The sequence below is a fragment of the Lepus europaeus genome, chromosome 9 (genome assembly GCF_033115175.1).
Source record: "Lepus europaeus isolate LE1 chromosome 9, mLepTim1.pri, whole genome shotgun sequence".
NCBI lineage: Eukaryota > Metazoa > Chordata > Mammalia > Lagomorpha > Leporidae > Lepus > Lepus europaeus.
The window spans coordinates 55969586-56210460 of NC_084835.1; the positions used below are offsets into that span (position 1 = coordinate 55969586).

General features: G+C 44.0%; 3 protein-coding genes and 1 pseudogene across 7 annotated transcripts; 3 read left to right on the plus strand and 1 right to left on the minus strand.

Moving 5' to 3' along the window:
- The first annotated feature begins 6645 nt into the window (after window positions 1-6645).
- PTPN2 (protein tyrosine phosphatase non-receptor type 2) lies at window positions 6646-120902 on the plus strand. Of its 4 annotated transcripts, XM_062201325.1 has the most exons (10): window positions 6649-6815; window positions 47674-47764; window positions 69224-69324; window positions 75591-75689; window positions 89206-89340; window positions 97126-97335; window positions 99754-99906; window positions 105821-106002; window positions 112347-112448; window positions 120530-120902. In XM_062201325.1, the coding sequence occupies exons 1-10, from the start codon at window positions 6747-6749 to the stop codon at window positions 120549-120551; spliced, it is 1164 nt and encodes a 387-aa protein (XP_062057309.1). In that variant the 5' UTR covers window positions 6649-6746; the 3' UTR covers window positions 120552-120902. The 4 variants fall into 4 exon arrangements, with proteins under 4 accessions (XP_062057311.1, XP_062057308.1, XP_062057310.1 ...); XM_062201324.1 differs by lacking the exon at window positions 120530-120902 and having other exon boundaries at window positions 6648-6815; window positions 112347-120523; XM_062201327.1 differs by lacking the exons at window positions 99754-99906; window positions 120530-120902 and having other exon boundaries at window positions 6646-6815; window positions 112347-120523.
- A 10347-nt stretch (window positions 120903-131249) lies between these two features.
- Window positions 131250-132433, plus strand: LOC133766544 (poly(rC)-binding protein 2-like; annotated as a pseudogene).
- A 47665-nt stretch (window positions 132434-180098) lies between these two features.
- Window positions 180099-199382, minus strand: PSMG2 (proteasome assembly chaperone 2). 2 transcript variants are annotated; one of them, XM_062200220.1, is made up of 7 exons: window positions 199223-199381; window positions 195019-195190; window positions 189784-189842; window positions 184603-184721; window positions 183211-183384; window positions 181187-181307; window positions 180099-180475 (listed from the first exon to the last, which is right to left on the minus strand). In XM_062200220.1, exons 1-7 carry the CDS (start codon window positions 199277-199279, stop codon window positions 180377-180379), a joined length of 801 nt encoding a protein of 266 aa, XP_062056204.1. In that variant the 5' UTR covers window positions 199280-199381; the 3' UTR covers window positions 180099-180376. The 2 variants fall into 2 exon arrangements, with proteins under 2 accessions (XP_062056204.1, XP_062056205.1); XM_062200221.1 differs by lacking the exon at window positions 180099-180475 and adding an exon at window positions 180503-180588 and having other exon boundaries at window positions 199223-199382.
- Window positions 199383-199742: 360 nt separating this feature from the next.
- On the plus strand, window positions 199743-227997 carry CEP76 (centrosomal protein 76). Its single transcript, XM_062201328.1, has 12 exons — window positions 199743-199909; window positions 200711-200866; window positions 201896-201971; window positions 202569-202793; window positions 204739-204924; window positions 207177-207274; window positions 209529-209657; window positions 216645-216833; window positions 219405-219571; window positions 221308-221641; window positions 224646-224863; window positions 226238-227997. The coding sequence occupies exons 1-12, from the start codon at window positions 199847-199849 to the stop codon at window positions 226374-226376; spliced, it is 1980 nt and encodes a 659-aa protein (XP_062057312.1). The 5' UTR covers window positions 199743-199846; the 3' UTR covers window positions 226377-227997.
- The last annotated feature ends 12878 nt before the right edge of the window (window positions 227998-240875 follow it).

The following is a 240875-nucleotide window of genomic DNA, read 5'->3' on the forward strand; positions in this document are numbered from 1 at the left end:
AAAAAGACTACAAGTGGGGCCTGTGCTGTAGCATAGAAGCTTAAGTCTCCACTGGCAGAGCCGTTATCCCATATAGGCACTGGTTCAAGTCCCAGCTGCTCCACTTCCGACCCAACTCCCTGCTAATGTGCCTGGGAAAGTAGCAGGGAGACCCAGAAGAGGCTCCTGGCTCTTGGCCCAGCTCTGGCCATTGTGGCCATTTGGGGAGTGAACCAGCGGATGAAAGATCTCTCTCATTCCTTTTCTCTCTGTATGTCTGTCTTTCAAATAAAATAAATAAATCTTAAAAAAAAAATAAAAAAGACTATTATTTCACTTAGTGCTTTTAACAACTATGTGAAGCAGACAGACTGGAGGACGTTAGCTCTATTTTGTAGGTAAGCAAGGAAACACTGTTTTCACATTCAGTATAAGACAGATCTGGCATACAAAACCCAGTCTTCCATCTGCACAATTGTTTTTTTCCATGACTTTGTGATGCATCATTTTAGAGTAATCTGGTTTCACAATGCTTTATAGTAGAAGAGTAATATCTATAACATCTATCCCTGGCAGGTAATCTCTGAAATCAACCAACCTAATTAATTACCTCATATCCTGGCATAATTTTAAGGCATCCAACTCAATTTCACAGCTATGTTCCAGGGCCCCAACAGCCAAAACATGCAGCCACGCTGATCTTAAAGAACCAGGGAACACAATGGTCAAGCATAATTTCAAGTTTAACCTGGGCCCAGCACATCCTTGCCTCCTACTTAAAAGTCCAGCTAAGAGGGAATGGAGCAAAAGGAGGGCCCATTTAGGGGTAGACACTGTTGAAAAAAACACAAGCAGTATCAGACCTACTGCTATCAGAATCAGTATTTCTAGAAACCCTGTGGCTGGTATACTACATCCTAACCAGCAGGACAAAGAGTCCAGAATATGCAAGGAAAAGGCCCAATTTAGCTACCAACCTGGGGCTTAAGCCAAATAGTGCAAATCTCATTCATGCCAAAACAAGAAAGTGGCTCACTCCTTCCTGGTCTGGCTTTTAAGGAAAGGGCTGATCATCAGGGAAACCAGGACGTTCCACACCAAAGCTCAGTGGGAAAATGGTGGGCCTTTTCCTAGTTATGCATGGTTAAGGAAGCAACATAATTGGGCACTCTGTCCTTAACAGGAAGCCCCCAGTTGGCTTGAAGGGAAAAGCTGTGGTCTTCCCCAGGACACAGACCGGAAGGAGACGAGTGAGACCAGGGCCTGGTGACAACAGCAGGGCTTCCTCACGTAGGGAATGTAGGTCCCTGTGGAGAAGAATCTAGGAGCACCCTAAAATTCCAAGCAAAATTTTGAGTGTGTGCATATTTTCTTGGCAGATGGGTCTTTCTGAAGTCCTGAGCTGAAGAAAAGGACTAAGCCAGGGGCTGGCACTGTGGCATAGCAGGTAGAGCCTCTACCTGCTGTGCCGGAATCCCATATGGGCTCCGGTTCGAGACCCAGCTGCTCCACTTCCGATCCAGCTCTCTGCTATGGCCTGGGAAAGCAGTGGAAGATGGCCCAAGTCCTTGGGCCCCTGTACCCATGTGGGAGATCTGGAACAAGCTCCTGGCTTCTGGCTTCGGATTGGCACAGCTCCGGCCATAGCGGCCATCTAGGGAGTGAACCAGCAGATGGAAGACCTCTCTCTCTCTCTTTCTCTCTCTCTCTCTACCTCTCTCTGTGTAACTCTGACTTTCAAGTAAAATAAATATATCTTAAAAAAAAAAAAAAAAAAGACTAAGCCAGTTGCAGGCCAGCATCCCCAAATCACCAGATCCACTTGGAGCCAGGTGAGTCTGAGCTTGCAAAGCTGTCACGGGAAAACTGGGGCATGGGACGCACAGCACAGGCACCTGGACACTTGTTTTGTGCTCTTCGTCCTGTGTTTCAAGTTTTTTCACACCAAGGCCCTAAGACTTCTCAGGGTTCACTGTTGCAGGAGTTCTTAGGGAGCCTTGCACACATACTTGAGTTAGTCATTTACCAACACCAAACCCTAGGACAGATGTGACAAAGCAGGACTCCGTCCTCCAAGGCATATTGAGGCCAGCATGGAAAACAATGGAACCTTTCCTCGAACCCGGGCAGTGATGGGAGATGATCATGACCTCCTGTCTTTCCTGACCCTTCTCTTCCGGTCACCGCAGAGAAGCCAGGAAAATCTTCTCTGAAGACACTCGACAACAGTTTCCAAAAGCAAAAACACACACTTCCAGTGTGCTGTGCTCTCAGAAACTCTGGTTCTAGCTCAGCTGGACTGATGCGTTCACCCCTGCCAGCCAGCTGAGGCCGTCTCCCTTAAGCAAGCCCACTTTACTCGCAGTGCCACGGCAGGCCACAGAGAGGTGGAGAGCGTGCAAGGACGGTGAGACCACCGGCAGTACTTCCCCAGGTAGGTGACTTCATCAGTGAAGGCTGTCCCCAGGTGCTCCTCAGCACTGTCTTCTGTCCGAGGGTCTTGTCCTTGGCCTCTGCCAGAGCCTGGATGGACTTCAGAGTTGGAAATCCCCAGGTCACATAGGCTCTCCTAGAGGCAGCATTTTTAGGCTGTGGGGGGAGGAGGTAACTGACAAAGACACCCCTGGAGACTTTCTCCAGCGAGGTCTTGCAAGGGTCCACTGCACCAGAAAATGCACTCAGTAACCTTCTGGATGCCCACAACAAAGGCCCAGCTTCTTTATTTTTCCTCATTATGTGGCACTTGCAAGGCATGAGGTTTCACTTCTGGTCATCCAAGTTGCGTCCTGCGTGCTGCTGCTGAGGGGACCCATGTGCAAAGATGGCAGTTACTTAACCCTGAGCCCTCTTCCTTTCCTGCGCTCCTTCTTTACCAAAGCCAGCTTTGCCTGGCTGGCTTTGAGCGCTGGATAAGATTTTCTGGAACCAAAAGGCTCTTTCTTTGCTCATGCTCTGCTGTCTTTCTAGTGCTGCTGCCATTTTTCTTTCTTTTAAAAAAAAATTATTCATTTGGGAGACAGAAGAGAGAGAGAGAAAGGGTTTCCATCTGCTAGTTCACACTCCAAATGCAAACAAGTGCCTGGGGCCAGGCTGGGCCAATGCCAGGAACCTGGAACTCCATTCCAGCCTCCCACCTAGGTGACAGGGGCTCCACTATGAGTCCTCACTGCTGCCTCCAAGCAAGGAACCGTTATTCCCTGGGATAAGGAATGGAGCCTGGATTCAAATCCAGACACTCTCATGTAGGATGGAAGCGGTGTAGGTGGTGGCTTCCCCACTGCACCACCTGCCCCAATATAAAGAATTAGAAGTGGGGCCGGCGCCGCGGCTCAATAGGCTAATCCTCCGCCTAGCGGCGCCGGCACACCAGGTTCTAGTCCCGGTCGGGGCGCCGGATTCTGTCCCGGTTGCCCCTCTTCCAGGCCAGCTCTCTGCTGTGGCCCGGGAGTGCAGTGGAGGATGCCCCAGTCCTTGGGCCCTGCACCACATGGGAGACCAGGAGAAGCACCTGGCTCCTGCCATCGGATCAGCGCGGTGCGCCGGCCGCAGCGCGCCAACCGCGGCGGCCATTGGAGGGTGAACCAACAGCAAAAAGGAAGACCTTTCTCTCTGTCTCTCTCTCTCTCTCACTGTCCACTCTGCCTGTCAAAAAAAAAAAAAAAAAAAAAAGAATCAGAAGTGGGAGCAGGTTGGAGTAGGCAGTGATTTACTAGTAAAAAGTACAGAGGACGCTGGGTGTTAGCAAAATGGCACAGTCCCGACGCCATCCTAGGCTCTAGCCCCCGCCACCATTGCTGGAAGCCAGGTGGCCACGTGGCCCAACCACCGGTGTCAGCCCCACCCCCATCCTAATGGGATTCGCTGCTCCTACTTCCCTGCCCACCCCCTGCAAAGTTTTATAAGGACCTGTTCCTGAACATTGTGGCTCTCTCCTCCTCTCCATCTCCTGATCTCTGTCTCTCTTACGCTCTCCTTCTCCCTCTTTGTCTTCTTCGCCCCTTCCCTCCAGTCTGTCGGGCTTCCCCCAATAAACCCTTTCCCTTACTCCGGTGTCTGGTGTGTTTTGTGGCGGCCTGGAGGCTACAGGAATAGGGGTGTCTGGCAGGCACCGCCCATCTGGCAGAGACCGAGCGTGGGGGAAGGTACCCCTCCCTCCTCACAGTCCCACCACCACCGCTGGGCTGAGATTCAGACCTCCCTGGAGAAGGCCTGTCCTTGCGGTGCTAACGATGATAGAACTTGCCGGAAATCTTGGTACAGCTGGCGACCTTAACAATTCACAACACATTTGGTGGCTTAGGACAACAGCAGTTGCTTCTCTCCTGGTTCTAGAGGCAGAACGCCAAAATCAAGATGTCTATCCAGCTGTGTTCCCTCCGAAGGGGTGCAGGTTTTCTTGCCTCGTGCAGCTGCTGCTGACTCCAGGGTTTCCTTGAGGCCGCACCGCCTCATCTTTGCCTCCTCTTCACGTGGCCTTTTCCTCGCCCTTCTCTTGGGTGTTTGTCACTGAATTTCGGGCCCACCCTAATAATCCAGGAAAATCTCATTTCAAGATCCTTACCTTAACTGCATCTTCCAACATTTTCTATAAGCCACATTCACAGATTACAGACACACATATTCTTGGGAGGCTACCATTCCATCTACTACGTTGCCTTCTAGAGCTTGCTGGAAATAGCTCTCTAGGGTGCGTGGGAGGGCAGTTCACGCGAAGCCACTAGGAAAAGCATCCAGGAGCAGAGCGCTGGTGAGCGACGGCTGCTGGCTTTGCAGGACCCTGAATACACTGTGACAGAGACGTCAGCCCCGTCCCTGCAATGCCTCTTCTTCAACTCTGTACCCACAAAATGTGATGCCTGCCAGCAGGCGAAGGGAAACATATCAAAGGCCCAGATCCATTCTCATGTTGCAGCCATTTGGGGAGAGAACTAGCAAACACAAGATCTCTTCCTCTTTCTCGCTCTGCCAGCTGGAGCTGGGCCAGGCCACAGCGGAAGGAGCCAGGAACTCCATCTGGCTCTCGCGTGCAGAACCATTAGGGACTCAAGTGTTTGTGTCATCACCTGCTGCCTCCCAGGCACAGTAGCAGGAAGCTGGATTGGAAGCATGGAGTAGCCAGGACTCAAGCCAGCAACTCTAATACAGGTGTCCTAAGCTGCAGCTTAACAACACTTGTTCAATAAACAAAATTTTTTTTTTTTTTGACAGCCAGAGTTAGACAGTGAGAGAGAGAGAGAGAGAGAGAGAGAGAGAGAAAAGTCTTCCTTCCCTTGGTTCATCCCCCAAATGGCTGCCATGGCTGGCGCTGTGCCGATCTGAAGCCAGGAGCCAGGTGCTTCTTCCTGGTCTCCCATGTGGGTGCAGGGCTCAAGGACTTGGGCCATCCTCCACTGCACTCCTGGACCACAGCAGAGAGCTGGACTGGAAGAGGAGCAACCGGGACAGAATCTGGCACCCCAAGCGGGACTAGAACCCGGTGTGCCGGCGCCGCAGGTGGAGGATTAGCCAAGTGAACCGCAGCACTGGCCCCAATAAACAAATCTTGAAGGAAAAAATATTAGAGAAGCAAGGAGCAGGTTCAGCTCCTGCCAGTAGGGAGGTTGACAAGCGAGTTCCAAAGGTTGGAGAATACCTGGTGACCAAAACTTGCTTTCAGCGCAAGACTGCCCGCCCTTCAGCCAAACACTGCCCCCACTGCCTCCCTTGACTTTAAGTGGGCAAAAGGACTTTCCTTGGTAGGACAGAACGTCTCCCGGAGTAGCCACAGGGTATTGTGGGAGACATGCCTTTAATCTGGGCAGTTTCGATGACAGAAGCCAGACTATTTGATTATGGGCTTCTTTTGGAGGAAGCTTCCACGTATGCTAAAATTACATTATCAATAGAAAAGTGGTGATTTTTAATTTTTACTAAGATATTTTTCTAGCTCCTGCAGCCTTCTGTTTCTTTCTGACCAGCTTTCATTATTTTACGTGACTCTACCTCAAGTATTTTTATCCTCTCGGGCAGCTCTGTCCAAAATAACTTTGATGATAGAAGTGAGCTCTGCGGGGGTGCAGCCACTAGCCACAGGTGGTGCTGAGCCTTTGAAATGTGGCCCCCGGCTGGCTGAAGAACTGAGTTAATTTCATTCGTTTGGTTAAGATTTAAATTTCAATATTGGGTGGCACAGCTAAAATTTTCCTAACTCCTCGTGACGATGACATTGAGATTTTTGCAGAAAACCCACAGGCCTACGGGAGGCTGACATCAGCGCTGAAACATTCGTTCCGAAGTTGGACACACGCCGATAAACTGACCTAGATGTAAAGCGAAGATCCCATTAAAAAAAAAACGAAAACTAAAACGAGAAATGGGACATCAAGGTGGAGCATGTCTCCGACCTCTCTGGGGAACTTCGGGCGAGTCTCACTCCCAGCGCCCTCGCGCTATTCCCTCCGGCCCCCAGGCCACTTCCCGCTAGCGCCGCGGGACCGCAGCTTCTGGGTGGTCCTCCCGGCCCCGCCCCTCCCACCTGGGTGCCCCTGGCCACGCCCCCCACAGCGTCCCGCCCCGCCCCGCCGCCGTCCGACCCCGCGCGCACAGAGTCGGCGCGCTGACGTCCGACGCTCCAGGTACTTTCCCCACAGCCGGTCGGGCTCAACGTGGGGGCGGGGCGGGGAGCGGAGCGCGCATGCGCTGCACCACCAGCGCTCTGCCCGGATCGTGCGGGGCCTGAGCCTCTCCGCCAGCGGAGGCTCCGCTCGCGCCAACTCGCTCCCTCCGCCATGGCTGCTACGATCGAGCGGGAGTTCGAGGAGTTGGATGCTCAGTGTCGCTGGCAGCCGCTGTACTTGGTGAGTTGCGGGACCACGCGACAGCCGCCGTCCTCCGAGGACCCGGGCTCGCGCCCGCCGGCTCACTCTCGCCTCCCCCGCCTCCCGCTCAGGGCGGAAGTGGCGGCGCGCGGCCCGCGTCAGGGGCGCGCCTGCGCCGACCGCTTTCTTGCCCCTTTTGAAAAAAAGATTTCGAAGAGCGTCCTCCTAGTGAGCGCAAGCGCGGAGTTGGTTCTGGAAGGCGGCGCCACAGCGGCGCCTTGTGGCGGGTGCGGGTGCCCCCCACAGCGTGACGCGGTCGGGAGTGGGGAGGCCGGCGGGGAGCCCGGAGGAACCGTTGTGGGGTTGGCAGCGGGAGGAGGTGTGGGTGCAGGTTCCCGGCAGAGCCGCGTGTGGCTGTGAGGGGGACCGGCGTGAGTGGGGCGCTGGGGAGCAGCGGGCGTGGGCGTGGGATATTCCGGGGCAGAACTGAGGTGGGCGTGGGGGTTGTCGCGGGGCCGGGCTGCAGCATCACGGTCGCTCCCATGGCCCCCGTGCGTGGCTCTGGCTGGCGGACACCGTTTTCGGCGTCTCGTGGTCTAGCGAGCGGCAGCTGGTGTCCGCGGAACTAGTGGGCGCTCCCGGGGCGGGGGTCGGCGTCGGTCGGAGCCGATCGCCCGCCGTGGGTGCGGAACTTGCCGGAGCCGGCCCTTCCCAGACGCCGACCCGGGCTGCTGCGACCCCCGCTCCGAAGGCGGCCGTCGCTGGTTGGGGGCCCACGAGCGTTCGTGTTCTTGGAGGCTGGTGCGGACTCAACGTGTGCGTGTGGGTCGCCTTCCCGCAACGGAGGGAGACTTTGACTGTTAGTTCAGTGACGAGAGTATTGTTTTTCTTTTTAGTATAAATCTATGTATATTTTTACTGAGGCATATTTTACGTGCAGTAAGCCACACAGATTTTACCTGTGCATTGAAACGAGTTGCACAGAGGTGTCCATCCGTGCAAGCACCACTCAAAACAGGCAACCAGTCACCCCGGAAGGTACCATCTTATCCCGTCCCATTCCTCACCTGTAGGCCACCGCCGTCTCAGGCCAGTCAGTACGGCATGATCCAGTTGATGGATTCTGTAGTATGAACGCTCTGACTAGCTTTTTTATATTGATAACTCTTTAATTCAAAGCTTTATTAATTTATTTTAAAATGATACAATTGCTTATTCCCTTCTGTTGAATCATTAGCATATTAGTCCCAAGATTGAATTTAGTGATTGGTTAGTTAAATGCTGCTTTGATGTTTGGTTCACTGTATACAGTGAAAGGAAGGAAAAAGCTTTCCTGTAAATCTGGGTAATCCTGGGTTTTTCCCCATTTCATTTAATTAGATGACAGTAGAAATATTTCCTGTGTCATGTTCAAATGTAATGTTTTCTTAAACACTGGCTGATAGTATAATAAACCTTGACTCAGTTGGATGCAGAGTAGGTAAGAATTGCTCACTAACTTTTAAAGAACATTAGTGGGTATTTTTTTTTAAAGATTTATTTATTTACTTAAAAGGCAGAGTTACAGAGAGGTAGAGGCAGAGAGAGAGAGGTCTTCCATCTGATGGTTCACTCCCCAATGGCCAGAGCTTCACTAGTCAGGAGCCAGGAGCTCCCACGTGGGTGCAGGGGCCCAAGGACTTGGGCCATCTTCTACTGCTTTCCCAGGCCACAGCAGAGAGCTGGATCAGAAGTGAAACAGCCAAGTCTTGAACTGGCACCCATGTTGGATGCTGGCACTGCAAGTGACTGCTTCACATGCTATGCCACAGCACTGGTCCCTACAATACTATCTTCTTTTTTTTAAAAAAAGATTTATTTATTTGAAAGGCATAGTTATAGAGAGGCAGAGAGAGAGAAGTCTTCCATCCACTGATTCACTCCCAAGATGGCCATAAAGGCTGGAGCTGCGCCGATCTGAAGGCAGGAGCCAGGAGCTTCTTCCGGGTCTCCCACTCGGGTGTAGGGGTCCAAGGACTTGGGCCGTCCTCTATTGCTTCCTAGGCCATACCAGAGAGCTGGATCGGAAGTGGAGCAGCCAGGACTCGAACTGGTGCCCATATGGGATGCCAGCACTGCAGGCGGCAGTTTAACCCACTATACCACAGTGCTGGCCCTGAGTACTGTTCCAAGTATAGAAAACATTAATGCATGTTCTAGTAGGAATCTCTGGGAGAGTGTGCCATTTGTATACTTTTTTTTTTTTTTTGACAGCCAGAGTTAGACAGTGAGAGAGAGACAGAGAGAAAGGTCTTCCTTCTGTTGGTTCACCCCCAAATGGCTGCCACGGCTGGTGCACTGTGCTGATCTGAAACCAGGAGCCAGGTGCTTCCTCCTTGTCTCCCATGCGGGTGCAGGGCCCAAGGACTTGGGCCATCCTCCACTGCCTTCCCGGGCCACAGCAGAGAGCTGGACTGGAAGAGGAGCAACTGGGACAGAACCAGCACCCCAACTGGGATTAGAACCCGGTATGCCGGCGCCGCAGGCGGAGGATTAGCCAAGTGAGCCGCAGCACCGGCCAGTTGTATACATTTGTTTCAGCAGTTGCTACTGCTGCTCAACTTACCAGTGATATATCAAAATACAGATCTGAGAAGAGAAAGGTGAATGCAGCTTAATTCAGGCTAACATTTTTGTTAAGTAGGGTTTTGTTCTTTTTTTTTTTTTTAATATATTCTAGAATTCAAGGAAAATTGTGATCCTTCTTGCTAGAAAAATGCACATACTTGGACTGGTTGAAAATTTGACGTGCAGTTTCAAGGAGCTGAGAAGACCCTCCTGTGGACTTCTAACCAGGAATCCTGTAGTTTATTTTGTTGCTGTATGCTTGTGTTATATTTTACTAGTGAAAGCACAGGGTACTAGTTTTTGGTCAGTAGAAACCATGTCATCCACCCTGATAATTACAGTAAAAGTAGGTCACAAACCGGGAAAGTTAGTCATGGAAAGCAAGTCAGGAAGAATTTGTACTTAGTATTTTCCTGTGACTCTAGAACATCTGTTCCTCCGTTCTACAAGTATATACTGATCTCCAGTGGCATGCCAGCTTTCGCTCTGGACTCTGGGGATTCTGCAGAATGCCACTGACAGGACTCCTGCTCCTGAGTCTGTCACATCGTAGGAGTTGTTCTCTTGAGGACTTCATTGCAATTCTGTATTTTCATTTGTTCACTCATAAACAGGTCTGATGTATGCCAGTATTAGGCCTTGAGGATTCCTGACTAAAGATAGAGTTCTGGGACCGGCACTGTGTGGCTCAATTGGTTAATCCTCTGCCTGCGGCGCTGGCATCCCATATGGGCACCGGGTTCTAGTCCCAGTTGCTCTTCTTCCAGTCCAGCTCTCTGCTGTGGCCCGGGAGGGCAGTGGAGGATGGCCCAAGTGCTTGGGCTCCTGCACCCGCATGGGAGACCAGGAGGAAGCACCTGGCTCCTGATTTCGGGTTGGCGTAGCTCTGGCCATGGCCATTTGGGGAGTGAACCAACAGGAGGAAGACCTTTCTCTGTCTCTCTCACTGTCTAACTTTATCTGTCAAAAAAAAAAAAAAAAAAAAAAAAGAGTTCTTCCCTCAGAGATCCAGCCTAGTGGAGAGTAGTACATAGGTAAGCAAATTAAAAGGTTTTGATAAATGAAAGCTGTTTTAAGCATAGGGTGCCATGGAAGTAGGTACCTAGGAATCACGTATTTCCCAGAAGGGTACACCTGGGCATTCTGGTGAAATTTCCTGGAGGAAGGAGGGCTTTACCTAAGTCTTCAAGGAGCGGTTGGTCTGGTGAAGAGGCAAGGCTGGGGTGTGGGATGGGAGAGTTAGTTTTCCAGGGAAGGAAGTGCACACAAGGCACAATGTAGAATACTGAGAGCTACCAACAGAATAGTCTTGTGCCCTGTTTGCTGTGAAGTTGAGGGGCTGGAAGATAAGCAGGACCTAGAATCCAGGCCCTTGTGGCTCAGACAGAGGAATCTGAGGTAGTTAATAGGGACTCACTGAGGAATTTCAAGACTAGAGGTAATGTGATTATATTGGCTTTTTAGTAGGATTGTTCTAGAGCGTTGGATAGGGCTGTGTGTAGGCAGGGAGGTAATCTGCTGGAATGAACCTAGAGAGATGATAAGCTCCTGAATTTAGGCAGTGGCAGGGAGAATGGAGGGGAAGTACAGATTTAAAATGTTACAGAAATAGATTTTTTTAAAAGATTTATTTATTTACTTGAGAGGCAGAGTTACAGAGAGGGAGTGACAGAGAGAGAGGTCTTCCATCCGCTGGTTCACTCCCCAGATGGCTGCAACGGCTGGAACTGAGTTGATTCAAAGCCAGGAGCTTCTTCCAGGTCTCCCACATGGGTGTGGGGGCCCAAGCAGTCTTCTACTGCTTTCCCAGGCCATCAGTGGGGAGCTGGATTGGAAGTGGAGCAACTGGGACTCAAACTGGCGCCCATATGGGATGCTGGCGCTGCAGGCAGATGCTTAACCTGCTGTGCTACAGTGCTGGCCCTGATGTGTTTGGTTTTGAAACTGCAATTCAGTTTGAGATACTTGTGAGACATTGAAATTGAAATAGTTGAATATACATTTGGAGTTTAAGAGAGAGGTCTGAGCTGTTAAATATAATTGTGGAAATCATAAGCATGCTGTTGACATTTGAAGTCTTAGATAGCAGTAAGGTGTCTGCTTCCGGGAAGATACTAGAGGGTTTGGAAATGCTAGAGGTAACAGCACTTAGGAGGACAGGTAGGGAAAGAGGAGCTTATAAAACAGAACAGAGAGGAATAGCCATGGGTGGGGGTGGGGGTGGGGTCGTCAGCAGAGCCTGGAACTTCACCAGGGATAAATAATATCAAGACTGAAAGGATCCATTGAATCGAAGTCAGAAAACCAGCCTTCAAGAGAGCAGTTATAGTGGATTACAGAAGAGAGATGCTCAGAGTTGAGAAGACAGGTGGGGTGGAGTGTGAACAAGCAAGTGTGAACCACTCTTGTGAGGAGCCCAACATAAAAGGAAGGAGTGGGAAAGAAGTAGCTGAAATGAAGCCTGACACAAAGACCACATGTGCTGCCTATCGCTTTCCAACCCTTTCCCGTATGTTCGATTCATGAAATTGTGCCTTGCCTGTTCTCTCCCCTTAGGGCCTTTATAAGTGTTGTTCCTTTTGCCTTGGCACTTACCCCATTTTTCTTTCTCCTCTTGCTTTACGACCTCTTACTCATCTCTGAAGTCTCACTTCCTTGGGGTTGGGAGGTCCTTCCCAAACTGCCCCTGCTGGCTCTGAGCCCCTGTTACATCTATAGCATTCCACGACTTCCCCTTTCATTGGATGAATTGGATATAATTCAGCAGCAGATTATTTCAGGAACACAAATTGCATTAAGAAAACTGCTATTGAAAGCTTCACTGCTTGAGTATGGAAAAAATGTTCCGCTTTGTTTATCAACAATGGGTGATATTTGTGATGATGTTTGTGAAGAGTTGTGCTTTTTTTGGTAGTACTAATGGGACTAGGCAAAGAAAAGCTTCTCTCTTGAGCAAAAACTAGACACAACTAAGAGCTCAGTGATATGAGAACTTTTGCATTATATCTTACTGAAATTTTTGGAGGAAAAATACATTGAATATTTTGAGTCTAAAACTGGCCTCTTAGTCCTTTTATCCCCTTCGCACAGTTGTTTTATAGCCTGATTTCAGGTAACAGGAGGTTTCTCAGCAACAAGTTCTTGGGTTGGAGCAGAGCAGACTCTGTTAGTCCCAGTGGATCTTCTCTGCCTTGTCAGAACTTTAGGAAGATAGTGCCAGTAAGCACTTGGTAAGTATTTGTTGAATGAATGACTTCTTAGGAGAAAAGTGCAACGTGATAGGTTTATGTGATTGTGGAGATAAGCCACGAGAGAGAAGGTAGATGTTGAATAAATGTGTAGAAAGGGTGATTTTTGGAGCCAGAAACCTCAAAAATCAGTAGCTGATAGAATCAAGAACCCATTGTGGAAGACTTGGCCTTGAAAGGGTATACTTGGCAGAAGTGAGATTTCTCGAAAATTTGTTCTGTTTGACAAAGTGATAACATTATATAGTCTGAAGTTAATTCTGTCTTTTTGAGCAGTATTCATGATTGCTTTCCTGCCTGTCCTTTAGTCACTGGTGATTGCTGACTGAATCAGGCTGGGGCATGAGATGGGCAGAGGAAAGGGATAGAGTTTAGTAAGCTTTTCAGGGAAAGGAGTGAAACTAGGGAAATAGCAAAAGCTGAATCAGAATGTTTCTAGTAAGTGATGGTTCAGAAAGAATGTGGCTGATTTATTAGGGTTTATGAACCATGGAACTCTTAACTGACTAATTATTTTTCTTTTTTTAAAATTTTCATTTATTTATTTATTTATTTATTTTTTGACAGGCAGAGTGGACAGTGAGAGAGAGAGAGAGAGAGAGAGAGAGGTCTTCCTTTTCCGTTGGTTCACCTCCCCCCCCCCCCCCCCCAATGGCCACTGCGGCCGGCACGCTATGGCTGGCGCACCGCGCTGATCCGAAGGCAGGAGCCAGGTGCTTCTCCTGGTCTCCCATGCGGGTGCAGGGCCCAAGGACCTGGGCCATCCTCCACTGCACTCCTGGGCCATAGCAAAGAGCTGGCCTGGAAGAGGGGCAACCAGGACAGAATCCAGTGCCCCGACTGGGGCTAGAACCCAGGGTGCTGGCACCACAGGCAGAGGATTAGCCTATTGAGCTACGGCGGCACCGGCTAATTATTTTTCCTAATTAGACATTTGTAGTTCAATTATTATCAGCAGATTTTACAATTTGTAAGTTAATTTTTAGAATTCAGATATAGTGAACTCAGTTCTTTTATTACAGGTTGAACATTACTAATCTGAAAATGCAAAATCTGAAACTTTTTGAGCACTGACATGATACCATATGATGCCACAGTAGAAAATTCTTTTTTTTTTTTTTAAATTTTTTTTTTTTTTTAATTTTTGACAGGCAGAGTGGACAGTGAGAGAGAGACAGAGAGAAAGGTCTTCCTTTGCCGTTGGTTCACCCTCCAATGGCTGCCGTGGCCGGCGCACTGTAGCCGGTGCAACACGCTGTAGCCGGTGCAACATGCTGATCCAAAGGCAGGAGCCAGGTACTTACCCTGGTCTCCCATGGGGCGCAGGGCCCAAGGACTTGGGCCATCCTCCACTGCACTCCCTGGCCACAGCAGAGAGCTGGCCTGGAAGAGGGGCAACCGGGACAGAATCCTGTGCCCCGACCGGGACTAGAACCTGGTGTGCCGGTGCCGCTAGGCAAAGGATTAGCCTGTTTAGCCACGACGCCGGCTCAAAGTAGAAAATTCTTGACCTCTGATGAGTGGCATTCAAAATCCAGGCACCCTAAAAAGTATTGTTTAAAATTACCTCTGGCTTTATCCATGTTTTATGAAATGTAAATGAATTTTATGTTTAGATTTGGGTTCTACATGCAAAAATGCAAAAAATTCAAAATCTGAAACAATTCTGGTCCCTGCAATTTTGGATAAGGGATGCTCAACTGTACTTGCAGGGGCCGGCGCTGTGGTGTAGCAGGTAAAGCCGCTGCCTGCAGTGTTGGCATTCCATGTGGGTGCTGGTTTGAGTTCTGGCTGCTCTACTTCCAATCCAGCTCTCTTCTTTGGCCTGGGAAGGCATTAGTAGATGGCCCAGGTCCTTGGGCCCCTGCACCCGCTTGGGAGACCTGGAAGAAGCTCCTAGCTCCTGGCTTCAGATTGGCCTAGCTCCAGCCGTTGCAGCCATCTGGGGAGTGAACCAGCGAATGGAAGACCTCTCTCTGTCTCTGCCTCTGCCTCTCTGTAACTCTGCTTTTTAAATGAATAAATAAATCTGGAAAAAAAGAAAAAACTGTACTTGCAGGATGCTCCAGTGTGACAGGTAAATCAAAACTATTTTACTTGGCACCAGCATTGTGGCATAGTGGGGGTTAAGCTGCCACTTGTGATGCCAGCATCCTATGTGGGTTCCTGTTTGAGTCCCATCTGCTCCACTCTGATCCAGCTCCCTGCTAGTGCGCCTGGAAAAGCAGCAGATAGGCCATGTACTCAGACCCCTGCCACCCATGTGGGAGACTTGGATGAAGCTTCTGGCTTTGTTCTGGCCCAGCCCTGTCCATTGCAGCCATCTGGGGAGTGAACCAACAGATGGAAGATCTCTCTCTCCCTCCCTCTCAATGTAACTCTGCCTTTCAAATAAAATAAATTTTTTTTTTAAAGTGTACAAAACACTTTCCCTACCTTCTAGTTAAACATTCTTCTACCTGTTGTCTAACCTTAGTGCTTGCTGCCTTTATGTGGTTACATAGGAGTCTTCACATGTATAGGATATAGTCTGTGTATACCTTATCTGCCTGGGAAACATCTTTAAGACCAGACTCTAGGCTCTTTAGATAAAGCTATGTGCTCTTTCTGTTTTTAAAGATTAATTTATTTGAAAGGCAGAAATACACAGAGAAGTAGAGAGAGAGAGAGAGAGAGAGGTATCTTTCATCCTCTGGTTCACTCCCTATATGACCCTAATGGGAAGCCAGGAGCTGGGAGCCTCTTCCAGGTCTCCCATGTGGGTGGCAGGTGCCCAAAGACCTGGCCTATCTTCTGCTGCCTTCCCAAGCACATCAGCAGGGGACTGGATCAGAAGTAGAGCAACTGGGACTTCAACTGGCATGCGTTTGGAATACTGGGACTTCAGGCAGTGGCTTAACCTTCTGTGCCATGGCCCTTAGATTGTTTTATAGTTCTTTGTCCAGCTCCTTGAGGGTGGCCTTGTTTTCCTTTGTTCCCCCATCTACCTATTTGGGCCTGAAACATGTTGTGTGCTTGTTAAGTAAGCACTAAACATTTCTTCTGTTTTCAAATGTCAGCACCTTGGTTTACTCCAAACCTTTCATTTACAGCTGACACTTGTCTAATATATGGCTGTGACATACAGTGTTTCAATATCCAGTAGTGACCCAAATGCAGTTCTCTGATTCTTGTTTCAGCACTGCCCTAATTTACTACTATGTCTGTCTATGTTTCTTTACTTTTATGATCTATTAGAGATAATTCTCAGTGAGGGAACAAGTTTTAATTTTAATTGTTAGGAGGGAGTAGAATATGTTATAGGTAGGATCATTTGGGGACTTGAGGCTATTAAAACAGTATCTGAGATCATGGATAAGACTTCAGGAGAGGTTTGCAAACTTCTTGAAACTGCATGTGTGGATTCAGGTATTAGTTTTTTTTTTTTTTTTTTTTTTTTGACAGGTAAAGTTATAGACAGTGAGAGAGAGACAGAGAGAAAGGTCTTCCTCCCGTTGGTTCACTCCCCTAATGGCTGCTACGGCCAGCACTGCACCGATCCGAAGCCAGGAGCCGGGTGCTTCCTCCCAGTCTCCCATGCAGGTGCAGGGACCTAAGCACTTGGCCATCCTCCATTGCCTTCCCGGGCCACAGCAGAGAGCTGGACTGGAAGAGGAGCAACTGGGACTAGCACCTGGCGCCCCAAAAGGGACTAGAACCCGGGTGCCGGCGCTGCAGGTGGAGGATTAGCCAAGTGAGCCACAGCACTGGCAGTTTTTCGTTTTTTAAAAAAAATATATTTATTTTTTTATTTGAAATAGTTAGAGAGTGAGTGAGATCTTCATCCTCTGGTTCACTTCCCATACGGCTGCAATGGGAAGCCAGGAGCCAGGAGCTTTTTCTGGGTCTCCCACAGGGGTACGGGGGCCCAAGCACTTGGGCCATCTTCTGCTTTCCTAGCATTTTAGCAGGGAGCTGGATTGCAAGTGGAGTAGCCAGAACTTGGAAAAAGTGCCCATATCAGATGCTGGCGCTGTGGGCGGTGGCTTTATAAGCTATACCACAGCACTGGCCTTCAAGTATTTAGTTTATAGGTGATTCCATGGCTTTGTCAGTTTTCGTCATTAATCTGCAACTTCCTAAAAGATAAGAATCACTACTTCAAAAGTAAGCAGCCTCTGGAAGTGTGTGCCAATAAAGAGTATATACCTAGAGATTTTGTTGTTTTGCTTCTATAATCTATGTCTTGTAGATTACTGATACCTATAATTAGGGAAATCCAGGTAGTTGGGTTTGTCCCCAACCTTTTCTGGGTTTCTTGATTTTAATGAGAATCTTAAAAAACTTTTGGTTTTGTCTTGTCTCAGATCATTACTCTCCAGAGAATTCCTGATTCCTGGTTGTACAGTTCTGTTACTGTGCTCAATTCCTTCTCCTTATTTTCTTCTTTTTTGGTCCTCAGAGTAGTCTGGGTAAGCCCTAGATATGGCAGGTTAAGTTTAGGTACACAAAATTAAAATTCACATAACTGTGCTTTTCATTTTCTCAAATAAGTGTGTGTGTGTGTGTGTATATACACATGATTTGTTTCCCTGGGGAGTTCTTAATAATAAATTGATAGAGAGAGAGACAGAGAGGAAGGTCTTCCTTTCTGCCGTTGGTTCACCCTCCAATGGCCGCTACGGCCGGCGCATCTCACTGATCCGAAGCCAGGAGCCAGGTGCTTCTCCTGGTCTCCCATGCGGGTGCAGGGCCCAAGGACTTGGGCCATCCTCCACTGCACTCCTGGGCCATAACAGAGAGCTGGGCTAGAAGAGGGGCCACCAGGATAGAATCCGACGCCCCAACCAGGCCTAGAACCCAGTGTGCTGGCGCTGCAAGACGGAGGATTAGCCTGTGAAGCCATGGCGCCGGCCCCCTGGGGAGTTCTTAATCTAGGTTTTGTATGCCCTTCCCTTCCTTTTAGTTCCACCTCATATTCCATTAAAGTTGATATTTTTGGAAAGCTGTTGGAGTCAGAATATTTAAACAAACTAATAAATTATAACTTGATAATATGCACCCTTACCTTGGATAATAATGATTAGTATATAAAATTATAGTCAAATTTGAAGACATAGCAACTGATGACTGAGGAAGAGATACAGTTCAACAGCCTAATTTTTTTTAAAAGATTTATTTATTTATTTTAAAGTTGAAAGTCAGAGTTACACAGAGAGAGAAGAGGCAGAGAGAGAGAGAGAGAGGTCTTCCATCCAATGGTTCACTCCCCAGTTGGCTGCAACGGCCGGAGCTGTGCCGATCTGAAGCCAGGAGTTAGGAGCTTCTGAGACTCCCATGAGAGTGCAGTGGCCCAAGGACTTGGGCCATCTTCTACTGCTTTCCCAGGCCATAGCAAAGAGCTGGATTGGAAGTGGAACAGCCAGATCTCGAACTGGCACCCATATGGGAGGCCAGGGTGTTAACCCGTTGTGCCACAGCGCCGGCCCCTCAACAACCTAATTTTTAAGAATATAAATTCTACTCTCCTGAGTAGAATACTAAATTTTTCTTTTTTTTTTTTTAAGATTTATTTGTTTTATTTGAAAGACAGAGTTACAGAAAGGGAGAGTTACAGAAATGGAAAGACAGAGATCTTCTGTTCAGTTATTCACTGGTTCACTCCCAAGTGGCTGTAACAGCCAGACTGAAGCTAGGAGCCTGAAACACCATCCAGGTCTCCAAAATTGGTGTCGGGAGTCCAAGCTCTTGGGCCGTTTTGCTGCTTTCCCAGGCACATTAACAGTGAGTTGGATGGGAAGTGGAGCAGCCAGGACTTGAACAGCCACTCATGGGATCCTGGTATTCTAGGTGGCAGCTTAACCTGTGACACCACAAATGGCAGCCCTTTCTGTTATATTCTTTTTTTTTTTTTTTCTTTTTTCAATTTGAAAGGTACAGTTACAGATAGGGAGAGAGATCTTTCATCCACTGGTTCACTCTCCAAATGGCCACAATGTTCTGGAGGTTCTTCCAGTCTCCCATCTGGATGCAGGGGCCCAAGTACTTTCAAGCACATTAGCATGGAGCAGGATTTTAAATGGAACAGCTGGTTTTTGAACTGGTGCTCATGGGGTACCAGTGTCATAGGTGGCAGATTTACCTGCGTCACCACAATGCCAGTCCTGTTTCTGTTATATTCTTAACTTAATGATAGCTGTAGTTGAAATAAGTGTTAAGATTGAGTATAATATTTTTAAAAGCTATATGCTAATTTAACATTTATTTAGGCCTGTATCTTACTCAGGTGTGCATGGGTTTGTGTCTAGGCTCCTCTTTTGGTTCCGTTTCCCTGCTAAATCACACCCTGAGAGGCAGCAAGTGATGGCTCACACATTTGGGTTCCTGCCTCCCTAGTGGGAGACCTGGATTGAGTTTTGGGTCATGGCTCAGATCTGGGCTACGCCACTCTGGCAGCCATTTGGGGACTAAACTGACAGATACAGGAGAACTTGCTCTCTGCTTCTCAAAGAAATAATTAAAAATATTTTTAAGGGGGAGGCAGGCATTTGGGTACAAGATTAAGACATAGCTTGAGGACCAGCACTATGGTGTAATAGGCTAGACTTCTGCCTGCAGCGCTAATATCCCATATGAGCTCCAGTTCTAGTCCTGGCTGCTCTTCTGATATAGCTCTTTGCTGTGGCCTAGAAAAGCAGTAGAAGATGGCCCCAGTGCTTTGATCCCTGTTCCTGTATAGGAGACCTGGAGGAAGCTCCTGGCTCCTGGCTTTGGATCAGCCCAGCTCTAGCCATAGTGGCCATCTGGGGAATGAAGCAGCAGATGGAGGAACTTTCTCTCTGTGGCTCTACCTGTCAAATAAATGAAATCTTTTAAAAATTTATATATTTCAATGATTTTATTTGTTTTGAAAGAGTTACAGAGAAAGGTGGAGAAACAGAGAGAAAGAAAGATCTTTCATATGCAGGTTCACTACCCAGATGGTTGCAACAGCTAGGAGACCGGAGTTGGTTTTTTTTTTTTTTTTTTTAAAGATTTATTTATTTATTTGAAAGTCAGAGTTACAGAGAGAGAGGAGAAGCAGAGAGAAGTCTTCCATACGCTGGTTCACTCCCCAATTGACCGCAGCAGCTGGAGCTGTGCCAGTCCGAAGCCAGGAGCCATGAACTTCTTCTGGGTCTCCCACACGGGTGCAGGGGCCCAAGGACTTGGGCCTCCTACTGCTTTCTCAGGCCATAGCAAGAGCTGGATAGGAAGTGGAGCAGCCGGGTCTCAAACTGGCGCCCATATGGGATGTCAGTGCTTCAGGCTAGGGCGTTAACCTGCTGCACCTCAGCGCTGCTGGCCCTGAGACAGGAGTTTCATCTGGGTCTCCCACATGGGTGGCAGGGGCCTAAGCACTTAAGTCATCTTCCACTGCTTTTCCCAGGCTATTAGTAGGGAGCTGGATTGGAAATGGACCAGCTGGGACAGGAACTGGTGCCCATATGGGATGCTGGGGTTATAGGTGGCAGCTTAACCCATCCCTAACTTTTATTTAATGTATGATACAGGAGTACTAATGGGTCAAGAAATTGTTTTTCAACAGTGAAATACTTGCTTTTAAAAATCGTAGATAACTTTAGACACCTTTAAAATAAAACCTGTGTATGAAATGCCCACATACATAAAATTTTGCTAAATTTAGCATGAGATTTCCAAGGGTTTACAAGCTACCCCCCAAAAAGGACTGCTGGGCTTAATGATCCTCAAGATAAGGAGTGCTGATCAAGAAACCTACTTAAAATTAAATGCTTTTATCTGGATTTCTGGCATCTTTTTCCAATGTAATAATGTGATAGATTCCTGTGTGGTTTTTTAAAATATAGTCTTCTGATTCCTTTCAAATTCCAGTATGTTCGATTTAATATGCCTTTGTTCTATAAGTTTTATTTGGTATATGACACTGATCATTTATAATCTTATTTAAAACTACTTTCATTTCTCTGAGAAAATCTCATACTGCATCCTTTTTTTTTTTTTTTTTTTTTTTTGACAGGCAGAGTGGATAGTGAGAGAGAGAGAGACAGAGAGAAAGGTCTTCCTTTTTGCCGTTGGTTCACCCTCCAATGGCCGCTGCGGCCGACTCATCGCGCTGATCCGAAGCCAGGAGCCAGGTGCTTCTCCTGGTCTCCCATGCGGGTGCAGGGCCCAAGCACTTGGGCCATCCTCCACTGCACTCCTGGGCCATAGCAGAGAGCTGGCCTGGAAGAGGGGCAACCGGGACAGAATCCGGCGCCCTGACCGGGACTAGAACCCGGAGTGCCGGCGCCAGAGGCGGAGGAATAGCCTAGTGAGCCGCAGCACCGGCTCATACTGCATCCTTTTGTGTCTTCTTTATTTGAATAGTTTTATACTCTGAAGGTTTTCAGTTCCGCTTTTCAGTTTACTTTGTAGTGCTTCCAGGAATTCTTTTGGTGGATTGAGGTAAGGGTGTATGGCTTCCAGAGTGTGTGGCACTCTGTTCCTAGTAAAGGAGCAGTTATGTGGGGGTAATGGTGGAAAATTGCAGTTGCTCCTTGATGGTGAGAACTGCTTGTGCTCTAGTTGTATTTTAGCAAGTGAAGCTACAAAACATAGACTCACATTTTGAATCAAAGCAATTTTTAAAAAAAGTCTGTCACTGTAGCTTAATTATCATTGTCAAGGTGAGATAGGTATCATATCAAATAATATTTTAGTGTTCAATATCTAGCTTTGTTCTATATGTAGTGTACGGAAAACTTTTATATCCTTGCAATGTTGAGTATTTTCCCTAAGTGATATGATGGAGCAACAAATAAGAACTTAGGAAATCAGAAAAGAGTAATCTTCTGTTAATTATGTGAGAAAAAGGACTTTAAGATAATCCCAAATTGGTAGTGAGCTTCCACTTACAAAATAGTGTACCTGAACTTATTTGTTTATACTTTGGGCCCCTAAGTGAATCTTAAATTATGTGGTAGAAATATGAATTTTCTTTCCTGAATCAAGTGTTTGTCCATATTCTTTATATAAAGATACTGCTGAAAAATACAGTGAAATAGGAAGTATGTTGTGTACTTTGAAAACTCATGATTTTTGTTCAGTCTTATCTGTGGCCCTTAACATGCCTGTCACTCTGTCATACTTTGAGGTGCTCTCTTTTTGGAAGAGATTTAAAGAATAAAATAGCTCGGGGCCGGTGCTGTCTTGCAGCAAGTTAACGCCCTGGACTGAAATGCTGACATCCCATATGGGCATTGGTTCGAGACCTGGCTGTTCAACTTCTGATACAGCTCTCTACTATGGCCTGGGAAAGCAGTAGAAGATGGTTCAAGTCCTTGGGCCCCTGCACCCACGTGGGAAACCCAGAAGAAGCTCCTGGCTCCTGGCTTCGGATCGGCACAGCTCCATCCGTTGCGGCCTCCTGGGGAGTGAACCATCGGATGGAAGACCTCTCTCTCTCTGCCTGTTCTCTCTCTCTGTAACTCTGACTTTCAAATAAATAAATAAACTTTTTTTTTTTTTAAAATAAAGAATAAAATAGCTCATTTTGACTGAGCTACTCCTGTGTGTTAGGCATGTCCTCCATGGATTATCTGACAGGTAGTTAAAACCTGAGAAAACTTGAGGCTGAGCTTTTTCCAGTTTAGACTGTAGTTGAGTAGTAGATCCAGGTAGGAGCCTGGGACTTAACTTTAGAAGCTGTATTTTTTTTTTTTTTAAGATTTATTTATTTATTTGAAAGAGTTACAGAGAGACAGAGACAGAGAGAGAGGTCTTCCATCCACTGGTTCACTCCCCAGATGGCTACATCAGCTGGAGCTGCGCCAATCTGAAGCCAGGAGCCAAGAGCTTCTTCTGGGTCTCCCATGCAGGTGCAGGGGCCCAAGGACTTGGGCCATCTTCAGCTTCTTTCCCAGACTATAGCAGAGAGCTGAATTGGAAGTGGAGCAGCCAGGTCTTGGACCTGTGCCCATATGGGATGCCAGCACTGTAGTTAGCAGCGTTACTAGCTATGCTACAATGCCAACCCCAAGGAGCTGTATTTTAATAAATAAATCAGCCGGCGCCGTGGCTCAACAGGCTAATCCTCCGCCTTGCGGCGCCGGCACACCGGGTTCTAGTCCCGGTCGGGGCACCGATCCTGTCCCGGTTGCCCCTCTTCCAGGCCAGCTCTCTGCTGTGGCCAGGGAGTGCAGTGGAGGATGGCCCAAGTGCTTGGGCCCTGCACCCCATGGGAGACCAGGAGAAGCACCTGGCTCCTGCCATCGGAACAGCGCGGTGCGCCGGCCGCAGCGCGCTACCGCGGCGGCCATTGGAGGGTGAACCAACGGCAAAAAGGAAGACCTTCCTCTCTGTCTCTCTCTCACTGTCCATTCTGCCTGTCAAAAAAAAAAAATAAAATAAATAAATAAATAAATCAGTTACTTAGGATTATATGAAATGGCAAAACTTAAACAGTACAGAAGGGTGAATAGGGAAAAAGTCACTTTCTCCTTTCACACAGATGTTCTCTGTAGCCTATGTAAGCCAGCCAGTGTGCCTGCCTGCCTTCTTCACTCTCTCCATGTCTATCCTGCCCTCATGAAACAGATACTAGTGTGCTGATTTGCACTTTGATTTTGTCCAATCAATATTATGGATGTGTGTGTGTGTGTGTGTGTATATATATATATATATTTTTTTTTTTTGAGAGGCTCACGCAAATGCTTCCATCCACTGATTCACTCCCCAGATGCCTGTGACAGCTGGATTGGGGCAGGTCAAAGCTAGGAGCCAGAAATTGGGTGCAGGTCTCCCATGTAGGTGACAGGGACATTGCTTCCCAGTGTGCACATTATCAGAAAGCTGGAGTCAGGAGCTGGATTTGACACTGAGCCCAAGCACTCCAATGTGCAATACAGGCATTATTATTTTTTTTTTTAAAAAGATTTATTTATTTATTTGAAAGGCAGAGAGTTACAGAGAGGCAGAGAGAGAGGTTTCCATCCACTGGTTTGCTCTCCAAGAGGCCATGATGGCTGGAGCTGGGCCCATCCAAAACCAGGAGCCAGGAGCTTCCTCTGGTTCTCCCACATGGGTGTAGGGGCCCGAAGACTTGGGCCATCGTCTGCTGCTTTCCCAGGCCATAGCACAGAGTGGGATTGGAAGTGGAGCAGCTGGGACTTGAACTAGCACTCATATGGGATGTGCAGCCAGGACTTGAACTGGCACCCATATGGGATGCTGGCACTGCAGTCAGCGGCTTTACTCTGCACTGGTCCCTGTGATAAAGGGATATATATATATAACAACTTGCCATTTTAGCAATTTTCAAGTATCTGTACTTTTAAATGTCGTTGATTCCATTTACAATCTTGTGCAACTACCACCACTATTTATTTCCATACCCTTTCATCACCCCAAACAGAAACTCTGTACCCATGAAGCAATAACTTCCTATTTTCTCCTCCATCTAGCCCTGGTAATCTCTACTTTTTTGTAGCTGTGAATTTGCTTATCCTGGGAACCTCATATAAATAGAATTATGTAAAATTGGTCCTTTCTGTGTCTGACTGACTTCGTTTCACATAATATTTTCAAGGTTCATCCATGTTGTAGCATGTACCAGAACCACATTCCCTTTTATTGCAGCATAATATTACACAGTCTAGAGGTAGACATTTTGTTTATCCATTTGTTTATTGATGGACTTTTGGTTGTTTTGCTTTTTGGCTGTCTGAAAAAATGCTGCAGTGAGCATTGATGTACAAGAATCTGTTTGAGTACTTGTTTTTTTTTTCCTTTAAACACATGTACTATCTTCTAATGCTATAGTCTTTTTTTTTTTTTTTAAGATTCATCCATTTATTTGAAAGTCAGAGTTACACAGAGAGAGAATGAGAGGCAGAGAGAGAGAGAGATAGAGAGAGGCCCTCCATCTGCTGGTTCACTCCCCAGTTGGCCGTACCAGTTCGAGCTGCGCCGATCTGAAGCCAGGAGCCAGGAGTCTCTTCCAGGTCTCCCATGTGGGTACAGGGGCCCAAGCACTTGGGCCATCCTCCACTGCTCTCCCAGGCCACAGTAGAGAGCTGGATCAGAAGTGGAGCAGCCAGGACCTGAACCGATGCCCACACAGGATGCCGCTACAACGCCAGCCCCTTGAGTACTTGTTTTCAAATCTGTTAAGTATAAACCTAGATGTGGAATTGCTAGATAATATACCTTTTTTTAAATTTATTTTTTATTTTACTTGAAAGGCAGAGTTATAGAGAAGGGAGGAGAGACACACACACACACACACACAGAGAGAGAGAGGACGACGAGAGGCAGACATCTCTTCCATCTGCTGGTTCATTCCTCAAAGGTCACTATGGCCAGGGCTGGGCCAGGCCGAAGCCAGATCCTGGAGCTTCTTCTGGGTCTCCCACATAGGTTCAGGGACCTAAGCACTTGGGCCATCTTCTGCTGTTTTCCCAGGCGCATCAGCAGGGAGCTGGATTGGAAGTAGAACAGTCGGATCTCGAACTGGAGCCCATATGGGATGCCTGTGTTGTAGGTGGAAGCTTAACTGTTATGCCTCAGCACAAATTTCCATTTTACATTCTTTTTTTTTTTTTGACAGGCAGAGTGGACAGTGAGAGAGAGAGACAGAGAGAAAGGTCTTCCTTTGGTGTTGGTTCACCCTCCAGTGGCCGCCGTGGCCGGCGCGCTGCAGCCGGCACACTGCGCTGATCCAAAGGCAGGAGCCAGGTGCTTCTCCTGGTCTCCCAAGGGGTGCAGGGCCCAAGCACTTGGGCCATCCTCCACTGCACTCCCGGGCCACAGCAGAGAGCTGGCTTGGAAGAGGGGCAACTGGGACAGAATCCAGCGCCCCGACCGGGATTAGAACCCAGTGTGCTGGTGCCGCTAGGCGGAGGATTAGCCTATTGAGCTGCGGTGCCGGCCCCATTTTACATTCTTACCATCAGTTTATGTTTCTGATTTCTCTGCATTCTCACAGGTTTTTTTTTTTATATTATTACAGTCATACTAGTAAGTGTGAAATGGTATCTTTGGCTTACATTTGCATTTTGCTTATGGCTATGGATGTTGAACTATGCAACTTTACACAAGCTGTTTTGTGTGCCTGACCCCTTCTTTCTCTACTTGCTCATGTGGCATACTGCTGCTCATTCTTTAAGTCTATTCATGTACTGTGTTCTTCATGTCCTTAGGCAAAATCCTCCTCCTGTGTTGCCTTTATGTGTGAACATGTTTTTCTTTCTCTTTCTTTTTTTAAGATTTATTTATTTATTTGAAATGCTGAGTTACGGAAAGGGAGAGGCAGAGGCGCGTGCGCGTGGACACACACACACACACACATCTTCCATCTGATGTTTCAGTCTCCAGATGGCTGCAGTGGTCAGGGCTGGACCAGGCTGAAGCTAGGAGCCGGGAGCATCCTGCTGGTCTCCCTCGTGGGTACAGGGGCCCAAGTACTTGGGCCGTCTCCTGCTGCTTTCCCAGGCACATTAGCCTGGAACTGGGTTGGAAGTGGAGCAGCTGGGACACACACTGGCACCCATATGGGATGCCAGTGCTGCAAGCTGTGGCTTTACCTGCTATGCCAAAGAGCCAGCCTCTATGCTTTTCTTATGATGTTTTTTAGACTGGCTCCATGGTAGCCTCAAGAAGGTTTTGAGATCCCGCGTTTTAAATAAGAAAAGCCAAGTTGTTAGGCACAATTGTACAGTTAGCAGTAAAAATGGACAGCAAGAAAGGTGGCAGGAAACTATGACAAACTCTATAATGCCAGTATTTAGGTCCTATAATCCTATTCACTAGAAGGTTTGTGGTTATTCTGTTAGTGTCTTCATTCATTACTGAAATAAACTATCAATCTTAGGAGATTATTTGATGCTTTGGGAGGATCCACTCACATATCTAAGGCTTGGGGGGTTTTGATTGTAAGCTGTGTAAGCATCCATACAGGCTTGGTTAAAGGCCTGATGTATGTTTTTTTCTATGAAGATTAAACAAATGTTGTTAGGTGTATGAAAAATTAACTACCAGAAAGTGAAACTGGATAATTTGTAGCATGTGAAATAATGTGATAAATAGAAGAATCTGGGATGAATATCTTAACAGTTAAGATGCTGGCGTTAACTGGCAGTTGCTGTGGCGTAGCGAGTAAAGCCGCCTCCTGCAGTACTGGCATCCCATATGGGCGCTGGTTTGAGTCCTCGCTGCTCCACTTCTGATACAGCTTTCTGCTATGGCCTGGGAAAGCAGTAGAAGCACCTGCATGGGAAACCTGGAAGAAGCTCCTGGTTCCTGGCTTCGAATTGTCCCAGCTCCGGCTGTTCAAATCTGGGGAGTGAACCAGCAGATGGAAGACACCTCTTCCCTTACTTCCTCTCTCTTTCTCTGCCTTTTTGTAACTCTACTTTTCAGATAAATAAATAAAACTTAAAAAAAAAATATGGTGGTGTTTGGCACACTGGTTAAGATGCTGCTTGGCACCTGGCTCTTGCCATCAGATCAGCACGGTGCGCCGGCTGCAGTGCGGCGGCCATTGGAGGGTGAACCAACGGCAAAGGAAGACCTTTCTCTCTGTCTCTCTCTCACTGTCCACTCTGCCTGTCAAAAAAAAAAAAAAAAAAAAAAAAAAAAAAAGCTGCTTGGGATGCCTGCATCTCATATCAGAGTACCTCTGTTTGAGTGCTGACTCCAGATCCTGATTCCAGCTTCCTGCTAATGTGTGCTCTGGGTCTCGGCCACACACATGGGATACTTGGATTGAGTTCCCAGCTCTGGGTTTCAGCATGGCTCATCCCCAGCCATTATGGGCATTTGGCAAATGATCAGGCAGGTGTGAGCACATTCGTATCCATTCTCATATCCACCCCCCCCCATATTAAAAAAACAGAGAAAATGGTAATTTACTTTCCCAACATGAGAAAAGCAGATTGTTTAAAAAACTTAATGCCAACTAGTAGAGTAGATACTGCATAATACCAGGTTGGCTTGGGAAAAACCTCTCAAAACTCCAGAGAAAAATGTAAAAAATTAGGTATTAGGAGATATTACTTAGAACCCATGTAGATGGCAAATCCATGTGATGGGAGTTCCTGCAAGAAAACAAAACAGTGAAGTGAGGCAGTAGCCAGTGAAATAGGAGAGGATATCTCTGAGCTATAAAGACCTTGGATCTCAAGAGCAAAGGAAACCACAAAATCTTAAACAAAAATATATTTTTTAAAAAAGCATAAAAAACCTACGTGCATCCCCATAAATTTTCTGGGTATTTTGGTTAAAGAAAAAAACCCTGCATGGCCGGCGCCGTGGCTCAACAGGCTAATCCTCCGCCTTGCGGCGCCGGCACACCGGGTTCTAGTCCCGGTCGGGGCACCGATCCTGTCCCAGTTGCCCCTCTTCCAGGCCAGCTCTCTGCTGTGGCCAGGGAGTGCAGTGGAGGATGGCCCAAGTCCTTGGGCCCTGCACCCCATGGGAGACCAGGAGAAGCACCTGGCTCCTGCAATCGGAACAGCGCGGTGCGCTGGCCGCAGCGCGCCTACCGCGGCGGCCATTGGAGGGTGAACCAACGGCAAAAGGAAGACCTTTCTCTCTGTCTCTCTCTCACTGTCCACTCTGCCTGTCAAAAAAAAAAAAAAAAAAAAAAACCTGCAAAGTAGAAAAGTAAGTTCCTTTAGAGAGGAACAAAGCAGATTAGCAGCAGACATTGAAAACAGAAAAAGGCCAATCAAGTGCGGAGGGAAGAACAACAGGTATAGAAACTAAGTTTGGGCAGTAATGCCAAGTAAAATGTAGAGTTAACTCTAGGTAATTGATTATAGTTGTAAGCCTTACTGAAAATATTAAGAAAAAATTTTTAAAGACTTGTTTTATTTATTTGCAGGGCATAGTTAGAGGTCTTCCATCCACTGGTTCACTCTCTAAATGGCCACAACGTTTGGGGCTGGGGCATGCCAAAGCCTGAAGCCAGGAGCTTCTTCTGTGTCTCCCATATAGGTGCAGGGGCCCAATGACTTGGGCCATCCTCCACTGCCTTCCCAGGCATATTAGCAGGGAGCTGGATTAGAACTGGAGCAGCTGGAACTTGAACTGGAACCCATATGGGATGCCGGTGCCGCAGGTGGTTAATTGGCTAAGTCACGATGCCAACCCCAAGGAAAACTTTTTAATTAGTTGAGAAATTTGGAAAGAAAAATTAATCCAAAGTTCTTGATTTTTTTAAAAAAAGATATATTTATTTGAAAGGCAGATTTATGGAGAAGCAGAGAGAGAGAGAGAGACTCTTCCATCTGCTGGTTCACTCCCCAGATGGCTGCAGCAGCTGGAGCTGCACCAGTCCAAAGCCAGGAGCCAGGAGCTTCTCCTGGGTCTCCCATGTGGGTGCAGGGGCCCAAGGACATGAGCCATCTTCTGCTGCTTTCCCAGACCATAGCAGAGAGCTGGACCAGAAGTGGAGCAGCCAGGACTCGAACTGGTGCCCATATGGGAAGCTGGCTTTACCCACTATGCCATAGCACTGGCCCCAGTTCTTGATTATTTGAAGATAAAACAGGGCATTGGACTGCAAGAAGCAGTACAGGTTTTACTAATAGGACTGTTTTTAAATTAGTAGGAAAATATGTCAAGCATGTTTTTAATAATTTAATACTAGTACTCAGGAGAATAAACTGGTAATTTCTAAGTTAATGGAGAAAGAGGAACAAAGAAAATTTGATTAATACAGCAGAAAGCAGAGGAAAAAGAAAATAAGGAAGCATGAGATAGAAAAAGTTTAACCACTTTTGAGTGAAAGAAGTAATACTGCTATTAGAGACTGTAGAAAACAAAGGAATGATAGTATATCTAAACATACAGGATTTGGCTAAAATCTTTAAAAACGAGGGGGAAAGTGTAAAAACCCAAGATTTTATTCAGGCTAGGAAAGTAACAATAAAATGAGCCTGAGCTTTGGAAGGAAGGGGTGAAGAAAAACCAAAGGCATAAATAAATGTGTTAGTGTCTCCTCTTTACCCTCTCCAGTTAGGTTAATTTGACCTCAGTTATATATCTAAATTCTAATGTGTTATAAATATATGTAATCTAGAAATAGAGTATAAAACATCATTTCAAAGTTAATTCTAATTATATAAAGATGGCCAGTGTAAGGGAATATAACAATGTAATTCATTATAATTGATTAAAGGAGAAAAACATGTTCACATTGACACCAATTAAAATAGTGATATAAATTTTTAATTACTTACTAGTCAGCTTAACAAGAAGTATGTAGAATTTATTACAACTCCACTGAGTGACAAGGAAGATTTAAAATAAATGGAGAGACAAACCTGGCTCCTGATGAAAGCGTCGGTATTGTGAAGATAACAGTTGTCTCTAGATTGACACATATGTATAATGAACTTATAAAAATGTCAGTCTAAAGAAAGTTTAAATTTAGGCTTATTTTAAAAGAGTAAACAGTTCTTGGGGCCTGTGCTGTGGCATAGTAGGCTAAGCCTCCACCTGCAGCACTGGCATCCCATACGGGTGCTGGTTTGTGTCTTGGTGCTCCTCTTCTGATCCAGCTCTCTGCTTATGGCCTGGGAAAGCAGTGGAAGACGGCCCAAGTGCTTGGGCACCCCTGCAGCAGTGTGGGAGACCTGGAAGAAGCCACTGGCTGCTGGCTTTGGATTGACCCAGCTGCAGCCATTGCAGCCATTTGGAGAGTGAACCAGTGAATGGCAGACCTTTCTCTGTCTTCTCTTCTCTCTGTAATTCTGCCTCTCAAATAAATAAATAGAATCTTAAAAAAAAAAAAAAGTAAGCAGTTCAGAAAAATAAAGACAACATTTGAGGACAATAAGATATGACTTCATCCAAAGGGACAAATACGATATGTTCTCCCTGATCTGTGAGAACTAACAGAGCATCTAAAACAAAATCTGTAGAAGTGAAATTGACACTTTGAGAAGGGATGACTTGAGCTGCCCTTATCTTGATTGTTGAGGAACAGTTTTGGTATTTTTTTTTTCTTCTTCTTACTATTTGTTGAACTCTTTACTTAACATAGAGTTAATCATGTGTGTGTAAAGTCAATTGAGGATGATCTCAGTAAAAAATAAGAGTGGGAATAAGAGAGGGAGGAGGAAGTTTGTAACTGTAAAGCTGTATAGTTCTGCATAGTTCCTACAGACTTACTTCTAAGGGTGCAGTTTAAAAACTTGTCATGAGACTCCAAATCCAATAACTATATTCCTAAAGTTGTACTTATGAGAGAGAGAGAGAGAGAGAGATCTTCTGTCTGATGGTTCACTCCCCAATTGGCCACAATGGCCAGATCTGTGCTGATTCGAAGCCAGGAGCCAGGAGCTTCCTCTAGGTGTTCCCATGTTGGTGCAGGGGCCCAAGGACTTGGGTCATCTTCTGCTTTCCCAGGCCACAGCAGAGAGCTGAATCGGAAATGGAGCAGCTCATATTGGATGCCGGCGCTTCAGGCCAGGGTGTTAACCTGCTGCCCCACAGCGGCGGCTCCATAAATAAATTTTTAAAAAAGATATGACTTTCAAAAAAAAATTGAGAGGCAGAGACAGACTGAATGAGCACTCTTATCTGCGGCTTCACTCCCCAAATGCCTGCAACATTCTTTTTTGTTTGTTTGTTTGTTTGCTTTTTAAGATTTATTTATTTATTTGAAAGTCAGAGTTACACAGAGAGAGAAGGAAAGGCATAGAGAGAGAGAGAAAGAGGTCTTCCATCCGCTGGTTCACTCCCCAATTGGCCGCAACGGCTGGAGCTGTGCTGATCCAGAGCTGGGAGGCAGGAGCTCCTTCCAGGTCTCCCATGCAGGTGCAGGGGCCCAAGAACTTGGACCAAATTCTGCTGTCTTCCCAGGCCATAGTAGAGAGCTGGATCAGAAGTGGAGCAGCCGGGACTTGAACTGGCATCCACATGGGATTCTGGCACTGCAGGCAGAGGCTTTACCCGCTAAGCCACAGCACCAGCCCTGCAACATTCTTTTTTTAAAGATTTATTTATTTAGGGCCTGGCACTGTGGTATAGTGGATAAAGCTGCTGCCTATGGTGCCGGCATCCCATGTGGGCATTGGTTCGAGTCCCAGATACTCCACTTCTGATCCAGCTCCCTTCTAATGCACCTGGGGAAACAGTGGAAGATGGCCCAAGTCAGTGGGCCCCTGCACCCATGTGGGAGACCCGGAAGAAGCTCTTTCTTTGGGTTGGCACAGCCCTGACCTGGCCGTTTGGGAAGTGAACCAGAGGATGGAAGATCAATCTCTCTCTCTCTCTCTCTCTCTCTCTCTCAAGTAAATAAATAAACCTCTCAAGCAAATAAATAAAGACTTACTTATTTGAAAGAATTGCAGAGAAAAATCTTCCATCCTTTTGTTTACTCTCCAAATGTCTGTGACGGCTGGAGCTGAGGCAGTCTGAAGCCTTCAGCTTCTTCTGGGTCTCCCACATGAGTGCAGAGGCCCAAGTATTTGGGCCATTTTCCATTGCTCTCCCAGGTGCATTAGCAGGGAGCTGGATCACAAGTGGAGCATCCTGGACTCGAACAGTTGCCCATTTGGGATGCTGGCATCGCAGGTGGCAGCTTTACCCGCTATACCATAACACTGGCCCCCACCTGCAACGTTCTGAATTAGGCTGGGCTGAAGCTGGGAACTGGGATCTCAATCCTGGTCTCATGTGGGTGACAGGAATTCAATTACTGGAGCATTACTGCTGTCTTCCCTGATCTGTGTTGGCAGGAAGCTGGAGTTGAGCCTTAGCCGTCTGTTGAACCCAAGTACTCGAGTGTGGTACTTGGATATTTCAACAGGCATCTTAACTGCTAGACTTACTGCCTACTTCAAGAATCAGTATTTGATAGTTGCTGTGGCCTGAATGTGTATGATCACTGCAAATTCATAGTTAAAACCCAGATCTCCAATGAAATTCTATTAAGAGATAGGGCTTTGAGGAGATGATTGTGTCATGAGTGCTCTGGCCTTATGGGTGGGTTTGGAAGCCAGTTCTTCCCCATCATTTGCTATGTGAGGATGCATCAGGAAGGTATAGTCTTTTAGATAGAGAGTAAACTCAGACACTGAATCTGCTGGTGCCTTAATTTTGGATTTCCCAGTTTCCAGAACTGAACAATAAATTTATGTTATTTATAAATTACCCAGTCTAAGGTATTTTGTTATAGCAGCCTGGATGGATTAATGACAGTGGTCATTACACATGATGATGGAGGGGATGGTGTTGTGGTACAGCAGGTTAAGCTGCCACTTGTGACACTGGCATCACGTATCAGCGTGTCTGTTTAAGGCTCTGCTGCTTGGCTTCTGACACACCTCCCTGCTAATATGTCTGGAAAGGCAGTGGAAGATGGCCCAAGTACCTGAGCCCTTACCACCCATGTGGGAGATGAGGATGGAGTTCCTGACTCCTGGCTCAAACTGGCCCAGACCTGGATGTTGTTGTGGCCATTTGAGGAGTGAACCAGCAGATGGAAGATCTCTGTTTCTTCTTTCTCTCTGTTGCTCTTTCAAATATATAAGAAAGTCTTTTTTAAAAAAAGAAGGGAGCAGGCAGATGTTAGGCCGAGTGATTAAGATGTTGTTAAGACACCTGCATTTTTGATTCTAGCTTCCTGTTGATGCACACTCTGCATTGAAGCAGTGGTGGCTCCCTGCTACCCACATGAGAAACTTGGATTAATTTCCTGGCTCCTCGCTTTGTCCTTGGCTCAGTCTTGGCCATCACAGTCATTTAGAGAGGAAGCCAACTCTCCTTCTGTTTGTCTCTGCCTCTTAAAAAAAAAAGATATATTGACAGGAAAAAAGAAAGATATGCATGATATTTTAAGAGATTGAATTGGGTATATAAACAGTATGCTAATGTAGGCCTATGTTTATAAAACTAATTAAAATACAGCAGTCCCCCTTATTTGTGGTTTTGCTTTCTTTGATTTCAGTTATGGGTAACTGCAGCCCAAATACATTAAATAGAAAGTTCTAGTAGTAATTCATAAATTTAAAGTTATACACGGATCTAATTATTGTGATGAAATCTTGTTTTGTTCACTCCACTACATCTGCCCAGGATATAATTGATCTATTTGTCTAACACATCCATACTGTATACTCTACCTGCCCACTAGAAAGTGCATATTTGGTTATAAGATGTACTCTCTGGATATTATAATGATTGTGTTCATATAAACCTTATTTAGCTTAATTATGGTCCCAAAGCAAAAGAATTGTGATGCTAGCAATTTGCATATGCCAAAGAACAGTTGTAAAGTGCTTCCCTGAAGTGTAAAGGTGAAAGTTGTTGCATTTCATAAGGAAAGAAAAAAAATTGAATTCTGCAGTTGCTAAGATCTGTGGTAAGCTTTCTATCTGTGAAATTGTGCTGGTTTTGTTGTCACACCTCAAAGTGCAAAAGGAACAACCACAATGTGTGAGAAGTGCTTAGGATGGAAAAGACTTTATATACTTTGGTATTATTTGCAGTTTTATTAATCCACCAGGGGACTTGGAACATGTCCTCCCATGGATAAGGGGGGATTACTGTATATATTTATATCAACTCATCCACAAAATGAAAAGTCCAGAAAATTTAATTATCTCTGAATTGTGTGGTAGTAGACTCTTTGATGATCTACATGGTACTGACATTGAATATAAATTTATTAAAAGGCAAATTATATAAATCTATTTTTCTCTCCAGACGAATCACAGATAAAAACTCAAAGCATTTTGTGGTCACTTAGTACAGCAATAAAGAGCTGTATTTACTTGGTTAATTGTGAGATTTTAATTGTTAAAGCACAATAAATTGGGGCCAGTGCTGTGGCATAGTAGGTTAAACCTCTGCCTGTGGCACCAGCATCTCATATGGGAGTCAGTTTGAGTCCTGGCTGCTCTACTTTCAATCCAGCTCCCAGCTCATGGCCTGGGAAAGCAGTGGAAGATGGCCCAAGTGCTTGGGCCCCTGCACCCATGTGGGCAACCCGGAAGAAGCTCCTGGCTCCTGGCTTTGGATCAGCCCAGCTCTGGCTGTTGGAGCCATTTGGGGAATGAACCAGAGGATAGAAGATATCTCTCTCCATCTCTCTCTCTCTGTAACTCTGCCTCTCAAATAAATACATCTTTTAAAAAAGCCACAATAAATTAATATGTGTGATTACTCATGAAAGGGTTAATTGATGTTCAGTATATTGTTTTAGAAGACAAATATATAATGTATTTTAGAAATATTTCTATTAAAATTTAAATATTCTGTATGTTAAGAAGTACAAAGTTATCTGAGAAATTTTTTTTTTTTTTGGACAGGCAGAGTGATAGTGAGAGAGAGAGAGAGAGAGAGAGAGAGAAAGGTCTTCCTTTTTGCCGTTGGTTCACACTCCAATGACCGCTGTGGCTGGCGCATCACGCTGATCCGAAGCCAGGAGCCAGGTGCTTCTCCTGGTCTCCCATGCGGGTGCAGGGCCCAAGCACTTGGGCCATCCTCCACTGCCTTCCCGGGCCATAGCAGAGAGCTGGCCTGGAAGAGGGGCAACCGGGATAGAATCCAGCGCCCCAACCGGGATTAGAAGCCGGTGTGTGCCGGCGCCGCAAGGTGGAGAGGATTAGCCTATTGAGCCATGGCGCCGGCCAATCTGCGAATTTTATTTTTCAGAAAGTACCTGATAAGGCTAGATTAGTGAAATCTTAGCCCACTAGAATTAACAGGATTTTAGAGGGAATGTTCAGTTGCTTAGGAGACTTAAGATTTTCTTTTCTTTCTTTCTTTTTTTTTTTTTTTTTTTGACAGGCAGAGTGGACAGTGAGAGAGAGAGACAGAGAGAAAGGTCTTTCTTTACCGTTGGTTCACCCTCCAATGGCCGCTGCGGCCAGCGCACTGTGTTGATCTGAAGCCAGGAGCCAGGTGCTTCTCCTGGTCTCCCATGTGGGTGCAGGGCCCAAGCACTTGGGCCATCCTCCACTGCACTCCTGGGCCACAGCAGAGAGCTGGACAGGAAGAGGAGCAACCAGGACAAAATCTGGCGCCTCAACCGGGACTAGAACCCGGAGTGCCAGCACCGCAGGCGAAGGATTAACCTATTAAACTGTGGCGCCGGCCGAGACTTAAGATTTTCATAGACACATCCATTTAAGACCATGTCTACTGTAATGACAATTTTTTTTTCCTTGAAGAGTTTGTAATTCAGCTAGATTTCCTTTAGTTCAAATCAATGGAGTTAATTTATTTTTTTTTAATTTTTTTTTATTTTAAGAGTTACAGAGAGAGAGATAGAGATCTTTCATCTGCTGATTCATTCCCCAAATGGCCGCAACAGCCGGAGCTGAGCTGAGCTGAAGCCAGGAGCTACTTCTGGGTTTCCCACATGAGTGCAGGGTCCCAAGCACTTGGGCCATCTGCTGCTTTCCCAGGTGCATCAGCAGGGAGCTGGATCAGAAGTGGAGCAGCCAGGACTCCAACCAGAGCCTATACAGGATGCTGGCGCCACAGGCCGTGGCTTTAACCCCCCACCACGCCACAGCGTCAGCCCCACAGAGTTAATTTTAAGAGCTGTCACCAGAAGAAGGAAATACATGTACATACAAATATGTGTTTGTGTGTATTCTGTTTGGCTTTACATTGAAGAATTTCTTATTGTCTTATTTTTAAATTTTATTTTCACTTTGTTATTTGAAAGGTAGAGAGAGTGTGTGAGTGAGCTTCCCTCCTCACTGGGCCAGGACAAAGCCAGGAGCCTGGAACTCAACCCAGGTCTCCTATGTGGGTGGCAGAGACCCAAGTATTTGAACCATTACCTGCCTCCCTGGGTAGATATTAGCAGGAAGCTGGATTGGAAGAGGAGGAGCTGGGATTTAAACCAGACCTTCGAATATGAAATGAGAGCATCCCAAGTGATGTCTTAGGTACTGTGTGAAATGTCTATCCCTGTCTTAATCTTAAGAAACGCATAGCTTAGGGGCTGGCGCTGTGGTGTAGGGGATAAAGCCACTGCCTGCAGTGCTGGTATCCCATATGGGCACCAGTTCGATTTGGGTGCTCTACTCCCGATCCAGTTCTCTACTGTGGCCTGGGAAAACAGTGAAAGATGGCCCAAGTCCCTGGGCCCCTGCACCCCCATGTAGGAGACCTGGAAGAAGACCTGGAAGAAGCTCCTGGCTCCTGGCTTTGAATCAGCACAGCCCTGGCCCTTGCAGCCACCTGGGGAGTGAACCAGCAGATGGAAGACCTCTCTCTTTCTCACTTTGCCTCTGCCTCTCTGTAACTCTGCCTTTCAAGTAAGTAAATAAATCTTTTTTTAAAAATGCATAGCTTAACATTTTTTTTTTAATTTGAGAGACACAACACATACACTCACTGTCATTCACACTCAACTCAGACAACCCTCATCTTGCTTATTCACTCCCCAAATGCCTGCAGTGCCTGGGTCAAACCAGAGCCAGGAGCCTGGAACACAGTCCAGGTCTCCCACATGAGACGGGAACCCAGTCACTTGAACCATCACTGCTGCCTCCCTAGAGTCAAGAGCTAGTGCCAGTGGTTGAACTCAGGCACTTTGATATGGGACACTGGCATCCTAACCACTAGGCTAAGCTAAATGCCTGCTTCCTAGGTTTTGTTTTAATTTGAGAGGCAGAGTGCAAATGAGTGAGCAAGCGAGCTGCCCTCCCTTGGTTCACTCACCAGTGCCTGCAAGATACTGAAGCTGGGATCCAGGAACTCAATCTATGTCTTCCATATGGATGGCAGGGACCCAACCATTTGAACCATTGTCTGCTGCCTTTAAGGTCTGTATTGGCAGAAAGCTGGAACTGGCCCCTGGAGCCAGAAATAAAACCTGAACTGTCTGATATAAGATGCAAATCTCTTTACCATCAGGCCAAACACTTGTCACAGTATGTTCTCTTCTGTGTCTGCCTTCTTATCGTTGACAGCGTGTCTGTGAAATTCATTCCTATTGCTCTGTGAAGCAAAATTTTTTTCAAGTTGCATAGTATTCCCTTAAATGACTATTATATAATTTATTCATGTTTGTGCACAATTGAAATTTTTTTCCTTCAGGTTTTGGTGTTATGAATAAAAATCTATAGATATGTGTCTTGTGTGGGTAGACTTAAGCACTCTTTTTTTCTTTTGGAAATAAATACCCACGAGTATAATTGCTGGCTCATAGAGTAAACATGTTTAGTTTTAATACTGAGCATTTTTGTTTTTGTTTTGTTTTATTTTTTAAATACTTGAGGCTTCTAATAAGAAAAAAAATAACACTCATGAGACAGATCTTCCTGGATCAGTTTCTTTAAAGGTCATTCATAGCCACAAGTTTTTTTTTTTTTTTTTTTTTTTCAATGTGTGCTTAAACAGGACCTTCTGAATTCTGTGACCCTCATGAAAGAATTCTGTTACCATCTGAATTGTTGCTCATGAAAGAATTATTTTGCCATCTGGTTTGTTGGAATGAAAAATTGAAATTATGGTGATGGCTTTATATGAAGTACACTTAAGTACACTTTTGGAATTTCTTAAACATAAGTCCTGAGATTATTGAGAATTCTTACATTCTTAAATAGTATAAATTAGGCACAGTCATTACTTACAAAATGAAGAATGAGTTTATAAAAAGTAAATCTCTTATTCCTGCATTTCAGCCCACCATTATTTGAGCATAGCAAAACTATTTCTATAATAAAATCAGTTTGGCTAGTTATTTGAAGTATATGAAAATAAATTTCAAGGGTGTTTGAATATATTTAAAATTTTTTTATTTGAGAGACAGCAGGTTCCCATCTGCTTGTTCATTCCCTGGATCCCTGCGATAGCCAGGACTGGGCTGGGACTGGTGCCAGGAACTGGGAACATAATTTAAGTATCCTGCGTGGGTGACAGGAATCCAGTTTCTTAAACCTTCACTGTTGGCTCCCGGGGTCCACATTGGCAGAAAGATGGGGTCAGGAGCTAGAGCTGGGAATTGAACACAGGTGCTCCATTGTAGGACAAAGCTGTCTTAATTGATGGGCTTAAACACCTGCTCCCACAGGAGGAATTAAATATTACATATATTAAAAAATTAAGCGAAATAATTGGAGAAAGTATTTATGTTGAAAGTAAATATTTCAGAATTTAAAATTAGAATCTTTTGCCTGGAGATAAGCTATAAGGACATTGGTTGGAGTTTAATGTTCTGAAAATTAGATTTTTTGGGAAAATGAGGAGGTGGACAATTAATATAGGCAATCTATGTGTATATAAACTTTTTTAAAAAAGATTTATTTATTTATTTGAAAGAGTTACACAGAGAAGGAGAGGCAGAGAGAGAGAGGTCTTCCATCTGCTGGTTTACTCCCCAATTGGCCACATTGGCCAGAGTTGCACTGATCCAAAGCCAAGAGCCAGGAGCTTCCTCCTGGGCTTCCCATGTGCATGCAGGGGCCCAAAGACCTGGGCCATCTTCTGCCGCTTCCCCAGGCCATACCAGAGAACTGGATCAGAAGTGGAGCTGAGCCGGCACCACGGCTCAATAGGCTAATCCTCCGCCTTGCGGCGCCAGCACACCGGGTTCTAGTCCCGGTCAGGGCGCTGGATTCTGTCCTGGTTGTCCCTCTTCCAGGCCAGCTCTCTGCTGTGGCCTGGGAGTGCAGTGGAGGATGGCCCAAGTGCTTGGGCCCTGCACCCGCATGGGAGACCAGGAGAAGCACCTGGCTCCTGCCTTCGGATCAGCGCGATGCGCCGTCCGCAGCGGCCATTGGAGGGTGAACCAACGGCAAAAAGGAAGACCTTTCTCTCTGTCTCTCTCTCTCACTGTCCACTCTGCTTGTCAAAAAAAAAAAAAAAAAAAAAAGTGGAGCAGCCAGGACTCGAACCGGTGACCATATGGGATGCCAGCACTGCAGACTGAGGCTTTACCCACTATGCCACAGCGCCAGCCCTGTAAACTTTAAATATAGTTGTGAAGCTACATGGTGTTTTTTTTTTTTTTTTTTTTTTTTTTTTTACCAAATAGCACAGAATGGCTCAATTTTATTTACCAATTTATTATTTCTCTATTTATATTTCCTTCCAAAAGACTGAGTTTATGCTGCTGTTGACGTGAGAGCCTATTTTTTTTTTTTAATGGTGGCATGAAACTCAGTTGGAATTATTTAACCAGTCCTCTCTGTGATTACACATTTGGGTTATTTTTAGCCTCCCAACATTGTAAGCAACTCTGAAAGATACATTTGTGTTTTCATCGCTTACACTTTGTTAAATTTATTTTTAAAATTTTATTATTTGAAAGGCAGACAGAGAGCTCCCATTTGCTTGTATACTCCCCAGATGCCGGCTATAGCTGAGGCTGGGGCTGGGCCAGGAGGAAGCCAGAAGCTGAGAACTCAGTCAGGGTGACCCAGCTACGTGTTAGAGACCCAGCTACGTGAGCCATCATTTATTGTCTCCCAAGGTGCACATTAGCAGGAAGCTGGAATCAGGAACAGAGCCAGAACTCGAACCAAGGCACACTGAGACTGAAAACTGATATCACAAGTGACATCTTAATCACTGTGTGGAATGTTCACCCCAGAATTGCTTTTACTTTGGATCATTGACACTTAAAAAGAATCAACTAGTGACTCAATTTTTTCTTGCTATTTTTGAGTAAAAAATCATATTAAAAGAAATTTGACTTCCAATTTTTACTTAAATTTTACTTTAAAACAAAGATCCTTGCCATTTAAATTTAGTTGTAATTAAAGGTATGGTTTGGCATTAGAATATAGAGTGGTGGTTCTTGCCTGGGTGTTGGTGGAGGTATGTTTATAGATTTTGCTGTCTAGGGACATTTGACAATGTCTGGGGGAGATTTTTGTTACCACAGTGTGGGAGGGAGGAGGTGGTAGAGGCAAGGGCTGATGTTGCTAAACACCCTGCAGTTAGTTCATAGCCCTCCCCCGTAGCAAGGGATTGTCCAACCCCAATTGTGAGAACCCTGGATTAGTGGGTTTTACTGCTGACCAGAAACATTCTTGAGGTTGTATTTAGGGCTACTGTTCATGGGTTCCTTCTGCTACAAAAGGAGATAGTTTCAGCACCAGAACATCAGTAGAACTGGTTTTGCCATATATGATAGCCCTGGGGAATAACTCAGCTGTCTGCCATCTCAGCCCCATTTTGAGAAACACTGTATTTTAATGCGTATACAAAATGCTTATGAAATTATTTGTCTTTTAAGTACTCCTGAAAATGTCTCATCAGTGTCAGATGTAGTTATGGTTGAGATTTGATTATGCCTTGTGTTTTAGTTAGAGACGTGATATAGCTACATGGGAAAGAAAATCAAACTAGCCCACTTAACAAATAGGATTTATGTTTCTTGTATGACGAGAATTCTGGAAATAGGAGTTCTGGGCTGTTACGAGGGCTCTATGATTTCACCCATGACCTAGGCCCTCTATTTCTGTTTAAGCTTCCTTGGAATGTGCTTTTTATCATGTCACAGAATGGCTCCTGCCTATTCCCATACCCCCCGCCCCCCAGTGAGGACAAGATTCCTACAACCAACCCATGACTGCTTATTACCATTTTCCAGACTGTGTCCTTTAGGACTGTTCTTAGCCCTAAGGGATATTGGGAAATAGAGATTTTTAGTTGAGTTCATTGTAAATTAGAAAATAAAATCAGAAACCCTCAGGAAGAAAGAAGGGTCATTAGAATAGGCAGCTTGTGTGCATCTCTGGGAGTTGCTTTTTAAAGCATTGAGGATTCTTATCTTCCTAAATTCACTGAAATAAAGGTATGGAGAACAATGGTAACGTTGGAAGTTTGAGAGAATTGGACTCACTACAAGAGTTCCTTTAATTGACCAAAAAGAAATGTATTTGTATTAGGAATGTATTTCTTCTTCTTTTTTTAAAGATTTATTTATTTGAAAGAGTTACAGAGAGATGGAGAGACAGAGAGAGACATCTTCTGTTCACTGCTTCACTCCCCAGATGCCTGCAATGGCTGGGGCTGGAGCCAAGAGCTTTTTGGGGCCTCCCATGTGATTACAGGGGCCCAAGGACTTGGGCCATCTTCCACTGCTTTCCCAGGCCATTATCAGGGAGCTGGATCAGAAGAGGAACGGCGGCCGGCGCCGTGGCTCAACAGGCTAATCCTCCGCCTTGCGGCGCCGGCACACCGGGTTCTAGTCCCGGTCGGGGCACCGATCCTGTCCCGGTTGCCCCTCTTCCAGGCCAGCTCTCTGCTGTGGCCAGGGAGTGCAGTGGAGGATGGCCCAAGTGCTTGGGCCCTGCATCCCATGGGAGACCAGGAGAAGCACCTGGCTCCTGCCATCGGAACAGCGCGGTGCGCTGGCCGCAGCGCGCCTACCGCGGCGGCCATTGGAGGGTGAACCAACGGCAAAAGGAAGACCTTTCTCTCTGTCTCTCTCTCTCACTGTCCACTCTGCCTGTCAAAAAAAAAAAAAAAAAAAAAAAGAAGAGGAACGGCTAGGACTTGAACTGGCACCCATATGGAATGGGAGCACTGCAAACAGTGGTTTAACCCACTAAGCCACAGTGCTGGCCCCAGGAATGTATTTCTTAACCCCAAGACTTGGCTGTTGCATTGTGTTTTGTTTTGTTTTTTTTCTTAAAGATTTTACTTGGGGGCCAGCGCCATAGCGCAGTAGGTTAATCCTCTGCCTGCAGCACCGGCATCCCATATGGGTGCCGGTTTGTGTCCTGGCTGCTCCTCTTTCAATCCAGTTCTCTGCTATGGCCTGGGAAAGCAGTAGAAGATGGCTCAAGTCCTTGGACCCCTGCACCCACATGGGAGACCTGGAAGAAGCTCCTGGCTCCTGGCTTCGGATTGGAGCAGCTCTGGCCATTGCAGCCATTTGGGGAGTGAACCAACGGAAGGAAGACCTTTCTCTTTGTCTCTCCCTCTCACTGTCTATAACTCTGCCTCTCAAATAAATAAATAAAGTCTTAAAGATGGTCGAAATGGCTGGAACTGTGTCAATCCAAAGCCAGGAGCCAGGAGCTTTTTCTGTGTCTCCCATGCGGGTGCAGAGGCCCAAGGACTTAGGCTATCTTCCACTGCTTTCCCAGGCCACAGCAGAGAGCTGGATCGGAAGCAGAGCAGCTGGGACTAGAACTAGTGCCCATATGGGATGCCTGCGCCTCAGGAGAAGGATTAACCTACTGTGCCACAGTGCCAGCCCCCTATTGTGTTTCATAACTTTTAAATCTCTTCTCTAAGCTGTACTTGGGACTTATGTAGTGTACCCAAATAAGTGTGTTTCTGTAGGCTTAAAGATAGGAATTAGCAATTTACTGGTGGACCTAGCTGTAGGAAGGGGTGTGTGTGTGTGTGTAACAGAATTAATGAAGATAGGCTAGTCAGTGGAAAGAGGCTTGCCTTTGTCTGTGATTTTAAGCATTCTCACACCTCCTTCTCCAAGCCAGTGCATTTGTAATATACTAATAATAACAAATAGGTTTTTAAAAAATTCATTTACACAGCAACAAAAACTATACAATTTCTGAGAGTAAACCTCTATGTTAACCTAACATACTTTTATGGAGAAAATTGCAAAATGAATTAAAATTTCATTGAACTACAACACAAACTAAAATTTCATGAACTACAACACAAATGGGGAAAATAGCTAGGGAACAACTTGCTTTTGCAGATACACTATTATAAAGCTATAGTAGGCCTGGCGCTGTGGTGTAGCACGTAAAGCTGCTGCCTGCAGTGCCAGCATCCCATATGGACACTGGTTCAAGTCCCAGCTGCTCCACTTCCAGTTCATCCTCTGCTGAAGCAAGTCCTTGGGCCCTTGCACCCTGGAAACCTGGGAAAAGTACCTGGCTCCTGGTTTGCATCAGTCCAGCTCTAGCTGTTGCAGTCATTTGGGTAGTGAGCCAGTGGATGGAAGACCTCTCTTCTCTGCTTCTGGCCTCTTTGTAGCTCTGCTTTTCAAATAAATAAAATAAATCTTAAAAAAAAAAAAATAAAGCTGTGCTAACAAATTTGATACTGTCAGACAGTAAATAAATCATTCTGTGAACTATAAGGAGGACCTAGAGGGGTTCCACATTGTGGTATAGCAGATTAAACCTCCACTTGCAATGCTCGCATCCTGTATCAGTGCCGTTTTGTGACCTGGCTGCTCCACTGCCAATCCAGATCCCTGCTAATGTACCTGGGAAAGCGGCAGAAGATGGCCAAGTGCTTGGACCCAGCCCATATGGGAAAGCCAGAGGAAGCTCTGGGCTCTTGGCTTTGGCCTGGCCCAGCAGCGGCCATTGCAGCCATTTGGGACTGACCAAGCAGATGGAACATATTCTCTGTCTCTCTCTTCTCCTCATTCTGTACCTCTGCCTTTCAAATTAAGAAAGGAGGGTGGGGCGGGACCTAAAAACAGACCCATGTGTGTATGAAAACCTGGTTTATGATAGAGCAAGTGTTACTGATACATGTGAAAATCCACAAATGGTATTAAGTCAACTGTTGATTTGGAAAAAGTAAAATTGATAAATTGATGTTGCATACTGCAAGCTAATAAGTGTCTTATATCTTCCAAAAAAATTTTTTAAAGATAATTTTATTTGAAAGGCAGAGAGAGAGATCTTCCATCCACTGATTTACTCCCCAAATGGCTGCAATGGCCAGAATTGGTCCCTACCCAAGCTAGGAACCAGGAGCCAGGAGCTTCTTCAGGGTCTCCAACGTAATTGTAGGGGCCCAGGTACTTGGGCCATTTTCTGTTGCTGTTCCAGGTGCATTGACAGGGAACCGGATTGGAAATGGAGCAGCCGAAACTTGAACTGGTGCCCTTATGGAATGCTGGCATCACAGGCAGCTGCTTCACCGACTATGCCACAGCGCTGGCCTCACAGAAAATTTTTTTTTTTTTTTTTTTTACAGGCAGAGTGGATAGTGAGAGAGAGAGAGAGAGAGAAAGGTCTTCCTTTTTTGCCGTTGGTTCACCCTCCAATGGCCGCTGCGGCCAGTACATCTCACTGATCCGAAGCCAGGAGCAAGGTGCTTCTCCTGGTCTCCCATGCGGGTGCAGGGCCCATGCACTTGGGCCATCCTCCACTGCCTTCCCAGGCCATAGCAGAGAGCTGGCCTGGAAGAGGGGCAACCGGGATAGAATCCGGTGCCCCGACCGGGACTAGAACCCGGTGTGTCGGCACCACAAGGTGGAGAATTAGCCTGTTAAGCCATGGCGCTGGCCCTCACAGAAATATTTTTAGTGTTCCACTCAGAAAAATTGAGTTCAGGTTAGAAGCTTGTGCATCATGTTATATCAATAAAGAACATTGGGGGAATAAAAAATTGTAAAATATGGGAGTCTTCAGGAAGTGTATATTATGAGAAAAAGTATGGCTTTCAAAATATTTTGTACCAAAGTAAAATTACCTTTTAATACAGTTTTCTATGAGCTTTTAAAAGAATACTCGTAACTATCAGATCAACCCAAAGAGAGCGGGAGAAAACAAAAACAAGGACAAAAATAATGATAAAAGATTACCAATGAAATGAACAACTTTTTCTTGAAAAGACTAATGAAATAAAGATTTAAAATAATAAAACTATTCAATTGTGTTTTGATTTGTGGTGTAATTGTAGCTTTAGGGCATCCTATTTATACTCCACAAAGTTTTTATTTATTTATTTTACTTAAAAGGCAGAGTTAGAGGTAGGGAGAGAGAGAGAGATCTTCTATCTGCTTGTTCACTCGCCAGATGGCTGCAATAGCCAGGGCTGAGCCAGGCTGAATGAAGACAGGAGCCAGGAGCTTCATTGGGTCTCCCATGTGGATGCAGGGGCCTAAGCTCTTGGGTCATCCTGCACTGCTTTCCCTGGCACATTTTCAGTGAGCTTTATTGCAAATGGAATAGTTGCTAGGGGATGCCAGCACTGCAAGTGATGGCCCAACCAGTGCACAACGCCAGCACCTAAAATCTTTATTTTTTTTTCTCTCTTAAAATTTTATCTACTCTTCACTGTGCCTCAGGAAAAAAACTCATTAGGAACTAATTGAGTTAAAGGATTGAAAGTAGGTGGAAATTCAGCAAATATATACAGAGAATATTTTTACTGTTTACTGCAGAGTGTGTATGGTATATCCAAAGGAAGATACGAACTAGAAAAATAAGCCCTGATTTAGGGCTTGTTGAGTACTGGCAGACACAGGGGTAAGGAACCCCAAGGACATTCATTAAGAAATGCATTGAATTATTTATGCTTAATTTATAAAACTATCTGGTGCCTTTCATAAATTTTTTAAAAGATTTATTTATTTATTTGAAAGGAAGAGAGAGAGAATCTTCATTTGCTGGTTTACTCCCCAGATGGCCACAGTGGCCTGGGCTGGTCCATGCCAAAGCCAGGAGCCAGGAGCTTCTTCCCATTCTCCCACAAACACGTGGGCCATCCTCTGCTGCTTTCCTAGGCCATTAGCAGGGAGCTGGGTCAGTAGCGGAGTATCCAGGATACAAACTAGTGTCCATATGGGATGCCAGCATCTCAGGCTGTGGCTTTACCTACTATGCCACTATAAATTTTTTAAATTTCTTCTTTTTTTTAAGATTTTATTTATTCATTTGAGAGGTTGAGTTACAGGGGGGTGGGGGGGAGGGAGACATAGAGAAAGGTCTTCATCTGCTGGTTCCCTCCCCAAATGGCTGCAAGGGCTGGAGCTGAGTCAATCTGAAGCCAGAAGCCAGGAGCCAGGAGCTTCTTCTGGGTCTCCCACTCAGGTACAGGGGCCCAAGGACTTGGGCCATCTTCTGCTGCTTTCCCAGGCCATAGCAGAGAGCTGGGTTGGAAGAAGAGCAGCTGGCACTAGAACTGGTGCCCATATGGGAGGCCTGTGCTGCAGGTAGAGGCTTAGCCCACTATGTCCCAGCGCCAATCCCTAAAATTTCTTTTCTCTCTCTCTCTCCCTCCCTCTCTTCCTCCCGCTCCCTCCCTTCCGCTCCCCCTCCCTCCTCTTCCGCTCCCTCATACACACACACACACACACACAGAGTGAGAGCTCTTATTTGCCAATTCACTCCTCAAATGTCCCTAGTATTTGAGATTGGGCCAGGCTGAAGCCAGAAGCTAGGAACTCAGTGCAGGTCTCTCATATGTGTAGTAGAGACTCAACCACTTGAACCATTACCTGCTGCTTCCCAGGTCTGCATTAGCAGGAAGCTGGAATCAAGAGTAGAGATGGGACTTGACCCTAGGCACTCTGATTGGGGATATGGCTGTCCCAACCAGCTTCTTAATTGCTGAGCCAACTACCTGCCTCTGGTGCCTAACCTTTAGAATGCTTCTTATGTGGTACCATGGGCAATTTAATTTTTGATGCTAAAGCATAGTTTTTTAAAATATGGCATTTCTCCTTTTTACCTAAATTCTTGGAATCTGTTCCTTTTGGATGAGAAGACATGATCGTACCGGGCACCCATGTAAGCTGCAGAGTCGTACACTGGCAGGATATCTCCCATAATGGAATACAGAAGCCCTAAAATGAGCCTTAAGCTTACCAGTTTTTGCTAATTATTTATGGCTTTAGAAACAAATTTTGCGCTCAAAGTAACAATTATGTGACATGAAGATAAGGAAATAGATTTTTAAGGTAGAAACTCCAGAATTTAAGTAAATATTATATAAAAGAGTTGTAGGTAGCATTTGAGTGTGATGTGACTAATCTTGAGTATCTCCATTGCAATAATTCTACTACATAAAGTATTTCATGTTTAGAGATATTGGGTAGAGCCTAATAATCAGTTACTAAATAGATCTTGAGCACAGACTTTGGTATCCGAAGGACTTTGGTTCAGTCCTGGGGGCTGCCATCTATGAGCAGATTAAGTTCTCAAAGATTCTCATCCTGCCATACAAAATATGGCAGAGAATTGTTTCCATTAGTGGTGTGAGGATTCATTGAAGTGATGTATACAGTTTGTTTTGTTTTGCAAAGTACAAATTATATATGAAGTGCCTGATAAATATTTTATATTTTGGAAATATGTTTTGCTGTATAAATTTAAGTGAGGGATATTAAAATTTATTTTTGTTATTTTAAGGAAATTCGAAATGAGTCCCATGACTATCCTCACAGAGTGGCCAAGTTTCCAGAAAACAGAAATCGAAACAGATACAGAGATGTAAGCCCATGTAAGTACTTGTGAGTTTGTGTTTGTGTGTTTTGGTTTGTTTAAGGGTGTAGGATACAGTGAGAAGGAGGGTTTGGAGTCAGAGTTGTTAGTGCAATAAGTTTTTTCTTATTTATTCTTAAAATTTCAAGGCACAGTGGAGGGAAACATTTTCAAGGAATATAAATTTTTAAAAAAAACTTTCAAGGAATATTAGAGGGAAAAATTATTACCCATAATTATTTCATCCTTCAAATACAGCCACCATTATTTTGATATATTTCCTACCAACCTATTTTGTTATGTGTAATTTTTCTTTCTTTAAAATAACTATTATCAAATATATATGTTTATGTTACATACATTTCTCTTTTTTTTAGATTTATTTATTTATTTGAAAGATTTACACAGAGAGAGAGGAGTCTTCCATCCGATGGTTCACTCTCCAATTGGCCGCAACAGCCAGAGCTGCACCAATCCAAAGCTAGAAGCCAGGAGCTTCTTCTGGTCTCCCACGCGGGTGCCATCTTCTGCTGCTTTCCCAGGCCGTAGCAGAGAGCTGGATCGGAAGTGGAGCAGCTAGAACTCAAACCAGCACCCATATGGGATGCCAGCACTGAAGGCAGCGGCTTAACCTGTTATGCCACAGTGCTGCCCGCCCTCCCCACCCCCGTATTCCATTTTGTGACCTAACAGTTCCTCTGCGGCTTGACATTTAGATTGTGCTGTACACACATGAACACAATTTTGTAAATAATTATAATACTAGGGTTTTTAAATGTGTTTGTCATGATGTGATTCCGTTTTTTTTGGTTCTGTTTGATACAAGTCATTTAAATCTTAGCTGGGCTGCAGTTCCAGTCTAGTATGTTTCCCCATGTTTGATTTCAGTGGCTAAATAGTTTTTCTCTAAAGTTGCTTATTGCTAAGCAATTTAAAATACATATGAATCAAATTGATGAGGTTCAGCTTTCTGCTCATTCCTAGTCTTTCTCCTAGTTGACTAGGACATGGTGCTGGTGTGCCAAGGTCTCCTGGATAGGCTACGTAAGCTGTCCTCTATTCAAGGCCACAGACTGTACACCTTTTTATGATTGTATTCCTAGATTATGGTTGTTTAAAGTCTGATTAAACCACTGAAAATCCATTTTTTTTTTTTTTTTTTTGACAGGCAGAGTGGACAGTGAGAGAGACAGAGAGAAAGGTCTTCCTTTGCCGTTGGTTCACCCTCCAATGGCCGCCGCGGTAGCGCGCTGCGGCCGGCGCACCGCGCTGTTCCGATGGCAGGAGCCAGGTGCTTCTCCTGGTCTCCCATGGGGTGCAGAGCCCAAACACTTGGGCCATCCTCCACTGCACTCCCTGGCCACAGCAGAGAGCTGGCCTGGAAGAGGGGCAACCGGGACAGGATCGGTGCCCCGACCGGGACTAGAACCCGGTGTGCCGGCGCTGCAAGGCGGAGGATTAGCCTGTTGAGCCACGGCGCCGGCCTGAAAATCCATATTTTTTATCTGATACGAATAGAATATTTTTCTTTATGTTGACCAAGTACATTCCCATGAGAAATGTATTGACTAAAATATTTCATGTTGGGGCTGGCATTATGGTACAGTGGTTTAAGCCACCGTCTACAACAACAGCATCCCATATGGGTGCCAGTTCATGTCCCAGCTGCCCCACTTGCAATCCAGCTCCCTGTCAATATTTCTAGGAAAGCAGCAAAAGGTGACCCAAATGCTTGGGCCCCAGCCATCCGCAGGGGGAACCCAAATGAAGTTTTTGGCTCTTGGCTTCGGCCTGATCCAACCCTTCCCTGTTGGCGGCCGTTTTGGGAAGTGAAGCAGTGAATGAAGAGCTTTCTTTCTCTTTGTCTCTCCCTCCCTCTCTATAACTCTGCTCTTCAAATAAATAAGTAAATAAATATTTTTAAAAATTTAATATTTATTGTAAATTATTATTATACTTGAATTTTGGATGCCTCAAACATAAAAGGGTTCACAGTGCTTATAAGCACCATCATTATTTTCTTCCTTTAAGTAGTACAAATCTTTATTTTGTTTCCACTTTTATCCAGAAGCAAAAACCTGATTCATTACATAATGTTTTGTTTTTTGTTTTTTTTTTGACAGGTAGAGTTAGACAGTGAGAGAGAGACCGAGAGAAAGGTCTTCCTTCCATTGGTTCACTCCCCAAATGGCTGCTACAGCCGGCGCTGTGCCAAACCAAAGCCAGGAGCCAGGTGCTCCTGGTCTCCCATTAGGGTGCAGGACCCAAGCACTTGGGCCATCCTCCACTGCCCGCCCTGGGGCCACAGCAAAGAACTGGACTGGAAGAGGAGCAACTGGGACTAGAACCCGGCACCCATATGGGATGCCAGCGCCACAGGTGGAGGATTAGCCAAATGAGCCACGGCGCTGGCCCCTACATAATGTATTTTATCAATTTCAGTTTTCAATTATTCAAGTAATGCAAACCCAATTATTTTCTTTTGTGGCAACAGCACACTTACAGACTGAGCTTCAAAGACAGTGAAAAATTCATTTAAAATAACTGATACACTCTTAAGCCCAAAGACATAAGAACTAAGACTTAACACACAAATGGTACGTAATAAGAGAAGGGCAAAAAAGATGATCAAGTATAACCAATGTCTTTTTAAAAAAGATTCAGAGATTACCTTAATATGTGGCTAGATTCCCAGTAACAGGGTATTTTGAAATCTAAGGAACTACAGAAGAAAAACCAGTGTAAGTGTTCCCTGCCGGTTTTCCGTAAGTGTTCCTATTGTTTACTTTGGATTTCCTTTGTACTTTTACTGGGAGATTTTCTGCCTTTGCTTTCTTTCGTAGTGAAGATCATGTTTCTATGTGTAGCACATGCTTAACAATCTTTTGTAAGGCTGGACAAGTGGTGACAGATTCCTTCAATTTCTGTTTGTTATGGAATGTCTTTATTTCACCTTCATTCCTAAATAAGAGCTTTGCAGGGTACAGTATTCTGGGTTGATAGTCTTTTTCTCCTAAGACTTAGAATATATCTTGCAATTCTTCCCTAGCCCTTAGGGTTTCTGATGAGAAGTCAGCTGTGAGTCTAATTGGAAATCTTCTGAAAGTAATCTGTTTTTTCTCTCATGCACATTTTAGAATCTTTTCTTTATGTTTTCTTGTGGAAGGTTTGACTACACTGTGTCATGATGAGGATCTTTTCTGGTCACATCTATTAGTTCTATGTCATTCCTGTACCTGGACATACCTTTCTTACTCCAAATTAGGAAAGTTTTTCTGTAATTATTTAACTAAAAAGGCCTTCTAATCCATTTTATTCTTTCCATGCCTTCAGGAACTCCTAAGACCCATATGTTGGGTCGTTTGATAGTATCCCATAAATCTCCAACACTGTATTTCCATTTTCTAATTTCTTCCTGTTTTGGTCTGATTAAAATTTCCAGATACTTGTCTTCTAACTTGGATATTCTTTCTTCTGCTAGACCAAGTCTGTTGTTAAAGCTTTCACCACATTTTTTATTTGATCTATTGAATTCTTCATTTCCAATATTTCATTTTGATTTTTCTTTAAAATCTCAATTCCATGGGAAAAGTGTTCATTCATGTCATGTATGGATTTCTTTAATTCACAAATTTGCTTCTGAGTTCTTCTAAGTAATCCTACATTAGTTTCCAGCATTTCTTCAGTCTCTTCATTTTCACATTCTAGTACTGAAGTGTTGTGTTCTTTGGGGGCATCATGTTTTCCTTACTCTTGTTTCTCGAGTTGCTGCGTGTATTTTTGGCATTTGTGGAGATACATGTTTGTTTGTTTGTTTGTTTGTTTTTCTCTCTGATGGCTTTTATCTTTGGACTGTGCCTCTGTGGATCAGTGGTGTCTGCTCTTTCAGTGAATATCCTGAGGCATGTTCTGGATGTGGCAAGAGAACTCTGTTCAGGGCTTCAGGGTTAGGGGAGTGTCCAGGGTGACACCCAAATTGGGTGTAGTAAATCTCTTCTCATTTTTTTTTAATCAGAGAGGAAGATTTATCTGCGCAGTAGGCATAGTCTCTCGCTCATCTCCTCTCCTCCAAGGAGACCAGTGCCTGGTCACTACCCTCCAGTGGGTATAATATTCATTCGCAGTATCATAAGAACCACACAAAGGATCTGTGCAGTCCTTGGTGTGAGCACAGATCACACAGCAATGACCCTCACCAGGGAATCAGGGAGCCTGTAGTGATTGCCCAAAGTCCCAGCCACACCCTGCACGCTCAGACACAGCCAGTGTTTTCACAGTCCCAGCACACAAGGTTCCCATAGTCATGAGCACCCAGCCCGCTGTGAATTCTCCCAGCCAGACTCAGGTATCCCTGCTCTGCTGGTTGCACAGACATGAGCTGGCTCAGCTGTTATGTATGTCCAAAATGGTACCCGCCCTCTCTCGGCTAGTTACAGGATGTTGGTGCCAGGTGGTCGAGGAGAGAAAAACATGCCTCCCTCCCCCTGTTTTTCCTCTATGTTGGAAGGTACACTGTCCCCTTCAGGGCTCCAAGCTGTACTCATGCCAGGCTCTTTCTGCAGCTTTGTCACCATTGGCTTGGGCTGCTGCCATATGGTCTCACCCCATTCTCCAAAGCTGGTGCTGAGGCTCTTGGCTGCTGGGGTCCTGAGTTGTGCATGTCTACACCCTCCACAGTAGGTCCACAGTGTCCCTCTAATTTGCATGGAGTTTCCTCACCGTTTTCTACCTAACTTCCCTGAGATTGGACTCTATCCACTTTTTTTTTTTTTTTTTTTAACTATCTTCTCCTAGATTAGAGCAGTAAGCTCCCTCCCTATTCCACGATCTTGGTTGTCTCTAGATTTATTTTATTTATTTGAAAGATGGAGTTACAGAAAAAGAGAGACAGAGAGGTCTTCCATTCACTGGTTCACTCCCCAAATGGCCTCAACACCCAGGGCTGGACCAGACCGGAGTCAGGCGCCTCTTCCAGGTCTATTACATGGGAGAAGGGGCCTAAGCACTTGAGCCGTCTTCCACTGCTTTCCCAGGCACAGTAGTAGGGAGCTGGATGGGAAGTGGGGCAGCTGGGACTCAAACTGGTGCGCATACAGGATGCTGGTGCTACAACCTTGGGCTTAACCTGCCGCATCACAACTCCGATCCCTGCACGACATCTTTTATGAAGAATTTAAAGTTCTTCAGCATTATCATAGTGGGAGAAGGGGATGCTGACCTTCACACACTTTCTTTTTTTGTTGTTTTTAAAGATTTATTTATTTTATTGAAAGTCAGATTTACACAGAGAGAGAGGAGAGAGAGAGAGAGAGAGAGAGAGAGAGGTCTTCCATCCGCCAGTTCACTCCCCAATGGCTGGAGATGTGCCAATCTGGAGCCAGGAGCCTTTTCTGGGTTTCTCACATGGGTGCAGGGGCCCAAGGACGTGGGCCATCTCCCACTGCTTTCCCAGGCCGCAGCAGAGCGCTGGATTGGAAGAGGAGCAGCTGGGACTAGAACCAGCACCCATATGAGATGCTGTCGCTTCAGGCCAGGGCTTTAACCCACTGCGCCACAGCGCCAGCCCCACTGTATTCATTTTAGTAAAAGGGAAATCACTGGACATTTTCCCACTGTGACTGGTTTTCAATATCTCAGAGTCTTTGGATATATCATTCCCTTTTTGAGATATCCTTCCTCCTTTTTCTAACCCAATTCAACACAAATCCTTTTCCTGCAAGTATGAATTCAACAACTGCTTTCCTACTGGTTGTGTTCCCATCCAGTACAGCAGGCCATGGAGGTGGTAGTTCTCTTCCCCTAAGTTCTCATGGGCCCTGTGATGTGCAGTTTTTCTTTTTTATTTATTTGAGGGGTATACAATGGACTTCTACTCACTGATTCACACCCCAAATGCCTACAGCAGCTGGGGCCAGAGCCAGGAGCTGGGAACTCACTCCAGGTCTCCCACATGGGTGACAGGAACCCAACTTCTTGAGTTGTAACCCTGCTTTCCAGGATCTGCATTATCAGGAAGCTGGAATCAAGAACTGGAGCTAGGAATCATGCCCAGGTACTCCAACAGTGACTGTGGGCATCTAAACCCAGCATTTTAACAACTAGGCCAGACACTTACCCAGGAATGTGTATTTTTTTGTTGTTAAGATATGTTTATTTTATTTGAAAGGCAGAGTGACAGAATGAGAGAGAGAAAGATTGAAATCTTCAGTCTGCTGGTTCATGTTCCAAATGGCCACAACCACCAGGGCTGGGCCAGACTGAAGCCAGGAATTCCATCCAGGTCTCCCTTATGGATGACAGGGGTCCAAGTACTTAGCCATCTGTCCCTGCTTTCCCAGGTGTATTAGAAGCAAAGCAGCTGGGGCTCCAAATACTCTTATATGAGATGCCAGCATTGCAAGCAGTGGTTTAACCTTGCTCCAAACATGTGTATTTTTTTAAAGTTTCTAGGATGATGCTGATACCCTTTCCCTATAGTCATTATATCCTTGTCTTTTTTTAAAAGATTTATTTATTTCCTTAAAAGGAAGAACAACAGAGAGGAAGAACGACAGAGAAGGAGAGTTAGAGAGAGGGAGAAATATCTTCATCTGGTGATTCACTCCCCAAATGACAGCAACCACTAGGTTTGGGACAGGCCAAAACCAGGATCTAGGAGCTCCATCCTGGTCCCTGCACGTACAACAGGGGTCCAGATACTTGGGCAATCATCCACTGTCTTCCTACATGCATTAGCAGGGAGCTGATTTGGAAGTGGAGCAGCCAGAACTTGAACTGGCACCCCATGTGAGTAGCCAGCACTGGAAGCAGCAGTTTACCTGCTCTGATACCATGCTGGTCCCCATGCTATCATTTTAAACATTTCCATATATAGCAAATACTTTACAGTTATTATATGGTTCAGAAGACATTCCTTGAAAAATAGCTATGTGCTGATACTGTACTATACACTATATATTTAAAAAATTTTTTATTTAAAAGGCAGAGTTTCAGAGATGTGGGGAAGGAGAGATCAATATTCCATCTGCTGGCTCACCTTATAAATGTCTGCAATGGCAGCACTGGGCCAGACTGGAAGCCAGGAGTCAGTAGCCAGGAGCCAGGTGCTTCCTCCTGGTCTCCGATGCGGGTGCAGGGCCCAGGTACTTGGGCCATCCTCCACTGCCTTCCCGGGCCACAGCAGAGAGCTGGACTGGAAGAAGAGCAACCAGGACTAGAACCTGGCGCCCCAACCGGGACTAGAACCCATGGTGCCGGCGCCGCAGGCGGAGGATTAGCCAAGTGAGCTGCGGCGCTGGCCAGGATCTATCATTTGTAGAAAATACAAATAAATGCTTGAGTAATTGGATAACATATTTTCAACTGTTATAATAAAGAAAAAAAAATTTATCCTTTTGGAAATTTTCTTAAATTTTGCAACTATTTCAGCATGAGTTTTTAAAATATATTAACTTTATATATATACTGAATATTCTGAATCTTAGCCAACACATGAAGGAAATAAAAGGTGCGTAGAGGGGCCAGTGCTGTAGCATAGCGGGTAAAGCTGCTGCCTGCAGTGCCGGGATCCCATATGGGTGGTGATTTGAGACCTGGTTTACTCCACTTCGATCTAGCTCTCTGCTATGGCCTGGGAAAGCAGTAGAAGATGACCCAAGTCATTGGGCCTGTGCACCCATGTGGGAGACCTGGAAGAAGCTCCTGGCTCCTGGCTTTGGATCGGTGCAGCTCCAGCCGTTGCGGCCATCTGGAGAGTGAACCAGCGGTTGTAAGACCTACTTCTCTCTTTTTCTCTTTCTCTTTCTCTTTCTCTTTCTCTTTCTCTTTCTCTTCTCTTTCTCTCCCTCTCCCTCTCCCTCTCCCTCTCCCTCTCCCTCTCCCTCTCCCTCTCCCTCTCCCTCTCTGCCTTTCAAATAAAATAAATACATCATTAAAAAAAAAAGGAATATAGGTTGAAATGAGAAAGCAAAACATACACAGGTTGTGTGTTGAAAACACTGATAAAAGAGATGAAAAGGTGATTTAGTAAATGGAGAGACTTACCCGGTTGAGAGATTGGAGTTCTCCCCAAATTGCTGTGTATGTTAACACAATTTTTATCAAGTCTCAGGAAGATTTTTCTGTAGATTAAAAACAAGCTTACTCTAAAATTTATATGGAAAAGCAAAGGAACTAAAATAGAATGGCTGCAGCAGTTTTGAAAAAGAAAAGGTCGAAGAAGCATTCTGCTTGATTTGAAGACTTACTGTGTAATACATACTCCAGATAGAGGCACTCTGGCAGAGGGTTAGACATATAAGTCAGTGGAGCAGAATACAGGGTTCAAGGGCTGGTGCTGTGGCATACACGTAAAGCTGCCGCCTGCAGTGCCGGCATCCCATATGGGCACTGGTTCGAGTCCCGGCTAGAAGATGGTCCAAGCCCTTGGGCCTCTGCACCCACATGGAGACCCGGAAGAAGCTCCTGGCTCCTGGCTTTGGATTGGCGCAGCTCTGGCCGTTGTGGCCAACTGGGGAATGAACCAGCAGATGGACGATCTCTCTCTCTCTCTCTCTCTCTCTCTCTCTCTCTCTGCCTCTCCTTTTCTCTGTGTAACTCTGACTTTCAAGTAAAATAAATAAATCTTTTTAAAAAAAGATTACAGGGCTCAGAAGTTGATTTATTCAAGTGTGGTGAACTGATTTTCCACAAAGGTGTAAAGCAATTTAATGAAGAATGATGTTTTGTTTTGTTTTTTTATTTATTTATTTACTTAAAACAGTTTTAGAGAGGCAGAGAGAAAGAGAAAGAGGGGGAAGTAGGTCTTCCATCCGCTGGTTCACTCCCCAGAAGGCCGAAGCGTCTGGAGCTGCACCGATCCAAAGCCAGGAGCCAGGAGCTTCTTCCGGGTCTCCCACGCGGGTGCAGGAGCCCAAGGACTTGGGCCATTTTCTGCTGCTTTCCCAGGCCATAGCAGAGAGCTGCATTGGAAGTGGAGCAGCCAGTACTCAAACTGGTGCCTATATGGGATGCTGGCAGTGCAGGCAATGGCTTTACCTGCCATGCCACAGTGCTGGCCCCGCAAATAATGTTTTTAACAGTCAATATTAGAGCAATTGGACATTCACAGGTAGAAAACCAGGAATCTTGGCATAAACTTCACATTCTGTACAAATTTACCTAAAATGGATAATAGACTTAATTGTAAAGTACAAAGGTTTCAGGAAAAAAATAGAAGAAAATCCAGGATCCAAGATTTGCTGAAGTTTTTTTGGACACCAAAAATATAATTTGCAGTGAAAAAAAAATCAGTAAATAAGACTAAATCAAAATTAAAAACTTGGCTCTGTAAACAACTGTATTGAAAAGAATAAGGACTAGGAGAAAGTACTTATAAAAGCCCATGTTCACAACTCATTTCTGGAATATACATGAAACTCTGAACATTCAGTAGTAAAAAGAAACTAATGCATGAAAATGAACATGTACAAAAGATCACAGGGGGCTGGCACTCTGGTGCAGCAGGTTAACGCCCTGGCCTGAAGCGCTGGCATCCCATATGGACGCTGGTTCGAGACCCGGCTGCTCCACTTTTGATCCAGCTCTCCGCTATAGCCTGGCAAAGCAGCAGAAGATGGCCCAAGTCCTTGGGCCCCTGCACCCGTGTGGGAGACCCGGAAGAAGCTCCTGACTCCTGGCTTTGGATCAGCATAGCTCCTGCCATTGCTGCCATTTGGGGAGTGAACCGTCGGATGGAAGACCTCTCTCTCTGCCTGTCCTCTCTCTCCTCTCTCTCTGTATTTCTTTCAAAGAAATCAATAAATTTTTTTTTTTTTTTGGACAGGCAGAGTGGATAGTGAGAAAGACAGAGAGAAAGGTCTTCCTTTTTGCCGTTGGTTCACCCTCCAGTGGCCGCTGCGGCCGGCTCATCGCACTGATCCGAAGCCAGGAGCCAGGTGCTTCTCCTGGTCTCCCATGCAGGTGCAGGGCCCAAGCACTTGGGCCATCCTCCACTGCACTCCCGGGCCACAGCAGAGAGCTGGCCTGGAAGAGGGGCAACCAGGACGGAATCCGGCGCCCCGACCGGGACTAGAACCCGGTGTGCCGGCGCCGTAGGTGGAGGATTAGCCTATTGAGCCGCGGCACCAGCCAGTTCTATTTATATAATCTTGAGATGACAAAATTATAAAGATGAAGAACAGATTTATGGATGGGAAGCAGTGTGACTGTAAAGGGATGGCATAGAGGACCTTCTTGGTGATGCTCTAGTGCTGTGTCTTGATTGTGGTGGTGACCACACATATCTACACATGATAAATTGCATGAAACCATACAGAATTACACAAAAGAGTACCTGTACAACCAAAGAAATTGAAATAAGATCTTTGGATTGTATGAGTGCCTTCCATCTTTCTGAATTTGATGACCTTTGAACTGCGTGCTAGGCAGCACACTGCTAGGACTAGGACTCTGATAAACGTTAAGGTCCCGGGCTGTCAAGACCTTTACATCTAATAAGCCCACAAGGGCTGAGCAGATCAGAATCTTGTCCTAATAGGAGTAGCCTTTTAATAGAGACTCCTAGTAGAAACCACAGCTCATGGTATAGGGAGCCCTGCTCTAGGTCATGTGTGCTGGGATGGGAGGGAGGAGCAGAAGTGTTCAGGGAGAGTGCTCTGAGTCATGGGGAAAACATGACCTGTCTTACAGAATCATGTGTTGTACTCAGACTTGGGGGGAGGGTGTGGTTATTTATATTTTAAAATACAAATACATGATGAAACAGAACTTTGAATTTCCTGTCCATTTTTTAAATAAAATCGGAATTATCAGGGAATTTTGTATTTAGGTATTAATGAGGGTCTGTCCAACCATCCCATCTCATAAGAAAACAGACCCTGGAGTCTGGAGCTACTGACTTGGCTATCATTACAGGGTTCTGGTGTGTGAATAGCATGGATACCAGAAGTGTTCCTCAAGTAGTACAGTGCAAATCTCAACATGTAAATCACAGCTGTATCTGAACAGTGTGTAGGTTTGTAGAGCTGGAGTAGGTATTAGAACTCACATGTTAAGACCCCTCCAACTTCCCCTCACATTTTTCTTGTATCTGCACCATGAAGTTTCAGATAACTGAACTGTCCTGAAAGTTTCTGAACCTTTCTTTTTCACTCAATCAGTTAAGTTTAAGAAAAGTTAATTACTTTTATTCATTTATAAGGCAGAATGACAGAGAGAAAGATCCTCCATTCACTATGTCATTCTCAGTACTCACAACAACTGAGCTGGGCTGGGCTGAAGCCAAGGTAAGGAACTCTATCCAGGTCTCCCACATGGATGCCAGGGACTCAGTACTTGAGCCATCACCTCCTGCCTCTCAGGTTCATGAGTAGGAAGGTGGATTGGAAGCAGAGTCAAAGGTGGTGATCCCAGGCACTCCCATATGGGATTCAGGCATCCCAAGTGATGGATTAATTCACTATGGCCCAGTGTTGTCTCCCCACCCCAGTTCAGTCTTAATTCAGTTAAATTGTTTTCCTGTTTAATTTCAGAATGGGTTAATAGTAGGGACCAGCATTGTGGCCAAGTGGGTTAAGCCAATGACTGTGATGCTGACATCCCCATATGAGCGCCTGTGAGTTCCTGCTGCTCCACTCCCAATCCAGCTCCCTGTTAGTGTGTCTGGGAAAGCAGCAGAAAATGACCCAAGTGCTTGGGCTTCTGCACCCACAGGAAGAAGCTCCTGGCTCCACGCTTGGGCCCAGCCCAGCCCGGCTGTTGCAGCTATTTTGAGAGAGAACCAGTGGATGGAAGACCTCTCTGTTTCTTCCCTACCCTACCTCCCACCCCGTCCATAACTCTGCCTTCTGAATAAATAAAATAAATCTTTATTTTTTTAATATATGTATATTTTTGACAGGCAGAGTTAGTGAGAGAGAGAGAGACAGAAAGGTCTTCCTTTTTCCGTTGGTTCACCTTCCAAGTGGCCACTATGGCTGCAGAGCCGGCCGGCGCGCTGCGCCGGTCTGAAACCAGGAGCCAGGTGCTTCCTCCTGGTCTCCCATGTGGATACAGGGCCCAAGCACCTGGGCCATCCTCCACTGCACTCCCGGGCCACAGCAGAGAGCTGGACTGGAAGAGGAGCACCTGGGACAGAATCTGGCGCCCCGACCTGGACTAGAACCCGGTGTGCCGGCGCCGCAGGCGGAGGATTAGCCTAGTGAGCCGTGGTGCCGGTCAAAATAAATCTTTAAAAGAAAAAAAAAAAAACAGTGAATTATAGTTATTTATCATTCTAACAAAATTCTTCCATGGCTGAACAATCTGAGTATATGAAAACTTTGTGGAGTTCATTACATAATTTGAACACTTACGTAGTTAAAATATTATGTCATACCTGGTAGACACTATGGGAAAACCAATCTGTACAGGATTTCTCAACTCTCAACCTAAACTACAGACTGCTCCTCTTCCCTTTGTCCACGTAGCTCAAGCCATATTTGTTGTATCCTTCAAGCACGATAGTCATGTGTCCTAAGGCATTCACTGTTTTCTATGCTTGGAACACTGTTTTTACATTTGCGTTCTATTTGAGAAGCTGTGAGACAGAGATACAGACAGAGAGATCTTCCATCTCCAAATGCCTGCAGTAGCCAGGCTGCAGCCAGTAGCCCAGAAACTCCACCTGGATCTTCCATGGGGGTGGCCGGGACCCAAGTACTTGAGGCATCATCTGCTGCTTCCCAGAGTGCTCATTAGCAGGGAACTAGGCAGGAAGCAGGAGTAGGCAGTCCAGTGTGGGATGTAGGTGTCTCAAGTGGCAACTTATGTCTGTGCCAAATGCCTATCCCCTGGAATAATTTTAATCAAAATATCTGTCTGATCGGCCTACTGCTTGTCATTGTGAGGACCCTGCCCCATAGCACTGCTAGTCTCCTTTTACTCCGCTATTCTTATTATTCTTTAGCTCTGTTACTGTATCACAGGTATTTTGCTTAGTTGTTAGGCTTACTGCTATTGCCTTTTCTGAGGTCAGCCGCCAAGGATATGCTTGGGTCCCAAGTGGCTAGAACAGCATGTTGAATAAATACTTCATGTGCATTGTTTGCTTTTTGTCTCAAGGAAAATAACATCTTTTCTCCAACTCCCATGTCCTCTCAATATTTTAGGCTCTCACTCTCCTCAAAGCAGAAATTTTGTTTCAACAGAAATGGAGAGATAATTATTTTAAAGTGAGAAAAGGCTGGCGCCGTGGCTCGCTTGGTTAATCATCCGCCTGCAGTGCCGGCATCCCATATGGGCAATGGTTCTAGTCCTGGTTGCTCCTCTTCCAGTCCAGCTCTGTGCTGTGGCCCGGGAGTGCAGTGGAGGATGGCCCAAGTGCTTGGGCCCTGCACCCGCATGGGAGACCAGGAGAAGCAACTGGCTCCTGGCTTCCGATCAGCGCAGTGCCAACTGTAGCGGCCATTTAGGGGGTGAACCAACAGAAGGAAGACCTTTCTCTCTGTCTCTTTCTCTCTCATTGTCTATAACTCTACCTGTCAAGTAAAAAAATAAAAATAAATAAAGTGAGAAAAGATCCTTTTTTACAAACACTCATGAATACACCCATTTTGTAAAGACACTTCTTGAGTATTATTTTCATTGTCTACAACAGACTCTTGACTAGTAAGGGCAGATTAAAAAGAACTTTTTTTCCAATGGGAGGCATGTAGAATCAGTTTTATCAACGACATTGTCCTGTCAAGTTTAGGAACGTGAAATCATGATGGATTGAAAGATTCTTGGGTTAACTTCTAGAACAGGTAACCTATTCTTTGAAAAAGGTTGAAACTACTGCATGTTTCCAAAATAGTCTGTTCTTTGTTAGCAAAGCCATGTTGGCGCACACCAGGGAAATACTCAACTAGCAACTTTTTTTTTAAAGATTTATTTATTGTATTTGAAAGCCAGAGTTACAGAGAGGGAGGGAGAGAGAGAGATCTTCCATCCATTGGTTCACTCCCCAGATGGCTGCAATCGTAGGGGTTGGTACAAGCCAAAGCCAGGATCCTGGAACTCCATCCAGATTTCCCACATGAGTGGTAGGGTCTTGGGCACTTGGACCATCTTCTGCTGCTTTCCCAGGTGCATTAGCAGGGAACTGGGTCAGAAGCAGAGCAGCTGGGACTCGAACTTAAACTGGTGATTGTGGGTTACTGGCACTGCAGGTGTTGGCTTAACCTGCTGTACCTCAGTGCTGTCCCCTTAGCTAGCAACTCTTTTCCTTTCCTCTGCCATTACTTGGTTGATTAAACTTTCAATATATTAGCAGATAAAATTGTATTCTTTCTTGTTCCAAGCTGCCCTCTGTGCTGCTGGAAGTTATTTTCTTATATCATATTTGCTCATCCTAGGCCTTTTTTTTTCTAAGATGTATTTATTTGAAAGGCAGAGAGAGATCTTTGTCCATTCAAACCAGCACTCACATGGGATACTGGTATTACTGGTGGTGGCCTAATCCACTGTGCCACAGCACCAGCCCCCATTGTAGGCCTTTAAAGAACTGCAGTAGAATCCCGTTTGCAGCATGTGCCAGTAGCACAGCTCGTGAAGCCTTCTAGAGTCTTTTCACATATTTTGGGATCTTCCTTGTATGCTTACATCTTTAGCCTTTGCAAATTTGCCATTCCTTCCAGATAGGGCATCCCCTACCCTCCTCCCTTTTTTTTAAAGATTTATTTTTATTTATTTGAAAGAGTTACAGAGAGAGGTAGAGCCAGAGAGAGAGAGAGAGTGAGAGAGAGATCTTCCATCCACTGGTTCACTCATCAAATGACAACAATAGCCAGGGCTGATTGATCCGAAGTCAAGAGCTTCTTCTGGGCTTCCCACTCTGGGTGCAGGGTCCCAAAGACTTGGAACATCTTCTACTGCTTTCCAAGGCCATAGCAGAGAGCTGGTTCAGAAGTGGAGCTGCTGGGACTTTAACTGGCGCCTATATGGGATGCTGGCACTGCAGGCCGGGGCTTTAACCCACTACCGTTCCTTTTTATTCCTTTCAAAATATGTTGTTTTTGCTAGAATTTCCTGTTTACTTCCTCAGTTACCTATCAAAGCCTGTTCATCTCACTAGGCCTACCAAGAATCAACTTGTCAAGCTTCTTCCTTCCGTACTTAATGCTGTACAGTCTTCAGAGTTACTACTTAATAGAGTTTTTTTCCTTTTAAAAAGTCTTTGGGCTGGCACTGTGGCATAGTGGGTAAAGCGCTGCTCCACTTCCGATCCAGCTCTTTGCTATGGCCTGGGAAAGCGGTAGAGGACAGCCCAAGTCCTTGGGCCTCCGCACCCACATGGGAGACCCAGAAGAAGCTTCTGGCTCCTTCAGATCAGTGCAGCTCTGGCCATTGCGGCCATTTGAGGAATGAACAAACAAATGGAAGACCTCTCTCTCTCTTTCCTTCTCTCTCTGTCTCTCTCTCTCTCGCTCTCTGCCTCTCCTTCTCTCTGTGTAATTCTGACTTTCAAATAAATAAATAAATCTTTTAAAAAGCAAAAAATCTAAACAAATAATATGTTATCTTTGTGTCCCTGTTGCCTGGCTCTGAAAATGTTGCCTAAAATTCACATATGGGGGCTGGCGCTGTGGCGCAGCAGGTTAAAACTCTGGCCTGAAGCGCCGGCATCCCATATGGGCGCTGGTTCTAGTCCCAGCTGCTCCTCTTCTGATCCAGCTCTCCGCTATGGCCTGGGAAAGCAGTGGAAGATGACCTAAATCCTCAGGCCTCTGCACCCGCATGGGAGACCCAGAAGAAGCTCCTGGCTCCTGGCTTCGGATTGGCACAGCTCCAGCCGTTGCGGCTATCTGGGGAGTAAATCTGTGGATGGAAGACTCTCTCTCTCTCTCTCTCTCTGTTTCTACCTCTCTGTAACTCTGTCTTTCAAATAAATAAAATAAATCTTTTAAAAAAATTCATATATGAGCTCTGAGATACTGTTGTGAAGAATGAGAGAGACCATTACAATGGCAGATCCCTCAGAGAAGCTCTTTAAAAGAGATAAGTCAAGGCTTGATCATTTAGAAAATGGTGTTTGTGTGAGAGATGAGATGAAAATAACACTGGAAGTGAAAAACTGTCTGAAGGATGATATCAGGAGAGTAGGTAGAAAAGCTGGTAAAGGCATCAGTGTGGATGTAGGAAGGAGAGCCAAGGTACTGTGGGAAATGTGTGTATAGCTGTAGTATACACAACCAGAGCTTTGAATCCCTTTTGTGTTTCTCTACTGTATTATCTTACACTAATGACTTTATTTCACTGTCAGTAAATTGAACATAATATTCCCTTCATAGGTTTGTGAGGTATGAGAGAAGCAACAAGTAAGATGTGTCATACTGCACCTGACATGTCATAGATAGTCGGTTAGAAACCACTCATTAAATGGGATTTTCTTTGCAAACAATTGAAATGTTAATACTCTGTACTCAAGTTGGCAATCCTTCTCCATTAATATGGTAGTGTTTATGGTGATCTGAGTTTTAGTTTGAGCTTTCCTTTTGGCTCTTTGTCCAATTTATAAAAGGAAATTCATAGTATTTGTTTCTCAGCTTTTTACTTGTAGGACTGAAGAGGGTTGACATACTTAGAAAATGCTTTGAACTTTGTCAGGAAAGTACCATTTAAGGGTAGACTTCACAATTTGGGAACTTATTGTTCAATTATTGGTTGAGAATAGGAAAGTCTAGGGGAAAAACTGGATTGTTAGTGCTCTACTGATAGAATTAGTTTTCTCCTAGTCCATTTGATGAGTTAGTTATTCCCAATCTGTGCCTTGGTGTAGCCTGCTGAGATGAATGTAGATCTTCTAGTTTGACCTGGAAAACTTTCCAAAAGGAATACTCTAATGATAAATTAGATGAAACCTGTGGGCTTTTTAAAACAAACAAACAAAAGCCTTGTTATGACAGAATTGAAAGAGGAAGCGGATCTGTATTGTCAGCTCAGGCCACAGCTACAGCTAGTCATTTCACGAGAGATGAGATGAAACCATTTCTCAGAAAACATACTCTTTGAGGATGGGAGGTAAAGGGACTCTTCATCAGAAGTTGGCTTAATTTTTATCCAGCTTAGAAACCACAGTTCTGTTTGGGCATTGCATTTCTTCATTCTCTGAGTGACAGGAATTAAGAACAGATGATGCCCTGTAGAAAAAAGTCTGCGTTTGTGTAGTTCCTCTCATGGTGTTCATAGCTGTTGAGAAATCAGGTTTCCTGTGGAAGTTTGGTTTGTTGCTTTTGTGGCATCTCATGTAATATAGTTTGAACTATTTTCATTCCTCTCTCTCTCTCTTTGCTGGATCCTTTGCAACATAGGGAAGAGAGAGATAACCGTAGACTTAAAATGATGACGAAGTCAGCTTTGGACTGACTTACATGGTCGAGATTATGGAACTCTGTTATTTTAATAATTTCATTTCAGAGGTTCCTGGGCAAGGAGAAAACCTGTAACTTTTTTTTTTTTAATTCAAAAATTAATGATTTGTTTTAGAGTGAAAAGCCACAGATGTGTAGCTGACTGAAAGTAACAGGGTGGCCAGTGCCGTGGCTCAATAGGCTAATCCTCCGCCTTGCGGCGCCGGCACACCGGGTTCTAATCCCGGTCAGGGCACCGGATTCTGTCCCAGTTGCCCCTCTTCCAGGCCAGCTCTCTGCTGTGGCCAGGGAGTGCAGTGGAGGATGGCCCAAGTCCTTGGGCCCTGCACCCGCATGGGAGACCAGGAGAAGCACCTGGCTCCTGCCTTCGGATCAGCGCGGTGCGCCGGCCACAGCGCACCAGCCGCGGCGGCCATTGGAGGGTGAACCAATGGCAAAAAGGAAGACCTTTCTCTCTGTCTTTCTCTCTCTCTCTCACTGTCCACTCTGCCTGTCAAAAAAAAAAAAAAAAAAAAAGAATGTACATTATTAAGTTGATAGCTTTGATTCCTGGAATGCATATACTTATGATCTTTTTTAATAGTTATTTTAGTCCTCCGCCTTGCGGTGCCGGCACACCGGGTTCTAGTCCCGGTTGGGGCACCGATCCTGTCCCGGTTGCCCCTCTTCCAGGCCAGCTCTCTGCTGTGGCCAGGGAGTGCAGTGGAGGATGGCCCAAGTGCTTGGGCTCTGCACCCCATGGGAGACCAGGAGAAGCACCTGGCTCCTGGCTTCGGATCAGCGCGGTGCGCCGGCCGCAGCGCGCTACCGCGGTGGCCATTGGAGGGTGAACCAACGGCAAAGGAAGACCTTTCTCTCTATCTCTCTCTCACTGTCCACTCTGCCTGTCAAAAAAAAAATTAAAAAAAAATAGTTATTTTAGGGGCCAGCGCTGTGGCACAGTGGGTTAAAACTCTGGCCTGAGGTGCTGGTGTCCCATATGGGTGCCAGTTCTAGTCCTGGCTGCTCTTCTTCTGATCCAGCTCTCTGCTGTGCCCTGGGAAAGCAGTAGAAGATGGCCCAAGTCCTTGGGCTCCCTCACCCATGTGGGAGACCTGGAAGAGGTTCCTGGCTCCTGGCTTCGGATTGGCACAGCTCCGGCCATTGCTGCCATCTGGGGAGTGAACCAGCAGATGGAAGACCTCTCTCTCTGTCTATACCTCTCTCTGTAGCTCTCTTTCAAATAAATCTTTTAAAAAAAAAGTTATTTTAAGGTGATATGTTTTAGTTACAAACAGAAACTCCAGGTTTTTTCTTCAACAGATTCTTTTCTGAATCAAAAAGTTAATAAAAGTCAATATATTTTTATTGTTTTTTTTTTTTTTTAAGGTTTATTTATTTCTTTGGAAGGCGTAGAGAGAGAGAGAGAGAGAGAGAGAAAGAGAGAACTCTTCCATGCGCTGGTTCATTCTCCAGATAACCACAATGGCCAGAGCAGCCAGGACATGAACTAGTGCCCATATGGAATGCTGGCACTACAGACAGCGCTGGCCCCTAATCTTCTTAATAAACAGAATTATGTGATGTAGATACGTTTTTGAGAATTTTGTTTTAATCCTGAGAAGGAAATACAAGTTCTCTCAACATTTATAGCCAGTTCTAAATAGCCCTAGAGTTTTCTCAAGGATACCCTGTCTTTGTTAGTGTTGTCTGCTGGCAAAATTTAAAAAAAAAAAAAAAGTTGAGAAAATTCACAGTATTCCTTTGCTTTTGTTGACTCTGTATAAATTAGGGTTGTAGGCCGGAAGCAAGGCCATTACTTGGGGCTTAGACCTGTAGGCATCCAGGTACCTTTCAGATGGCACCTGCACCCCAGTGACTCCAAAAAATAGATTTGTGCTTGTAAGCTGATTTTGTGATTATTGCATATATAATGTATAATGTATGGATTTTAAATATTGATGGAAAATAAGAATGAATTCTTGTTTAAAGTCTTAGGCAAGTATCAAATACTTTTAAAACCAACTGCTGGAGTTCTTTTCTTGGGCTTATCTCCTCCCTGGCTGTGCAGAGGCTGGGACGGTGCCATGCAGGATAATTGGATTCCCATTGCCCTGTGAGCTGAACCTTCTCTGTTTTTGTGGCTTCTTCCCGCATGTTGGTCAAATGGCTGTTTTCAGTTGTGCAATAGATATGAGTAACAGTCTTGGGGTTTGTGTTCTTTCTGTGATTACAACAGGAGGTAATACATTCCTTTGCTGTGATACTTTAGTGAAATTTGAATTTTAGGGATTGTATGGCAATCTAAAAGCATAAATTATTCTATTGGTATGTTCAGAGATATATTGTCTTTACTTTGTTAATTAGGTAGTTGACCTTTTTACCATCTCATATGCTGTAGTGGTTAAAGGGTGATTAAACTGTTAAAAAAAAAACGTGATTTAAAAAAAAAAGTTCTTGCTGACATCATGTTTCCGAGAACACTAGTATATGTGATTTACTATAACAAGATCTTAGTTTTTTCCTGTTGCCAAATGACATGTAATATTTACAGAGGTCTTGGATTTAGTCCAACAGAAACATCTCAGATAAATTGATGTGTGAAATGAAACCCATCTAACATTGCCTTTCTTTTTTTTTTTTTTTTGGACAGGCAGAGTTAGAGAGAGAGAGAAAGACAGAGAGAAAGGTCTTCCTTTCCATCAGTTCACCCCCAAATGGCCGCTACAGTCCGCACTGTGCTGATCCGAAGCCAGGAGCCAGGTGCTTCCTCCTGGTCTCCCATGCGGGTGCAGGGCCCAGGCACTTAGGCCATCCTCCACTGCCTTCCCAGGCCACAGCAGAGAGCTGGACTGGAAGAGGAGCACCTGGGACAGAATCTGGCGCCCCAACCGGGACTAGAACCCGGAGTGCTGGTGCCGCAGGCAGAGGATTAGCCTAGTAAGCTGCGGCACTGGCCTAACATTGCCTTTCATATGTAGATAATATAAACAATTTTTTTAGTTTAGAGAGAGAATGGATCTTATTTCCTTGAGGGGAACAGTTTATAATAAAGCATATTTTCCAGACTTATTGTCAGGCATCATGTTTTCAGTTTATAGTTCAGTGTTATGCCTCTTACAAATATATATTTAGGATTCTAAGTTAATGTTAATTCTGTTGTTGTACATTTGCTTTTTTTCTCCTTGTGTCATGCTTGTCTTCCTATCAAAATGATAATAATATCAAATTTTATATTTCACATATTTAAGATAGCATAGGTTCTAAATATGAGCTTTTTGTTTGTAAAAGCTAGAAATATGTCTAAAATATTAACAGTCTTAAGAAATGTAGCATGTTCACTGTTCTTTTAAAGAATACAGTATTTCAGCTGTGTTTAAATATTTTTCAGCACTTAACCTAAACACAGTGTTGTGGGTTTTTTTTGTTTTGTTTTGTTTTGTTTTGGTGTTTTTTTTTTTTTTTTTTTTTTTTGGTTTTTTTTTGACAGGCAGAGTGGACAGAGAGAGAGACAGAGAGAAAAGCCTTCCTTTTCCGTTGGTTCACTCCCCCAATGGCCACTTTGGCTGGCGCACTGCACTGATCCGAAGCCAGGAGGCAGGTGCTTCTCCTGGTCTCCCATGGGGGTGCAGGGCCCAAGCACTTGGGCCATCCTCCACTACACTCCCTGGCCACAGCAGAGAGCTGGACTGGAAGAGGAGCAACCAGGACTAGAACCTGGTGTGCCAGCACCGCAGGCAAAGGGTTAGCCTATTGAGCTATCGCGGCGCCAGCCCTAAACATACTTTTAAGTGCTGAAAATTATTGAAATATTGTTGATTGTTTATCAATTGAGAAGTGAAGAAAATGATATACAGTTTCCCTGGAGAAACTGGAAATGCAGTTTCATATGTTTGAGGCCAGTTATTCTTTGGTGTAGATAGAATCAGTTTTTAGGCACAAGAATCTAAATGATCCTTTTACTCTAGGAAGATAAGTACTTTATTCATCTTTAGTCAATTTTTTCAAATTTCTTTTCCCCTTTTATTAATACATAAGCCATTAATGTTAAGATTTAAAAAAATGACAAATTTGCAATGACAGTTATGGTTTTTGTTCTCCGTTTTCAGATGATCACAGTCGTGTTAAACTGCAAAATACTGAAAATGATTATATTAATGCCAGTTTAGTTGACATAGAAGAGGCACAAAGGAGTTATGTTTTAACACAGGTAAGTAGTATGATACCGAACAGATGCCTGAAAATGGAATCGTGTGGATCTGCTTTAAAACAGTGCTAAAAGTATATCTTGCCTGATTTTGGAAATAAAATGCTGTTTTAGATTTTGGATTTTTTGTTTGTTTATGCAGTGAATTACAAACAACCTTTGAAACATAAAACATAAAAACACAATATGTAAAGTTTTGAAACTTTGAATATTTCACTTCAAAGACATTTTAAGAGTCATATGTTTTGTGAAGGAAAGCTCTTCTGAAATGGCTTAGGCAGTTCTCTTTGGGTAGACTCTCTTCCTTGCCTTTGACTTCCCACAGAACTTTAGTAATGCTTTGCCAGCTCTTCCTGTTCTCATGTAACCCATGCATATAGCCAGTAGGCCCTGGAAAGAAGCTCTTCTCTTCCCCTCTGGTGGCGTGCGTTTCCTGAATGCAGCCACGCCTTTGGAAGGGTCTGGCCATCTGCAGGCCAGGGGAGTACAGATGCCAGTGCCCCTGAGGATACACTAGAACAGAGCCCTGGCTCCTTCGGCTCAGAGTGTTGATAGCTGTGCCAGATGCTTGCCTCTCCATGAGCTTTTTTTTTTTTTTTTTTTTTTTTTGACAGGCAGAGTGGATAGTGAGAGAGAGAGAGACAGAGAAAAAGGTCTTCCTTTTGCCGTTGGTTCACCCTCCAATGGCTGCCGTGGTCGGCGCGCTGCGGCCGGCGCACCGCGCTGATCCGATGGCAGGAGCCAGGTGCTTCTCCTGGTCTCCCATGGGGTGCAGGACCCAAGCACTTGGGCCATCCTCCACTGCACTCCCGGGCCACAGCAGAGAGCTGGCCTGGAAGAGGGGCAACCGGGACAGGACCGGTGCCCCGACCGGGACTAGAACCTGGTGTGCCGGCGCCGCAAGGCGGAGGATTAGCCTAGTGAGCCGCGGCGCCGGCCTGTGCATTTATTTCAAAATATTTGTACCAAAACATCTTTTATTTCAATAGTCCATAATAATCCATGAACTTTTTAAAGTGCCCTCATACATATGGGAAGATACTCCAAACATCGACTAGGGAAAGGCAATTCTACAGCAGGGATGGAAAAAACAAAAACAAAAGAGCAAGGATGAGGGGCCAGCACTGTGGCTCAGTGGGTTAATACCCTGGTCTGAAGCACCGGCATCCCGTTTGGGTGCCAGTTCAAGTCCCGGTTGCTCCACTTCCGATCCAGCTCTCTACTATGGCCTGGGAAAGCAGTAGAAGATGGCCCAAATCCTTGGGCCCCTGCACCTGCCTGGGAGACCCGGAAGAAGCTCCTGGCTTGGGAATGGCGCAGCTCCAGCTATTGCGGCCAATTGGGGAGTGAACCGTCAGATGGAAGACTCTCTCTGTCTCTCTCTCTGCCTCTCCTTTCTCTGTGTAACTCTGACTTTCAGGAGAAAAAGCCATTGTAATCCATAAACTGTACTTTGGAAATTTATATTTACTAAATAAAAGTTTAAAAAAAATATTAAACAGAGTTATATTAAAAAAAAAACTTGCAAAAATTGGGAATAGATGAAAATTTTTTTTAAAAAAAAAAGAGCAAGGATGGGGAATGTTCAGCCCAGGGGTTGTTTAAGCCTGGCAGAATCATTTGGTCTGGGCCTGCAAGGCAACCGCAGGCAGGACTTGAAATTCAACAAATCTATACAGGCTTACTTTTTTTTTTTTTTTTTTTTTTTTTGACAGGCAGAGTGGATAGTGAGAGAGAGACAGAGAGAAAGGTCTTCCTTTTTGCCGTTGGTTCACCCTCCAATGGCCGCTGCGGCCGGCTCATCGCGCTGATCCGAAGGCAGGAGCCAGGTGCTTCTCCTGGTCTCCCATGTGGGTGCAGGGCCCAAGCACTTGGGCCATCCTCCACTGCCTTCCCGGGCCATAGCAGAGAGCTGGCCTGGAAGAGGGGCAACCGGGATAGAATCCGGCGCCCCAACCGGGACTAGAACCCGGTGTGCCGGCGCCACAAGGTGGAGGATTAGCTACAGGCTTACTTTAAAAAAAAAAAAAAAAATTTGAGCCCAACATGTTTTTCATTTTACTTTCTATTTTTGTTTTTTTAAGATTTATTTATTTATTTGAAAGTTGGAGTTACAGAGAGAGAAGAGGCAAAGAGAGAGAGAGTGAGGTCTTCCATCTGCTGATTCACTCTCCAATTGGCCGCAACAGCCAGAGCTGTGCTGATCCGGAGCCAGGAGCCAGGAGCTTTTTCTGGGTCTCCCACGTGGGTGCAGGGACCCAAGGGCTTAGGCCATCTTCCACTGCTTTCCCAGGCCACAGCAGAGAGCTGGATTGGAAGTGGAGCAGCCAGGACTTGAACCGGCGCCCATATGGGATGCAGGCACCACAGGCGGCTTTACCTGCTACCTCACAGCACCAGCCACCAGGCTTACTTTTTTTTTTTTTTTTTTTTTGACAGGCAGAGTGGACAGTGAGAGACAGAGAGAAAGGTCTCCTTTGCCGTTGGTTCACCCTCCAGTGGCCACTGCGGCTGGTGCACCACGCTGATCCGAAGCCAGGAGCCAGGCGCTTCTCCTGGTCTCCCACGCGGGTGCAGGGCCCAAGCACCTGGGCCATCCTCCACTGCACTCCTGGGCCACAGCAGAGAGCTGGCCTGGAAGAGGGGCAACTGGGACAGAATCCAGCGCCCCGATGGGGACTGGAACCCGGTGTACTGGCGCCGCCGGCCCAGGCTTACTTTTAAGTTGATAATTTTGTATGGCCCATGAATGATGGCAGAAATGCAGTCTGTGCCACCCCCTACCCCCAAGCAACAATCATCCACCACTTTTTATCTGTATAGTAGAGATTTTTTTAAAAATACTTGTTTTTTATTTGAAAGTCAAAGTTAAACAGAGAGAGAAGGAGAGGCAGAAAGAGAAAGAGGTCTTCTATCCGCTGGTTCCCTCCCCAGCTGGCTGCAACGGCTGGAGCTGTGCCCACATGGGTGCAGGGGCCTAAGGACTTGGGCTATCTTCTACTGCTTTCTCAGGCCATAGCAGAGAGCTGGATCAAAGTGGAGCAAGACAGGACTCGAACCAGTGCCTGTATGGGATGCTGGCACTGCAGGCGGCAGCTTTACCCACTGTGCCACAGCACCGACTCCCATAGTAGAGATTTCAAAGTGTGTTCTACTGCGTGGTCAGATACGTTGAAGGAGAGTCAACATAATACAACAAACATGACGATAGATGTGAGCATGCAACCTTATTTTAATGACATTGACTGAAATGTCTGTGACGAACTGGTTAAAGTTAGATAGATTATATCATTGGCAATGGCTACTCTCAAGAATTGCCATTTTCTGCCTTTCTGGAATGTTTGAAGTTTTTCTTACTCATATTTGTAACTTTTTTGTTAAAGATATATTTATTTGAGAAGGACACAGAGAGTGATATCTTCTGTCTGCTGACTCATTCTCCAGATGTCCACAGTGGTTGGAGTTGAGCAGATCTGAAGCCAGAAGCCAGGAGCTTCTTCAGGGTCTCCTACATGGGTGCAGGGGCCCAAGCACTTGGGCCATCTTCCACTGCTATCCCAGGCCATTAGCGGGGAGTTGGATCAGAAGTGGAGCAGCCGTGACTGAAACCACCACAGGCAGAGGCTTAACCTAGTATGCCACAGCCCTGACCTCCACAACATTTTTTAAAGACTAGTACTTACAGTTCAAAATTTTACTTTAATTTTCAGACAACTGTAAAGTTAAGTGGAAAAGAAGGACTGCCCTAGATCCCTGTCACAGCCCTTTATTTTTCTGTTATTGCAATATTATTTATTGAATCTTCTTTCTTTTTATTTAACAGAGTAAGACAGTGAGAGAGAGAGACACAGAGAGAAAGATCTTCCTTTTCAGTTGGTTCACCCCCCACATGGCCGCTATGGCCGGAGCTATGCCGATCAGGAGCCAGGTGCTTCCTCCTGGTCTCCCACACGGGTGCAGGGCCCAAGCACTTGGGCCATCCTCCACTGCCTTCCCGAGCCACAACAGAGAGCTGGACTGGAAGAGGAGCAACTGGGACTAGAACCCGGAGCCCATATGGGATGCCGGCGCCGCAGGCGGAGGATTAACCAAGTGAGCCACGGCACCAGCCCCATGAATCTTCTTTCTTTTGTTAGTCCTTGAAAGCATGGGTCTTTCTCAAGATTTTAATTTAGCTTTTCCTCCACCTACCCATCCAGTCTACACCTGAGCTCTCAGAGACCATGATTGTAACCTTAGAGAGGGCAGGTCTGGAGCCACATATCCCTGCTCAAATTCTGTTGCCAATACTTCACCTGCTTCTCGTTCAAAGGTTTACTGGGACCTACTTTGTGGCTGCCATGGTTCAAATAAAGCAGACTTTGATAACAGTCCCTGCCATTATGAACTTTACTACTTTCAGGTGGGAAGTGAACAGTTAATTTGTAACATTGTTCTTAATTTCACAAGTGCAAGCTTCCTTTTTTCCCATGGAACTTCCATGATCCTTGGGAAGCAGGACCTCTCTTTCTGCTATAGAAGATGAAGGAGACAAAATTTCCTTTGCCTGCCTCCTTTACAGCTAGAACATGACCCAGCAGATAGTCCCACTCATGATTTTGTATCTGGTGTCCCAGCTGTTGCTACAAAAGCAAGATGTGACTAGGGACAGTATCAGGTGCAAAATCCCAAGTTAGCTCTCTTTAGGGCAGAGGCTTGTCTGTGCTGTAACTTGGTTTTCACTCAAGCCTGGGCCTCCAGCCTTCAACTCTGAAAGCTACCTAATATCCTAAACAGTTTCTTTTGTGCCAAAGTAAATACAAGGGTGCCTTAAAAAGTTCACAGAGAGGGTGCCAGCATCATGGGTAGCAGCTTAAGCTGCTGCATATGACGGATGATAGCATCCCATATTGGTGCCGGTTTATGTCCTGGCTGCTCTACTTTTTTTTTTTTTTTTTAAGATTTATTTATTTTATTTGAAAGAGTTACACAGAATCTTCTGTCCGATGGTTCAATCCCCAGATGGACACAATTGCTGGAGCTGGACCAATCAGAAGCCAGGAGCCAGGAGCTTCTTCCAGGTCTTCCACGTGGGTGCAGGGGCCCAAGCACTTGGGCCATCTTCTACTGCTTTCCCAAGCCATAGCAGAGAGCTGGATTGGAAGAGGAGCAGCTGAGACTAGAACCAGTGCCCATATGGGATGCCGGTGCTTCAGGCCAGGGCGTTAACCTGCTGCGCCACAGTGCTGGCCTCACGTTTTTTTGTTTGTTTGTTTGTTTGTTTTTGACAGAGTTGCAGAGTTAGAGAGAGAGAGAGAGAGAAAGGTCTTCCTTCCGTTGGTTTACCCCTCAAATGGCTGCTACGGCCGGCACTGCGCCAATCTGAAGCCAGGAGCCAGGTGCTTCCTCCTGGTCTCCCATGCAAGTACAGGGCCCAAGCACTTGGGCCATCCTCCACTGCCTTCCTGGGCCACAGCAGAGCTGGACTGGAAGAGGAGCAACTGGGACAGAATCTGGCGCCGCAACCGGGACTAGAACCCGGGGTGCAGGCACCCCAGGCGGAGGATTTGCCTAGTGAGCCACAGTGCTGGCTGCTCTACTTCTGATCCAGCTCCTTCCTAATGTGCCCAGGAAAGTTATGGAAGATGACTCAAGTGCTTGGGTCTCTGCCACTCATGTGAGAGACTTGGAAGAAGCTCCTGTCTTCAGTCTGGCCCTGTCCTGGCTGTTGCAGCCTTTTGGAGGAGTGAACCAGAAGAAGAAAGAAAGATTCTCTCTCTCTCTCTGCCATTCAATAAATAAATCAATCATTTAAAAAAAGTTCGTGGAGGGGCAGATGTTTTTCAGAACTTGAGACACCTGCATTCCATATTAAAGTGGCTTGAGTCCACCTGATCCAACTTCCTGCTCTTGTACTCCTTGGGAGGCAGCAGTGATGACTCAACTACTTGGTTTCTTGCCACCTACATTGGAGAACCAGGCTGAGCTCCTGGCTCCAGCATTGGCCTGGCCCAGCCCCAGCTGTTGTGAGCATTTGAAGAGTAAACCGGTGGATGGAAGATCTCTCTTTACTTTTCAAGTAAAATGAATGAAAATTTTTTTTTACAAAAAATTACTGGGAAACTTAAAAGTTGTTTATTTTTGGTGCACAGAAATTTTGAAATCCATGTATAGTTTTGTCAAAATATATATATTTTCATAAATTTTTTAAAGACCACTTGTAAAAGTCAGTATCGACCATTTATAACCAAAAATCAAAATCATCTACTGCATCTTCTCTGTTCTTCCAGGGTCCACTTCCTAATACATGTTGCCACTTCTGGCTCATGGTTTGGCAGCAAAAGACCAAAGCAGTTGTCATGCTAAACCGAACTGTAGAGAAAGAATCGGTGAGTAATATTGACTAGTTACAATTTAGTGTACTTCATAGAATCATTTGTTTAAAAAGATGTCATTGTTGTGGGATGTTCATTCATTAGTTTTGACGTTTGCTTGCTGAAGCTGGTCATCAGAAGAACTAATACATCCTTTTCCTTTCTTACCTTAATCTCCAGCATATAAATATAATAGAATAAATACTGACTAGTAGTGGTTCATAAGTCTGTGGAGTCCTTAGACTTTATTAGAATCTCTGTCACTTATTACCAAAATCTTGGAAAATTCTAAAAATGTTTAAATGATTGTTTTATGAGGGGCCAGCAATGTGGCATAATGGATAAAACTGCACCCCAAATGGGTGCCAGTTTGTATCCCAGCTGTACCACTTTCAGTATATTCCCTGCTAATGGCCTGGGAAAAGCAGAAGATGGTCTGAGTGTTTGGGCACCTGCCACCTACTTGGGAGACCCAGGTGAAGCTGCTGGTTTCTGGCTTCGGCCTGGCGCAGCCCTGGCCATTGCAGCTTTCTGGGGAGTGTACCAATGGATGGAAGTTCTCTGTCTCCCTGTAACTCTTTCAAATAAATGAGTGAATCTTTTTTTTTTTTTTTTTTTTAATGATAGCTTTAGGATCTTATACTGATTTTCAGATTCCTAATTCTTACTTTTTTCTAAACTTAGAGTTGCTGGTTTTCAGTGATGGTACAGATTTTTTAATGTGAAGTGGTACTGACATGCTAGAATTTCCAGCAGTGTCAGTATTGTTATTTACACTGGTTCTTCATGGTTTCCATTAAAGAGATGCTGACATTGTCAGTTTGAGCAGCATTGCAAACTAGATGATTTGTAAGTTTTATTCCTTTAATTTTGGAATACAGCTAGCATATTAATAAGGTAAGACTGCCACCAGAATTTACCAATTTTTTTGATGGCTGGATCTAAATACTTAGTAAGATTCAGGTTTAATTCTTTTCGGGGATTATTGCTTCATAAGTGTTATGTTTATCAAGAGTCTCATAATGTCTGATTATTTTTGTTTTATTGACTTTAGCAGCTACTGTTTGTCAGCATTTAGCTCCTCAATTCATTAGTTACAAATGGTGATATCCTAATTCAATCCTTCAATTTTGTTGAAATAATTCTATAGAGATACTTCCTAGTTTGATAAGTTGACCGGTTACTTATAGTATAGGAAAACTGGTTTTCACAGTAAAGTTGATTCCTTAGTATCCTTAACAGATCATCCATTAGTAACCTGAAAAAGCTTTTTGAATGGGGAGAAGCAGGAAGGTGTAAATTATTACAGATTTAAACATATTTGATAAATTTCACTCCTTTGCAGTTATTATCCTTATTAGTAGTCAAATCATCCCTTCATTGGCTACCAGAAATCTCTTTAGATTGGGCTCTGCATCCATTTAATACAAATCTAAGAGTGTTTATTAGCTTTCTTGCTATCTAGAATGGTGATATTACTTTAAGCTCATCTGAACTCTTTTTGCCCCAAATATGGAACCAGCCATTTCTCTAAAGGGCTTTGGCTTGCTTGCTTGCTCTCTATCTCTATTTTTTAAAAAGATTTTATTTATTTGAAAGGCTAAATGATGGAGAGGGAGAGAGGAAAGTAAGGAAGGAGAGGGAGATTTTTGTTCTGCTGGTTCATATCCCAAATGCCCACAATTGCTGGGGCTGGGCCAGGCTTAAGCCAGGAGCCAGAAACTCCTTCCAGATTTCCCACATGGGTGGCAGAGACCGACCTCAGTGCTTTAGACATCATCTACTGCCTTCCAGGTACATTAGCAGGAAGCTGGATTGGAAATAAGGAACAGCTGGGACTCAAACTAGCACTGAATGGGATGCAGGAATCCAAAGCAGCAATTTAAACCCACTGCACTATAATACCTACTGCTATTTCTCATTAAAAAAACCCTTATATATATATTTATATTTACATATATTTATTTCTTTAGGGCTGGTGTTGCAGTGTAGCAGATGAAGTTGCCGGCTATAACTGGCTACCCATATGGGTGCTGGTTTGTGTCCCAGCTGCTTCCACTTCCTATCCAGCTCTGTGCTGTTGACCTGGGAGAAAGCAGCAGATTATGGCCCAAGTGTTTGGCCCCTGCCATCCATGTGGGACATCCAGAGAAGCACTGGCCCTTGCAGCCCATCTGGGGAATGAATGAGCAGATGGAAGATATCTCTCTCTCTCTCTCTCTGTAGCTCTTTCAAGTAAATGAACAGAAAAATTTTTAAAATTTATTTGAAAGGCAGAATGACAGAGTAAGTGGGACAGACACACAGATACAGAGATCTTCTATGTGCTAGTTCACTCCCACAGATGCCTACAACAGCCAAGGCTACACTGGGCTGAAACCATGAGCCAAGAGCTCCATCCAGATCTCCCACAAGGGTGGCAGGATCCCACAAACTTGGACTGTCACTATTTTCCCCCAGATGCGTTAACATGAAGCTGGATTGGAAGCATGGAGTAGTCAGGACTTGAACCAGGCACTCCAATATGGGATGCATGAATCTCATGCTGCAGCTTAACCTTTTGTAACATGTCCAACTTTATTTAAAAAAAAACATTAACTGACATGTAAAAATTGTGCATATTTAAGGGATACTAGGTGATGTTTCATTACATGTATACATTCTCTAATATCCAATCAAGATAAATATACTTAGCATTTCAAGAGTTTAACATTTCTTTATAGTGAAAGCATCCAAAATTGTATCTTCAAGGTTTTTCTTTTAATGGAGAAGTGTACATTATATTAATATCATTGTCTATAGTCATCTATTCAATTCCATTGGTATATATTTTTTTAAGATTTATTTATGTATTTATTTGAAAGGCAGAGTTACAGAGAAAGAGAGAGATCTTCCATCTACTGATTTACTCCCCAGATGGCCACAACAGCTGAAGCTGGGTCCATCTGAAGCCAGGGTTAGGAGCTTCATCTGGGTCTCGCATGTGGATGGCAGAGTTCCAAGTACTTGGACCATCTTTTGCTGCGCTCCCAGGCCACTAGCAGGGAGCCGGATTGGAGTGGAGCAGTTGGTCTTCAACCAGTGCCCATATGGGATGCCAGTGTTGCAGGTGGAAGCTTAGCCTGCTATGCCACAAGGCAGGCCCCTATTTCTCTGTTTTTAATGCCACTACCATACTGTTTTAATTAATGTAGCTTTGTAATATAGTTTTAAAACCAGATAGTATAATGTGTCCTGCTTTTTCTTTTTTGCTGAAAATCTGTTTAGTTGTTTGGAGTCTTTCACAATTCCATCCAAATTTTAGTAGTGTTTTTTATTGTTCTCTGAACAGTGTCACTGGGATTTTGATAAGGATTGTATTGAATCTGTAAATCGCTTTGGGTAGTGTATACAATTTAATGATGTTGATTCTCCCAATCTGTGAGTAGGGGATATCTTTCCATTTCCTTGCATTAGTGATTATTATACTTTTCAATATCAAAATCTTCCACCTCTGACTAAATTTATTCCCAAGTATTTTATTGTATAGCTGTTGGAGGTGGGATTGCTTTCCTGATTTCTTTTTTAGATGATTCACTATTGGTGTATAACAATATGCTTTTTTAAAGATGTATTTATTTATTTGAAAGGCAAAGTTAACAGAGAGAGAGGGAGAGACACAGAAAGAAAGAGACCTTCCATCCATTGCTTCACTCCCCAGATGGTTGCAATGGCCAGAGCTGGGCCAGGCCAAAGCCAAGAGCTTCTTCAGGGTCTCCCACATGGATGGCAGGGTCCCAAGTACTTGGGCCATCTTTCATTGTCTTTCTCAGGCCATTAGCAGGGAGCTGGATCAAAAGTGGAACAGCTAGGCTACAATATAGCATCCATGTGGGATGCCAGTGTTGCAGGCAATGGCTTTACTTGCTGTGCCACAGTGCTGGCCCCAGTAATACTCATTTTAAAAAGTATGAGAGAGAGAGAAAGAGAGAGAGAGAGAGAGAGTGTGTGTGTGTGTGTATGTGTGTATTTATTTATTTGAAAGGCGTGGGGACAATCAGAGGAGGGATGTGGGGGATGGAAGATCTTTGATCTGCTCGTTCACTCCCCAGGTGTCCACAACCAGGGCTGGGCCAAGCTGAACCAGGAACAAGGAATTCCATTTAGGTCACCCAACCAAATAGTTGGGTCATCATTCACTGCCACCTAGGCACATTAGCAGGAAGCTGGATTGAAAGCATAGTGTAGGGGCCAGCGCTGTGGCGTAGCAGGTAAAGCCGCTGCCTGCAGTGCTGGCATCCCATATGGGTACCAGTTAGAGTCCCGGTTGCTCCTCTTCCGATCCAGCTCCCTGCTATGGCCTGGGAAAGCAGTAGACGATGGCCCAAGTCCTTGTGCCCATGCACCCACATGGGACGACACCTGGTAAGATGCTCCTGGCTCCTGGCTTTGAATCAGCACAGCTCCGGCCATTGTGGCCAATTGGAGTGAACCAGCGGTTGGAAGACTCTCTGTCTCTCTCCAACTCTGCCTTTCAAATAAATATAAAAATCTTTTTTCTTTTTTTTTGACAGGCAGAGTTAGACAGAGAGAGACAGAGAGAAAGGTCTTCCTTTTTCCCATTGGTTCACCCCCCAGATGGCTGCTACGGCTGGTGCGCTGCGCTGATCTGAAGCCAGGAGCCAAGTGCTTCCTCCTTGTCTCCCATGCGGGCTGGGCCCAAGCACCTGGGCCATCCTCTACTGCCCTCCTGGGCCACAGCAGAGCTGGACTGGAAGAGGAGCAACCGGGACAGAATCCGGCGCCCCAACCGGGATTAGAACCCTGGGGTGCCAGCGCTGCAGGCAGAGGATTAGCCAAGTGAGCCGCAGCGCCAGCCAACCTTTTAATTTTTTTCTCTTGCCTTGTTGCTCTAGCTAGGACTTTCAATTCTATGTTGAATACAGGTGGCGAAAGTGAATATCCTTGTCTTGTTCCACATGTTAGTGAGAGGGCTTCAGCTATTCCCATTCAGTATGATGTTAGTTGTTGGCTTGTTAAATGTAGGCCTTTTATATGTAGAGGTACATTCCATATATATTCATATAAAATATAGGAGTATGTTCCTTCTGTACCTAATTTGGTAAGTTTTTTTTATCATGAAGGATTGTTGAATTTTATCAAATGTTCTGCATCTGTTGAGATGATCATAGGATTCTGTTGTCCGTTCTGTTGTGGTGGTGTATCATATTTACTAATTTGTGTTTATTGAACAATACTTGCATCCCTGGGATGAATCCCACTAATCATGGTGAATGGTCTTTTTATTGCAGTGTTGGAATCAGTTTGCTAGTATTTTGCTGAGGATTTTGGTATCTTATATTCATCAAGGATATTGGTCTGCAACCTTATGTTTTTATTGTGTCCTTATCTGGTTTCGGTATCAAGGTGGTGCTGGGCTCATTGAATAAATTTGGAAGAATTGTTTCCTCTTCTCATTTTTTAAATAATTTAAGAAGGATTGGTGTTAATTCTACTTTAAAAAAAAAAATTGTTGAATTTAGCTAATGAAGCCATCTCGTCCTGGGCTAAGTGATTGTTATTGATTCAGTCACTAGTCATTACTGGTCTGTTTTCCATATTTTTTTTTTTCTTATGATTTAATCTTGGTAAGGTTTGTTTGTCCATGAATTTTCAAAGAGCTGGCTCTTCATATCTATTTTGTTTTTAGTCTCTACATAATTTTTATACTCCGAGCCTTATTATTTCAGTCTACCAATTTTGTTTTGTTGTTTTGATTTGTTTTTGACAGGCAGAGTTAGAGAGAGAGACAGAGAGAAAGGTCTTCCTTTTTCCATTGGTTCACCCCCCAAGTGGCTGCTACGGCTGGCACATTGCAGCCGGTACACTGGGCCGATCCGAAGCCAGGAGCCAGGTGCTTCCTCCTGGTCTCCCGTGCGGGTGCAGGACCCAAGCACCTGGGCCATCCTCCACTGCACTCCCGGGCCACAGCAGAGCTGGACTGGAAGAGGAGCAACCAGGACAGAATCCAGCACCCCAACCGGGATTAGAACCCTGGGGTGCCGGCACTGCAGGTGGAGGATTAGCCTAGTGAGCCACGGAGCCGGCCTCAGTCTACCAATTTAGAATTTGATTTGTTCTTGTTTTTCTTTTTTCTTGAGGTGCAATGATATGTTTTTGAGATCTGTTTTTTTTCCCCCTGATTCAGGGATTGATCCCTATAAATTTCTCTTTGTACTTTAGCTCTATCCCATAGATTTTACTGTGTTGTGTTTCTTTTTTTTTTTTTTTTTTTTTTTTTTTTTTGACAGGCAGAGTGGACAGTGAGAGAGAGACAGAGAGAAAGGTCTTCCTTTTGCCATTGGTTCACCCTCCAATGGCTGCCGCGGTAGCGCACTGCGGCCGGCGCACCACGCTGATCCGAAGGCAGGAGCCAGGTGCTTCTCCTGGTCTCCCATGGGGTGCAGGGCCCAAGTGCTTGGGCCATCCTCCACTGCACTCCCTGGCCACAGCAGAGAGCTGGCCTGGAAGAGGGGCAACCGGGACAGGGTCGGTGCCCCGACCGGGACTAGAACCCGGTGTGCCGGCACCGCAAGGTGGATGATTAGCCTAGTGAGCCACGGCGCCGGCCACTGTGTTGTGTTTCTGATTTCAGTTGTTTCAAGAAATTTTATAGTTTCCTCCTTAATCTTTTTATTTCTTGAGAGTAAGTTGTTTAATTTCCATAGTATCTAAAGTTTTTCTTGTTACTGATTTCTAGCTTTATTGAATTGTAATCAGAAAACATACTCAATATAATTTCTTTTTTTTTTTTTTTTTTTGTAAATTTGTTGAGATTTGTTTTGTAACTTACCATATGAGCTATCCTGGAAAATGTTCCATGTGCCTTTGAGAGGAATGTTTTCTGTAGCTATTGGATGGAAAGTTCTATAGATGTGTTAGGTCCAGCTGATCTAGGATACATTTTAACTCTGCTGTTTCTTTGTTGATTTTCTGTCTGTATGATCTGTCTGTTTCTGAAAGTGGGGTGTTAAAAGTCCCCCCCATACTATTAGGCCGGCGCCACGGCTCACTAGGCTAATCCTCCGCCTTGAGGTGCCGGCACACCAGGTTCTAGTCCCGGTCGGGGCGCTGGTTCTGTCCCGGATGCCCCTCTTCCAGGCCAGCTCTCTGCTGTGGCCAGGGAGTGCAGTGGAGGATGGCTCAAGTGCTTGGGCCCTGCACCCCATGGGAGACCAGGATAGGCACCTGGCTCCTGCCATCGGATCAGCGCGGTGCACCGGCAGCAGTGCGCCAGCTGCGGCGGCCATTGGAGGGTGAACCAACGGCAAAGGAAGACCTTTCTCTCTGTCTCTACCTCTCTCACTGTCCACTCTGCCTGTCAAAAAAAAAAAAAAAAAAAAAGTCCCATACTATTGGAGTCTGTCTCTCCCTTTAGATGTATTAATATTTACTTCTATTTGGGTGCTTCAGTATTGGATATATATGTACTTGTGTGTTATTTCTACTTGCTGGATTAAACTTTTTATCATTATAATAACCTTCCCGGTCTCTCTTTACTGCTTTTGATTTAAAATGTTTTATCTGGTAAAAGTATGGCTATTCCTTTCTTTTGGGTTCCATTCATGTGTAATTTTTCTTGCTATATCCTTTCACATTTAGTCTGTATGTGTCCTTAGAGGTAAAGTGAGTTTCTTGTAAGCAGTGTATAGTTGGGTCCTATTTTTAATTCATTTGGTCATTCTGTATCTTTTAATTGGAAAATTTAGGCCTTTGACATTTAAGGTAATTATTGACATCTGAGGCTTACTACTGTCAATTTAATACATGTTTTGTATTTTTATTGTAATTTCTTTCTTTCTTCCTCTCTTACAATCTTCATTTGTGGTTAAGTGATTTTTCTTTACTGGTGTACTTTGATTTCTTGCTTTATTTTGGTAATCTGTTAAAGGTTCTTTCTTTGTGGTTACCATGAAACTTGGCTATAAGAAGCTATATTGAAATAAGGAAAGACAAAAATACATAATATATATCCTGTTAAAACACTTTATAGCTGTGCTCCATTTCTCCCTACATTTTGAATTTTTTTAAAAAAAATTTATATATTTTAAAGGCAGAGAGGGAGAGACAGAAAGAGTTCTTTCATCTGCTGGTTCACTCCCTAAATACCTGCAACAGTAGGGCTCTCATCATCTGCTGCCTTCCCAGGTGTGTTAACAGGGAGTTAGAGCCGGCGCCGCGGCTCAATAGGCTAATCCTCCTTGTGGCGCCGGCACACCGGGTTCTAGTCCCGGTCGGGGCACCGGATTCTGTCCTGGTTGCCCCTCTTCCAGGCCAGCTCTCTGCTGTGGCCAGGGAGTGCAGTGGAGGATGGCCCAAGTGCTTGGGCCCTGCACCCGCATGGGAGACCAGGAGAAGCACCTGGCTCCTGGCTTCAGATCAGTGCAATGCGCCGGCCGCAGTGCGCTGGCTGCAGTGGCCATTGGAGGGTGAACCAACGGCAAAAAGGAAGACCTTTCTCTCTGTCTCTACCTCTCTCACTGTCCACTCTGCCTGTCAAAAAAAAAAATGGAGTTAGCAATAGAGTACCTGAGGACTCAATCAGACTCTCCAGTATGGAATGCGAGCGTCTCTAGCAGCAGTTTAATCTGTGCCACAATACTTGCACCACATTTTGAACTTTTGAGGTTACATTTGACGTCTTTCAGTATTGCCTGGCTGTTTTTTTCTTTTAATTTTGTTTATTTATTTGAGAGGCAAAGTTACAGAGAGAGGGAGAGATACAGAAAGGTCTTCCATCTGCTGCATGATTTCCCCTGATGGCTGCAACGGTTGGATCTGGGCCGATCTGAAGCTAGCAGCCAGGAGCTTCTTAGCTTCTTCTTGGTCTCCCACGTGGGTGCAGGGGCCCAAACACTTGGACCATTCTCCACTGCTTTCCCAGGCCATAAGCAGAGACATAGACCAGAAGAGGAGCAGCAGTACATAAACTGGTGCCCATATCAGATGCCATTGCCACACTGCTGCCTTCCCACCCCCATTCAGTCTTTAGAACGCTCCCCAAACTCAGACTTGTTTCAAATCTGCCAGTGGTGAGTTCAGTTCAGTATGACTTTTTAGGCAAAAAATAGGATCATCTAAAAAGGGTAGTCTGTCCCTGCAAGCCTATTTCTAGCCTGTGGTAGGCTCAGGTTATGTCCTATGTCCATAAATGCCATCTGGAGTCTACTACCCACCAAGACCAGAAAAGCCTAGCATAGGACCTGTCTGCCAATGAGATGGGCTCATAGCCTGATGCTGTACCTTTTAGCCACTGATGATAATGCCTGGTGTATGACCACGGAACTCTGCTGGGCACTAAAACCAGTCCAGAGGCTCTGTTCCAAAATATTCCTGTGATTCTTTGCTGTCTGACTACAGTTATGGTTGTAGGAGGGGAGATAGAGGCAGCCTCTCAGCTACTTAGGTAGACCTTGGGTGGCTTAAAACTTGATCTCATAGTCACCAGGCCTTGTGCAGCCTTCATACCAGGCTTACTGGAGGCTGGTGGCAATATGTACCAAAACAAATCTGTTTTATGAGGGTGCAGGTGTCTGACTGATTCCAGAGACTGTCAGTGGACACTAGCCTCAGAACAGAAGCGATTAGGATTTGCCCATTGTTGGGCTTTGGAAGTCCAGCAATGAGTTCTAAGACGAAGTCCTGTGGCCCCTTGCTGTCCTATCCAAGTGGAGGAGATTGATAAAGGTAGCCCTTCTGCCACCCTGACTGGCCCCAGGCTGGTAATACATACATTGTCTAGATTATTTATAATACCTAATACAGTTCTGTATAAATAGTCATTATACTGTATTGCTCAGTGGCAATATTATAAATTCAGAAAAGGCTATACATGTACAGATGTAGTATTTTCCCCCAAATACTTTTAGTCCTTGGTAGAAACCAAGATACGGAACTCAGGGATAGTGAGAGCCATCTGTATTTAATATTCATTACTAAGCTTTGTTGCTGTCTCTGCATTTGTTCCAACTAAAACTCATTCTCTAGTGGGTTTTAAGTCTCTTGTTCTTTTTGCCTACACTACCCAATGGATTTTTTCCACCTTTTTCTCCACATACTGTATCTCCAAATTTATTTTTCAAGATTTATTTATTTATTTGAAAGTCAGATTACAGATAGAGGGAAAGACAGAGAGGTCGATCTTCCATATGCTGGTTCACTCCCTAAATGGCCGCAACTGCCAAGGCTGGATCAGGCCAAAGCCAGGAGCCAGGAGCTTCATCTCAGGCTTCCATGAAAATGCAGGGGCCCAGTGATTTGGGCCATCTTCCACTGCTTTTCCAGGAGCATTATCAGGGAGCTGGATTGGAAGTGGAACAGCCAGATCTCGAACCGATGCCCATATGAGATTCCGGCATTGCAGACAGCAGCTTTATTTGCTATGCCACAACGCCAGCCCCTCACATACCATTAATTTTACCAAAATGTGTCTCGCTGTTGGTCATCCTGATTTTTTCCAAGTGTGTGGTGTGGTCTTTCAATAAGTGTTTTCACATTTCTTCTCTTCCCTCCCTCCCTCTACTCTCCCTTCCTTCACTCCTTTTTTTTTTTTTTTTTTTTTTTTTTTAACAGAAAAAAACTGAACTTTTCTGTTCCCTTACTTGTTTTGGCGCTCTTCTTTGTTTCCTCTTATTACACAAGAGGATTTTTCCGGCCTGTCTTTTTTGTCACATTTTCTCTAATCCTGTTCATCTCTGTCTCTTATTTGTCTTTTACTTTAAAAATTCCCTCCTTTTTCTCTTGAAGCATGTCTGTTACATTTATTCATTCTTGTCCTTATAGTTAATCTTCATTTCTGAACCAGTGTGTCCTGTTTGTCGTTCTGTTCTGTCTTCTATCACCTTGTTTCTGAGATGTTATAATTCTTATTTATTTATTTTTACTTCTTGCATCTTTTTTTTTTTTTTTAAAGTCAGAGAGATATCTCCCATCCACTGGTTCATTCTCCAGATGTACACAGTGGCCAGCAGCCTCTTCTAGGCCTCCCACTTGAGTGCCAGGGTCCAAGCTCTTGGGCCATTTCCCACTGCTTTTTAGGCCATTAGCAGTTAGCTGGATCGGAAGTAGAGCAGCTGGGACATGAATTGGCTCCTATGTGGTGGGCCAGCATCACAGGCGATGGTTTAACCAACTATACCACAACTCTGGCCCCTTTTTGTATCAGTTAAAAAAAAATTTCAAGGGGGTGGACATTTGGCACAGCAGTTAAGACAACTGCTAGGATGCCCATATTCCGTATTGGAGTGCCTGGTTTAAATTCTGGCTCCATTTCAGATCCACTTTCCTGCCTATGTGTACCTTGGGAGGCAGCCAGTGATAGCTCACTCACTTGTCACATATGTTGGAGACCCAGAGTAAGTTCCAGGCTCTTGGTTTTGGCCTTGCTCAGCCCCAGCTGTTATAGACATTTGGAGGACTGAATCAGCAGATAGAAAAAATTCTCTCTCTCCCTCTCCCTCCCCTCCCCTGTCTCTGCTTTTCAAATAAAAATCAAAATAATTTTTTTAAATTTTAAATAATTTTAAATGGTTTTTACCAGCTTTTGAAGTATTACTCCATAGTATTATTTGTTTTGGAGGCATTTTCATTTCTTATAGGAGTCAGAGGAAGATGAGAAATGGCTGTTTTTTAAAAGGATGTTTTCCTGGTATTGTTTCCTCATGAAATGACTATTTCACCTTGTCTCTGTCTGGTGGCTTCATAGTTTGACTTTTGGGAAGCTGATTTTTTTTGTCCAAAAATTGAATTCCATATTAGTATTTGTGGCAAATACAGGTTGAACATCTCTAATCCAAAAAATAAAAAATCTGAAATACTCCAAAATCTGATTTTTTTTCTTCAAAAGGCAGAGAGACACAGACAGAGAGCCTCCATTTCCCAAATACCTTCAATAGTCTGGGCTACACCAGGCCAAAGCCAGGAACCAAGAGCTCAGTGCCGGTCTCCCATGTGGGTGGCAGAGACCCAAATGCTTGAGCCATCACCTGCTATCTCCCAGGGAGTACATTAGCAGGAAGTTGGTATCAAGAGTGGAACTGGGACTCAAACCCAGACACTGATATGGGATGTGGGTGTCCCAAGCACCATTTAAACCACTATGTGAAATACCCACCCAAATGCAAATATTTTTGAGTGCTAGCATGATTCCACAAGTGGAAAATTAATATTCCTGATATAATATGACAGGTTACAGTCAAAATGCAGGCACACAAGACTGGTGTTGTGGCTCAGCAGATTAAGCTACCACTTGCAACACTGGCATCTCCTATCAGTGTTATTTTGAGCCCCAGCCATTCCACTTTTTATCCAGCTTCCTGCTAATATCCCTGGGAAGGCAGCAGATGATGGCCCAGATACTCAGGTCTCTACCACCCACAGGCATCCTACCACTCGCATTCTCCATCTCTTTGTCTCCCTGTCTCTCTCTCCAGCTCTCATACTCTGCCTAATAAATACATACATACATACATACATACATACATATGTACATACATACTTTTTAAAAAACACTAAAAATAATGTATTAAAATTGCCTTCAGATTGTGTGTATAAGGTATATATGAAACATAAATGAATTTTGTATTTAGACTTGAATCCCACTTGTTCCCAAATTATCTCACTATGTATAAGCAAATATTCCAAAATAAAAAAAAAAAAAATCAGACATCCAGGACATTTCTGGTTTCAAGCATTTTGGGAAAGGGATATTCACCTGTACAACAGCTGAAGGTAAAGGGGCCTTTTCTGTTGCTCTCCCCTAATTCAATTTTAGTAAAAAGGCAATATCATTTCTCGACATTTAGTAGCAGATTCATAGGTATTTGTGGAAAATGCTTGTAAAATAAAGCATTTTCAGTATTGTTTGAAGGTAAGATTGTGGCAAGAGTTTGATTCTTTTAGACACAGAAAATGAATGTTATATGATGTTAAAATATAGGTTATTATACTTTGAAAATGATAAATTCAGGGCCAGCACTGTGGTATAAGCAGGTTAAGCTGCTGAGCACTGGCATCCCATATAGTGCGGGTTCAAGTCTCGGCTGCTCCACTTCAGATGCAGCTCCATTAATGCTCCTGGGAAAGCAGCAGAATCCACATGGGAGATCTGGATGAAGCTCCTGGCTCCTGGTTCCTGGCTTTGAAACAGCCCTGGCTATTTCAGCCATTTGGGGAGTGAACCAGCGGATGGAAGACTCCTCTCTGCCTCTGCCTCTCAAATAAATAAATAGATAGATAGATAAATATTTTTTAAAAAAGAAAATGACAAATTCGTCTTTATGAACTTAATATCTAACTTCTCAGTTTATAAGTATATTAGAAAGCTTCATAAAGTGTTAATCTTATTAAAATACTCTTTAGTATTGAATATTGTAATTATTCTTAGGTTTGAGTACTTAAAAAACATAGCATGTATGTGTGAGGTGTTCTTGTAAATTTTTTATGGTTTCACAGTATCTATAAACTAAAAGAAAATACATATTTTTAAATTTAGGTTAAATGTGCACAGTACTGGCCAACAGATGACCGAGAGATGCTGTTTAAAGAAACAGGATTCAGTGTGAAGCTCTTGTCAGAAGATGTGAAGTCATATTATACAGTACATCTACTACAATTAGAAAATATCAATGTAAGACTTTTCTTGCCCAAAAGTTTGGACTTCTTATGATGGTTTACAGAATTACTCTTTATTTGGTTTGATACTTGGTACAGCATGTACATTGGGGTAGTGTATCTAATAGTGTCTGTTCATAACCATTTCTTTTTAGACTGTGTTCCTGTATGTAATAGGTCTCTAGGACTCTAAAGACACCCCAGAAACCACGAAGTTCCGGTTGATATTTGAGGATTGAAAGTTAATTATTAAAAACACTTAAGGATTAGGACAAGGGCTTTAGAATCAGGCAAACTTGGATTCAGATCTCAGCTCTGTTACTTAGGAGAGGTGAGCTTTGGTCTTGTTCCTCACCCTTCCTGAGCCTTTTCTTTCACTGGTAAAGTGTAGGTGATCACACCATCCTTTCTGGGCCTGTGGTAGAGAGCAGATGAAAATGTATACGCAGAGTGCCTCGTTTAGAACAGACTCCCTGTAGAAAATAGCTCTGGAACTTACTACTGTTGAGAGTAGCAAAATAGTCAAGAAAACAATTTACTAAATATTGCTAACTTGTATGATTCACCAAACAGAAATTTGTCCTTACTGATTTGAGAAAAAATGCTGAAATATATGGTCTCGAATGTTTATTTGGATTTCCCTCCCAGAAATAGATTAGCTGGGTTTTGGTACATGGTTCAGACTCATACACATGACAGATTGTGAACCTGCTGGAGATCAAGACACTTTCCATCCCTGACCTTTCACATTTGCCTTTTTTGTTCTATAATTAAGTTAGAAAATGTGAAGTAAGGGTATGATACTAATAAAAACTTGGATAACTAGAAAATATTGAAAATATTTGGCCAAAAATAATTTCAAGTGTGTTTCTAGTCTCTAAAGTGAAATACTATTTTAGTTAAGCATTAAGTGATCACCATTAAGTGAACTAACGTGATCACTAACAAAAACAACACAGAAAAGGAGAGGACTTGTATTTTTACTCACATTTACTTTTTAGAGGTATGGAAGTACCTTTAACTTTGGTCTCTGGAAACATTTGTTTAGCACTGCACAGGGTATGCCCAAATACATGCCATGTGCTGAAGACCCAGGGTATGGTGGTTTATGTTGTCCAGCTTCCATGACACCCATAAATAAGCTTATGTGATCTCTTGGATCACCTAAAATGGCTTAAGGTTAAAAATTAAAAGGCTTGGCCAGCGCTGTGGCTCAACAGGCTAATCCTCCGCCTTGCAGCGCTGGCACACTGGGTTCTAGTCCCGGTCGGGGCACCAGATTCTGTCCCAGTTGCCCCTCTTCCAGGCCAGCTCTCTGCCGTGGCCTGGGAGTGCAGTGGAGGATGGCCCAAGTCCTTGGGCCCTGCACCCCATGGGAGACCAGGATAGGTACCTGGCTCCTGCCATTGGATCGGCGCAGCGCGCAAGCCGCAACAGACATTGGAGGGTGAACCAACGGCAAAGGAAGACCTTTCTCTCTGTCTCTCTCTTTCACTGTCTACTCTTCCTGTGAAAAATTTAAAAAAAATAAATAAATAAATAAATAAATAAAATTAAAAGGCTTGTGTTTATTTATAAAATCCTGTCACTTTTTGTTTTGTATCAGCTATTCCATTTACATATGTTGTATACTGCATTGGGAAGCATCAGTAAGGATTTGTTTTCTGGGTTGTATCAGTGCTCATTCCCAGAAACAAAACTGTGTTTCCACAAGCTTCTCACAGTTCTCTGAGTCATTTTCTCTTGGTATTTATCCCAGGTATCTCATCTAATCTAAATTGATTTACGTGAAGGCTGTAGATGGTTTCTTGTTTCTGAAACATTCCTAATTAAGAATTGATTATACCTCAAATAAAAAGTAGAATGACTTGCATATTTTATTAGATTGCAAAACATTTTATCATATATATCATTTTACCCAGAGTCTTCTGTAATGTAAGTAAATAACTCTTTATTATCTCTGTGTTTCCTTTTTGGAAAACACAACAAAAAAAACCCTTTAGTATCCATTAGATTAAGTGGACTTTTTTTCCGTAGATAATTTGGCTAATCAAGTGACAGACTGAAGTCAAAAGCAGATATCCTAACTTCTGACCTAGGGATAAATCTTTTTGTAAAGATATCAGTTCTTTTCAGGGATATTCCTGATTCTAAAACATCTTTCTAAGGTTGAGGTCATAAGTGTATTGGCCAACCATTGTGTTTTAGTTGCTAGCAACCATTTGGTATAATGAAATGATTGCAGGATTTCTTGCTGGCCTAGGTTTAGAATTTACCATAATAAAATAGCAGCGATTTATTTTATGTTCTACTTTAACAATATTTAGTAAGAATTAGGAATGTTCTAAAGCTAGAACAAAGAGTCTTCTAAAGAAAAGAGTGAAATTTCAGTTTGAGAGGCAGAACTGCACCTGGTAAAGCACATAGACCCTCGAACCAGGTTGCCTGGGTTTAAATCCTGACTCTGCCACACCTGGCTAAGTGACTTGGGTCTCCTTACTTGGCTTCTGTGTCAGTTTCATCATCTTATAAAATGAAGATAGTTGCATACCTGTCTCATTGGGTTAATCTAAGGATCCAAGCCAGTTAATACTGTGGCATTACCTAAGACATAATACAGGAACCACAATTACTAGCGTATGTCATTTTATCTCTTTCCTTTCTTAATAGTGATGAATTGGGAAGGACCACATGAGGCAGGGACAGTTGGAGGAAAGAACAGGGAATGAGAGAAAATGATGATGAAGTAGGGGAATAATAGCCAACCTCTGCTTGCAGATTTTTGGTGAGGTATCTAGAACCAGTTTCCTTCCAGTAGAGCTTGACTTGTATCTGTTAACAAGTGTGGGGCCAAAGCTGTCGTGTAAGCAGGCCCTGCTTTGAACTTTTGCCCTGAATGAAGAGATTCCACCTCTGCTTTCAAAGTGGCTCCTGGCTTGAGCTACGGAGAGTGTGTGGGCTTTTTAAATGTGAGGTCATCTAGAGTACTTATTTGTCATTCAGATTTTTCTTTTTAGTTGCCCTTCACTGTTTTCCGTAATGTTGTTGGCCAGCTTTATGTTTATCAAGTTCCAGGAATACTATTATAATGCTGACTGTCTTCTATTTCCCTGTCCCTGTAGATTTACCCAAAACAGGATGAGTGTCTAATTATTATGATACTCAGCTGGGACTTGATTCAAAATGATTTAAACATTTATGCCACCTAACATGGCCTCCTCTTTTCTCTGCCTATTTATATCCTAAACCCTCTTGTGGCCCATTTCTTTTCTTTTTTAAGATTAATTTTATTTATTTGAAAGGCAGAGTTACAGGAGTTGGGTGGGGTGGGGGTGGGGAAACAAAGAGAAAGAGAGCTCTTCCATCCACTGGTTCACTTCCTATGGCAATGGTTAGGGCTGGGCTGGGCAGAGCCAGAAGCCTGAACTCCATCCTGGTCTCCCATGTGGGTGGCAGGGGCCCAAGCACTTGGGCTGTCTTCTGATGTTTTCCCAGGCACATTAGCAAGGAGCCGACGCAGAAGTGGAGCATCCAGGACTTGAGCTGCTGCTCATATGGGATGCCAGTGTCTCAGGAGGTGGCTTAACCCTCTGCGCTGCAATGCCGGCCCTGACCCATTTGTTATTTAAGTCTTTCCTAACATAGCTATGACATACTCATTCCTAACACCATGAGTCTCCTTTCACTTCTTTCCATAATTTATATTTTACTATAGTTTTGTTGACTTGTTCATTTCCTGTGTGTATATACATATTTTGACTCTGTAATAAGGTGTTTAACTCCCTTTAGATAGGATCCTTATCTACTTTCTTCAAACTTCCCTCTGCCATCACACCAAGTACATTGTTAAACATACTACACCTCAGCAGTTGTTTTGAAATATAGGTGTGGCCTAAAAACCTGTCTGTGGCTCCCATTATTTAGAGAAAAAAGTCCATGTCCTGTGAAGAAGTCAGGAAGACTGAACCCAGCTCAGTCCTTGTGCTCTTGGGTATCTTCATCTCCTGCAGGCACTAGGATTTGTTTCTGCCAAAAGACTTAGACTTTGCTACTTACACTTTATTTCCCAGAGGACCCTACATCTCAGCATATTTCTTTTCTCTCTGCTTAGAATGCAAGCCTATCCCTAGTTATTCCTGTCACTCCACTGGTGAGTTCTGTCTGTCCATCTTCCAAAATGAGTTGCAGTGAACAAATATTATCATGGATGACATTGATTCTGGCAAAAATTGACAAGGGACACAATGAATTAAGGCTGTGACAGTGAGGGTACAGATTTGACATCTTGTGGAAACAGCGTTGGCAAAGGTAGCCATTCTTGAGATGTGGAGGAACAGATTGAAAATAGGAGCATTTGTACAGTCAAATTTTTTTTTAGGAGCTGCACCAAAAGCAAATGTGAGTTCAGTTGTTTTACAAGTAGCCAGTATCTTTTAAATATTTACCACATGCTGGCATGTAGCAGGCACTTTACTTTCATTATTTCACTTATTCCTTACAACTGCCTTTATAAGGTGAGAACTGTTATTTAATCCCATTTACAGATGATCAAACTAGGGCATGATGAAAGAAATAGAATCCTGATACTTTCAGTGTATCCATCTGAAGTGTGAAAATAATTGGGCCTAGAGCCTTAGAGCTGTAGATTTTTTTATGTACATTGTACTCATTATTCCTACGTCTTATGTAGATTAGATTTTTTTATAATAGGTAGAAAATTTATAATCTTCATATGTATTTATAATAATGATTAACCTGAATTTGAATGGCTTTAGACAGGATATATGCTTACATTGCCATAGACCTAACAGTTCCCCATTGTCTTGTAACTCCCCAACTCATAGATTATCCTCTGTGCATATATATAACAAATTTTGCATCCTTATTCAAAGAGTTTAAATTTAGAATTCTCCTTCAAAAAGTGTAAGTTGGATTTTTCCTTAAAAAGAACAGTAAGCCACTGACATTTCTGTCCAGAATATGGTATATATAATGCAAAGTTTTACCAAGAAAACTTGGAAGGCATGCATGGAATGGCCACAGCCATGTCATTGAGGATGCCACAGAGTATGTGTGGGTAGTAAGGCGAACAGCCTGAAAGGGATGAGTGCATTAGAACATTCACTGGACTCTTAGACCACATTTAAAGGAAAACATGGCTTTGAGTTAACTGTATTCCTGGGCTAACCAAGGACCAACTTCTTCAGCCAATTCCTATGTGGGCATTGACTTGTTAACCATCCACTTACAGTTTGTCAAAGGAAACCACAGTTTAGATTTAATTTGGGATATTTTGAATATATGTTTTAGTTCACTTTGTTACTTACACTAACATTGACTTTCTGCATTGCAGTTGTATGATAGCACATTCATTTATGTAACCCCACCCACAATAAGGATACAGAATGATTCCATAATGCCCCCAGATTTTCTTGTGCTGCCTGTCTACAGGCAGCCCTGTTCCCCACCCTAGCCCCTGGCATCCACTGATCTGGTTTCTGTTCCCATAATTTGCCCTTTACAGAATGTCATATATATGGAATCATACAGCATGTAGCCTTCAAAATCTGACTTCTTTCATTAAGCATACCTAATTTAGAATTTAAAAGGAAGTGTTTCAAAACCCAAAAATCATGATCATTGTTTTAACTACTGCTAGAGAAATTTTTGTTGTAGCTTTGCTATGTCAAGAACTTGGATCACAATGTGTTTAGAATTATTAAAGCTAAATGTTAAGAAGAATTGGGTCACTAAAAGTATGGAGTTAATCTTTTGTTAATTTATGCACTGTATTTTATCAGTATTTAATATTAAATCTAAGATCTAGTCTTAATGACTAATGAAAAATGGAAAAAACTTTTTTTCTTTTTTTTTTTATAATTTATTTTTATTTTTTTGACAAGCAGAGTGGACAGTGAGAGAGAGAGACAGAGAGTAAGGTCTTCCTTTGCCGTTGGTTCACCCTCCAATGGCCACCGTGGCTGGCGCGTTGCGGCCAGTGCACCGCGCTGATCCGATGGCAGGAGCCAGGTGCTTCTCCTGGTCTCCCATGGGATGCAGGGCCCAAGCACTTGGGCCATCCTCCACTGCCTTCCTGGGCCACAGCAGAGAGCTGGCCTGGAAGAGGGGCAACCGGGACAGAATCCGGCGCCCTGACCGGGACTAGAACCCGGTGTGCCGGCACCTCAAGGCGGAGGATTAGCCTGTTGAGCCATGGCACCGGCGGAAAAAACTTTTTAAAAATGAAAACTAGGGGCTGTCATTGTGGTGTAGTAGGCTAAACCTCTGCCTGTGGTGCCGGCATCCCATATGGGTGCCAGTTCTAGCCCTAGTTGCTCCTCTTCCAATCCAGCTCTCTGCTAACGGCCTGGGAAAGCAGTAGAAGATGGCCCAAGTGCGTGGGACCCTACACCCATGTGTGGGAGACCTGGAGGAAACTCCAGCTCCAGCTATTGCAGCCATTTAAAGAATGAACCAATAGATGGAAGACATTTCTCTCTGTCTCTTCCTCTCTCTATCTCTACCCTATTTCTCAAATAAATAAATAAAAAATCTTTAAAGAAAATGAAAACTAACTTTTAATCTCAATTTTTAAGTGGAGAACTAACTTTTTATTTTTGACAGGCAGAGTGGACAGTGAGAGAGAGACAGAGAGAAAGGTCTTCCTTTTGCCGTTGGTTCACCCTCCAATGGCCGCCGCGGCTGGCGCACTGCTGCCGGCGCACCGCGCTGTTCCGATGGCAGGAGCCAGGTGCTTATCCTGGTCTCCCATGGGGCTAACTTTTAATCTTAAATTTTTATGGGTTATACAATAGTAACCTTCAGCTTTTAATCATAAAGCATACCAAGATTTTTTAATGCCTCCTACCTCCAAAAAATTCCTATAATAAAACTGAAAAATTGTGCAGACACATTAGAAGATCACTGTTTTGTTTACAGAAAAAAAAAAGATTATAAAACAAAGAAGTACTCCTGGGGCAAAAGGTAATTTGGTGAAAAGGAACATTTTCATAATAAATTAGAAATAAAGATCATCAGAAATATCCAGGAAGTGATAGTGGTGCCAGGCAAGCCTGAGAGGAAGCAGTTAGTGTGTTGGTAAACAACTTTAAGATTGGAAATTACTACCATGGGAAAAGGCAGCAATTAGGGAAGCAATTTTAAATAAAAATATAAAGATGCTTCTTTAATTCTTGAGTTTCTCCTCTGCCTGTGTAGCAAACCATATAAAAGGAAAAGTATATTTAAAAAAAAAAAAGTTTGGAATTCTTAAAATGGAAACCAGAAAAGATTGTAAAATTATGCTGAGAGACATTTTTAAAAAGAAGAAGAAAGCACTCATTGTGACGCATTAATTTTTAAAAAATGCTGGTAGCATATATGGTACAGCTTAGTAGTTAAGAACTCAAGTGCTGTGCAAGATTGCTGTTTCAAATCCTGATGCTGACATTTTCTAGTGTGTGACCTTGAACAAATTACTAACTTTTTGCCTCAGTTTTCTCATTTGGAAAATGAGTTACTAACAAGACTCTTGTGTGAGTTGAGCTAAGAGCACTTAGGACAGGCCTAAAAACACTGTGTTATATGTGTTAGCTATTAATATGTTCCAAATTTCCCTAAAGAAAATCTTCCCTAATATGTATAAGCAGTTAGCAAAAACCAAGTGGAAGAATGGTACAAACAGTTCATAAGTATTCATTTTAAAAAACACATGATCTTTCTGAAGTACTTTTTTGTTTTGTTTTGTTTTTAAAGAAGATGATTAGAACTAACTTCTCCTCCCTTGATTTTCACTTTTTAGAGCGGTGAAACCAGAACAATATCCCACTTTCATTATACCACCTGGCCAGATTTTGGAGTTCCTGAATCACCAGCTTCATTTCTCAATTTCTTGTTTAAAGTGAGAGAATCTGGCTCCTTGAACCCTGACCATGGGCCTGCGGTGATCCACTGTAGTGCAGGCATTGGGCGTTCTGGCACCTTCTCTCTGGTAGACACCTGTCTTGTTCTGGTAAGTGCTCCTTAGGATCTCATGCTAGTCTTGGTGGGTTTTTTGTTTGGTTGTTTGTTTTGTTTTGTTTTGTTCTGTTTTGTTTTGTTCTCTTCCAGCAAGAGTAAGTTCTGATGTCATTTCCTAGAACTCTGTTTTTTGAACTTAAACTTGTGCCTTCTTTTGGAAAAACCTACAAATCTCGTATCCAAGATTATTCTAGAGATCACCCAGGAAGACCTTTCCTCCTAGTCGCTTTGTATTACAGAGATAATAGATTCCGCCTCTTTGTTCACATGTAAGAATATATAATTCCTTCTTTCTCAGATAAGCACTTCATTTCTTGTTCTGTATTTAAAAAGGGGTAATGACAGGACTTACCTGAAAGGATTGCTGTGATAATTCAATATATTAAAACATTTAGGGAACCAGCATGGTGGCTTAGTAAGTTAAGCATATTATTCTCCTGAGATTCCTATATATGCCCCTAAGGGTTATGTTTATTGCCCCACCAGTCATCCCCAGTTCCAACGTGTGAAACACTTTCTTCTCCTTTTAGGACATTTATTTTTCCTTACTTTGGATAGAGGTGGCTTCTGTTTACCCTGAGGCCCCTGCCAACGACTGTCTTTTCTCTCCCTTCTTTCGTTATAGAATCACACCCATCAATGATATTGTCTGCCTTGACTTCCATCCCATCTGCCCCTTCAGTTTTCTGTTTAATTTCTATTTCGTGAGCTTGTTTTAAGATTTGTCAATAACCTGGGCAATTTAGGAAACTAAAGTTCTTAACCTTAATTATAAGGCCCTATGTTGTGTCTGCTTTCCTCTGTTAGTCTCTTATCTGTCCCCTTAAAAGTTAGCTATGCATCCTTGCATTTATTTCAGCATTCTTATGCTTTCTATTTTGTTTTGTTTTGTTTCTTATGCTTTCTAATATGACTGCTAGCACAAAGTAGATTCTCAGATGAATTAATAAAGCACACATTCTTTAACGAAAGACCTTAGCAGGATACTCTTAGTAGAACATTTCAGATGTGACAGCTGTAATGAAATCTGGGAATTAAGAATGGTTGAGTCATGGGCCGGCGCTGTGGCTCACTTGGTTAATCCTCCGCCTGCGGCACCCAATATGGGTACTGGGTTCTAGTCCCAGTTGGGGCGCCAGATTCTGTCCCAGTTGCTCCTCTTCCAGTCCAGCTCTCTGCTGTGGCCCGGAAGTGTAGTGGAGGATGGCCCAAGCGCTTGGGCCCCTGCACCCACATGGGAGACCAGGAAGAAGCACCTGGCTCCTAGCTTTGGATGGGAGAAACGCAGGTCGTGGCGGCCATTTGGGGGGTGAACCAACGGAAGGAAGACCTTTCTCTCTGTCTTCTCTCTCTCACTGTCTGTAACTCTACCTGTCAACGACAAAAAAGGAATGGTTAAGTCTTACCATATACACTATATTACTTTACCACTCTGTCCACATGCTGTACTTAAAACACATTTGGGCTGCAGTTGAGACCACTTCAGATGCCTGCATCCCATATTGGAGTACCTTGACTTGGTTCTTGTCTCTGGTTCCGATTTCAGCTTCTTGCTGATGTTCATCCTGGGAGCAGTGATGGCTCAAGTATTTGAGTCCTTGCCACCCTTGTGGGAGACCTGGATTGAGTTCCTTGCTCCCATCCTTGGCCTGGCTCAGCCTCAGCTGTTGTAGGCATTTGGGGAGTGAACCAGCAGATGAACTTTTTGCCTTTCAAATGAATAAAGCAGAAATTGGATCGTTTCATTAAAGTAGACTTTGTCCTATTTAAAAACTCTGGTGTCTGTGTGGTTAATGAATGTTAAAACTAGATTGTGTGTTTATTCCTGTTCCTGCCAACCATTATTTACACAGTTTTCTCCTTTTTCTGTTGTGGTGTGGTTTCTAAAATCCAATCCATAGTCCAGAGTTGATGTAGTAGTTCAGCAGTGTGATAGAGAATATAGACTTTCTCTAACTTTCTTGTCCACTTCTGTAGATAACTGCTGTGCCTTCAGACATTGTATTTGTAGTCCATACATGAAGAAGGCAGAAGGGCTATGGGCAAAAGATTTACTACCATCAGACCTTAAAAACAATCATACAAATAAATAAAAAGAACTAATCACAGGAACTTTACCCCTATCCTAGCCAAAACTAGTCATAAATCCTTCCTTTGGTTACTGGCCAAAGTGAACGAGATTACTATGATTTGGAATCAGTTGTGAATCAGCTAAAGAATCAGAATTCCTCCATCTACTACTTGAACAATTGAGGTGTGGAAAGGATGAGTGGATTGGGACGATGCATTAAATGATCCTTTCTCATGAAGAGTGAATGCACAGCAAAATTCTTAGTAATAGTCCTGTGTTGCTTTTCTTTCCTGGACTCTAACACTTAAAGGCTGGACTTAATGTTTCCCTTTCCTGCAGATGGAAAAAGGAGATGAAATTAATGTTAAACAAGTGTTACTGAATATGAGGAAATACCGAATGGGACTTATTCAGACTCCAGATCAACTCAGATTCTCATATATGGCTATAATAGAAGGAGCAAAGTGTATAAAGGGAGATTCCAATATACAGGTAATCTTTTCTTGGGGAAGTATAATACCTGTTTCGTTAGATACAGTTTACATTAAGCAACTCACTTTCCAAAAAATATGCTTGAGTTAATTTTTGGGAATAAGATTTCACTAGAGAAACTTCAATTTTCATGTAAGAGAGATTTAAGTGTTTAGTCATTAAACCAGGAAATTTAGGTACTTTTGCCCCATTAAAAACAGAATATTTAGTTTATATTTTAGATATTTCACTGTATAATAATGAGCAACTAGAGCATGTATGAGCAATCTTCAAAAGTTTATGGAGGGGCCTGCACTGTGGTGCAGCAACTAAACTACAGCCTGCAGTGCTGACATGGTTATGGGCGCTGGTTCGAGTCCCAGCTGCTCCTCTTCTGATCCAACTCTCTGTTATGGCCTGAGAAAGTAGTAGAAGATGGCTCAAGTCCTTGGGCCCCTGTACCCACGTGGGAGACCTTGTAGAAGCTCCTGGCTCCTGGCTCCTGGCTTCGGATCAGCGCAGCTCCGGCTGTTGCGACCATCTGGAGAGTGAACCAGCAGATGGAGGACCTTTCTCTCTCTCTGCCTCTCCTTCTCTCTGTCTGCAGCTCTGCCTTTCAAATAAATAAATAAATCTTTAAAAATAAAAAAGAGAGGGTGAGAGAGAATCTTCGATAGTTGATTTACTTCCCCAGATGGCTTACAGGGTTGGTGCTGGGCCAGGCCAAAGCTAGGAACTAGGAGCTTCATCTGAGTCTCCCACGTGTGTGGCAGGGGCCCAAATGCTTCTGTTGCTTTTCCCAGTCCACTAGCAGGGAGCTGGATCAAAAGTGGAGTAGCCGGGACACAAATCAGCACCCATGTGGAATGCCAGTGTGGCAGGCAGCAATTTTACCCACTATGCCACAAAACTGGCCCCTGAATAAGCCTTCTTTTATAACTTAGGTCAGACCATCAGTATCCTGCTGCTGGCCTGGCTCTGTGTTGTAGTAGGTTAAGGCTCTGCCTGCAGCCCTGCAGCTGCATGGGATGCCAATTCAGGTCTTAGCCAGCTACCCCACTACGTCACCACGCCAGCCCCCCACCACAACGCCAGCCCTCAAGTCAAACTTTATATGATATTTATCAATAATATTTTAAAGGTTTTGTGTAAAAGATCTTTTTCAGGTTTTAGAAAGCATTAAATAAAAATTTTAATGGCAAAACATGAGGTTACTCTGTGCCAGAATAACTAAGTGGAAAACTAACCCACAAAACCCTAGACCCTATTTCAGAACCTATTTCAGTACTTGAAATGTGGCTAGACGGAAATTTAAACTATACACCAGATTTTGAAGACTTAATATAGAAAAAATGTAAAATATTTAAATAATTTTAGAAATAGTGATTTTTTTTTCTGTTTTTAGTATTCTGAATTAAATAAGACATTAATATTTTTTAACGTGGCTACGGGAAAATATTGAATGATATATGTGACTCACATTGTATTTCATTGGACAGTCCTGTTGTAGAACCTTAATTTAGAACAGAAATATGAGAGAAATAAAGTCCCTTGAAATTTCAAGTCATAAAATGTCAGTACCTATTGCAAAGATGTAAAGTCACTTTGTTAATGTGGAAATCCAAAACAATAAATAACTGAAGCCCATACAAGTATCATTTTACATATAAGGATGTGATAGCCAGTTTATGAAAAGACTCTTCTTTCTCTCCTCCTTTGATCTCTAATTTTTTGGGGAAAACTAATATTTATAAGAAGAAGGAAGCTTCTTTTCACTGTGGGCATGATATGGTGTGGGGGTTACTTCCTGAACCCATGTGTCCCCAGGGAACCCATCTTTCTAGTAATGTCTTTGATCTTAGTATTAGGGTGGTGCTGGTCTCATAGAATGAGTTAGGAAGTAATCTGTTTCTGTTCTCTGAAAGAGATTGTAGAGGATTGGTATGTTGTCTTTAGTTTGGTAGATTTCCCAGTCTGGGCCTAGTGCTTTCTATTTTGGAAGCTTATTAATTATTATTTTGATTTTTCTCTGATTTGTAAACTATTGTTTGCTTTTTATTAAGATGTAATGCTTGTACATTTTAATGGAGTGCAGTGCAGTATTTCAACACATGACCACTGTAAACCAAGTCTTTGCATCTTCTCTTTTCTTTGTGTTGGTTGATTTTTTTTTTTAGTAGGTATATGCCTTTTCACGTTTTCTGTTTCTTTCGTGGGTTTTAGCAATTTGTGAAGCAATGGGTCCATTCCATTTAGGTTACTTTGTGAGCATAGAGTTGTTGATAATAATCATTTTTATCATTTAAAAATGTTTATTTGTTTATTTGAAAAAATAGCAGAGCCCGAAATCTCCCTTCCTCTGGGTCACTCCCCAAGGGCCTGCAGCAACCAAAGCTGGACGAGGCCATAGTCAGGAGCCCAGGACTCCATCCAGGTCTTCTATGTAGGTAGCACGTACGCTACCTGCTGCCTTTCAGGGTACTCATTTGCAGGAAGCTGGATTGGAAGCAGAGTACATGGGACTCAGACGAGGCATTCCAGTATGGGATACACGTGTCCCAAAAGGTAGCTTAACTGCTGCGCCAAACAGCAGCCCCTGAATGCAGTTTTATGTTAATTTTTCTAATATGATTTCTTGCATACATGTATTTAAAGTGATTTAGGACCTGTAGTGACATAGAGGAGTTGTTAATGTCACAGGTCTGAAGTGATTCTACTTTTTTTAAAGATTTATTTATATATTTGATAGGCAGAGTGACAGAGAGGGAGAGACTTAGAGGAGTTGGGGAGATAGCTTCCATTTGCTGGTTGACTCCTCAAATGCCTGCAACAGCCTGGTATGAGCCAGGTCAAAGCCAGGAGCCTGGAACTCCATTCAGTTCTTGTACGTGGGTGGCAGGGACCCAGGGATTTGGACCATCATCCCACTGTCTCCTGGGTGCATTAGCAGGAAGTTGGATCTGAAACAAAGTAGCCAAGTCTCTAACCAGGCACTCTGACAAGAGATGTTGGTGTCCAGAGCAGCAGCTTACCCCACTACACCCACAAACACCCATGCATAGAGTGATTGTATTTTAAGTCAGTTAGATATAAATATAGATATAGATATAGCATATATTCATTAACAGAACATCTGTAACGACCTTGACCTACCTAGGTAAATATGGATAATTACTAGTTGCCCCTTGGCACATGTTTTGGCATAAATACATAAAATAGTTACTGGTATGGCCACATGTTTATTGGCAAACTCCCAGTGTCATTGATGAACCTCCCAGATTAAATAATGTAGTTCAGCAATTCAGAACTTGTGTTGCAAGATCTCTCGCTGATAATTTGATCCTGCTAATAAAGTGTTAAATGTTAAATGATAAACTTTTAACAAATTGCAGTGTTTTTTCAAGTTTAACTGTATCCCTTTACAGCTCTTTGGAGATACTTTCTTCAGTGAGAGAAGTGGATGGGGTGGGGGTTCCAGACAAGTGAATGAGGCGTTGCTGCCAGCAGCAGCGTGTGATGCGTGAAAGTGTGGTTCATACCATGAGCACAGAATTAGAAAGAAAGGTGAAACCGCGCCAGACTTCAACATGGAGCTCATGAGAAATTCTTATTTAGTGAAAGCAAATACCTTGGCTTAACCCATCTGTAGTGACAAGCTGAGACAGGTGACTCAGGAGTGCCTGCTCACTTTGTATCACTGAAGGGCAAATATAAGTTAAGTTTGCTGCACTGAGACATAGCAGAATGAATTTTTCAAAAATTCACTGACATTAACTATCTCACCCTCCTCCACCCCTACTTTGCTGAGTGCCTTTCTTGTTGACAGATTCTGAATTTGTTGTATATTCTGGGAAGTGGTCCAGTGAGGCTTGATTGTTGGCTTCAATTCATTCATTGACATTGTTGAGTGTTGTCCAAATACATGGCCAAGTTGCTGTAACTGGGTCTTAGTGAAAAATGGAAACTTCAAAAATTGACCAACATAAATTGTGGAGACCGCTGAACATTTTTTATTGGGTGTTTTCTTCATCCAGTTTCTGAAATTGTTGAGCTTTTCAGAGACATACAGCAATATAGCATTATGAGGGACTGCAGGATAGTCAGCCCAACTATCTGAGTTAAAATTCTGCCCTGCTGTTTATTAGCTGCATAACCTTAGGCCAGTTGCCCAAAATCTCTGGACTTACCTGTACAAGGGTGGTAGTGTCAGTTACCTAAGGAAATTGTGAGGTTTGAAACAAAGGGAAAGAGGAAAATTTACATAGTCATCTAAAGTGAAGACATCCCACTCTTCGGTGCATTGTACAGTGTTTTGTAACTGTTGGCAGGGTCTTCTTCCGGGACACAGTCTGTTCAGCCACCCCGACCCTTCCCATTGACCCCCAGGACTCCTCTCCTAGAAGCCTGCTTCCCGTCCAGCCTCGTCACTTCTTCCAAGTGTCCATGTTCTCTGTCCTCCAGCTACATTGCACAAATTGTGCTACTCCCTGCCTGCTGTTTTCCAGGCACAGCAGACATATCACATTCTCTGAGTCTTTTGTAAATCAGCTGTTCTAAAACAAAGATGCATTCATTATGCAATTGAATACAACAGCTGTTTCTGGGAAAGGTGGGGCTGGTGAAACGCCTTTTTCATTCTTGTGTTGTATGACGATAATGGGACAGATTAGAAACAGTCCATCCAGTGTATGAATGAGTTTTCCAGGTATTTTAAAAATCTAGATATATAAACATTGTCTTTAATAGTATGATTTTGTTTAAAAGTAACTCCAGGCTATGAATGTTTTGTAAGTTCTGAGAATGTAAGTTGCTGTGTTACACCTCTGTTCAAAATCATTGTTCTCTTCAGGTAGTTAGTAGAGTGTTCTTTATTAATTTGATCTAAGACCCTTGTTTCCATGGTAGTGTCCTCAAAGGGGATCACACCTGTCCATACTAAGTAATTTGGCTCATTGTCAAAGTCACAGATAATCAAAACCATTGACTTCCCCTCTGCCACTGTTAACTGGCAGGGAGATCAATGACTTTTGTGTTCCCTGCCCTTAAAAGACGTGAGAAACCATCGTCCCAGTGATTTTTGCCTTTTTTTGTTCAGCCTGGCCACTGACAACTGCCATCTCCAGGGACACATTTCGTACCTCTTCTTCCCCTGCCTTTGTTACTAGGAATGGTGACGGTAAAACAGAGAAAGCTTAGTGTTTGTCAAACATGATACTAATCCTGGGCTTTATTATTAATCACTGTAGCAGTTGCCCGAGGAGGGTGATGATATCCTCTTTCATAGAGAGAGAAACTGGAATTTCTCTTTATCTTCATCGAAATCCTGCTGTTTGTTGTCATCCGCTCTAAAGTCCAGGCATGCTAAAGGATGTTTGCCCAGCCTGGTGGTGAGCTGACCACCTGGAGCTCCCAGTGTACTTGGTAGGGACAACCAAATTGAATACCTTTGACAACATTAGGACCTGTTTAGATATTTTAACTGTTTGGTCTCCCTGCACTGGACAGGAGCAAGGAATAGGAAGATACCAGATCACATTCAATGGCTACATTGATCCCTACTCCAAATTGCATACTTTGGATTAGAATGTATGAAGAGTTAAGCAAAATTTAACATTAGCTGAAATTTTCGTACCATGACTAATATTTTAGTGAGGTCCTAGTTTGTCTCAAATAGATAAAAATCATTAAACTTTTAATAAAGTATTCAAATACAAGGTGATGTATATAAGTAATTAAATGCTTTATAATTTTAAACTTAAGCATAGTAGTCAAAAGTACTGTGGTATGATAAATCCTTGGTCATTTTCATTCATCTTTTAGCGTTGCAGGGATTTTTTTCAACTTGAATATAGAATTTAAAATCAAACGTTTTTTATTTAAGGGAAGCCAAATTTTCGGTGTCTGCATTGCTTTTTCTTTTTTCTTCCCTACCTAGAAACGGTGGAAAGAACTTTCTAAGGAAGATTTATCTCCTGCTTTTGATCATTCACCAAACAAAATAATGACTGAAAAATACAATGGGAACCGAATAGGTCTAGAAGAAGAAAAACCAACAGGTGACCGATGTACAGGACTTTCTTCTAAAATGCAAGATGCTCTGGAGGAGAACAGTGAGAGGTAAGATTCCTAGAGTTACATGCACAAAAAGATGAGGCTTTTTATTTCAGTTGATGGGAAGTAATATAGACCCTCTGTCGAATTAATATTTAAGTAGCATATGATTACATGATTGTTCTCAAAAAGCTTTCAGTTCTAGAAAAAGACAGTATTTATAAACAGAAACCAGGTGAAAAAAAAACAGTATTAATTGAATACAAAAGTTAATATGATTAGGTACTAAAATATACAAGTACAGTATAGTAAATAAATGATATGAATACTTGCCACTTGTAGAGTTAAAAATAAAGTTATAAAATATTTAAACTTCATTCCATTGTTAGAGGCAAAAAAGTAGTTTTCTTAAAAAATAGGTAAAATGCCATTTTATACTTTTTCGTTTTAATCCATATAAATGTATAAGTTATTGAAGATTTATTTATTTAAAAGGCAGAGTTAGAAAGCGAGATCTTCCATCTGCTGGTTCACTTCCAAAATGGCCACAATAGCCAGGCTGGGCCAGGCTGAAGCCAGGAGCCTGAAACTGTCCTGTCTCCCATGTGGATGCAGGGGCCCAAGGACTTGAGCCATCTTCCACTGCCTTCTGAGGTGCATTAGCAGGGAACTGGATCAGAAGTGGAGCAGCTAGGACTCGAACCAGCATCCACATAGATGCTAACACTGCCAATGGAGGCTTTAACTTGCTATGCCACAATGCTGGCCCCCCAGTTTTTTAAAATTAAAAAAAACTACATTTCAAGGGCTCTAATTATTTCATGCACACATTAGGAAGCTGGTGTTCTGAGGTCTAAGTCACTTAGCAAAGTGAGCTCTTTTTCTTCTCTTTTGAATGTCTGAATAACTTTCTTTTTTTGAGGGGAGGAGTTAAATATACTTTTTATTGTGGGAAGTTTTATGTTGTCATACTTGTCAAGATTGGGATTTGGGATGTACCATGAAAATAGTATGAAGGTTCCTGTACATTATAGCTGCACACTGTATTTTTGTAATATCAAAATTATGTACCTGAAATTTTATAAAACCTAATATATTGCCATATATAGTAAATGTGTTGTATTTCCAGACAGCACTGCTACTCATTTATGGCTTTTTAAGGATTTATTTTATTGATTTGAAAGAGTTATAGAGAAAGGTAGAGAGAGATTTTGCATCTGCTGGTTCACTCCCCAGATGGCTACAACAGGCCAAAGCTGAGCCAATCTGAATCCAGGAGCCAGGAGCAGCTTCTGGGTCTCCTACCTGGGTCCCAGGGCCCAAGGACTTGGGCCATCCTCCACTGCTTTTCTAGGTGCATTACCAGGGAGCTGGATTGGAAGTAGAGCAGCTGAGACTCAAACTAGCACCCATATGGGATGCTGGCGCTGCAAGCCAGGGCTTTAACCTGCCATGCCACAGCACCAGCCCCACATTTATGACTTTTAGACTAAGTGAAAGCATTAAGTTGTTCCTTTTTTAGCCTTAAATTACTACTATTTTTAAAGATATATTTATTTATTTGAAAGGCAGAGTTATAGGCAGAGAGAGAGAGAGAGAGAAAGAAACACCTTCCATCTACTAGTTCACTCTCCAGATGGCCAGAACAGCCAGGGTAGGCCAGACCAAAGCCAAGAGCGTCTTCCAGGTCTCCCACATGGGTGTCTGTGACCCAAGTAAATGGGCCATCTTCTGCAGCTTTTTCCAGGCCATTAGCAGGGAGCTGGATAGGAAATAGAGCACCTAGGACTTGAGCTGGCATCCATATTGGGATGCCAGCACTGGAAGTGGCAGCTTAACCTGCTGTGCCACAGCTCCAGCCCCTTAAATTAATACTTTTAAATCAGAAAATAATATTGTTTTAAATTACGTTGACTTGTTTGGTAGTAAGATTTTCAGATTCCTAGTATTAGTATCCCCTTCTCCCCCACTTTTGATTAGTACTATGTGTAAAATTAAGTGAAAAACAAGCTTAATGACTAAATTGGTTTCCATAGTATTTCAGAATTATTTTAATTTTAAAAGACACACACAACCCATCTTAACAATCACAGTGGATTAAACCATCATTGTCCAAATTTGGAGATCCAGAAATTAATTAAAATAATTTGGGAGCTACAGAGTGATTGCAGAAAGTGTTCTTACAGAGTGTGTGGATGTGTGCATACATATGTTCACATGGATTGTTTTCTTCCTCTTTTTTCTTCCCTGGGAGGTAAATGAGATCTGGTGTATGTTTGAAAGCAGAGGGAGGGTCCCAAGAGAGAAGTAAGGTTTTTCAGATGTATTTGAAAGGCAGAGAGAGAAACAGAGATTTAGAATAGAGGTCTCTTATCCATTATTTCACTCTCCAAATGCCTGCAACAGTATGGCATCTGGGCCAGACCAAAACAAGGAGCTTAGAACTTCTTGACTAATCCAGATCTCGAGCCACTTTAACCGTCACCTCCTACTGCCTCCCAGGGTATGCATTAGCAGGAGGTTGGAATTGGGACCTGACCCAAGCCAAGACTTAAACCCAAGGACTTCCATATGGGATGCAGGCATCCTAGGTAGTGTCTTAACCACTATACTAAATGCCTGCCTTCTCTAGTGCATTTTAATACTGATAGATAGCTTTGCATAAGAGGTACTAATAGAATAAGATAAAAATTTTGTTAAAGATTTCAGCCATCAAAGGAATAGAGGGTAATATTTCTTCTCTTCATTGTCATTGAGTATCCTCCAAGACAGTGTTTGCCAAATTGAAGGTCCAATCCCATAGTCATGAGATCAGTTATTGGCTAGAGTTATTGGTTAGAGTTTCTAAAGAAGAAAATAGAATAGAGTAAAATAGAAATTATTAGACGATCATAAATAGTTAACTATGAATAGTCTAACCTAGTTTCATCTGTGTCCGTGTTGTATATAAATTCTCCATACTCAAATGCATACTGTGTATATAGGTAAATGTATGTGTATGTGTGCTCCATTGGGATATAAGATATTTCTTGTAGATTGGAATCTTAGTTTGACAACCAGTGTTCTCAATCATCACATGACCCATAAAGCTGTGAGAGGGGAAGGTAGTGGGGCTATATGAAAAGTCTTACTGTACAGTATGTTTACGTAAAGTGCGCCTACCAGGGCGAGTGTTGGCAGAAGCCTGCTGAGTCTGCTGCCATAAGAAATTACATGTGATTTTCCACGGACAAGGGTCCACAGGAAACTCTCTTTAGGTTTTGTAGCCTAAGTTGTATGAATATACGCAAAAACCCGGCTAGGTCCCCCTCGGAAGGTTATTACATAGACATAATATCCTGAGTCGCAACTGGATAACAGAAGATTTTGTTGTATCACAAAGTGGGAATAGTCCGTCCTCTCGAATAGTGCTCTTGAACTAAATTACAGGGGAGTGTTTGGCGCAGCAGTTAGGATGCCACTTGGGACACCTGCAGTGCATGTCAGAGTGCCTGCATTTGATTCCCAGCTCTGCTTCCAATCCCACACATCCTGGGAGGAGTAGGTTGGTGCCTGCCATCCACATAGGAGACCCAGCTTGTATCCTTGCCTTTTGGCTTAGGCCCAGCCCACTGCTGACTGTTGCAGGGAATTTGAGGAGTAAACCAGTGGTTCAAAGATCTCTGTCTCTAGATAGATAGACAGACAGACAGACATATGTGCATACTTACATACATATATAGGGGAGGATAATGGTGGCATGCCTTTGTATTTGTTTCTAGCTCAGTCCTGAATTATATTGCAGTTTTAGAAAGCACTGACTTTTATTCTATTATTTTAAATGATAAAAAGTATGTGTTCCCAGTCCCATCAAAAACTATAACCAATTTTCTCCATCATAATTTAAAAAAACCTTTAAAACTCCTATACAGCATTTAAAGTGCTAATTATCTAATTATATAATCGAATTATCTAACCATATTGGATATGTATGGCAAATGATGGTAATGTAAAATATGATACAAACTCTAATCGCCTCTACATTGCAATGGAAATTTAAAATAGTATATTAAAGATTTCATATACATTAGAACATGGTTGATGGTGATGGTGGTCCCAGACACCTAGCAAAATCAAGTTAGAGACCCATGGAGGGCTAACACTGCCTGTCCACTTCTGTGTTACATATTATATATATGTGACCTGCATTTGTACCCATATATTTTCACTGGAAGGAATGTGCATATTTGTCACAGTGAATTTTCAGATCAGAGAGTAAATTCTGGGTAGTAACTTTTGCAAGTCATTATAACAGATATTCAGATAACGTTCAGGCAGCCAGGAATACCTATATACTGTTCTTTGATATCCATGGGGGATTTGTTCCAGGACCCCCACAAATAACAAAATTCATGAATATTCAAGTCCCTTATATGTTGTAGTATTTGCATATAGCCCATGCACACCCTCCTGTAGACGTTAAATCATCTCTAGCTTACATGTAACACCTAGTATAATGTAAATGCTATATAGTTTATAGTACATATTCCCTATTGTTTAGAGAATAACGGCAAGAACAAAAGTCTGCACATGTCCAGTACAGATGCAGTTTCTTTCTTTTTTTTTTTTTTTTTTTTTTTTAATTTGACAGGTAGAGTTACAGACAGTGAGAGAGAGGCAGAGAGAAAGGTCTTCCTTCTGTTGGTTCACTCCCCCAATGGCTGCCACGGCCAGCGCTGTGCCGATCCGAAGCCAGGAGCCAGTACTTCTTCCTGGTCTCCCATGCGGGTACAGGGGCCCAAGCACTTGGGCCATCCTCTTTGCCCTCCCAGGCCATAGCAGAGAGCTGGACTGGAAGAGGACCAACCGGGACTAGAACTGGCGCCCATATGGGATGCTGACGCCTCAGGCGGAGGATTAACCAAGTGAGCCACGGCTCCGGCCCCACAGATGCAGTTTCATTCATGGTTGGATGAATCTCTGGGTGTGGAACCCATGGGCCCGGAAGGCCAATTGTAGTAAGTAAAAGTGCACCCACAGGACATGCAAAGACCAGCAATGAGAGGAGAGAGAATTAAATAGAATAGGAATGAAGGGACCAGATGGAAAGAAAGGTTTTCTGTTTTTATGGAAAACAAATTTAGAGAAGAGCAAAACCCTTCTGGGCAAGAAAAAGCTCATGTGGAGCAGGAGACTGTCAGGCTGTTTTTGCCGGCACCTCTGCTTTCTGTTACTTGGGTGTATTCCTGGAAGTGGAATTGCTGGTTCCTGTGACAGTCCTGTGCTTACCATTTTGAGGAACTGTCAAACTGTTTTCTACAGCAGCTACATTCCCACCAACAGTAGCTAAAGAAATGAACAGAGGTGCCAGCATTATGGCACAGCGGGTTAAACTGCTGTTTACAAGGCTGGTATCCCATATTGCTGGTTCGAGTCCCAGCTGCTCCACTTCCAATCCTGCTCCCTGTTACTCACCTGGGAAACAGCAAAAGATGACCCAAGTGCTTGGGCCCCTGCCACAGCCACATGGAAGACTCGGATAGGGTTCCAGCCATTGTGGCCATTTCAAGAATTAACCAGCAAATGGAAGATCTCTTTCTCCCCCTGACTGTAGCTCTGCCTTTCAAATAAATAAATCTTATAAAAGAAAAGAAACTCACTAAATTTTTAAGAAATGGTATTAAAAGATAAATTTATTTTGGTACAAAAATTTCTTGAAACCCATGCATAGACTTTTCATAATTTTCCTTGAATATTTTGAAGACCCTCTTCTTTTAGATTTCACATTGAAATTTTCCTGGTTATTTAAAAGTACACTTTGCTTATTACACTTATTTAAAATGTATAGTTTCAGTGTATTTTCATGTTTAGACAGGTCATGTAGCCATCACCATAGTCTAATGGTTGAACATTTTCAGGATCTATGGCTATCCATAATAAAATAATTTATGATCTAATCAAGGATTGGCCACTGTATTTGGTTGATATGATTCTTTGGTTTTCTTTTATCTGGAACTGTTCTGCACTATCCATACCCCTTCCTCTGCTTGACATTAGCATTTTTTAAATCCTATACATTTGGATTAGAGGGACCCCCAGTGTCTTTTCCCTTCTTCTGCTTGCTAGTTAGCAAAGAAAACCAACAGTCACCAATTCACTTTCCAAGAAAGTATGTACCTTGCTGATTTTCAGGTCCTACTAATAGCAGTACTTAGTATGTATAAAAGTGTGCCAGAAGATGTTGCTGAATCATCAGAGTACATCCGTGAACCAGTTTAGAATAGGAGACCGTTTCTCTTCTTAATTCCAGGGTTTGAATAAGATGAAAAATACATTGGAGGAATGGTTTTGGATTTACACTCAGACCTTCTGTATTAGAGCAAGTCCTGCCACGCACATACTTCATTTCATTTGTTTCTATTTGTTCACAGTGTTCTACGGAAACGTATCCGAGAGGACAGAAAAGCCACCACGGCTCAGAAGGTGCAGCAGATGAAACAGAGGCTAAATGAGACTGAACGAAAAAGAAAAAGGTGGTTATATTGGCAACCTATTATCACTAAGATGGGGTTTGTGTCAGTCATTTTGGTTGGCGCTTTGGTTGGCTGGACACTGTTTTTTCAGCAAAATGTCCTATAAATAAACAGTTAATTTTGCCCAGCAAGCTTCTGCACTAGTAGCTGACAGTGCTGCATTAATCACAGGGAGTTTGTCTGTTAGCAGTGAACTCCTCATACCCCACACGGTGCAGTAGGATAGGCCTCAACCATAAGAGATACTTAGAGTCAGAAGGCCAACATCTCAGGACTCTTCACTGCAGGTTCCTCTGAAACCCACACTGTAAACGGCTATCCAAAATAAAGACATTCATGTTTGTTCAAAACTGGTCCATTTTGCAGCTGTATTCCTACATGTCAGACTTAATATTTCACCTGACCAACATTGAGAGATCCTTTATCACAAGAATTTGTTTTTGGAGGCTATTTGGATTTCAACCTGCACTTGATACAAGCAATAAATATTGTGGTTTTATCTACGTTACTAATGGAAAGAAAATGACCTTTAATTCATGTGTGTAATGTATAATGTACGATTGACATGGGCATCAACACTTTATATTCTTAACCATTTCAGGGTAAATATATTTTATAAGTACCTATTTAATCTTAATTTTGTAGTTAAATGTACTTTTTAAAACCTCAACTTGAAACCTGTTACCATAATAAAATAAATTGTATGTTGATTCAATTGTACTGGACACATTTTCCTAAAGAGAAGTTTTATATAAGCCGTTAGAGCTCTAAATAAGCCATTTCTACTACATATTTGCATTTCCTTTATGTTTTTCTAATTTTCCCTATGTTAATCAGAAAAACGAACTTTTCTTAAAAGTATCTTAGAAGGAAAATTATCCTTCTGGGTTAGTCAGGTAACAGTTGGTCAAAACTTTGTAAAGAAATTGGTTCTGTAAAGCCCCTTACTAATAAGACTGTTCATTTTCCGTGAAGATTTCAATGTAACTACCCTAACTTATAATTGGGGTAAATTGGGATTTAGGAAGTAAGTAAGGTAGCAACATTTTATGATAAATGATTTCCATTTACTAGACTGAAGTGTTGAGGTAAAGTTTTTTCAAGTTATTTCTACTTCAGTGCATAGCCTCTGATGTGCAAACCCTCCATTGTCCCTTTCACTTCTGAATTGAATGTTTTTAAAGCATATTGTTTAATGAATCTAACTGCTCGTTTGAGTGCTAGTTTTCCTCGCATCCCAACATTCCATTCAATGTTTGACTTAAACTTTAAGCAGTTGTTATGAATTTAATTGCTAAGAGGCATAGACAGTATCCGTCATTTCAGTGGTTTTCAAACTCTGCTCACTGGGTTTCTGCGAGGGGCACCAGGCGATGGCAGAAGGACTCCGACCTTCTCTTCAACCACAGCATCTCTGCAGTGCTTCTCACACCACATGGGATTTCTGCGTAGTGCTCAGGTGTTCTCTACAGAGCAGTTGTCGTTTGAAAGCAGTTTGAAAACCATTGGTATATATATTTCGAATTGATTTCAATGTGTTAACTTATACTGCAAGTATGAAAGCAGGATGTAGGTGGTACTACACATTAAATAAGATTGATATAACAAGTGCCTGTGTCCTGATTCAGTGTTACTGTGTCCTGTAACCTTGAAATGGAGAGGAGGTAAGAGGGCCATTTTCTTACATCTGTCTGCATTAAACCTGTGTTCAGGCATCAAGGCCCTTTGGCTTTAGGGGTGTTACTGGTCTAAAATCTTTCATTCCACTTTGCATCGGTTTATCTTGCTAAAATACTGTGTGTTAACTCTGCAAGTCAAACATGGGTAGGCCTTAAACTCCCAGTGAAAAAGGCTGTGCTGGAAACAAAAAGGTAAAGCGTTCTTACAGGAAACACACTGATAAGGTTGTCCCTGACCCCTTTGCTGGGTGAATGTGCTTTGTGGGATTCACCATTTCAGCTTTGCTTGTTGTCTGCTTCTGTCCTTCCTGGTGCTGTTTGTTGTGATATATTTTAAAAGCCACGTTCAGTGTAGTAAACACTTGTTGGTGAGCTGCCGCAGAGGTCAGTCATCTTCCCATTTCCGGCAGATCCTTGAGGATGGTGTGGACTGTGGAAGCTTTAAAGAATATTCAGTTTTTACCAGTGGTAATATTTGGGTAGGTACCATCTACTAATTATTGAAGATATGTGACAGTAGGTTGTGGTGCGCACAGCTGTCATCCTGACCCTTGTTAAATGAGGTATTCCAGTCAGGGAGATGGACACGGTCGTGGCCTCTGCTCCTGCCCTCTCTGGGAACTGCTGGAGGAAGACAATTAGATAAAGAACCTTGATAGTTTTGTGTCTTTAAAAGAAACTGTATGTCCTTTAGGTCTCCATAATACTTTGTAATTTTAAAAAGCTTTTATAGACAGTTGTATTTTGACTTATCAGATGGTATTGCTTCTTCAATAGGTTAAGGAGGAAAAAAAGATTCTCTAACAAGTTTTTTGTTTTTTTGTTGTTGTTTGTTTTTTTTTTAAACTACTAAAGATTGAGCAAGGGGAAAGGAAGTGGAAAAAGAAAACCCTTGTTAGTCATTTTCTTTCAAAGAAGCTCTGCTAAACAAGCATGTTGGCGGAAGGGTTCTGGTTCCTAAGTGACTTAACCCCTGTGTCAGAATTGATGATATAGGACAACCAACATGGAGTTCAAAAACAGGTTAGGACAAAGAACAGTCCTCAGGTTTTTTCTCAGTTCCCTCTGCTTTCAGCATTAATTCACAGTGCTGGTGGCTCTCACGTATTGGTCGTTTACTAGGTGCCAAGCACCGAGCTAAGCACGTTTCCTATACTATCCTATCTAATTCTCACCACCAACTTAGGAGGTAGGTGTTATTACTAAGCCATAATCATCCTGAGACTTGACGCTTTTACTTTTGTGGTGCTGTCATTGAAACATCTCATGTGATATATTTTAGAATTAGGTAATTTCTCTCTTAGGGAAATATCCTGTACTTAATGAGTATCTACGTTTCCAAATTGCCTGCCTGATTTTTGTACATGTTGGAAAATCTAGTCCATTTTGATTTTTACTTTCAGATACAATCTTAGTGTTTTTATGCAGTCTATTAGAAAACTGAATACTGTTTTATGTGTGTGTGTGTGTGTGTATTTATGTAGAGAGAGAGAGGAGAGGAGAGACCATTTCTTTCTGTGTTCAGGCCTTTCTGTAAATACTGATGTATTTTTTTCTTCTACCCATGGGTTCTCAGTGAGTAAAGAATGTTCTGCAAGGGTGTTGCCTTTCAGTCCGTTGCACACCCTCCAGGGATGGAGTCTGGCTGTCCTACATCCCACTGTACCTGACACCTCTCTTCACAGCTTGGAACCGAGTGCATAGCAAAAATGGTTGTTGTGCATTCTCAGTTATATATCAACAGTTAATAAAGTCTCCTTTACTCTTTTTATTTAGTTAGTTTTTTTGATTTAAAAAGGTTTATTATTAGAGTCAAAGACCTCCAGCTAGAGCAGCATGGAGGGGGTCCTTTACTGTTAAGAAGCCCTTATTTGACTTTGATATCTTGTTGTTTTATTTTATTTTATTTTTAAGATTTAGTTTTTCACTTATTTGACAGAGTTTATTTATTTGATAGAGAGAGGAGAGACAGCTAGAGAGAGATCTTCCATCTGCTGGTTCACTCCCCAGATGGCTGCAGTGGCCAAGGTTGGGCCAGGCCTAAGCAAGGATTGCAGAGTTCCGGGTGCAGGGGCCTAAGGACTTCTGCTTCTTTCTCAAGCACATTTCACAGTGGAGCAGCTGGGCCTCAAACTGGAGCCCATACTGGGAGGTGGAGGCTTAATCTGCTAAAACAATGCCAGCCCCTATTTTTTTGTGATTTTTTTTTTTTTAAGACTTAAAATTTGATTTGTTTGAAAGGGAAAGACAAAGATCAATTTTCCATCTGTTCTGGTTCACTCCCCAAATGGCCAGAACCATGGGGCTGGGTTAGGCCAAGATCAGGAACAAGGAGCTTTATCCAGGCCTCCAACCTGTGTGGCAGAGCCCCCAAACACTTGGGCCATCTTCCGCTACTTTTCCCAAGCCATTAGCAGAGATTAGAATCGGAAATGGAGCAGCTGGACATGCACCGGTGCCCATATGGGATGCCAGCACTGCAGACAGTGGCTTGAAAAAGGCATTGAATCTTATAAATAAAGTAGAAATATAATCTTTTGCTGCATAATAGAAGTATATCTTCATGACTTAAAATATAGGTCTTGGTTATAGCCTCAACGATTTCCTATGGAGTTGACATGTATTGTTCACCTTTCCCTCAGTTGGGTTTGCTTGGTTTGTTCTAATGCCCGTCTTCTAAGCAGTGTTTCTGGGATGACAGCGCCAAGAGACGCACACAGTGGGTTTACCAGACACTGCAGCTTCCCTTGCTCTGCTGAGTCTATGTACGAGGTTGCGTGCCTTGGTGGAAAGGAGTTCAGATTGTGTCAGCTCTGCAGTTCCCATTTCAGACATTGCACACTTAATGCCGTGCCCCATGTGCCTAGCCTGACAGAGCCATTTCGTGTTCATCCTGCTTTGGGAATTGAAGCTTTTTCACTCTTTCTTGGGTGATGCACTGAAGGAAAAAAAAATCTAGGGAAATAGTGTGTTTTGGGTTATCTCATTTTTGCTTTAGCAGCAGGGATTTTTCTGAATATTGCGCACACTCAGATTGCTCCAAGAATAACCATGAGCAGTCTGCTCTCTCGATTCTTCAGGGGAGCAGTTACCTCCTTTGATTCCCGCGTTCAGAAAGACTCACTGTCTTTAGGAAGCATTTGTTCTTCACTGTCACTGCTGATCCTTTCCCGTGTCTGCTCATCTCGGACAAGAGCCATGGCATTAAGTGGTATGAGAAACTTTCACTGGGCTTGAATGAATGTGTCTTTCTTGATTTTATTTTATTTTAAAGTTTATTTGAAAGAGTTAGAGAGAGGTCCTCCATTCACTGGTTCACTCCATATATGGCCACAAAGGCCAAGGCTGGACCAGACAGAAGCCAGGAGCTTCTTCTGGGTCTCCCACATGGGTGGCAGGGACCCAGGCATTTGAGCCACCTTCCTTTGCTTTTCCTAGCCCATTAGGGAGCTAGCTCGGAAGCGGACCAAGCAGGACCCACTAAACTACAGCGCTGGCCCCAGATGGCTTTGTCTTTAGCAGTAGAAACCTAACACAAGAACATGTTAGAGCCCTGAGCATGAGAGAATGAGAAGTTCAGTCTTTTGAACTCTTTATGTTTTCAGGTTTTTAATTTAGAGTATGGAATTATTGGATTCAGGTAGGATACTACTTAGAGTCTGCCCAGTGTTATCTGGTCTTACACAGCAGATTTGGGGGAGCTGCAAGGACAATTGCACTGGATTTTTTTCCCCTTTATAGAGAACAGGCATCGGGTTGTCTTCGTTGTTGCCCTCATCAGGCATAGACTGTTGAGACACGTGATGCTCTTGCTCTTGGTTACACATCACTGTAAGAACCTTTCAGCATTTTGAGTTTGGTGTCTTGAGGAAGTTATCTTTTCAACAGTGCTTCTCTAACATGGGCTAAAGAAGTCTGTGGATAGCCTTGATTCATTTCCATAGAATATTGATGTGCATGTCTGTGGGTCAGAGTGACTGTAGGTGCAGGGTGACGTCCCACCTGCCAGGTGGGGCTGGCATTTGAGGGGGAAGGTTCTATGTATCTGGCCTTGCTCTGGTGCAGTGAGAGAACAGTTTGGCAGTGTGCAGGGTCACCTTCTCCAAAGATGGCATGGCTAATTTCCTTTGAACTCATTTTACTTTTATCTTATTCTGTAAGACAGCAAAAAGTGATTCAAGTAAACATATTAGCATTTTCTAAGATGAAGCTCATTTGTCTTTCAGTCTGGCAAATAGTCTTAAAGCAGTTAACCCTCCAATGATTTCATCTTCTGTTTACATAGAAATAATCAGAGTTTTAAAACTCACTTTTCATTGTTATGATAAAAGATGGTTCATTCTTGGTAAGTGTATCTTTAACAAACTAATTGGGAAGGACAACCGTGTGTGTTGAACATATACAACTCTGCCAACCAGTTAAAATGTGGAAGCGAAACCTAATCCACAAAACACCTCTTCCAGGTAGATATCACTATCCCTAATTTCAGATAAGAAAACAGAGTCAAAGAAAAGTGACTTGCCCGCGGCTGCCCTGTGAATACAGGGCAGAGCTGTGAATCAGCCCCCGTCTGTGGAGGTCCAGTGACTCCACACCACCCACCTTCCCTTCATGTCACACTGACTATGTTTTCATGGAATAGTGAAGCCAGATATTTAACAAGACAATGCAGACAACCACTCTTACCTGTTAAAATCCAAACTAACCCTCTTTTTTGTCTTTTAATTTTTATTTATTTACTAGAGAGACAGAAAGAGCTCCCATTTACTGCTTCGCTCCCTAAATGCCTGCAACAGATTGGGGAACTGAAGCCACGAGCCGGGAACTCATCCAGGTCTCCCACATAGGTGGCAGGGATGCAGCTGCTTGAGCCATCATTACCAGGGCGTGCCTTAGTAGGAAGCTGGACTCAGGGGCAGAGCCAGGTATTGAATCTAGGCGCGCTGATACAGAATGCAGGCTTCCGAACCAGAGTCTTTACCGCTAGGCCAGATATTCACCCCCTCACTAATTTTTTAATGTGAAACAAAAAGCAGTTGAATAAGAAAACTTTTGTGAAACAGTTGGCACTGCCTCTGAAGCAGAAGAATTCTAGAACATCAGAATAGACTGTAAACCAAACCGTTAATATGATTCACTCTCGCTGGTCAGATTTCGTTCCTTTGTTTTAAAGAGCAGGCCTCTGCGTACATGGGAAATAAGTGTGTATTTTGTAGCAGTCAGAATCTCCAAGTGCCTGTGCTTGCATCGGCCACTTTGGTTCAGGTCTGGAGATCTCTGTAATCGTGTCCGTGGTGGGGTTTGTGGCTCAGGCTTCTCGTGAGAGTGCTTTCCTGATGACCTGGCATTTCTCCCTCTGTTTTGGAAAATCAGGGGGAAAAAATGGACTGTTCCCAACATCCCAGAAGAGCTTGGTACAATTATGCTTTCCTAGAGGAAGGAGCCAATGGGCAGAAAGAAACCCAGTCCTCAGCAGGAGAGGGTTTTCCAGTAAATGCTGTGGCTAAATCTGTGATGTGGTCTGCATTTCCTGTTATGTATGTGGAGCTACAGTAGTGAAAAGTATTTAGACTTGGATTTCTTGGTGGTAGCAAGGGGCATTGGTGGATGAATGGAAATACCATTGACCTCCCAGAAAATGCAGTTATTTGCAAATATTGTGAAATGGCATTAAAAACTGTGCTTGCAACAGTCCTTCCTTCTGTCTATTGCTTGTTTTAACACTCACTTATTTTTACCTTTTGGCATTAAAATGCAATAAATCTGTCAATTATTGTATGTCTGTGTTTTCTTTTATATCAATAGTAACTTAAGTATCGTGTCTCTGCAGTTCTGTAGCTGTAATCATTAGTATTATCCTTCAGGACAAAAAACATCTGCTAACAATCTGTGATTTAAAGCTAAGCCAACTTTATGTTCAGACATTACGCTGATAATATTTTTAGCAGTGTTATACAGTGGAGGTCCAAATTGGATTAGACTTTTGCATTGAATTCCAAAGTGTTGGTAAGTCTAGCACATACCATACAGTCTTGCTAAATTCTTGTGGATATCTTTTTTTTTTAACCTGTCTGTCTGTCAGTATCTCACATAGAGGTCATTTCTTGAATAAAACAGGATGGCCTGAAAATTCATAGTTAGCAATTCCTGAAGAAGAATATGAGTTACACTGGCTTTAGCATGAGTCTACTTCATATCACCAGTTCTACTGGAAAAATCAAGGACTTGAGCATATTTATATCAAGTGAAGCCCTTATGTGTGGTTGAATGTGATATGTTGGAATGATTTTTGGTTGCCTTTTTAGTTCATTGTCAGTCCTTTCATGTTTGTGGTGTGTCTATGTACGTCTGTGTGTTTGGTAAATATGAATTGAATAGATGACTTCTTATTTTATGTTTTAGGCCAAGATTGACAGACACCTAAATATTCATGACTTGAGAATATTCTGCAGCTATAAATTTTGAACCATTGATGTGCAAAGCAAGACCTGAAGCCCACTCCGGAAACTGAAGTGAGGCTTGCTAAAACCTGTAGATGGCCTCACAGTTGTCTGTTTACAAAGTAAACTTTACATCCAGGGAATGAAGAGCACCCACCAGCAGAAGACTTTGCAGAACCCTTGAATTTCATGTACTGTTAAGTGTTTTTTAATGCGTGTATGAAATGTAGAAAGTTGTAAAAGAAATAAATTAGGAGAGATTACTTTGTATTGTACTGCCATTCCTACTGTATTTTTATACCTTTTGGCAGCATTAAATATTTTTATTAAATAGACTATGTTGGTTTGTGTGCATTATCTTAGGAGAGCTCTGCTTCACATAATGGGTCTTTCCCTGTGGGTTGATTTTCAGATTTTCATAACTAGCAATTAACACAAATTGAGATGGTTCATGTTGGTTACTTGCTTTATACTGCCCAGTAGTCTTTCTATCCTAATATGTTGTCCGTGTGAAAGCTACAGAGGAGAAGTTAATAACATTCCTATACTTACCTGGAAAAATATTCAAATATGGATGGTAGTGTTGCCTTAAGGTCAGAATTAATTTCAAATAAGTGCCGCCATTCAATACAGTTTAGCAAATTGGTGTTACCCTGTATCTGATGTTTTGCTTTTCCCAAACATTTCCTATTTCAAGGAAGCCAAAGATTCATTCTTTCCTGAGGCCTGTGCCCTTCCTGTTTCCTAACCAAGTGATGGGTTTGGGCTGTGTATCCCATCACTTGTTAGATTTTTTTTTTTTTGTCCAAAGACACTTAAGACATCATATTAATAGCACCTTAATTAAAAGTACTAGCACCATTCGTAAATATGAGAGTGCTTCAAGAAAATTCTTGGGAAGTCTGTGGTTTTAATTTCATTTTCCTTGCACTTTTTGATGGACCCTCATCTTTTTTGTTTTTAAAAAGTTGGAACGAGGCCAGCGCCGCGGCTCAATAGGCTAATCCTCCGCCTTGCGGCGCCAGCACACCGGGTTCTAGTACTGGTCGGGGCGCCGGATTCTGTCCCGGTTGCCCCTCTTCCAGGCCAGCTCTCTGCTGTGGCCAGGGAGTGCAGTGGAGGATAGCCCAAGCGCTTGGGCCCTGCACCCCATGGGAGACCAGGAGAAGCACCTGGCTCCCGCCTTCGGATAGGTGCAGTGCACCGGTCACAGCGCGCCGGCCGCTGCGGCCATTGGAGGGTGAACCAACGGCAAAAAGGAAGACCTTTCTCTCTGTCGCTCTCTCACTGTCCACTCTGCCTGTCAAAAAAAAAAAAAAAAAAGTTGGAATGATTTACATTATGTTTCTTTTGGCCTTATGTGCCAGACTTCCTGGGTCTTCTTTCGGGGTCATTAAATGTTGTCCCTGGCCAGATCTTTCCTAAAGGACGCATGGGGAGTCGGCTGCTTCTGTCTCACTCCCCCATGCCCCTCCCCCTCCCGGGAAGGCCGCTGGAGCTGGGGCTGAGCCGGGAGCTGGGGCTCTTCCCCCGCCAGGACTTCTGGCAGCAGCTTTCAGGCCTCTTGGGAAGCTTTCTCCTTAGACTTCATGAGGCTTTATTTGGATTTCCTTCGTCTCCATCCTGCCTGGATCTTGCACATTTGTGTTTCCAAGGACTCCACCTCTGGGCTTTGCTCTGAGTCTGTAGACGCGACCTTAGATGACGGCTTCTTGGCACAAGTCTGTAATTCTCGTACCTGTAAGCTGCCTCCGTGCAACTTCAGCTCCAGGCCAGACCTCACTGCAGGTGTAACCCCAATACCTGACACTTCCCTACGTGGTCTTGGCATAAGGTTTTCCACCTCCAAAGTTGAGTATCACCTCCCTCTCCCATCTTATCTTCCTCCTCTATTCCAGTGTGTTTGGTGCCCCCCCCCCCAAAAAAAGCCCTGAAATTAATATTCATTTACTTATTTTAAAAGCAGGATTAGAGGAAGAGACAGATACAGAGATAGATGCTGATCACTCCCTAAGTGGCCGCAATGGTCCAGGCTAGGCCAGGCCAAAGCCAAAGAGTTCCTGTCTTTGTGTAGATGTCAGGGCCCAAGCATTCTGGCCATCTGCTTTCCCAGGTGCATTAGCAGGGAGCTGATTGAAAGTGGAGCATCTGAGACTTGAACTAGTGCTCATGTGGGATGCCGGCATTGCGGGCATTGGCTTAACCCACTCTGCCACAATGCTGGCCCCGAGCAGCTTTTTTTAAAAAAAAGCACTTGAGGGGGCCAGCGCCTGCAGTGCCAGCATCCATACAGGCCTGCTTCAAGTCCCAGTTGCTCCATTTACCCTCCAGCTCTCTGCTACGGCCTGGGAAAGCAGTAGAAGATGGTCCAAGTCCTTGGGCCCCTGCCCACGTGGGAGACCTGGAAGAAGCTCTTGGCTCCTGGCTTCGGATCAGTGCAGCTCTGACCATTGCAGCCAATTGGAGAGTGAATCAGTGGATGGAAGACCTTTCTCTCTGCCTCTCCTCTCTGTAACTCTGATTTTTCAAATAAACAAATCTTAAAAAAAAAAAACTTGAAAAGCAAAGAGAGAAATACAGGCAAATCAACCCGCCTGGTTCACTACTCAGAAGCCTGCAACAACCAGGGCTGGGCCACACCAAAGGCAAGAGCTGGCAACAGTTGAGGATTCCCGTATGAGTGCAGGAACCCAAGTACTTGAGCCATCTCTTGCTGCCTCCATGTACACACTAGCGGGAAGCTAGGTTGGAGTAGAGCAGGACTTGAAACCAGGCATTCAGATAAGGGACACAAGTCTCCAAAGTGGTAGCTTGACTGCCACACCATATACCCACCCTTCAAGTAACTTAAAATAGATGGGTGGTGAGGGCCCGCACTGTGGCATAATGTTTGTTAAAGCCACTGCCTGCAGAACCAGCATCTCATATGGGTGCTGGTTTGAGACCTGGCTGCTCCACTTGCGATCCAGCTCTCTGCTATGGCCCGGGAAAGCAGTGGACTCTCCACCGCATGGGAGACCTGTAAGAAGCTCCTGGCTCCTGGCTTCAGATTGGTCCAGCTCCAGCCGTTGCGGCCATTTGGGGAGTGAACCAGCAGATGGAAAAATCTCTCTGCCTTTGCCTCTCTGTGACTCTGCCTTTCAAATAAATAAATAAATCTTTAAAAAAGTGGGATGGAGTTGTGGGGTAGCAGGTAAAGCTTCCACCTGCCACACCAGCATCCCATGAACACTGGTTTGAGTCCTGGCTGCTCCATGTCCAATCCAGATTCCTAATAATGGCCCAAGTGTTTGGGCCCCTGCCACCCATGTGGGAGACCCAGATGAAGCTCCTGACTCCTGGCTTCGGCCTGGCCCAACCCCACCCTGACCATTGCAGCCACCTGAGGAGTGAACCTGCAGATGGAAGCTTCAAGTAAATAACAACCTTTTTTTTTTTTTTTTTTTTTTGACAGGCAGAGTGGATAGTGAGAGAGACAGACAGAGAAAGGTCTTACTTTTTGCCATTGGTTTGTTGGACCTCTCAGTTGCAGAGATGCCCACTTGCTCGGGAGGACGCCCAAAGATCCAGACCAGTTGATGCAAAAAGCACGAGGTTTTTATTGAACGTTTGCGCAAACGGGCCCCCACCTCAGGCAGTGAGGAGCCCTGAGCGGCAGTTTCACACAGGTTATATAGGCAACGAATTAGCATATGGAATGCAGAGGTGGCACGGGATTGGCTGGTTCGGAGGGACAATTAGCATACCGGAGAATGCTGAGGAGAGTGCTGAGGGAACCAGCTGAGGAGAGTGCTGAGGAGAGTGCTGAGGGAACCAGCTGAGGAGAGTGCTGAGGAGAGTGCTGAGGGAACCAGCTGAGGAGAGTGCTGAGGGAACCAGCTGAGGAGAGTGCTAAGGAGAGTGCTGAGGGAACCAGCTGAGGAGAGTGCTGAGGAGAGTGCTGAGGGAACCAGCTGAGGAGAGTACTGAGGAGAGTGCTGAGATTCTCTGAAGGGGAGTGGCAGCTCTGCTCTGGGCATGCCTAGAGGTTATCTGAAGGGGATTGACTTTTCCTTCCCAGAGAACGTCCTGCCCGCTGGACTCTGGGGAACATCTAACCTCTTAAGAAGCCCCTGATATCTGCCCAGGCCTAGTTTCTTGTCCCTCTCCCCCATAAGGGTCCTTCAGGTTTACCCTCCAATGGCCGCTGCAGCCAGTGCATCGTGCTGATCCGAAGCCAGGAGCCAGGTGCTTCTCCTGGTCTCCCATGGGGTGCAGGGCCCAAGGACCTGGGCCATCCTCCACTGCCCTCCCTGGCCACAGCAGAGAGCTGGCCTGGAAGAGGGGCAACCGGGATAGAATCCAGCACCCCAACCGGGATAGAACCCGGTGTGCCGGCGCCGCAAGGCGGAGGATTAGCCTGTTGAGCCACGGCGCCGGCCAATAACAACCTTTTAAAATAATAAAAAATAGAGATTTGGGGACGGGTCTTTGGCCTAGCAGTCAAGGCACTTGTATCCCGTGTTAGTGTCTGCATGTGGTACCTGGCTCTGCTCCTGCTTCCAGTTTCCTGGTAATGCAGACCTTGGGGAACAGCAGGTGGCTCAAATGCCACTCACCTCGAAGACCTGGGTGGTTGAGTTCCTAGCTCGTGGCTTCAGCCTGGCCCAACCCTGGCTGTTGCAAGCATTTGAGGAATGAAGCAGTGGATGGAAGTGCACTCTCTCACACCTCTGCCTCTTAAATAAATAAATAAAATTTAAAATAAATATTTGATCGTTATTCTCAAAGTTTTCTTGTGGCCCTTTGATGATGTTGCCTCCATATTCAATCTCAAAGGCTTGCATGCTATGTGCACCATTTCTTCTGGTGGTTACCTTCCCGTCCCTAACGGGCACCCTGAATTACAGCTGTGCCAGGCCATTTAGAATCAGTGGAATATTCGATGAATACTGCACACGTGCTGTATGCCAGGTGCTATTACAAGGCACTGGGTGTCCTGTGATTGTGGGGGAAACCTGACTGTGGTCTCCAGCAGTCTTCGGGGGGAATTAATTACCCTGAGCATAAGTAAGTAGTTAATATGCTGTGATGGAAATGGAACAGGTTCCTCGATGGCTGCGGAGTCATGAGCTTTCCAGAACTTGGGAACTGAGACAGACACAGGAGTCCTTGAGCCCTGGATGTTCTTGGGAATTTTGGAATGGCAACAAGGTTGGAAAGGACAGTGGGAAAGATGAATCAAGCATTCCCTGGCCGCCACCAAGACACTGGCAAGCGCTCCCCTGGTGGCCCTGGAGGGCAGAGGAAGCGCCTCCAAATCAGCTGTACGCGCCCTTGCTCAGCGCGATCACCCTACTGCACTAAAATGTTACCAGAACTAATAGAAGCAGAAACTTCTTGGGACCTTGTGGGTGTCTCCATGGATCTCTTCCTATCCACTCCTAGCCCACCTGGAATGCTGCAGCTGTGGTCAAAATGGAGTTGGTCAGGGCTGGCGCTGTGGCGTAGCGGGTAAAGCCACCCCCTGCAGTGCCAGCATCCCATATGGGCACCGGTTCTAATCCTGGCTGCTCCACCTCCGATCTCACTCTGCTATGGCCTGGAAAAGCAGTAGCAGATGGCCAAGTCCTTGGGCCCCTGCACCCGCGTGGGAGACCTTGAAGAAGCTCCTGGCTCCTGGCTTCGGATTGGTGCAGCTCCAGCCGTTGCAGCCATCTCGGGAGTGAACCAGCGGGTAGAAGACCTCGCTCGCTCTCTCCTCCCTCTCTCTGCCTCTCCTTTTCTTTCTTTGTAACTCTTTCAAGTAAAATAAATCTTTAAAAAAAAAAAAAAGAGTTGGTGTGAGACTCCTGCTGTAGGGAGTTAGCACTATTAAAAGGTACCCTAAGTGTGGAGCTAGACAGTAGATTGTTAGAGACAGCAGAAGCTGTTAGTGGACCGTGCTGAGCAAAGGGAAAATGATGTTGCAGAAGGAAAAGCCATCCGTGTTCATTAGAATACGTGAAGTTAGTGAAATCGGGAACATGAGTGTCTTGAAAATGGAGGCAGAGCACACCAGAGCCTGGGAAGTGAGGAGGGGGTGAGGAGAGGCCCTGTGACAGGGAGACTCCTGGGCCCCCACGCAACTATCATCCCTCAACTGGCCAAGCCACACCACTATCTGTACCCATAGAGCAGCCTCCAGGACCCACCTAGGCCACACCCGCTGTCCCGAAGGAGACCATCAGAGACCGAATGGCAGGAGGTCGGACGAGACTACAAGGAGGGGGGCGACCCTGCCCTCCCTGGCTCACAAAGGAAGAGGGACAGAAGCATGTGTAGATGTGCTGCTGCTCCGAAACTGCGTTCCCGGATGGAGCCGTCAGCTGATCTCACTGCAGGGAGTCTAAGGTCTCAGAGCCTCTCGTCCCAGCAACCTAGTGGCCATTGGTGACCACAGAATGGGTAGAGGAACACCCCTATGAGGTTGGTTCATCTGAAACATGAATCACCTAGTGTGGCAGTGAGGGAATGTTCTGGCTCTAACAGGTTGAAATAAAGAATGAACTACACAAGACATAAATTCAGATGAACGAGGGGCCGGTGCTGTGGTATAGCCAGTAAAGCCACACCTACAGTGCCTCTTCCAGGCCTTCCACGTGGGTGCAGGGACCCAAGGACTTGGGCCATTCTTCTACTGCTTTCCCAGGCTATAGCAGAGAGCTGGATAGGAAATGGAGCAGCCGAAACTCGAACCAGCGCCCATATGGGATGCCGGCACTGCAGGCGGTGGTCTTACCTGCTATGCCACAGCTTCAGCCCTTGGATAATTCTTTATATTAATTTTCTAGTGTTCCTGAAACTCTTAATTGGCTTTGAGGAAATTTGAATGATAAAAACACAAAAGTAGTGAATGAATACCTGTATCTATCCAAAACTGTTAAAGTGGAGTTCAATATTAACTTTTTAAAAAAGGTTTATTTTTAATTTAGTTGAAAGGCACTGTGATGGAGAGAGGGAGGAGAGAGAGAGAGATCTTCCATCTACTGGTTCACTTGCCAAATAGTCACAACAGCCAGGGCTGGCCCAGTGGAAGCCAGGAGCCAGGAGCTCCATCTGGGCCTCCATGTGAATGTCAAGAGCCCAAGCACTTCTACTGTTTCCCAAGCGCATTAGCAGGGAGTTGGATTGGAAACGGAGCAGCTGGGACTGGAACCTACGCTCCAGTGTGGGATGCTGGCATCGCAGGTGGCAGCTTAACCTTGACATTGATAACTTTAAACCACAGCAGGAAGAGTGACAGACACGTGCCCAACCTCCAACACTTAGACCTCTCCCTCCTTGCTGTCTCTGTGGAGGTCTGCAAAGCCACAGTCTCTGCCTTTGTCATGCTCACCCTCTGCACCTTTGAAGTCCTAAATGATGCCCTTGGACAGAGGTGGGGGGGATTTCAGGTGAGGCTGCAGGTGCTGCTGAGCAATTTCATGAGTGCTCCCCAGGGAGGAGCCTGGCCTGCAGCCCCTGGGCAGATGACATCTCACAAGCGTGCCTGGTTGCTGTACGGTCACGGGTCTCCGAGCAGCTGCCGTGTCCCGTGGGCCCTGCAGGGCGGGCACTCACAGCTGGCTGCTTGGCTGCTCAGGCTGTCTTCTGTACCCACTCATCAGACCCCAGCGACTCTGGTGACTGAAGCCCACCGCTCCCCCCCCCCCCCAACACACATAGAGCTTGCTCAGCGCTTCCATCCTTGGCAAACTTTAAAGCGGAATTTTCCGTGCAGAGAAGAAAATCCTAGGAAATGTTCTGATGTCAGCAGGAGTGGTGGCAACGGCAAGCTGAGCGCAGACCGCCCCGTACAGGATGGGTGGTGCAGATGTCAACTCTCGTGCCCCAGACAACATCAGAGTGCAAAGTGGGCTCTCGAAGCTAAGTGAAGATGAAGGTAAATTGGAAGCAGCATCCAGAATTATTCCCCTCCCAAAGGAAGAAGCTCATTACGTTTTGTCTGCAGGAATGTTCCAGATGGGCCTGAGAAACTGGAGACATTTGCATCTCTGAAAGACCACAAGACTCAAAAAAGGACCAAAAAAAAGTTGGAAAAACACAGAAGTTCTGGGGGTGGATGGTGGAGATGGTTGCATAGCAGTGTGGATACGCTGGTGCCACAAAGCTGTGGTCCAGAGCGGTCAGGCTTATGTTACGTAATTGAGGAGCCTTGGAGAACGTTATGGAAAATGTGTACTATGGAAAAACTGAGCATGGATTTCAAAATTGTTGCACCAGCATCCATTTAGTTCCATTTTCCAAGAAGTTTTTGAAAGAATGTTTTCACAATGAAGTGTATACATGGGGGTGGGTGTTGTGGTGCACTGGGTTTAGTGAGTTAAGCTGCTCGGGATGCCCGCATCCCATATCAGAGTACTGGTTCAAGTCCTGGCTGCTCCGCTTCCAATTCCGTTTCCTGCCAATGTGCCCAGGAAGCAGCAGGTGATGGCTTAAGCATGCATTCCTGCCAATCACATGGAACAGCTGGATGAAGCTCCTGGCTCCTGGCTTCAGCCTGGCACAGCCCTGGCTGTTATGGCCAACTGGGGAGTGAAACAGCGGGTAGAAGATTCTCTCTACCTCTCTCTGTCACCCTGCATTTCACATAAGTACATAAATGAATCATTTTTAAAATAAATAAGCATGTGTAAAAGTTCTGCCTTCCTATTTCTTTGAATAATAGCAGTATCTACTTAGGGTGGTTGAGCAGAATGAAGAGGTTGAACCTGAAGTTTGTATCACAGCACTTCAATATTCACTAACACCAGTGTCACTGTTACCTAAAGCAGGTATTGTCAGCATTCCAGTAGGAGGTCCGGCGGGCCCTCAGCCAGATGTCCTCAGCGAGGTGCACAGCTGCTGTGGCAAGCCTGTTGATGGTATGCACTCGGGCACGCTGTGATGAAAATCACACCTCTATGATCTTCCTCCACGTGAAGCTCAGTCTAATCATGAGAGAAGCATCGGAAACATCCCACATTGGAGGGGGCCAGACCAGGACTCCTCAAAACCGTCAAGGTCACCAAAAACAAGGAAAGCATCCCATATGGACGCCGGTTCTAGTCCCGGCTGCTCCACTTCCAATCTAGGTCTCTGCTAATGGCCTGGGAAAACAGTAGAAATGGTCCAAGTCCTTGGGCCCCTGCACCTATGTGGGAGACTCAGAAGAAGCTCCTGGCTCCTGGCTTCGGATCGGTGCAGCTTTGGCTATTGCGGCCATCTGGGGAGTGAATCAATGGATGGAAGACCTCTCTCTCTGTCTCTCCCTTTCTCTATAACTCTGCCTCTCAAATAAAAAAATAAATTAAAAAAAAATTGCTGCTTGAGACACCTGCATCTGATATAGAAGTTCCTGGATCTGAGTCCCAGATGCACTCCTATGTCCAGCTTCTTGCTTACACAGACCCTGGACGGCAGTGGTAATGGCTCAAGTATTTAGGTCCCTGCCACCCACGAGGGGATGTGGATTGCATTCCTGGCTCCTGGTTTCTGCTTGGCCCAGCCCTGGAGTATTTGGAGAGTGAACTGATAGATGGGAGCTCTCTGTCACTGTCTCTCAAAAAGTAATAAAAGAACAATTTCGGGGCCAGCACTGTGACCCCGTAGATTAATCTTCCACCTGAGGCGCCAGCATCCTATATGGGTGCCAGTTCTAGTCCTGGCTGCTCCTCTTCCAATCCAGCTCTCTGCTGTGGCCTGGAAAAGCAGTAGAAAATGACCCAAGCACTTGGGCCCCTGCACCTGCTTGGGAGACCCGGAAGAAGCTCCTGGCTCCTGGCTTCGGATTGGAGCAGCTCTGGCCATTGCAGCCATTTGGGGAGTGAACAAGTGGGTGGAAGGCCTTTCTCTCTGACTTTCCCTCTCACTGTCTGTAATTCCACCTCTCAAAAATAAATAAATAATGGGAATTGGGGTCCCATGGCAAGTTTTTAAACTGTACTCTTAGAAGTATGTCCGTAGGAATGGATGCAGAATTATACAGCTTTATGGTTACTAACTTCCTCCTCCCTCTCTATTCTCACTCTTATTTTTTTACTAAGATCTATTTTAAATTGACTTTATACACATATGATTAACTCTATGTTAAGTAAAGAGTTCAACAAATAGTATGAACAAGACAAAAAAAAAAAAAAAAAAAACTGTTCCTTGACAGTCAAGACAAGGGTTGTTCAAGTCATTGCTTTTCAAAGTGTCAATTTCACTTCTACAGATTTCATTTTAAGTGCTCTATTAGTTCTCACAGATCAGGGAGAACATAAAGTATTTGTCCCTTTGGGGCTGGCTTATTTCACTAAGTATGAAGTTTTCCAGATTCATCCATTTTGTTGCAAATGACCAGATTTCATTTTTCTTTAACTACTGTGTAATATTCCATAAAATAGCCCAGACCAGCAGAGGCAGCAGCCTGCGCCCTCTCCCGCCCGCCCACCCGCCAGCCCTCTGCCGCTCTCCACCCGCCCTGGGGTCTCTTTCCCCCTTCCTCCTCCTCCTCCTCCACCCCCTCCTTCCTCCTCCACCCGCCCAACCACCACCCCTCCCCCCCCCCCCCCCCCCCCCGCCTTCCCGCCCGCCCCTATTGTTCCGCCCCCGGCCTCCCACCCTTCCCCTTCCGGCCCGCTCCCCTTTCCCCCTCAGTCGCCTTGCGCCTGCAGTTTTGGCTTCACCCCCCCCCCCCCCCAGTGACCAAAGACTTGACCAGTCAGAGTCCAGCTCCCAAGAACACCGCTCGAAATGGACACCGGTGTGATCGAAGGTGGATTAAATGTCACTCTCACCATCCGGCTACTTATGCGTGGCAAGGAAGTTGGCAGTATCATCGGAAAGAAAGGAGAACCTGTTAAGAAGATGCGCACAGCAACATCTCAGAAGGGAATTGTCCTGAGAGAATTATCACGTTGGCTGGACCCACTAATGCCATTTTCAAAGCATTTGCTATGATCATTGACAAACTGGAAGAGGACATCAGCAGCTCTATGACCAATAGCACAGCTGCCAGTAGACCTCCGGTTACCTTGAGGCTGGTGGTTCCTGCTAGTCAGTGTGGCTTTCATTGGAAAAGGTGGTTGCAAGATCAAGGAAATAAGAGAGAGTACAGGGGCTCAGGTGCAGGTGGCAGGGGATATGCTCCCCAACTCAATGAGCGGGCCATCACTATTGCTGGCATCCCGCAATCCATCATTGAGTGTGTCAAACAGATCTGCGTGGTCATGTTGGAGTCCCCCCCGAAGGGCGTGACCATCCCGTACCGGCCCAAGCCGTCCAGTTCTCCGGTCATCTTTGCAGGTGGTCGGGCCTATACCATTCAAGGATAGTATGCCATTCTACAGCCAGATTTGACCAAGCTGCACCAGTTGGCAATGCAACAGTCTCATTTTCCCATGACCCATGGCAACACTGGATTCAGTGGCATTGAATCCAGCTCTCCAGAGTGAAAGGCTACTGGGCAGGTCTGGATGCATCTGCTCAGACTACTTCTCATGAACTCACCATTCCAAATCGTTTGATTGGCTGCATAATTGGGCGTCAAGGCGCCAAAATCAATGAGATCCATCAGATGTCTGGGGCGCAGATCAAAATTGCGAACCCAGTAGAAGGATCTACTGATAGGCAGGTTACCATCACTGGATCTGCTGCCAGTATCAACCTGGCTCAATATCTAATCAATGTCAGGCTTTCCTCGGAGACGGGTGGCATGGGGAGCAACTAGAACAATGCAGATTCACCCATAATCCCTTTCTGCTGTTCACCACCACCCATGATCCATCTGTGTAGTTTCTGAACAGTCAGCGATTCCAGGTTTTAAATAGTTCGTAAATTTTCAGTTTCTACACACTTTATCATCCACTCGTGATTTTTTAATTAAAAGCATTTTAATTCCCTTCTCTGTTCAGCTATTAATGCTGAGATCCATATTTAGTTTTATAAGCTTCTCCCCGTGGTTTTTTTTTTTCTTTTTGGTTTTTTTTGGCTCATGAATTTTTCTGTTTGTCATGGAAATGTAAGAGTGGAATATTAATACATTTCAGTTTAGTTCTGTAATGTCAGGAATTTTTCAAAAAAATTAAAAGATGGAAAAAAATTCCATAGAATACATATCTCATAATTTCTTTATCCAGACTTCAGTTGATAGGCATTTAAGTTGATTCCATGTCTTATGTATTGTGAATTGAGCTGCAATAAATATGAGAGTGCAGATAACTCTTTTATTTGCTGATTTCATTTCCTTTGGGTGAATTCCCAGGAGTGGGATGGCTGGGTTGTATGGTAGGTCTATATTCAGATTTCTGAGGTATCTCCAAACTATTCCGTAGTGGTTTTGTCAGTTTGCATTCCCTCCAACAGTGGATTAGGGTACCTTTTTTCCCACATCCTCCCCAGAATTTGTTGTTTATTGATTTCTGTATGTGAGCCATTCTAACCAGGGTGAGGTGAAACCTCATTGTGGTTTTGATTAGCATTTCCCTGATGGCTAGTGATCCTGAACATTTTTTCATGTGTCTGTTGGCCATTTGGATTTCCTCTTTTGAAAAATGTCTATTGAGGTCCTTTGCCCATTTCTTAACTGGGCTGCTTTGTTGCTGTGGAATTTCTTGATCTCTTCGTAGATTCTGGTTATTAATCCTTTATCAGCTGCATAGATTGCAAATAATTTCTCCCATTCTGTCAGTTGCCTCTTCTATTTCTTGAATGTTTCCTTTTTGTAGTACAGAAGCGTCTCAATTTGATGTAATCCCATTTGTTAATTTTGGCTTTGATTGCCTATACCTCTGGGATCTTTTCCAAGAACTCATTGTCTGTGCCAATATCTTGCAGGGTTCCCCTAATGTGCTCTAATAATTTGATGGTATCAGGTCATAGATTTAGGTCTTTAATACATTTTGAATGGATTTTTGTGTAGGGTTCCTGCTACATATTCCTGCATGTGGAGATACAGTTTTCCCAGCACCATTTGTTGAAGAGACTGTCCTTGCTCCAGGGATTGGTTTTAGCTCCTTGATCAAGTATAAGTTGGTTGTAGATGCTTGGATTGATTTCTTTTTTAAAATTTTTTTTTTATTTGACAGGTAGAGTTATAGACAGTGAGAGAGAGAGACAGAGAGAAAGGTCTTCCTTCCGTTGGTTCAACCTCTAAATGGCCACCACGGCCGGAGCTGCGCTGATCCGAAGCCAGGAGCCAGGTTCTTCTTCCTGGTCTCCCATGCAGGTGCAGGGGCCACAGCATTTGGGCCATCCTCCACTGCCCTCCCGGGCCACAGCAAAAAGCTGGACTGGAAAAGGAGCAGCCAGGACTAGAACCCAGTGCCCATATGGGATGCCAGCGCCACAAGTGGAGGATTAGCCAAGTGAGCCACAGCGTGGGCCCCGATTTCTGGCATTTCTATTCTGTTCCATTGGTCTTTGCATCTGTTTTTGTACCAGTACCAGGCTGTTTTGATTATAACTGCCTTGTAGTATGTCTTGAAATCTGGTATTGTGATTCCTCTGGCTTTGTTTTCGTTATATAAGATAGCTTTAACTATTCGAAGTTAAGCTGGGTGGTAAAAATGCCATCCTAAGTGTCAAAGTGATCATATAGATAGGATTAAGTGTTAAAGGGATCACATAAATAAGATTACATGTCTGGTAATAATAGAATTAAAAAGGAGAGAATGATCCAACATGGGAAGCAGGCCACACAGTAGATTCATAGAATGACAACCGCTTTAAATAGCACACTGACCGCAGCCCTGCAGGCATTCTGGTCTGGCTGAAAGGCCCACGAGAGCATTTCAGGAAGGGAAAGCCAAGACACTGTGGCAAAAAAAAAAATCCTACATGAAGGATCTTTGTGAGAGAGACCCCAGTGGAAAGAAGTGGCCATCAAAGAAGGATGTACTTTTCTCTGAAGGGAGAAGAGAACTTCCACTTTGCTTATGGCCCTGTCTAAATAATGACAGATATTGTGGCTTCAAAAGGCTTCCATAGACTTGACAGCTCATGTCAAGAGCCTCGGGTGATCACTGACATCATAAATAAGAGTGTTAATTGTTAAATCAACAACAGGAGTCACTGTGCACTTACTTCCCATGCAAGACCTCTGTCCTTAATGAGTTGTATTATGAGAATTAACTGTAAAACTTGCTCTCAACAGGTTTTTTTAGGTGCATGTGTGTGCAAGTTGTTGAAATCTTTCCTTAGTATAGAGTTGGTCTTCTGTGTATAAAGTTAATTGAAAATGAATCTTAAAGGAAAATGGGACTGGGAATGGGAGAGGGAGGAGGAGGTGGGATGGGAGGGAAAGTATGGTGGGAAGAATCACTATATTCCTAAAGTTGTACTTATGAAATTTGTACTTATTAAATAAAATGTTTCTTTGGGGAAAAAAGATTTATATATTTACTTGAGAGGCAGAGTTATAGACAGAGGGAAAGACAGAGAGAGAGGTCTTCCATCAGCTTGTTCACTCCCCAAATGGCTGCAACGGCCAGAGCTGCGCTGATCTGAAGCCAGAAGCCAGGAATTTCCGAGCCTCCCAGGTGGGTGCAGGGGCCCAAGGACTTGGGCCATCCTCCACTGCTTTCCCAGGCCATAGCAGAGAGCTGGATCGGAAATGGAGCAGCCGAGACTCCAACCAGCAACCGTATGGGATGCTGGTGCCACAGATGGATGCTTAACCTACTACGCCACAGCTCCAGGGCCAGTCATGATTTGTTTTAAACATGAATTTATTTGAGGGAGAGTATGCTCCCATGTGCTGATCGACTTCCTAAGTCCTTGTAATTGCTGGGGCAGTGCCCGGCCAAAGTCAGGAGCTGGGAACACCATCTAAACCTCCCACATGAGTGGCAGCAACCTAATTATTTGAGCCAGTATCGCTGGTTCTCAGGGTCTGAACTGGCAGGAAGCTGGACTCAGGAGCTGAAGGCAGGAGTGAAACCCAGGCCATCCAGTGTGGGACAAGGGCATCTTAACCTCTAGACTAAATGGCCGCCCCCTTCATTTTTTAATTTGTAATTTAATGTGCTACACTGACAAGGAACATTACCATATGCAGCACAGTATCAAGAACTGTGTCACAGGCCTGCACCGGTCCCCTCGGCCGGGCTGCAGCAAGGCTCAATGTTCTGCTCTGCGTGGCTCGGCCTCCCTCCCACAGGGAGCACGAGCTTCACCGGAAGTAGGACTCGGGCGTCACTCAGAGGAGAGCGTTTCAAGAATCCCTTCTAGCAGATGAGCGCACACTGCACTGCTCCACAGGTGAATATTCACGCCGTCTTCTCACGCCTGGCCTGCCTGCGCTTTCCCACTTACCTCCGGAGAGTCTCCTTGCTTTGATTTGTTTGAATCTGCATCCAACCAAAGTACACACAGCAGCCCTTGCGTCTCTGTTCATCCGTAGCAGCTCCCTTGCCTCCCCCCTCCACCGCCCCGTGCCACTTATGTGTTGGAAAAAACTGAATCCTACAGAATCTCCCATGGTTTTGTTTCCCTGATCATATCCTTGGGTGACATCTGTGGTCCCCCCCGTCCCCTGTGTCCTATGAGCAGAAGGGGCGATCTAGGCGCTGAGCAGGCTTCGCTGTCATATTCTGGCTGTGAATCCCCCACGGGCGGGGCTGTGCACTGTGCATCACACTCAGTGTGGAGGCACTGAGTACCCAACTGTCTCACTTGTAATACAATCAGATTGACTGGTAGATGTCTACAGAGTCAGCCTGGGTCATCCTCATAAAGCACCCTTCAACTTTTCACCTACAGATTTCGGTAGCTATTGGTGGTCATGGCCTAAATCTACCATTTCTTCCTGCATTTATTAGCTGGGATCCTTCTACCAAGAAGAACTTGCTGGGGCCAGCATTGTGGTGCAACCTGCTACCCCAGCATCCCATATCAGAGCGCTGGTTCTAGACCTGGCTCCCCCACCAGCTCTCTGCTAATGTGTCTCGGAAGGCAGCGGATGATGACCCAAGTACTTTAGTTCCTGTCACCCACGTGGGAGACCAGGATGGAGTTCCTGGCTGTTGGCTTTGGCCTGGCCCAGACCTGGCTGTTGCAGCCTTTGGGGGACTGAACCAACGAATGAAAGATCTCTCTCTCTCTCTCTCTCTCTCTCTCTCTCTCTCTCTCTCTCTCCTGCTCTGCTTTTCAAATAAATAAATCTCTAAAGAGAGAAGAGCTTGCCTTGATTAACTGATCAATTGTTCTGACCCTGTTCGTACAGACAAGGCAGGAGAGAGGACACACGCTTATTTCCTTTTCATTTATTTTTGAATGAGTTAACCCACTTAGTACAGGCTGGTGACCTCTCTGAGGAGGACGCCTCTACAGGACCTTCCATTCCTCCAGCCTCTGACTGCAGAGCGGACAGTGATGGCGGAGGCGGTGAGCGTCCAGGCACCGCCACCTTCTCTTTCCAAGCACGAGCCACAGTGCCGATCGTCCAGCTCATCTCCTCCCTTGGTTCTGCGCAGAAGGAGCCAGTGCCCTTGACATGCCAGCTGATTGCAATTTTCTTCGCCATTACCTGGGGGGAGGCCCCATAGCAGGTCCCATTTTGTTTTTAAAGATTCATTTTATTTATTTGAAAGACAGAGAGAGAGAGAGGTCTTCCATCTGCTGGTTCACTCCCCAGATGGCTGCAACGGCCGGAGTGCACCAATCCAAAGCCAGGAGCCAGGAGCTTCTTCCGGGTCTCCCACGTGGGTGCAGGAGCACAAGGACTTGGGCATCCTCCACTGCTTTCCCAGGCCATAGCAGAGAGCTGGATGGGAAGAGGAGCAGCTGGGACTAGAACCAGTGCCCATACGGGATGCCAGCACTGCAGGCCAGGGCTTTAACCCACTGCACCACAGCACTGGCCCCAGCAGGTCCCATTTTGACCAATGGGACCAACCTTCTTGGGGCGTTTAGTCATATTGTGCCACCTAGGCCTGAGCCTAGAGAGCTGCCGTTTGCTTTTATTTATCGGTTTCCAGAATATGGAGTTAGTGCCCTGGGAAGCCCAGTAGTCACCAATGAAGCTTTAAGTTTTGTAAATACTATTTGTTAAGGGTCCAGCAAGATTTGTCCCCCGCAAACTCAGGTGGCTGTACCAACTCTGTAGCCTGTGGCTGGTGTTGTGGCGCAGAGGTTTGGGTCGCTCCCGGTGTCGCCAGAATCCCATGTGAGTGCTGGTTTGAGTCCCAGCTGCTCCACTGATCTGGCTGCCTGTTGACGTGGCTGGGAAAGCAACAGATGATGACCCAAGTGCTTGGGCCCCTGCTACCCACATGGAAAACCCAGATGAAGTTCCAGGCTCCTGGCTTCCTGTCCTGGCCCAGCAGATCTCTCTGGGTGAACCAGCAGATCTGGAAGAGGAGGATCTCTCTCTCTCCTTCTCTTCCCTCTCTTTCTCTCTGTAAGTCTGCCTTTCACATATAAATCTTTAAAAAAGATTAAACTCTGATGTCTTAGGTTAATGGCTGATTGAGGAAGGGAGAAATCTTGGTCTAATGATGGAGTCTGGGCCTTGGGACCAACGGGAGATCTTTGGGTCACGGGGGCGTGGCCTCGGAGGGCAGTTCTCATGAGAGGTCACTGGGGGCGTGGCCCCGGAGGGCAGTTCTCATGAGAGGTTTGTGCATGTTGTCGGTTCATGATCAGCCTAGATGCTCGCTTGCTCTCTGCTTCCTGCCTCACAGTGTGATCCTGCTTCCAGGTCTGCCAATAACCAGTCTCCACCAAACACCAAACTATGAGACCACTTGATCCTGGAATCTCCAACTGTAAGATGAAATAAACCTTGTCTTTCCCAAAGAAGCTCCTGTCCAGCAATTTAATTAAAGAAATGAAAAGTAGACATATAATACAGAGTTCATATATTTTTGCATTTTTAAGTGCATGTAGTCGTTATTTTCTTTGATGCTTTCAAATTGTGCTATTTTACTGAGAGAGAGAGAGAGAGAGAGAGAGAGAGAGAGAGAGAGAGAGAGATAGCACTCCCATCCACTGGTTCACTCTCCAGTGTCCACCAACATCTCGGGCTGGGCCAGGCCAAACCCATGACCCAGGAACTCCATCCACGTCTCCCACATGGGTGGTAGGAACCCACTTGAGCTATCCCCACTGTTCCCCAGGGTCTGCATTGTCAGGAAGCTGGAGTCAGGAGCCAGCAACTGGTATCAAACCCAGGGATTCCAATATGGGATTTGGGCCTCATAACCACTAGGCTAAAGGCCCACCCTGTAAGTAAGCACTTGATGAAATAACCAACAAATATGTTCTGATTCCGTGTTCATCAACAAACAGATAAACGTTCTTCTGGAGTGAGCCAGTGAATGGCAGATATTCTCTCTCTCTCTCTGTCTCTCTCTCTCTCTTCCCTCCCTCCCTCTCTCTCTGGCTCCTTGTGTCTGTAACTCTTTCAAATAAAATAAACACTAGGCTAATTTGTTTAGTGAAAAAAACCATTATGTGTTCTTCTTAACCCGGCCTGTGAATTTTTTGCTGGGAAGAAGAAAGCTAGTTGACTGCGCAGCTCAGTGTTGTGAGTTTGGCTATCATGGGTTGTGGTGTCGTTTCTGGAATGGTAAATCAGGGATGGATTGGAGCCAAGTCGTTCCATTCAGTAGGATTCTGTGATGCTGCTTGGCAGCTGTCATCTGGTTTTGCCCTGAAAAACCCTGGCCTCAATTTGCCTTCATTTATTTATTTATTTACTTGACAGGCAGAGTTATAGACAGTGAGAGAGAGAGACAGAGAGAAAGGCCTTCCTTCTGTTGGTTCACCCCTCAAGTGGCCGCTATGGCCGGCGCTGCACTGATCCGAAGCCAGGAGCCAGGTGCTTCCTCCTGGTCTCCCATGCAGGTGCAGGGCCCAAGGACCTGGGCCATCTTCTACTGCACTCCCGGGCCACAGCAGAGAGCTGGCCTGGAAGAGGGGCAACCGGGACAGAATCCGGCGCCCCAATTGGGACTAGAACCCGGGGTGCCAGCACCACAGGCGGAGGATTAGCCTAGTGAGCCATGGCGCCGGCCCATCTTTTTTTTTTTTTTTTTTTTAGATTATTTATTTTACTTGAAAGTAAGAGTTACACAGAGAGGAGAGGCAGAGAGAAAGAGAGAGAGAGAGAGAGAGAGAGAGAGGTCTTCCAGCCACTGGTTCACTTCTCAATTGGCTACAACAGCCAGAACTGTGCCAATCTGAAGCCAGGAGATTCTCCCATGTGGGTGCAGAGGCCCAAGGACTTGGGCCATCTTCTACCGCTTTCCCAGGCCATAGCAGAGAGCTGGATGGGAAGTGGAGCAGCCGGGATATGAACTGGAGCCCATATGGGATGCTGGCACTGCAGGCAGCGGCTTTACCCACTACATCAGAGCCCCGGCCCCTCATTGTGCTTAAGATCTTAAAAACTTCTGTTAAAGCTTTAGTGAAATTAAATCTAGCACCCAAGTTTCTGATGTTACTTACAGTCAGAGCCTGCTTAACTAATGTCTTTAATATTTTAATGATACACTTTTTTTATTCAAGAGGCAGAAAGAGATATGATGAGAGAGAGAGAAAGAGAGAAAGAGAGAATCTCCTATTTCTTGGTTTACTCCCCAGTGGCCAGGGCTGGACTGGGCTGAACCCAGGAGCCAGGAATTCAATCTAGGTCTTCCGTGTGAGTAGCAAGAACTCAACTACTTGGCCATCAACTACCTGAGCTGCCACTCAAATTACACATTAGCAGGATGGCAGAATTGGGAGCCAACACCAGAACTCAAGCCCAGGTACTCCAATATGGGACATGGGCATTGTAGCCACCAGGCCAAGCACCCACCTCCTGACAATTTTTTAATGATTTGGGGGAAAAAAAGAGACTAACCTTTAATCTATGTAATTTCCCATCATAGTTCTCAGCATGAGGGTGGCTTGAGGCCAGTGTCCCGAGTCCCCTGTAGAACCCATGTGTGCAGAGTGGGGACCACAGCTCAGTCAGGGCCCGCTCCATCCATGTCTAAGACCAGGCCATCCTAGCTCATGGTAGGAGCTGGTGCTGGAGACAAATCAGCTTGGGATTGGAAGCACAGTCACCTCAGAGTGCTCCTCCAGTGAGGGGCCTCGCAGATACTGGGGGGTACATTCATAGAAGGGCCAGGTTCAAAGGACTCTACTTTCCAAAAACTAGACTGAAATGACACTTACATTGGGTGAGCTTAAATATTTGTGAAGTTCAAGGCACTCAAGGCTCGGTCCTCAACCGGACATGGGGAACCACCATGAGGCCATCGGTGTGGGGTGACAGAGAGTTGGCCATGTAGCAGGAAAGACATGGACAGCTGGCCCACTGCCTTGCGTAATGCCCTTGTTCCTTCTCCACCTGCTCAAGCCTGAACTCGAATATTCCACTAATAACAGGCAGCTGCTGTGCACGCAACTCCTAGCTGAGTGGCCAAGAGCTAACGCGCTGGGAAGAAAGTAGATGATGACTCAAGTCCTTGGGTCCCTGCCACCCATGTGGGAGTGTCCCTGGCTGCTGGCTTGGGCCTGGCCAAGCTCAACTGATGCAGATATTTGGGGGAGTGAACAAGCAAATGGAAGGGCTCTGGCTCTGGCTCTCCCTCCCTCTCTCTGTCACTCTGCTTTTCAAATAAATAAATAAATAAATAAATCTTTAAAAAAAAACAAAATAAACCCACAGAAACCCTAAAAGCCCTGGTACCTGTCTCAGAGCCCAGGCCAGGCATTCTGCTTGTTGCAGAATAAGTCTGTCCCAGATATGGTATCCACAACGGTGGGCACAGCCAGCCGCGGGGCAGGTCTGGAGACCCGGTGACCCCACTGTGAGAAGGACCAGAGCCAAATCCAAGTCTCCATAAGCTCCCAGTCTGACTGGCAGCCACAGTGGGGGTGCCGGCGTCTAGCCCTGGCGTCTGATTCTTTCCCCTCGCCAATGCAAAGGGGCCTGGCAGCCTGGGGACCCCTCCTGTGGGGACTTTAACAAGTGTGTGGGACAATGGCAGTGGACGCGAAGCCCAGTGGCAGGTGCTGGGCCTTGTGGTTGAGGCCCCGCTGGGATGCCGGAGTTTCAGCCCTGCCTCAGCTCCTGATTCCAGCTTCCTGCTAATGTGCTCCTAGGAGGCAGCAGGTGACTCTCATGCACTTGGGTCCCTGTCACGCACGTGGGGGACCTGGAGTGAGTTTTCCTGCTTCCAGCTCCAGTTCAATGCAGCCCTGGCACCTGCAGTATTTTGGGAGTGAAGCAGCAGACAGAAGATCTCTCTCTCTCTCTCTCTCTGTTGTTCTCCCCCTCCCCCCCAAAAATAATAAGTTTATTTGGGCACAAAAAAAGTTTGAAATCCATACCCAGATGTTCGAGAATAAAGCAAGCTCTCAGAAAGCCTTGACCTTGGCATGCTGCTGCTTCAAGTTCTCGAGCATGCTCAGGAGTGAGCAGACAGCCCCCTTCGGCTCTGTTTCCACGAGAGTGTTCCGTGGTTCTCCGCCATCCAGACTTGCCTTCCCCCAGCCCCTGACTACAGGCGTCCCCAGAGGAAGCTGGAGAAGCCGTCTCCTGCCGTAGACTGGCTACCAGCATCCCTGTGGCCGCGGGAAGTTGAGTTACACCCAGCAGCCTGGACATCCGGAACCCCAGCGCTGATCCAGAGACTTCGTCCGTAGGATTCTGTTTCCGCTGAAGTTGGCCTCGTGGATGTACAGGGTAGAACAGGGGCCGTCTGAGGCTGGGAGGGGTGAGGAGGAAGCGCAGAGGCAGGGCGTGGTGAGACAGGGAGGTTGGTGACTGGGCACAAAGTTACAGTTACATGGAGGAATGGGCCAGTGTTGTACAGCACAGTAGGGTGATGAGAACCCATGGTTATGGTGTGTTTCAAAAGATATTCCCATCACAGGGAAATGGTACGTGTTTAGGGAGAGGGAAACGCTAACCAGGCTAACCTGTTCATTACCCGGTATATACATGTTTCAACTTAGTTCACTCACCCCACAAAGAAGTACAATCAATTATCTGTCAAATGAAAGCTTTTAAAACATGTTTTGTTCTTTCTCTGGAGTAGGGCACGGCTGGTACCAAATTCTCTTACCCGACAGGGAGGCACAGGACTGTGTCAGCACAGGGGACTCGTCACAGGGATGTGGCTCCTACCACCTCTCCACAGACAGGTGGCAGGGATGGCACAGAAGTAAAGGCTAAGAGTGAGCAAGCCCACAAGCCCGAGTGGGCCCCCTGAGGATGCACTGTGTGGTGGCTTTTTTTTTTGTTTGTTTGCTTTTAAGACGTATTTATTTATTTGAAAGACAGTTACAGAGAGAGAGACAGACAGAGAGAGGGGGAGAGAGAGAGAGAAAGATCTTGATCTTTCATTAACTGGTTCACTCCCCAAATGGCCACAGTGTGCAGGGCTGGGCCAGGCCAAAGTGCTGAAGCCAGGAGCCAGGAACTCCATCTGGGTCTACCACGTGGGTGCAGGGGCCCAAGCACTTGGGCCATCTTCTGTTGCTTTCCCAGGCACATTAGCAGGGAGCTGGATGGGAAGTGGAGCTGCCAGACTCAAACCCATGCCCATTGGGATGTTGGCGTCGCAGATGGAGGCTTAACCCGCTGCACCACAATGCCAGCCCATGTGGTGCTTTAACAGCCTGTCAAGCCACCTGTGTCCTGCAGGGCGCTGACGTCCATACTCAACATGTAGCTTGGCTCAGGGAAGGTGGAGCAACGTGACCCAGTGCTTTCCACACCCACAAAGTCAACCCACGGGAAGGTGGCAATGTGTGCGAGCCACCTGATGCCCCCTGCTGCACTGCCACCTTCCAAATCTCCCTCAAGGTTGTTCTTATGGATGCCCTAACAGGAAATGTGCACAGAAGGAACCTGGGAAGTGGAGTTCAGTCCAGCCACGCACACACTCCAATGCCACCACACTGCTTTCACTTCTATACCAGGATTAGATGGCACCGAGGATTTTTGGGAGCAAGAGTAGCAAAACTCTCTAAGAGTTCCCCATTGTGGAATGGGACTGTGCCCCAGGCGGCCTTCTGTGCCTTGATGCCTCTCCCACAGGAGCCGTGGTCCTTCTTGGCATACAATTTGTGCCGCCTGGGTTATGGATTGGATCCCCTGCCCCAACCTTAGTCCCTGCAGCCCCCTCCTGCCTGTAAGGAGCCCAAGAAATGGCAGTGCGTGGGCTAGGAGGTTCCATGGGCTGCCTTGCACCTTTGGTCCTTACATCTGTCCTTCTGCCACCTTCTACAGGCTCTAGAGAGGTCACTGTGGTCTCCCAGCCCATGCCTGGAAAAAAGGCTCAGGTCTCTCCTGCTCACAGGCTTGGCCTGTTCAGGCTGCTGTGACAACAAACCGTAGAGCAGGTGGGCGATGCACAACAGACGGTCACTGGTCACAGTTCTGGAGGTCAAGGCTCCAGCAGGTGCAATGTCTGGTGAGGATCCGGGTCCTGGTTCATAGAAGGGGCTTTCGCTGTGTCTCATGTGGTAGGGAGAGTAGCTCTTTGGGGTCTCTTTCATAGGGATCCTTATCCCAATCACGTCTTTATCCCTAAAGACGTAAGCACTTCCCAAGGCAGCACCCTGTTGGGGGCTGGGACTTCAGCACATGGATTTTGGGGGGTCCTCAGCATGTTGTCCATTCTCCCGCAGGAGTCAGTTTGAAGTTTCTTTCGCCCCTTCCCTGTTGTAACAGTCCGCTGGGGATTGGCCAGGACTTGAACCGGCGCCCTTATGGGACGCCGGCACTGTAGACAGCAGCTTCCCTCGCTACACCACAGCACCGGCCCTGATAATAAAAATGAGTCTTTTTTTCAAAAAAGACCATGATTAAAGTCTCTAGAGTCATCTAAAACTATGTAGAAAACCAGTATACCAAGAAGAAAGGACTATTATTAACTACCATTCAGCATAGAGGAAGTTGGGAATGTTTCCCACAGCCTCTGTGTGTCATTCTAGGGTCCCTTACCCCCAAGACCCTGCCTCAACACAGCCTTGGAAAAAGTAACGTAACCTTAACTAAACCCGTGCTGAGAATAGCCAGGTCGGAGCCAGCGTTGTGACATAGCAGCTTTGCACGTGTGTCCCTTATGAGAACCAATTCAAATTTGTGTCCTGGCTGCTCCACTTCCAATCCAGCTCTCTGCTAATGCGCCTGGGAAAGCAGCAGAAGATGGCCCAAGTACTTGAAGATGGCCCCTGCACCCATGTGCAGGCTCCTAGCTTCTTCTTCTTCTTCTTCTTCTTCTTCTTTTTTTTTTTTTTTTTTTTTTTTTTTGACAGGCAGAGTGGATAGTGAGAGAGAGACAGAGAGAAAGGTCTTCCTTTGCCGTTGGTTCACCCTCCAATGGCCGCTGCGGCCGGCGCATCACGCTGATCCGAAGCCAGGAGCCAGGTGCTTCTCCTGGTCTCCCATGCGGGTGCAGGGCCCAAGCACTTGGGCCATCCTCCACTGCCTTCCCGGGCCACAGCAGAGAGCTGGCCTGGAAGAGGAGCAACCGGGACAGAATCCGGCGCCCCGACTAGGACTAGAACCTGGTGTGCCGGCGCCTCAAGGCGGAAGATTCAGGCTCCTAGCTTCTGCCTGGCCCAGCCCTGGTCATTGCAGCCATTTGGCAAGTGAACCAGTGGATGGAAAATTTCTTTCTCTCTCTCTCTCTCTCCCTCTCCATCTCCCTCTCTCTCTCACTTTGCCTTCCAAATAAATAAAATAAATCCTTAAAATGTTGCCATCTGGGTAGTCAACCAGCAGGTGGAAGATATTTCTTGCTCTCTGTGGCTTTGCTTTTTAAATAAATAAATAAAGAGGAAGAGAGAATGGCCAGGTGTTCTTGCAGGAGATACAAGCAGCTGATTGGATGAAGCCGCAGCTCAGCCACCAACATCTCTCACATCAAGAGACTACGAGTGGCAACCCAGCTGTGGCCGGTTTGAGAAGCCTGTGCTTAAGCGGCGATCCCAAGGTCACCTTTGCCTTTCTGAGGCAGGAAGTCAAAACCTCCTCAATATCATTCAGTCTCCACCCCAAGTGAATACGGAATGCATGCAACATACATGATCACTGGTGGTCATGCCCGTCCCCTTTTAAATATGCATGACCCTTCCTGGAACTCACGCCCACTCGGTGAATACATTAACTTCTCTAGATGACAAGCTCTGTGAAACCTGACTCCTGACTGTGGGGGACCTGGACTTTGGCCACAAGACAACTTTGCCCCTGGCTTGGCCAGCTCAAGTAAATTCCTGTCTGCTTACTGCTGAAATCGTCGTCTGCATGTTTGCAGTTTTTTAAGTGTATAATTTTGGTGTTAGGTTTCTTCATGTTATTGGGCAACTCACCAGCACTACCCATCTACAGAATTACTGAAACTTTATACCCAATAAATGTTACTTCCCTGTCCCCCAGCCCCACTCTGTGGCAACACCCATTCTTTGCCTGTGCAATTGTCACTACTCTAAGTAGCTCACATAAGTGTATTCTTACAGTACTTGTCACTTTGTCAGGCTTATTTCACTCCGCATAAATGTCTTCAAGTTTTATTGATGTTAGAGTGTATGTCAGAATTTCCTCCCTTTCAAGCCTGAAACAGTTGTAGGCGGGTGGACGTTTGCCCTAGCAGTTTCTTGACTTCGGATCGGCTCAGCTCCAGCCTGAATAATGTTCTGTTATGTGTATGTACCACATTGTGCTTATCCACTGTCTGTTGATGGGCACTTGGGTTGCACTCACATTTTAGTCATTGTGAATAATGCTGTGTACAAATACCTCTTCAAGATCTTGCTTTCAATTCTTTTGTATATATTCTTTTGTATATATGCCCACACTGGGTCGTGTGGTAATTCTGGGTTTTTTTTTTTTTTTTTTAAGATTTATGTATTTATTTGAAAGGTAGAGTTACAGAGAGGCAGAGGCAGAGAGAAAGAGAGAGGTCTTCCATCCACTGGTTCACTCCCCAGATGGATGCAATGACTAGAGCTGAGCCGATCCAAGCCAGGAGCCAGGAGCTTCTTCCAGGTCTCCCACATGGGTGCAGGGGCCCAAGGACTTGGGCCATCTTTTGCTTTCCCAGGCCACAGCAGGGAGCTGGATCAGAAGTAGAGCAGTCGGCATTCAAACCAGTGCCCATATGGGATGCTGGCACTGCGGGCGGCGGCTTTACCCGCTAAGCCACAGTGCCGGCCCCTGGTAATTCTATTTTTAATGTGCTAGGAATTGTCATGCCGTTTTCCACCAGTGACTATACATTTTACATACCCACCAACAAAACATAAGGGTTCCAGATTTTCCACATCCTCATCAACGCTTGTTGTTTTCTGGTTTTGGGGGGAACGGGATTATTTTTATAACAGCCATCTTCACAGGCATAAGGTGATATCTCACTGCAGTTTGAATTTATGTCTAACTTTTAGTGGTAATGAGCATATTTAATGTGTCATTTGTCTATGACTTCTTTGGGAAAATGTTCAAGTCCTTTGCCCATTTTTAAATTGGATTGTTTGGATTTTTGCTGTTGAGTTTTGTGAATTCTCTATGTTGTTTGGATTTTAATCCCTTATTGACTATAAGGCTTGCAAATATTTTCTGCCATTTTGCACACTGATTTTTCATTCTGTTGAGAATGTTTTCTCATGCACAATTTAAGAAATTTTTCATGAAATCCAATTTGTCTATTTTTCTTTCTTTTTTTAAAGATTTATTTATTTGAAAGGCAGAAAATGAGAGAGGGGGAGAGAGATCTTCCATCTGCTGGTTCACTCTCCAGTGGCCACAATGGCCAGGGCTGGGCCAGGTCAAAGCCAGGAGCCAGGAACTCTGTGAGTCTCCCACAAGGGTGGCCAGGGCTCAAGTACTTGGGGCATCGTCCATTGCCTTCCAGGTGCATTGGTAGGAAGCAGGAGAAGCAGAGCAGCTGGAACTGGAGCCCACACTCTGATCTGGTGGCTTAGCCCACGGAACCACAATGCCAGACCTAATTTTTCCTTATTGTTCCCTGATTTTGGTGTCATTTCTAAGAAATGCCAAGAAATCACCAAATGTAGCCTCATGAGATTTTGCTCTATTTTATCTTCTAGGAGTTGTATAATGTCAGGTCTTGGATTTGGGTCTTTGATTCATCTTGGGTTAATATTCACATAGGGTGAATTCACTCTTTAGGCTCTGGGTAACCCCTTTTCCCAGCATAATTTTTTGAAAAGACTTTGTGTGTGTACGTATGTGGTTTTTCTTCCTTTGAATTGTGGCCCATCCTGTGATTCCTGGGCTTTAAATTCTGTTTCATTTGTCTATGTGTCTGTCTTTATACCAGTCCTGTTTTGATTACTGCAGTTTTATAGTACATTTTTGAAATCAGAGTGTGTGTCGTCCATCTTTTTTTTTTTTCCAAAATTCTTTCAGTTATTGGGGGTCCACAGGCAACCCATATAAATTTTAGGATGGGTTCTTTTCCCCTAAACAATGTCATTGACATTTTGATAAGGATTGATTTGACTCTGAGGATTGATTTGAGGGTATGGACATCTTAACAATTTTAAGTCTTCCAATCCATGAATATAGAGAGCCTTTCAATTTATTTTTGTCTTCTTTAATTTCCTTCAGAAATATTTATTCAGTTAATTATCTATTTATTTAGGTTATTTGAGAAGCAGAGAGACACACACAGAGATAGACAGATGAATAGAGAGCTGTTCTATTCACCGGTTAACTCCCCAGATACCTACAACAACCATGGCTGTGCCACACCAAAGCCACGAGCTAGAAACTCAATCCAGGCCTCCCAACGAGGTGACAGGGATTCAACTACTTGAGCTCACCTGCTACCTCCCAGGTGAGCATCACCAAGAAGCTGGAACCAGGAATGGAGCCAAGACTCAAACCCAGGCACTTGGAAATAGTGCCTGGTCATCCCAAGAAGCATCTTGACTGCTAGGCCAAACACTGGCCCATGTAGCGGTTACTGTGCACGTCTTTCACTTCTATATGAGTTCTCTTGATATCTGAAACTGGGTAAATAACTCATAAACAAAAGAAAGTTGAGGCAGGGATTTGGTGTAGCAGGTAAGCCACCACTTGGGACACCAGCACCTCTTACCAGAGTCCCTGGGTTTGAGTCCCAGCTCCACTTCCTAAGCAGTTTTCTGCTAACATGTTACCTGGAAAGCAGCAAGTGTTGGTGCAAGTAGTTGAATCTCTGCTACCCACTTGGGAGTCCTGGATTTGGCTTGGCCCACCTTGGCCATTGCAGGCCCTCAGGGAGTGAGCCAGCTGATGGAAGATCTCCTGTCTGTCTCTCTTTCAAATACATAAAAAGGAATTCATTTCCTTCCATTCAAGAGGCTACATCTGTTGAGGACCTTCCCGCTGCTGGGACTCTGAAGCGTCCTGAGGCAGTGCAGGGGCTCAAGCAAGAGAGAGAGCCATGCTGGCTTTTATAACAGACTCCTCTTGAGATAACCTATTAATCAAAACATCCATAATCTATAAATTAATCCATTCATGAGACCAGAGACCTCATGACCCAGTCACCTCTTATTGGTCTTCTGATCCCACTTCTTCAGGCCCCAGAATGGAGATCAAAGTTCAACGTGAATTCTGGTGGGAACATGAGGTCAGCTGCTCCGCAGGCACTTCCTTGGTTAACTCCCAAGGAGGTTTTAAAATTTTACTATAAATGGGATTGTTTCCTTAATTTCTGTCTCCTCACTTTCAAGGGTACATTAGCATTTGCTCTGTGTCCTCACTTATTTCCGAAACTAAAGAGAATTGTTGGTTTTTCAGTTTGCTCAGCTTTTTACTTGTAGTTGGGATGGATGGATGACTTCCAACCTCCTTACCTGCTGGGCAAGAAGCCAGAGTCCCTTCTAATCTGCTTTTTAATATTTTGTTAATTTTAGCGTTGGTGATAAAACTGAAGGAGAGGACCGCCTGCAGTGCCAGCATCCCATCTGGGCCCCTGTTCGAGTCCTGCTTGCTCCTCTTCTGATCCAGCTCTCTGCTATGGCCTGGGAAAGCAGTGGAGGATGACCCAAGTGCTTGCGCCCCTGCTACCCATGTGGGAGACCAAGACAGAGTTCCTGACTTCAGCCGGGCCAGCCCTGGTCATTGTAACCATTTGGCAAGTGAACCAGTGAATGGAAGGTATCTTTCTGTGTCTCTTCCTATCTCCTTCTCACTTTGCCTTTCAAATAAATAAAATAAATTCTTAAAAAAAAGAAAAAAATTATGCATAAATTTCAATTGGTTTGCACCAAAATAAACTTACCTTTAAAATTTTTCATGTTTATAGGGGAACTTCAAATATTCATGGAAAAAATGAAATTAAAAGATAAAAATGTGTTATTAAAAAGATTTTTTTTTTTGACAGGCAGAGTGGACAGTGAGAGAGAGAGACAGAGAGAAAGGTCTTCCTTTGCCGTTGGTTCACCCTCCAATGGCCGCCGCGGTTGGCGTACTGCGGCCGGCGCACTGCGCTGATCCGATGGCAGGAGTCAGGTTCTTATCCTGGTCTCCCATGGGGTGCAGGGCCCAAGCACTTGGGCCATCCTCCACTGCACTCCCTGGCCACAGCAGAGAGCTGGCCTGGAAGAGGGGCAACCAGGACAGAATCTGGCGCCCCGACCGGGACTAGAACCCGTTGTGCCAGCGCCGCAAGGCGGAGGATTAGCCTGTTAAGCCACGGCGCCGACCCTTTCAATACTTTTTAAGGTCAAAAAGAGCTAGATTATGACTGTAGGATGGATGCCTATGATTTTCCACTAAAACTCACAAAATTGTCCTGTTTGATGAGAGGAACATGTTGTGGCAGAGGACTCTCTGGTAAAATTTCCTGGCTTTTTTTTTTCTTTGCAAAAGCTCTGGCTAACCTTCTCAAAACACTCACCTAAGGAGCAGATATTATCACTCAGGTGCTCCAGAAAGTCAGCAAGCAAAATGCCTTGAGCATCTCCAAAAACTGTTTCCATGATCTTGGCTCTTATCAGTCTGCTTTTGCTTTGCCTGAACCACTTCCACTTCTTGGTAGCCATTGCTTTGATTGTGTTTTGTCTTCAGGATTGTACGGATACAGCCATGTTTCATCTCCTGCTATTGGAAGAAACACGTCAAGATCTGCATCTCATTTGTTTAAAATTTCTATTGAAAGTTCTGCTGTTACCTGCAGCTGATCTGAACACCACTGAGCAAAAAAACTAGTTCCATTTTAATTTTTTCAATCAGAATTATTTAGCAAAACCAATGGAGATATCTATGGTGTTGGTGGCTGTTTCTATTGTTAACTATTGGTCAATTTCAGTTAGGACACGGAAAAGAGACAGAGAGATCTTCCATCTGCTGGTTCACTCCCTAAATTCCTGCAACAGCCATGACTGGGATAGGCCAAAGCCAAGAATCAGGAACTCCATCTGGGTCTCCTATTTGGGTGGCAGGGACCCAAGTACTTGGGCCATCACCTGTTACCTCCAAAGATGTACATCATCAGGAGACTAGGCTGGATGTAGACTCAATCCCAGGCACTCTGATATGGGCTTGGGTGTCCCAAGCAGTGGCTTAATCCACTGCACCACAATGCCCATCCCTCTTCATAGCATCAACAGCTGTATCTCTATGGCATCTCCACTGCTTCTTCCTGCTCTACCTCTTACCCACAGCCTTCTTTTTTTTTATTATTTTTTATTTTTTATTTTTTATTTTTTGACAGGCAGAGTGGACAGTGAGAGAGAGAGACAGAGAGAAAGGTCTTCCTTTTGCCGTTGGTTCACCCTCCAATGGCCGCCGCGGTAGGCGCGCTGTGGCCGGCGCACCGCGCTGATCCGATGGCAGGAGCCAGGTGCTTCTCCTGGTCTCCCATGGGGTGCAGGGCCCAAGGACTTTGGGCCATCCTCCACTGCACTCCCTGGCCACAGCAGAGAGCTGGCCTGGAAGAGGGGCAACCGGGACAGGATCGGTGCCCCGACCGGGACTAGAACCCGGTGTGCCGGCGCCGCAAGGCGGAGGATTAGCCTAGTGAGCCGCGGCGCCGGCCCCCACAGCCTTCTGATACTATTCTGAAACCTTTGGCAGCAAAAGCTCCCTCCACATTCCCTTGCTTAACAGCAAATTGCCTTAGCTGCATAGCATACCACAACCCATCAAAGTCTGCTGACCTGCCTTTTTAGGGTCCTTGATAAAATCAAATAGAACTGGCTGCAGCCTGCCTTATTTATTTATTTATTTATTTGAGAGTTAGAGTTACAGACAGTGGGAGGGATAGGTCTTCCTTCCATTGATTCAATCCCAAAATGGACACAATGGCCAGAGCTGCGCCCATCCAAAGCCAGCATCAGGTGCTTCTTCCCAGTCTCCCATGCGGGTGCAGGGGCCTAAAGACTTGGGCCATCTTCTACTGCTTTCCCAGGCCATAGCAGAGAGCTGGACCAGAAGAGGAGCAGCCGGAACTAGAACCGGCGCCCATATGGGATGCCAATGCTACAGGCGGAGGATTAACCTACTGTGCCATGGCGCCGGCCCCCTGCAGCCTGCCTTGTAACTGGAGCCAGCTCAGATCAGCTCAGAGGGACCTGAGAGCTACCCTATAGTTCATAATAATGTTAAAGACACACACAACTCCCATGGTGGGTCCACAGCCATCTCTGAGTGTGTGATGTGCAGGAAGGTATTTGTCAAGGCACGTGCTCAAAGAATGCTCCCCCCACCCGTCATCTTCTGTCTCTTACTTCTACTAGCTATGCCCACCAACCCTAACTCCCTACATTCCCAGAGCCCTTCTTGAACAGGGAGGTGGATTTGGGGTGTGGTGTGATTTGCCCTTGCAGGCCTGCCATCGTAATTCTCGGAAGATGACTTCAGTGTCTTCGTGGTAATAATGCGTATGCGAGTATTGACAACAGTTCAAGTCCTCCCATATGTCCTCCGGCTCCCACCTCTCAGATGCATCACCTGAGCAATCACAGACACAGTCACTGGTTTGAGGATACCTCCTGAAGTCCCGGGGCTTTGTGAGGCTTCCTGGAGAAGGGTTGGAATTTCACTGCCCATGAGATGGGCTGTGTAGGGCTGGAGCTGCTATGGCTCCTGCTAGAGAAGCCCAAGCATGTGTCCAGCCCAGAGGAAAGCAGGGTGAGGCAATGACCTCACCAGGACCCCAGGGCCCACTGTGTCTAAAGCTCAGTGAATTCCTTTTAGCGTGATTGAGTTGAAAAGTTTCCCTTATTGTCCCATTAACCATTTTGAGATCTTCTGTCACTTTCAACCAAGCAGTCACACTATACTCTCCCTCTCTCTCTCTCTCTCTGTCTCACACACACACACACACACACGCACACAAAGTTTGAATGCAATCCATTCCATGGAGTGCCAGCCTCAATTTTGGAGCCAATTGTTCTTAACTCCCTCCTTGTATTTGTTCAGTCCCAAGTTAAAGCCCCTCTGTGTGCGTATCTGGTGCTCATCTCTATTTGCTGGTGACCCTGGAGCGCAGAGTGAGTGGGCAGACCTGGCTCGGCTGTTGCTCTGACAGGGCCTCCTCTGGGCTGGCGTGGGGCTGCGAGGGGACCAGTGCAGCCCGGCAGTCATCAACAGTGCAAAGCAAAGGCAGAGAAGTGGCCTCTACCCCCCCACCCACCCACACACCAAAAATGACAGAGCTGGTATTCTGGCAGAAGTCCAGTGCACAATCTCTCTCTTGAAAAAAAAAAATTATCCACTTGAGTGATAGGGAGAGAGAGAGAGAGAGGTCCCTCCCATCCACCAGTTCAGTCCCCAAATACCCAGAGCCAGGAACCCAGTCCAGGCCTCCCACATCTCTGACAAGAGATCCAGCTACTTACCCCACCACTGCCTGCTAGGGGGTGCATTAGCAGGAAGCTAGAGTCAGGAGCAGGTACCGGAGCAGGGATGTGAACTTGTGAACTCACACATTAGGAAGTGGGATACACATGCCTTGACTGACAGGCTGCACACGTTGGCCAGAGCTGCGCCAAACCCAAGCCAGGAGCCAGGAGCTTTCCCGGGTTTCCCATGTGGATGCAGGGGCCCAAAGACTTGGGCCATCTTCTACTGCTTTCTCAGGCCATAGCAGAGAGCTGGATTGGAAGTGGAGCAGCCGGGCTAGAACCAGCGCCCATATGGGATGCCAGTGCTTCAGGCCAGGGCGTTAACCTGTTGTGCCACAGTGCCAGCCCCTCTAATTACTTCTTAACAACCAACCAGACCATCACATACAGTTTTAGAAGCCATCAGCCCAAATATCTTCCCAGAAGGCTCCCGGAGCGCCATGACAGACAATACAAAAGGGTGAACATGTGATGCCACGTTGAATCAGCTTTAAAAACAATTGCTCAAAGACTGAAAACTGCTGTCAACCAGATAGAATGACAAAGGAGCACTCACCTCCTAAGAGCAGGGCAGGAGTCTGGTCTCTCCCTGTGTTATAGGCCTGGGTACCTTGATCTTGAATCCATGTTCTTGCCGCCACAGAGACAAGAATACAAAGTGGAGGCGTGTGCAACTTGCACAAGGGAGGATTTATTTCATTTCAAAGTGAAAGCGTGAACATGTTTGCACACGTGAGTGTGGGCCACCCCCTGCCCCCGAGAGATGCCCATCATGAGTGGACCAGAGTGTTGCCTAGGAGGAGAGGGAGAAAGAGACAAAGCCCAAGTGGTATCCCCAAGCATGGTCCAGGGGCAGATAAAGACCCCTCCTCCGCTCTCAGCCTCTTTTATGAGGCAAGGGGTGGTGCCTAAGTGGAATAAACAGGTGGGGGTGGGTCTTAGCATGCATGAAGATTTCTGGGATTTTTGCAGCACCTCCATGCGGCATATAAGTTCCTTGTGATCATGATGATGTCCCCTCCTTCCTGGTCCTGGATGAGACACAGGTGCATCCTGGGAAGATAGGCATTTCAAGCTGACAGGTGAAGGAATGACGTCACATTGCAGGGCTGGCAGGGATTCTAGCTCACCTGGATCTAACTTACCCCCTGCCTGGCTGCCCCACACAGAACGCAGAAGCAGAATGCGAATGTGTCTGCTTAGCGGTTTATCCTTCACCGCGTGAACAGGAGTGCTTTCCTGAGGGCCTGCCTTGTCCACCGGAAGCAGCTGGGTTAAATACTGTGTTGTTAACATGGATGGGGCCGGGGTTCACACACACACTCAGCAGTCCGTGCGCAGCCACCTCAGGAGGCGGACGGCGACAGCAAGGAAGCGCAGAGCTGAGCACGTGCAGCCAAGAAGGGAGAGCAATGCCAGTTGGTGAAGAGACTGCCGGGCGCTGGCAACAGGGAGGGCCCAGGCCCAAGGGAAGTGTATGCCAACGGCTCAATGATAGAGGGGCTTGGCTGGGAACAGATATGCTGGAGGGACACACCTGGATATTGTTGAGCAAGACAGTGACGAAAGGTCAGACAATGGTAAGTGTATCCCAGAGGAATTTACTTTTTGCTTCCAACATATTATGCAAAGTACTTGTTTTTTTGTTTTAAAAAAGATTTATTTATTTATTTATTTGAAAGAGTTACACAGAGAGAGGAGAGGCAGAGATCTTCCATCCGCTGGTTCACTTCCCAATTGGCCGCAATGGCCAGAGCTGCGCCGATACGAAGCCAGGAGCCAGGAGCCAGGAGCTTCTCCCGAGTCTCCCACATGGGTACAGGGGCCCAAGCACTTGGGCCATCTTCTACTGCTTTCCCAGGCCATAGTAGAGAGCTGGATTAGAAGAGGTGCAGCCGGGACTAGAACCGGCATCCATATGGGATGCTGGCGCTTCAGGCCACTGTGCCACAGCGCCGGCCCCAATGCAAAGTACTTTTAAAAATCTTTTATTTATTTTTGTTTATTGGAAGGCAGAGAGGGGCGGGGGGAGGGGGAGAATCTTCCCTCCACTGGTTCACTCTCCAGATGGCTGTAATGGTCAGGGCAGAGCCAGGCTGAAACCAGGAGCCTGGAGCTTCATCCGGGTCTTCCATGTGGGTAGCAGGGGCCCAAACACTTGGCCCATCCTCTGCTGCTTCCCCCAAGCCATTAGCAGGAAGCTGGATTGGAAGTGGAGCAGTCAGGACGGGAACCAGAGCCCATATGGGATGCCGGCATCGAAGGCAGTGGTCTTACCTCTTAGGCTACTACACCTGTCTGTGATCTCTTTGAAGTTCCCATATTTCTGTACCAGCTTATTTCATTTAGTATAGTATTCTCTAATCCCATTAACAGTGCTTCAAATGACAACATTTCTTGCTTTTAAAGACTAAACAGTATTCCACTAGATAGATAAGCCACATTTTCTTTATTTGGTCGTCTGATGAGGGACACTGGCTTTGATTCCATATCTTGTCTATTTTGAATAAACAGAAATGTTCATCTGCATTCCACATACTTGATTCAGATCCTTTGAAGTGAGATTACTGGATCTGAAATTGTTCATCTGTTAAGTAGAAACACACAAAGCATATTCAGATGACTGTACTTGCAGCATTGGGCTGTCTTCTTTGAATCACTTTGTGGAAAATGGTGAGTCAACGTAGAGTTACATGACAGCTCGATTGTGGAGCAACCTCACGGTGTCAAGAATTTTCTCCTTGGTTGTTACTACTTTTCATTGAAATTGGCCTGCCTTGTTTCCTTGAAATGTCAGTTCCTGTCAGCTAAATTTGGGAAGCTTTCCTTCTCCTGACTGTGATTGGAATAACATAGCTTGACCCAAGGAGTTCCCAAAGCAACTCCTGCCTACAGACGACACAGTGAGGGCCTCAGGATGGATGCCTTGGAGAGGCCGGCTCCTGGCTGAGTCTGGCGTGACTTGTGCACCTGCTGCCAGGGTTAAGAGAGTCCCGTGACTCAGGCACTGTTTTCAGTCATTCATCTGCTGAAGCAAAACACCACCAACTGGATGGCTCACAAACAGGAATTTGTTTCTCACATTCTGGAGGCCTGGAAGTCCAGGACCAAAATGCTGGCAGATCCTGTGTGTGATGAGGTCTCGCTTCCTGGGTCGTAGACGGCTGCCCTCGCACTGTAACCTCACTTGGCGGAAAGGGTCAAGGGAGCTCTCTGGAGTCTCTCTGATAAGGGTGCTAATCCCACCCGAGAGAGCCCTGCTCCCAGGAACAAACCTCCTCCCGAAGGCTCCACCTCTTCACACCAACACCTTGGCGGCTGAGGTTCCAGAGTGAGGATGTGCTTGGGGGGACACAAGCATTCCGTACATAGCCCACACGAAACCGCTCTGAAGCCACGTATTTGGAGCTAGAACATCGCCCACAACATATTCCAGAACAACATGCTAACTGTGGAAAAATCGGAACTGGCAGGCTAACAAACAACACTGAACATGTCCCATCAGTGACCACTGCTAGCATTTTGACAAGCTACTTCATCTTTTTATTATGCAAATACACAGTTTCCCTCCCCTAAGTTCTCACGCTATGGTAAACACTATTTTGTAAGTCACTTTTTTGCACTTAAAAATTATGGAAAGAATTATGTAATCATAAAATACATTTGCTTCATAGCAACCTAGTTCCCAGCAGATTCCCCGTGTTTTTCCAGGCATATCTTGTTAGCTTTTTTAAGAGGTACGTGATCTTTATGTTACAATTGTCCCTAGATTTCTCAACTCATCCCCAGTTGTGATCGTTTTCAACTTCCCACTTTTAAAAATAAAGCCATGGGTGTAGTGGATAAAACCACTGCTTATTGTGCCGGCATCCCATTTGGGCGCTGATTCAAGTCCTGGCTGCTCCGCTTCTGATCCAGCTCTCTGCTATGGCCTGGGAAAGCAGTAGAAGATGGCCCGAGTCCTTGGGCCCCTGCACATACGTGGGAGACCTGGAAGAAGCTCCTGGCTCCTGGCTTCGGATCGGTGCAGCTCCGGCCATTGCAGCCATCTGGGGAGTGAACCAGAAGATGGAAGACTCTCTAAAAAAAAAAAAAAAAAAAAAGACTCTCTCTCTCTCTCTCTCTCTCTCTCTCTCTGTAACTCTGCCTCTCAAATAAATAAATCAATCTTTAAAAAAAAAAAGAAATAAGAAATAAAGCTTTGTCTATAATCTGTGGGTGAGTTACACATACATTCAGAAAACAACATCTGGGGGCCAGTGCCGTGGCTCAACAGGCTAATCCTCCGCCTAGCGGCGCCGGCACACCAGGTTCTAGTCCCGGTTGGGGTGCCGGATTCTGTCCCGGTTGCCCCTCTTCCAGGCCAGCTCTCTGCTGTGGCCCGGGAGTGCAATGGAGGATGGCCCAAGTGCTTGGGCCCTGCACCCCATGGGAGACCAGGAGAAGCACCTGGCTCCTGCCTTGGGGTCAGCGCGGTGCGCCTGCCACAGCGGCCATTGGAGGGTGAACCAACGGCAAAGGAAGACCTTTCTCTCTGTCTCTCTCTCTCACTGTCCACTCTGCCTGTCAAAAAAAAAAAAAAAAAAAAAAAAAAAAAAATCCGGGTCTCTGCTGATAGAAAGCCCCCAAGGTCAAGTTTGTTAGGCCCTCATTTTGAACTCTACTGTTAACAAACACAATTTATTTGAAAAGCAGAGCATCAGAGAGAGGGGGAGAGACAGAGAGGGAGGTTCATTCCTCAAATGACTGCAACAGTTGGGGCTTAGGCAGAAGCCAGGAGCCTGGAACCCCATCTGAGTCTCCCACACGTGTGGTAGTGGACCCCAGTACCTGGGCCATCCTCCGCTGCTTTCCCAGGGACATTAGCAGAGAACTGGGTGGAAGCTGGAGCAGCTGGAAGTCTAACTGGTGCTCTGATTTGGGATGCTGGCATCACAAGCAGCAGCTCAACCTGCTGCACCACTAGGCCAGCCCCTAATTGATAGAATTTTAATAGATAGACCTGGCTATTTTGTATTTGTGTACGATAGACTAGATGGGAGTGGAGGACTGTGGAGGACCATGGAGGGGGAGGAGACGGGAAGACAGGGGGCACAGATGGTCACTGTGAGCTACCTCACAACTGGCAGTTGGAGAACCACAATCTCGCCATCCATTTTCTATCAGATATTTATTAAACATATAATGTGTACCTGGGCACTGTGAAAACGTTTACCTATCAGTAGCTGAGGGGAGCAAAACCAATTGCAGAGGGGCTGGAGTCATAGCACAGCTCATTAAGCTACCTGCATCCTATGTCAATGCTGGTTCAAGTTCCGTGTACTCTGCTTCCGAGCCAGCTTCCTGACAAGGCACCTTGGAGGCGGCAGGTGATGGCTCCAGTGTTTGGGTTCCTGCCACCCACATGGGAGATCCAGATGGAGTTCCTGGCTCTTGATTTCTGCCTGGCCCAGTTCCAGCTGTTGTAGGCACTTGGAAACGAACCAGTAGATGGAAGATCTCTCTCACTCTCGCTCTCGTTCTTGTTCACTCTGTCTCCCTCTCTGTTACTCTACCTTTCCAATATATAAATGAACTTTAAAAAACTATTAAAGAGTACACAGACAATTCTACAGGGATTACAATACAATATGGGGGCTGGAAATCCAGCTGGTGGTTAAGATATTATTGTCCTATAGCAGAGTGCCTGGGTTCGAATCTTACTTCTGGTTTCTGATTTCAGCTTCTTGATAACACAGGCCCTGGGAGGCAGCAGGTGATAGCCCTAATAGCTGGGTTCCTGCCACCCATGTGGGAGAACTTGGTATAGTTCCTGGCTCCTGGCTTTGGCCCTGGCTCAGCTCCAGCCACTATGGACATCTGGTACATGAACCAGCAGATGGAAGCGCTCTTTCTTTCTGTGTCTCAAATTAGAGGAAAAAAAAAAAAATACATGGTTAACAATTAAAAAAAAAAAAAAAAACTTGGGATTCAATATCCTATATTTTAGAAACTGAATCTAGTTGGAGAGATTTTCTTCCAAGGGTTAAAAATGAAAAGTGTCAGCATTTGAATGAGAGTCAGCTATCTGGAAAGTTGTCCTAACTAGGATACTTAATTGCCTAACCATATCATTTCAGGATGCTTTAGTTAGGAGGCAAATGAGCAACAGCTGTGAGAATAAAACCTGCACACCATTATGACAATGGATCGAACATGCTGGCAACTCTTTGTGGGTGATTTTTTTAAAATTTTATTTATTTATTTGAAAGACAGAGTTACAGAGAGGGAGAGTGAGAGGGGGAGAGAGAGAGAGAAAGAGAGAGAGAGAGAGAATCTTCTAACCACTGTTTTCACTCCCCAAATGGCTGCAATGATCTGACTGAGCCAGGCCAAAGCAGGAGCCAGAGGCTTCTTCCAGGTCTCCTATTTGGGGTGCAGGGGCCCTAAGACTTGGCCCCTCCTCCTCTGCTTTTCCAAGTGCATTAGCAGGGAGCTGGATTGAAAGTGGAGCAGCTGGGACCTGAACTGGTGCTTGTATGGGATGCCAACTTTGTACGCAGCGGCTTTACCTGCTATGCCACAACACCAGCCCCTTGTTAAACAATCTTGAGAACTGAGTAGAATTAAAAATATATCTGGCCAGCGCCGTGGCTCAACAGGCTAATCCTCCGCCTAGCAGTGCCAGCACACCAGGTTCTAGTCCCGGTCGGGACACCGGATTCTGTCCCGGTTGCCCCTTTTCCAGGCCAGCTCTCTGCTGTGGCCCGGGAGTGCAATGGAGGATGGCCCAAGTGCTTGGGCCCTGCACCCCATGGGAGACCAGGAGAAGCACCTGGCTCCTGCCTTCGGATCAGCGCGGTGCGCCGGCCGTGGCGGCCATTGGAGGGTGAACCAACGGCAAAGGAAGACCTTTCTCTCTGTCTCTCTCTCTCACTGTCCACTCTGCCTGTCAAAAAAAATATATATATATATGTGTGTGTGTGTGTGTGTGTAAATGGGTACTTCAGAAAGTTTGCGGAAAGTTTAATTAAAGATAATGTGGGGAGCCAGCATTTGGCCTAAGGTTTAAGACACCTACATCCCATACCAGAGTGCCTGGGCTCCTGCCAATGCAGACCCTGTGGAGCAGCAGGTGATGGCTCAAGTATTTGGGTCCCTGACACCTCATGGGAGACCTGGATTGAGTTCCCAACTCCTGGCTTCAACCTAATCAAGTCCTGACCATTGTGGGAACTTAGACGTGAACCAGGGGGTGAGAACCTCCCTTCTTGAATTAAAAAAAAAAAGTTTAAAAAATGGGGCTGGCACTGTGTTGTAGCAGCTAAAGCTGCTGCCTGCAGTGCCAGCACCCCATATGGGTGCCAGTTTGAAATCCGGCTGCTCCACTTCCAATCCAGCCTCCTGCTAATGTGCTTGGGAAAGCAGCAGCAGATGCCCCAAGTGTTTGGGTCCCTGAACCCACATGGAAGACTTGGAAGACACTCCTGGCTCCTGGCGTCAGCCTGGCCTAACCCTTGGTATTGGTGCCATCTGGGAAGTGAACCAGTGGATGGAGGATCTCTCTCTCTCTCTCTCACTCACTGTAACTCTGCCTTTCAAATAAATACATAAATCTTTTTTTAAAAAGATGTGCATTTCTCATGAACTTTTTGAAGACCCTACATATATGAAATTTACATAAAATATTGTTGAAAATACTCAGAATTTATTATCTTGGAAAAACCAAATATTTTCAAAGCATCTATATGTAAATAGTCTCTGTTCAAAGAAACTTTAAAAGTTGTCATTTTGTCTACTTCAGTATAGTTTCAATCTGTCTAGAATTTTAAATCACCTTATTGCCAGATGAAATAAAAATATTTAGTTTTTCCTCTTGTTGCATTTATCTGATTTATCTTCTTCCCAGGGGAAAAATACAATTATATTTCTACCAATAGCAGGGAATTCCTCCCGCCCCCACCATAAATAGCAATATCTTTTAAAAACCAGGTAATCTTCATGTAGGCATTTGGCCTACTAGTTAAGCTGCTGGTTGGTGGCGTGTGCTCCAGTTCGGAGTGCCTGGGTCCAAGTACTGGCTCTGCTCCTAATTCCAGCCTCTGGGTAGCAGGCACCATGGGAGGCAGTAGGAGATGGCCTAAGAAGTTGGGTCCCCGACACCCACGTGGGAGACCTGGATTGAGTTCCTGGCTCCCAGCTTCAGACTGGCTCAGCCCTGGCTGTTTAAGGCATTTGGGAAATGAACCAGTAAATGAGAACTCTCTCTGTCTTTATCTGCCCATCTCTGTCTCGGTCTCTCTCTGCTTCTCAAATATGGTAAAATAAATAAATAAAAATTTAAAAATAATAATTACAAATTAAAGCCAGATAATCTAAAGGTCAAAGAAACAAAAATAACCCAAAAAGTTGAAGGAAGAAAATAAGATTTAAAATTTTAATTTAAGCTAGAAACAACTCAGTAGCGCTAACTGTATTTATAAATTGTGGTATTCTGCCTTGTGTGAATGACAGAGTTCTGGAAAGAAAACCGAAATATAACGTCTACACCAAAAGCTAAAACAGTCCAACAGCTCCCTCTACTGGAGGTTTTCATAGAAGCCCAGACATACACTCAATGCAGAGACCTCTGAGAACCCACAGCAAAGGGAACAGTACTCACTGAGGTGGAGGGGCATAGGCAGCCGGGGTAAGCTCCAGGAGTAGATGACACTTGCATTATTGGAATTTTTTAAAAAGATGTATTTTTTGGAGTCGGCCCTGTGGCGTAGTAGGCTATGCTTCCACCTGTGGCATAGGATCCCATATGAGCACTGGTTCTTCCAATCCAGCTCTCTGCTTATGGCCTCGGAAAGCAGTGGAAGATGGCTCACATGCCTGGGCCCCTGTACCCACATGGGAGACCTGGAAGAAGCTCCCCGGTTCCTGGCTTTGTATCAACCCAGCTATAGACGTTGTAGCCTCCTGAACTAGGATGTCTCTGTCCTTCTCCAAACCTGGGAATTTTCTGCTAGTATCTCACTAAAAAGGCCTTTTAATCCTTTCTCCCTCTCCATGCCTTCAGGAATTCCTAGAACCCGAATGTTGGGTTTTTTAATAGTATCCTGTAGATTCCTGACAATATTTTTTAGATTTCTAATTTCCTCTTCTTTTCTTTGGTTTGCCTGTTTCCTTTCCTGTTCTCTGTCTTCTAAGTCTGATATTCTCTCTTCTGCTTCACCCATTCTGTTTTTAAGGCTCTCTAATGTGTTTGTCATTTGATCTATTGAATTCTTCATTTCATTATGATTTCTCGTCACTATCCCAGTTTCTTGTTCCACTAGTTGTTTCATTTCATTTTGATTCCTCCTTAATAATTCATTTTCATGAGAGAGGTTTTCTATCTTGTCCATTAAGGATTTCTGTAGTTCAAGAATTTGTTTTTGAGAACTTCTTAATGTTCTATCAATTTTTTGAGATCTGCTTCTTGCATTTCTTCTATCTCATCATCTTCATAATCTTGTGGTGTCTTTTTCATTTGGGGGCGTCATAGTGTCTTCCTTGTTCTTGTTAGCTTGGTTTTTGCGTTTGTTGTTTGGCATGTTGGAGATATTTGGTTTCTTCACTGTGGTGTTTTTTCTTGTTACACTATGGCTCTATATTAAGTGGACTGTCTGCTTTTGATGGAGCCTTAGAGGCTTGAGATGGGTGTGGCCTGAGAGCTGTGTTTGGTTCCTCAGGGTTGAGGGTGTGCCAAAGGTGACACTCCCAGGTTAGGCGTGGTAAATCTCTCTTTCTTTCATTTTTTTTTTTTATTCAAAAGGGACGTAATTCCACACAGCTGGATGGAATTGGAGGTAGTTAGTAGGCAAATGATATACCCACAGGAGCCAGAGATCGGAAGCTCTTTCCCAAGGACCACACAGGGAATCTCTGCTGCCCTCAATGTGGGCTCCAATTCTCCTGCAGTCTCCCACTGGGTTGCCAAGTTAGATGCTAATCTCCTGTTATTTCACACACACACCCCCCCCAGAGTCAGGTTTTTCTGCTAGGCTCAGGGCTGGTGCAGACCTGAGGTTGCCCTGCTTATGACGTATGTCCAAAATGGCACCTGCTCTTTGTCTCGCTCGCCTTTGAGGGGTGAACGGAGAGAGAGAAACTCGTGTCCGTATCGGTCACTTTTTTTTCTCTCTCTCTCTTCTAGTTAGCCTGGTGAACTTTAAAACTCCTATATAGCATTTAAATCACTAATTATCTACTCATATAATCTAATTATCAGATCAGATTAAGTGTATACGACAAATGGTAAAACTGTCAAATAAATACTAGATACAAATTCCTTTTTTAAAGATCTATTTTATTCACTTTGAAAAAAGGTTTATTTTTTGAAAGGCAGAGTTAGAGAGAAAGAGAGAGAGAAGAAAGAGACCTTCCATCCACTAATTCACTTCTCAAATAGCCATAATGGCTGGGGCTGAGCAAGGCCAAAGCCAGGAGCCAGGAGTTTCTTCCACGTCTTCCACGTAGGTGCAGGGGCCCAAGCACTTGGGTAATCTCTGCCACATTCCCAGGAGCATTAGCGGGGAGCTGGATCAGTAATGGAGCAGCTCATACACGAACTGGTGTGCATAGAGGATCTCAATCTCACAGGCAGAGGCTTAACCACTCTACCACAATGCCAGCCCCTTGATACAAATTCTGATTGGCTCTATACTGCAGTGAAAATTAAAAATAATAGATTAAAGGTTTCACATACATTAGGACACGGTTGATGGTGATGGTGGTCCCAGACACCTAGCAAAATCAAGTTAGAAACCCATGGAGGGCTAACTCTGCCTGTCCACTCCTGTGTTACATATTATATATATGTGACCTGCATTTGTACCCATATATTTTCACTGGAAGGAATGTGCATATTTGTCACAGTGAATTTTCAGATCAGAGAGTAAATTCTGGGTAGTAACTTTTGCAAGTCATTATAACAGATATTCAGATAACGTTCAGGCAGCCAGGAATACCTATATACTGTTCTTCCTTGATATCCACTGGGGATTTGTTCCAGGACCCCCACAGATAACAAAATTCATGAATATTCAAGTCCCTTACATGTTGTATTTGCATGTAGCCCATGCACACCCTCCTGTAGACGTTGAATCATCTCTAGCTTACATGTAACACCTAGTATAATGTAAATACTATATAGTTTATAGTACATATTCCCTATTGTTTAGAGAATAACGGCAAGAACAAAAGTCTGCACATGTCCAGTACAGATGCAGTTTCATTCATGGTTGGATGAATCTCTGGGTGTGGAACCCATGGGCCCGGAAGGCCAATTGTAGTAAGTAAAAGTGCACCCACAGGACATGCAAAGACCAGCAATGAGAGGAGAGAGAATTAAATAGAATAGGAATGAAGGGACCAGATGGAAGGGAAGGTTTTCTGTTTTTGTGAGGAACAAATTTAAAGAGCAAAAACCCTTCTGGGCAAGAAAAAAGTCATGTGGAGCAGGAGATTGTCAGGATGTTTTGTAGCTATTGTGAATGGGATTGATCTAAGAAGTTCTTTCTTATTGTCTGTGTATACAAAGGCTATTGATTTTTGTGCATTAATTAATTTTTTTTTTTACTTTTTGACAGGCAGAGTGGACAGTGAGAGAGAGAGACAGAGAGAAAGGTCTTCCTTTTGCCATTGGTTCACCCTCCAGTGGCCACCGCGGCTGGCGCGCTGAGGCCGGCGCACCACACTGTTCTGAAGGCAGGAGCCAGGTGCTTCTGGTCTCCCATGCGGGTGCAGGGCCCAAGCACTTGGGCCATTGTCCACTGCACTCCCGGGCCATGGCAGAGAGCTGGCCTGGCAGAGTGGCAACCGGTACAGAATCCGGTACCCCGACCGAGAGTAGAACCTGTTGTGCCGGCGCCGCAAAGCGGAAGATTAGCCTGTTGAGCCACGGCGCCGGCCAGTGCATTAATTTTATATCCTGTCATTTTACCAAACTTTTTTATGAGTTCCAAAAGTCTCTTTGTGGAGTCTTTGGTCCCCCTAAATATAGAATCATATCATCTGCAAATAAGGCTAATTTGACTTCCTCCTGTCCAACTTGTATTCCTTTGATTTTTTTCCTTGCTTAATGGCTCTGGCTAAAATTTCCAGGACAATACTGAATAGCAGTGGTGGAAGTTGGCATCCTTTTCAGGTTCTGGATCTTAGTGGGAATGCTTCCAACTTTTCCCCCACTCAATATGATGCTCACTGTGAGTTTATCATAAATTTCCATAATTGTGTTGAGGAATGTTCTTCTATACCCAATTTGTCAAGGTTTTCATCATTAAAGGATGTTGTATTTTATCAAATGCTTGCTCTGCATCTATTGAGATAATCATATGGTTTGCATTCTTTAATTCATTAATGTGATGTATCACATTTATTGATTAGCAAATGTTGAGCCATCCCTGCATACTAGGGATAAATCCCGCTTGGTCCAGGTGAATGAGCATCCTGATGTATTGTTGAATTCAGTTAGCTGGTATTTTGTTGAAGGTTATAAAATCAACATACAAAAAACAGTAGCTTTTTCATATGCCAATAACAAACTCGATGAAAGAGAAATCAAGAAAGAAACTCCATATGTAATAGCCACAAAAATGAAATATTTAGGAATAATTTAGCCAAAGAAGTGAAAGAGCTCTACAATGAAAATGATAAAACATTTATGAAATAAATCATCAAGGACACACAAAAAAAATGGAAAGATACTCCTTGATCATGGATTGGAAGAATTAATATCATTAAAATGTCTGTACTAGCTAAAGCAATCTATAGATTCAACGTATTCACTACCAAAATACCAATGAGATTCTTCACAGAATTTGAAAAAAATCCTAAAAATTCACATGGAACCACAAAAGATCCAGAATAGCCAAAGTAATCCTGAGCAAAAGAACACAAAAATAGTAATAATAATAAAGCTGGAGGCCGGCGCCGTGGCTCAACAGGCTAATCCTCTGCCTTGCGGCGCCGGCACACCAGGTTCTAGTCCCGGTTGGGGCGCCGGATTCTATCCCGGTTGCCCCTCTTCCAGGCCAGCTCTCTGCTATAGCCTGGGAAGGCAGTGGAGGATGGCCCAAGTGCTTGGGCCCTGCACCTGCATGGGAGACCAGGAGAAGCTCCTGGCTCCTGGCTTCGGATCAGCTCAATGTGCCAGCCGCAGCGGCCATTGGAGGGTGAACCAACGGCAATAAGGAAGACCTTTCTCTCTGTCTCTCTCTCTATCCACTCTGCCTGTTAATAATAATAATAATAAAGCTGGAGGCATCACGATTCCTTATCTCAAAGCATATTACAAAGCTATAGTAATTAAAACAGCAAGGTACTGGCATAAAAACTGACACAGATTAATGAAATAGAATGGAGAGGCCAGAAATGAATCCGTGTACACATAGCCAACTGATTTTTGACAGAAGTGTCAGGAACATACATTGGAGAATGGATAGTCTCTTCAATAAATGGTGCAGGCAAAACCAGATATATATATTTAGAAAATGAAATTACATCCTTATCTGTTACCATATACAAAAATTAACTCAAGATGGATCAAAGACCTAAATTTAAGATCTGACTGAATGGAATTGCTAGCAGAAAATGCTGGGGAAAATTCTTGAAGACTTGGGTGTGGGTGATGACTCCTTATATAAGACCCCAAAAGCACAGGCAACAAAACCAAAACTAGACAAAGGGGCTTATAGCAAACTCAGAAGCTTTGGCATAGCAAAGGAATCAATCAATAGAGTGAAGAGACATCTGAAAGAATGGGAGAAAATATCTGCAAGCTATTAATCCAACAAGGATTAATATCCAGAATATACCAGCCACTCAGAAAGCCAAGAACTAGAACAAATCCAGGTAAGAATTGGACAAAGGACCTGGATAGACAGTTCTGAAAAGAAGAAATACAAATGGCCAACAAATCTATGAAAAAATACTCAATGTCATTAGTTGTCAGAGAAATGCAAATCAAAACCACACTGAGATATCATTTCCCCTTGTCACAACTGCTGTTATCCAAAAGTTGGAGAGCAACAAGCGCTGGAGAAAACGTGGCGAGAGGGGCAGTCCTGGCACTGCTGGAGGGAGTGTCAACTGGTGCAGCTGCCGTGGAAAACAGTGGGGAGAGTTTTGGCTAAAATATGTTATTTTTTTTTATTTTTTTTAATTTATTTTTTGACAGGCAGAATTATTGAGAGAGAGAGAGACAGAGAGAAGGGTCTTCCTTCCGTTGGTTCACCCACCAAATGGCTGCTATGACCAGCGTGCTGCACCAATCCAAAGCCAGGAGCCAGGTGCTTCCTTCTGGTCTCCCATGCAGGTGCAGGGCCCAAGGACCTGGGCCATCCTCCACTGCCTTCCCGGGCTACAGCAGAGAGCTGGCCTGGAAGAGGAGCAACCGGGACAGAATCCGGCGCCCCAACCGGGACTAGAACCCGGTGTGCCGGCGCTGCAGGCGGAGGATTAGCCTAGTGAGCCGAGGCGCCGGCCTAAAATATGTTATTTTATTTACTTGAAAGAGTTACACAGAGACAGAAAGAGAGGCAGAGAGAGAGAGAGAGAGAGAGAGGTCTTCCATCCGATGGTTCACTTCCCAGTTGGCTCCAACAGCTGGAGATGGGCCGATCCAAAGCCAGGAGCAAGGACCTTCTTCCAGGTCTCCCACGTGGGTGCTGGGGTCCAAGGACTTGGGCCATCTTCCACTGCTTTCCCAGGCCATAGCAGAGAGCTGGATCAGAAGTGGGGCAACCAGGATTCAAACCAGCATCCATATGGGATGCCGGCACTGCAGGCGGCGGCCTTACCAGCTATGCCACAGCGCCAGACTCAAGATTTCTTTAAAAACTAGAAATACGGAGGAGCGGCAATATGGCGGAATAGGAAGGGAGCACATTGATAGTTCAGCAAGACACACAGGTTAATAAAAGTGGAGATACTGCAGGGTCAAGGAAGAGTAGGGGAAGAAACAGCAGCGGAAACTCTTCCGGAACTAGTGATTCACAGTGGACCTGCGTGGAGAGCGTGGAAGCCCAAGTTTGGGAAACCAGCAGCAGACTCAACGCACCAGCGCTGGAACGCGAGGTGAGCCGAACCTCAATAGCCTGAGACACCAGTGGGCAAGCAGAAAGAGGCGGCTAGAGGGAAAAGGTCACCAGGCTAACTAGAAGAGAGAGAGGGAAAAAAAAAAAAAAGTGACCGAAACGGACACGAGTTTCGCTCTCTCTGCTCACCCCTCAAAGGCGAGCAAGACAAAGAGCAGCCGCCATTTTGACATACGTCATAAGCAGGGCGACCTCAGGTCTGCACCGGCCCAGAGCCTAGCAGAAAAACCTGACTCTGGGGGGAGGGGTGAAATAACAGGAGATTAGGATCTAACTTGGCAACCCAATGGGAGACTGCAGGAGAATTGGAGCCCACACCGAGGGCAGCAGAGATTCCCTGTGTGGTCCTTGGGAAAGAGCTTCCGATCTCTGGCTCCTGTGGGTATATCATTTGCCTGCTAACTACCTCCAATTACGTTCAGCTGTGCGGAATTACTTCCCTTTTGAATCAAAAAAAAAAAAGAAAGAAAAGAAAGAGAGATTTACCACGCCTAACCTGGGAGTGTCATCTTTGACACACCCTCAACCCTGAGGAACCAAAACAGAGCTCTCAGGCCACACCCATCTCAAGCCTCTAAGGCTCCACCGAAAGCAGACAGTCCACTTAATATAGAGCCATAGTGTAACAAGAAAAAAACACCACAGTGAAGAAACAAAATATCTCCAACAAGCCATACAACAAACGCAAAAACCGAAGTAACAAGAACAAGGAAGACACTATGACGTCCCCAAATGAAAAAGACACCCCAATTCAAGATTATGAAGATGATGAGATAGAAGAAATGCAAGAAGCGGATCTCAAAAAATTGATAAGAACATTAAGAAGTTCTCAAAAACAAATTCTTGAACTACAGAAATCCTTAATGGACAAGATAGAAAATCTCTCTCGTGAAAATGAAATATTAAGGAGGAATCAACATGAAATGAGAGAACTAGTAGAACAAGAAACTGTGATAGTGACAAAAAACCACAATGAAATGAAGAACTCAATAGATCAAATGACAAACACATTAGAGAGCCTTAAAAACAGAATGGGTAAAGCAGAAGAGAGAATATCAGCCTTAGAAGACAGAGAACAGGAAAGGAAACAGTCAAACCAAAGAAAAGAAGAGGAAATTAGAAATCTAAAAAATATTGTCGGGAATCTACAGGATACTATTAAAAAACCTAATATTCGGATTCTAGGAGTTCCTGAAGGCATGGAGAGGAAGAAAGGATTAGAAGGCATTTTCAGTGAGATACTAGCAGAAAATTTCCCAGGTTTGGAGGACAGAGGCATCTTAGTACAGGAAGCTTATAGAACCCCTAATAATCATGACCAAAAGAGATCCTCACCACGACATGTTGTAATCAAACTCACCACAGTGAAACATAAAGAAAAGATTCTAAAATGTGCAAGAGAGAAACGTCAGATTACTCTCAGAGGATCTCCAATTAGACTCACAGCAGACTTCTCATCAGAAACCCTACAAGCTAGAAGGGAATGGCGAGACATAGCCCAGGTACTAAGAGAGAAAAACTGCCAGCCCAGAATATTATATCCTGCAAAGCTCTCATTTGTGAATGAAGGTGAAATTAAGACTTTTCATAGCAAACAGAAACTGAAAGAATTTGTTGCCACTCATCCTGCCCTGCAAAAGATGCTTAAAGGTGTGTTACACACAGAAACACAGAAACATGGTCACCAATATGAAAGAAGGTAAAGGAAGGAAACCTCACAGCAAAAGATCACAGGAAGCTCAATTTCTCTTTGACATAGAATTAAACTCTGATGCTCTGTTAAAGCAATGTGTTAAAGTAATCTAAAAACAAAAAGCAATGCAAATCAATTGGCAATCTACAAAAGAGTTAAAGATTTTAAAAGCTATTATTAAAATTGCTATATTGGTCTATTATGCTATGTTATATGTGTGTACATATTGTATGTCCACATAGGAAATTTTATTAAGAGTTTTATTTTAAATGGCTTATAGATAAGATTGTCCATAAATTTAAGCTGCTAAAATCAATCAAAGATACATTTTAATTTGTGTGACCTGAATCAGTGTATCATATGTTTTAAACTTGTTGGTAGAAAGAAACTAAAAACATTTTAGATGGTTGTGCTTAAGTTTACTGGTTAAACAAACTACACCATGTTAGATATTTAAGAGGTGTTTTCAAATACATGATTCTTAAAATTTATAGAAGGCATTGGACCTTCTGGTAAATGTTTTCTTAAGTTGTTATCTAATGGTTGAAACGGTTTGCTAAGTATTCATGTGATATTGCTATTGTCAGCAAGCGATCTAGGACTTGCTCCCTCATTTCTCTATTCTAAGCCCAACTTGTTCTTTCATTTCTCTATTCTCCTCAAGGTAGGAAACTAATTCTATTATGAAGGAATCTGTAGGACGCACAATTTAATCTTTAGACCTTATAAAAGAGATGGCCAACATTTTTCTGTAATAGCATAGCCAAAATAAGAGCTTAAATAATAATCTCATAGCTAGATTCACTTCGCCATCAGCCAAGTATACAGTAAGTAGAAAAAACCTCCCTTTCAGACCAAAGGGAAAGAAAGTTTTAAAGTGAGAACATAATTTTCCTCATGGGCATTGTCTACCTTAGAAAAACTACTACAGAACATGCCTGTGACTATAGACTTGTAGTTCAGGCCACCGAAGATTAGAGATGGGACTTGGGCACTCCCTTGACTTGCATCCTCTGGTCTGCTTTAACACAAACCAGGAGGAAAAGAAAGCTCGGCATCAGAAGCAATGGGTGGCAGGCCTATTAATGGCTGATCTGTACAGTGATCTGCCCTCAAGGAGACCCAACAGGCCAGTCCACTGCAGTGGCTTTCAATGTGGTAAGCCTGGGCTTCAGCAGAAGTCAGCTTGTGAAGAGCCCTGGCAGCTCTGCCAAGAGTTGGATCACTGGAAATGGACCTGCCCTGGAGTCGAAGGATGCCCAGGTCAGAGCCACAGATCTTATTGGCTCTAAGCTGAAAAGCCCTTCACTCAGCCCAGCTTCCAAAGTGACCACTGCAGCTGAGGGGACGGCCAAGTAGGGTCAGCAACATTGCAGGCAGAACTGTAAACTTCTTGTTAGAGATGCCACCTGCCTTTACCTGGCCAGCTCTCCTCCCAGGCCAGCTAAGTAATGAAAGTCAACAGAGTGCCTTCCCCTAGGAGGTTCACACTTCCCTTAGGATATACCCCATGTGAAGAGATAGTTAGGTCTGGGCCTCTTAACTTACAAGGCCTAAAGCCCACCAGATTATTATCAAGCCCGTTCTATCAGGTTCCATTTGCCTCTCAATCAGAAAAATTAATTGTAGCTTAGACAGCACCTTTCTTAGCTCCTCTAGTAATGACTCTGTCCTTTGTTCTAGACCCTGTCTAGCACACTTGGGCCTCATTCCTTTATAATCATAACCTCTACTCTACTACCAATGGCTCTACTCCCAACCTGTGTGTACTGATGTATAATTTTCCTGTATAATTGTACCTGTATAATTGTTCAAACCTGGTAAATGCCACTCTTAGGATCATTGGTTACTATCCTCACTTTGTCTTTTATTACCTTGTCTAAATATGATCAGAGTCGGCAAACGTGGAAGGCTTCCATAGCCTTGGCAACTCATGACGACAGCCTAGGGTGGTTACTGGCACCATAAACTAGAGTGTCAATTTGTTGGGTCAACAACAGGAGTCACTGTGCACTTGCTCCTCATGTGGGATCTCTGTCCTTAATGTGCTGTACATTTTGATTTAATGCTATAACTAGTACTCAAACAGTATGTTTCACTTTGTGTTTCTATGTGGGTGCAAACTGTTGAACTCTTTATACTAAATTGATCTTCTGTATATAAAGAGAATTGAAAATGAATCTTGATGCAAATGGAATGGGAGAGGGAGCGGGAGAGGGGAGGGTTGCGGGTGGGAGGGAAGCTATGGGAGGGGGAAGCCATTGTAATCCATAAGCTGTACACTGGAAATTTATATTCATTAAATAAAAGTTAAAAAAAAACTAGAAATACACTTGCCTTATGATCCAATGATCCCACTACTGGGTATATAGCCAGAGATATGAACTGATTTTACCTAAGATACCTGATCTACCATGTTTATAACAGCACTGTTCACAACAGCCAAAACATGAAATCAACCAAGGTGTCTATCACCAGATGAATGGATAAAGAAAATGTGGTATAAGTATTATAATATTATTAAGCTACAAAAAAGAACAAAATTCTATCATTTGCCACAGAAAGGATGGCACTGGAGGACATTAGATTGAGTGAAATAAGCCAGCAACAGAAAGACAAATATCACATGTTCTCCCTTATATGTGTGAGCTAAAATCTAAAAAGAAAGAAATGCCTGAGTGTATCATTTTGCTGCAAATATGGTGTTTTGTCAACGTTTGAAAGAGTTGTCAAACAAATTGGGAAGAATTATATATTACATAATTTTAATGATTTTGTGACTTTAAAAATGTATATCAATGAAGTTAAACATCTTCTTTTGTGCATAGCCTCTGCCTATTTTCTTAATGGACTACGGTGTTTTTCTTTCTTTTTTTTTTAAGATTTATTTTATTTATTTGAAAGACAGAGTTACATAGAGAGGTAGATCCAGAGAGACAGAGAAAGGTCTTCCATCCTCTGTTTTACACCCCAAATGGCTGCAACAGCCAGAGCTGAGCTGACCTGAAGCCAGGAGCCAGGAGCTTCTTCTGGGTCTCCCACATAGGTGTAGGGACCCAAGGTCTTGAGCCATCTTCTACTGCTTTCCCAGGCCATAGCAGAGAGCTGGATTGGAAGAGGAACAGCTGGGACTAGAACCAGTACCCGTGTGGGATGCCAGCCAGGGCTTTAACCCACTGCGCCATAGCACTCAACCTGATGTTTTTACTTTTTATTTGTTGAACTCTTTATTTAGTGGAGGCAATAAGCCTATTATTATAATGTAAGATGCCCACACCCCATATTGCAGGAACTAGCTCTGATTTTTTTCTTTCTTTCTTTCTTTTTTTTTTTTTTTAAAGATTTATCTTATGGGCTGGCACTGTGGTGCAGCGAGTCAGAGCCCCAGCCTGCAGTGTCAGCATTCCATGTGGGTGCTGGTTTGAGTCCCGGCTGCTCCACTTCCAATCCAGCTCTCTGCTATGGCCTGGGAAAGCAGCAGAAGATGGTCCCAGTCCTTGAGCCCCTTCACCTACATGGGAGACCTGGAAGAAGTTCCTCATTCCTGGCTTCAGATCAGCTTAGCTCTGGCTATTGCAGCTATTTGGAGACTAAACCAGTGGATGGAAGACCTCCCTCTCTCTCTCTGTCTCTACCCCTCTCTGTAACTCTTTCAAATAAATAATAAAATAAATCTTTTAAAATTATCTTATTTATTTGAAAGGCAGAGTTACAAAGAGAGAGGTATTCCATCTGCTGGTTCATTCCCCAAATGGCTGCAATGATTCGAGCTGTGGCAGGCCACAACCAGAGCCAGGAGCTTCATCTGAGTCTCCCACGTGGTTGCAGGGGCCCAAGAATTTGGGCTGTCTTTGCTGCCTGCCCAGGCACATTAGCAGGGAGCTGGATCAGAAGTGGAGCAGCTGGGACTTGAAGCAGCACCCATATGGGATGGCAGGCAGCAGCTTTATCTGCTAGGGTACAAGGCCGGTCTCCTAGCTCTGACTCTTGACACTAGCTTCTTGCTAAAGCAGATGCTTGGAGGGAGCAGTGACGGCTCAACAAACTGGGTCCTGGGCCTGCACTGTGACATAAGAAGTTATGACGCCATCTGCTACACCAGCATCCCATATGGGCACTGGTTCGAGTCCTGGCTGTTCCTCTTCTCATCCAGCTCCCTGCTATGGTCTGGGAAAGCAGCAAAGGATGACCCAAATGTTTGGGCCCCTGCATCCACGTGGGAGACCTGAAAGAAACTTCTGGTTCCTGGCCCAGCCCAGGCTTTTGCAGCAGCCATTTGGGGAGTGAACCAGAGGATGAAAGACCTCTCTTTCTCTCTCTCTCTCTCTCTCTCTCTCTCTCTCTCTGCCTCTCCTCTCTCTGTGTAACTCTGACTTTCAAATAAATAAATCTTTTTTAAAAAAAAGCTATGGATATCAAATTCTTTTGCACCAAAACAGATTTATCTTTTAATTCCATTTTCCCACACTCTTTTTGAAGTACACAGTTCCTCAAACCCAGGTTTATGGAAAGCATGAGGAAACCCAAGCCTCTAGCAGATTTCTGTCAAATCCTAGGGATTTATTCTCAATATCAAAGGAATGTACTCTAAACATATTTTTTTAAAGATTTATTTTATTGATTTGAAAGACAGAGTTACAGAGAGAGGTAGAAACAGAGAGAGAGGTCTTCCATTCACTGGTTCACTCCCCAGATGGCTGCAACAGCTGGATCTGTGCTGATCAGAAGCCAGGGGCTTCTTCTGGGTCTCCCACGTGGGCGCAGGGGCCCAAAGACTTGGACCATCCTCTACTGCTTTCCCAGGCCATAGCAGAGAGCTAAATTGGAAGAGGAGCAGCCGGGTCTCAAACCAGCGCCCATATGGGATGCCGGCGCTTCAGGCCAGGGCTTTAACCCGCTGTGCCACAGCGCTGGCCCCTCTAAAAATATTTTTTAAAAATAAGTGCAGGGGCTATGATTGTAGTATGGCGGGTAAATCTGCTGCCTGTGACATCAACGTTCTGTGTAAGCACCTGTTCGTGTCCCAGAGGCTCTACTTCTGATCCAGCTCCCTACTAATGGCCTGGAAAAAGCAGCAGAAGATGGGCGCAAGTGTTTGGGACCCTGATACCCATGTGAGAGACCTGGAAGAAGCTCCTGGTTCCTGGCTTCGGCCTAGCCCAGTGCTGTTCATTTGTTCATTGCAGCCATTTGGGAGTTAACCAATCAATGGGAGCACTCTCGCTCTCTCTCTTTCTCTCTCTCTCTCTCTCATTTTCAAATAAAATAAAAATAAATCTTAAAAATAAATGAGTACATAAAATGGGGTGGGTATTTAGCTGATCAGCTAACCTTGCTGGGTTACAGTGCCTGCATGCTGTTTGGTGCCTGGCTCCAGTTCCTGATTCCAGCTTCCTGACAATGCAGACCCTGGGAGGCAGTGCTGATGGTTCAAGTGACTGGGTTCCTGCCACCCAAGTAGAAGGAGATCTGGATGGAGTTTCCTGTTCCCAACTTCAGTCCTAGTTCAGCTCTGACCATGGTGGGCATCTGGTGGCGAACCAACAGGTAGGAGTGCTGCCCCTCTGTTTTTCTGCTTCTCAGAGGTGGAGAGAGAGAGAGAAAGTGCTCGTATTAACGCATTATCAAACAACGTAGATTCTGTAGGGGAGAGGGAGCAGGGTTTATGTGTATTGCTCAACCTAAAGATGCATTTTGGATGAAAAACGCTTGTGCATAAAGGGATGCTATTGAGAAAGTAAAAGACAACCCACAGGATGGGATAAAATGCTTGGGAATCATATCTTTGAGTAGTCTGTTATTCAGAATATAAAACAATTCTTACAAACCTCAGAGTAAAAAGAATATAACCCAATTAAAAAGTGGACATAGGATCTGAATAGACAGTTCTTAAAAAAAAATACACAAGTGGCAAATAAGCACAGGAAAAGGTGCCCAGGAAGTGGGTGTTTGGCCTAGACACGGGTTGAGATGCTGGCATTCTATGTCAGAGCGCCTGGGTTTAAGACCCAGCTCCCCCTCAGTCCTGCTTCCTGCTGTGCGGACTCTGGGATGCAGTGTACACAGCTCCCAGGCAGCCAGGCAGGCAATGACGCAGTCCCCTCCACGTGCTCTATTCAGTAACTTACATGAGACAGAGACTTTTTTATAAATCACATCCTGTGTTAGGTGCTCTTGCCCAACTGCAGATGAATGGAAGTGCTCTGAGTGTGGGTGTGGGAGGCTAGGCTAAGCTGTTTCTCACTTACAATATTCTTAACTTAGGATGGGTTTATCAGGACCTAGCCACATTGTAAGTCAAGGAGCGTCTGTGTCTTTACATCCTAAACGTCCTGTTTGGGTTCTCTGGAGAACCAAGCTTACTATAGCAACAAGGACAAATGAAAGCATAAGTTCACATGAAAACTCAGACACAAATGCTCACAGCAGCATTATTCCTAACAGCCAAAAGGGAAACAGTCCAAATGTCCATCAGCTGAAAAAACGGAACAAGTTTTGGTATACCCCCAAATAGATTTTTGGCAATGAAGAGGAATGATTCTAGTTGTGCTACCACGCAAATGAACCTTGAAAGCGATAAGTGAAGGAAACCAGACACAAAAGGCCGCATATTGTATGACTTGACTTATATGAAATATTCCGAGTAGGCAAATTTATGAGGAAACAGATTAGTCATTGCCAGTGGGTGGGGCAGAAGAGGAGTGCTTTTCTTAAATTTTACTATCTATATAATATTTAGCAATGTAAATTGTAGGCGAAAATTTAGTGCAGTTTCAATAGAAACAACTTTTTCTTCCCCTGAAAATACAGCAGTATTTGAAAGGGCTTTACAGCTGCTTCTAAAGTTCATAAGCTTAGAGAGGAAGGAGTTTCTTTTTGGGGTAAAATTTATAAAATTGATTGTGGTGATGGTGCTCAACTCTGTAAATGTACTAAAAAATCGAGGCCGGTGCTGTGGTGTAGCAGGTAAAGCCAGCACCTGCAGTGCCGGCATCCCATATGGTGCCAGTTTGAGTCCCAGCTGCTCCACTTCAGATCCAGCTCTATGGCCTGGGAAAACAGTAGAAGATGGCCCAAGTCCTTGGGCCCCTACATCCATGTGGGAGACCCGGAAGAAGCTCCTGGCTCCTGGCTTCGGATCAGTGCAGCTCCAGCCATTGTGGCCATTCGGGGAGTGAACCAGCGGATGGAAGACCTCTCTCTGCCTTTCTGCAAATCTGCCTTTCAAATAAATAAATCTTTTTCTAAAAACATCGCTGAATTTTATGTTTTAAATGGTAAATTTATTTTTAATGTTTTATTTATTTGAAATATAGAATGACAGGGGTGGGGAGAGAGTCAGAGATGGGGAGAGAGTGAGAGGTCTTCCATCTGCTGGTTCACTCCCCAGATGGCTGCAACACCCAGGGCTGGGCCAGGCCCAAGATAGTAGTCAGATGTTCCGTCTCAGGCTCTTGGCAGTTGCGCCAGCACTTGGGCCATCTTCCACTGCCTCTCAGGCACCTTAGCCAGGTGCTGGATTGGAGGCAAAGGTGAGATTTGATCCCAGGCACTCTGATATGGGACGTGGGTGTTCCAAGTAGTGGCTTAACTCACTGCTCTGCAACAGCCACAACTAAAGAAACCAGAGAGAGACATGGAGTCCCATCTGCTGGTCCATTCCCCAAATGCCTGCAGTGGCTCCAGGCCAGGTTGGAAGCTGAAGCCAGGAGCCAGGAGCTCAATCCAGGTCTTCCACACAAATAGCAGAAGCCAATTCACCTGAGCTATCAGTCTTGCCTCTGAGTGTCTGCATGGCAGGAAGGTAGAATAAGAAACGAGTTGGGAGGCGAACCCAGACATTCTGCTATGGGAAGTGTCTTATCCAGCATCCTAACCACTAAGCTAAATGCCTACCTTTTAAATGACAAGCTTTATGATATATAATTTATTAAATTTGTAAGAGGATGAAAAAGAGAAGGATTTCACAGTTTTATGGTAGCAGACCCCTCGGCATCCCCTCTGTCCTCTGCAGGCAGCAGGAGGAAATCAATGCTGTTGGGTAAGTAGAATGAAAGCCTGAACACATGGCCCATTCTCTGTGGCCAAGCTAAGCTGGTTAATGTTCGTGTTCCTAAGGACTAATGAAAATGCTCTTACTTTGCATAAATTTCCTGAAAGCATTCCTGCCCAAATGAGATTTGAGAACATAATCCAACTATGCCCGTTGAGAGGCTCAGCAGTGCAATCTGGTCCCCTCCATGCAGCAGACTGGGGTAAGTGTAGACCATCTGGAGCCTGGGCTGTTCCCATGCACTCCAGGATGGAGCCGGCATCTTCAGAAATTACCGATTTCTATCTCTGGTCATTGTTCCTTTTGTCTTTCTTCTAAAAGTCAATGCAGATATTCTATTCTGGTTAAATAAAGGATTCTGGTTATTTGAATCCAGCATAATTGAGTTTTCATTTGACACTGACAATAATAAAAAACTATGACCCCTTTAACCTCCTCCTTGTATCTCTTGAGCAGTCATCACATCACTCTGTTCGTGAAGTTTGCACTTGAAATGAAATGAATATATATTCTTCTGACTCAGCTCCCTGCTAATGTGCCTGGGAAAGCAGCACAGAATGGCCCAAGTGCTTTTGTCCCTGCACCCACTTGGGAGACCCAGATACAGTTCCTGGTTCCTGGCTTGATTGATCCAGACTTGGCTGTTGTAGCCCGTAGTTTCCTTCCACTGTGATCAGAAAAGATATCTGATATGATTTCAATGTTCTTAAATTGCTTAATACTTGCTTCATGGCCTGATATGTGATCTATCCAGGAAAATATTCTGTGTGCATTTGACAAAAATGTACATTTTGCTGCTGTTGGGTGAACTGTTTGCTTCCCATATTTGTGTGCTCTGATGTTAGGTGCACATACAGTTGCTAAACATTCCTGATAAACTGAGCTTAATTAATAATTATATAATGTCCATCTTTGTTTCTTGTTTTACAGGTGGGAAAACCAAGGCACAGAAGTAACACAGTTAAGTAGCAGATACATAAGATCATGTATAAACAGGGACTGGGGGGGGTGGGTGCTGGGGTGCAGCAAGTTAAGTTGCTGGCATGCCTGTACCCCATATTGGAGTGTCTAGGATCAAGTCCCACCTCTGCTTAGGAGCCAACTTCCTGCTTATGCACACCCTGGGAGGCAGTAGATGGTGGCTCAACTACATGGGTTCCTGCCTCCCACACAGACTTAGACAGAGTTCCTGGCTACTGACTTCAGCCTGACCCAGCTACACTGTGTCCCACACGTGGCTCAACTGCTACCTTATAATACCTACCCCTGTTCTTTTCTTTTCTTTTCTTTTTTTTTTACTTATTAGACAGGTAGAGTTATAGATAGTGAGAGAGAGAGACAGAGAGAAAGGTCTTCCTTCCATTGGTTCACCTCCCAAATGGCCACTATGGTCGGAATTGCGCTTATCCAAAGCCAGGAGCCAGGTGCTTCCTCCTGGTCTCCCATGTGGGTGCAGGTGCCCAAGCACTTGGGCCATCCTCCACTGCTTTCCCAGGCCACAGCAGAGAGCTGGACCGGAAGAGGAGCAGCCGGGACTAGAACCCGGTGCCCATATGGGATGACGGCACCACAGGCAGAGGATCAGCCATGTGAGCCACGGCACCAGCCCCTATTATTTCTTTTACACTTAGATTCTTTTGAGATGCGAACTCATCCTGAACTAGTGTGGGGATCCACAGAAGTGAAAGAGGGAGAAAGCTCTGAAGATGGAGGAAGGGGCCCGAGCCAAAGAATGTGAGTCTCTGCAAATGGGAATGGGTGGGTGGGAAAGGGATTCTCCCTGCTCTTACCCTAAGAAGACCCAATTTTTGACTTCTAACTTACAGAACTATGGTAAAAATAAATTTGGACTATTTGAAGCCACTAAGTTTGTGGTAATTTATTATAGCAGAAATAGGAAACTATCATTTAAAAAAAGAGAGACATTTCAGACAAAATTACTTAAGAAATAAAATCTTACTGTACAAAATTTACATTTGTTATATCTGAGGAAAAGCATGGCAAAAGATTTTCAGTTAATCCTTTTTTTTTTTTTAGAGATTTTTGTGAAAAGTAAATATTTACTTCCTAATACATTCTCAGATAATACAAATTTCACATTGAAGGTTTAACAGTTGTGTTGGTAATAAGTATCCTGGATTACAAGGTCTAAAACCAAAAAACAGATCAAAAGAGTGCAGGAGGAAGACCACTGCCAAACAGTAATCTCCAAGAACTCGGGATTTTCCATGGCAAGGTGGATGCTGCAGGGTCATCACCCTGTACCTGAAAAAGAAAAAAAAAAACAAAAGACTTTCAGCTTCACCAACAAATCTCCTTTTAACACGCAGGTATTATAAAGCTCTCCCTGTGGAGTCCCATGGGGTAGCCAGGTTTTACTGTAAGGAAAGATAAAGTATAATAAGTTTCTAAGTCTGTATATCACCTAAAGATAAATTTCTTCAAGTTCTAAATCATAAAAATATGCCAGGAAGGCTATAGATGGAGTCTATTAAATAAAATCAAATTCAAGAGGAATAGGGGCTTTGAAAAGAATCAGTGTGATCTGTGTCAGTTTTTTCTTGGCAAAGCACAAATTAAAAAGACAGTTACCCACCAGATAAAGAAGCCTGATGGACTTCTGCCTGAAGGCTAGCTCATTTCTCTGGGTGTCACATTCTCATCTCATTACACAGAAAAGTCCTTTAATCGTGACACATATCCAATAGCTAGAGTATCGCTCACACAGTAATACCTTCTGCATCCTTCAAAAAAAAAACCTAAAACCCAAAGACTTGTTTATTTTTATAAGGATCTGTCTGGCATAATTAATGTAAAATAAACAATAAGTACAATGAAGAACTTAGGATTTTATTTCTTGGAAAACTAGTGTTCATGAAACAACTGTAAATAACTGTCCTGATTTCCAAAAATTCAGCTTAAATTAAATTCTGTACATAACCAGAGAAATAAAAGCTTATGTTACAGAAAACTTACATGTGGTTTGATTATTTGAAGCCATTCATTTAGATATTCAACAAGACCCAATGCATCTGGGATATTGTCCCCTTCCGAGACAAATTTCAGCAGAACTGCCATCTGGATATCTTTACAACAGCTACAACAATAAATAAAGATAATAATTTAGTATTCTTCCACTGATAGAAGACGCTGATTCTAGCATGTCTGTTTTTATAGCCAGGATGACAGTCCAGGTTTTAGGCGAGGAGGGAGCACCACGTCCTAAGATCACTCATTTATTCCCCCTTGCCTGATGCATACCCTTATGTCTGTGGAAACAAAACTAGCAGTCATCTAACAACTGCCTGGGGCACACGCCAGTCTGCACCTCACCCAAGCTGCATGAAAACCATCCTTCCTGCCCCATGTGAGGTCTATTATTATTTAATTAATTTTTTTAAAATTTGAAAGGCAGAGGGAGAGAGGGAGAGAGAGAGGGAGAGATCTTCCATTCCCCAGGTGGCCACTAATGGCTGGGGTAGGGCCAGACTGAAGCCAGGAGACAGGAATTCCATCCAGGTTTCCCACATAAGTGGCCGGGGCCTAGGCACTAGGACCATCTTACATTGCTGTATCAGGTGCACTAGCAGGGAGCTGGATATGAAGTGGAACAACTAGGATTTGTTGGGTGCTTGTATGGGATGCTGGCATCATAGGCCATGGCTTAACTTGCTACACCACAACACTGGCCCCGTGAGGTCTGCTCTGATCCATCCCCAAATCTACTCTTAGAAGATGTATGCTGGGGCTGGCGCTGTGGTATAGCCAGTGGTAAGCCACTGCTTATGACACAGCATCCCAAATTGGCACTAGTTCAAGTTCTGGTTACTCTTCTTCCAATCTAGCTCCTTGCTAATGTGCCTAGGAAAGCAGCAGAGGATGGCCCAAGTACCTGTGTTCCTGCACCCACATGGGAGACCTGGAGGAAGATCCTGGCTCCTGGCTCCTGGCTTTGGAATGGCCCAGCTCCAGCAGTTGCAGCCATTTGGGGAGTGAACAGATGCAAGATCTCTCTCTTTGTCTCTCCCTAACTCTGCCTTTCAAATAAATAAATAAATCTTTAAGAAAAAAATGTGTGTGCTTAGAGAGGTTGCACAGAAAATGTATTGAGATTTCTAAAATCTCATACTTAATAAAGCATTAAATATGGCTTTTGAGGAACAAATTATTCAATTACCAAATATGAACCTTTCCCTTGAATGTAACATGTTTTATAAATATATCTTGAAGATCCCAATAAGTAATGTGACATGCTCTCCTGGTCATCTTAAATTCATTTTTTATAAAATATTTATTTATTGGGGCTGGCACTGTGGCGAAGTGGGTTAAAGCCCCAGCCTGCAGTGCTGGCATCCCATATGGACACTGGTTCAAGTCCCAGCTGCTCCACTTCTGATCCAGCTCTCTGCTATGGCCTGGGAAAGCAGTGGAAGATGGCACAACTCCTTGGGCCGCCCCTGTACCCGTATGGGAGACCCAGAAGAAGCTCCTGGCTCCTGGCTTCGGATCAGTGCAGCTCTGTCTGTTGCTTCCATCTGGGTAGTGAGCCAGCGGATGGAAGACCTCTCTCTCTGCCTCTCCTTCGCTGTTTAACTCTTTCAAATAAATAAAATAATTCTTTAAAAGTTTTTATTTATTTATGTGAAAGGCAGAGTTACAGAGAGGCAGAGAGAGAGGGGAGAGGTCTTCTATCTTCTGGTTCACTCCTCAGATGGCTGCAATGGCTGGAGCTGTACCAATCCAAAGCCAGGAGCCAGGAGCTTCTTCTGGGTCTCCCACATGGGTGCAGGAGCCCAAGGACTTGGGCCATCTTCTACTGCTTTCCCAGGCCACAGCAGAGAGCTGGATGGGAAGTGGAGCAGCTGGGATTCAAATCGGCACCCAAATGGGATGCTGGCACTACAGAGAGCTGCTTTACCTGCTGTGCCACAGTGCTGGCCCCTTAAATTCATTTTTAAGTAAGATGAAAAACAAATGATTAAACAGGCCAACAAACTCACCTTTCATCATACAGTAATTTTGTGATGCCTCCTCCTGGAACACGGACACAAAGATCAGAATCTTCTATTTCAGGAATACATGGGCTTTTTTCCATTTCTTGCCAGTTAAGGCTCTTTATTTTATTTTGAACAGTTTTTTGTATGGAAGGTGTAAGTAGATACCGGAAGGGAGTGCTGAAAGTAATCACATAATTAATATTTTAAAAACTCACAAATATAAACAAAAAGGAATCAATTCTTTTAGCTAAAATTATCTTGGTTTCCATATATTCTGGTACACAACGCAAAACACAAGTCTCAGTAGACTATGGAAGAGTAACTTCTGTAGAAAATAGTGACTGCAGGGCCCATGCTGTGGTGTAGCAAGTAAAGCTACCACCTGCAGTACTGGCATCCCATATGGGCACTGGTTAGAGTCCCGGCTGCTCCACTTCAGATCCAGCTCTTTGCTATGGCCTGGGAAAGCAGTAGAAGATGGCCCAAGACCTTGGTCCCCTGCACCCACATGGGAGACCCGGAAGAAGCTCCTGGCTCGGGAATGGCCCAACTCTGAACACTGCAGCCATTTGAGGGGTTATCTAATAGATGAAGATCTCTCTCTCTCTCTCTGTCCCATCTCTGTAAATCTGCCTTTCAAATAAATAAATAAATAAATAAATATTTTAAAAAATAAAATACTGATCCCTATTTCATACTTAGGAGAGAGTATAAAGAAGGAGGCCACTACAGAAAGACACCTGTTCACAACAGCTCTGCTCCCTTCTGCCACAACGCCTGTAATTTACCATAAGCTTGCTGGAAATTAGCCTGTTATAAAAGGTAACGCTTGGTTTATTATTTTTTCTCCCTGATTTTAAGGTGTATAAATGATCTAAATTAACTAAAAGATAAGAGTATACTATTTAATATTTAACAAGTTAATGTGACAACAATAAAACAGTTTCTATTTCTATTTCTGGGATACCTTGTCTTGTATTTAAGACTTCATTCTGGCAGGCCCAAGAGGTATACTTAAAGGCAACTAGATTTCTACAAATACAAACAGTTGTATATATGGAGATACTGATTTAATCTTTCCAAGGTTACCAACCAGTCTTAGGTGCCCTTTCTCTTCTCTCTCTTTCTCAGTGAGCCCTGTGACTGCCAAGCGCAGGAAACACTGAAGCCTAGCTCCCAAACTCTACACCAAAGCCTTCCTTGAGACTCCCTGAACCAACCTCAGGGAAACCAAAAGGATCCACCTAACTGTTGTGCCTCCTGTGCCTCGGTCTTCTTGTGCCTTCCTCCTTCTAAACGCCAATTAGGAGCTATAAGGATATTCACAGCTTTTAAAATTTAGCTTTTCAACACAGAAAATGATCACAGAATAACACAATAAAGGCAAGCACCTACCTAGACAGCTGTTTGTCATTTCGGTGATAGGAATGACTGCTAGAAAGAACAATGACTCTGGCACAGCCGCTATTTTCCACCCAGCAAAGCAGTTTTTCACAGAATGACTTCGATTTATACTTGGTATGCAATTGAGAGAATAAAAGAAAAATATATAAGCTGGTTCATAGGGTATATGAATATTCTATATCATATTTTATAAACTATGTGATAATCATACGTAATTTGCATACACTAAAATATTAGCATTTTAAGATCCACTTACTCTTCTTAAACTAAAGGTGAAAGATAAAGAGCACGGAACCATTTAATATATCTTTACATTTATGATATAAATTATGAGGGATCCAGATTTCAAAAACATCCCATTCTAAACAGTCCAGTGCTAATAACCAGCCCATGGCCAACTGTGAGTCGTTCTTTCCAGAAACATCTGACTGGCATCTGATCATGAAGCACCCATCAGATGAACGCAGAAAGCCAAACATCTGCCCTCAATTCCTCAAAGGAGCCCGTATCGTGAAGAACAGAAGAGGACACCAACCAAAAAGATGTAACAGCCAATGCAACATGCAAACCTTGTCTGGATCCAGAATTGAAGGATATTGTGAGGAGGACAACTGGGGAAGTTGGGTGATATTACTAAATAACTCATTAAATGTTCACTGTCTTTTGTGTGATAATAGTGTTGTGGCTGTAAAGAAATGTTCTTATTCTCAAAAGATGTCTGCTGAAGTATCATGACGTCATTAGCCTACTTTTGGAATGTTTGGCAGAAGTAAACTATGTGTGTGCTTACAAATTTTTGGGGGGAGAAACCCCACTTTATGTATTCTTGTTCTATAGATTGTTAATAATTATTGGGGCCAGCACTGCAGCATAGTGGGTTATGCCACTACTTGCAATGCTAACATACATATGGGTGCTGGTTCATGTCCTAGCTGCTCCACTTCCTATTCAGCTCTCTGCTAATGTGCCTGGAAAAGCAATGAAGATGGCTCAAGTGCTTGGGCACTTACCACCCACATGGGAGACCTAGATGAAGCTCCTAGTTCCTGGTTTCATTGAGAACATTTGAGGAGTGAACCAGTGATGAAAGACCTCTCTCCCTCTCTCTACCCTCAAATCTATCTTTCACACAAATAAACAAATCTTTTTTTTTTTTTAATTTTATTTGACAGAGTTATAGACAGAGAGAGACAGAGAGAAAGGTCTTCCTTCTGTTGGTTCACCCTCCAAATGGCTGCTACTGCCGGCGCACTGCGCTGATCCGAAGCCAGGAGCCAGGTGCTTCTTCATGGTCTCCCATGCGGGTGCAGGGCCTAAGCACTTGGGGCATGCTCCACTGCCTTCCCGGGCCACAGCAGAGAGCTGGACTGGAAGAGGAGCAACCAGGACTAGAACCTGGTGCCCATATGGGATGCCAGTGCCACAGGAGGAGGATTAACCAAGTGAGCCACGGCACTGGCCCACAAATAAACAAATCTTAAAAAGAAAAAAAAAAAAGGCAGCATAGCATAGTGGTTAAGAGAGACAAGCTCTGGAGTCATGTTATTGGACTGGCATGCCATCTCCCCTCCTGCAGACTGTACATCTCAGGCAAACTGTTTAGTCTTTCTATGCATCAATTATCTCATTTAAAAATGAGAATAATGCTAGTATCTGCTCCACAGAACTGTTGTGAAAATTAAGTATGGTAATAAATATAAGGTGCTTATAACATTAATAGGGCAAAGAATCAATCCTCAATGCTTGTTATTTTAAAATGATTCTTACTTCCATCTACCAAAAATTAAAATGTTTGAGTTGTCTATCTTAATTTTTTAACCTAATACTGATTAGAAAAAGGACAAAAACAGAGAATCATAGAGATGGCAGTGGTCTGGAAGGAGTGGATTCAGAATATATTTCAACATATACATAATTTATATGTAGATGTCACTGTTGAGAGATAATATAAACAGAATAAACCTATAGTATTTATATGCTTAAACCTTTTCATCAATGCTGCCTTAATTGACTCAAGCTAGGGGCTGTCATGGTGGCACAGTGGGTTAAGCTGCTGCTTGCAATGCAGGCATCCTGTAATCAAAGCACTGGTTCAGCTCTCTGCTATGGCCTGGGAAAACAGTAGAGGATGGCCCAAGTGCTTGGGCCCCTGCACCCGCGTGGGCGACCTGGAAGAAGCTCATGGCTCCTGGCTTCGGATCGGCCCAGCTCCAGCCGTTGTGGCCATCTGGGGAGTGAACCATCGGACAGAACACCTCTCTCTCTCTCTCTGCCTCTCCTCTCTCTGTGTAACTCTGACTTTCAAATAAATAAATAAATCTTAAAAAAAAAAAAAAAAAAAAAAGCACTGGTTCAAATCCTGGCTGCTCTTTTACCTCATGCCATCCCTAGCCATGGTGCTCACACATAAGCCTGGGTTCCTTGGAGCTACCAAGATGCTATTCATGTTTCTTTCCTGAGATCAGAACAAATTACTTCCTTGCTCCCACACCCAAACAAGGTCTTTCTGAAAGTGCTACCAGGAGGAGAAATGGTGACTGCACACTGATACACAGGATCATCCTTGACTTTTGAATTATTGCCCCCGTATTACATTACACTTGAACATAATTTTGAAGGCCACATTCACACCATTGCTAGCCATTTGCCTATTCTACAATAGTGGTGGCAACCTGGGGAGATTCGCTTCCTATCTTATCTCCTATTTTCCAGGGATCATTCCCCTGTCACTCTCCAGCAACCATGCTCAAACAAGCTCCAGTATCACCCACGAGATGTCTTTTTTTTGGTAGGGAAAGAAAAAGGTAAGAGTTGCTATAGGCAAGGGAGAATTTTTAAGAGAGAGAGATGCTACTGTGGTTTTTCCTGGCAAGTGGAATGTTGTTGAGACAGCATAATTTTAGGCAGAAAGGAGTCTGTGCCTCTTAATCATAAACAGGGCATTTGTACAATTTAGTCCACAAGAACATGAGCTCAACATTTGACTTCAGCTGTTTGTCTAAGGAGTTTAAGCTGCTGGAGGTCATTGCTCAAATCATAAAGACCCTGTGTTTCTAAATGGGTAAAGATACAGGCATTCTTAGCAGTTACTGTTACTTCTTCCATGCTAAGTGCACTGTCTAAATCTTCAGTAATCACTTAGTATAACAGATAGTCATTTCAATTTTCTTGCCTTCTATATTTAAAGACTAAAACATTCCTGTTTTCCTGTACCTATAGGGCTTTGTCAGGAAATTCAAAAGGGCCTTTTTTGTACTTTCTCTAGCGTGAGCTTCTCATTCTTATCAAAAGGTAAAACAGTCTATTTGCTGCAGCCTGGAATCTTTGCTTTTGGAGCTCTCATGCTGTTCAGGAAATGGACACTCACTGGGTCAGGGGGGTAGCTGCACACTGCGTATACAGATGGAACTTGTCTCGTCTGCACTCTGCTGGGTTACAGGATCCCAGAAGGCAATCGTGTTTACCTGATGGATCTCATGTCTTTATTTTTCATGTAATGGGGTTTTTTCTTGCTGTAGTGGCTTTTGCCAGAGGAGTGACTCATAAGCAGAGTTCTGTGCACTGCATGAAATGCTTTCTCTCTGTCCTCCATTTTTAGTGATTCCTGGGTCTATGTGGTGTCTCAAAAGAACCAATAATACACATTTCTCAGTTTGAGAATGTGATCTGGTCATGAGTTATCATTCCTTCCCATGTGTAACTGACACAGCCTGGTTTCCAGATGAGAAATGTATAAACCCAGTGTTAGCAAACCATGAAGCTGTACTTCAACTATGAAAAAAATGTTTCCTACATCTGTTCAGACATAATTAAAACTGTTCCTCAACACTATACCTCATCTCTCTTGAAGCAAACTGTACAATTCTTGCCAGAATAAATGCCATTATCTGTGTTTCAGAGAATGCCTCCATATGATTGTGTGTGTGTGTATGTGTGTGGTGTATGTGAGAAAACTACGGGAAAACACCTGCCAAGGGCAAAAGCTCTTACAGGGCACAGATATGAACTCCTCCTCTGGTAACAGGCTATTCAATGAACCACATAGTCACTTCAAATAAACAATTTCTGCTCAAAATTATTCAAAGGAGCAGCCCACCTTGAAAACTGTCCCTGAGATTGGTATGTGTCTAATTTGTTGTATAAAACCTTTCCTTTCTTCATTTTAAACTTTGGCTATCAAGTCAAAAAAAGGTATTAAATGAAAACAAACTATTTTATATTTAATTCAGAAGAGTGAAGAGAAAAGAAAAACTCAGTCTTTATATAAGTTCCAAGGACATTAGGGCTTTTCTAGCTTTAGGAGACTTTGTACTGCTGATTTTTATAGATTCTTGTTTTGAGGTAAACAGGTCTCTGGAGGACCTGTTGAGTGGCAACGGCATTCCACTGTGATCCCTCTGAAATCAGTTTTGTAAGCCAGCAGCAGCATCTGTTTGGTCTAGGGTCCTGTGAGGTGTCAGGTTTCCCACACGTCTGCGTGCTGCTCCTCAGTGCGACAGCTGCGGGCCCTCTCAGTCATCGTGTCTGTGCTTAATTCCAAGTGTCTACACCTGTAGTCTGATCTCTATCTGCTATCCTAATTGGTAATTGCCTGTAGATTATTTTGATGATCTTGCTTGAAGACTGATTCATACTTTTCAATCTGATAGAAATAGTTTTTTTTCCTGCTTATATGTTAAAAAAAAAAAAAAAAAAAAAAGTCCTAGCTATTCTTCTGATTCAGATCCCTGTTAATGTGCCTAGGAAGGCAGTGTAAGATGACCCAAGTACTTGGGCCCCTGCACACATGTGGGAGAATCAGAGTTCTAGGCTCCTGGCTTTGACCTGGACCAGACCCTGCTGTTGCAGCCACTTGGGAAATGAACCAGCATATGGAAGATCTCCCTTTCTCTGTCACTCTGCCTTTCAAAATAAATAAAATAAATCTACAAAAAAAGAGAAAAGACTCAAGCTGAAAGTCCCAATTCTTTTCTTTATAATCATGAAATGAAGGTAACACATCTGAAATATTACAAGATGATGTCTCTCCAAAGTCAGACTTTTCTCAACTTTTCTTTACATATAGTAAAAGCAGTAGAAATGATTTTCAAACTTTAATTCGTAATGATACTGACTTGGCATTTTTCTCATTGCATGTGACTTTACTTATAATGGAAAATATGACATACTAACCTTAATAAAAATGGATCTTAACTGAAGAACCACTAGCTTCTTTGAAGGCAATGAATACACTACAAAGACAAGGAGAAAATGAAATCATACAATAGGTAAAATAATAGTTATACAAGTTGAATATGATAAAAACAATTGTAATAACCTTTGCATCTAAATATAATTAACATCTAGAACATATGCAGTATATCAATTGGTTAAATTTTTTTAGAAATTTTTTTAGAAATGTCTTAAATGGGCCAGCGCTGCGGCTCACTTGGCTAATCCTCCACCTGTGGCGCCGGCACACCGGGTTCTAGTCCCGGTTGGGGCGCTGGATTCTGTCCCGGTTGCTCCTCTTCCAGTCCAGCTCTCTGCTGTGGCCCAGGAGTGCAGTGGAGGACGGCCCAAGTGCTTGGGCCCTGCACCCGCATGGGAGACCAGGAGAGGCACCTGGCTCCTGGCTTCGGATTGGCGCAGCACACCGGCTGTAGTGGCCACTTGGGGAGTGAACCAACGGAAAAAGGAAGCCCTTTCTCTCTGTTTCTCTCTTAAAAAAAAAAAAAAAGAAAAGAAGAAGAAGAAAAAAAGAAATGCCTTAAATGTACCAGTGGGCTTTATTCTACAGAATAGATTGACTTCTGAGAAGTTGACTGTAAGAAAACACCAAAAGTTATTTTTCTTAAGATTTTAATTGTAAAACTCTGGCAAGTATTCCCCTGGAAATTTCTGATGATATGAAAATAAAATCATCTTTAAGAAAGCTAACCTTCTGTTTCAGATATTTGCCCTCTTTCCTTCAGAAAAGCACAATCATTGGGATATTAATGGAAGAAATAGTAAAAGGTAGGAGAATGTTAGCCACATAAAGAAAACCCCTGAATAGGTACATTTGTGTTCTTCAGGAGTTTATTGAAAGATCTTAAGTAACATGTAACATTTCTTTGTGTCAACCTGTGTGCATTTTTCCTAGGAAAAGGATCCATAGTTTTCATTAGATTCTACAAGAGGCTCACTAGAAAAATGTTTAAGGCTCTCGTGCCCAACTTCTTCTCTAAGAATGAGAAGCGCCTTATATGACCCAAGAACAAAATAGAGTCCCTAAGGACACAGGATTAGGCCACTGTGCTATGGAAAAGCAGTTGGCTACTGTAAATGGATGACAAACAACTCTAGCCTGGGAAAATCCTTTGGTGGATTAGGTCTCCCTCCGTCAGAAGTCTTTTGGGGACTGACTGCTTGTGGCTAGTGTACTGTGGTGTGATTAGGGACTATGCTGCCCTCAGCAAGTCTAGTCAGCCCCAGGTCTGTTGGGGATAAAGCATACTAGAACAAGATGTATAGGCATTAGGGAAAAGGGAATCAATTTAGGACAAACAGACCAAAGCCTAGGCCACTGAGGCTTCAAGTCTCTCTCTGACATACACAGACTGAACAGATACAAGTGTAAGAAGTATACATCTGTAGGGGACAGGCAGGCTAAGCTTTAAAACATAAATGTGCCATTTTCAACAACAGTAGTACTCAGTCTCCAGCAGTGTCCCACAGGGCCCTTTTCTGTTGTTAAAATCCTGTTTCCTACTACTTTTTTCTTCTGATGTGATACAACACAAAAGCAACAACACCTTTTTTTTTTTATTCCTGCTAGAAATACCTACCTTCTATCTAATGAAGCCTAAAGGCCCAAATGCAGTTACTGAAAATACAGGGCTTGAGGAACAAGGCAAATGATGCTACAAGGAAGCAATCAGATGAACACAGAAGGTGAGCCATTCCACAGGACATCAGGGCCAGTCTTCAGCAAATCAGTAAAGTGATAAAGGGGAGAAAATGGACTACTTTATAGCACAGATTTTAAGGGGACAATCAGATGTACTATGAGTCTTGGTTTGAAGAAACTAACTTCAAACAACATTTTAAGGTAAACAGAGTTAATCTCAATACGGATAAGGTATAGGCAGATATTAAGAAATAACTAATTTTGTTAATAGTGATGTTATTTTAGCTATTTAGGAAAAAGTTCTTATGTTTTAAGAGATGCATACTTACATATTAAAGAGTGGAATGTCACAATGTCTGTAATTTCTTTCAAAGTACCTCATCTTAAAAAATAAAGTAGGGCTGGTGCTGTGGTATAGCAGCTTAAACTGAGAACTATAGTGCTGGCATCCCATATATGGGTGCAGGTTCAAGACTTGGCTGCTCTTCTGATCCAGCTCTCTGCTATGGCCTGGGAAAGCAGTAGAAGATGGCCCAGGTGCTTAGGCCCCTGCAGCCACGTGGGAGACCCAGAAGAAGCTCCTGGCTTTGGATCAGCCCAGCTCTGGCCATTGTGGCTATTTGGGGAGTGAACCAGTGATGGAAGACTTCTCTCTCCCTCTGCCTTTCAAATAAATAAATAAATAAATCTTTTGAAAATAAATAAATGAATAAAGTAGGGCCATTGCTGTGGCACAGTGAGTTAAGCTGCGGCCTGAAGTGCCGGCATCCTAGTAGGCGCTGTTTCAAGACCTAGCTGCTCCACTTCTGATCCAGTTCCCTGATAACGTGCCTGGGAAGGCAGTGGAGGATGACCCGAGTCCTTGGGCCCTTGCAACCACATGGGAGGCCCAGAGAAAGCTCCTGGTTCCTAGCTTTGGCCTGGCCTAGCACTGGCTATTGTAGCCACTTGGGGGAGTTAATCAGTGAATGGAAGATCTCCCTGTCTCTCTTAATTCTATTTTCAAATAAATAAATAAATAAATAAATCTTTTAATAATAATAATAATAATAATACAGTAAGGGGTCAGGTGTTTGGCTTAGCTGTAAAGACGCTGGTTGGGACACTACCACCATCCCATATTGGCATGCCTGGGTTTGAGTCTCAGCTCTGACTCCTGATTCCAGCTTCTTGTTAATGTGCATATTTGGAGGCAACATTTGATGGCTCAAGCAGCTTGGTCCCTGCCACCCATATGGGAGACCTGAATTGAGATCCTGGCCTCTGGCTTTGGCCTGGCTCAGCCTTTGCCATTGTATGCATTTGGGGAATGAACCAGAAGATTGGAGCCCTATCTGGTTCTTTCTGCTTATACTTCTGTCTCTTAAAAAAAAAAAAAAAAAAGAAAGAAAGAAAGAAAGGTTAAATGGATTAAAGAACTATATAACTATATCTAGGTGCTGGCGTGATATAGCAAGTGAAGCCACTGCCCGTTACCCCAGTATCTCATATGGATGCCTTTCATGTCCCAGCTGCTCCACTTCCAGTACAGCTCCCTGCTAAAGGCCTAAGAAAGCAGATGATGGCCCAAGTACCTGGGCCCCTGCCACCCATGCTGGAGACCCAGAAGAAGCTCCTGGCTTTGGCCTGGCCCAGTGCTAGCTGCTGTGGCCACCTGATAGAGTGAACCAGCAAATGGAAGCTCTCACTTTGTCTCTCCCTCTCTCTCCGTATCTCTTTCAAAATAAATAAATCTTTAAGAAAAAAAAAAAAAAACCTATATCCATATAATTGCCTTGCTGTCGAGTTTGTATAAAAGGAAAAGCCTACAGACCTTCTATGTGAGTGAAGGTGCACTTGCAGGTGGTGTGGTGCTAACACGGAGGTCTCTGGGGCCAGAACGTCTTGATTACAATTACAGTTGCATCAATTTCTGAGCATGTGACCTAAAATAACTTACTTCTCTATGCCATGCTTTAAAAAAAAATGTATTTATTTATTTATTTGAAAGGCAGAGTTACAGAGAGAGGGAGAGAGAGTAAAAGAGAGAGATCTTCTATCTGTTGGTTCATTCCCCAAATGGCCCCAAGTGGCAGGAGCTGGGCTGATCTGAAGCCAGGAGCTTCTTCTGGGTTTCCCATGTGGGTGCAGGGGCCCAAGCACTTGGGCCATCTTCTGCTGCTTTCTCAGGCACATTAGCACGGAGCTGGATCAAACGTGAAGCAGCTGGGACTGAAACCAGTCCCCATATGGGATGCCAGCACTGCAAACAGTGGCTTTACCTGCTATGTCACAGCGCCAGCCCTGCCACGTGCTTCCTTAATCAATAAAACTACCTTAGGGAATAGTTGTGAGGATTAATGTAAGTGCACACAGCTTCACCTCATATTAAATACTCAACACACGGGACTGCCTTCATTAGTGGAAGGTGTATGAATTCTTGTCCTACCAGTCTGAGTCTTTTATACTCTAAGGCAGAGGTGGAACTATGCGGCCAGTGGGTTGTATAAGGCCCATGAAATAATTTTGTCTGGCCCTGCCACAGCAACTGCAGGGCTCAACATTCAACAAGTCTATACAGTTAGCTAATATAATTTTGTATGGCCTGTTTATGATGTTACAAACATCCAAATGGCCCTTAGAAGAAAAAAAAGTTCCCCACCTCTGCTCTAAGGCAAACTAAACTAAAAATTTAGGCTGGGGTTAACAAAGCCATCTTTTCTTTAGGAATTTCAATAGTAAGGTTATTTCTCACAAGTGTATCTCACTGTTGCAAGCTATGAACAATGACATGGTCAACAGGGCTGACAAAAGCCACAAAGCTCCTTCATTTGTGTTTTAATTGACCAACGGCCTTTCATACTCCTCTTTCCCCTTGAGATTTGAGTTTGCAGAAGAATCAGCCACATCAAACCAAGTAACTGGACACTCCTGTACTTCCTGACCACCAGGAGCTTCCTTACTCTCGTGCTTCTGTGCTGCATTATAACCAGAGGTTTGTGTGATGGAAACTGTGTGCTCTGACTAATCCATAATAATTCCAGTAAGGAATTACGGCGCTTAACAACATAGGAAGAGACCACACATACTAGTGACACCAAGCAACTCAACCTCTCTGAGCCTTACCTGTACTATTACAAATCCTATGATGTGACGGGATGACTCATGAAGCTTACGTGAAGTAGCACATATTAATAAGCATATGGGACTGAGCCTAGTGGAACTGTCTTCTCCTTTCTGTAGTGTTAGTGATAGTTACACACCCAGTAAGCACAGAAAATAAAGCTGAGAATAAATGATCCATGTGGATAAAAAAACCATGTTGGAAAAAAATGGAAATCTTAAATTCTACCCAAAAATATAAGCATGGTCTATATTCAAAACTCTCATAGGAGCTGTCATTTAAAAAAGTCAAAAACTAAATCCAGGACACAAAATAGAATATGATGGGTTGTAACTTCCACACAAAGCCAGCATACCACAAACCAGAATCCATAATTTATTTCTAATTTAAAACAACTGTACCTTGTAACAAAATATTCTGAAGTCTCACATACCTTCAGCGTTGGTACTGAGTTCTGCTGCATTCTCTTTTGCTGTTGCGTAGGGATTGTTTCCAACAATTGGCACAAGACAATCAGTATAGAAGTAACCAATCTTACACATATCCAGGGTAGAAATGATCAGATCTATTGCAAGCTGGCCAACATTTCCAACAGAAACTGCTGGCTGAAATCATAAAACATAGGTTCAATGAGTCACCACAATTAGTAGCACTTTTAAAGACTAGACAGAAGTCAGTAAGTATCACATGTTTATGTTCAGGTACATCAAGCTAGATACTGACACTAACACTAGCTGTAACTGAAATATCAGTTGGGGCCTCATCTACTTCTGAGACAACTGATTCAACAAATAATTACTGAAGACTTATTACATGTCAATCACTACTCTAGACACAGGGAATACAGTAAAACAAACCAACAAACTTCCTGCCCTCCTGGACCTTCCATTCTAGTGAAGGAATGGTTTGCTTGAAATAAGCAAAACAGGGGCAGGCAATGTGGTGTAGCAGGTAAAGCCATTGCCTATGATGCCCACATCCCACATGGGTGCTGGTTTGTGTCCCGGACCACTTCTGATCCAGCTCCCTGCTAATAGCCTGGAAAAAGCATCAGAAGATGGTCCAAGTGCTTGGGCCCATGCCACCCATGTTGGAGACCCAGAAGCTCCTGGCTCCTGGCTTAGGCCTGGCCCAGGCCTGGCCATTGTGGCCATTTAGGGAATGAACCAGCAGATGAAAGATCTCTGTCTTTCCTTCTCTCTCTGTAACTTTAATTTTCAAATAAATAAATAAATCTTCTTTTAAAAAATAAGCAAAATAAATAGTAAAATATAGAATGCTAAGTACTATGGAGAGAAATAAAGTGTGAGCATGTGTATATGTGGCTAGTTGCAACTCTAAGTAGGATGATCAAGGAAAGACACACAGTAAGATGACAAAAGACTACATCCTTAAAGAGGAAAATGTACAAGAGACTTGGGGAATGAATACTTCGGGCAGTGGGACAGCAACTGTAAGGGCTGTTAGAGATGGAAAAAAAAGCACTCGTGGGTGTTTCCATTCACTCTTTTAGTGCTTTTTTCTATACCAACTTCCAGAAGATAGAGGGACCTTATGTGATCACCTTAAACACATGTACACATACACATATCCCTGACTGCAAACAGACAAACTGAAAAATCTATCTCTTAGAATATTTATCTGCGCTTCAGAGCCTGATGAATATGTCCACCTGGTTATGTCACAGGCTGCCCACATTCAACATGTACAAAATAAAAATACACTTTTGCCTGAGTTTTTTCCCACATTTCAGTAAAGAGCAACATTGTTCATCTAAACCAAAAAACTTCTTTATCCCTTCCAACTACATCTAATACATGAGAAATTCTTACTGATCCAATCTCTAAAGTATTAAAACTGAGCCCCATCTCTAATGTCTTTGACATAGACATGATCAAGCCCTAGTTTCTCTTTTCCACTTTCTCTATGTTGATAACAACAAATCAACTCCTTATTAAAGATTAAGTCACTAAATTAGGGACAAGTCACCAGATTCCATTTTGAGATGCTTCAGGAAACCCCAGTCCCCAGTCAAAAAGCAACTACCCACCCACAGACCCCAGACCGACTGGAGCCCACTTTGCCATGACAGCATGCTCAGAAGAGCACACAGGTGATCCTACCACTGACCAACCAAAGAGAAGTCATGAGGACTGCGGGCCAACTAGAGACCTGCACATAAACTGAGCCCACACTGTTCAATCCCAACTTCATATAAAATTCATCACCTTTAATTTCTCAAGGAGCCTAGTAACTGAGTGGAAACAGCCTGACGGCTTGCTCTGTCCGTTGCAACAAACAGCTACTTTCTTCTACCAGCCAAGTATCAGTGACTGGCTTGCTGTGTGTGAGCCAGAAAGGTCAGGTTCTCCAACAGTTACCACCTCCTACAACTATTTTATTTTTGCCTTCAGAGAGTTCCTTCAGTGTCCTCCATTTCTCACTGATGTTATAGATCAGTCCCCTGGTCCCTCTTGTACCTTCCTTCCCACGATTTTGCTACGTTGATTAGACTTTTCTACATCACCCTTTTCTTCCTCACTACTGGATTCTTCTTTCAGCATGTAAACATGCTCCAGTGGTTTTTTTTTTTTTTTTAAGCTTTATTTATTTAAGTGGAAGAGTTACAGAGAAAGAGAGAGATAGAGATAGAGATATATAGAGAGAGGTCTTCCATTCACTGGTTCACTCCCCAAATGGCCACAATGAGGGAGCTGGGCCAATCCAAAACCAGGAGCCAGAAGCATCTTCTGGGTTTCCTACGTGGGTGCAGGGGTCCAAGGACCTGGGTCATATTCCACTGCTTTCCCAGGCCACAGCAGAGAGCTGGATCAGAAGTGGAGCAGCTGGGACTCGAAAGAGCACCCATACGGGTTGCTGGCACTGCAGGCGGCAGCTTACCTGCTACACCACAGCACCAGCCCTGTCAGTATTTTTCATTCTAAAAAACCCTCCTTGACCCCACACTCTCCTCACTGCCACCTCATTTCTTATGTCCCTATAGAGCCAAAATCTCCAACAGTTGTTCACTAAAATATAAGAAAGGACTTTCTGAAGGAATGAATGCATACACATACACACACACACACACACACGTCCCTAGCTCCTCTAGTCCCATTTACCCAGCCCATTCCAACATGATTTGCCACTGTACCACTCCACTGGTAACTGTCTGCCCTGGGGACAACCATTCACCTACATATTGCTAAATCCAAACACTTTGTGTATGTGTGTGTTTTAAGATTTATTCTTTATTTGGAAGGCAGAATTAGAGAAAGAGAAAGAGAGAGGCCGAGACAGAGAGACCGATATCTCCCATCAGCTGGTTCACTCCTCAAATGGCTGCAACAGCCAGGGCTGGCACAGGCTGAAGCCAGGAACTTCATCTAGTCTCCCACATGGGTGCAGGGGCCCAAGGATGTAGCTCATCTTTGGCTGCTTTCCCAGGCACCCTAGCAGGGAGCTGGACTGGATGTGGAAAAGCCGGGACTCAAACTGGCACTGATATGGGATGCTGGCATTGCAGGGGGCAGCTTAACCTGTTGGGCCACAGCACCCACCCCCAGACACTTTTGAAGGCAAACTCTTGACTACTTTGACAGATGGCCACTCCCTCCTTTTTGAAATATTCTCACCTCTGGGTTTATGCATTTGATTTCAATGAATACAAGCGATAATTCTGGGGCCAGCACTGTGGCACAGCAGGTGAAGCTGCTGCCTGTGACACTGGCACCCCATATTAGAAGTGCTAGTTGGAGTAGCTCCACATCTCACCCAGCTCCCTGTTGAAGTGCAGAGATGGCATGGGTACTTGGACCCCTGCCGTCCACTCTGACAGCTGTCTCCCTCCACCTTCTACCGTTCCCAGAAGTGCCTTCTGCCTGTTCCCCCCCTTCCATGCGTCATTCCAAACTCCTCATGGCCCCCAGGCCACCCACACCTGTGTGCCTCTGTTTTAGGCAGTTATCTTTCTGAACCCCCATCCCCATATTTTACATTAGTCTACGAAGCTTTTCTCATCAGACCCCGTTCCCCTTTCTCTGCTATGCTCTCAGGGCCTTTGTGTACCCTTTTTAAACTTCAAACATTAATTGCTCTTACTAGTTAAACGTGGATTTCCAACAAGACTGTAAGCTTATTGAGGACAAGCACCTAGTTTTATGTTCCAGTTCTAACCAAAAAACTATTTGCATGTAACATGTTTATTTAAACAATGAATGACTTTGGGCAACTGTAAGGTCGCTAACACTGCGTGTTGGCTATTGGCTGGCAAAAATCATTTTTATTATTCTATCCACAGTTCTGTCGTTAATGACAATAACGTGTTAGCTTAAGACTGACTCTAAAACTAGCTGGGAAAAATGGTCTAGGATGAAATTTAAGGATGCCCTGCACAACACACATATCAAGTATCTGGAATACGCGAACCTATTATGTTTCGCAGGCAACAAAGACTGCGACGTGTGCACTAGGGTACGTTGTGCTTGGACCGCAGCTTCTAGCGACAACTTCCCTACTATTTCAAAGGCTGAACACCAAAAATTAAAACCAGCGCCCTCCTCTCCCAAGGCCCGGCCGAGGCGGACACCGCGGCGCCCCCCAGAGGCCCGCAGCGCCCGGCGCAGGCGGAGACTCACCATCAGGAGCGTGAAGCCCGACAGGTCGGGGAACGTCTCCCCGCAGGGAATGAACATGGTCCCCGCACGGCCGGAGCACGGGGCCGAGCGCAGGCCGCGGGTCGGCGGAAGCCGGAGTCGGGCGCCGTAGCCGGTGGCCCAGGCCCTAGAACCCCGCGGCCGCGGGCGGGACCTTGGAGTCCCTCGGCGCGGGGTCCTGAGGGTCCGTCCAGCTCCCTGCCGGGCCGGAGGGAGGAACGAGGCCGCCGCGAGGACGGGGAAGGGGAGCGGGGGGCTCTGTGGGAGACCCTGGCCAGGCCCGGCGGCGGGGCGAGCAGAGGTTGCGGGGTGCGGGCCTGCGGGAAGGTGGCGCGGCAGGCGGAGGGCATCAGGCATCGCGGGGGACAGCCCCGAAGCCTGCGGGTCCGTCATCATTTGAAAGCAGTTGGCGCCGCCACCGCCTGGGTTCCCGCCCAGCTTCGGCCCTGACGCGGCGTCGCGCCCCCCGGGGAGCTGCGCGAGGCGAGCGGCCGCCGCGGCGGCTTTTGTGCTCCCGCCGCCACTAACGCTCCCGGGCCGGGCCGGAGTGCGCCACGCAGCCAGGGCGTCCGACGGGGAAGAGCGGTGGAGGCGCCGGCCGCCAGCATGTCGCTGCCTCCGGAGAAAGCCTCCGAGCTGAAGCAGCTCATCCACCAGCAGCTGAGCAAGGTGAGGCGGCGCGGGCCGCGCTGGGCTCTCTCCGCTCGTCTGGAGGCGTCCCCCGCCCGGCGGCCTCTGGCTTGGGCCGACCCGGGCGCCAGCGCGGAGCGCGGCGGGTCTGAGGCCAGAGCAGCCCTGTGGCGGCGGGGAGAGGGAAGAAGGCGAGAGGGCGTGCTCGTGAGACTGGGAGGCGATGGGGCCGTCTGGGTGTTAGGGGACGGCCGAGCGCTCTTCCAGAGTCACGTCGGATGTACGGCCAGAGCCGGGGTGTCAGGGTGGCTTTAGGGCGAGACGCGGGCTTCCTAGATCCGAGAGCCAGGAGCTCCAGCCGGCACAGCCCAGTCGCGGGGGGGACGTGGCTGAAGGACTTGGTAGGGGCGCAGTCGCCTCGGGCCGGGGCTTTTGGCTCGCCGAGGGCGCCGCGTGAAGTAACAGAAGTCGCGGTGCGTGCGCGCCGCGCTGGCCGCCGGCCGGGTCGTCCGGGGTCTTGTCCGGGAGGACGGAGGACCCCAGCGCCGACCTGCACAGCTGCTGCGATCCGCCGTGTTCCTGCGATTCCATCCCGCGCTCCCTATGGAAAGGCTGGTTTGGGTTGAGCGGGATTCCGGGGGGAAGCGGTCACAAAAGCGGGCAGGCGGTAGACGTCATTTCTAGCCTTTGTCCCCCAGAGTTGCATCTCGTGGAAGCTGGCGGTGATTCTCACTCAGCTGTGGTAATGATGGCCGGTTCGCGGCTAGCTCTAGAGCCCTGACTCGAGGAGTAGGGTGGAGGTGCTTGGTAATGGCCTTGTCGTGCGGGTTTTGTGCGCAGATGGATGTCCACGGCAGGATACGGGAAATCCTCGCCGAGACCATACGCGAGGAGTTAGCGCCCGACCAGCAACAGTTATCAACGGAAGATTTGATCAAAGCCCTTCGACGGCGAGGAATCATTGATGATGTGATGAAAGAACTGAATTTTGTTACGGTGAGTACTCTGGGGGGTCTGTAAAGAACATGCCTGGGCGTAGTAACACTGTTGACAGGGTCCTTGGTGGGAGTTTCTCCTTTGAGCGAAACCACTGGAAGGCCCTCCTGTCTGCCAGTGTCCTTGTTTGCCTTGTAAGTTAGCTCTACCCTTGGGCAGCACACAAATAGTGTGAGTCAGCGAGATTTGGGTTATGCAGACCGTCTTCCTCTCTCTGCAGTGACAAGGATTCTCTCTTGTAATTCTCTAGGTCTGTTAATTCTGAATGTACATATTTCAGTCAGATTAGTTCACCATAAAACTGTGCTTTTTTCACTAAGATTGCCCTCCAGTTGCTTTAGGTTAAGTTTATTTTTAAAATAAACATTCCTTGGAACTCCGATGAACAAATTATAAATGTCCTCAAGAAAATAATTGACTGCATAAGGACTCTGCAGTCTTTACCTACAAATAGGTCAGTAGTGAGATGCTGGCCTCTCAAGGCACCATTAGGAAGTAGGCCCGCTTTTGAAAATGAGGCAATAATGAAAAACTGTGACCTCAATACCTGGATAATATGTGAAAATTGGACGAACTTCATAATACATCAGGGAATAAGTATTTTAATACAGCATCCTTTTTTGGTTTTTGAGGTTTATGAACCCATTTGTTATAAAAATTGGCCTAATAACAGCTTTTGCTGTGTGAATGTCACTTCTTTATTAAAATCAGTAACTGATGGAATTGTAAGCCAAGTGTTACATCAGGTTTAGGGAAAGTTCAAGCTTGTTTAAGGTATTCAGAATTGCTTTTAACATTCTGTGGATGGCATTCCTTGAAGATAATTTTAACACCTTAGTATTAGACATGAGTAGTGACCAGTTGCATTATCTTTCATTTTCAGTGTTTTGATTACACTATGAAAAGGGTTTTTTTGGGGGGGTGGGAAGAGGGCCCTTATCCTGTCTCCTTTCTGTTTGCTATTTAATTTCATGATTGGCATTTTCTTAAATTTTTTTTTCAAAAAAATTTTTTTTTTTGCCTTTCCAGGACAATGTTGATCAAGAACTCCCTTCCTCTCCAAAACAACCTGTTAGTTTTGATAGACAGTCAACATTAAAAAAAAGTATGTATCTGTTTTTTAATAATAATTCTGTTGTATAATGAATATTGATGTGCTGTAGTGTTTGGTATTTGATAGAAAACATTTCAGGTTTTTTCCCCAAATATTTAAATTTTTGTGGTTGCCTAAAACTTAATTTTGTTTTGCATGAAGTATACCAGAAGATTTAATGTGCAGTATAGTAGAAGCAAAAACCAGCACACTGGTTTCTCATATTTTAATAATATATTTAAAATTGTACAGCCTTGTTATTTTAATGATAATTACCTGACTAATACATTTGCTTAATTGGTAGTTGCCTGAGTTGGTTTATGGAGGTGAAGGGAGATTTAATAAGCAGCTAATAAAAAGCAAAGTATAGTAGACTTTGGGCCGCTCTAGCTGGGAGAAAGTGGACAGAATGTAAACTCAGAAAAGAATATCAGATTATGTATCTTTTCTCCCCAAGGTGCAAATGATTCTGGTATATAGTAAATTTGTTACTCTTTTTCTTTTTTTAGTCTTTGATGTTATTTCTTTCAAGTTGTTGTTTCCTAATGTCTTGATCACATTCCTTAAATTATTTGGCAGTTTCCTCATGTATATTGCTACACTTTACAGCTAATATTGATCCAACACGGAGGTATCTTTACCTTCAGGTTTTGGGTGGAAAAGCTTTCTTGGAACATCTTCAAGAACCTGAGCCTTTACCAGGACAAGTTTGTTCAACTTTTACTTTATGCTTACATTATCGAAACCAACGTTTTCGTTCTAAACCTGTTCCATGTGCCTGTGAACCTGATTTTCATGATGGCTTTTTACTTGAAGTACACAGAGAAAACTTAGGTAAGGAACGTAATAGTCATTTAATGGAGTGAGCTTTTATTAGGTTTTATTGCAGAATTGCTGTAACAACTTCTGCTGTTGGGAGATTTACAGAGTGAATCATTTGGCCTAGTCTTTTTATTTTTCCGCCACTCTTTTTTATTTTAACAACTTCTGTGCACCTTCTGCTTTATTCTGTGTTTGCTAGTTAATTATCCCTAAAGATTATTATTTTACTCTTAATTTTGGTTCTTTACTAATAATCACGTGAGATGCCTGTCATGTGCATGGTACTATGCTAACAGGTGCTGAGGACATAGAGAGAATGAGACATGATCCTTCTTGTATATGAAGGATGACTAGATTTGTGATGTTGTGTTATATGTCAAAGGTTTTTTGTTTTAGTTTGTTTTAAATTTTACTGGAGAGGTAGAAAGAAAGCCATAATAGTAAAGAACTCCCATCTGCTAGTGGGTTCACTTCCCAAATACCTGAAATGGAGGGTGGGGTTGACGTGGCTGCTGCAGCCAAGAGCTGGGAACCCAATCTAACATGGGTGGCAGAAACTCAACTTTTTCTTTCTTTCTTTTTTTAAATTTATTTACTTGAAAGTCAGAGTTACACAGAGAGAGGAGAGGCAGAGAGAGAGAGGTCTTCCATTGGCTGGTTCACTCCCCAGTTGGCTGCAATGGCTGGAGCTGTTCCAGTCTGAAGCCAGGAACCAGGAGCTTCCTCCAGGTCTCCCATGAGGGCACAGGGGCCCAAAGACTTGGGCCATCTTCTACTGCTTTCCCAGGCCATAGCAGAGAGCTGGATCAGAAGTGGAGCAGCCAGGACTCAAACTGGTGCCCTTAGGGGACGCTGGCACTGTAGGCGGCAGCTTTACCTGCTATGCCACAGCACCAGCCCCAGGAACCCAACTTCTTGAGCCACTGTCTGCTTTCTCTCAGGGGGTGTATTAGCAGGAAGCTAGGCTTAAGAGTGGAGCCAGGCATTCTGACATGGTATGTGGGCTTCCCAACTGGCATCTTAACTACCAGGCTAAATTCCTGCCCCTGAAAGTCGAAGTTTAGATGTGAATATGTAACTTTTATAACGTCAAAATTTATGAGGGGCGGGCATTGTAGTACGGTGGTCAAGCTGCCTGCTGAGGCACCTGCAGCCTATATCAGAGTACCTGGATTTGAGTCCCTGCTCTGCTTCTAATTCTGCTTCCTGCTAATGTACACCATGGGAGATAGCTGCTGATGGCTCAGATACATAGGTCCCTGCCACCCCGTGGGAAACCTGATGGAGTTCTTATTGCCTGACTTCGTGAAATTCTGGGCTCCTGCGCTGACCTGGCCTGGCCTGGACCAGCCCTGGCTATTGCAGGCATTGGGGCAGTAAACCAGAGGATGGAAGATTCTCTCCCCCTCTCCCTTTCGTTCTCTTTCTCTCTCTCTGCCTTTCAGATAAAAAATAATTATAATATATGATTCTTGTAATTGTTTTACACTGTGTTTCTAACAAGGTATTTTTTTAAAAAGGCACTTTATGGGATGAATTGCTAAAACTGTGATCTCAAATCTTTCAGTTTTGTGTTGATAATACAGTGATAATTTCCAAAGATTAACGAATAAGAACAATTTGAGAATTAATCTTAACATATTTGATGGCTTTTTTTATAGTAACATATATTTAAAATAAGTACTTTTAAAGAGTGTGCTTACTAATCTATTTATCAAAAAGCACTGATATGGTTTAAGTAACTAGATAACTTGATAATTCTGCCAGTTTTCTCAGAAGCTAGTGATGGAACTAGGAGTGTACTTGTATTCCCAGGCTTGTGATATGCTGAGACATTACCAAATTAATTCTATTTAGTTTCATATATGTTTATTATTTAGTATATTTTTCAATAAAAGTAGTTTTATGTTGGCCTAACAATATGTAATATGATGTAACCTTCTGTTTATATTGTCAGGTGATGGAACTAGAATGGCTGATTCAACAACAATGTTGTCAATAAGTGATCCCATCCATATGGTGCTAATCAAAACAGACATATTTGGTGAGACCACTTTAGTAGCATCCTATTTTCTGGAATGGCGATCGGTTTTGGGCTCAGAAAATGGAGTGACCAATCTAACGGTGGAACTTATGGGTGTAGGTATGATGATTAGTATCCCTGTTATCTTTTTATATTCGTAATTTCTTCCAAAATTCATTTTCTATCTTTAAAATGGCTCTTAGACCAAGAGGAAAACCTATAAAACAGAATTTCACTGGAATTACAGTTGGTTTTCAGTCCAGTTGTAGTCTTGGGGAAGGTCTGAAAGAATAATATTAGTGTAGCACTTCACAGCCAGAGTAGCCTTTTTTTTTTTTATTATTTTTATTTTTTGACAGGCAGAGTGGATAGTGAGAGAGAGAGAGAGAGAGACAGAGAGAAAGGTCTTCCTTTTTGCCGTTGGTTCACCCTCCAATGGCCGCTGCGGCCGGCGCATCTCGCTGATCCGAAGCCAGGAGCCAGGTGCTTCTCCTGGTCTCCCATGGCGGGTGCAGGGCCCAAGGACTTGGGCCATCCTCCACTGCCTTCCCGGGCCATAGCAGAGAGCTGGCCTGGAAGAGGGGCAACCGGGATAGAATCCGGCGCCCCAACCGGGACTAGAACCCGGTGTGCCGGTGCCGCAAAGCAGAGGATTAGCCTGTTAAGCCACAGCGCTGGCCCAGAGTAGCCTTAAAGGGAAAAAGTTTTTTTTCTTTTTCAGGAAAGTCAATATAAAATTTTGAGAGTTTTGGCCGGCGCCGCGGCTCACTAGGCTAATCCTCCTTGCGGCGCCAGCACACCGGGTTCTAGTCCCGGTCGGGGCACCGATCCTGTCCCGGTTGCCCCTCTTCCAGGCCGGCTCTCTGCTGTGGCCAGGGAGTGCAGTGGAGGATGGCCCAAGTGCTTGGGCCCTGCACCCCATGGGAGACCAGGAGAAGCACCTGGCTCCTGCCATCGGATCAGCGCGGTGCGCCGGCCGCAGCGCGCCTACCGCGGCGGCCATTGGAGGGTGAACCAACGGCAAAAGGAAGACCTTTCTCTCTGTCTCTCTCTCACTGTCCACTCTGCCTGTCAAAAAATAATAATAATAATAATAAAATTGAGGGTTTAAATTTTTTTCAAGTGTATTTTATTAAATATAAATGATAAATAAGATTTTTTGATACACACACATTACACATGCACCTAAAAAACTTCCTCTTTCCAGCTTGCCCTGGAATTCAAACGCATCTCCATGAGTACTGATAGTTCTTGCAGAATGCAGAATAGATGTTCTCCAGTGAGGCTTGGAAGAGGTGGTAACTTACTCAATGTCAGTATTAATGAATTACATTCTTTGAAAAAAAAAATGACATCTATTTTATTTACCATTGTCGTCTTAGAATCTTTCAAACTTCCTGCTATATTTTTGCTAATAAAATTAAAAAGCAAAATTTACTGATATTTTATGCCTAACATACAGTGGAATTTCTTTAATATTGAAACCTAGTCACAGTTAATTCTGGCCAGTGTGCAGCATAGCCTTAGTTATTTAAATTTTATTAAGTAAGTCCTAGAAAGTGGTTTTCCTTAAATAATAAGAAGAGAAAAAAGTTTATTTATGTTTAGGATATTTGCTTTCAAAAAGATAATTTGTTTGTTTCTAAAAATGGGCCTAACATAAGAATCACCACAGTAATGACTCAAAAATAAACTTATACTGATTCACTAAAAAATAATAGTCTGGGATGAGGTATATTTTCTGATTCTTTTAAGTTCAGGTGTATATTGAAAATTTGTGCTTACATGTGAATATAAGGGAAGGAGTAAATGGGGGTGAACAGGAGCTACCACGTGAAGGCTCCTAAAAGGTTTATGGACAATGCATGTTAGGAACTATGCATGGATTTCAATTTTGTTTTGGCACCAAAATAAACTTATCTTTTAATTTCATTTTTCCATGAGTTTTTTGAAGTATCCTCGTATAAGACAGAGGATACTTTGTTGTTTTTGTCCCCAGAGAAGATGGGATGAGGTGTTAGCAGTTGCTTTTCTTTTGTATTTAATGTAAATCTGGTTGATATTATGCATTTATGGATGTTAAAAATTAAGAATTTCATATCCTTTAGATCAGAAAACTTCCTTAAAATGTTTATTAGAAAGCCTAAGAACATAATTAATCTCATTATAACTAGATGAAGCTTTGTACAAAATAAAAACTAATTTGACCTTATTAATTTTTAATATGACTATTAAAGGGAATGTTGAATTTTATTTTTATCCATATAAATAGTAAATCACCAAGTTCCAAATTATTTTAATTATGCTTTCCTTGACTAAAATATACATAGTATTAAACTTCTGAAGTTCTAAATATTTATTTATATTTATAGGCACAGAATCAAAAGTTTCTGTGGGAATTTTAAATATAAAACTTGAAATGTACCCACCACTCAATCAAACCTTATCTCAAGAAGTAGTGAACACACAGGTAAATAACCCTGAGTTTTTCTTCTTTGTGTATTTGTTCTCATAGAAGTAGTTTTACCTGTTGATCCTAGAAATACTCTCAGAAAATTACCATATTACTTTTTAGATTAGCACTCAAAGATTGATGAAAGGAGTGAAAAAGAAACTTTTAAAGACAATTATTTTTCTAGGGTTGTCTGTTCCAGTTTGGGAAGCACAATGAGCATTTACTGAACACAAGAACTACAACATTAGAATTATAAAGCTGGGGGAGATAAAGGAGTATGGGGACAGCATCAGTGGAGGGGGTTGACCTCAGGTTGTTTCTACTCTGTATTCTCAGCATTTGACACTTCTGGAATGTTTATAGAGGCTTTCTTTCCTAATTCCACTGTCTCTGAAGAATTACTTTCTTCCTGGGTCTTGTAAGATCAGCAGGTCTTTTCATCTCTGTTTAGTGCTGGCCATTCTGTAGTTAGCAGGTTATAATTACTTGCTGCCTTGTTGGGATGGCACACTGGTGGAATGATTCTCCTGAATTACAAACTTTGGTCCTGACACTGTATCTTCACTCCATTCTGCCTCATAGTGTTTTTTTTTTTTTTTTTTTTAATGGTCCTGTAGTTACTTAGTGTTAGACTGCTAGTGCTTCTTCCCAAGGCAAGCAGTATCCTGTCCTATTTTCCTGAAACTTCCTCTTTCTTCCTGTTACAAATTGTTCCTTTAATCTCTCGCCATCTGAACTGTGGGTGACATACATGTGTGTGTTTTTTCAGAAAGTTGGTGGAAAAATGGAATTAATTAAGTTGAAATTCATGTATAGTTTTTTAATAATATGCATTTTTCATGATCTTGTTGAAGACCCACATATGCATGGATTTCAGAATTTTTTGCACCCAAATAAACTTATCCTTTAACCCCATTTTCTACTAACTTTGAAGTATCCTTGCACATTTGAAAACGTATATGAGAAACTTTGATATTACTCAAGTAGATAATCATATCCATATGTGTGCATGCATATACGTGTATGAATTTTAATCATGTTACTTATATAATATCTAAATTTTAAACATTTGGGTTCTTTTTTGATGTAACTTTTATTGACCAATAAATGAGTTCTTAAGCTTAAAATTGTTTCGTAAACATTTTCTCATGTTTCTTCTGTCATCCACTAAAGTATAAGTTTGTTGTAGTTCTGATATATAAAGTTTCTGATTTTGCAGATTTTCTCTTTAAAATGATACTGTTGATAAATTTTTTGTCAGAAATATTTATTGATCTTAAGCAGATGGTTAACAAGTGCTAGGCACTGTTCCAGATGCTGGAGATACTGCTTGCTCTCAAGGAGCTTAGATTCTGGCAGGAAGACAAACAATAAACTAGGCAGTGTTAGGTAGAGAATTATTATAGGGTGATGTGTGTGACAGAGTGGTTAATGGGAGGCTAATTTTTTTTTTAATTTATTTATTTAATTTGAAAGAGTTATGGAGAGGCAGAGAGAAAGAAAGAGGTGTCTTTCACCTGCTGGTCTGCTCCCCTAATGGCCAGGGCTTGGGCCAGGCTGAAGCCAGGAGTCGGGAGCTTCACCTGGGTCTTCCACATGGGTGCAGGGGCCCAAAGACTTGGGCCATCTTCTACTGCTTTCTCAGACACATAGACGGGGAGCAGGATCAAAGTGGAGCAGTCAGGATTCGAACTGGCGCCCATATGGGATGCCAGCACTGCAGGCGGTGGCTTTACCCACTAGGCCTCAGCACAAGCCCCTCGGAGGCTTGGTTTAAATCAAATGATTGGGGTAGGGAAAGATCTGAATGCAGGAAGCAACCAGCTAGGCAAAGATTGGGCCTCAGTCAGCATTCCAGGTAACAGGAACCACTGAGAGCAAAAGGCCCTATGTGGGAAGCAAAACCCTATGGGTGGCTGGAGTGTGGTCATGGATGGGGACTGTAGAAAATGAGACAGGGCCAGACCTTGCAGGCCAGGGCATATAGTTTGCAGTGTGGTGAAAGAAGATTAAAAGTGTTTTAAACAAGGGAATGACAAAATATGATTTCTTTAATTTTCTATCTTGAAAGAAAAGATCACTCTGACTACTGTATGGAGACTTGATTGTACTGAGTACCTGTAGAAACAGGGAGGTAATGAAGTTCTTACAGACAAGAGATGATGGGGTTCAGATGAGGACAGTGATGGAGAGACATAGATTTGCTACATTTGTTGTCATTAGGCGAATGAATAGAGATTGAAAATGTATTTTTTTTTTTTATTTCAAGCTTGCTTTGGAACGTCAGAAAACTGCAGAGAAAGAGCGACTGTTTCTTGTATATGCTAAGCAGTGGTGGAGAGAATATTTGCAAATTCGTCCCTCACACAACTCACGGCTGGTTAAGATTTTTGCACAGGTTTGTAAATTATGTTAGGAAAGCTTCATGCCTGTATTTGAGCTTTACTGTTATACATGTAAGTTTAATTTAATTATAAAGAGTATTCAGACAGATGAAAGTTTACTTGTAAAATAAATAATGATTATGTAATACTCTTATACTGAGTGGTATAATATAATCTTTTATTGTACTTTTGATTTTAATTACTGTGTTTTTAAACCTTTTGTGAATATATTTGATTTGAAGTAGTTGTTTAACTTAGAATATATCCTAAATACCTAGAATGAAATAATTAACCACTTCAACACTTTTATATGTAAGATCAATTTGTGTGTGTGTGTGTGTGTGTCTACTTTTTGGAGCAGGGTGGGAATGGCAATTTTTTGAAGCAAACAATTTTATATAATAATCCTGTGTAACAAAGATCTCCTAGCCAGTGACCAATGATTTTGCTTTGGTGTTTCAACAGTATGTCTCTGCCTGTTTTTCTCAGGACTTAAGCCTGTTTTCTCTCTTCAACAAACATAAAATATATGACAAGAGTCATATATTTTTGAAAACTTTTGAAGAACATTCAAATATTTTATATGTATTCAGCCTCATTTTGATGATTTTATATAATTTTACTTATTTTCATTTTTTGTTTGAAAGGAGACAAAGGGACAAACACTGGTTCACACCCCAAATGCCCACAACAACCAGGCTGAAATCAGGAGCCTGGAACTCAATATGGCTCTTTCATGAGTGTGGTGGGACCCAGGTATTTGAGCCATCTTCTCGCTCTCAGGGTGACATTTAACAGGAAGCTGGGTTGGAAGTAGAATTGACAGGACTTGGACCAAGTACTCCCATATGGCATGCAGATGTTGCACACAGTGACTTAATTGACCAAATCCTTGTGTCAGATGTGTGTTCTGTAGATGCTTTCATATCAGTATAGTATAGAATTACTTTGTCTTATGTTTGTAGCTTTACCCTGCTTTCCTCCAGATTTTGGAACAGGCTAAAAATGGTTCAGTTTCTAGTTGAGGAACTTGGAAACAGTAGACTCTAGCTACTGGTGGGAATGAAGGAAACGTCTCCAAACCTTCTGGCAGCAATGTCTGCTAGTCATTGCATGACCAGGTAGGCAAGGAATCCAGGACCAGGAGGAGGGAAAGAAAGGTGGTGACAGATCAAAGAAAAGGAAGAAGTTGATAGGCTGCTGAGGAAATTATAGAATTGGGATTTTCTTCTGGGGAGTATTACTTCAACACATTTCCTGTCTCTCAGAATTCATTATGAGAAGATTTGAACCACATAAGGCCATTTTGTCTCAAATTTTTAACACGGAAGATTGTCAACTGGCCAGGCGTTGCCTCTTTTCATAAACAACATGAAGGATAGAGACATAAAGATCTTTCTCTAAGATTGAAAAGCAACTCAGTTGTATAGTATATATTAAATTGTGCTTTTTGACTGGTGCCTTTTCGGTTTATGCCACCTCTTTCCCCATACATAGAATAGGTAAAATGCTTATCTTACTTGGATTTCTTGAGTTGTTTCTTGCTACTTCTTCCTGTACTTGACCATTTAAGGAAATTAAGAAACAACTGTTCCATTAGTTAATCTAATTATAATTATATTGATTATATAGTTAATAATAGTTCCTATAACTAATTATATAATTAGTCTCAAATCAAAAAATTATTATACATAGTCTGAAAAAGAATTTCCAGTATGTCCATGCTCAAGAGGACATAAATTTACAGTACTGTTTTCTAGTAGAACTTGCTGTGATAATAGAAATGTTCTGTATTTAAAAGTACTTTAGGCCGGCGCCGTGGCTTAACAGGCTAATCTTCCGCCTTGAGGTGTCAGCACACCGGGTTCTAGTCCCGGTTGGGGCGCCGGATTCTATCCTGGTTGCCCCTCTTCCAGGCCAGCTCTCTGCTATGGCCCGGGAAGGCAGTGGAGGATGGCCCAAGTCCTTGGGCCCTGCACCCGCATGGGAGACCAGGAGAAGCACCTGGCTCCTGGCTTCGGATCAGCGAGATGTGCCGGCCGCAGTGGCCATTGGAGGGTGAACCAACGGCAAAAAGGAGGACCTTTCTCTCTCTCTCTCTCTCTCACTATCCACTCTGCCTGTCAAAAATAAATAAATAAATAAAGATACGTTTTTTAAAAAATAAATAAATAAAAGTACTTTAAAAAGTTCATGGATGGGGCCAGCATTGTGGCACAGCAGGTTAAGCTGCCACCTGGGATGCTGACATCCTATATGGGCAGCAGTTCAACTCTGCTTCTGATCCAGCTCCCTTTTAATGCACCTGAGAAAGCAGCAGAAGGTGGCCCAAGTATTTTTGGGCCCCTGTCACTCACATGGGAATCCCAGATGGAGTTCCAGGCTCCTGACTTCCAGCTGTCCCAGCCCCAGCCATTGCAGCCATTTGGGGAGTGAACCAGCTGATGGAAGATTTCTTTGTCTCTCTGTTTCTTTTTTCTTTTTTCTTTTTCTTCCTTCCTTCCTTCCCCCCCCCCCCCATTGGTTCATCCTCCAATGGCCGCTGCGGCCGGCGCACCGCGCTGATCCGATGGCAGGAGCCAGGTGCTTATCCTTGGTCTCCCATGCGGGCACAGGGCCCAAGAACCTAGGCCATCCTCCACTGCACTCCCGGGCCACAGCAGAGAGCTGGACTGGAAGAGGAGCAACCGGGACTAAAACCCGGTGTGCCGGCGCCGCAAGGCAGAGGATTAGCCTATTGAGCTGCGGCGCCGGCCCTCTCTATTTCTTAAATAAATAAATCTTAAAAAACAATTTCATGAAAAGAGCAGGCATTTGTTGCATCAGTTGAGTCACCACTTACAATGCCTGCATCCCATATTGGAGTTCCTGGTTAAACTCCTGGTTCCTCTGCTTCTAATCCAGCTTTCTGCTAATGTGTACTCTGGAAGGAAGCATATAGATGATGGCTGAAGTATGTGTGTCCCTGCCTCCCACATGGGAGAACTATATTGAGTTATGAGCCCCTGGCTGTTGCCCAGCCCAGCCCTGGCTGTTTTGGCCACCTGAGAGTAAACCAGCAAATATCTCTTTCTGTCCTCTCTCTCTCTCTCTCTCTCTCAAATAAAAAATGGAAACAAAAACAAAACTTTGGAATCCATGCATGTGAGGGCTTCTAAGATTCATGAAAAATCTATAGATTTCAAAATTTTCTTGTACCAAAATATGCATCTAAAAGATGTTTTTCCCAAACTTTTTGAAGTGTCCTCATGTGCTATCTACTATGTAGTCCCTATCTATGTATTAAGAAATCAAAATGTGACTAATGTCACTAAAAGGAACTGAAATTTATTTCTTATTTTTTGAGACAGAGAACTCACCGAATGCCCGTAACAGCCAGAGCTGGGCCAGACTGAAGCCAGGAGGCAAGAACTCTATCTGGCTCTTCATGTGGGTGACAGGAACCCACTCGCTTAAGCCATCACTGCTGCCTCCCGGAGTCTGTATTAGCAGGAAGCTAATCAAGCCTAAGCACTCTGATATAGGATGCAAGTATCTCATCTGGCATCATAATGGCTAGGCCAAATGCCTACACTGAACTGATTTTTAAAATTTTATTAGGGTCAGCGTGTGGTATGGTGGGTTGGGCTACCACCTGCAATGCTGGCATCCCACATAGGCGCCGGTTTGAGTCCCGGCTGCTCCGCTTCCTATCCAGCTCCCTGCTAATGCACCTGAGAAAGCAGCAGAGTATGGCTCAAGTGCTTGGGCCCTTGGATCCATGTGGGAGTCCTAGATAGAGCTCCTGGCTCCTGGCTTCAGCCTGGTCCAGCCCTGGCTGTTGCAGCCATTTGATGCATAAACCAGCAGTTGGAGGATCTCTCTCTTCCCTCCCTCCCTCTACCCTCCCCTCCCTTCCCTTCTGTGTAACTCTGCCTTTCAAATAAATAAAATTAATCTTTTTAAAAACTTTGTTTCATTTTAAATAATTAAATCTTAAAAAGACACATAAGGTTAATGACTTAACTGGTTGAAATAGTGAATTTTCATGACGTTTAAATAACTTTTAGAGATATATTTAAATAATACTAGAAATATTGCTATAATTTGGGCCGGTTCTGTGGTGTAGTGGGTAAAGCCGCTGCCTGCAGTGACAGCATCCTATGTGGGTGCCGTTTCAAGACCGGGCCGCTCCACTTCCGATCTAGCTCTCTGCTATGGCCTGGGAAAGCAGTATAAGAGGACCCAACTCCTTGGGCCCCTGCACCTGCATGGGAGACCCGGAAGAACTTCCTGGCTCCTGGCTTTGGATCGGCGCAGCTCTGACTGTTGTGGCCAATTATGGAGTGAACCAAGAGATGGAAGACCTCTCTCTCTCTCTCTCTCTCTCTCTCTCTCTCTCTGTTTGCCTCTCCTCTCTGTGTAACTCTGACTTTCAAATAAATAAATAAATCTTTAAAAAAAGAGAACTATTGCGATAATGAAACGTAAAATTGTCTTATATTATGAGATTTCACTGTTGATGATTGACTTGGGTGAATATATCCACTTTTTATGTCCTCATCCCTTTCTTGTCTGTTAGTGGATTTGTAACAATAGAACTATCCCATACAGGAACTGAGTTTATTACCTTAATCTTTATCAAGAATCTAGAGAATTACCAAGGTCATTATACTTAATCCATTTTTCTGTTCCGCCTTTGGTAGCCGAATTTGTTGTGGTACAATGGTAACTCATTTAATGATCCCTTTTGAAATTTTTAGTATAAGAAGTTTTAAAGTAAGTTTTAGAAATTGAACTTTAAGAGGCCGGTGCCGCGGCTCACTAGGCTAATCCTCCGCCTTGCGGCGCCGGCACACCGCGGCGCCGGCACACTGGGTTCTAGTCCCAGTCGGGGCGCCGGATTCTGTCCTGGTTGCCCCTCTTCCAGGCCAGCTCTCTCCTGTGGCCAGGGAAGTGCAGTGGAGGATGGCCCAAGTGCTTGGGCCCTGCACCTGCATGGGAGACCAGGATAAGTACCTGGCTCCTGCCATCGGATCAGCGCGGTGCGCCGGCCGCAGCGCGCCAGCCACAGCAGCCATTGGAGGGTGCACCAACGGCAAAGGAAGACCTTTCTCTCTGTCTCTCTCTCTCTCTCACTGTCCACTCTGCCTATCAAAAAAAAAAAAAAGAAAGAAAGAAATTGAACTTTAAGATCATCTCTATCTCTTTCTCTCTCACTATCCACTCTGCCTGTCCAAAAAAAAAAAAAAATCACTAAATTTGGGGCCAGCGTCATGGCATATTAGGCTAAGACACCGCCTACAATGCTGGCATTCCATATGGGTGCCAATTCATTTCCAGCTGCTCTACTTCTGTTCTAGCTCCCTGCTACTGGCCTAGAAAAAGCAGTGAAAGAATGGCCCAAGTGTTTAGGCCCCTGCCACCCATGTGGAAAACCCAGATGAAGCTTCTGGCTTCGGCCTAGCCCAGCCCTGGCCATTGCAGCCATCTGGGGAATAAACCAATGGATCGAAGATTGATCTCTCTCTTTTCTCTCTCTCTCTCTCTCTTTCTTTTTCTCTCTATCACTCTCTCTCTCTGTAACTCTGACTTTCAAAATAAATAAATATTTAATAAGTAAATAGAAAAGATCACTAAATTTTAAGCAAATGTTATAATTAATTGAGGTTAGCCTTTTACTGCTCAGATTGTGATTTTAGGAGTTAATATTCTAATATTACACTAGACAATTAGTAATGTTAAATTAATATAAAAGAAAATCAAATTATTTCTTTGCCTGCCTCCAAAATCAGAATTATAATTTTATTTTCAAAATCAGTGTCTTTTAGAATTAAGATCTAGGATAGGAGTAAAAATTGTAATAGTCATTTTGCTCTGCAACATATAAAAATTCATGATCTTTCTGACTTTAATCAAATGTAAGTGAAAGGTGGGGAGTAGGTGTTGTGGTGCAACAGGTTAAGCCACTACTTGCCATGTCCACATCCTGTATCAGAGTGCCAGTTTAAGTCCCAGCTCCTCCACTTCCAGTCCGGTTCCCGGCTAATGGACCTGGGAAGCAGCAGATGACATTTCACGTCCTTGAGTCTCTACCAGTGTGAGGTTTTTTTGCCCTTCTTGCTAGTGTATGGGGTTATTTTAATGTGTAGTGAAGAAAAACATAGTGGCTCTGGTAATTGAAAAAGGTGGTGTTGCTGTTGGCTGAGGTCAGTTTCATTTTCTGAGGAGCCCTGCCACAGTAGAGTGTTAAATCATCTCCAAAACCTTGAATAGTAAGTGACCATTTCACTTTGCTGTAGTGATCTATAGTCATGAAGTTAGAGAAAACTTGGACTTTGGCAATATTGACTCAAAAAAACACAGTGGTGGACTCTTCTCAAAGACCTTTACGTGCACAGTGGCTGTTCCACACAATGTTCATGTGCATCCAGAATTCTATGTAGTAAGATGCTTTCCTAAAATGTTTGCAAAATTCCACTTTCAATTGACTTGCTTAACAGGATATTGTTTCTGAGGATTTCTAAGTCTGCTGCTCTAATGGAAACTAAAAATGAGCTCCGATCATTGTTGTATCAGTCAAACAAGTTAGAGAAATTACTTGTTCAGTCTGTATGTATGATTATATTAGAATTGTTCGTGGTAAAGTGAAAGAATACTGCAGCTTTCTTCCCCTCTCACTCCCTACTCACCTCCCCAGCCTTTCCTCAGAGGAGTTGTTCTTGTCACAGGCTTTGGAGTGAGACAGCAGACAGCTCAGGGTCTGAATCCTGCCTCTGTGGCAGTAGTAGCTATAGCTTCAGTTTCTTCGTCTATGAAGTGAAAATAATAGAGATATTATGAGGATTTAAAGGCATATTTTATGTATAGCACTTAAAAGCCTAGTGCTGGATGCAAGGTAAGAACTCAATAAAAATAATATCCAGAATTATTTTATCTTACATTAATGTATTCTAAAAATGCATCGTAATTGGGGATAATTAATCTTTCATAACAGATAATATTTTACCCTGTTCCTCCAGGATGAAAATGGAATTAATAGACCAGTCTGTTCCTATGTTAAACCACTTCGAGCTGGACGGCTTCTGGATACGCCAAGGCAAGCAGCAAGATTCGTTAATGTCCTTGGTTATGAACGAGCCCCTGTTATCGGAGGAGGGGGTAAACAGGAGCAGTGGTGCACTCTGCTGGCATTTCTCTGTAGAAACAAGGTATCATATACACATACAACAGCAAAATAGCCATTCAGCATAGTTATTCTGAATTTGTAGTATATTGGCAAAAGAATTACTATAGAAAAAATGTACATACTGTTGACTGGAAAAAGTCACAATCTTGTTTTCACCATCTTTTCTAAAATTTAAATATCTCTATATATTAATATATAAAGAAAAAACAGCATCTTTTTTTTTTTTTTAGTCTTATTTAACTTAATGTGATTTCTGTGAGGTAAGGATATACAGTTACTATAGTGTTAGAAACAAAGTTATAGAAGCCGGCGCCGCGGCTCAACAGGCTAATCCTCCGCCTAGCGGCGCCGGTACACGGGGTTCTAGTCCCGGTCGGGGCACCGATTCTGTCCCGGTTGCCCCTCTTCCAGGCCAGCTCTCTGCTGTGGCCAGGGAGTGCAGTGGAGGATGGTCCAAGTGCTTGGGCCCTGCACCCCATGGGAGACCAGGAGAAGCACCTGGCTCCTGCCATCGGATCAGCGCGGTGCGCCGGCCGCAGCGCGCCAGCCGCAGCGGCCATTGGAGGGTGAACCAACGGCAAAAAGGAAGACCTTTCTCTCTGTCTCTCTCACTGTCCATTCTGCCTGTCAAAAAAAATTAAAAAATTAAAAATTAAAAAAAAATTAATTAATTAAAAAAAAAAAAGAAACAAAGTTATAGAGTAAATTAGAGACAGTACCAGGACTAGAACCATGATCTTATGGTACTGTTTGTATTAAAATTTTCTCAGGTAGCAATATTTTATTATAAAAGATAATGACAGGGTCCAGTGCTACGGGGCCAGCCAGTTAAGCTGCTGCCTGTGGTACCAGCATTCCTTATTGTCAGTTTGAGTCCCAGGTGTTCGGCTTCCTGATCCAGCTCCCTGTTAATGCATCTGGGAAAGCAGCAGAAGATGGCCCAAGTACTTGGGCCCCTGCTACCCATGTAGGAGACCCAGATAGAGTTCCAGGCTCCTAGCTTCAGCCTGGCCCAGCCTTGGCCATTGCAACCATTTCGGGAGTGGCAGCAGATAGAAGATCTATTGATCTATTTGTCTGTCTCCCCCTCCCTCCCTCTCTCTCACTCTACCTTTAAAAAAAATAGATTTATTTTATTGAAAGCAGAGTGACAGAGAGAGGAGAGACAGAGAAAGAAAGATCTTCCCTCCACTGGATAACTTTCCAAATTTCTGCAACGGCCAGGGCTGGGCCAGGTTGAAGCCAGGAGCCAGGGGCCTCAGGTGGGTCTCCCATGTGGGTGCAGGGGCCCAAGAACTGGAGCTGTCTGTGCTGCTTTCCCAGGTACATTAGCATGGAGCTGAATCGCAAGTAAAGCAGCTGGGCCCTCTGCCTTTCAAATAAATAAATCTTTTTTATAAGAAAGGAAAAGAAAATGATAGTCCAAAAGAAATGTGGAAAAATAAAACCTTGGACTACGTGATATTAAAGTGGAAGTTTGGTTTCGTTTGAAGTACGAGTATATATTTAAGAATTTGTATAATTTTACTGATGCTAAACATTGTGAATTCATTTTTGCATTGAATATCTTTGAGTGTATTGTTAATATTCGAATGTTTTGAACAAAATTTTTAGTAAAAGTTACTGGATTTAGAAAATTGGCTGTTAAATTTTGTTTAAGTCCATTTTATGATAAAATGGTATTTTTATTATAGTTAATTAAAAACAATGTAGAGCCAATGCATAATTCTTTGGTATGGAAATCATCTTTTATTCTAACACTCAGTCAATAGTTACTTTTGTTTTTGCAAATCACCGATACCCTTCCTCCACTTAAATATGAATCTTTACATAATTTTAGCGAAATTGTTCAATATCTTAATGCTTTCATAGAATATAAGATATTTCCTATTATTTTAGTCTTCTTAATTATAAAAAGTGTTATAACAGGACTGGCTCTGTGGTGAAGCAGGTAAAGCCATTGCCTGGGGTGCAAGCATTCCATTTGGCCACCAGTTCAAGTCCCAGCTGCTCCGCTTCCTATCCAGCTCCCCACCGATTGGCCTGGAAAAGCAGTGGAAGATGTCCCAGGTGTTTGGGCCCCTCCACCCATGAGGGAGACCTGGAGGAGCCTCCTGGCTTTGGCCTTGTCCAATCCTGGTTGTTGCGGCAATTTAGGGAGTGAAGCCAGGAGCCAGGAGCTTCTTCTGGGTCTCCCACACAGGTGCAGGGGCCCAAGGACTTGGGCCATCTTCTACTACTTTCCCAGGCAATAGCAGAGAGCTGCATCAGAAATGGAGCTGCCGAGACTTGAACTGGTACCCATATGGGATGCTGGCACTACAGGTGGCGGCTTTACCCACTACACCATGGCACTGGCTCCTGTTTGAATTCTTTATGAATGTTTGAATCTGAATGCCTTCTCTGAAAGAATGCATGCTAAGACTGTCAGATTTGTGAACATTAACTTTGGAGAATAATTTAAGCTCTTCTAAAATAGTATATTATCTTTTTTCCCCATTGTTTCATCTTAAAAGTGAAAAATAATTTTTATTGTATCTCTACAATAAAGAATATGAGGGAATAAATAATTTTAGTTTATTTTGTCTTCTAGGGTGACTGTGAAGACCATGCTAACCTTCTGTGCAGCCTTCTTCTTGGATATGGGTTAGAAGCCTTTGTCTGTGTTGGGACTAAGGCAAAAGGAGTACCCCATGCCTGGGTTATGACCTGTGGAACTGATGGATCCATTACTTTTTGGGAGAGTTTAACAGGACACAGGTCAGTCAATTAAGTTAGAAGGATATTAAAATAAAGATATCAGTGTTTTAAATGACAAATTTTTTTGTTCTTTTGGTACCCAAAGGTAGAGATAAATATTATATATAACCTACCCTGATAATAGCCATTCTTGACATTTTATTATTCTTCCTCTTAATTATATCTCCTAGGTATATATTTCTTTGGAATCATCCTGTATAGATGTTCTTTATAAACATTTGAATTTTAATGATAATTGTAGTTATTAGAGCCTTTTTAAAATATTTTTTAGTGACAGGGAGGGAGGGAAAAACAGACAGATTGAGATCTCCCATCCAGTATTTCACTCCCTAGATGGCTGCAGTGGCTGGGGTTGGGCCAGGCCAAAGCCCACAGCCAGGGGCTCCATCTGGGTTTCTCATGTGGATGACAGGGGCCCAAGCATTTGGACCATCTTCCACTGTTTTCTGAAGCACATTATCAGGGAGCTGGATGGGAAGTGGAACAGTCCAGGCTTGAAATGGTGCTTATATGCGATGCCAGTGTCACAGGTGGCGGTTTAATATGCTGTGCCACAGGACTAGGTCCAAGTGAAGTAATTTTTAACATAGTTATCAAAAAGGATCTAATGAGGCTGAAATTGTGGCACAGCAGCTTATGTGCCTGCATCCCATATTAGAGCACCAATTCAAGTCCTGGCAACTCTACTTCCCATCCAGCTCCCTGCTGATGCACCTGGAAAAGCAACAGAAGGTGGCCCAATTGCCTAGGCTCCTGTCATCTGCGTGGAAGACTTGGATGGAGTTCTAGGCTTCTGACTTCACACTGGCCCAGTCCTAGCTGTTGTGGCCATGTTGAAGAGTTGGCTGGCAGATGGAAGTTCTCTCTTTCTCTGTAACTCTGTCAAATAAATAAATGAATGAATAAATCTTTAATTTAAAAAAGCTCAAAATAGAAATTTTTTTTAAAAATTACTTCATTTATGACAGCTAAGTACCTGAACTTAAAATTTGTACCCCTCTAATATTATTTACCAACATGATATTGTTAAAACATAAATTATATTTACTTTTACTTGTATATAATTTGCATGTTTTTTCTGATTATTATCAACAAGCCAGAAAGTAAATTCAAGTTGTAAATCATGTTTTCTTTTAAAAACTTGATTTTGTCACCAGCTCCTTTATTGTAAATCCACCGGGCTTTTTTTTTTTTTTTTTTTTTTTTCCCCGGTACTTTAGTCTGTCATTAGATTTTCAAAGGTTTAAACATGTCTTCTTTCCTGGAACATTCTCTTTACATTCTCTTTCCTTGGCATCTCTCATATCACAATCTTTGAATTTTCATTATTCCTTTCTGTCTGTTCTTTCTCTTTTTTTTCATCTTGTCTTTAAATGTTGGGGCTTCTAGAGTCATAGTCCTGGGCCCTCTTTTCACTTGCATGGGTCATTTTTCTACTTGATTGATAGTCATTTCAGTTAGTTATAACTAATAATTACCTAAATTATTTTAATTATGTAATCTGAGATAAACTCTTAAATCTTAACAATATATATATAAAATATATTTTGTTGAGGTTGTGACATACTATACAATTAATACAGAGTGATCATATGTAAGAAGGAAAAACAAGTATTAAACTCTAGTGCTGGGAAGTAGTTATGGCTGTAAGTGTTAGAATAATTTATTTCCTTATGAAGATGCTACCTTCTTAATTTTTAAGTCCTCATTATAAAAAATTATGATTTAATTTTTAGGTACATCCACAAACCTATCAATCCTGATGAACCTCCACTTGCTGAGCAGCCCAAACCATTGTATCCATATCGAACAATTGGTTGTGTTTTCAATCATCAGATGTTCCTGGGAAATTGTCAACCCTCTGACGCAGTAGAAACCTGTGTATTTGATTTGAATGATGAATCCAAGTGGAAACCCATGAGTGAAGAAGCTATTAAATCTGTGTGTGCTCCTGGAGCTACAACATCCCTTCCTCCCTTTCCACCTCTATGTGCATCCACAATTGATGCTTCAGTAACAAGTAATGAAATAGAAATGCAGCTGAGGCTCCTCGTGTCAGAACACAGGAAGGTAACATACTGAAATGGTTGCAGCTTCATGCTTTTTCGTTTGCCTTTTTGTTTAACAGCTTTTTTTTGCATGTACGATAGATTCTAGCCCCAAACAAGGAAAATAGAGTCCCTCCATGAATAGTTTTGAAAGTCATGAGAATTAAATTCTCAGACTCAAATATTTCTGAATCACTAGTACTTTTAATTTCCCCCATTAAAATTACTGGGTTATAGTATTCATATTTATTCCTCTCCATTGATTTCTGCTGCAAATATACTTAACTGTATAGATGTAAACTTTTATGTGCATTTTGACTGTTTTGCATTTCCCTGATTTCTAATGAAATAAAAAACCTTGTTTATTAGCTGTGTAGATTTCTTTTGTAAAGAACCTTAAAGAAGATGTAAAAAGTGCTAATCATAAAGTTGTCAAAAGAAACCATCAAAAGACTAAAACCTAAGACTTTGGAGTGGGAAAAGGTATTTGCAACATAAAACCACCAAGCAGTAGAATCCTTATTTTTTTCTTTAAAGGCAGAGAATGTTAGGGGAGGGAGAGGGAAGATGGAGATATCTTATCCATTGATTACTCCATCACTCCCCAAATGACTAACAGCAGCTGGAGCTAGACCAGGCTGAAGCCAGGAACTTAGAACTCAGTCCAGTCTCCCACATATGTGGCAGGGACCTAAAGACTTGCACCATCATCTGCTGCCTTCTAAGGTGCACATTAGGAAGTAGCTAAATCAGAAATTGAACCCAAGACTCCAGTATGAACTATGGATGTCTTTTTTTTTTTTAAAGATTTACTTAATTATTTGAAAGGCAGAATAACAGAGAGAGGAAGAAACAGAGATTCCATCTGCTAGTCCTTTCCCAAATGACTGCAACAGCTGGGGCTGGACCAGGTTGAAACCAGGAGACCAGGAACCTGGTCTCCCAAATGGGTGGCAGGGGCCCAAGTATTAGAGCCATCGTCTACTGCCTTCCTAGGTGCTTTAGCAGGAAGCGGGATCAGAAGTGGAACAGCCAGGACTCAAACTCTGTTGTGGGATACCAGAGTCCCCAAAAGCAGCTTACTTTGCTTTTCCACAATTCTGGCCCCATACAGACTTCTCAACCATTGTGCCAAACACTCATTCTTGTATGATTTGTTTTTTTCTTACTTCACTTTGTTTTGTCTAGATGTCATTAGTAACCTTTGTATTTAAATGAAATTGTAGTTGGCTTTTAACATTCCATGGAACGTATGCTGTAAGCTCCCTAAGGGACCTATAGTGTATCACCTTTTTGTATCTCATAGTATAAAACCCAGTGTCTTTTTTTTATTTTTTTAAAAGACTTTTATTATTTATTTGAGAGTGAGTTACAGAGAGAGAGAAAAGTCTTCCATCTGCTGGTTCACTCCCCAAATGGCCACAACGGCCATAGCTGAGCCAATCTGAAACCAGGAACTAGGAGGTTCTTTCAGGTCTCCCACGTGGGTACAGGGGCCCAAGCACTTGGGCCATCTTCCACTGCTTTCCCAGGCCCTAGCAGAGAGCTGGATCAAAAGAGGAACAGCTGGGACTCGAATTGGCATCCTTATGGGATGCTGGCACTGCAGGTGGAAGCTTAGCCCACTACGCCACAGCATCGGCTCCGCCAGTATCTTACAGAGTAAATGCTCAGTAAATGTTTGAGTTTAATTATATGTGCAGTTAATTTGACTTTTCTCTCCTATAGTTGAGTTTATGGTAGGAGCAAAGCAGATTGAATTTTACTAACTCTTGAAAATTAAAAAAAGTGATCTAAAAATTCACTGTCTTTCATGTGGTTTTTTTTTTTTTTTTTAATTTAAGATTGATATGTTTATTTGAAAGACAGTGGCAGAGAGAGTGAGAGAGATTTTCCATATGCTGGTTTACACCCCAGCTGCCTACAACAGCTGGAGTTAGGACAGGCTGGAGCCAGGAGCTCTGTTTAAGTCTCCCCTGTGGATGGCAGGAACCCAAGTACTTAAGCCTTCTTTGCAGCCTCCCAGGGTTCATTAGCATGAAGCTGAATCAGAAGTGCAGAGTTGCAAAGACTCAGAACCAGACACTCAGATATGGGATGCTGGCATACCAAGTAGCAGCTTAACCTACGGTGCCACAATGGCTGCCTCCATATGATACAGGAAATGAAACTTTCATGTCACATCATTATATTGAATGTTTTTTTGATTATGTTTCTAAGAAGTAAAATCTGAAAATTTATAGTTCCTTTTACTTTTATTTCTGTGCATCCCTATCATAATTAATAGTTTAAAAATTATGAGGGGCCAGTGCTGTGGCGTAGCGAGTAAAGCCACCACCTGCAATGTCGGTTCTAGTCCCAGCTGCTCCTCTTCCAATCCAGCTCTCTGCTGTGGCCCAGGAAAGCAGAAGATGGCCCAATTCCTTGGGCCCCTGGCTTCGGATCGGCTTAGCTCCAGCCATTTCGACCATCTGGGGAGTGAACCAGCAGATGGAAGACCTCTCTCTCTCTCTCTCTGCCTCTCCTTCTTTCTCTGTGTAACTCTGACTTTCAAGTAAATAAATCAATCTTAAAAAAAAAAAGAAAAAAGAAAAAGGGGCTGGCACCATGGCAAAGTAGGTTAATCCTCCGCCTGCGATGCCGGCATCCCATATGGGCGCCAATTTGAGTCCTGGCTACTCTTCCAATCCAGCTCTCTGCTATAGCCTGGGAAAGCAATAGAAGGTGGCCCAAGTGCTTGTGGTCCTGCACCCATGTGGGAAACCTGGAAGAAGCTCCTGACTTTGCATTGGCAAAGCTCTAGCCATTGCTACGATTTAGGAAATGAACCAGTGGATGGAAGATCTCCTTCTCTGTCTCTCCCTCTCTGTCTGTAACTCTGCATCTCAAGTAAATAAATATTTTTAAAAATTATGACAACTTTTAAAAATCGTTTCTTGGCATATGCTAAAATATAATTCACATTTTGGTTTGTTTTTGAAAATATTAATATATTTCCCATTTTCTTTTTCTCTTGATTGCTATAGGATCTTGGCCTTACTACTGTTTGGGAAGACCAGCTTTCCTATCTTTTATCACCAGCTTTGGCTTCTTATGAATTTGAGCGTACAACAAGTATATCTGCAGGCAATGAAGAATTTCAAGATGCCATAAGGAGGGCTGTACCTGATGGTCACACATTTAAAGGGTTCCCAATACATTTTGTGTACAGGAATGCGAGGCGTGCATTTGCCACGTGTCTTCGGTAAGATATTACTTATGGATTCATAAATGTTCTCGCTATAGGCATCCTAGATGTTTACTTAGGAATGACATCAGAATCACATGGGGGAGCTTTTAAAATGACTTACCTTTCTTGTGCAGATTTGATCCATGAGTTCCGGAAAGTATCTACTTAGTCTGGGCCAATTTTCCTAGTGATTTTCTTACAATCTCAGTTGAGAATGTCTACTTTTGTTTAGTGTAATTTTTTACATTTATAGACTTTGAGGAAATAGTTTATAATTTGAATAGATCCACTAAAATTATGGAGCCTTTAGTGGTAGAGACAAAACAAAATTTTTTTTAAAGATTTATTTATTTACTTGAAAGTCAGAGTTACAGCGGAGAGGCACAGAGAGAGGTCTTCCATCCACTGGTTCACTGGCTGCAATGGCTGGAGCTGCGCTGATCTGGAGCCAGGAGCTTCTTCCAGGTCTCCCATGCGGGTACAGGGGCCAAGGACTTGGGCCATCTTCCACTGCTTTCCCAGGCCATAGTGAGAGCTGGATCGGAAGTGGAGCAGCCAGGTCTTGAACCAGCGCCCATGTGGGTTGTTGGCACTGCAGGTGGCAGTTTCACCCTCTACACCACAGCGCCGGCCCCTAGAGAAAAGATTTTTAAAAATTAATTTAAGGGTTGGGGCCAACGCTGTGGCTTAGTGGGTAAAGCCGCTGCCTGCAGTGCCAGTATCCCATATGGGTGCCGTTCGAGACCTGGCTGCTCCACTTCTGATCCAGCTCTCTGCTATAGCTCTCTGCTATGGCCTGGGAAAGCAGTAGAAGATGGCCCAAGTCCTTGGGCCCCTGCACCTGCATGAGAGATCCGGAAGAAGCTCCAGCTCCTGACTTCGGATCAGCACAGCTCCGGTTGTTGCAGCCAACTAGGGAGTGAACCAGCAGATGGAAGACCTCTCTCTCTGCCTCTCCTTCTCTGTGTAACTCTGACTTTCAAATAAATAAATAAATCTTTTAAAAAATTAATTTAGGGGCAAGCATTATGGCACAGCTTGCAATGCCACATGGAAAGTCCAGTTCAAGTTCAGCTGCTCAGCTTCCCATCCAGCTCCCTGTTAATGCAGCTGGGAAAGTACTTGTGTCTGCCATCCACGTGGGAGACCCAAATGGAGCTCTGGGCTCCTGGCTTTGACTTGGTCCAGCCCCAGCCATTGCAGCCATTTAGGCAGTAAACTAGTGGATAAAAGATCTCCTTTCTGTTTGGTCTCATCCTCTCTTGTCATTCTGCCTTTCAAATAAATACATAATATTTTTTAAAATTTTTGAATGTTAGCTTATTTTGGAAAAAGAAAGTAATGCCCATAATCACTTCTTAATTGAATACATTTTTTTTTCTTCTGTAGATCTCCTTTCTGTGAAGAAATAATCTGTTGTCGTGGTGACCAAGTGCGACTGGCCGTTCGCGTCCGAGTGTTTACTTACCCTGAATCTGCATGTGCTGTTTGGATCATGTTTGCTTGTAAATATCGCTCAGTATTATAGGACTAACATTTCTATAAGATTACACCTGTGTTTTATTGGAAGTTTACACATTGTATATTGCTAGCTATTTAGAGGTTCCTTATTTTAAAATCACAGTCTGGCTTGGATGTCATATTTCAATTTTGTATATACTTGACTGATAATATGTAGAAAATCATGATGAGTGTATTTAAAAGTTGCAGATGAAAAATTTGTGTAAATCGGGATGGATTTTAGTATAAATTAAGTGTATATTCTATTTTAATAAATGCTGCTTGTTTACAGGTATTCAGTAGTTTAAATATGAATATAAAATTTACTTGGTTTCTTTTCACTCACAAATAATCAGAGTGATTTGTCTAAGGGTATGAGCCATGGGAAAATCAATACTGTGATTATTTTTCATAGACTCATGAGGTTACTTTATACAATTAGGAGAAACTTCACAGCAGATTTATTTATTATATGGATAAAAATACATTTTGGTGAACTATCACTTCTGTGGTTTACTTGTGGTTCTAGAGGTATTTGAGACTTTCCAGAAAATTATGGGATTACTTTGAGGAAATAATAGGAAAAAAATGATGCCAGAAAAGCATAAAATTGATAATAAACCTTACATGAAGTTACATTAATAATTTATAACTACTTATTAGCTTGATTCATCATAAAAATGAATTGGATATTTTAGAAAAATATTGCTTTCTGTAATTATTTTTTGCATTCTTTCACCGGTTTTGTGTGTTCAAAGGATTCATTTCTTAGTCTCTTCATGGATTCCATCTTCTAAAATCACTATTTTTTTGTTGTTATAAAAAACATCACTTAAGTGACTAATGTGATCATTGTGAGACCACTGAAAAAAAGCATTTGTGAGTGACTCTGCTGATACTTGTTTTAAAATTGAGCAAGTTTTAAAAGTTAGTGTTAAGTGAGAAAACCTAAGCATTAAAGAATCTAGCAATTTGACTTTCCAACATTTTATAAAAAGCTGCCTGATGTGATAGGTTTGATTATCCAATTCTACATCTCTGTGAACGTTTCTTAATGTAGTTGCTTCATCCATTGTTCTGAAAAATGTAGCTATACCAATTTTTTTAAATGACTTTAATTCATTGCAAAGAAACTGATTTTATGTTTTTTAAAAATTAAACTCTAAAGTGTCTTGAAATTTACTTTTATTTTTACATATAATAAATATTTATGACTTGTTTAAAAAGTCTGAAAATATTAGTATTTCTGTTCTGAGTTTTATTGAAGACAGTAATCACATGTCTTGTAAGACTGACATGGCTTTAGAGAATTCGCAAAGTAAGATTTTTTTCTTTACTGTTGCCAAAATTACACATAAAGCTATCAAAAGAGAAAATTGCTTGTAACTTTCAACATTTGAGACAAGCTGTGAGGCACATAGTAAGAGGCAGACTATATTAAGATTAAGGCTGAGTTTTCTCAGAGTTACAGAGTAACATCTGTATTTCAAATATGCTTCTGGTATAAATTCTAAAATAGGCTTGCTTTTTTGTGCACTTTAACAGTTTGGCATTAATATTTTCCCTAAAAATGATTAATCTCATAAGATTATTTCAATGCACTTATCACTAGAATTCAGGTACTTTTACTAGTAATATCTTGTTAAGAATTAAATTCACCTTATATATTTAGCTGTCATAAAAGCTGTTTTCTATTAAAAATGTAAAATGTTTTCAATAATGTCTCTAATGTGTCCTTTTTGATTTTATATATATATATATATATATATATCTTTTTTATTTAGCAGAAAAATATCAGGAAACTCAGAACATTCATTTTTTATTACTCAGTTATGAGTTTATTTAATAAAACTTAGCTAAATTCAGTTCAAACTAATTGGATACTTCATTTGCCTTTAGAATTTTTTTCTAGGGTTGAGGCATAAAACATATTTGATAATGATCTACAAAAAAAAAATATTTATGACGTGGCAGTTTTAGAAAGTTCCTCACATTTGAAAAGCATTTTCAGTTGCTTAGCGAAGACAAGGTTTGAGCCCAGCCAAGTGTAGGTTTTATATTTGAAAAGAGCATTGTTTATAAAGTTGTAGTCTGCACCAGATCTGGGACAATCAGAGGTATTGTTATTTAACTCATTTACACTTCTGGTTTCATACCCTACTAAGCAAAAAAATAGATAGGGGCAGGCATTGTGGCACAGGAAGATTAAGCATCCCATATTGTAGTGCTGATTTGAGTCCTGATGACTGTTTCAGATCCAGCTTCCTGCTGATGTGCCTGGGATCGTGGTCCAAGTACTTAGCTTCCCTGTGTCCCCACCTGGGAGACCTACCTCCTGGTTTCATCCTGGCTTAACCCCTGCTGTTGCAGGCATTTGGGGAATGAACCAGCAGTTGGAACATCTCTCCGTTTCTCCCTTTTTCTGTCACTTTGCCTTTCAAATAAACAAATCTTAAAAAAGAAGATTTGGCTCAACAGGCTAATCCTCCGCCTAGCGGCGCCGCCACGCCCGGTTCTAGTCCTAGTCAGGGCCAGGGCGCCGGATTCTCTCCCGGATGCCCCTCTTCCAGGCCAGCTCTCTGCTATGGCCCGGGAGTGCAGTGGAGGATGGCCCAAGTGCTTGGGCCCTGCACCCCATGGGAGACCAGGAGAAGCACCTGGCTCCTGGCTTCGGATCAGCGCGGTGCGCTGGCCGTGGCGGCCATTGGAGGGTGAACCAACGGCAAAGGAAGACCTTTCTCTCTGTCTCTCTCTCTCACTGACCACTCTGCCTGTCAAAAAAAAAAAAAAGAAAATAGGTAATCCTCCGCCTGTGGTGCCAGCACCCCGGGTTCTAGTCCCAGTTGGGGCGCCGGATTCTGTCCCGGTTGCTCCTCTTCCAGTCCAGCTCTCTGCTGTGGCCTGGGAAGGCAGTGGAGGATGGCCCAGGTGCTTGGGCCCTGCACCACCCGCATGGGAGACCAGAAGGAAGCACCTGGCTCCTGGCTTCGGATAGGCACAGTGCGCCAGCCGTAGCAGACATTTGGGGAGTGAACCAACGGAAAAAGGAAGACCTTTCTCTCTCTCTCTCTCTCTCTCTCTCTCTCTCTCTAACTCTGCCTGTCCAAAAAAAAAAAAAAGGTTAGGTTATATTATAATTTATAACCTGATAATTTTTTCTTTGACCCAAAGAACAAGTTCACACTTTCCACTTAAGTGGATAAATGCAGGAATTACATGATATTTAAAAAAAAAAAAATCTTACTGGCTTCTGCCTGGTCCAACCCGGGCTTTTGCAGGCATTTGGGGAGTAAGCTAACAGATGGTAGATATTCTCTCTCTCTCTCTCTACTTTTTAAGTGGACAAAAATAAACATTTGAACATACATGTACAAGTTTCTGTGTGGTCACATGTTTTCATCTTTCTTGGGTATACACTTAGAAGAACTGGTGGATCATAGGGTAACCTATGTTTAACATTTTGGTGAATCTATTTTTCAAAGCAATGGGACCCATCTGTACTCTCACCATGAGAGGTCTGATTTCTTCACATTCATACCAACACCTGTTATTATCTGACTTCTTGATGCTAGCCATTCTAGTGGGTGTGTGGTCATATCTTACTGTGACAATTTTTAATCTTAAGATTTATCTTTTGGGGCCGGCGCTATGGTGCAGCAGGTTAATGCCCTGGCCTGAAGCGCTGGCATCCCATATGGGTGCCAGTTTGAGACCTGACTGCTCCACTTCCCATCCAGCTCTCTGCTATGGCCTGGGAAAGCAGTAGAAGATGGCCCAAGTCCCTGGGCCCATGCACCCATGTGGGAGACCCGGAAAAAGCTCCTGGCTCCTGGCTTCAGATCAGCGCAGCTCCAGACATTGCAGCCAATTGGGGAGTGAACCAGAAGATAGAAGACCTCTCTCTCTCTCTCTCTCTCTCTCTCTCTCTCTATATATATATATATATATATATATATATATCCTCTCTCTGTGTAACTCTTTCAAATAAATAAATAAATCTTAAGGAAAAAGATTTATCTTTTATTGAGAGAGATGGACAAATGTAGAGAGAGCTCCCGTCTTCTGGTTCAATCCCCAAATGTCCACAGTGGCCTTCTGTGGGGGCCAGAGCTGGGAGCCAGGAACTTGCATGCCAATGTCAGGAACTCAATTACTTGAGCCATCATTTTTGCCTCCTAGGGTCTGTATTAGCAGGAAGCTAGAGTCAGGAATATAGCTGGGTATCAAACCCAGGCAGTCTGATATGGATGCAGGCATCTTAACCACTAGGCCAAAAGTCTACCTGTTACTGATTTGCATTTCTATGATGACTAATGATATTGAGGACCTTTTTTGTTGTTTGTTAAAGAATTTATTAATTCATTTGAGAGGTGGAGTTACAAATAGGGAGAGAGAAAGGTAGTCACTCCTCAAATGGCCACAATGGCTGGAGCTGGGCCAATCTGAAGCCAGGTGCCAGCTGCTTCTTGTGGGTCTCCTACCCAGGCACAGGGGCCCAAGCACTTGGGGCATCTTCCACTGCTTTCCCAGGCTATAAGCAGAGAGCTGGATCAGAAGTGGAGCATCCGGCATACCATATGGCACCCATATGGGATGCTGGCACCACAGGCAGGGGCTTAGCCTACTATGCCACAGTATTGGCCTTGAGGATCTTTTTATATACTTTTTGGCCATATTATATCTTGGCGAAATATCTAATCAGATCTTTTGCCTATTTTTAAATTGGGTTATCTCTTTATCATTGAGTTTTAAGAGTTCCTTATATATTATAGATATAAGGCCCATATCAGATATATGATACGTAAATTCTGTCATTTTTTAAAAATTTATTTGAAAGGCAGAGTTAAAAAGAGAGAAGGAAAGACAGAGAGATCTTTAATCTGCTTGTTCACTCCCCAAATGGCCGCAATGGCTGGAGCTGGGCCAATCCAAAGCCAGGACCCAGGAACTTCCAGGTCTCCCATGTGGGTAAAAGGACCCAAGCACTTAGGCCATCTTTTATTGCCTTCCCAGGCCACAGCAAAGAGCTGAATTGGAAGAGGAGCAGCCGGTACTAGAACTGGCACCCATATGGGATGCCAGCACTGCAGGCGGCAGCTTTACCCTCGGTTCCACAGTGCTGGCCCCAGAAGTTTTTAATTTTTGGAAAGTATTTACATGAGGGGCCAGCACTGAGACACAATGAGTTAAGCCACCACCTGTGATGCTGGCATCCCATATGGGCGCCAGTTCAAGTCCTGGCTGCACCACTTCTGACCCAGCTCCTGTTAATGTGCCTGGAAAAGCAGCAGGAAATGGCCTAAGTGCTTGGGCCCTTGCACCCACATTGGAATCCTGGAAGAAGCTCCTGGCTTTGGCCCAACCTAACTGTGGCCGTTGCAGCTGTTTGGGCAGTGAACCAGCAGATGGAAGATCTCTATCTCTCCCTCTCTCTGTAATTCTGACTTTCAAATAAATGAATCATAAAAAAAAAAAAAAAAAGAAGAAGTATTTACTTGAAAGGTAGAGTGACAGAAGTGGCAGAGAAAAGGAGAGACATCTTCCATCTACTTGTTTACTTCCCAAATGGCTGCAATGACCAAGGCAGGACCACACTGAAGCTAGGAACCTGGAACTCCACCTGGGGCCCAAACATTTGGGCCATCTTCTGCTGCGTTCCCGGCTCATTAGCAGGGAACTGGATTTGAAGGAAGCAGAGCAGCCAGATTGAACTGGCACTCCAATATGGGATGCCCGTGTTGTAAAGCGGCAGCTTAACCCATTACACCTGGCCCCACAAAAGTTTTTCATTTTTATGAAATCCACTGTATCTGTTGTTTATTTTGTTGCCTGTACTGTTTTGAAGATTTACTGTTATGTTTACTTCTAAGAGTTTTAGCACATTTAGGTCTTTGATCCATTTTCAATTTTTGTATATGGTATCAGGTAAGAGTCCAATTCCATTCTTTTGTATCTATATATCCAGTTGTCTAGCACATTTTTTAGAGATTTTTTTTCCCTGTTGAATGATCTCACTACCTTTGTCAAAAGTCATTCGACCAGGGGTGGACATTGTAGCACAGCAGGTTTAACCACCTCTTGGAATGCCTGCATTGCATATTGGAGTGCTGGTTCTGGTCCCAGCTACTCTGCTTCAGATCCAGTTTCCCGAGAGGCAGCAGATGATGGCTCAAGTACTTGGTCCCTGCCACCCATGTGGGAGACCAGACAGAATCCCTGGCTCTTAGCTTTTACATGGCCCAGCCCCAATTATTATGGACATTTGGGAAGTAAAGCAGTGTATGGAATCAATCTCTAAACATTTAGATCTTACTTAGATCTTCCATCTACTGGTTCATGTTCCTAATGGCCCCAAGAGTTCGAGCTGGGTCAGACCAAAGCCAGGAGCCAGGAACTCCATCTGGGTCTCCCATGTGGGTGGGAGAGCCCCCCAGTTACTTGGATGGTCTTCTGCTGCCTTCCTGGGTACATTAACAGGGAGCTGGATCAGAAATGGAGCACCTGGGACTTGAACCGGTGTTGGGATATGAGATACTGGTGGTATAGAGGACAGTTAACCCATTGCACCACAATGCTGGCCCCAATAAATATATCTTTAAAAATAATCATTTGACTACAGGTGCATGAGTTTATTTCTGGGCTCTCAATTCTATTCCTATTGTGCAAGTGCCACACATTTTAATCACTCTTTTTTAAAAAGATTTTTTTTAAAAGATTTTTTTTTTTGGAAAAGCAGAGTTAGAGAACAGAGGGAAAGAGGGATCTTCCATCTGCTGGTTTACTCTCCAAATGGCCACAACAGCCAGGCCAAAGCCAGGAGCCTGGCTGCTGCCTTCCCAGGTGCATTAGCAGGGAGCTGGATTGGAATAGATTAGCCAGGACCCTAACCAGCACTCACATGGGATGCTGGCCATGGCTTAACCCTTTTGTACCTCTTTTTTTTTTTTTAAGATTTATTTTATTTATTTGAAAGAGTTACACAGAGAGATAGAGACAGAGAGAGAGGCCTTTCATCCACTGGTTCACTCTCCAGATGGTCTCAATGGCTGCAGCTGAGCCGATCCGAAGCCGGGAGCCAGGAGCTTCTTCCAGGTCTCTCATGTGGGTGCAGGGGCCCAAGCACTTGGGCCATCTTCTACTGCCTTCCCAGGTCATAGCAAAAAGCCGGATCAGAAGAGGAGCAGCTGGGACTAGAACTGGCAACTATATGGAATGCCGGCACTTCAGGCCAGAGCTTTTAACCTGCTGCATCACAGTGCCTGCCCCAACCCCTTGCCTCTTGATTACTGTTGCTTTGTAGTAAGTTCTGAAATTGGGAAGTGTGATTCCTCCAACTTTGTTTTTAAGATTGTTTTAACCATTTTGGGTCCCTGTCAATTCTGTGTTAATTTTAGAATCAGATTGTCATACCAAAATCAACTGGAATTGTCACAGGGATGGTGGACTTGTCTGTGGATTACTTTAGGGAACATTGCCATCATAACAATGTTAAGCTTTGGTTCATGGACATGGGTTGTTTTTCTATTGATTCAGATCTTTCCTAAATTATTTTTTAGTTTCCAGATTGTAAATTATGCTCGTCTTTTGCTAACTTTATTATTATTTTATTCTCTTTGAATTGTAAAAAGATTTTTCTTAATTTTATTTCCTGATTGTAAATGTAAAAACATAAATATACAATTTATTTTTGTATATTGCTCTTGCATCCTGCCACCTTGTTGAACTCATTTATTGTTCTTTTTAATAGATTCCTTACCATTTTCTTTAATATACAATTATGTCATCTACAAATGAAGTTTCACCACTTGAAATCAATTATTGCATTAATACACTAGCATTATTTCAATAAATTAAATGACCATTTCAAAAGATACAGCTTTTGACAAAATCCAATAGTCTTGCATTATGAAAACAAACAAAAAAGGTGTAGAAGGGAACTTCCTCAATCTTTTTTTTTTTTTTTTTTAAGATTTTATTTGAAAGGCAGAGTTACAGAGAGGCTGACACAGAGACAAAGAAAGAGGCCTTCCATCCACTGGTTCACTCCCTAAATGGCCACAGTGGCTGGAGCTGTGCTGATCCAAACCAAGAGACAGGAGCTGCTTCTGGGTCCCCCACGTGGGAGCAGGGGCCCAAGCACTCGGGCCATCTTCTACTGCTTTCCTAGGCCCTAGCAGAGAGCTGAATCTCAAGGAACTTCCTGAATCTTGACAAAGGACTTATGAAAGTATAGGAAAGGGTCTTCAAAAAGTTATGAAAAATGTATATTATGAAAAAAACTATGCATAAATTTCCCAAAAAAGTGCCAAAATAAATTCATATTAACTTAAAATAACATGTCTGAGCAAGATCTAGTTTGACACACTAAAAAAGATAAGACATTAGTTTGAAAACAACTCTGACCACAGCAATATGAATTTTTTTTTTTTTTTGCTAAAATTGCACCAAAAAGAGACACTGAATTTATGGTGATGCTTGAGTGAAAGAATTGTAAAATCATTGATGCTTTATGAAAAGTCTATGGGTGCAATGCCCCAAATAAATCAGCAGTTTACAAATCGATGTAATTTTAAGGGAAAAAATTATGTTGAAGATGATACCTGCAGCAGCAGATCATCCACATCACTTTGTGAGGAAAAAATTGATTTTTATTTATGCCTTGATTGAAGACAACTAACAGCAGAAACAATGGCGAGCACCAGAGACATCTCCACTGGTTCAGCTTACACAATTTTGCCTGAAAAATTAAAGGGGAGGGGCCAGCGCTGTGGCATAGCAGGTAAAGCCACCACCTGCAGTGCTTGCATTTCATATGGGTGCTGGTTCAAGTCCCAGCTACTCCACTTCCATTCCAGCTCTCTGCTGTGGCCTAGAAAAGCAGTGGAAGATGGCCCACGCATGTGGGCCCCTGCACTTGCATGGGAGACGTGGAAGAAGCTCCTGGCTCCTGGCTTCAGATCTGCCCAGCTCTGGCCTTTGCCATCATTTGGGGAGTGAACCAGGGATGGAAGAACTCTCCCTCTGTCTCTCTCTCTCTCTGCCTCTGCCTCTCTGTAACTCTGCCTTTCAAATAAATAAATAAATCTTTTAAAAAAATTAAAGGGGAGCCAGCTTCTGCTCAAGGGGTGCCAAAACTGCACTCACATCAGCAGCACAGAACAGAGCTCTCAAGGGAAATTTTACACAAGTGGAACCAAGGTCTTAAAGCATTTTTTCAAAGAATTGTGACAAGCATTTTGGGGATGCTCAAGGCATTTTGTGTGTTGACTTTCTGAAGGGCCACAGAATGAAAACATTTCCTTATGAGGGTATTTGCAGAAGTTAGCCAAAGCTTCAGCAGGAAGCTGCCTGGGAAAGCTTTACCCGAGTCCACCACAACAGTGCTCCTGCTTGCTCCTCTCATTCCGCAGGGCGATTTGGTAAGCGTTTCCACAGGAAGTCATTAGCACCCAACTTACCATCCTGATTTGGCTCCTTATGACTTTATTTCCGAATCATAAAAAAAATCTTAAAAAGGCACCAATTTTTTTTCAGTCAATATAGAAAAGACAGCATTGGCACAGTTAAATCCCCAGAACCCTTGGTTCTGTGGGGATGGAGTAAATGGCTGATATCACCGGTTACAAAAGTGTTTTGAACTTGAGGATGCTTATGTTGAGAAATAAAATTTATATTGCTTATTTTTATTTTATTTCCATTGTTCTGTGAGCCTTTTGTGTGTACTCTTTTTTTTTTTTAAGATTTATTTATTTATTGGAAAGTCAGAGTTATACAGAGAGAGGAGAGGCAGAGAGAGAGAGAGGTCTTCCATCTGCTGGTTCACTCTCCAATTGGCTGCAATGGCCAGAGCTGCGCTGATCAAAAGCCAGGATCCAGGAGCTTCTTCCAGGTCTCCCGTGTAGGTGCAGGGGTCCAAGGACTTGGGCCATCTTCTATTTCTTTTCCAGGCCATTGCAGAGAGCTGGATTGGAAGTGGAGCAGCCAGGACTCGAACTGGTGTCCATATAGGATGCCAGCACTGAAGGCGGTGGCTTTACCAGCTACGCCACAGCATCAGTCCCGTGTGTGTGTGTGTGAGTGTGTGTGTGGTTTTTTTTGGTTTTTTGGTTTTTGTTTTTGTTTTGTTTGTTTGTTTGCTTGTTTTTTGGACAGGCAGAGTTAGAGAGACAAAGAGAAAAGTCTTCCTTCCATTGGGTCACCCCCCAAAATGGCCGCTACGGCCGGCGCACTGTGCCGATCCAAAGCCAAGAGCCAGGTGCTTCCTCCTGGACTCCCATGTGGGTGCAGGGCCCAAGCACTTGGGCCATCCTCCACTGCACTCCTGGGCCACAGCAGAGAGCTGGACTGGAAGAGGGGCAACTGGGACAGAATCCGGTGCCCCAACCAGGACTAGAACCCGGTGTGCCGGCGCCTCAGGCAGAGGATGAGCCAAATGAACCACGGCGCCGGTCAATGTGTGTGTATTTTTAAGAGGTTCTGGTTTCTGTCTGACTTTGGTATCAAAGTATTACTAGAATCATAAAATGAGTTGGGAAGTTTCCTCCCCACCCCCATTTCCATTTTTTGGGAAGAGTTTAAGAATTTGATATCGGGCCGGCACTACGGCTCACTAGGCTAATCCTCCACCTTGCGGCGCTGGCACACCGGGTTCTAGTCCCGGTCGGGGTGCCGGTTCTGTCCCAGCTGCCCCTCTTCCAGGCCAGCTCTCTGCTGTGGCCCGGGAGTGCAGTGGAGGATGGCTCAAGTGCTTGGGCCCTGCACCCCATGGGAGACCAGGAGAAGCACCTGGCTCCTGCCATTGGATCAGCGCGGTGCGCCGGCCGCAGCGCGCCAGCCGTGGCGGCCATTGGAGGGTGAACCAACGGCAAAAGGAAGACCTTTCTCTCTGTCTCTCTCTCACTGTCCACTCTGCCTGTCAAAAAAAAAAAAAAAAAAAAAAGAATTTGATATCAATTTTTACTTTGGTAAAATTCAGAAGCCACCTGGGCCTGGACTTTTTTTTTTTTTTTTTTTGAGATTTATTTTATGTATTTGAAAGTCAGAGTTACACAGTGAGATCTTCCATCCGCTGGTTCACTCCCCAGATGGTCTCAGTGGCCAGAGCTGGGCCAATCTAAAGTCAGGAGCCAGGAGCTTCTTCCGGGTCTCCCACATGGGTGCAGGGGCCCAAGGACTTGGGCCATCTTCTACTGCCATCTTCTACTGCTTTCCCAGGCCATAGCAGAGAGCTGGATCAGAAGAGGAGCAGCCAGGACTAGAACTGGCGCCCATAGGGGATGCCAGTGCTTCAGGCCAGGGCTTTTACCCACTGCGCCACAGTGCCGCCCCCAAGGCCTCAGCTTTATGAGAAGGCTTTGATTAGTAATTCAATCTACTCACTTTTTATAGGTTTATCTAGATTTCTATTTCTTCTTGAGTCAGTTTTGGTAGATTATGTCCCTTAGAAATTTGTCCATTTCATCTAAATTATCTAACTTTGCTGCACAATTGTTCATAGTATTCCTTTACAATCAGTTTTATTTTTACAGTGTTAGTGGTAATGTCCTCTATTTAATTTCTGATTCTAGTAATTGAAGTTTTCTGGTTTTTCCCTTAATCAGTCTAGTTAAGGCTTTGTTAAAGTTTGTTGATCTCTTCAAAGAATCAGCTTTTGGTTTTACTGTTTTGTCTTTTTTTTTTTTTTCTATTTCCTATTTCATTACTTTCCACTCTGATCTTTATTGTTTCCTTTATCTTACCTTAGATTTAGTTATTTCTTTTTTTCCTTCAGTATCTTAAGGTAAACTGATTTGGTTATTGATTTGTAATTTTTTATTTTATTAATTTTTTTGTCATTTACAGCTATCAGTTTCCTTCTAAGCAATGCTTTAGATACATCTCATAAGTTTTGGTATGTTATTCTTCATTTCCATTCATCTCAAAGTATTTTCTGATTTCTCTTTTACATTTTTAAAAAGATTTTATTTATTTATTTGAAAAAGTTACACAGAGAGAGGAGAGACAGAGAGAGAGGTCTTCCATCTGCTAGTTCACTTCCCAAATGGCCACAATGGCCAGGACTGGGCCAGACCAAAGCCAGGAGCCAGGAGCTTCTCCCAGGTTTCCCACGTGGGTGCAAGTGCCTAAGGACTAGGGCCATCTTCTACTGCTTTCCCAGGCATATTACCAGGGAGCTGGATCAGAAGTGGAGCAGCTGGGACTCAAAGCAGTGCCCATGTGGGATGCCAGCGTCTCAGGCGACGGCTGCACCACAACGCAGGTACCTCTCTTCATTTTTGAAAGGACATTTGAGGCCGGCGCCACGGCTCAATAGGCTAATCCTTTGCCTTGCGGCACCGGCACACCAGGTTCTAGTCCCGGTTGGGGCGCCGGATTCTGTCCCGGTTGCCCCTCTTCCAGGCCAGCTCTCTGCTGTGGCCCGGGAGTGCAGTGGAGGATGGCCCAAGTGCTTGGGCCCTGCACCCCATGGGAGACCAGGAGAAGCACCTGGCTTTGGATCAGCGCCGTGCGCCGGTTGCAGCACGCCGGCCACATAGGCCATTGGAGGGTGAACCAACGGCACAAGGAAGACCTTTCTCTCTGTCTCTCTCTCTCACTGTCCACTCTGCCTGTCAAAAAAGAAAAAGGAAAAAAAAAAAAAAAAAGAAAAGACATTTGAAAAAGTTACATATTTGCAAGGCAGAGACAGAGAAACAGAAATCTTCCACCCACTGGTTCACTGTGCAAATGCCCACAACATCCAGTGCTTGGCCACGCTGAAGCCAGGAGCCTGGAACTCATTCTGGGTGTCCCTCAAGGATGTTAAAGACCCCTGTATTTGACCATTTCCTGCTGCCTCCCAGGTTGCACATTAGCTGGGAGCTGGAGTTGAAGGCACAGCCCATACTTGAACCTAGGTTCTCTGACGTGAAATGTGAGAGTCCCAAGCAGCATCTTAACTCTTGTGCCCAGCACCCATCCCCAACTTCTCATTTGACTTCTTTGATCCACTGGCTCTTTAGGAATGTGTTGTTTAATGCCTATGTTTTTGTGGTTTCCCAATGCTTTCCTCTGCTATTGTTTTATCATTCTATTGAGGGTGTGGAGGTTTAGTGAAGCAGTTAAGATGCTGCTTTGGGATACTCTATCCCATAATAGAGGGCCTGAGTTTGAGTTCAGGCTCTACTTCCCATTCCAGCTTCCTGCTAATACACACTCTGGGAGTCAGCAGGTACCCATGACGTGGAAGACTTGGATTGAGTTCCAAGATTCTGTCTTTGGCCTGACCCAGCCCTGACTGTTCCAAGAAAATGGAGAGCTAATCAGCAGATGGAAGATCTGTCTTTCAAACAATTTTATTGAGGCCAGGAAACATACATTTAGTGTTTACTTAAAATTTGCTGAAATTTTATGATGTAGCATGTAGTTCATCCTGGAAAATGTTCCCATGGGCACATGAGAAGAATATATATTCTGTTGTTGGGTGGGGGGTTCCATAGATGTCTAATAGGTCTAGTTGGCTTTCAGTGTCACTCAAGCACTTATTGGTTAATTTATCCATTATTTTAGTTATTCTATCCACTATTCAGAGTAGAGTCTTGAAGTCTATAACTATTAATGTTAAATTGCCCATTTCTCTTTTTCTGTTGGATTTTATTTCATGCATCTTGATGTGATAAATGTTCTATCTACTTAAATGGACTCTGATAATTACAATATGTTCTTCTATTTATAATAACATTTTTGTTTTATAGTCTATTTTGTCTGATTTTACTATGGCCATTCCAGCTGTCTTGTTGCTATTTGCATGACAATATCATCTTCTATCCTTTAACTTCTGTTTGATCTGTATCTTTGAACTTACAGTGTGTCCCCTGTAGATGATATATTTTTAAAAATTCAATATCACAGTCTCTGTTTTTTTTAATGGACTATTAATCCATTCACATTTAATGTTATTTTTTATATAGTTGGATTTATGTCTGCCATTTTACCTGTCTCATACCTTTTTGTTTATTTTTCTTTTAATGTTTACTTGTTAAGTGATTATTTTCTAACGTACTATTTTAGTTTCTTTAATGATTTTATCATTATTTTTCTTTAAGCCTTTTTGGTTTGAAAGGCAGAGTGATGTGAGAGCGATAGAAAGAGGCAGAGATCTGCTATTTGCTGGTTTACCTCCAAGTGCCCGCCACAGCAAGGGCTGGGCCAGTCTGTCAGGAGCCAGAAACTCCCATGTGGGTGAAAGGGACTCAAGTACTTGAGCCAACATCTGCTCTCTCCTGGGTGCACTAGCAGGAAGCTAGATCAGAAGCAAAGGTGGGGATGTATCCAGACACTCAGATATGGGATGCAGGCATCCCCACAACACCTGCCTTGTCGCTGTTTTAAGGTGTGTGTGTGTGGTTGCTTTAGAGTTTCCCATATACATCCTAATTTATCAGAATCAGTTTCATATTTATACTAGTTTAATTTCAGTGATATCTGGAATTTTTTATTTCTTCAACTAAAGTATGTTTTAAATAATACTTGATTACTGTTTTATGGC

Excerpts from the sequence above, each read along its gene's own strand:
- PTPN2 (XM_062201324.1), top strand. The coding sequence starts at position 6,747 with ATGGCTGCTACGATCGAGCGGGAGTTCGAGGAGTTGGATGCTCAGTGT. Across the intron at positions 89,341-97,125 it reads TACAATTAGAAAATATCAAT|AGCGGTGAAACCAGAACAAT; the intron begins GTAAGACTTTTC and ends TTCACTTTTTAG. Across the intron at positions 106,003-112,346 it reads CTGGAGGAGAACAGTGAGAG|TGTTCTACGGAAACGTATCC; the intron begins GTAAGATTCCTA and ends ATTTGTTCACAG.
- PSMG2 (XM_062200220.1), bottom strand. The coding sequence starts at position 199,279 with ATGTTCATTCCCTGCGGGGAGACGTTCCCCGACCTGTCGGGCTTCACG. Across the intron at positions 195,191-199,222 it reads CGGGCTTCACGCTCCTGATG|CCAGCAGTTTCTGTTGGAAA; the intron begins GTGAGTCTCCGC and ends TTATGATTTCAG. Across the intron at positions 181,308-183,210 it reads AAATTACTGTATGATGAAAG|CTGTTGTAAAGATATCCAGA; the intron begins GTGAGTTTGTTG and ends TTATTGTTGTAG.
- CEP76 (XM_062201328.1), top strand. The coding sequence starts at position 199,847 with ATGTCGCTGCCTCCGGAGAAAGCCTCCGAGCTGAAGCAGCTCATCCAC. Across the intron at positions 201,972-202,568 it reads ACAGTCAACATTAAAAAAAA|CTAATATTGATCCAACACGG; the intron begins GTATGTATCTGT and ends TACACTTTACAG. Across the intron at positions 202,794-204,738 it reads AGTACACAGAGAAAACTTAG|GTGATGGAACTAGAATGGCT; the intron begins GTAAGGAACGTA and ends TTATATTGTCAG.